This window comes from Trachypithecus francoisi, unplaced genomic scaffold, assembly GCF_009764315.1.
Source record: "Trachypithecus francoisi isolate TF-2019V2 unplaced genomic scaffold, Tfra_2.0 Lachesis_group12, whole genome shotgun sequence".
Taxonomy (NCBI): domain Eukaryota; kingdom Metazoa; phylum Chordata; class Mammalia; order Primates; family Cercopithecidae; genus Trachypithecus; species Trachypithecus francoisi.
This window is the reverse complement of record NW_022681457.1, coordinates 81,869,207-82,157,564: the sequence shown is the minus strand read 5'-3', so window position 1 is coordinate 82,157,564 and position 288,358 is coordinate 81,869,207. Positions and strand designations below refer to the sequence as shown.

At 41.8% G+C, this 288,358-nt stretch overlaps 9 protein-coding genes, 2 long non-coding RNA genes and 1 other non-coding gene across 31 annotated transcripts in view; 8 read left to right on the top strand and 4 right to left on the bottom strand.

Moving 5' to 3' along the window:
• Positions 1–18,852: 18,852 nt before the first annotated feature.
• On the top strand, positions 18,853–59,292 carry RIMKLA (ribosomal modification protein rimK like family member A). Its single transcript, XM_033226863.1, has 5 exons — positions 18,853–19,172; positions 37,670–37,900; positions 42,759–42,845; positions 48,531–48,734; positions 51,264–59,292. The coding sequence occupies exons 1-5, from the start codon at positions 19,010–19,012 to the stop codon at positions 51,752–51,754; spliced, it is 1,176 nt and encodes a 391-aa protein (XP_033082754.1). The 5' UTR covers positions 18,853–19,009; the 3' UTR covers positions 51,755–59,292.
• Positions 59,293–65,755: 6,463 nt separating this feature from the next.
• On the bottom strand, positions 65,756–93,304 carry ZMYND12 (zinc finger MYND-type containing 12). Of its 4 annotated transcripts, XR_004440902.1 has the most exons (9): positions 92,729–93,137; positions 86,444–86,585; positions 84,993–85,164; positions 76,850–77,019; positions 73,095–73,217; positions 71,947–72,058; positions 69,832–69,977; positions 67,376–67,566; positions 65,756–66,429 (listed from the first exon to the last, which is right to left on the bottom strand). XR_004440902.1 is itself a non-coding variant. In XM_033226840.1 (8 exons), exons 1-8 carry the CDS (start codon positions 93,255–93,257, stop codon positions 67,444–67,446), a joined length of 1,065 nt encoding a protein of 354 aa, XP_033082731.1. In that variant the 5' UTR covers positions 93,258–93,304; the 3' UTR covers positions 67,038–67,443. The 4 variants fall into 4 exon arrangements, 3 of the variants coding, with proteins under 3 accessions (XP_033082731.1, XP_033082732.1, XP_033082730.1); XM_033226840.1 differs by lacking the exons at positions 65,756–66,429; positions 92,729–93,137 and adding an exon at positions 93,181–93,304 and having other exon boundaries at positions 67,038–67,566; XM_033226841.1 differs by lacking the exons at positions 65,756–66,429; positions 92,729–93,137 and adding an exon at positions 89,249–89,346 and having other exon boundaries at positions 67,038–67,566.
• On the top strand, positions 92,928–110,247 carry PPCS (phosphopantothenoylcysteine synthetase). 8 transcript variants are annotated; one of them, XM_033226849.1, is made up of 3 exons: positions 92,928–93,005; positions 94,087–94,190; positions 96,427–96,841. In XM_033226849.1, exons 2-3 carry the CDS (start codon positions 94,098–94,100, stop codon positions 96,748–96,750), a joined length of 417 nt encoding a protein of 138 aa, XP_033082740.1. In that variant the 5' UTR covers positions 92,928–93,005; positions 94,087–94,097; the 3' UTR covers positions 96,751–96,841. The 8 variants fall into 8 exon arrangements, with proteins under 8 accessions (XP_033082740.1, XP_033082739.1, XP_033082741.1 ...); XM_033226848.1 differs by lacking the exon at positions 92,928–93,005 and adding an exon at positions 93,218–93,340; XM_033226850.1 differs by lacking the exon at positions 92,928–93,005 and adding an exon at positions 93,218–93,340 and having other exon boundaries at positions 94,087–94,407.
• CCDC30 (coiled-coil domain containing 30) lies at positions 100,105–253,494 on the top strand. 4 transcript variants are annotated; one of them, XM_033226835.1, is made up of 17 exons: positions 100,105–100,582; positions 118,061–118,166; positions 120,838–120,991; positions 128,750–128,821; positions 134,532–134,647; positions 136,254–136,352; positions 165,634–165,810; positions 176,344–176,553; positions 180,250–180,404; positions 188,774–188,936; positions 206,794–206,906; positions 235,863–236,004; positions 241,756–241,892; positions 244,045–244,159; positions 245,478–245,660; positions 252,676–252,743; positions 253,122–253,494. In XM_033226835.1, the coding sequence occupies exons 2-17, from the start codon at positions 118,152–118,154 to the stop codon at positions 253,330–253,332; spliced, it is 2,130 nt and encodes a 709-aa protein (XP_033082726.1). In that variant the 5' UTR covers positions 100,105–100,582; positions 118,061–118,151; the 3' UTR covers positions 253,333–253,494. The 4 variants fall into 4 exon arrangements, with proteins under 4 accessions (XP_033082726.1, XP_033082728.1, XP_033082725.1 ...); XM_033226837.1 differs by lacking the exon at positions 118,061–118,166; XM_033226834.1 differs by lacking the exons at positions 100,105–100,582; positions 118,061–118,166 and adding an exon at positions 110,158–110,268.
• Positions 130,258–130,797, top strand: LOC117092767 (40S ribosomal protein S3a-like). Its single transcript, XM_033226862.1, has one exon. The coding sequence runs from the start codon at positions 130,335–130,337 to the stop codon at positions 130,623–130,625; it is 291 nt and encodes a 96-aa protein (XP_033082753.1). The 5' UTR covers positions 130,258–130,334; the 3' UTR covers positions 130,626–130,797.
• On the bottom strand, positions 151,469–277,856 carry LOC117092768. Of its 3 annotated transcripts, none has more exons than XR_004440904.1 (3): positions 277,004–277,138; positions 276,161–276,246; positions 151,469–152,735 (listed from the first exon to the last, which is right to left on the bottom strand). It is a non-coding gene; the product is annotated as an uncharacterized LOC117092768 (long non-coding RNA). The 3 variants fall into 3 exon arrangements; XR_004440903.1 differs by lacking the exon at positions 151,469–152,735 and adding an exon at positions 267,430–268,173; XR_004440905.1 differs by lacking the exon at positions 151,469–152,735 and adding an exon at positions 277,802–277,856 and having other exon boundaries at positions 275,515–276,246; positions 277,004–277,191.
• LOC117094141 lies at positions 168,355–168,461 on the top strand. The gene has a single exon (XR_004441448.1). It is a non-coding gene; the product is annotated as a U6 spliceosomal RNA (small nuclear RNA).
• Positions 180,989–194,593, bottom strand: LOC117092769. The gene is made up of 3 exons (XR_004440906.1): positions 194,429–194,593; positions 185,380–185,385; positions 180,989–181,041 (listed from the first exon to the last, which is right to left on the bottom strand). It is a non-coding gene; the product is annotated as an uncharacterized LOC117092769 (long non-coding RNA).
• LOC117092766 (succinate dehydrogenase cytochrome b560 subunit, mitochondrial-like) lies at positions 212,435–213,727 on the top strand. Its single transcript, XM_033226859.1, has one exon. The coding sequence runs from the start codon at positions 212,606–212,608 to the stop codon at positions 213,017–213,019; it is 414 nt and encodes a 137-aa protein (XP_033082750.1). The 5' UTR covers positions 212,435–212,605; the 3' UTR covers positions 213,020–213,727.
• On the bottom strand, positions 222,795–223,361 carry LOC117092765 (40S ribosomal protein S11-like). The gene has a single exon (XM_033226858.1). The coding sequence runs from the start codon at positions 223,355–223,357 to the stop codon at positions 222,848–222,850; it is 510 nt and encodes a 169-aa protein (XP_033082749.1). The 5' UTR covers positions 223,358–223,361; the 3' UTR covers positions 222,795–222,847.
• PPIH (peptidylprolyl isomerase H) lies at positions 257,399–277,219 on the top strand. 4 transcript variants are annotated; one of them, XM_033226853.1, is made up of 10 exons: positions 257,399–258,145; positions 258,481–258,545; positions 258,864–258,887; positions 259,157–259,201; positions 260,524–260,566; positions 264,855–264,947; positions 265,990–266,077; positions 266,554–266,594; positions 267,346–267,431; positions 277,045–277,219. In XM_033226853.1, exons 1-9 carry the CDS (start codon positions 258,080–258,082, stop codon positions 267,412–267,414), a joined length of 534 nt encoding a protein of 177 aa, XP_033082744.1. In that variant the 5' UTR covers positions 257,399–258,079; the 3' UTR covers positions 267,415–267,431; positions 277,045–277,219. The 4 variants fall into 4 exon arrangements, with proteins under 4 accessions (XP_033082744.1, XP_033082747.1, XP_033082745.1 ...); XM_033226856.1 differs by lacking the exon at positions 277,045–277,219 and adding an exon at positions 276,179–276,483; XM_033226854.1 differs by lacking the exon at positions 277,045–277,219 and adding an exon at positions 276,174–276,483.
• Positions 277,857–283,647: 5,791 nt separating the features above from the next.
• YBX1 (Y-box binding protein 1) overlaps positions 283,648–288,358 on the top strand; it is a 20,317-nt gene continuing 15,606 nt past the window's right edge. For both annotated transcript variants that reach the window (XM_033226843.1, XM_033226842.1), the window contains exons 1-2: positions 283,648–284,175; positions 284,852–284,915. In XM_033226843.1, coding sequence (XP_033082734.1) covers positions 284,010–284,175; positions 284,852–284,915 — 230 coding nt within the window. In that variant the 5' untranslated portion in view covers positions 283,648–284,009. The remainder of the gene's footprint in view (positions 284,176–284,851; positions 284,916–288,358) is intronic.

Here is a 288,358-nt window from a genome sequence, read left to right as displayed (position 1 = left end):
GTAAGTCTAATGCATTAGATCTACCTTATGGGACACATAGCTTGCATTCTCTAATCTATATGATTGCCCGTTGAGGCCTTAGACTATCAGGATGGAAAAGACATAGAAGACAAGGACTAGATAGGCTTTGTGTGCCATCATGAACCTAGAAGTCTGTATACATATTTTAGCCTTTAAAGTTTAAGAGACCACTTAATGAGAATAGGAAATCAACCATATGTACTATTTAACCTACATGTTCTAAATTGCTACTGAAGAAAATATCAGTAGAATAAGTGAGGAAAATTGTGATATGTTTTTGGCAAAATACCAAAAAGCAACATAAGGTTTTTAGTAGGGTTTATTAAATAATACTGTTATTATCATCTCCTTTTGGAAAAAGAAGAAATGATTGTCTGAGGCTGTTGAAAACATTCAGAGTTTGAGTGTCCTTTGTAGTGTAAAGGAAGGTAAAACTGTGATTCATCAGCAGATGCCACTTTTTGGTTTTAAGGTTTTATGGTAGGTAGAATAATGACACCCCCACCCCCACAAAGACATCCATGTTCTAATCCCCAGTACTTGTGACTGTGTAACCTTATGTAGTAAAAGGGGCTTTGCAGATGTGATTAACATAAAGGTTTTAAAATAGAAATATTGTTCTGAATAATCTGAGTGGGCCTGACATGGTTTGTATTTGTGTCCCCACCCAAATCTCATGTCAAATTATAATCCCCAATGTTGAAAGCGGGACCTGGTGGGAGGTAGTTGGATCATGATGGCGGATTTCCTCTTTGCTATTCTTATAACAGTGAGTTCTCACAACATCTGTTTGTTTAAAAGTGTGTAGCACCTCCTCCTTCACTCTCTTCCTCCTGCTCCAGTCATGTATGACATGTCTCCTTCCTCTTTGCCTTCTGCCATGATTGTAAGTTTCCTGAGGCCTCCCCAGCCATGCTTCCTGTACAACCTGTAGAACTGTGAGCCAACTAAACCTGTTTTCTTTATAAATTACACAATCTCAGGTATTTCTTTATAGGAGTGTGAGAATGAAGTAATACAGGGCCCAATGTAATAACAAGAGTCATTAAAAGATGAAAGAGGGAAGCTGAAGAGAGAGGAGATTTGACTACAAAGACAGGAGTCAGAGTGATGTCATTATTGAAGGAGGCCATGAGCCAAGGAATGCAGAGAAACAGCCCCTAGAAATTGAAAAAGGCAAGGAACAGATTCTCCCCTAGAGCCTCCAGAAGGAACACAGCCCTGCCTTGCTTGACTTTAGCCCCATAAGACCCATTTCTACACTTCTGATCCCCAAAACTATAAGATAATGCATGTCTGTTGTTTCAAGCCACAGAGGTTGTGGTAATTTGTTATAGCAACAATAGGAAATAAATATGGGTTTCAAACTTTTATTTCCTTAAGCAAGGTAAAACAATTGAATCAACAGGAAGTGAGGGGAGTGGTATATCCTGCCCATTCTCCTCTCCTCTCAACTTCCCTCACCACTTTCTTTCTGTGTTTTTTTTTTTTTTTTTTTTTTGGACATAGAGTCTCACTCCATCACCCAGGTTGGAGTGCAATGCTGTAATCTCGGCTCACTGCAACCTCTATCTCTCGGCTTCAAATGATTGTCATGCCTCAGCCTCCTGAGCAGTTGTGACTACAGGCGCCTGCCACTACGCCCAGCTAATTTTTGTATTTTCAGTTGAGATGGGATTTTGCCATGTTGGCCAAGTGGTCTCGAACTCCTGGCCTCAAGTGATTCATCCGCCTCAGCCTCCCCAAGTGCTGTGATTACAGGCATGCGCTACCGCACCCTGGCTGATATCACCACTTTCTAAGGAGTTTGTTTTAAATGGAAATATGTAAATTAAGGAACAAACCCTGGGCCTTGAAGAAATGGCTGATTCTAAAATTAGAACAGAAAATATACAAGATGAATCTGAACCATCTTCTAGTGCCAGAAATAAGGAAATGCTAAAAAGCAACATAAACAAAACTAAACAAAACCAAAAACCACAAACACAATGATGGGAATCTGTTAAAGAGAAACAGGGAGCAACTGAAAGAACTGTCAACGGCCAAAGCTGGGACAATTTGAGCAACAAAATAAACAAATTAGTATTGGATTATAACCCAATGAACAAAATAAATATCCATGAAATCCAGGGTAACTCCTTCCAAATTCTGAACAATGCACCCACATGAAGAACTGCATTTCCCATTTCTCTTGCAGATAGGAACAGCCAATTGGATGAAAGCAGAAATCACTGAATGAAATAAATAAGTGATTGAACAATAAGTAAATGAGGAGAAGAGATGAATCTTCCATGCAAACAAATTCAAAATAATTTATGTAGATACTCTGCCCTGAAGGAAGGAAGCATACCACCCCACTCCTTAGTGTGGGCTGTGCATAGCGACTTTCTTCCAAAGAGTACAGCATGGAAAGGAAGAAAAAGAGTAACTTTACAGTGAAGAAACCTGACTTTCTCTCAGTCAGGTAATCAAGGTCAATATCAGTAGTGATAAGTCACATTGATAACAGGTACCCTTGATATGAAGTGGTGAAAATGGCTCTTTACCTCTGTGGTCTTTCTTCCAAAAGCCCATAACCCCAGTATAATCATGAAGAAAACATCAGACAAATCCACCTGAGAGATAGTCTACAAAATACCTAACAATTTTCTTTAAAACTATCAAGGTTACAAAAAACAAGGTAAGTCTGAGAAAGTGTCATAGCCAAGAGGAGCTTAAGGAAATATGAGAAGTCTGTGTATCCTAGATGGGATCCAGAACAAGAAAAAGACTTTTGGCAAAAACAAAGGAAATCTCAGTAAGATGTAGTCTTTAGTTAATAGTAGTGTATCAATATTAGTTCATAAATTATAACAAATGTACCTTACTAATGTAAGATGTTAGTAGGGGAAACTGCATATGAGGCATATGGGAACTCTCTTTATTATCTTTGCAAAATCTAAATTTTCTGTAAGTCTAAAACTATTCCAAAATACAAAGCTTATTTAAAAAAAAAAAAAAAAAGAATAAGGCCAAGTTCTGTGGCTCACACTTGTAATCCCAACACTTTGGGAGGTGAGGCAGGAGGATCACTTGAGCCCAGGAATTCAAGACCAACGGGTGCAACATAGTGAGACCCTGTCTCTACCAAAAATAAAATTTTAAAAAATTAGCTGGCCATGGTGGTGTATACCTGTAGTACCAGCTACTTGGGAAGTTGAGGTGAGGGGATCACTTGAGCCCAACCTGGGAGATGAAGGCTGCAGTGAGCCCTGATTGAGCCACTGCACTCTAGCCTGGGTGACAGAGTGAGATCCTGTCTCAAAAGAAAAAAAAAAGGAATCCTGGTTTCTGATGCAGCAGCCAATGGATAATGGACCAACAGTAAACTAAACAAATCCCTCATTTTGTATCAGTTGGCCTGTTGAATTCCATATTCTTGAATGGTGTCCTAAAATCCCACTCTACTCTTGGTTTCCTTAGAACAAAACCCCTAGAATACGAATCTGGCAGCAGCTAAATAATTATCCAACAGGAGTTATCATCATTACACTTTCTGCCAACCATGGATATTCCAAAGGAAAAAGGTACCCTGGGACTCAGTTGGAAGATGGTAGGATGAACACACTATATCCCTCTCTGTCCATGGCACCTCTACTGGGCAGGCTTCTGCCTAGTATTAAGAGTTCTTAATTTGTTTTGTCCCAAGAAATGGATTAGAAAGAGGGGAAATGCACTGTTTCATTACTGAAACTTTAGGCCTCCCTGTGAGCCTAGAAAAGATCTAGGATTTTGTTAATGGAGGGAAGGGTGCCTGGATGGGGCAATGCTCCCTTCCATTTAGCAAAGTTGTATTATTAGCATAATACTGGGAACGTGGAGCAATTTATTTGACTGGTAGGTTTGGAAGGAGAAACTGGGCATGTACAGCAGAACCACTTCCCATCTCCTTCCCTTTGGGAGTACGTCTGCCCACAGTTAGCAGGCTCTCTGCTCTGATGCTCCATGTTGTGCGTTGTATAAGTGTCCTTCCCTCATGGAGGAGCCCTACAGAGGATCTGTATTGGTCTGTTTTTGCATTGCTATACAGAAATTCCTGAGACTGATTAATTTATAAAGAAAAGAAGTTTAATTGGCTCACAGTTCAGCAGGCTGTACAGGAAGCATAGCAGCACTTGCTTCTGAGGAGGCCTCAGGAAGCTTCCAATCATGGTGGAAGGTGAAGGGGGAGCAGGTACATCACATGGCAAAAGCAGGAACAAGGGGGAGTGGGGAGGTGCCACACACTTTTAAATGACCAGATCTCACTCACTGTCACAAGGACAGTACCAAGAGGAAGGTACGACACCATTCATGAGAAATCTGCCTCCATGATCCAATCAGCCCCCACCAGGCCCCACCTCCAACACTGGGGACTACATTTTAACATGAGATTTGGGCCGGACACACATCCAAACTATAGCACCATCTAACTCTGAGGTTCAGGATTAAGAAAACAGTTTGAATCTCACATGTAAGTCACATTCTCTACTATAATGGAAATAAATATGTTATTTTGGCCTCCCATGTGACAGCTCTTGTCTTATCGAGTGGTTCAGAACTTGGAAGGAAAAAGAGAAGTGTTATTGATCACCCCCACAAGACTTAAGCTTCAGGCAATTTTCCCCAGGGAAGTTAAAGCCATGTTATATGGACGTCGACTGAAAGTAAGTGCTTGCAATAGGACTTGTAGGACCTGGCTCTCAGGCATTTTTAATTTTTTCTATTTTTTTGACAAGAACTTGCTCTGTCAGCCAGGCTGCAGTGCACTGGCACAATCGCAGCTCACTGTAGCCTGAACCTCCCAGTCTCAAGTGACTCTCCCACCTCAGCCTCCCAAGTAGCTGGGACTACAGACATGAACCAAAAAGCCTGGCTGATTTTTTAAATTATATTTTTTGGTACAGACAGGGTCTCACTTTGTTACCCAGGCTGGTCTCAAGCTCCTGGGTTCAAGCGATCCTTCTGTGCTGGCCTCCCAAAGTGCTGGGATTACAGGCATCAGCCACCATGCCTGGCTCCAGGCTCTTTTACTGGGACATAGGACTTGGTACTAGACAGGTACTATCTCTTGGAAATGGTGGTATTCTGAGAGACTTCCTCTGTGTCTCATATGGCTTGTCAGCAGTCTCTGGAGATGTGATGTATATTATACAGACCTAGTCTGAGTCTTATCTCCTATAGGCCAGGGGTCAGTCTCCTATTCTTGTAGATCACTAAGGGGGTATCTGGAATCCCAGCTGTGCCATCAACAGAGTACAGATTATATCTTATGAACATAAATAACATCACAGATTAAGCAAGGCCAGAAGATAGCCAGTAATCTTTGACCACATTTGGAACTATCCAGAATGGCTACAACATTTTTTTTTTTTTTCTTTTAGGAGAGATGGAGGGCTATGTTGCCCAGCCTTGTCTTGAATGCCTGTCCTCAAGCAATCCTTTGACCTCAGCCTCCTAAGTAGCCAGAATTAACAATATAATTCTTTATCCTATTGTTACCAGTTGTCTGTGAAGTTGTGCACAGCCTCTAAAGGTACCACAAAGAGCTTTACTATGCACGTAGGTCTTTGGAATATACTTCCCTAGAGATATGATGACACCACCTGCCCGCCAAGAAAAGCAACTGATGGGGAATGTTTAGATGTATCTTAAACCTAGGTTGAAAGGAACATTTAGTGAACCCATGACTAAATTATTTTCCAACACTATCTCTCATTGCCCCTGTGCCCAGCCACCAAACACCTTCCTGGAAGACAAGTGCACACTTTGTGTCTGCACCTCTGGTTATCACCAGCTTGCGCTTGTTCCCTCTTGGTATTTGGCTCAGCGCAGCTGATTTGTCCTTGGCCCCTGGTGTCTATGAATTTCTTGAACAGCCTAGTGACACTTCCAATGAGACTATGGAATGATGGCATTTTCGAGCTGGTCTTAGAGGTTATCTAAAGTCCTTCATTTTGCAGATAGCTAGTGAGGTTTTAGTGACTTTTCTATTTTTGTTTTGTTTTGTTTTTGAGATGGAGTTTTGCTCTTGTTGCCCAGGCTGGAGTGCAATGGCACGATCTCAGCTCACTGCAGCCTCTGCCTCCCGGGCTCAAGCAATTCTCCTGCCTCAGCCTCCCGAGTAGCTGGGATTAAAGGCGCCTGCCACCATGCCTGGCTAATTTTTGTATTTTTAGTAGAGACAGGGTTTTGCTATGTTGGCCAGGCTGGTCTCGAACTCCTGGCCTCAGGTGATCTGCCCACCTCAGCCTCCCAAAGTGCTGGGATTACAGGCATGAGCCACCATGACTGGCCAGTTTTAGTGGCTTTTCTATTGTCACATGCTAGCCAGTGAGCAGTGCTAGGCAGGACAAGAACTTGGGTCTCCTAGTTCGATAGTTTCTTTCCTACTACCCATGCTGCCTCCTATATAGTCTACCTAATCTATGCTGTATACAGTACACTCTCTTCTACTGAATATAGCTAAATTATCTGATGTAGTCAAATAAAAACTACACCTAGGGGCCTTCAGTTGGCTTCAAGATTAAAAAAAATAAAATATGAAGGCTTCAGCAAGATACGACAAAATAAATCCAAGATACTGATTGTATGTTGTCACCTTCCCAGGCAAGAAAGGACAGGGCCAATTACTATTAATTTTTCCAAGTGAAGGGTGTGGCTCATCTGACTTTTGCTTCTCACCAGGAGTTTAGTTTGTAGGTCCAGGACTGACTTAGTTGGCAAATCAGTGTGAAGGTCAATTATTCAAAATGTTTTATTCACATTGCTGAAATTATCACATATGAAGATGTAGTTTGAAGATGGGGTGGTGCTTTGGTCTCAATGTTTCTGTCCCCCCAAAATTCATATGCTAACACCTAATACCAATGTGATGGAATTAGGGAGTGGGGCCTTGAGAGGTGATCAGGTCATGAAGGCAGAGTCCTCACGATTGGGATTAGTGCCCTTATAAAAGAGACCCCAGACAGCTGCCTTGCTGCTTCTGACATGTGAGGACACAGCAAGAAGGTACCATCTATGAACCAGAAAATAGGCCCTCATCAGATATCTAATATGCCAACGCCTTGATCTTGAACTTCCCAGTCTCCAGAACTATGAGCAATACATTTTTGCCACTTGTAGGCCACCGAATTTATGGTATATTATTATAGCAGCCCTAACAAAGACAGGTGAGGTGGGCTTGTGTCCCTAGCTGCTCTCACAATGTTATGTTTATGGTAGTGGCATTCTTCTGATACAATGGCAAACAGAAGAGATGTAGTTGTTCCTAACTTTCAGAGGAAACAGCCAGAGTTATGCTGCTGCTGGCCTGCAGGGAAGCTTTGTCTGATTTTTTTTTTTTTTTTTTTTGAGACAGAGTCTCGCTCTGTCGCCCAGGCTGGAGTGCAGGGGCGTGATCTCCGCTCACTGCAAGCTCCGCCTCCCAGATTCACGCCATTCTCTTGGCTCAGCCTCCCGAGTGGCTGGGACTTCAGGCAGCCGCCACCATGCCTGGCTAATTTTTTTTTTTTTTTTTAATTTTTAGTAGAGACGGGGTTTCACCGTGTTAGCCAGGATGGTCTCGATCTCTTGACCTCGTGATCCGCCCGCCTCGGCCTCCCAAAGTGCTGGGATTAGAGGCGTGAGCCACCGTGCCCAGCCTTGTCTGAATTTTTAAGTCACCTCCTGGCCAGACACAGTGGCTCATGTCTACAATCCCAGCACTTTGGGAGGCCGAGGCAGGTGGATCACTTGAGGTCAGGAGTTCAAGACAGGCCTGGCCAACATGGTGAAACACCGTCTCTACTAAAAATACAAAAAAAATTAGCCAGGCGTGGTGGCACATGCCTGTAGTCCCAGCTACTTAGGAGGCAGAGGCAGAAGAATTGCTCGAACCCGGGAGGTGGAGGTTGCAGTGAGCTGAGATCACGCCACTGCATTCCAGCCTGGGTGACAGAGTTAAGACTTTCAGAAAAATAAATAAAATAAAATAACATAAAAATCACCTCCTTACGACCTATGGAATAAACTTTTTAGCATGGCATAAGAGGCCCTATGGGACCTTCAACTTGCCACTCTAGTAGTATCCAATTACTTGAAATTCCCTGAATATGCTTTTCTGTGTCTTATCTCCATGACTATTTATGGTAAATCTTTCTCACGTTTCTTTGCTTGCTAGACTCAACTCAAGTAATATGTTCTCCCTGATGCATGGCGGCTTGGTACCCTTATGCAAATTTAAAAAGTATGTCTTCATAAAGGTGGGTGTATAGCTTAGTAAGCTGGATTTCATGCCAGACTTTGGTCTTCATGTTTGTTCTCATGGGATGCCCTTATGTACTTAACGACCTATATAACTGTTCCTAATTACACAACTGCATGCACTAGTCCCTGCCAGAGTATCTGAGATGCCCATGGGCACTTCTCCAAATTGACCACTGAGAGGAGGTCCGGGAAAAAAAGTCAGCACAAACAGTGGCCTGAGCAGCAAAGTGGCCAACAGTGGTCCAGCTAAGTGGTTTTAGTGGCAGACTAAGGGAACCACAAAGCAGGTGTCCACACTAAAAGCAAGCAGTGGTCAGTGCAACACATCAAGAGCAGAAACAAGCAGAAGTATGAAATGAAGCCTGGGCTGTTTGGTGGGAACATGTGAGATATTTACTGGAGAGTCTCAGCATTAGAAAGGAGAGTGTGACCCACATGAATTCTGAGTCTGACGAGGTTGCTAGTTATACCACCCCACTTCCCAGACACAGGGCCCAGCCAATCATACCCTGTACTCTTGGCCACAACGACTAATCCAGGGGTAGAATGTGACTTGAGTCAGGCCAATCGAAGCTCTTCCTGGGAATTTTTTCATTTGGAGATAGAAGAAAAGTTACCCAGCCTTCCAGATAAAGGACATTTAGAATGTAAATAAGGGCTATCTTCTCTGCCTTGTGGAGGAAGGTAATTCCCATAGAAGAGAATGGGATCAATGAAGAATAAGAAGGTTGGGATTGAAAAAAATGAGAAAGACCAACTTGGAAAATGCATTTTAGTCTCTAGATCTACTTGTGACTGAAGTCCATTCCTAGCCTTCCAAGGACTGTGAGTCAGTACCCTCCCCTGCTGCTTATGCTAGTTTAAATTGGATTTCTGTCATTTGTAAATGAGTAACTTCTAACTAATATAGGCAGGGAAACTTGGAAGGGTTCTGGGCACTTGAGCTGCCCAGGTGGGACCTATCTGTGACTCTTCCATGACCTTTTGGAATTGAGAATTTTCAGTTCATAACAAATTAACAACTCATCTTCAGCTCATCAAGAACAAGAGTTCCCTGCCTCTTACTTCCCTGGATATTACCGAGTTCTTTTGACAATCTGACTAAATTACTAACTTTTTAAGGTAAATCTCCTTGTTCTTATCCATAGCTTTGACATACAGAAGGGCAGATTATGTGGCTGCCCAAATCATCCATCTGACCTGGGAATTCTGCCTTGTAATTACTAAAGTTATACCAAAAAAGATAGAAAATAATCCATAAGATCTTCCTAGTAAGCCCTTTTATAAAATAAAGAACATCTACCATCTGAATAACCTTCTTAACACACTGGTTTGCATGCTCACATATTCATATTTTAAGCGTGTATGTAGATATACGTGTGTGTGTGTGTGTGTGTGTATATATATATCTCCAAAGAAAGTCTGTACAAATTGCATTTTGTGCCAGTGATATTCCACAAAGCTGTTAATCCATTCTCATCATGGACCAGTTAGTTTCAAATAGATGGTACCAATAATACTTATCAATCTTAAAATGGAAAACATTCGCAAGTCAGGCGGGATAGAGTCTTTGCAGTGACAAGTGGAAAATGGCCAGAGCCCACTAGAATCAGAACTCGGAGGAAATGATCTACCTAAAGGATCATTTGTCAGTGTCCAAAGACAATAAACCAGAACTGAATTCCCCCAGGTCTTGGCATCAGGAAAATCCATAGCATGTGAAGCCTAGCAGCAAGAGCTTCCAATATCAAAGGCAGTAAATGGCAGTCATGCCCTTTAGCAGCTAGCCCCAAGGGGTAACAAAAATAAGCTTTAGGCTCCTCAAAGGAAGAAATTCACAAGGACAAGAAAGAGGATAGGAACTAGACCAGCAGCAGTCTCAGGCTGGTGCTTCCAAACCAATGGGAACAAGAATGTCCACTAATACAGCCTGGCTATTACAGATGAAAGCTACAACCCAGTGAGCACGCAAGGGCTCAGGGAATGATGCAACATCTTTCACCCACTGGGAGGCAAAAGGAATTCAGCTCAAATTAGGAACTAAAGGTACAAATACGACTAAGACATAGCATACTTGCTCTCAAGGTGCTTACAATCTAGATGGTGACAGAGCCGAAAGGAGATGATTTCAAACTTTGGCAGGCAGTGGGGGAATTTGACAAGTGCCAGAGGAGATGAATGCACGGTGTGCTATGAGAAGACAAAGAAGGGTCACCTGCGCCAGTAGGAGCACTTGTTGGAGATGATGTTATTTAGGCTGATTCTAGCAGGCAAAGAAAGATGAGAAAAATTTACCATAAACAGTCATGGAGGGGAAACACCATAAACAGTCATGGAGGGGAAAGCAAAGCAAGTTCAGGGCATGTCAAGTAATTGGATATTACTAGAGTGGAAAGCTGAAGGTCCAAGAGGGGCTCTTATGCCATGCTAAGAAGTTCATTCCACAGGCCATGTGGAAGTATGGTGGAAACTGCTCATCATCCCTATCATCATTTCTTTTTGTAATGGAAGCTGTTCTCTCCTCCACTAAGTTTAGCTGAGCATATGTCTATCCAGTTAGGGAATATATTATCCAGCCTTCCTTGCAGTAGATGTGACCATGCGACCAAGTTCTAGCCAATGAGATGTGAATGGAAGAGTACAACTTTGATGTTACGTCATTAAAAGGAAGTTACTTGCTCTCCACTTTCTCTTTCCCGTCTTTCTCCTTCCAGAAGTCTGGACACAGATTTGGCCAAGTGAGCCAGGTTCAACCATGCAAACAATGACCGTAGGTGGCACACTGAGATGAAAGAAACCTGGGTTCCAAGACGAACAAGTGGAGCAGAGCTATCTGTATAGTCAGACATCCACCTTACTGGACTATTAAGTGAGAAATAAACTTCTTATTGAGTCACTGTCTTTTGGGGGGTCTGTGTTATAGCAGCATAGCCTGTATCCTAACGCAGAAGGGAAGAAAACAGTGTTGAGGTTTCTAATATAATTCCTGACTTGGTCAGAAATGGCTAAGAGGCTAGGAAAGGCTGAGACAACAAATGTCTATCCTTATTGATTATAGCTGAGTGAAGCAAAGGCTGGCAGCTAGCAAGATAAGCAACTATGCAGCCTTGTCTTGGAAGAGATAGGAAAAGTCCCTTGAAAACTATAAACGTCTACCAGGTTCTAGGAGCCAAGTTCATCCAGAGCAGGATTGCAGCCAGCAACCACCTGAATGCCTTCTTTGCACTCCACCATACAAAACTATGACCATTGCCACCTTCAAAAGCTGACTCCAACAAGCCTGCCATAAGACTTCCTTGACTAACCCCACTTAGTCATTTTGTGTTAATTATGTTTGCAGAAAGGAAAATGTATTTATGATCCTCCTCTGTTTTCTGAAGAGGATAGGTCCTCTAATTGGAAGAACTTCTGTTTTGTTGAACACAGTAATTTGTCCAGGGTACACTTTTTGGAAGTATGAGCTGGGATAAAATGTGTTCCTCTGAATAATGAAGAGGAATTTGGAAGGGGCTTTGGAGTGAGGGAGTTAAGAGCAGCAAAGCTGGAGGCTTGGAGGGTGGAGGAGAGTAGAAAAAACACTCTAGTAGCAGAACCAGGGAGGGCACTCTGGAAAATAGTTTATAGGGGGATTACTAAATGAATTGTTGCAAGCTACATGATGTAAATTGTGTCTTCTACTTCAGTAAATTCTGCCTGGTTCACTAAGGCCTTTGTATGAGAGGACACAGGGGGTGTGAGCTTGAATAAGAGGATGAGGCTGATATCTGGATGACATATAACATCTGAAAAAAAAACTAGAACAAGGAAAGTCAGAGATAGTGTCAGAGATTAAACTTCTAGAATTTCACACACCCAGTCTCTTACTTATTAATTGTATAATTTAAAAATGATACAGATTGCATTGCCATAATCTAAGAATTACCATTCACCCAATATCAGAGTGCCCATTACTAAAATAATTGCTTGCAGTTATTAAATGCTTACAATAATTCAGAAATGGAATCCTTTCTTCTAGCTGGGGTTGAGGTGGATTTTAGGGAAGACAACAGGGAACAAATTGTGTTTAAGCTGGGTCTTGAAGAGTGGACAGGAATTGGTTATGTGAAGACTTTCAGAGGCAGGGAACAGCGAAGATGATGTGACCAAAGTCAAGGTCACACTTTTTTTTTTCAATAAATGTATATCAATATCCACTGTGTGCCACACACTGTGCTAAGTCTCAGAGATATGAAGATTAATTTGGCTTCCCAGGCTTCTGTTAATATAGCCCCCAATTTTTCTATGCATTCCATTACTGGTTTGCCACATCTATCAGGCCCTTCTTGGCCACATTTCTATGTGGTCAGTTTTTCCCTTGAATTCTATTGTGTGTGTATTGATTGGATTGGTTGATTGAAATGAAGTTTTGCTCTTGTTGCCCAGGATGGAGTGCAGTGGCACGATCTCAGCTCACTGCAACCTCCACCTCCCAGGTTCAAATGACTCTCCTGCCTCAGCTTCCCATGTAGCTGGGATTACAGGTGCGCACCACCACGCCCAGCTAATTTTTTTTTATTTTTAGTAGAGATGGGTTTTCATCACGTTGGCCAGGCTGGTCTCGAACTCCTGACCTCAGGCGATCCACCAGCCTCGGCCTCTCAAAGTGCAGGGATTACAGGCGTAAGCCACTGCACCCGGCCATGTGATGCTTTTTTTTTCACTCCTTAATTATACCATTTGTCCATTTATCCTAGTGCATTTTATGTAAGTTTTTAAATTTTTTATTTTCGGGGGTACATAGTAGGAATATATATTTGTGGGGTACATGTTTTGATACAGGCATGCAATGTGAAATAATCACATCATGGAGAATGGGGTATCCATCCCCTCAAGCATTTATCCTTTGTGTTAGAAACAATCCAAATACTCTAGTGCATTTTAACCTGCTATTGATGGTCATTTCTCTAATTTATTGAGGTAACTTGAATTTTGATCTTCTATCTACTTGGCAGACCCATCTTCTTGGGGATTTATGTAATGTTTATAAAGACACTCCTTCTACTGTCCAGACCCATATCTCAATACCCTTCTATGCCAATATATAGTGAAGGTTGAAAGAAAGAAAAGAAATAAAGCCCCCAAAACCCCAGGTTACGAAAGCCTGCTATATCTGTATTTGGCCACAGTTTTGTAAACTGAACTTGCAATGATGTTTCTTAAATGTACAACCACAATTGCTATCAACAGAAACTGAGTGCGTACCACACGTAGAAACAGTATGCATGATGCATTGGGCCCGATCTTGAGAGGTTTAGTCTAGATGGGGAGGTAATTAGACAATGCACATATTCTGTTTGGTAGGAGAATTTTCCACCCATCTTCCCAATGGAGTAAGAGAGAACAAAATGTGGGAACACAGGAATTATCTCCTCTCCCCTGTTCTCTTATGGCTATGTTCACAAGGAAGAAGGAGATACTAACCTGATTGGTCAAAGCCCGGGCAAAAGGAAAAGATTATTATTATTATTATTTTTTTTTTTTTGAGATGGAGTCTTGCTCTGTTGCCAGGCTGGAGTCCAGTCGTGCAATTTTGGCTTACTGCAACCTCCGCCTCCTGGGTTCAAGCGATTCTCCTGTCTCAGCCTACGGAGTAGCTGGGACTACAGGCGTGCGCCACCACATGCTGTTAATTTTTTGTATTTTTAGTAGAGACAGGGTTTCACCATGTTGGCCAGGATTGTCTTGATCTCTTGACCTCGTGATCCACCTGCCTTGGCCTCTCAAAGTGTTGGGATTACAGGCGTGAGCCACTGTGCCTGGTCAATTTTTTTTTTTTTTTTTTTGAGATGGAGTCTCACTCTGTCACCCAGGCTGGAATGCAGTGGTGCAATCTTGGCTCACTGCAACCTCCGCCTCCTGGGTTCAAGCGATTCTCCCACCTTAGCCTCCCGAGTAGCTGGGACTACAGGTGCCCACCACTACGGCCAGCTAACTTTTGTATTTTTAGTAGAGACAGGGTTTCTCCATGTTGGCCAGGCTGGTCTCAAACTCCTGACTTCAGATGATCCACCCACCTCAGCCTCCCAAAGTGCAGGTATTACAGGCATGAGTCACTGTGCCTAGCAATTCTCCAATTCTCTTCATACACCAACTGGGTGTCCTGCAATTCAATTCAATTCAATTCTGACACTATCTACTGGTGCTAGCATCAGATGCTACAAGTTAAGAGCTTGGTCCCATAAGACTGCCCTCACTTCAAATGCCAGTCACAAGTCTGGGCCTCCTGTGCTTCTGACTAACTAGTTATAAATTGGGGCTTCCTACAATCCCCCTCCTTGGGTTCAATAGTTTGCTAGAATGGCCAGGTGTGGTGCTTACACCTGTAATCCTAGTGCCTTGGGAGGCTGAGGTAGAAGGACTGCTTGAAGCCAGAGTTTGAGGCCAGCCAGGGCAATATGGCAAGACCTCGTCTATACAAAAAGAGTATTTTAAAAAATGAGCTGGGCATGGTGGCACGTGCCTATATTTCCAGATACTTGGGAGGCTAAGGCTGGAGGATCACTTGAGCCCAGGAGGTTGAGTCTGCAGTGAGCTGTGATTGTGCCACTGCACTCCAGCCTTGGTGACAGAGCTAGACCCTGTCTATGAATTTTTTAAAAATTTGCTAGAATGGCTCACAGAAGTCAGGGAAATATTTCACTTATGTTTTCTGTTTTATCATAAAGGATACCATTTAGGAAGAGCCTTGGAAGAGATGCATAGGCAAAGCGTGGGGTGAGGAACATGGAACTTCCATGCCCTCTCCAGATGCACCACGTCCCAGCAACTTGATGTAGCCACCAACCCAGAAGCCCTTGGAACTTGTCCTTTAGAGTGTTTTGTTTTTTTTGGAGATGGAGTCTCACTCTGTCACCCAGGCCGGAGTGCAGTGGCATCATCTCGGCTCACTGCAACCTCTGCCTCCTGGGTTTAAGCAATTCTCCCGCCTCAGCCTCCTGAGTAGCTGGGACTACAGATGTACAGATGCACGCCGCCATGCCCGGCTGATTTTTTGTATTTTAGTAGAAACAAGGTTTCACCATGTTGCCCAGACTGGTCTCAAACTCCGGAACTCAGGCAATCCGCCCGCCTCAGTCTCCCAAAGTGCTAGGATTACAGGCGTGAGCCACCGTGCCTGGCTTTTTTTTTTTTTTTTTTATTTTTGAGACGGCGTCTTGCTCTGTTGCCTAGGCTGGAGTGCAGTGGCGCAATCTCGGCTCACTGCAACCTCTGCCTCCTGGGTTCAAGTGATTCTCGTGCCTCAGCCTCCCGAGTAGCTGGGATCACAGACACACGCCACCATGCTCGGCTAGTTTTTTTGCATTTTTAATATAGACAGGGTTTCTCCATGTTGGCCAGGCTGGTCTCTAACTCCTGACCTAAAGTGATCCGCCCACCTCGACCTCCCAAAGTGCTGGTATTAGAGGCGTGAGCCATTGTGCCCAGCCATCTATTCTCCTTTCAATCCTCCTAAAATACCCCCAGTTTTTCCCCAGTTCCATCCACCGCTACATGGCCATGTGCTTGGAGGGAGTCTAACTCCCAGCCCCAAGGAATGAACCATAATGAAATTAAGCCATTCATGAGTTTCCTTTTCTTTGCTGGTAACTGGCTTAGACATGGGCATATGAAACTGGAAAGTTGGCTTGAGGGCTTCTGAGAAAAGTTTTCCTTGCAAGATTAGAAAAAGAGACACACAGGAAGAAACAGTCTCTCTGCTTCTGCTGGACATTGTGTGTATGTATACATCAGCCAGAATTGTGGCAGCCATTTGGTAGCGATGAGGGGCACTAGCCTGAGGCTGTCAGAGTGAATATGGAAAGAGCTTGGGTCACTGATGATGAGGCGGGCAGATCACTTGAGGTCAGGAGTTAGAGACCAGCCTGGCCAACATGGCGAAACCCCGCCACTACTAAAAATAAAAAAATTAGCAGGGTGTGATGGCACATGGCACATTCCTGTAATCCCAGCTACTCAGGAGGGTGAGGCAAGAGAGTCAATTGAATTTGCGAGGTGGAGGTTGCAGTGAGCCAAGATTGCGCCACTGCACTCCAGTCTGAACAACAGAGTGAGACTCCATCTCCAAAAAAAAAAAGGAATCCTAACCTACCTACCTCCAGGTTTCTTGTTATATGAGATAATTCATTTTCCTTTTTGTTTAAGACAGTTGAGCCTGGAGTGGAGGGGAAAATAATGAGTTTAGCCTAGTGACATTGGGGTGATGGTAGGACAGCATCCTTTTAAATCCTAAAGCTCAGGGAACATCAAGGTTAAATTTGAATTTGGGAATCACCTATGGAGAAATATTCCATAAAGTAATACCTCTTAGAAAGCAGACCTGTACCTGGAAAAGCTGCCTCTGTGCTTGAGGAATTCCAGTGACATAAGAGAACATTGCACCTACATGTGTAGTCACTTCCTAACTGGATATGCTATTGTCCCAGGTCTTTGTGTCCCATCTGGAGAAGAGGAGATCACAGAGGTGGTAGTGAGCTCCTGGTGAAGGAGTTCAGAGAAAGAGATTACAACATCTGGATCCCATCCTCAGATTCTGCTCTCCTCAAGCCTGGCTTTTATGGACCTTGATAGCCATTTGCAGTTAACTTACACATTCTAGTCTAGTGTGGATAGCTTTGAAAATGGGTTATAAGTAACTTTTGAATTCACTGACTCATATCTTTTAGTAAATTACCATCCCAGAAAATCAAGATTCTGATCATCTTATAGACATCCTATCGGTGATACTATAGAAGCCTTAAAGGAAGCATCACATTCTATGGGTGATACTGTAGAAGCCAGGGTCAAAAAATAGATAACATGAAATACCAGGGAAAAGGCCAATGTAGAACACAGAGGTTCTAGTGCCCAAGCTTAGGAAGTGTTACACAAAAATTATGGGAGGGCCATTGTTTTGGACTGAGCTTTTGCACTAGGCCACAACAGACCAGAACAAACCAAATCGAGTCCCTCCTGCTAAATGCCACATAATCAAACTTGACATACATCCCACAACAGACCAGTTTTTCCTGAAAACAGATTTCAGTTTACCTGAGTCAGAATAAGAAAGTCCCCTCTGCTTTAACCCTTACCAAAAAAGTAACCCAAAGTAGCCTGATGTTAAGCAATCAGCTCTTCTTCCATTGTTCTGTTTCCTTGTTCCCCTCTTTTAAAACCCATTCTTCCCCCATTGCCCAGAGGAAGCTCTCATTCTGTTTTGTGGAATGGAGGCTACCTTAATTCATGAATCTCAAAAGCCAATTCAATCTATAACTAAATTTGTAATTTTGCCTTTTGCCATAAGATAGTTTTGAAAGTTACTAATCCATAGGGCACTACCGTTACTTTAAGAAAATACATTCATAGGAGGGGGGAGGAGATATTTTGCAACATCAAAAGGTTTACTTAAGATTGCTTGAAAATTTATTTTTGAAATTCCAGTATACAGAACTTTCCTACAGGCTTATCTGAGTAAATGCACACACCTGTACAATATTTACAGTGAAGCCTGTCTTCCCTGAGACAACTTACCCCATTTCTAAGTTGCCATTGCTGGGTCTACCTTGAAACTACTCTTGCTTCCCTAAGCCAAAAAAGATTATTTTAATGAACTGGAAGAGCAAATGCAGTCTCCAAAGATGGCTAACTTCAATCCTGCAGTTATTTAGACAGAAAAATCTGGCTTCAAACACTATGGTCTGCAGGCAGGGTTTGCAATTGGCCAGGACCAAGGACAGTGTTTAAAGATGACTCAGTTGTATGGCCTGGGGAGAGCCGGAGCGGTGAAGGGAGACCAGCCAGTGGTGGTCCTTCTAACTGAAAGGGATGCTAGGTCAGTTTTTTATGACTTCGAGGCTATGAAAGCTCAGACCTGCTGCAACCTAGGAGTGGGTGTCCAGTGTAAGAAAATCTGAGACCCCAAGAAATGCACCTTCAAATTATCTGAATGGGAGGTGGGTAAGACTCAACTTCCCCCTCTCCTACATTCTCCCCCACCCCTGTGGGGCTTACAGGCTAGGATTTCGGCAGAGAAATCCCTCTTCTTCCATGGCTTTACGGTCCAATTGGGGACCTAGTCGTGTGACCTTCCCCAGGCCCCAGAATCTCCTTTGGGACGTCCCCGAGGCCCTGTCTGGGGCTCAGCAGGCGTCCGCCTGTGTAACCAGCCCCCGAGCGCTCGGAATCGCCAAAGAGACGCATCCGCCGCCCACTGCGCATCGCTGGCCCGTCAGCTCGGAAACCCTCCGAGCCGCACTGGGCCGCCGTCCCGGCCCCTCCCGCTCCGGCTGTCTCACCCTAGCCCGCAGCGCCACGCCCACCGGGGGTCCGGGGCCTGCCGGGGCTGCCCTCTCCGCCTCGCCTGCGCCCGCCGGCCGCTCGGTCCCCGGAACCCCGGAAGCCCAGGTCCTTTCCCCCGCCGCCACAGGACCCCGACCCGCCGTCCTTTCCCGGCGCCGCCCGCCAGGGCCGCCTCTGCAGCCGCCAGCGCCCGCCGCTGCGCGCTGATTGGCTGGCGGGGCCGGCGGCGGCGCTGAGTGGCCGGGCGGATTCGCTGGGTCAGGGCTGCAGAGGCGCCTGGCGCACCCGCGGGAGTGGAGCCGCGGCGCGCTCGCCCCGGACGCCGGCCGCCCCTCCGCTCGCCCTGCTGAGCGAGCGGCCCGGGGCGCCGAGGGGTCCGCGCCGCGCGGGGCGCACCGCCCTGGCCGCCATGTGCTCCCAGCTCTGGTTCCTGACTGACCGGCGCATCCGCGAGGACTACCCGCAGGTGCAGATCCTGCGCGCCCTCCGGCAGCGCTGCTCCGAGCAGGATGTGCGCTTCCGGGCGGTGCTCATGGACCAGATCGCCGTCACCATCGTCGGCGGCCACCTCGGTGAGCGAGGCGGGCCCCGGGAGGGCAAGGGAGGCGCGCCGGGGTCCATGAGAGCCGGCCGGGTGGGCGAGCTCGCCGGGCCTCCCGCAGCGGAGTCTCCTTCAGGCGGGCACACCAGCCGCACTCCCGCTGCGAGACCTCTTGGGGTTGGAGAAAGCCGCTAACCTTCATAGCTTCTTTAACCACCACCACCTGCCCCGAGGCCAAGATTCGAGAACGCGATTTAATTTACTTAGGGGACTTCATTTTGTGAGAAACCCAAATTCACCTGAAGCCGCCCGGGTGTCCCAGGAAAATCAGGCTGTTAAACCCCAAATTTGCAAATCCTGCTCGCATCAATACCTTGACAGTTTAGACTCTGAGGTTTCTAGAAACCCACAACAGATTTACAAAATTAGGATTAAGATGACTGTTATAAAAAAGTTTTTTAGGAGTGTGTGAGCAGCAGTAATGTGCACCACATAGAATATTATTTCCAAACTAGAAAGCCACATATGGGGGAAATCTGAGAAAGATTTGGAGTCACTTCTCGAGTGTAAAGTGGGAGTGTAGACCTTTGAAGAGTTTAACTCATCCTTCTCCCTAGCAGCGTTGAATTCTGATTCCAGAAGAGTCGGGATTTCAGGTTCAGACAATTCTGGCCTCACCGATCACTCCACTGCTGTGTTCAGGAGACTTTTGTGGGTAAGACATGGTTGTCATCTGTGGGTTTGACCTCAAAAGGTTAATTATTTTTTCATATATCCTTAATACAGGCCTCTGTGATTTAGGAATCCCTGACGCAGAAAACTCCCTCTGGTTTGCTGTTTGAGTGTCTCTGGGGCTCCATTGGAGTCATCCAACCATTTCAGGGAGTCCAGGACTCAAAAGGATTTGCGCCCAGTTCAGGGTGCATCTTGGGTTACTGTTCGCATTATTTCACTTGATCTTAGCCAAAAGGCCGAGAAGCGATTGCTGTTCACATTATTTCAACAATTATTTCTGGTTAAATAAGCTCGTAATTTGCTACTTTGCTTTGGCAGGGGAAGGAATTTCGAATTCGGAAAGACTACTTCCAAGTGAGATTTTGAATATGACCTGTTTCTGAGTGGAATATAGCTGTTATAGATTTTTTCATCCGTAAGTTTATTGAAGTCCCCTCATACTTAATATCAGATTGTATATCCTGTTGGAGAAATATACCATAAACATTAGGTACTTTACATTTAATCTACAACAATGTCTTTCAGCTGCAACCGGTACCATCGCTCCTTGATTTATTAAAACTCTCACAGTTAATGTAGAAGTAGAATTCGGAACAGGGAATCTGCAGACGTGGATTCCTATTACAGCTTTGCAGTTAACAAGTATCTTGGCTTTGCTTTGGGCAAGCCGCTTTATGTCTTTGAATCTCAGGATTCTCATTTATAGAAACTAAAGGTTAAGGTTCCTCTCACTTTAAATTTATGTGTTTCATATCATATTTAAATTATATAATCTGTTGTATTTCACCCACCTAGATTAAATAACATGTTCATCTTTCTACCCAGGATGAACTTTTTGCTTATTTATTTTACAGCTTGTAAAGATGTCTCTTTTTTGAGATACAGTAGCCAAATTCCACATCACCTTCAGGTTGTAGAACCGTCACAAATTCTGTAAGAGCAAGAAAATGCTCTATCTAAAACCGCATTTTAAAGCATCAGCCCTAGAAAAAGATAAAATTAAATGCTAGTGCCACAGGAAACATTCAAACCCTTTTGTTTAGTGTCTTAAATATTAATGGAATTCGTATGTGAAAATACCTTAATCTATTCACAAACCAGGAGTTCATTCATTTTTTTTTTCTCTTGCTCAGGCTGGCGTGCAATGGCGCCATCTTGGCTCACTGCAGCCTCCGCCTCTCGGGTTCAAGTGATTCTCCTGTCTTAGCCTCCTGAGTAGCTGGGATTACAGGCATGCGCCACCTCGTCATTTTTTTTTTTTTTTTTAAATACAGACAGGGTGTCACCATGTTGGTCAGGCTGGTCTCAAACTCCTGACCTGAGGTGATCCACCTGCCTTGACCTCCCAAAGTGCTGGGATTATAGGCGTGAGCCACTGTGCCCAGCCCGTTCTTTTTAACTACAGGAAAATCTACACAGCTATTTGCCTGGTCGATGGAGAAATTGAAGACAGTTATTTTTTGATGCAGTTTTAGTTTTTGTTAATTCCGAGGTAGCCCACACACATCACAAAATGTAGAACAAAACTATTAGGTCACTTGCTGTCCAAAGCTGTCCAAAGATTTGTTATGGAAGCAGATTAATTAAACACAAGTGAGTCCCATGAGAATGACCTTGTCGGCTTTGTTCAGCGCTATAATAGTGGCTAGAATAGTGCCTTGCACATGGTAGGCTCTCAATACATATTTTTTTGATGAATCAGAATATGATCTCTGGTTCTTAGTTTCTTCTGTAGTCAAACTATAGAAAACCCTTGGCAATTTGCTGAGCCAAAGTATTTCTCGAAAAAAAATCCAGAATTCAACTTGCGTTGAAATACAGAAATATGTAGTTATGATGATATTGATACTATTTACTGTTTGAGAATTATAGAATGTGAGAACTGGAAAGGATTTTCAGATCATCCATTCTAATTCCTTCATTTTACAAAGAACCTGAGGCTCCAAGAGGTGAAGTGACTTCCTCAATGCCATCCAGCTGGTTAACAGCAAACCTAAAGTTAAAAAATTTGGTCTTCTAATTTCTAGCCCAGTGATATGGAATAAGCTTCCTTTAGGATGTCTGTAGCCTATAGTACCTTTCTCAGAAGATGTGGAATTGAAGTGAATTGAGTTATGTTGAGGCTAGACAGTGACTTTGGAACGTAATTTTATAATTTAGGAAGTTCAGGTATCACCTTTACAAAGCCTTTGTGCCTTCACTCCTTTTCATTGCTTCTTTATGTTAATTTAGGAATATGGTGATGGGGTTGATTGGGGCAGGTATGGACGGTGCCTCAGCCAATTGCTTAAATTCATTCCTGAGCTTTTCTCCCTGGAGGCTAGTGGGAGCCCAAATCCAGGGCTTAGAGTTTCAGGTTATATCTGGAAATAGGATTCAGACAAGAGATTACAAGTTTTCATGATTTTTATTTTTAATCTAGTAATCTGAGTGGGGAGGCAGTGGGGAGAGGAAAATGATCTTTAGGTGACTGAAGCAATCCTGTAGAAAACAGCCTTCCTTCACTCTTTGCTGGGTGTAGCATTATATGAAAATCATGTCCATTTTTAGAAACAGCAAGTTCTTCATTCATTTAACAGATATGTACTAAATATCCTCAACCCTAGGGATAAAGTGATGAACGTGACACCAGAATGCACAGATTGATAATAATGGTCATAGCTCTCTCTCTCTATATATATATATAGTGTTTATTCTGTGCCGGGCATAGGTGTAGCTTCTTTTTACCTATTAGCTCTTCTAAATGCCAATAAGGATATATGGGAATATAGCACCAGCTGGGAGTTAGGACCAAAACTCAGTAATTCTGGTCTAAACACTGTCTCCTCTCTTCCACTCTATCCTTTGCATTGGTCTACACTGATTTCACCATGCCTGTCTGTGACTCCAGACCTTGCACTAAAATTCCCTCTGCCTCGGATACCCACTGTTCCCTCCCACATGGTTCACCTTTATTCATCCTTCAAATCCAGCACAAGTCACTTGTCTCTAAAAAGGCTTGCTTGAGCTCCTTTCTCTGTCTCCAAGTAGTCCCTCTCTTCCATCTGCTGCCAAATAGCTTTGTCCATACCTTTTAAAATAGCACTCATCGTATTTTGCTATAATTTGTCTATTTATACAGTTTATATTCCCCCTCCCTCTGAAGAACCAGGATTCCTCAAATGTGTGCTTCGTAACTGGTACATAGTAGGCCTTCAGTTAATGTTTGTTGAATGACTGAATGAAGTGTCTTAAAAGCTAATTTGAAGTATGTGAGACTTACTGCAATGAGCTAAGGAGCTTCTGTGTGGGGGAGATCATGAGGGGATGTGTAAATGAGGACAGATTCACTAGGAAGAATTAAGTTATTTGTCCACCCACAGCTCTGTATGATTAATTGGCTCAAGAAGCAAGTATAGTAACAAACTCAGGGACAGATACCCACCAAGACATAAAACGAGTCTGACCTGGAAATGAGGTTATGTTACTGTTTGTCTCTTAGGAGCAGGATGATTCAGCATTCCTTCCCTTACATGCAGAGCTAAAGCGTTGGTAGCTAAATGGCAAATTCTAGGTCAGATTCTTTAAATCAAGGTGTTCTTGGATCCTTTTACTTGGGTCTTTGTAGTAATCAGGTGAGTCAGATTTAAAAGAGTTGGGAATGGGTGGATTCTGACTACATTTGTATAAGAAAATGGTCTTACCTCAGATCACTAAAAGGCAACCAAAGAGAAAGGATGGACTCCCATCACTGTGCAAGAAGACACTGGCAGGAAAGAGTACCATGCTAACTTTTGTGCAGAAAACTTGATCTTTAACTTCAGTTCCTGCTAAAGGCTTGTGCCCGACATCTTATAATGCACGATACCACTGTACCACACTCGTGGAAAGAAAGGTCCGGGAATGAGTACAAGCACCTACCATATATTTCCAAATAGACGTGAGTACTGCATGGATGTGCTTTACCTCTTAGGTCCACATTTATGTCTGTAGGCTCACCGCAAAGGCTGAGAGTGGGATGGATGTTTAGTTTATGTTTCTAACAGGAGTTTTTACACCCCATGAACTATGTTAGGAAGAGTTTTACAACCAGTAGATGAGATCCTTCATGGATCTCAAAGCCCTGCTCGTAGATTTCCTTTTCTTTTCTTCTTCTTCTTCTTTTTTTTTTTTTTTCTTTTTTTTGAGATGGAGTCTCACTCTGTTGCCCAGGCTGGAGTGCAGTGGCGCAATCTCAGCTCACTGCAACCTCCGCCTCCCAGGTTCATGCAGTTCTCCTGCCTCAGCCTCCCAAGTAGCTGGGACTACAGGCACGTGCCACCATACTGGGCTCATGTTTTGTATTTTTAAAAGAGATGAGATTTCACCATGTTGGCCAGGCTGGTCTTGAACTCCTGACCTCAGGTGATATGCCCACCTTGGCCTCCCAAAGTGCTGGGATTACAGGTGTGAACCACCGAGCCTGGCCCCTACTCCTAGATTTCTGAACCACCTGCTGCTGCTACCAGAACACTTCCACCAAATTTGTTGGGCCTGCTTGGTGGAAGGGAGTACAGCCATCACTCAGAGATGTTTGTGTCATCTCCACCCATCCACACCTCCTTGCCACTCCCCTCACTAGCAGGGAGGACACTGAATCTATATACGTCAGTGCTAGCCTCATCTCACTCCAGCTACTTCCTTGGCCACTTTACCCATTGTCCCGAGAAACAATTATAATTTGGATTATAATTGTTTTTGGATTATAATTGGGTTTATATGGGTTTAACACAAACCTATAACATATTCTGAAAATTTTTTTAGAGAGACCATGTCTCTATAAAAATAAAAAATTAGATGGGGTGCGGTGGCAGGTGCCTGTAATCCCAGCACTTTGGGAGGCCAAGGCAGGCAGATCACTTGAGGTCAGGAGTTCGAGATCAGCCTGGCCAACAAGGTGAAACCCTGTCTCTACTAAAAAAAAATACAAAAATTACCCAGGCTTGGTGGCATACACCTGTAATTCCAGCTACTCAGGAGACTGAGGCAGGAGAATCACGTGAACCTGGGAGGCGGAGGTTGCAGGGAGCTGAGATTACGCCACTGCCCTCTACCCTGGGTAACACAGTGAGACTCCATCTCATATAAATAAATAAATAATAGCCAGGCATGGTGGAATGCACGTGTAATCTCAGCTACTCAGGAGGCTGAGGCAGGAGAATCACTTGAACCTGGGAGGCGGAGGTTGCAGTGAACGGAGATCACGCCACTGCCCTCCAGCCTGGGTGACACAGTGAAACTCCATCTCAAAAAATAAAAAATAAAAATTAGCCAGGCATGGTGGAGTGCACCTGTAGTCCCAGCTACTTGGGAGGCTGAGGCAGGAGGATCCTGTGATAGTGCCACTGCTCTCCAGCCTGGGCAATAGAGCGAGACCCTGTTTCAAAAAAAAGAAAACATATAACTCCAGATTCCACTATGAGAAAGTGATAAATTTAGATTACTTTGTGTTGAGGATCTGACAGGAATACTGATTCTTCATTCCTGTAACTCTGTTATTAATACTTTAGTATATTTTATGTGTCTTAATCTTTTCAAGAATCCTATACATTCATTTATTTCATTTAACAAATATTTATTGAGTGCCCACTGTGCCAGGCATTGTGCTAGGCAGTAGGGATAAAATGGAGAGTGGGAACAGAGGCAGGCTTCATGCTCATTATTATGATTTTATTCATTTCCTGTCAACAGATATCTGTTGATGGCCTACTGTGTATAAGGTACTGTTTCTAGGCACCAGAATAAAGTAGGCAGAAATCTGTGCCTCTCAAGTAGATTACATTCTAGATGGGGAAAATAGAATGTAAACAAGGTAAATGCAAAGTATAGTATATTGGTGAAAAGAGCTAAGGAGAAACAAAGAAAAGAGAACATTTCTGGAGGTAAGAGAGGGGATTGCAATTTTAGACAGGGTGGCTGGGGTGGTCCTCACCCAGAAGATGATATCCATGTAAAGATCTGAAGGAGGCAAGGGTGCAAGCCGTTTAGATATCTGGAAGTACAGTAGTTTAGGCAACAGGGAATAGCAAGGGGGCCAGCGTGGCAGAGCAGAGTGAGCCAAGATGTGAGTATCAGGAGAGGAGGTCAGAGAGGTGGGTGGGGAGGAAGCAGATACATAGGGCCTGGTGGATCACTGAAGGACATTTGCTTTTACTCTGGATGAGCTGGAATCCACTGAAGGATTTTTTTTTTTTTTTTTTGAGATGGAGTCTCACTCTGTTGTCCAGGCTGGAGTACAGTGGTGCGATCTCAGCTCACTGCAACCTCTGCCTCCTGGGTTCAAGCCATTCTCCTGCCTCAGTCTCCCTAGTAGCTTGGATTACAGGCACACGCCACCACACCCAGCTAATTTTTGTATTTTTAGTAAAGACAGGGTTTTGCCATATTGTTCAGGCTGGTCTCGAACTGCTGGCCTCAAGTGATTCACCCATCTTGGCCTCCCAAAGTGCTGGGATTATGGGCATGAGCCACTGTGCCTGGCCCACTGAAAGTTTATTTTATTTTATTTTATTTTTAGACAGAGTCTCGCTCTGTCACCCAGGTTGGAGTGCAGTGGCATGATCTCGGCTTACTGCAACCTCCGCCTCCCGGATTCAAGCAGTTCTCTGCCTCAGCCTCCCAAGTAGCTGGGATTATAGGTACATGCCGCCATACCGGCTAATTTTTGTATTTTTAGTAGAGATGGGGTTTCACCATCTTGGCCAGGCTAGTCTTGAACTCCTGACCTCGTGATCCATCGGCCTCAGCCTCCCAAAGTGCTAGGATTACAGGTGTGAGCCACCGTCCCCAGCCTCCACTGAAAGCTTTTGATCGGAGAAATGACATGATCTGCCTAATGGGTCACGGAGTCATTCTGGCTATGCTGTTGAGAATAGACCAGAGGGACCAAGTGCAGAAGTAGGGAGGTTGCTTAGGAGGTTAGTGCTACATTTCGGGTGAGAAGAAATTATTGGGCTAGAAGGATTTCAGGGGAGAAGGTGAAAAGTGACTGGCTTCAGGCATATTTTGAAGACAAAGTGATCAGGATTTTACTACTGGATCAGATATTGGGTGTTCAGGAAAGACTAGTCAAGGAGGACTCCAAAGTTTTTGGCCTGAGAAGCTGGAAGAATAAAATATGATATTTGCTGATATGGAAAGGAAGACAGGTATAAGTTTGGGCAGGTGATGAATATCAGAACTCAGTGTGAGTTGCACTTTAAACATCCAAGGGGATATGTCAGGTAGCCATTTATGGAAAGATTGGGATTCAGGAGAAAGGCTTGGCTTGGAGCTATCAAACTAGGAGCACCTTTACACACCTATCAAGGGAGTGACTATAGATAGAGAAGGGTTCAGAGACTGAGCTCCAGTGCTTAGTGGTCAGAGTGAGTAGGAGAAACTAGCAAAGAATCCTGAGTAAAAAAAAAATGAAACCCAGGAGAGTAGGTGTCCTGTAAGCCAAGTGGAGAAAGTTGTTCAAGAAGGAAGATGTGATCAGATCATGTCAAATGTTGCTGATAAGCCAGGCACAGTGACTCTTGCCTGTAGTCCCAGCACTTTGGGAGGCCAAGGTAGGTGAATCCCTTGAGGTCAGGAGTTCAAGACCAGCCTGGCCAATATGGTGAAATCCTGTCTCTACTAAAAGTAAAAAAATTTAGCCAGGCGTGGTGGTGCACGCCTGTAATCCCAGCAACTCTGGAGGCTGAGGTGGGAGAATCGCTAGAACCTGGGAGGCGGAGGTTGCAGTGGGCAGAGATCATGCCACTGCACTTAAGCCTGGGTGACATAGCGAGACTCCATCTCAAAAAAAAAAAGTTGCTGGTAGATGAAGTCAGATGAGGAATGAGAATTGATTTAGCATGTGCATGTAGCATTGGCAGCCCCAGGAAGAGCAGTTTCAGGTAAGTGGTAGGAAAAAGTGAATCTAAACAGTCTAGGAGTTTTGTTGTAAAGGGAAGGTGAAAAACAGGATGGGAGCCCAAAGTGAGACAGGATTGAGAGGATTTTCTTTTCTTTTTTTTTTTTTTTTTTTTTTTTTGAGATGGAGTCTTGCTCAGTCATCCAGGCTGGAGTGCAGTGGTGCGATCTCTGCTCACTGCAACCTCTGCCTCAGCCTCCTGAGTAGCTGGGACTACAGGCACCCACCACCACACTCGGCTAATTTCTGTATTTCTAGTAGAGATGGAGTTTTACCATGCTAGCCAGGCTGGTCTCGAACTCCTGAACTCAATTGATTTGCCCGCCTCAGTCTCCCAAAGTTCTGGGATTACAGGCGTGAGCCACTGTGCCCAGCTGAGAGACTTTTCATAAAGAAGGGATACACAACGGTACATTTGTGTGTTGTCGTGAATGATCTAATACAGTGGGAGAAATTGGTGATGTAGGAGAGACAGGCAAATGGCAGGAGCAGTGCTTTAAGCGACTGAGAAGGGCTGGGATCTACCATGTATTTGGAGGGGTTGGTCTAAGCTAGGAGTAAGGACAGTTCAGCCATTATAAGAACAGAGAAGGTAATCTGTATGTCACAGGTGCAGGTGGGTGGATAGATGTGATAGTGGAAACTTACAGAGAAGGTCTTTTCTGATTGCTTCAATTTTTCACATTGAGATAGGAAGAATGAGAAGATGGGACAAAGTAATAAAGGTGTAAGATAAGAAGAGAAAGTGTGAAATAGTGTTGAGGTTGAGTGAAGGGACTAGGGAAGTATAATGATTGCCAGACATTAAGGGTGCCCTTGAGACAAGTCAGCAGGTTTGTGTATTTTCTCTAGGTATGTTTCATTACAAAGGAGGGACATGAAGTAGAGGATTGGATCGGTCTGACCAGAGTAGTGGTTTACCTAAACGCTAAGTGGGTGCAAGGATTTGAGGGTATATGCAGAAGTGATCATGGTGCTTGCCTATGGAGTTTGAATAGGATAAGAAGGAAGTTGAAGATATGAAGGGAGGGACAGTGAAAAGATGGTGGTACCCATGGATGGTAGCTTCTTGTGGGGTCAATGCATAGCTGGGTCAGTGTATAGTACTAGAGGAAGCAAGCTGGAAAGCTAGGAGGAGTAGTTGGAGATTAGAATAAAGATTCTTGCACAAAGTCTAGAATGTAACCAGGAGTGGTAGCTGAGGTGGGATGGTGGAGAAGATCTTTGGAGAAAAGGAGGTCAAGACATTGAGAGTCCTTGGCATTGAAAGGATTCTTCATAGGGACATGGAAAGCACCAATATTTCTGACAGTGTGGGAGTAAGGAGCTAAAGCTTCAAGAAGAGAGGGAGTGACCTGGGCTCTGTAGACGACTTGCACAAGAAAGGGTGATGTGTTGTGTGGCCTGATGAGATTCAGGCTGGATATTTTAGGGAGGAGAGAAGGCAGAATGATCTGGTCATTGCAGTCAGGAGCAAGGAGGATATCTAGGCCCAGTAATCTGTGGCAAGAGGGGAGAAAACAGCCACAACTTAGAGAGCTGTTGGGGAAGCAGTGCCATTGGTGAGAGACGGGGTGCAAGCTGGACTCAGAAAAAGAAGGAAGGTGAAGGGAAGGCACATGGAAAAGGTTGAGGATAAGGGAATTTTCTGCCCATTGAGTTTCAGAGGGCAGAGTGGAGATGGGAAGAGGTGGAGGGTGGAATGAGAAAAGGCGGTGTCAATAGCAAAGACTTGGAATCAACCCAAATGTCCTTCAGTGACAGACTGCATTAAGAAAATGTGGCACATATACACCATGGAATACTATACAGCCATAAAAAACAATGAGTTCGTGTCCTTTGTAGGGACATAGATGCAGCTGGAAACCATCATTCTCAGCAAACTATCGCAAGAACAGAAAACCAAACACCGCATGTTCGCACTCATAGGTGGGAATTGATCAGTGAGATCACCTGGACATGGGAAGGGGACCATCACACACCGGGGCCTATTGTGGGGAGGGAGGAGAGATGGCATTGGGAGTTATACCTGATGTAAATGACGAGTTGATGGGTGCTGACAAGTTGATGGGTGCAGCACAGCAACATGGCACATGTATACATATGTAACAAACCTGCATGTTATGCACATGTACCCTAGAACTTAAAGTATAATAAAAAAAAAAAAAAAAAAGCAGTGTCAGAGCCATATGGGATCTAGAGTCCAGGGAAATGATGTGGCATCAGAGACGGAGACTTGGATGACTGATATGAACAGAGGAGAAGGACTTGCTGAGCTTTGTCTTCATAGCTGAAGAAAGATCATGTTGTGAGGTGGCAAGGGAGATGAGGGAGGAAGCTTTGCCAGGTTCTGGGGCCCTTCCGTTTTATAGAAGAGGAGACAGAACCGAAGAGATTTTTGTGTCTTGCCAAGCTAAATGATAGCAGCTAAATAAATCAGGACTCTGATTTGAAGGCCAATACTGTATCCACTTTGCCAGATTACCTTTCATCTCATGTTGTTTCAACTTCTTGAAGGGCCTTTCCAAGGAGTTACTGTAGCCCTGAGACATTCTTGAACTCAGTGCCTATAAGATGCAATGTCTTACTGTTGATTTGTTTGAGAGGTGGAGATTATGAATTTATTAGTTTCCAACATTTCTTCAGAGCTTAGAGGCACGAGGAGTCAACATTTTCTTTCTGAAACTTTCCTTGATTTTTCTCTTTCCCCAGGCAGAGATAATCATCCTAACTGCTCCTTCCTCCTTTGCTCTCCCTGGACCCTGATGCAGGTCTGTTGGAGCACTTAGCACATGGTGTTACAGTCAGTCTCCTGTCTCTCCTGCGGCTCCACGAGACCCAGGTGCTCTGCACAGAACATTGATAGCATTAATAACAACTGTGTGTTGTCTGTCTTAAATTCCAGGGATGTTGTTTGTTTTACTCACACCTCTCAACTCCCATGCCCAGCCCTTAAGACAGTGCTTGTTCCTTCCCTGTCAGTCCCTTTGGCTTTCACCATTTGATTGCACCAGGGCCCGGCTTCTGACTACCAGCACCTGCACCTGTCAGAGGGCTTTGTCTGGTACAGGATCCCATGTTGCCCACACATGTATTGCAAGCCAGAAGGGTCAGGAAATTAACACCATGCCCTTGGAGCAGCCTTAACCAAAAACTGAGTTGATGTGTAAACCACTTGAAATTGGCTGGGCCTGGTGGCTCCTACCCTGAGAGGTAGACATTATGAGTTTATGAAATCCCAGCAATTTGGGAGGCCAAGGCAGACAGATCACCTGAGCTCAGAAGTTCAACGCCAGCCTGGGCAATATGGTGAAAACCCGTCTCTACAAAAAATCAAAAATTAGCCAGGTGTGGTGGCTTGTGCCTGTAGTCCCAGCTACTCAGGAAGCTGAGGCAGGAGAATCACTTGAGCCCGCGAGGCAGGGGTTACAGTGAGCCGAGATCATGCCATTGCACTCCAGCCTGGGCGACAGAGCAAGACCCTGTCTCAAAATAAAAACTTGAAATCATCAACTCCCTGGCCTCTCAGGTGGAATAGCTGAAGTGCATGTACTAAGCCATTTCCTAGAGTTCCTCAGCAGGATTCAGCTCTGGTTGCTGAGAGGTGGTAACTCACTTGATAAAGTATGTTTTGTTTGCCTCATTCCCTTCTCTACGCCCCTCCCAACGTTTCCTGAAATTACTATCCAAGTAGACTACTTGCACTTAAATACTTGTCTGATTGAGCTTCTCAGGGCTTGACCCAAAGTAGGTGCTAAATAAATATGCACTGAATGAATATGTGAAACAATAAATGTGTTTCATGAGTGAAAAAAATGAGTATTTAAGTTATGTCTCTATCTTTTTCTGTGAGGAGACTATAATCTCCTGGTAGGCAGAGACTGTCTAACTCAACTTTGTATTCCTGCTTAATAGTGTGTTTGAGTCATACCAACCAGTTCAGTAAATGTTGAATTGAATTAAATCACCTCAAAATCACGGTTAGTGGAAAGAGAAAATGGCCACATAAATGTCTGTGCATTTTAGTGAGGTGGAGGTGAGATTTCTTTCGGCATTGTCACAAAGAACTTTAAAAGGGAAGGAGGAGGGGTGTGGCATCTACTTGTTAAGAATAAAAATAACTGTTTTACAAAAAAATGCTGTGGGTGGGATAGGAAGAAATAAGGGGAAAGGTAGAAACTGATGGAGGTGCACCAAGTCATGTTTGGATGACACATCTTCCTCATAACACAAGATAATCTGAAGTGCTAAGTAGATTATCTTATTTATTTATTTATTGAAACAAAGTCTCACTCTTGTCCCCCAGGCTGGAGTGCAATGGTGCGATCTTGGCTCACTACAACCTCTGCCTCCCGGGTTCAAGCAATTCTTCTGCCTCCCGAGTAGCTGGGATTACAGGCACCTGCCACCACCCCCAGCTAATTTTTGTATTTTAAGTAGAGACAGGGTTTCACCACGTTGGCCAGGCTGGTCTCGATTTTCTGACCTCAGGTGATCTGTCTGCCTCTGCCTTCCAAAGTGCTGGGATTACAGGCGTGAGCCACTGTGCTTGGCCTACTCATGTCATTTATATAGTTGATTCCTTTCTGGTAACTTTCAGAGTTTCACTGCCAGCCACTGTTACATGATCCTGCTCAAATATAATGGTTCTAAAAGCTACCGTAAGTGGGGTCCTTGGTTGCTATCATGCTTCAGTTTCCTGCTGTTTTCTTAATTTTTCTGCTTGTTTTGTACATGAAGGTTTTTTCTGGCATACCAGACATCCATTTAGTATTGAAGCTTTCTTTAGTGAATCCAAGGATGCACACGTGTGCTCACATATGTGAGTGACATGCGTGCACAGGTTGGAGGGTGATGACTTATGTATCGGCTTTGTGTAAATGCAAAGACATTTATAGTCAAATCTATTCCAAGGATCTGTATTATAAGGCACCTTTAATTTAAACGAGATAATATGTGAAAGTTCTTAGCAAATAACCTAAAACAATAGATGCTCAATAAAAATCTTGTCCGAATTCTAATCTGAACTATAGCACCTTTTATTATCCATGCCTCTGTTTCCCTCTATTGGTGTGATCATTGAGAATGGTTAAGTTTTAGAACTCTGCTTTCCAATAAAGATTTGTTCATGGCTGAAGCTATTTCTCTTTATCATAAAGTGCATTTCTTCACTATTGCACATACAAATACGTAAGTCTAGTTATGAAAAATTTTTTGTGTTTTTGAGACAGAGTTTTGCTCTTGTTGCCCAGGCTGGAGTGCAATGACGCGATCTCAGCTCACTGCAACCTCTGCTTCCCGGGTTCAAGCGATTCTCCTGCCTCAGCCTCCCAAGTAGTTGGGATTACAGGCATGCACACCACCACGCCCAGCTAATTTTTGTATTTTTAGTAGAGACAGAGTTTCACCGTGTTGGCCAGGCTGGTCTTAAACACCTGACCTCAGGTGATCCACCCGCCTTGGCCTCCCAAAGTGCTGGGATTACAGGCAAGAGCCACTGTGTCCAGCCTAGTCATGTAGAATTTAATTGAACCCAATATATGAGTTAGAAAAAACAGACTCTGTTCTTTGGGAAAAGTTATCCTGGTTTTCTATCTTGTTTTTAATACATTAAAATATTTCCAAATATAAATAGAGAATTCAAAAGGAAATCAGAAGACAATTACCCACAAAAGTAGATTATTCTTTTTTAGAATATAGAGAAAATATTATTTTGGTTTCAAAAAGTTGATTTTAACTGGGTTGGCAATTGGTCACTGTCCTAACTTGTTTGAGGGCTGATCTTTTTTCCACTAATATTTTATTGACCTGTTTGGGGATAGAGTGGTCATTTTAGTTTTTTTTAAGTGGTTTGAGGCTAAACATAATAAATCTCAAGCCCAACCCATGAGTCTGGGAGACCCCAAAATATTCCGGAAACAACTAGCTGCCTCTCCCTCTCCCCAAGTTAAGGTGATACCTAAGAGCACTAGGGTATTCAATCACGTGGAGTCTCTGCTTGGCGGGCATGAGCCTCTGAGTGTTGAGGGCTTTCCTTCTGTTGACCAGCAACCAAGCAGAGCCCTGTCCTTCCTGGTATCCTGCATCAGCTCTTCATTCCCTTGACTTGAGGTCCGTAGATTGCAGCGGAAATGTTAAGGATCCTGGGAAAGGTGATAGATTAAGCTCCATCCTGTATTAGGTTCATTAGGTCCTTTTCTGAGCGGAGATGTTAATGGTGAGAGGGAGATTGCTTACGTGGTTAAAGTCTCAAAATTTACAGACAGTTTTGCCAAGGGCCAACCTTAAATCCAAATTGTCCTTGGCCATGGCTGTGTAGAACTGTTGCTCCCACTGAAGCCACTATGAGCAGCTGCTGCTTGTCTCCTACTACTAGAAATATGATGGCAGTGACAATGGCAAAGAGTAGGGGGCATGTGAAGTTGCCCATGGCAAGAATGTCAGAGCTAGGGCCAGGCGCAGTGGCTCACGCCTGTAATCCCAGCACTTTGGGAGGCCGAGGCAAGCGGATCACAAGGTCAGGAGAGCAGCCTGGCCAACGTGATGAAACCCTGTCTCTACTAAAAATACAAAAAAATTTAGCCGAGTGTGGTGGCAGGCACCTGTAATCCCAGCTACTTGGGAGTCTGAGGTGGGAGAATCGCTTGAACCTGAGAGGTGGAGGTTGCAGTGAGCTGAGAACACGCCATTGCACTCCAGCCTGGGCAACAAGAGTGAAACTCCGTCTCAAAAAAAAAAAAAAAAAGAGCTGTGTCAGTGGGCAAAGATTGTGATTAGTTTTGCAACTGTGTCCCTAAACCTGTCACGTCCCTCTCTGCACAGGGCTGGACAGCCAGCATGCACAAGACCTGTCTAACTGCTTAGTAGAGCCTTTTGGGCTACACTTTAACCCATTCCATTCTTCATTTATTAAAGGCTTCAGTTGGAATGAGCCAGGCCCAAAGATTTACCTTTGGAGAAGAGAAATGAAGTCCTGGTAAGACTTCCTAGGTCTATGTGAATCTGCTCGTTGAGGCTGAGTTGTCTCTGTCCACTTGTGGTTGGCATTTCCAGAAATGATTGAATTCTTTTCTTCCCATTTAGAAGTTTGTTTGTCTGTGGTCTCATGTTGGGATTTGAAAGCCAGACGTTTTTGCTGCTTCTTGTTTCTCTAGGTCATGTTTCTGTTGTAAAGCTGTTTTTCTTGTGAGGTGGTAAAAATCTCCATAAATTGTCCCTACTTTGCTTAGTAGAATGTCTGTGTAGTAATAATGCTAGTGCCTTACATATGTATAGCATTTTATAGTTGTCAAAGCATTTTCACATATATTATCTGACTGTGTAATGTTGTCCTGGGTGTTCTGTATTTACTATCTTAAGCCACTTGAATATTTTTCTTTTTTCTCCAACCACTTTTGAGGCTGCTACACATGGTTTACTTTTACCTTTCCTATTTCCCCCAAGGGCTGTAAGTGGCAATGGAATTTTTCAAAGAATAGTAAAAGCATCTAAAAGTGATACAGTTTTCTGACGGCAAAGTGAAGATAACTTGGATGCTCTTTATAAATCATCCCTGAGAATTAGGTTCCAGTTCCTTGGATTCACACGATCAGTGGAAGTACAAAAAACAGTTTATTGTAATGATTGTACCTACGCCTCCCCTTTTTAATCAGTGAAATATCTCCTAGCATGGGGGAAAGGGTGCAATTCAGAGCCATAGAATAGTTTTGTGGGTGTTTTGTTTTTCCATCTTTGTGCTTAGAGTTTTTGTATTGATATTATTCATCACCTGGTGGAGAAATTGTAACTTCATTAGCACCCTTTTCCCCCTAGAATTATGTGGTTATGCAGTATAATATCACTTACGAAATAGAAGGTGCTTTGGGTTAAAGCCTATAAAGTGTCTCTGTAAATTGTGTTTTAAAGGTTTTTTTTGCCTGGGCACAGTGGCTTATGCCTGTCATCGCAGTACTTTGGGAGGCCAAGGCAGGAGGATCACTTGAGACCAGGAGTTTGAGACCAGCCTAGGCAACATAACAAGACTGCATCTCCCCAAAATTTTTTAAAAAATTGGCCAGGCATGCTGGTGCACACTTGTAGTCCCAACTACTTGGAAGGCTGAGGTGGGAGGATCGCTTGACCCTAGGAATTAGGGGTTGTGGTGAGCTGTGATCATACCACTGTACTCCATCCTGGGTGACAGCAAGATCCTGTCTCTAAAAAATAAAATAAAATAATATCATATATTCTTTAGAGCATTTTAGAGATTCCTTCTAGGTTAATTAGAGCAGACCAAGTATAATTCCTTGAACTAGCTTCTCATTGCCCTCCTCATTCCATATCCTGTCTGCATCATTCCATCACCAGATTCTGGGTACACCATAGAGACCTAGGTAATGACTTAGAGTAATACAAGCCATAGGATGTCAGGACTGGGAGGGACCAAGAGAGTTGCTGTGAACCCGTCTTACCCTTACATGCTGTCTTATAGCATCCTTGAGTGATGAGCCTTGGCCCTTACATCCTAAGGGAGTGGAAAAGGATCCGTTTTGTTGAGCCCAGATCCATCTCCCTGTAACTTCTATTCAATTCAACAAACATTGAGTGCCTACCACGCAGCAGGCACTATTCTAGGTGCTGAGGATCCATCAGTGAACAGGCAAAATAATGCTCTTACGGATATCTCTATCTCCTGGAGTTATAGAAGACAAGCCAAGTAATTCTTCTGCACTGAAGCCCTTCAGAAACTTGAAGACTGTGCTCATGTTCTTCTGAGTCTTTACTTCAAGTTAATATTCCTATTTAACCCAGTGGAATATAGCGCATCACGTCTGCAAAGTGGATCGGTTGTCTTTGGATGCATTCTAGTTTTCTTTGATATTGAATTGAACTGATTTTTAGTAGATGGATTTTTCAGAAAGTTTTTTTGTTATAAAGTAATAAGTACTTGGAGAAATTTTGGAAAATACAGATAAGTATAAAATATAAAGAAGAAATTACCTGTAATTCCATTACCTACTGTTAAGATGTTGGTGTATTTCCTCTAGCTGTTCCCAACTTGTATCTGTTTATATAGTTGAGGTCATAATGCATTATTTATAATTTTGTATCCTGTTTTTTCACTTAACATTGACATTTGTGCATTATGTTGATAAAATCATTTAAATGGTTGCATAGCTGGGCGCAGTGGCTCATGCCTATAATCCCAACACTTAGGAAGGCCGAGGCGAGTGGACTGCTTGCGCTCGGGAGCATGAGATCAGCCTGGGCAACATGGCGAAACCCCATCTCTACGAAAAACACAAAAATTAGCCGGGCATGGTAGTGCATGCCTGTAGTTCCAGCTACGGGGGGGTTGGCAGTAGGAGGATTACTTGAGCTTGGGAGGCAGAGGTCGCAGTGAGCCAAGATCATGCCACTGTACTCCAGCCTGGGTGACAGAGTAAGACCCTGTCTCAAAAAAAAAAAAAAAAAAAAAGGCTATATAATCTTCCAATCAGATATATACCACAAAAGATTGGTAGGGATTCCTGAAGTAGGTTAAACTATTTCCTTTCATTAAGCCTTCAGCCTCCCAAGCCACCACACTTTGAGTCATGTTTGTCCTATGGGAAGGAAGGTGACTATATATCTCCTGTGGATTCTTTTAACCTAGATTATTCTTGATATGCTTTGTTTCTGCTCATTCCTTTGTGTTTCCTCATGATCATGCTCTGCCCATTTGTTTGGCATATAGGGTTGCCTATAGAGTTTCTTTGTACACCAGGATGTCCAGAGGGCCATTTTTTGAGGCTCTGTTCCTGCTAGATTCAGTCTTGAAGAGTCTGTTGGAACCATTTCTTCTGGTGGACTAAATGATAGCAGGCACAGCACTCACTGTTGTCCTTGAATTGCAGGCCTCCAGTTAAACCAGAAGGCCCTCACCACCTTCCCGGATGTAGTGCTTGTGCGGGTACCCACACCCTCAGTGCAGTCAGACAGTGACATCACTGTCCTGCGACACCTGGAGAAGCTGGGCTGCCGGTTGGTCAATCGCCCACAGAGCATCTTAAATTGCATCAACAAATTCTGGACGTTCCAAGAACTGGCTGGACATGGGGTTCCCATGCCAGACACCTTCTCCTATGGTGAGTCAGCTTGAAATATCTTCCCAAACAACGTGCATCTCTGTTTTCTTTCCCTAGAAAACTTCTAGTATCTTTGTTGGTTTTGAATGTGAGTCTGTTAATTCAACATCTTGGCCTATCTGAAATCTTTATCCCGGCCTTTCTATCTGAAAGTGCCTTGGAGTCTTCCCCTCTGTAAGTCATTTATTAAATATATATCTGGTACACACGGTGTGCCAGGCAGCATGCTAGGCACTGGGCTACAGCAGTAAGCAAGAGGCTCCTGCCCTCAAGGCATTCCCAGTTCATCAGAGGCAGAGGACAAGTAAACAGGCAATTTCTGAGCAATGTAAAACGTGCTGTGATAAGAATCAGTGCAGAGCGGTGCAGGAGTACATAGGAGAGCTCCCAATGGCGTTTAGACATTGAGGAAGGCTTCCTAAAAGAGCTAACATAAGCTAAGCTGAAGTTATCTAGCTAAGCGAAGGGAGATGGTGGGAGGGGGGTAATGTAACGAGAGAGCAGAATATAGAAAGACCCAGAGGGGAATGACCCCTGATGTGTTGGTGGTAATCTGAGCAGTTTATAGAATGTTAAGCGAGATACAGCTGAAATATAAGGCTGGGAAGACAAGAGGGCGCTACATACAACGTGTGAAGGAGATGAGGGTTAACCCCGAGACTAACAGGAAGTTCTGGGAGGGCTTTAATCAGGGAGGTGGCCTGATAAGAGTTATAGTTCAGAAGATCACTTTGGCTACACTGTGGAGGAGGAATTGGAGAGGGGCAAAGTAGAGACGGGACAAGTAGCGGTAGGTTTTTAAAATAATCCAAGTGAGCAACGATGGTCTAAACTCACGGTGGGAATGAAGATATGTGAACAGAGTCAGGAATTGTGAAGGTTGTAGAAATAATAGAACATGATGATTGATTTATATGGAGAGTTTGGAGAGAAATTAAGAGTGACTGGGTTTCTGATTTGAGCAACCAGAGGTGAAAGCAAACATTCGCTAAGACTAGAAATGTGGAGGAAAGAAGCTGATTTGTAGGTAGGAGGTGAAGGATTATAGGGGAGAGGCGATTTCAGTTTGGGACGTGATCTGTTTGAGGTGTCTGTAGTACACACAAGTACAAATATTTAGTAGGCAGCACACAAATGAATCTGGAGCTTCTCAAAGAAGTGCAGACTAGGGAAGTGGAGCTGGAAACCTTCATTATGTGAGGTGAAGTCCCAGGAATGGATGAGAGTACTCAGGGAGAGTATGTAGGAAGAAAAGAGGGCTGATCTGTTCACCTAAAATGGTTAAAATGGTGTATTTTATGTATATTTTAACACCAACATTTTTTTTAAAAGAAGGGAATCCGTTAGGGCAGTGGCCCCCAAGCTTTTTGGCACCAGGGACCAGTTTCATGGAAGACAGTTTTTCCACAGATGGGGGTGAGGTGGGGGAGGATGGTTTCAGGATGAAACTGTTCACCTCAGATCATCAGGCATTAGTTAGATTTTCATAAGGGGTGCACAACCTAGATTCCCCCGCATGTGCAGTTCATAATAGGGTTTGAGCTCCTATGAGAATCTAATGCCGCTGCTGATCTGACAGGAGGTGGAGCTCAGGCGGTAATGCTTGCTCACCTGCTGCTCACCTCCTGATGTGCCGCTGGGTTCCTAACAGTCCACAGTCTGGAATTAGGGCCTGGGGACTCCTGCTTCAGGGAACGGGTGCAGGAAGAGGAATCTGTAAAAGAAACTAATCACTTGAGCCCACCCAGGAATTCAAAGCTGCTTTGAACTATGATCATGCCATTGCACTCCAGCCTGGATGACCGAATGAGACTCCATGTCTTAAAAGGAAGGAGGGAGGGAGAGTGGGCAACTTGAGAGGTGAGAAGAGAAAGAAGAGAGATCACAGAAGTCAATGGAGAGTATTCCAAGATGGATGGTGTAATCAAGAGCATTGTGTGATTCCAAAAGGACAAGTAACATAATGTGACGTGTCAACACTGATGTGTGTGTTGGGTTCAGCAACGGGGAGTTTAATGAATACAGCTTCAGTTTAGTGCTGGAGAGAGGGATGAGGAAATAAATGGGAAGTGAGGAAATGGAAACAGTAGGTTTCTATAACTCTTTCCGTAGCTCAATGGTAGGGATACAAGAGTTACAGTTAAGGGATGATGCAGGGTCAAAAAGCAGGGACTCTATTTGCTTATGATGGAAGAGAATTGAGCATGTTCAAAATGCTTATGAAATTAGGAATTGGGAGGTTGAAGATATAGCAGAGAGGGTGCAAGATCCCTGGGGAGGTGAGAAAGGGGGTCTAAAGCACAGTGGGGCAGGGATGGATTACCAGGACCTCTCTTACTGCATTGTAAAGAAAGGAAGAAAGGATGGCTAGAGAGAACGTAAGCTTATCAGCAGGACGGCAGGAAGCTGGGAGTTCCCTTCTTAACAAAACATCCTCTTCATGAAGATGCCCCTAATTACCTTCATGACCTCATTTTCTTTTTTTAAAAAATCATTAGCACTCTTGTAAACTAGGCAGGTCTTGTTAGTATTCTAGAGTATTTTGCTTTGCCTGTGGTAGGCAGAATAATGCCACTCCCACACCCTGAGATACCCATGTCCTAATCCCTAGAACCTGTGATTATGTTAGGTTATGTGGCAAAAGGGAATTAAGGCAGCAGATGGAGTTGGTTGTTAAGCAGATGACCTTAAGTTACGGAGATTATTCTGAATTATCCAGGAGAGCCTAATGTTGTATGTGTCCTTAAAAGTGGAAGAGGAAAGCAGAAGAGAGAGTCAGAGGGAGATGTGACCGAGGAGGAAGAGCAGTGATGCCTTGTGAGGACTCTACCTGCTGTTGCTGGCTTTGGACATGGGAGAGGGCCATGAGCCAAGGAATGTGGGTAGCCTCTAGAACCTGAAAAACGCAAGGAAATAGATTTTCCTCTAGAAAGGAATGCAACTGGCTAATCTTCTTCTTCTTTTTTTTTTTTTTGAGACAGGGTTCTGCTCTGTTGCCCAGCGTGTACTGCAGTGGCACGATGTGGCTCACTGCAGCCTCAACCTCCTGGGCTCAACTGATCCTCTCACCTTAGCCTCCTGAGTAGCTGGGACCACAGACGTGGACCACACACCCAGCTAATTTTTGTACTTTTTGTAGAGATGGGGTTTCACTATGTTGCCCAGGCTGGTCTCGAACTCCTGAGCTCAGGCAATCCACCCACCTTGGCCCCCACAAAGTGCTGGGATTCCAGGCATGAGCCACCACACCTGGTCTTGGCTAACATTTTTTTTTTAGCCCAGTGAGACCTGTGTTGGACTTCTAACTATACGGAACTGTATGACAATAGATTTGTGTTGTTTGAACCACCAAGTTGTAATTTGTTACAGCAGCGAGAGAAAAATGGTGCACCACTGTACCTACAAAACACATCGATCCAGCACATTTTTGAGAACTAGGAAGTGAATGAAAAGGACCTCTGAGCAGCCCAAATATGTGTCACAAACTCCAACAAGCGTTGAACCTTCCTCTCTCACTTCATGAATGGGAAAGCCCTCCAGATTCGTGTGAAACCTAGTTTCCCCTCTGCTGGAAAAGTCATCTCACAAGTTGCTTTGTTCTTTCCACACCCACAGCAGAGAGAAGCAGCAAAAGAGACTTCTTTCTACTCTATACTGACAGCAGTGAGAAATCTTAGTTGACATCTGACAGCAAGGAATGTGACAAACCACTAAAAAACCAGGTTCCCAAACTAGAAAGTGCACTAGTTTGGTGCCATTGAAAAGGTGGCAGATGTAGTCCCTTGGGGCATTACAGTGCAGTCATTAATGTTCATGACATTGACTCTATCAAGAATATGTTTGATATAGTATATATAGGAACCCAGGTTCATAAAACAATTTAGAAATATTTTCATGCACATCATTATTCATATTTTTTAAAATTAAGGCTTATAGGAGTATGGTGGAGCCAGTTCAGGCTTCAGAGTCGTACCTTAATTTTGGGTGAGACAAACCCCCAGGCTTGGTTTCTTCGAGTGTTGATTTTCTATTGCTCCATAATGAACTTCTAAAAACTGAGCAGCTTCAAATGATACCCATTGATTACCTCATAGTTTCTGTAGGTCAGAAGTCTTGTCATAGCATAGCTGGGTTCTCTGCTTAGGTCTCCTTAGGCTGAAATCATGGTGTCAGCTGGGGCTGTGGTCTCACCTGAAGTTTGGGGTCTTCTTCCAAGCTGCCTGATTGTCGACATCCAGTTTCTTGTAGTTGTGGGACTGAGTCCCCCACTTCCTTGCTAGCCATCAACTGGGGACATTCTCCGCTAGAGGCTGTCCTCAGCTCCCTGCCGCATGGCCTTCTCCACAACATGGCAGTTTGCTCCTTCAAGGCCAGCAGAAGAGTCTCTCTGTTTCACCACTTTTTTTAAAGGGAATCTGATTAGGTCAGGCTCACCAAGGATCATCTCCCTTTCAGTTAACTAAGTCAAAATCACAGGAATCGTATCCCAACATATTCACTGGTCCCTTTCACACTTAGAAGAGGGGATTATACAAGGTGCATACACCAGGGGGCAGATATCTTGGGGTTCCACCTACCATAGTCATTGTAAAGGGAAAGGTACCTACCTGTATGATTGTTATAAGGATTGTGAAGCCTTTACCACACAGAAGGTACCTGCTAAATGTTGGTTTCCTTACCTCTCTGCTCCCACCTTTTACCTTGCAGGTACGTAATGTGTGTCTGTTGAATCAAATGGGTTTGAATGGCCTTAATGAGAGAGATGAGGCCTCAAGAATTCCTACAGAGAGGCAGGGCTGGGGTGACCACTGCCTGACCATCAGCCTTACCTTCACTGACTTTTACCTTTTCTTGGCAGGTGGGCATGAAGACTTTTCAAAAATGATCGATGAAGCCGAGCCCCTGGGCTACCCAGTTGTGGTGAAGAGCACACGAGGCCACCGGGGTCAGTGCCACCTCTCCAGGGCTTCCTGGGTAATCAGCCCACTCAGGCTGCTCCTCTGCCTGGACAAGACATTCCTCAAGTGCAGCTTAGAAAAATGGAGCTCCCCTTTGAGGAGCTTGCAGTGTCTCTTCCTCTTTGTCCTTTGTTCTTGCTTTTGTCAGATCAGGCTCACCTCTTCCTCGAACCATTGCAGTCAACTCCTGACTTACTGCTGATCGGTTCCCCTAACTCTGCTGCCAGTGCCTCTTCTGTTCTTTTTTTGAAGTAATTTCTCTGAAACATAGATCTATTCTTGACACTCTCTCGCTGAAAAACCCTTCCAAGACCCTGTGCTGCCTATTAGACAGAGTCCATATTCCTCATCAGGAAACTGAAGGCCCTGCACGAACAGCCTCAGCCTTCCCTTGCAGCCTTCTGTGGCCACGTGAACCTTTCATAATCCATTCCAGACTACTTCTCATTCACCACGTAGACCATGCATTTTCCCCTCTTTAAGCGTCTGCTCTTTTCCCTTCACTGAGAATGCCATCTTTCTCTGCTCACTTGGTCAACAACTTCTGCTCATCCTTTAAGGCCAGCTCCAGATGTCATTTCTTTTCCACACACATCCCTGGTCTCCCTCCCTGCCTTCCAGACAAAATTAATTGCTCTTCCTTTTTTGTTTCCATAGCATTTTGTATGTGCCTCTGGCAGAGTGCTATACTTTGTGACAGGTACAGGTTTATATGCCTGCTTCCTTTACTAGACTGCAAGCTGCTCGGTGGGGACCAGATCCTGAGCGTCTGTCTCTGTAAGGCTTACTGCAGTGTTCAGTGCATCGTAGGGACTCAGTAGGGACATCAGCAACAGAAAGCAGTCCTCCTGTAGTACATGAGCAGGTGCCTCATCCGGATACCCAGGTGGCATGCTTACACGCTCCGGGCATCTGGAGTGAGGGAAGGTCACCCTAAATAGATAGTAGTGAGCAACTACTATGGTATAGGGACTATGCAATAGAAATGAACTAGACAGCACTCCATCCTGGGTGACAGAGCGAGACCGTGTCCCCCCCCCCGCCAAAAAAAATAGAACTAGACCCAGTCATTGATCTCAAGGAGCTCAAATGTGTAGACACAGTTGCATTGCAGGGTGATCACTGATATAGCAAGTATGCCCAGGGGTCTGTTTGAGCCTACAGGAGGGAGGGGACAGTTCTGCCGTGAAGTCTTCACTGGAAGAAAAGGAGACTTCAGTGGAAGTGTAGAATTTGAATTGGAGAAAGTGAGCGAGCAACACATGGAAGCAGGGGTAGGCAATGCAACCCGTAAGCATAGACGAGTCATGTTGAGGAGCAGAGAAAGGAGCTTGGGTGGCAAAGCGGGGCTCTTAGTGCTATCCAGATATGCTACTGAGCTCAATTTCAACCAGCCTTTCAACTAGTCATTTTTATTGTGGTAAAATACACATAACATAAAATTCAAATATTTATTGAGTGCCTACAAAATGCCAGGCACTATTCCAGGGATACAGATAAGAACAAAAGTTCCTGCCCTCAAAGAGCTTCCATTGTAGAAAGGTAAGATAGCAAACAGAAATTAAATATAATACATAATGTTTTATAAATTTAAAAAATGGAAATACAATTCACATAAAAAATGTACCAGTGCAAAGTGTAAAATTCACTGGATTTTAGTGAACTCACTGTGTTTTACAACTAACTACTTAATTTCAGAACGTTTCCATCACCCCTGAAAGAAGCCTCATATCTCGTAGGAGTTAGTCCTGATTGCCAGGTCCCTGGCAACCACTGACCTATTATTGATAGTACTTTCTGGGTGGCTCAAGCCTGTAATCCCAGCACTTTGGGAGGCCGAGATGGGCGGATCACAAGGTCAGGAGATCAAGACCATCCTGGCTAACACAGTGAAACCCCGTCTCTACTGAAAAATACAAAAAACTAGCCGGGCGAGGTGGCAGGCGCCTGTAGTCCCAGCTACTCAGGAGGCTGAGGCAGGAGAATGGCGTAAACCCAGGAGACAGAGCTTGCAGTGAACTGAGATTTGGCCACTGCACCCCAGCCTGGGCGACAAAGCAAGACTGTCTCAAAAAACAAAAACAAAAACAAAAAAACCCAAAATAATAATAATAATAATACTTTCTGTTACTATAGATTTGCCTGTTTTGGCTATTTTATATGAATGGATTTATACAGTATGTGGACTTTGGTGTCTGGCTTCTTTCGCTTAGCATGATGTCTTCAAAGTTCATCCATGTTGTTGCAAGTAATGCTAGTTTATCTCTTTTTGTGACTTAATAATATGACTGTTGTATGGCTGTACCACATTTTACATTTCCACCAGCAGTGTTTGAGGGTTCCAGTTTCTCCATATCCCCACCATCACTTGTTATTTGTTATGTATCTATGTATGTTTATTATAGCTATCTAGTGAGTGTGAAATGGTATCTCATTGTGGTTTCAACTTGCATTTACCTAAAGACTAATGATGTTGAACATCTTTTCATGTGCTTTTTGGCCATTTGTGTATCTTCTTTGAAGGAATGTTTTTTCATATCCTTTGCCCACTTTTTAACTGGGTTTTTACTCTTTTTATTTTCAAGTTTAAAGGATTCTTATATAATGTAGATTCTTTTTTTTTTTTTTTTTTTTTGAGATAGGCTCTCACTGGACTGCAATGGTGTGATCTTGGCTCACTGTAGCCTCTACATCCTGAGCTCAAACAATCCTCCTGCCTCAGCCTCCCAAGTAGCTGAGACTATAGGCATGCACCACCATGCCTGGCTGATTTTTCATTTTTTATAGAAATGAGATTTTCTCATGTTGCCCAGGCTGGTCTCAAACTCCTGGACTTAAGCCATCCACCCACCTCAGCCTCCCAAAATGCTGGGATTACAGGCATGAGCCACTGTGCCCAGCCATATAATGTAGATTCTAAGTCTTTATTAGATATATAATAACATGTTTGAACATGTTTTTCCCATTCCCATAGGTTGTCTTTTCATTTCTTGATATAGTATCTTTGATGCACAAAAGTTTTTTATTTTGGTAAAGTCTGACTTGTCTATTTTTGTTTGTTTGTTTCCATGTGCTTTTGATGTCATTTCGTGCTTGCCTAATCCAAAGCCACACAGATTTACATTTATGTAGCCTTCTAAAAGCTTCATAGTTTTAGCCCTTACCTTTGAGTCTTTGATCCATTTTGAGCTAATTTTTATGTTTGGTATGAAGTAGAGGTTCAACTTTATTCTTCTGAATGTGGATATCCAGTTTTTCCCAGTACCATTTGTTGAAGAGCCTGTTCATTCCCCCACTAAATGCTGTTGGAACCCTTGTCAAAAATCAGTTTGCCATGTGCGTGAAGGTTTATTTCTGGGCTCTCAATTTTATTCCATTGATATAGTTCTATCTTCATGCCAGGCCACACTGTGTTGATTACTGTAACTTTATAGGAAGTTTTGAGATTGAACCCGTTTTCCCTCAAGTGGGATTAACCATCCTTGTTATAATGGCTTCCTAGTGCTAGCATGAAGTATAAGTGAAATAATAAAAAATCAAAGTGCTTGGCACTTAGTACATGATTAACCAATCTTACTGCCTTTTTCTCCTTTTTTCCTTCTTGCCTTAAAACTGTAGCTCCTTTATTAACTGTAGACTGACCTCCATATTAGAACTTCTGTACCCGAAACCAAGAAACCCAGTTCCTATCTCTAGTCCCCATCTCTGCTGAAAATCCTACCTAATGTCTGGAGAACCCAGTGTATATACCTGAATCTCAGCCATCTGTTGCCACAAGTCAGATCTCCAGATCTCCTGGCATCAGATGTGTATCTGCTTGCCCCACACTCATTGATTGAAGACAGGGAACACTGATGCTGCATCGTCCACACCTGCTGGAGCCTCTCCATTTTCCTCTTGTGACCCCTTGCTGGGTCCTATCCAACTTCCCTGACATTGACACCCACTTACCTGCACACTCTCCTGTCACCTGCCACGTGGCCATCTTCAGATCACGTGGCCATACTCCTTCAGCTCTGTCAGGTGTCTAGGGTCCAGTCATCTTGGGAATGATTGCATCCTGGTTATAACATGTTTTGGAATTTACTTTTCAGTTGTATGTACTACTAGGGACTGGTTTGTTTGTTTGTTTTTGAGATGAAGTTTCGCTCTTGCTGCCCAGTCTGGAGTTCAGTGGCACCATCTTGGCTCACCAAAACCTCTCTGCCTCCTGGGTTCAAGCGATTCTCCTGCCTCAGCCTCCTGAGTAGCTGGGATTATAGGCATGCACCACTATGCCCAGCTAATTTTGTATTTTTAGTAGAGATGGGGTTTCTCCATGTTGGTCAGGCTGGTCTTAACCTCCTGACCTGAGGTGATCTGCCCATCTCAGCCTCCCAAAGTGCTGGGATGACGGGCATGAGCCACTGCACCTGGCCCAGGACTGGTCTTTTTATTAAGACTTCAGAAGAGTTCCATTCCTTGTAAGATGGTGACACAAAGCTTAGGAAAACCACCTCTTTGTTCCATATTTGCTGAAAAGAATGCTCAGACTGGGCATGCTCATGTCAGATTTGCAGAGCAAATTTATCAGAACCCCTGCTCAGGTCTGTTAACTAATATATCAATGGAAAAGCCGATGTTGGCCGGGCATGGTGATTCACACCTGTAATTCCAGCACTTTGGGAGGCTGAGGCAGGCAGATTACTTGAGGCCAAGAGTTCGAGACCAGCCTGGCCAACATGGTGAAACCCCCGTCTCTACTAAAAATACAAAAATAGCAGGCGTGGTAGTGTGTGTCTGTAATCCAAGCTACTCTGGAGGCTGAGGCAGGAGAATTGCTTGAGCCCGGGAGGCGGAGGTTGCAGCAACCCAAGATCATGCCACTATACTCCAGCCTGGGTGACAGAGCGAGACTCTGTCTCAAAAAAAAAAAAAAAAAAAGCTGATGCTAAATTATTACAAAAGTGTAGGTGATTTGAACAGAAAATAATTTAGAATCAAGAAGGAATGCTTTCTGCAGAGATCAGTAGAGGCATAGGCCATTCCTTTCAGAATTAAATGGGTATAGCCAAATAATAACTTTATGTCTACAAGGAAGGATGCCTGTCAGTGGTTCCCTCCTTTGAGCTCCCACAGAATTATGCATAGACCTCTCTTGATGTTCTATCACTCTGTGCTACCTTTTTTTTGGGATCTCTCTCCATCCAGACTTGGAATTTCTCTAAAGTATGTTCAATAAATTATGTTCTACAAACATTAATTGACATCTGCCCTGTGCATCCAGCCCAGTGTTAGGTCTGAGGAGTTTTTTAAAAATGAGTTAGATGTGGATCCTGCCTAATCAGCATCCTGGGGGTGATGGCAGATGCTAATTAACTGTTTTGGGGACTGAATTGATTAGATCCTTGGGATTCTATTTTGGCTCTTTCTCTGTGTTTCTAGAATAATCATTATGTCATTTCAAAAAGAGTGATGGTGGAGGGAGAGGGTATTAGGACCTGAGGAAAGTTAAGGGAAAGTAAGGTTCCATGGTCATTTGATAAGAAGCAAAAGTCTAGCAGAGAAATAGAAGGGACCAAAGTGAGGCAAGTTCAGAGAGAACTGATGACTTGATGGACAAGGAGGCCAGATGGCAAGTACAGAGTCCAGAGCTTCTCTAAACCCTTTTCTTGCTCTTTCTCTTCTTAAAGGAAAAGCTGTTTTTCTGGCAAGAGATAAACATCACCTCTCTGACATCTGCCATCTGATCCGCCACGATGTGCCCTACCTGTTCCAGAAGTACGTGAAGGAGTCCCATGGAAAGGACATCCGGGTGGTGGTGGTAGGGGGCCAGGTCATAGGCTCTATGCTTCGCTGCTCCACTGATGGACGGATGCAGAGCAACTGCTCTCTCGGTAAGGTATAAAAGCACAGGGTTTCATTAGGGTATTTGGACCCATTCACCAAATGTGTATCGATCCCTACTGTCTTGTCAGACCCTCTGCTAGACACCAGGATCTCACAGATGAGAATGAGGAACAACCCCTTTCCTATGGCAGCAAGCAATCCTGGAGGGGAGCATATGAGTATAAGCGCTGTGGCAGAGGTCAGACAAGGAGTGTCAGGACATGGAGGACTGAACCCTCTCCTCTAGGTGTTAAGACTTAAAAAGGGAGTGACATGAGGACCAACATTGGAGAAAAACTCCCATCTGGGTAAAGGATGAAATGAAGGCATAAGATGGGAGGCAGGGAGGTAAGGCTTGAAGCTGTTGCAACAGCTCAGGCAGTCAGGCAAAAAATAATAGTAAGAGTCTAAAGTGATGACAGGAGAAATACCATATTTTCCTTTTATATTTTAATGGAAGTGTTTTCCTTTCCTTTTCTTTTCCTTTTCCTTTCCTTTTGACAGTCTTGTTCTATTGCCCAGGCCAGAATGCAGTGGCATGATCTCAGGTCACTGCAGCCTCCACCTCCCAGGTTCAAGCGATTCTCATGTCTCAGCCACCTGAGTAATTGGGATTATAGGTGTGTACCACCACACCTGGCTGATTTTTGTGTTTTTAGTAGAGACACAATTTCATCATGTGGGCCAGGCTGGCCTCAAGAGATCTACCCGCCTTGGCCTCCCAAAGTGCTGGGATTACAGGCGTGAGCCACCATGCCCAGCCCATTTTCATGATCATCATGTTTAGTGCCAAAGTATTGAACCTTGTGTATTATCATTTTGACTTTTTTAGTTACCTTACAAAATCCACTGATTAGTAACCATGTGGCTTTATAATTTATCCATGTTGCTTTACTTGGTGAGCTGTTTTAAAACTGTTTTATAGCCTTTTTTAGATACAGTGTCATAGGTGGGAAGGGACATTGTTAAGGTAAAGACACTAGTTATTGGACCTGAGAATACAATTCTTAAATCTTTCCAAAGAGACTAACTGGAGACAAATCTGAAGTCCTAGCTTTTTAGCAAAGTAAGAGCAATCAGTCTCTCTGTCCTTGGTTCAGGATTTTGTCTCAGTCCTTTCCATATCTCTGGGTTTTTTTTTTTTTTTTTGGTCTATTGAGGCATTTTATTTATAAATATTAATATGTATTACATCCCTAGAAAAATAATCCCAGGATTTTCCCATCTGTGTGTTTTCATCTTACTTTTTCACAGGCCATGATGGCCATGATGCTAGCTGAGGTTGTTAGTACAGTGAAACCAAACTGATGGAATGGGAGCAGATTATTCTGCCATTTTCTGATCTTCAAGTTGCACATCAGACTGGGGCCGTTCACTCCCCACTTGTTTAACCTGCCTGTGAGGTTCACAGCAATTTTCCCAGCTCTGTGATCATCAGTGATTTCAGATTTGCGAACGTAACTATGCTTTGTCATCACAGTTAGAAACCAGATGATGACTTTGGAGCATGGCCTAGTAAGAACCTGGCGTTTGCCTCTTTTCGGCATTGGTGATGCTCTTGAGAGCATCAGCCAGGACATTGACGTGCACCATTATGGCAGCACAGAAAGACGGCAGAAGGTGCCGTCTCTCTTCTTAAAAATCAGTAAGTTGTGGCCGGGCATGGTGGCTCACACCTATAATCCCAGCACTTTGGGAGGCTGAGGCGGGCGGATCACGAGGTCAGGAGATCGAGACCATCCTGGCTAACACGATGAAACCCTGTGTCTACTAAAAATACAAACAAAATTAGCCGGCCATGGTGGCAGGTGCCTGTAGTCCCAGCTACTCGGGAGGCTGAGGCAGGAGAATGGTGTGAACCCGGGAGGTGGAACTTGCAGTGAGCCAAGATCACGCCACTGTAGCTGGGACTGCAGCACTTGGGAGGCTGGGGGAGGAGGAACCCTACAGCGAGCCACCATACCCACCTAGTTTTATTTTTGTATTTTGTAGAGATGGGGTCTCGGTATGATGCACAGGCTAGTCCAAACTCTTGGCCTCAAGCAGCCCTCTCACCTCAGCCTCCCAAAGTGCTGGGATTACAGGTGTGAGTCACTGTACCCAGCTGGCATTATTATTAATGACTGTAAAATACACTGTTTTTCCCTACTGTGAGAGATTTAGATTATAATTTTTCTTTTCATCATTCAATATGTATTGAATATTTATTAAGTGCCCATCATTTACCTGGCTCTATGATTTGTATTTTAAATAATACTGCCATCAACATCTTTGTGCATAAAGCTTTTTTCCCCCCATACCATAAGATTATTTCCTTGGTAGTGGGATGGCTGGGTCAGAGGAAATCAGCATTTTTAAGACTAGATAAACATTGGCTGTATTGTTTTCCTGAAGGGTGTAGTGATTTCCATCCAGACCTTTTGTGATTAATGATCGAGCCTGTCTTTCTTCCCCTCCTGGGCAGACCCCTGTCTCTTCTTTGAAGAGTCATCTGACTTCTCAGTTGTCACCTTTACATCACTGTGCTTTCCCCACAGGTGGCGTGGGTGTCATGTGCCCGCTGACAGAACAAGGCAAGCAGTTGGCTATTCAGGTGTCCAACATCCTAGGCATGGACTTCTGTGGCATTGATCTCCTTATCATGGACGATGGCTCCTTTGTGGTGTGTGAGGCAAACGCTAATGTTGGCTTCCTAGCCTTCGACCAGGCATGCAACTTAGATGTGGGTGGGATCATTGCAGACTATACCATGTCCTTGCTGCCAAACAGGCAGACTGGAAAGATGGCTGTCCTCCCAGGACTGTCGAGTCCGAGGGAGAAGAACGAGCCGGATGGCTGTGCTTCAGCTCAGGGAGTTGCAGAGAGCGTCTATACCATCAACGGCGGGTCTACCTCTAGTGAAAGTGAGCCTGAACTGGGTGAGATCCGGGATTCCTCAGCAAGCACAATGGGGGCCCCACCCTCCATGCTGTCTGAACCTGGCTACAACATTAACAACAGGATTGCTTCTGAATTAAAACTTAAGTGAATTTTTGCTCTTTGGCAGCATTTAAACCAAATCCTACTGCTTCCCTAGTAGTTTTGAGTGAATAAAATCTGGACTAATGTGATTTCATTTGCACAGAAACTAGAAATCCCATCTGGGCACTCAGCATTTTTTCTAACGATGATTTAAGCAAATGGCCTAGCTTTGTGGTTTTTACAAAGACAAATATAAAAACACTCACCAAGAACAACGTCCCGACTGATCAATATGAGACTGACGTCTGCTGTGAGCACGTGGATATTACAGCCGACTCTAAGGCACTGACCCTGCTGCTGCTGCTTCTGACTTTTAGCAGTAGAACCCATTAACTCGAAATGGCTTATGGAAATATGTACTCAAAAGCAAGCACGGGATGGAAGCATGTGCAGGCGAGCTGGAATGTGACTGCAGTAATAGGTTCTTCACTAAGTGTGTGTGTGACGCTTGGAAAATACACAGTTCAAACACTATTAGAGGATCAATCTCTGCTCCCCATCAATCACCATCTTGACCATATTTCTCCGACACTCAGGATATGGTGTTTTAGGGAGCTTCCTCATTAGCATTTTCAATGAAGCACTTTGTAGAAAGTGAAATTGAACGTTCTTTGACTTCACAGGTTGGCAAATGTCCTGCTTTGTAACTGGGCCTTTCTACAAATTGCTTTGCCACTCTGAATTTACAGACCCTGCTTCAACTAATGTCAGCTCTAGCAGCTTCTTGCACCTTTGCTGCCTTTGGCCCCAGCTGGAAATGCACTTCAGTGAGCTAGTGGCCACACACTTTATTTCTTAAGCGTGCACTAGAATCTAACACCATGGACTTTCTTTTTCAATGGACTCTGTTCACTTGTCATCCAGAAGCCAGTGGGTTTTTACCATAGAAAACTACTTGGAGATCATCATTCTTCCCCTCCTCTACTGAAACTTTGTGTACTGCTTAGCTGTAGGAGGTTTCCTTGTATGAGTGGGTGTTGTAAGTCTATTGAGTAGATGGGAACCATTGGAAACACTCCAATCCCCTTGAAATTCTACTTTTACCTAGGATCCAGACACCTGTCCTTACCCACTTTTCCAAACGGGGAAGACTCAGGTATCAGGAATTATTCATTGCACATTTTGGCGGGGCTAATGTAGATATGACACCAAGTGCTTTTTATTTTAATTCTCTAAGCAGTACATGAGATCTTTCCCTTGGGAGAAATCACAGAGATGGAGTTTTCCATTTCTGCTTATATGAAATATGACTGAAAATAAGCAAAGAATACACTAGAACATATGCACTCAAGAGTTAGCATAATTGGAGTTATTTTCTTAGGGTTCCCCTTTGGGGTTACCTTTGAAGCCATGCAAGGCAAAAGGCCTCGCAACTTTATAGTCAGACCTTGTGTTTTATCCAACCCCTCCTCCTGCCCACTAAGGTAATCCTGAGCTTCATCACCCATTTTATTTAGCAGACTTATTTTCTAATGCTCTTTAGCTGTTAAAAAAAAAAATCATTTCTCAAAAAATAGATCTACCCTTAAAGGACAAAGATTTACCAACACTGAAGACCCTTACAAGTTGACAGTTTCTAAAGAGGGTTCTAGAAATGGTCTGTGTAAGGTCAGTTCACTGGAATAAACATACGTCTTCCCAAGGTGACTACTTCGAAGGCAACACTACCCATTCGGGTGCAGAAATTACTGTACTGATTCTGCCATAAATGTAAAATGTGTATAAAGTTAAGCTATTGCATTTTTTCGTAACACATTTAAATAGAAATTGGCTTTTAAAGTATCGTAGTTAAAACCAGATCTCACCAAGTAATAGTTGTACAATTGACAAATGTTTGGTGCCATGTAATGGACATGTCACACTACACCGTTGTAGTTTAAATGCAGTCCAACATGAGGTGCATGCCACTGAACTGTAACCCTAGTAATGTGTCTTGTACAGTTGAAAAATAATACTTCACCTTTATATAGGTTAAGACATGTACCTTATCTTTACCACTCAGGGTGGCTTTAAAAGACGGACAGCTTTAGGTTTGTTCTCACTGGAACTGGTTACACTTTCTGTGCAAACTTAACCAAGTGATGATCGTCTGGAAGCTGCATTCCCTCATTTCCACTGTTTGGTATGAATCTAGTCTCCCCACTTTATCTAAAAGGAGGCTAGCAGGGCCCCAGCCTGAGCAGAGCAGCTAGAGAGTGCTTCCAGGTTCCTTTGCCAAAGGAGGCCCATTTCCAGCTGTGAGTGACATCTGTAGTCATTGGCTTCATTGCCTGGCACCAGCCCTGTCTAGAAGCAGAGAAAGCTGGATCACAGCTGGACCACAACCAGCCCCAATCCAGGATTTCCCATACCATGCTGGCTGTGGGCTCTGTGAGCCTCAGGCTATACTTGTCACAGCCAGCCACAGGCCTGCTAAAGGAACATGGGGTGCAGAGCCAGAGCCTAGTTCTGGCTCTCTGCTTGAACAGCTGACCTTGTGCAATGACAGGAACTCTATGTCTCCATGTTTCATTCAGATAGAGAAAATGCCTCATTTGTCCACCTCTTTGAGGCTGAAGTAAGTGAGACTGGTGCATGTAAGTTAATGGTAGTAGAACACCTCCCACATCTGGTTTTGTAGCAGTTTCACATCACTCCTTAACAAAGAAAAAGGCCAGGTGGTGGCTCACACCTGTAATCCCAGCACTTAGGAAGGCTGAGGCGGGTGGATCATAAGGTCAGGAGATCGAGACCATCCTGGCTAACACAGTGAAACCCCGTCTCTACTAAAAATACAAAAAATTAGCCGGGCGTGGTGGCGGGCGCCTGTAGTCCCAGCTACTCGGGAGGCTGAGGCAGGAGAATGGTGTGAACCCAAGAGGCGGGGCTTGCAGTGAGCTGAGATTGGGCCACTGCACTCCAGCCTGGGCAACAGAATGAGACTCCGTCTCAAAAAAAAGAAAAAAGCCATACGTTCTTGGCATTAGCACACTAAACAGTGGTAAGGACCCTGAGAAAGGAATGCAGCTTCTCAGAGGCATCACTTCCAGCCAGGGAAACTTAAGACCTGAAAGGAATATGGCTCTTTGTGTATTCAAACAGCCTTCTGGATGTATCGTATATAACCTGAAACTCTCCACTCTTGTATACCAACTAACGAAGTCTTCCTTATGTAACATAGATTGCAGTGTCTGTATATGGTCTTTCCATTATCTGGTAGTAGCATCTTGAAACTGGTCAAAACTTGAATGCCAATAGCTCAGTCACTCAGAATATACGATTCTGCACTTGGGAAAAACGTCTTCATGCTGTTTTTCTGATCAGATATGGGATTGCCAGAATGAGGATTTGGGGCTTTAGGTCTTTAGGATCTCAGAAACAATATAAGTGGATCATAAGCCACTAGTGTCACAATTGCAGGCTCACTGGTTCCAGCTAAAAGGAGATTCCATGACCATGGGGACCAGGAGAGGAGGAAAGGAAAAAGGGAAAGGTCTGGAATAGTTTTGTGAAAGAAAGAAAAAATTGGGATCATTTGGAATTCTAGTAGGAAGGAGGGAAAAAATGGCTCTTCTGTGGGCTGTTTTAATGAAAGAATCATGAATATGTATTGATTAGAGGTAGATGTCTTTGAAGCTATTCTGCATAAAGATAATGAGATGCATGGATTTCCATCCACCCTGGAGAAGTGGGGGAGATGTGCTTCCTCCCTTCTTTAAATCCTGAGGAATGCTGGTCTTGAGAACACCGAATGCAAATCTGGGGAAGATGTAAGCAGCTGGCTGGGGAGTTTTAGGACCGCCCAAATAAAAGCTGACCCTCCCAGAGGCTAATGAACCGGCATACTATGTGCAGGCATAGCCTTAGCAGGTCAGTTTCAGGAGTCAGGTCAGAGAATAAATCCAACCTTAGTCAAGTCACTACAGTTTAGTATTTTCCTCTGCAACTGGAGGTAAGCCTGTTTGCCATTAGTCTGAGTGGATGTCTTGGGAAGGCTCCTGAAAATAGCCATATTTGTCACTGTCCCTAACGTGAATGTTCTTAGATCTGGGACTATTTTTGACTCTACCTCTGAGACTCAAGATCAGTACAGATTGTTACTTTAAAATGTTACCTGGAAGACGATTCTTCTAAGGGATATAATGTTTTAATCTTTTCCTAAAACTAAATCATGCCTCCATTCCAGGTCTATGGCTAGACTCTGCAGCCCTCCCTCCTAAAACCACAGGGCTGAATGTGAAAACTTTCTTTTAAGCCTTTCCATTTCCTTGTCTAGGTACAGTTCCTGTGCCAACATGCACCGTCCCAAGCCCTGTGCTGGCATTCCAACCTGGTTTGGTAATTTTGCTGTGTGATGTTCTCTGGAGTTTCAGGGCCACACTAAGAAAGTCGCTTATGAGCCCCATTTGAGATCATGGAAATAGCATTTTGGAGACCAGTCTAGTCCCCCATTTTATAAATAGGGAATCTTAGTTCCAGAGGCTGTGGTCACTTGCCAGTCAATAGCAAGGCTGGACTCAGGCAATCTGATTCCTCATCCACTTTGGCATGCTGCCGGGGGTAGCTCCATCCCTCCCTGGAATCTAGCACATGCTCCCATCCTGGGCCTACCCTCCGCCTCTTCCCCTTCTGATGAGCCTCTGTTCTGGATCAATATGGTGTTGACGTGCCAGCCGTCAAGGGTTCAGCACTTGGATGGCTTCTAGGTGAGAGCCCCAAAGGCATGTATATTTCCATGATGCAAGCTGGCTCATGGCCCGCATCATCTTTAGACCAGCCAAGACCATTTAACTCTACCCCACACTTTCAGTGGTGGGATGTGAGGAAGAAAGCCCATGCCAAGCTAACTGAAAGCTTATTTGGCTCCAATTCAGCTGATGTTCCCTCACTGCGGAATGTCCTGGAACCCAAGGGTTTGCAGCTCCTAAACCTACTGCATTAGGCACACCCAAAAAGAAATCCTGTTTGATTCACATGCTCCGGTTTCAATCAGCAACAAGGTCAAAAGTTTCCCCCTACTTTCTGTTCCACAGTGTGTCCCCCTTGCAGCCAGACATTAGGCACAGATTCATCCCTGTTGTAACCCAAATGTCAGCTCAGGACTCCCTGCCTCTTGAAATCCAGATAGGTCTGATAACTGGATTCTGGTTCTGAACCTCTACATATCTGTGATTTCTCAGAGACTTATATTTTTGCAGCCACTGCTGACTCCACACTTCTGCTACCTCATTTTAAACAGCATCTTATCCCTGCAATGCATCAGCTGAGACATGAAGCTCAGTTCCCTCGCCCATTTCCACATAGCAAAATTCAAGTGAGTGAGTATGTGTGCCTGTGTGTGTCTCAGTGACGTGGGAAGGAATGGCAGATGCTACAACAGTGCAGACTCGGCACCCCATTTATAGAATGTTCTTTTTATAAACTATGGAGGAATCTCCACTCACCTTCCACTCCACGTGGTCCCTGTCTCCTGTCCTTGGGACAAAGCAGATCCATTTATATTCTGACATACAGCCAGATGGATAGCCATTCCTTTTCTTAATTTGATTCCTGCCAACACCCTTACCGTCACTACTTCACCTTTTACCATGGGTGGCTTATTGAAAGCATTTTCCTGGACAAAGACAGTTCCCTCTCAAGGGGAATTCGAGTGCCATCTCTTAAGGTGATGCATTTTTTATTCTCACGATACAAGCCAGGCATCACAATGACCATATTCACCACTCGTTGCCAGGGGCACGCCTTTTGGAAGGCAGCATGGACTAATGTGAATGGTACTAGTTTGAGTCGGATCCAGTTCAAATCCAGGTAACTTAAAGTTTGTGTGACCCAGGGACACTTTACTTCAACTTGCTAAACTTTAATTTTGTCACCTATAAATGTGATAAACTTGAATGTGTCGCACTTAACCACATGCCTGGCTTTCCATAGGTTCCTTTCCTCTTGCTCCCCCCACTGTGAGGAATACAACCATCGCCTTCTTGAGATCAGGGCTCAGTGCCAAGGGATAAAAGCTGGCAGACAGCAGCTTTACAGCTGGGAAAAAGAGCTGCTGGGGGCAGGGCTGGAGGCAGCTCAAGTATGCTGTGGTTCAGGCCTAATGACTGGAAGGTCCCATCCATCCTTGAGGTTTTATGATGCTGTGTGCAAGATATAGCGAACGTATTTGGCTAAGAAAAATCCTGGAGGAAAGACTGCCTCAGACAACTGGGAGACTGGAAAGCCGACCTGGAAAGCAGCCTGACCTTGGATGATTTAGCACCTGGGTTTTTTGGCTCTTCCTGTATTAGGTTTGCTGGCTTCACATCAAATGGAAGGAGGTGGTGCCAGGGACGTGAATTAAACCTGTCAAATAGAGGGTGAGGGGAGTGCAGAAGGCTGGGGGGAGGGGGGCTGTGTGAGGAACTCTGATAGTCCGACAGCACCATCTGGACTTGGCAGGGATGACAGCCCTGAAATCAGATGGAACTAACCAATAAAGCAGCTAAAATTCTGCTGTCCTGGGCCTATCCGGAGTGGGACTCCCATAATCTCCTATGTAGAAGGAACACGGATCTCCTGTAAGGGGAGAGCTGGGGCCCTTAATCATTCTGCAGAGTTAATAAAGGTCACTGTAGAGGCAGGACTAGGCAGGTGCCTAGGTTTGCTTAGTCCCACCTTGAGGGCTCGAGTTCCAGTGGTGTGTTGAACTGGTCTGCACTGGCCCATGAGAGTGGATTGTTCAATTTTCAGGAATTTTGTAAGCTGGTTGGTAAACACAGCCACAGTGACCATTGGAGATTATATTAACCTACAATTAAAGTATATTAAAAACAGTAATAAATACTCAAAACTCATCACTTCCTAATTATTTTACTATTATCTATGTTCTTGAGGATACTGACATCTATTGTATTCGTATGGTGTGCTACAATATGATGGCGTGCTATTGCACATCTCTTCCCAACCTGACCATTCAGTGACATCCCATCGGTAGCTGGAGAATCGGCCCTACTGAGAGTATTTACACCACAGAGATTGACACACACTCTATATCAAGACCCCCCTCCCCCAGAGCTGGTTGTTAAACATTTATCAGCACACCACTGCCACTGGGCGACAGAAGAAATTGATACACATAAGCACTGAAACATCTTAGTTCCAGGGAGGTAGCATTTGTGTTGTGTTTCTCAGAAGCAAGTGTCCTAGTGTAATGTGCACAAGTGGCATGAAGTTTAACACCTAAAAGACTGCTTCTCTGCTTGTTCTGTCTAACTTCTGTGGTTTTAGCCCTTGAGAAAGATGTTTACTTTGCTACTAAACTTATTAGAGTGATTTGTAAAGTTCACTGTTACCTGTGGGCAGTAGTTCAGTTAAATTCCCTCCAGGAAAGTGGACTGTAGTTTTTCCTGCCCAACTGGCAAAATGAAAATGTGCTGGAAAGAATACATCTTAACTAGGCACTGAAATAGCTCATTTCCAAGTGGTTTATACAGCAATAACAGTGTTAACTTCTCCAACAGAGAAGAAATCATTTATAAATGATTGTTTTGCTGTTTTTGCCTTTTATTAAAGTTATTACTATGGAACAGAATGCTTTGTTTGCTTTTGTCCCCAAAATTCTGTGCCTTTTGATGGTTCTTGTAAAGTAAGAATCACATGCTGAATCTACATTTTATTATTTTCATATCATAAAATGAGGAAAAGGCTTCACAGAAGAAACTTCGCCCTATTCACTTGCACACCAGCTGCATTCTGAAAAACTATAATTTTCCTTTCAAACGCAGAGTGCCGTCTGAATTGTAATACTGCCAGCTCTCAACTGTCAAGATGATGGAGGAAAATACTAATGCAGATGGCGTGAGCTTGTCACGGGCCTGCTCAGCACGCTCTCCTGGGCTGACATTTGAATTAAGATTCAAATAGCAAGTGAGAGCTGAAAGCTGTTTCAAATGGCTGTGTGGTGCAGTGAGGGGTCTCCGGGGATTGAAAGAATCTGTGTACTCACCAGAAGAACTCTGACAGGTCAGGCAGGGCCCTCAGGACTTGTGTTTGCCTGACATTTCAAGAGGCTTCCTGGGAGAAGCAGTGATAAGACCCTGGAGGACTAACTTACGGTCTAAACAAGGCCCAAGACCCTTGAATTGAGGCTGTTCCCAGCTTCTGAGGGTCAGGAGGTCCAAACTGAGGTCAGAACATCAAAGGGATAGTGCCTGACGGCTGCAGCAAAGGATGATTTGGGGTATGACATTATGTACCATTCATATTGTCCTTGAACCAAAACTGGGGAATGTGGCCTATGTTTCTTTCTTCTCTTACATGAAAATCGTCAAACTACACAAAAGTGGAGAGAATAGTAAACTCCCCAGAAAAGGGCAATTCCATTTGCCTTTACCACATATAATAAGATTAGCAATAATCCCTTGATACCATCTAATTCCCAGTCCATATTCAAATTCCCCCATTGTCTCACAGAGAACTGCATTTAGCTCCATGGTAGACCAGCAATATTTGGTGGGAAAGGAAGTACTCTGGGAAGGTTGCTGATGGCTTCCCTACCCTCTTGACGGTGGCCTTGGCAGAAACCATGCTGCAGGGGCACAGGTGGAGCGATATTCAGGCTGGCTGCAGATGCCTTCCCAAGTTGTGGGATCTTGGGATTTCCTCTCCTCAAAGAATAAGCCTGTGACACTTCCCCTTCTACTTCCCAGAGTCACATGGTCTCCCTCTGGGACTCTCCCAGCTTCATGCTGCTGGCACCCACCTGTCTATCACGCTGGTACCCGCTGCTTTTCCTGCAGCTGTTGCTTTCACTAATAGCACTTCTTAAATCTGGGGAGAGGCTTCTCTCAAAAATGATCACTCTTCCACCAGCCTTACGCCTACTGTGCTCTCGGTGAATCACAGCTCTTTAGAGCTCCCCAAGGGCCTAAGCATCTTCTTTTGTTAGAAAATTCTGGCTGAAATTCTCATGAGATGGGTCAGGGAACCTTGGAGTGGCAGCACTTGTGCCACATCGAAAGGCAGTCCTCTGACTAAAGAGAAGTGGCAGCTGAGCACACTGCCTGTCCAGGGATTTTCTTCTGCTCTAAAGGACATGATTAAGACAATTGGTCTGTACTGTATTGCCTGATAGTATCATATCAATGCCAATTTCCTCATTTTGGTGATTGTTCCAGTAAGAATATGTAAGAACGTGTCCTTGTTTTTAGAAAATACACATTAAATATCAAGGGATAGAGGGACATCATGTCTGCAATTTGCTTGCAAATGGCTCAGAAAATAATGGGTTTCTAGAGATAGAAAATAAAGCAAATGTGGTAAGACGTTAACATTTGGGAGATCTGGGTGAAAGGTATTATAGGAAATCTTTGAATGAGTAGTCTGAATAAGTCTGAAATTACATAAGCCTCGTGCTGGGTTCACCTCTTCTCCATTAAATGTTGTTTCCTCCAGTGTTTCTTAGGCTTTCTTCTATTCCTTAGCTGCGGGTTTCATCCCTACATGATCTCCATTTCCTTGGTATTAATTACCATGCACATGATACTTTCAAATTTATCTCTGAACCCAGGCTTCTTTTGTTTGTGTGTTTGTTTTGTTTTTTTGAGACAGAGTCTCACTCTGTTGCCCAGGCTGGAGTGCAGTGGCATAATCTCGGCTCACTGCAGCCTCTACCTCTAAGGTTCAAGCAATTCTCCTGCCTCAGCCTCCCGGGTAGTTGGGACTACAGGCGCATACCACCACGCCCAGCTCATTTTTTTGTATTTATAGTAGAGTCTGGGTTTCACCATGTTGGCCATGGTGGTCTCGAACTCCTGACCTCAGGTGATCTACCTGCCTCCGACTCCCATAGTGTGGAACTACAGGTGTGAGCCACTGTGCTCGGCCCAGGCTTCTTTTCTTAATGTCAGATGGCATATCCAGTTGCCCACCCTTCATCTCTCTTCGAATGTCTGATAAGCGTCTCAAATTCACCATGTTTAAAGCTGAATTCATGTTTTTATCTTTCCCCAACAAACCTGCCCCTCTTTCAGGGCCTCCTCTATTGAGTGCACAATGCCAACCACTTGCTCAAACCACACACACACAAAATAAAACAAAACTACAGTGGTCATTTTTGGCTGCTGCTTTCCTCAACCCTTACCTTCAACTTGGTTTCCTGTGGTAAAACTTGACCTTTAAACCATGAACCACCTTTTTTCACTGAAAACTTTTCTTTTTCTTTTTTTCCATGTTCATTAAGATGTTCTGGGGGATACACAATCCTGAAAAAGCTCTGCATGGGAAAACGCTTGTAATATACAATCCTGGTTTTACATCCTGCTCCCAATAGTAACCTTCTTCATGTGCTTTTAAAAAGTGCGTATTGAAATATTAGCTATTAAAAGTGTGTTTGTGTATGTATGTACATAATATAAAATATTTATCTCTATCACATTGCACTGATATTGATGAATATTAGCAAAGACATATGTTTTCTGTTTGGCAAAATGACTGCATGGTTCTGTCATCCAAATAATGCTTCACCATCTTTTCTGAAGCATTTTCTTTGCCAAATGTTTGCTTTGTATGACCTATTGTGTTCGAGAAATGTCGTACTTCACAGAGTCATCGTGAGAACAGGGACACCTCTTTGTACAATGTGTATCTGTAATGGGACATGGCAAGGCCTCTGGTGGTAGAGCAGTTTGGTTCCAATCTTGGTCATCTGAGGCCCTGTGGCACAGCAGAAAGCCATGGAGTGCAGTGATAAAATGCTATATAGTGAGAGCGTAGAGCAGCAACTCAGTGAATTTTTGTTAAATAAAGATTCATAGATGATATGATATATTTGTAACAGTGCATATGTGCTTGCTAGTGGAAAATTTTAATCAGGCCTTTCAGAGATGATCCTTCAGCTCCACCCTTGTGAATTCTGCTGAGGACGCTTAGGAAAGATGTGATCACCAGGTGGGAAGATAAGAGACACTCTATAGGGAACCCACGGCATCACCAGAAATCCTGGCTCGTTTCAACCTACTTACACTCTTTGGGGTCAAGTAAACCACTTTTTTTTTTTTTTTTTTTGAGACGGGAGTCTCGCTCTGTTGCCCAGGCTGGAGTGCAGTGGTGCAATCTTGGCTCACTGCAAGCTCCACCTCCCGGGTTCACACCGTTCTCCTGCCTCAGCCTCCCGAGTAGCTGGGACTACAGGCGCCCACCATCATGCCTGGCTAATTTTTTTGTATTTTTAGTAGAGATGGGGTTTCGCCGTGTTAGCCAGGATGGCTTGATCTCCTGACCTCATGATCGACCCGCCTTGGCCTCCCAAAGTGCTGGGATTACAGGCGTGAGCCACTGCGTCCGGCCAAGTAAACCACATTTTGTAGAGCTGTTCAGAACTGAGATTATTTCCTGCATCAATAAATCATATATAAAAATGAAATACATTTTCATTGAAGAGTAAAAAAAAAATTAGGGCAAAATAAGAACACTTTCAAATTAATAAAAGAAAGAAAATCTGAGAATTTGCCATCTTTAGGCCCTCACTATAGGAAATACTAAAATATTTATCAGTAATGTGAGCCAAGATGGAAGATGTGAAAAGAAGGAATACGACGACTTTACAAAATAATTATGACATGAGTTTAAGATATATTTGAAGTAAATAATAAGAAGGTATAAGTTGGGGATGTAGTTAAAAGATTCTAAAGACCTTCTATTGTCAGGGATGAGGGTTTCCCAAATAACTTTAAATTTTGATAAGTAAGAAACAAATGCTTGGATTTCTGGGGCAATCACTAAAAGAACAGAAACACGGAATATAAACTACGAACTTGCAGAGTGGCAGAAATGGAAAGAGAAAAAATATGTAATCAATCCAAAAGAAAGAAAAGGAAAAAATAGAACATGCAGAACAAATAGAAGGCATCAAATAAGATCACAGATTTAAACTCCAATAACTTTTAAAAAACTCACATCATTTAGTGTGTAAACAAAATGTAAATGGACTAAATGATTCTTTAAGAATGACAGATATAAAAACATCTTAATCGTATTATTTTTACAAGAGATGCATCACAAACATTAAGAGCTGGGCACAGTGGTGCCTGCTCCAATTCCACTACCCAGGGGGCTGGGGCAGAAGGATCTCTTGACCCCAGGAGTTCAAATCCAGCCTGCATAACATAGTGAGAACACCTCTAAGGATACAGATTGTTTGGAAGTAAAAGACTGTGTGAAGAAATATCAAGAGTTTCAGTCAAGGTGTAGTCAGGAACACAGAAACTTCTCTAGGCATTTTGAATAAAGAAATTTATTTAATACAGAGAATAAGAGGCATACACAATCTTTGAAGTAGCTGGGTGATCAAGATTAGGGGCAAAGGGCACAAGCTGCTTTCACAGGAAATCTGCATCCAGGAAAACAACAGTGGATGATTCACAGGAAGGTAAATGGTTGCTCCTTATGCAGCTTCCAAATTTTGAGCAGTTGATCCTCATTGACAGAATTTTATCCAGAATCATAAAAGGAGAGGGATACTGAGAACTATAGCTCTAAGCTTCCCCTTAGAAGCAGAGGTAAATAATGAAGGGAATGCTAATGATAACAAGCTGATAACAAGCAATCCAGCCCCAAAGGAAGTGAATGCAGCTATATTAATATGAGATCAAAATTAAGGCCCAAAACATTACTAGAGATAAAGAGACTCACACTTCATAATACAAAAATTTCAATTCACTAGGAAAATATAATATTTAAATGTGTACACACCTAATAACAAAGCCTCAAAAAATATAAAGCAAAAACAGGCCAGGGGCGGTGGCTCACGCTGTAATCCCAACCCTTTGGGAGGCTGAGGCAGGTGGATCACGAGGTCAGGAGTTCAAGACCAGCCTGGCCAAGAAGGTCTCTGCTAAAAATGCAAAAATTAGCCAGGCATGATGGCACATGCCTGTAATCCCAGCTACTTGGGAGGCTGAGGCAGGAGAATAGCTTGAACCCAGGTGGCAGAGGTTGCAGTGAGCCAAGATCGCGCCACTCCAGTCCAGCCTGGGCGATAGAGTGAGCCTCCGTCTCAAAACAATATATATATATATTTATTATATATATGTATAATAGAATATATGTCTATTATATATGCATTTACAATATATGTATTTACATAAAATATATATACACACATATATATAAAGCAAAAACTAACAGGACTACAAGGAGAAATAGATAAATCCACAATGTTGGTGGATAGATTTTATACCTTTCTTAGAAATGAACAAAAAGTCAGCAAAAATATGCAAGAATTGAAAATATGAGCAAACTTGACTTAAGGGGCACTGCTCCCAATAACTTCATTATTTTCTAGCACACACAGAACACTTAAATATTGACCACATTCTATAAAGAACATTTCTAAAAATCAAAATTATATACAGTATGTTATAGAACCTCAATAAAGCTAGAAATCAACAGCAAAGAAGTTGTTTTAGAACTCCTATTTTAGAAATTAAGAATCATATTTCTAAATGACTCATGAGTCATAAAAAATAAGAAATATTTAGAAAAATAAAATACTGCATTTTAAAAATATATGGGATCAGCTAAAGCAGTATATAGAGTAAAATTTATAGCCTTAAATGCATGTGTTAGAAAAGAAGAAAAACTGAAAATTAAATTACTAAGCATGAAAAAAAAAAAGCAGAAAATTATGGCCTACAGCCAAGAAGTAAATCAGTCTATAGAAATAATAAATTGGCCAGGCGCAGTGGCTCACACCTGTAATCCCAGCACTTTGGGAGGCCGAGGCAGGCAGATCACGAGGTCAGGAAATTGAGACCATCCTGGCTAACATGGTGAAACCCCATCTCCACTAAAAAAATACAAAAAATTAGCTGGGCAAGGTGGCGGGCACTTGTAGTCCCAGCTACTCGGGAGGCTGAGGCAGAAGAATGGTGTGAACCCAGGAGGTGGAGCTTGCAGTGAGTGGAGATCGCGCCCCTGCACTCCAGCCTAGGTGACACAGCGAGACTCCATCTCAAAAAAATAATAATAAATAAAATTTTTAAAAAAGAAACAATAAATTTAAACAATAACTTTATAAATTTATTCAATGCAGAAAGGTTAATGAACAGGAATTCAGGGAGAATAGATAAGACAGGAGTGAGAAGGCAGAAAGAGGCCAAGGAATAAAGAATAGAGTGAAAGTCTAATAAAATTGACTTTTTAGAATGTTTTTAGAATAGGTAAGTTCTAATTTTTCTTTTAAATTGTCTGCTGAAGAGTTGTTGATCCTCCTCCTTACCCCTCCAGTCTTCATTAAGAGTCTATTTGAAAGAGCTGACTCATATTTGGGGTTATGCGTTAAGAGCTAAGAAGAAGGGGCTCTGTCCTTAAAGAGAAGAATAAAGTGCTACACAATGTTGACTGGAGAATGAGAATTCATCTGAGGCTGAAAATTAGATCAAGAGATGGCTGAAAGACAAGTAAGCCCCTGGGACTTCATAGCCATCTAGGAGAAGCATAAGAATGCCCAGAAGTATGGAAGGGTGGGGGGCGGGGTTCCAGCTGATTTTACCTGACGGGACAGGGTGACCCATCTGACTTATTTTTATTATATGTGTCTGAGTGAATTAATTTACAGTGAGGAACATAAAACTCTCTGACAGGTTCTTGACCTGCATATCTTCTCCCTGGGTGCAGATCTACTCATGTAACAAAATGCTGCTTGGCAAGTCTGGAAAGGAACTAAGGGAGAAAAAAAGGATATGCTAAATTACCAGAGTCATCAAGATGGGACGAGCTGATACAGCTGTGGCCACATCTGGGCCACTTTACAACAGTAATGGATGAGGCTATGGGGAGATCAAGGTCACAAGGCAATGATGTGAGAGGGCTGGAATTTGAGCTCAGGCGTGTCTGAGTCCTGCGCTCACCCTCGGTCCTCTGCATCACAGGGGATCTTTCAGAGTGCCTCTCCCCTAGACTGTACAGATGGCCCATGCCTGCTTCCAATTATTGTCTGAGATAAGAAAGATACCACCCTGGAATGACGTCTCAGTCAATTCATACTGAAGCTCCTTGACAGGCCCAGGGGCCTCCTCTGGCACAGAAAGACCTTATGTCTAACTTATGCCCGCATTTTGCTATTTGCTTTCTATGTGTCTCATGTCCTTTTTGTTCATCTATCCCACCTTCTTTTCTTTAACTGGCTATTTCCTAGCACACCATTGTAATCCCTTTGTTGATTTTTAACTATTTTTAGAGTCATTTTCTTAGTGATTGCTCTAGGAATTATAATGGGTACTTTATCACAATCTACCTCAGATTAACACTAAATTAATTCCAGCATAGAATTAAGAATAGAGAAACTTTGCTCCAATATAGCTTTATTCCCTACCCCCTCCTTTACCCCTCCTTTAGCAAAAGTGTATGAAACATGCATCATTGGGAGACTTCTGGGAAAATGACAAACTATTTGTAGTTTAATTACAAATACCGTATTAGTGATCTGACTACATATTAGTCACACAAAGTCATGATAAATCAAGTACAAAGGTCATGACAAACACAGTTTTTACTGATTTCTGTGCCTAAAGCTTTATATTCCCACAATATGCTGTGTAAGAAAAAAATAACAGCTATGTGTGCAATCCCAGGGGAAGAAGGTGGAAACTTCAGCCATCTACAGTACCTCAAAGCAGTTGTGCAGGGCTGGAATATATTAGACGTTCCATAGCCCCTGGAATAACCCTTGATGCACTAAGTAATGGGACGGTCTTCAGTTGAAATGAGACTTAATAACTCTTGAATGGCGCTTTGCTCATGGACATCAAGCTGTTGTTCTTTGGCTAGACTGAGGGCCCTCATGCCATATTCCTGTGCCTGAAATAGAATTGTAGTGACAAAAGGAAATCATCACAGGAAAGCATAACACTGGGAAGCCCCATCTGTGCTCAACTCCAGAAACATGAGAGAGAACTCATCACCTTTTCACACCACCCACTGAGCTCTTGTTGATAAACCTGTAAACACACTGGGCCCTTACAGCTAGCCACATGTGCACTGGGCAGGGCAGCAGGGCACCAGCAAAAAATCCCACCTGACTTGACAAACGAAGCACAAACTAAGTATACCTTCTCAACAAAGTGAGATCTTTGTAGGACTTTAATCAGGCCCTAGAGGCCATCACTGGAAGGCATAGAGGTGACAGGTGCCACAAGTAAATTACCACCCTGGGGTGGTCCTGGGGGCCATGTGGCCCAGAGTTTTGACTTGGTAAGAAGCTCCTCTTCCTTCCTCCTTCCCTCCCTCCCTCCCTCCCTCCTTTCCTATAAATAGTTATTGAATGGTTGCTATGTTCCAGGTCCTGTGAGTATAGGCAGAAATTCCTATTCTCATGGAACTTACAGTGTACTAGAGACAGACAATAAAGAAGACAATTAGGTAAAACACGATAGTCTCTTAAGTAGGGATAAATACTAAGGAAAAAAATAAAGCATGAAAGGGGATAGGAAGCATTAGAGGTAGCAGTGGGGGTTGCAGTTTTAGACAGGGAGAGCAGGGAACGCTTCACTGAAAACAGCTGAGTCAAGTGATGGCCTGAAGGAAGTGAGGTGCCAGTCTTGATGGATAGATAGATGTGTGCCTTTTATCTAAGGCCTCTTGTAGATCTAACACACCGTGGGGTAATGACTTCCTTGAGTATACAGTGGAAAACTGGACATTGCACTGTAGAAAAGAGGTTTTGTCCAATGTAAATTTGAAAGTTCAGTGGAAATATTTTCCTATTCCTCACCCATTCCTACTCCTATCCCAGAGAGGGTTAGTGCCTTTCCTCTGTGCTCCTACAGTGCTCTGGGCTTCACTCTCACACTCTATTATAACCTGTGAGCTCCTCCAGGCCTGCTATACTGCAGGTGCTTAGAAAAGCTGAAGAAACAAAAGAAGACAGGGAGGAGGGAGGAAAGGAGTCTTAAATTTTCCCATGTCACCCACACAAAAAGGCCTCCCTCCAACCAGCCTCCTCTCTCTCCCCTGCCTACTGCTTTTTCTTTTTTTTTTTTTTTTTTTTTTTTTTTTTTTTGAGACAGGATCCTGCTCTGTCACCCAGGCTGGACTGCAGTGGCACAAGCACGGCTCACTGCAGCCTCAATCTCCTGGGCTCAAGTAATCCTCTCATCTCAGCTTCCCAGGTAGCTGTGCATACCTCTATGCCCGGCTGATTTTTTTTTTTTTTTTTTTTTAATTTTTAGTAGAGAGTGGGTCTCACTATGTTGCCCAGGCTGGTCTTGAACTCCTGGACATAAGCAATCACCCTAGCTAGGCCTCCAGAAGTACTGGGATTACAGGCATGAGACACTGTCCCTGGCCTAGTTTTCTTTATAGCAGTTTCTACTATCTGAAATTATATTAGACATACATATGTTTATTTCCACTCCTCCAAAAAACACCAGTGCCATGGAGATAAGAAACGTATGGATCACCACTGTATCCCCAGTCCCTAGAATAGTGCTTTGCAAATGGTAGGTTTTCAATAAATGTTTGAATGAATGAGAGAATCAACCAATAAATCAATAAACCTGAGATACGCCACTTATTGTCTGTAAGACATTGGGCAAAGAATTGACCCTCTCAGTGCCTCAGTTTCCTTGTTTGTAAAGTAGAGATAATAAAATACCTACCTTATCAATGTTGGTGTAAGCATTAAGTATGATAATTAAGTAAAGGGTTTAGGCCAACAACTACTATGTAAAAGTACTCAAAAACAGTTACTTTTTGAATCATTTCATAGCAATGCATTTCTGCCTGAATCCCCGCAGCAACCGGGAACTCAGTAATGAGTGGAGTTAGAGCTGCTACTTCATCCCTCCAAGCCTCCCCAGAGCCCTCCTGCCCTGCAGGCTTCCCAGCACTGCCCCAGACTCTCTTTTTCTATGCAAGCCTGGGAACCCTCGGGGGAAGAAGACAATCCAGCTTCCATTATGCAGGCTGGACTCAACACAGGAGAAACGTGAGCATCTGAACGTCCTCAGAGTGAGGGCTTGCCCTGAGGGCAAAAGCTACTGGAATTGGGCAAAACACAAATGAGTTCAACTAGACAAATTTCTACCTTCGTTTTAGACGTGTTGCTTTTTTAGGGAAACTTGCCTTTGAAGAATTCATCATCAGGTAGTAAAGCATGACCAGGATCTTCAGAACAAAGATAGTTTTTTGAGGGGCTTTGTCAGATGTAGATTCTCGAATGTTCAAGATTGAAGTCAGGATGCGAATGGCTTCTGCTTCTTGGGCTTCATCTGCATTGGAAGGGGAAGAAAGAAAAAACAGGCTCTTGGCAACTGAGTCTGCCCTCATCAAAAGCACTCAGCTGTTAAAGGGCCTGGTCTGCTGAAGCCTTCCCAAGGGCACTGGTGGAAATAGCACCAATTACAGCAAGTTTTTTACCTGGAGGACTCCCTCCACGTGTGTGGAAGCAGGAGTTTCAGTCCACTTTCCAGCTTTGCTTAGCATGTCATCATCAGAGTAGCCTAAAAATATGCTCACTCCCACAGGTGCCAAAGTTGCTAAGGTTTCTCTCTTTCGGAGTCCTGAACTCTAGATCTCTTGGGCTTGCAAACACAGAGAATTTGTCACAGGCAGATTCCTTGGGTCCAATTCAGCTTCCACTCTATAGCTGAGAGGAAAGAACTGGGGGAAGGGACTTCTTGCAGCTGTAGCAGCTTAACTCTTCTCGTCTAGGCCAAAGATGCATAAGCAACAACCTTCATGCTTCCCTCTGAGAGTCTTTTTACTATTTTCCCCAGTAGTTTTTGGTCCTACTTTAGTCATCATTTACTGAGAAGTTACTACATGCACTTAAAAGCACTTATACATGTACTAAGCTTAGAGAAAAAGATGAAAAGGATATACACCATCATGTTAAGGTTGGCTATCTTTGGATATCTATGATTTCCAAGTTTTCAGCTGTAACATGAACTATTTACATAATTAGAGAAAATTCAATAGTTATTAATTTTTTAAACTTTAACTCAAAACCTCTCCTCCAAAGAGTCTTCCTTCTTCAACACCACCCAGCTGTCCTCACCTCTTCATTCTGGGACTCATCTTGTAATATAATTTGTACTCACAGGAATGTTCTTTTGTTACTGCCTATAGATTCTATATCACCAACTGCACTGTATGTCTTTTTTGAGCAGAAACTGGATCTTCTGTGTCTTTTCATTGTCTCTGACGGCATGATGCTGTATGGTACTATTCAACACTCAGCCCTTTGCTGCGCTGGGGAATACAGTTTAATCCAGTTGGGCCCTGCCACTGAACAGCTCACTGTTCAGTAGAGCATGAACCTAAGGCACCAGAAGAAATCAGCAATGCAACTTCTGTGTAGAGTCTACTTTGGCTTACGTGTCCTGGAGCAAGAGTCCCCAACCCCCAGGCCATGGACCAGTACTGTTTTGTGGCCTGTTAGGAATCGGACTGCGCAGCAGGAGGTGAGCAGGGGTGGTGGGGGTGAGCAAAGCTTCATCTGTATTTACAGCCACTCCCCATTGCTTGCATTACTACCTGAGCTCCACCTCTTGTCAGTTCAGCGGCAGCATCAGATTCTCTCAGGAGCGTGAACCCTATTGTGAACTGTGCATGCAAAGAATCTAGGTCGTGCACTCCTTATGATAATCTAATGCCTGATGATTTGTCACTGTCACCCATTACTCCCAGATGAGACCATCTAGTTGTAGGAAAACAAGCTCAGGGCTCCCACTGATTCTACATTATGATGCAAGGTATAATTATTTTATTATATATTACAATACATTAATAATAATAAAAACATAGTGCATAATAAATGTAATGCACTTGAATTCTCCTGAAACCATTCCTCCCCTACCCCCTAGTCCATGGAAAACTTGTCTTCCATGAAACGGGTCTCTGGTGCCAGAAAGATTGGGACTGCTGCCCTGGAGGGATAACATAAGAAATGGACGCTCTGCAAAAGTCACAGGGGGTTTTGATGGGGTCTTTTTTTCCTCTAAATCTGTCCTTTAGTAACCCCCCAATGGCTATGTGTGATGATAGGGATCTGAATTCTTCCCAACACTGGTAAAATCTCTTTGATCCCCGTGTCTCAGTTTTCTCCATCAGCAACATGGGGAAGGTGGCAATGGTGTGCTTCATGACAGGGACAGCTGCTTTCCCTCTTAGGGACAAGGTCTGTGTACTGGGTGAGATGAAGTCACTGCTCTGCCTTCAGGGAAAACTGCCACTTACCCAAGCCAGTGTCATTCTCAAATAGTTTGCCCAGTAAATCCACTTGTTGGGTGTGAGCCTGTGAGAGGACTTGATAGTGATTGTTCAAATATGCATGCCAGATCTCAGAGACCTGTTGGGAAAAGAGAAGGTAATACGAAAAGCAGGCCAGATCTCAGCCTTCGGACCAGGTAGGTGAGGAGAATAGTGCATTTGGCCCAGCTTCTGGACAACTGGAGGTTCTCTCTCTTACTGTACCTGGAGGCAGAGGGAGCCCCAGGAGCCCAAACAGGCCTGACCAAGGTAAGTGTGACAAGTGATGCAAAGGGCCTGTGGCAGCTCATCTTGGGGTAGCCCTAGTGGAGTCTTATAACAGTGGTTATCTTTTGTGCAGCACATACAACACGAAACCTTCACATCCTCATAACATCCCGATGTAATATTCTTATTATTCCCATTTTACATGTAAATAAACTGAGGCTCAGAGAAGTTCAGATCACACATGATTTCTGGTAAGAGCTGTTAAGTGGCATAGCCAGAATTTAATCCCTGGTCTATCTGATTCTAAAGCTTTTAAGCTACAGCAAAATACCTCTTTCTCAGAAGCAGGTCTAAAATATGAATCAATAATCAGCAGAAAGTTTGTATTACACATTCATTGCACAAATGATTGCCTGCTAAGTGAGGTGTTACTATATGGATACAAATGACATTTTAATATATTGGAAACAGTCTGAAATCTTTTCTATGTAAATATGGAAATTTCTCATGTTCTTGGATCCCTTGACAGGATCTTGTAGCAATAGATTTCCCTTGGAAACCTCTTCTTCTCTATTGCACACTTCAGTATACCCATATTAGCTTGCTGCTATGGGTATGACACAGCATACAACAGTCTATTTGAAGGGGTTTGGCTCTTACTGACCTATCCTTCATTATTCATTAATCACCCTATGGATGTTAAGGGTTAGTCTATTTTGGTAGTGGGGACACGGGAAGAAAGAAAACGGAGTATATCATGTATCAGGCTATATAATCTTGGGCAAGCCACTTCATCTCTCTGTGCCTCTCTTTCTCATGAATGGTATGTTTTTTGTGAATAGTCTAATATAAGTTGTAAGACACCAAGCCTAAGAGTGAAGGCTCAACTCCCACATTCCCCAGCTCACCTTGGTGTACAATGTGTCTGCCAGGTCCAACTTTTTAAGGTCATAGAATATATTAGCCAGGTGGAAGTAGCCTCCTGAAGTCCTAATGTCCTCTGTTCCAAATGCACAACTGGCAAAATAAATCTATAGCAGGAGGAAGAAGGAGAGTGCTTGAGTTCTTTTTGTAAATCATATATCTGATAAAGGACTTGTATCTAGAATATATATAAAAAACTGTTACAACATTCCAATTTAAAAGTGGGCAAAAGATCTGAATTGACATTTCTCCAAAAAGATATTCAGATGAAAAATAAGCACATGAATAGATGCTAACATAGTTAGTAATTAGGTAAATGCAAAACAAAGCCATAATGAGATATCACTGCATCTAGGATGGCTAGAATCAAATGCAGAAAATAAAAAGTGTTGGGAAGGATATGGAGAAAATGAAACCCTCACACATTGCCAGTGGGAATGTAAAAGGGTGCAGCCTCTGTGGAAACAGTTTGGTAGTTCCTAAAAAAATTAAACATAGAGTTACTACATGACCCAGCAATTCCTCTTCTAAGTACCTACCCAAGGGAAATGGAAACGAATGTCCACACAAAGACTTGTACATAAATGTTTATATCAGCATTATTTAAAATACACAAAACATAGAAACAACCAAAATATCCATCAGCTGATGAATGGACAGACAAACTGTGGTATATTTAGGAATGGAATGCTAATCAGCAATAAGAGAAATGAACTATTGATACATGCAACGACATGGATGAATCTCAAAATAATCATGCTAGGTGAGAGAGGTCAGAGGCAAAGGACCACACGATTCTGTCTGTTCGAACTGTCCTGAGAAGGCAAATCTGTAGAAACAAGAAGCGGTTGCCTGGGGCTGGAGCAGGAATGGGAAATGACTGCAAATGGATACATGGGATCTCTTTGGGGTAATGGAAATGTTCTGAAACTTGATTGTGCTGATGGTTGCACTACTCTGTAAATTTGCTAAAAATAATTTAATTGTTCATGTAAAATGGGTGAATTTTATGGTATATATCAATAAAGGTGTGTGTGTGTGTGTGTGTGTGTGTGTAAAAAGCTAGGCTACGGAATCTGAGCTTGTGCTAATTCTTCTTTTTTTTTTTTTTTTTCAAGACAGAGTCTCCCTCTGTCGCCCAGGTTGGAGTGCAGTGGTGTGATCTTGGCTCGCTGCAACCTTGCCTCCCAGGTTCAAGCGATTCTTCTGCCTCAGCCTCCCAAGCAACTGGGACTACAGGCACACACCACCTCAGCCTCCCGAGCAGCTGGGACTACAGGCACACACCACCACACCTGGCTAATTTTTGTTTTTTTGTTTTTTTTTTGGAGACTGAGTGCAATCCCGGCTCACTGCAACTTTTGCCTCCCAGGTTCAAGCAATTCTTCTGCCTCAGCCTCCCAAGTAGCTGGAATTACAGGCACATGCCTCCACACCCAGCGAATTTTATATATTTAGCAGAGATGGGGTTTCACCATGTCAGTCAGGCTGATCTCAAACTCCCGACCTCTGGTGATCTGCGCACCTCGGCCTCCCAAAGTGCTGGGATTACAGGCGTGAGCCACTGCACCCAGCCAATTTTTGTATTTTTTACAGAGATGGGGTTTCACCATATTGGCCAGGCTGGTCTCGAACTCCTGACCTCATGATCTGCCTGCCTTGGCCTCCCAAAGTGGTAGGATTACAGGCATGAGCCACCACACCCAGCCTACTAATTCTTAACTGTGTGGCCTAGCTCAGGACAGAATGTGCCTCTGCTTAATTTGTTGGAGTATGTAGAGTATAGAGAGGAAACACAAAGAATTGTATTAGTCAGGGGCCCAGGTGGAACTAGATGGCACCCTCAATAAGATTGCCTGAAGACAGTTTAGTGGAATTATTATTTGACATGTAGAAGGGTTAAGAAACCAACCAGGGCTAGGGAAAAGCCCTACAAGTAAAACCAACAAGGCCTAGTGAAACACCAGGGACTACCAACAGCAAGAAACTATTACCATCCCTACACCTGAAACAGCAAGGGGAAGAAACAAGGGCCCAGCAAGAGCTAGAACTATGGAAGATGGCTGCCTGACAGGAGCTGTGGCCACAGGGGAACACTGTTCCTGCCAGATCGGGGTGGGGCAGAGAGGCAGCAGGGAGAATCAGTACCCCAGCCTTTTTCTCCTCCTACTCTCCACTTCCCTGCTATGCCTTCCATTCTCCAAACCCAACCAAAGCCAGAGAGCAATGGAGTCCACAGGTTGCGTAGTCCATAGAGGTCAGGCTCTCAGGGCATAGAGTAGGGCAGAGAATGGATATGGGGTAGTGGAATTTAAAGAATAACCAGAGTAAAATTTGATTTATGGGCATTGTACAGGCAGGCAACCAGAGGAAGGGCTGCTTGGTGCAGAGGTCAAAAGAGAGGTTGAAGAGACAACCAACCTGCATGGAGACTGCAGTCTGACCCTACGCTAACTCAGATTTCACACCCAGGAACTCTTTTCTCTGGTAATATTTTCCAATACTGAAATCCTAATAGAAACCCCTTAAATTTTGAAAGAACAATTTAGTTATCACCCTCAACATCCCATCTAACCTCTGTACAGAGTTTTTTTTTTTTTTTGAGATGGAGTCTCGCTCTGTTGCCCAGGCTAGAGTGCAGTGGCCAGATCTCAGCTCACTGCAAGCTCCGCCTCCCAGGTTTACGCCATTCTCCTGCCTCAGCCTCCCGAGTAGCTGGGACTACAGACGCCCGCCACCTCGCCCTGCTAGTTTTTTGTATTTTTTAGTAGAGATGGGGTTTCACCATGTTAGCCAGGATGGTCTTGATCTCCTGACCTTGTGATCCGCCCGTCTCGGCCTCCCACAGTGCTGGGATTACAGGCTTGAGCCACCGCGCCCGGCTGCTCTGTACAGAGTTTTATAATTGATAAGTGCTTTCTTATACATCTAGCTCTTTTAAATTTAATAACCAACACTCTGAAGTAGAGATATTACTGTTATTCTTTAAAACAATAGCCAAAGTACTGTATATTTATTGTCCTATTATTAATCTTTGCAATGACGCAATGAGGCAGAGACTATTTTATTATTCCTGTCTTGCAGGTGATGAAAGAGGTTAAACAAATTTTCCAAGACTACATGGCTAGTGGAACAACAGATCTGTGACTGGAAGCAAAGACTTTCTTTTTTGAGACAAAGTCTTGCTCTATTGCCAGGCTGGAGTGCAGTGGTGCGATCTCTGCTCACTGCAACCTCCACCTCCTGGGTCCAAGCGATTCCCCTGCCTCAGCATCCTGAGTAGCTGGAACTACAGGCACGCACTACCATGCCTGGCTAATTTTTTGTAATTTAATAGGGACGGGGTTTCACCATGTTGGCCAGGATGGTTTCGATCTCCTGACCTCATGATCTGCCCACCTTGGCTTCCCAAAGTGCTGGGATTACAGGCATGAGCCACCGCGCCCGGCCAGCAAAGCCCTTCTCTTAACGAGTATGCTGTTTTGCCTCCCTTTACTCTTCAGGGCAACTGAAACTTCAGGAATATGTGACCTGGCCAAGGTTGAATAGCTAGGAAGTAGAAATGCTTGATCTCAGGTCATTAGAATTGTGTTATGGCGAACATCCCACTGAATAATCAGTTGTAAATAGAAAGTTTTAGAGAAATGCACAGTTTAAAAAAAAAACAGATTTTGGAAAGATACAGGTGTTATAATTTAGATTTTGGAAATATCCAGGTGTTATATCTTAGCTTGTTTACATCATTGGCCAGATGATAACGGGCTTCTTCATAGTTTTTCTTAGCTATATAGAGAAGTCCCAGGTTCCGATGCAGTAAAGAGTGGGTGGCATTACTACAGTCAGTTGATTTGAGGACTGTCCACTGGGCTTGGAATAGATATTCTTCAGCCTGAATGATTCGGCCCAGACCTGCCCAAAAGCAGAAAAGAAGGTTATAATTCATATCCGGGTCAAAGAACACGAGAGGAAATATGAGTCATTACCCATTCACTCATGTACTCATTGACTCAAGTATTTATTGACACACAAAAACTCACACAGGAATGTTCATAGCAGCTTATTTGGAAGAGTCAAAAAAAAAACCAGAAACAATGTAAATGTCCATCAGCTGATGACTGGATGAACAAAAGGAGGTATCTCCATCTCCATCTCCATATCCATGAGCGGAATATTAGTCACAAGAAGGAATGAAGTAGTGATGCCTGCTATAATGTGGATGAACTTTGAAAACACTACACTAAGTGAAAGAAACCAGACACCAAAGGCCACATATTATATGATTCCATTTATATGAAATGTCCAGAACAGGCAAATCTATAGAGACGGAAAGTAGACTAGTGGTGGCCAGGCAACCACAGGGGGTCCAATGCAAGGGAGGCACTAAGAGGGAGTAACTGCTGACAATTACAGGCTTTCTTTCAGGGGTGATGAAAATGTTGTGGAATTAGATCATGGTGACTGTTGCACAACCTACAGAATGTGCTAAAACCACTGGATTGTCTATTTACTTATTTATGTATTTATTTATTGACAGTCTCACTTTGTTGCCCAGACCGGAGTGTAGGGGCACGATCTCGGCTCACTACAACCTCTGCCTCTAGGCTTCAAGTGATTCTTAAGCCTCAGCCTCCCAAGTAGCTGGGACTGCAGGCATGCGCCACCACGCCGGGCTAATTTTTGTATTTTTAGTAGAGACAGGGTTTCACCATGTTTGCCAGGCTGGTCTCAAACCCCTGACATCAGGTGATCCACCCGCCTTGACCTCCCAAAGTGCTGGGAACATAGGCGTGAGACACTGCGTCTGGCCTGAATTATTCTTTAAAAGAGTGAATTTTATGATATGTGAATTATATCTCAATTGTGAAATATATATATGCAAAAGTAATACCCTTTATGTGCCAGGCCTTGTGTTGAGTGATGGGGATTCAACATGCAACATGAAAACAAATATATTTACAATATAGTATAACTGCAGTAGAAACACAAGCTTTGGAAGTGTCAGAGGATAGGAAATGTTTAATTCTACAGATGAGATGAGAGTGACACTGAAGCAGAGTCTGAGCTGGGTTTTGAGGATGAATAGAAGTTTTCCAGGTAGGTAAGGCAGGGAGAGCATCCCAGGCAGAAGTAACAGCATGTGCAATGTTGCAGAAATATGAAATAATATGTTATGTTCATAGAACTATACACAGTCATAGCTGCAGGGATTTGGTTCCAGAACTCCCATCAGATACCTCAATATAAGGATGCTCAAGGCTCTAATATAAAGTAGTGCAGTATTTGCATACAACCTATGCACATCATTCCTCATACTTTAAATCATCTCTAAATTACTTATAATACCTAACACAATGTAAATGCTATGTAAATAGTTGTTCTACTATATCATTTGTCTTTTTTAAGTTTAAATTTTTTCTTTTTTTGTTTATAAGCCCACAAGTAACATCATGTATTGTTTTTATTTGTATCATTTTTAATCATTGTGTTATTTTAAAAAATATTTTTGATCCATGGTTGCTTGAATGGGCAGATGCAGAAACTGCAAATATGGAGGGCCAACTGTATTGGCCTGTGATGCCGGAGCACAAATTGTGAAGGACAGAGTGGCAGAAAATGAGGCTACGGTGGTAGGCAGGGGGCAAGTCATGGAGGGCTTAGTGAGTTATGCCAAGGAACTTGATGCATGTGGATAAAAACTAGAGGATTTTCAAAAAGGGCGAGAGAATCGGATTTAAATTTAGAAAGCTCCTCTGGAACCAACGTGGAGGAGGGATCAGAAGGGAGGAATAAAGGTAGAAGATTCACTGGAAGATGTCTGAAACAGTTTGGACAAGCACACTTAAGAGCCTGAAACAAGACAGTGAACTACTTAAGTAGGAGGCAATCCAAAAGAGACAGGAAGTAGAATGGACAACACACGGTTACTAAGTAATGTGGAAGGTAAAAGAAAGGAAAGCCACCTTTATTGCTAATATTCAGAAACTCTTGACACTTAAAGCTTTTTATTACCTATCATCTTTACACATACAGAGGCCTGCCTACCTGCTTGGCTCCTAGGGAAATGTGTCGGAACTGAATAGACAGCCACTACGTCAGCGTGCTGCAGGGCAGGAGGTGTGCTCTGGGGGTGAAGCATTGGTGTAACAGCTGCTGCAGCAGAAACCACACCAATGAAGGGTCAGGAGATAAGGACACGAACCCCTCATAAGTCAATCCTCTTCTCCTCTGTGTCCTTCCTGTCAGACCTAGTTCATATGTAAGCATGCTTTTATTCTAGTTGTAACCCTACATCACTGAATAAAAGGAAAAGAGATGAAGAGCAAGCAGTCTACAAGGAGAAGCAAGTAACTTTGCCTGATGGAAGGTCAAAGGGCAAACTAAAATGGGAAACTACTAGATTAGGAGCACGAGGCCTAGTCCCTGATCCTGGCTCATGTGAACATGGCTAGTCACATCTTCCCTCCAGGCTTTGTCTATAAAATATGAGGTTTAGACTGAAGTCCTCTCAAATTTGAAGAAGCAAATGACTCTTAACTAAGATTGTTTAGATGGGGAAAAGAGTACAGGGCATTGACAGATATTGGAAATTTAAAATTTTCAACATCCAGTTCTCACTCAAGGAGGCAATGCCAAAGAAGGAAGACTCCAAGGCCCAGCTGAACCAGCACCTAAACAAGCATCAGTCCTAAAGGAAAAGGCCTACTTGGGAGAATAAACTGTGAGGCTAGAGAGAGAGAGAAAGGTGAGAAGAATGGGCTGCTACTAGCCCATGAGATGACAGTCAGAACTAAGCTTGTGACCAGTGAGTGTGTAAGTTCAGGCCTGCCTCTTATGGACAATGCCTGCCTGGAGAGGCATGGGGTGAAGTGGAGGTAGTGAAGACATAAAGGAAGCGATACTATCCCTTAGGGTGATTTTAATAGTTCACGGAATTGAGAAAGGACAGCCACTTACAGACCAGTGGTACTTGTCTGAAGGGTGAGGCAACAGGCTTACACTGGGTTAATGGCAGATCTGGGACATATTATGGGGGAAGATTTTGCAGGACTTGGTGATGAAAGTGAAGGAATGCAGCATACAGCAGTCACAGCTGAGTCAAAGGTTGTGGCTGTGAGGTGCCCAGGGGAAGAAAAGGGAATCTGCATTTATTGAAGACCTGTTATTTGCCCGACATTGTGCTAGTCCCTTTGCATCTGTGGTCTAAGTCTGCCAACAGCCCTGTGAAATAATTATCAGATGAGGAATTCGAAGAGGAGGCAACTTCATGCATTCATTCAACCAACCATATATTCACCTAATTAATTGATTATCACAATGTGAGACGCTCAATGCACACTGAGACATTATCCCTGATTCCAAGAAGCTTAAAATCAAGTGAAGTAGGCATACAATAAATAGAAAAAACACGAGTGCTGTGAAGTAAATGAACGGAACACAGTAACCAAAATCCTAGCTCACTGCAGCCTCCACCTCCTGGGCTCAAGCAATCCTCCCACCTCAGCCTCCCAAATAGCTGGGACTACTACAAGTGCATGCCATCATGCCCACCTTTTTTTTTTTTTTTTTTTTTAGAGATGAGGTCTTGCTACGTTGCCCAGGCTGATCTTGAATGCCTGGGCTCCAGAGATCCTCCCATTTTGACCTCCCGGAGTGCTGAAATTACAGGTGTGAGTCACCACACCTGGCCAGTTTAAGCAGACACCTGAAGGATGATCAAAAGCCAGCCATGTATGAGAAAGGAAAGAGCATCCCAGGCAGAAGGAGCCATGTATGTGAAAGCTCTGAGTGAGGAAGAGCTTGGTGCCTACAATCACCCAGCCAGTAAAGAAAGAGTTGACATTTGAACTCAGGCTCTCCTGCTTCCAAAGCGCTGATAACAGTGGGGGAAGATGAGTAGGTGGCTCCTCCTTGAAGTGTTACTGAAAATGTCATTTCTAGTTGATTAAAATTTCAAAGTTTTACTAAAAAGAAAAAATAAAGCTGAATATCTGTTATCTGTCCACTCCAGTCTGAAGGAATCTCTAAGATGGGAAAGAAACATGTACACAGGAAAGTGATTTCTTTAGACTTCCAAAAAGGTTAGCAAGGTTTCAAATCAACGGCTGTGGAGTTACAGTGAAATCTTCCATTCAGACAGCACTTTCCAGACTTCAAAGCACTTTCATGGTCATTACACTTGAACTCATTTCGTCCTTAAAATAATCCTGTGAAGAGAACTCAGATTCAACACGTACTTACACAGTGCTCACTAGGTTTCAGGTACTGTGAAATTATTTTTTTAGTACCTTCTCTGTGCTAAGCTCTGGGCTGAGCATGAAGACATCTGTGTTGAGTAAGAATAGACACAGATCCAGTTCTCCCTGAGCTTACAGTCTACTGGAGCAGGGAGACAATTAAATAATCTCATCAATGAATACAATTATTAATGGAGTAAGTGCTTAGAAGAAAAGAGTAGGTCTTTAAATGAATACATTAAAAAAGAGACCCAGCTGGATGCAGTGGGTCACGCCTGTAATGCCAGCACTTTGGGAGGCTGAGGTGGGTGGATCATTTGAAGTCAGGAGTTCAAGACCAGCCTGGGCAACATAGTGAAACCCTATCTCTACTAAAAATACAAAAAATAGCTGGGCGTGGTGGCGTGTGCCTGTAGTCCCAGCTACTCGGGAGGCTGAGGTGGGAGAATCACTTGCCCCTGGGAGGCAGAGGTTACAGTGAGCAAAAGTCAGGCCATTGTACTCCAGCCTGTACAACAGATTGGGACTCTGTCTAAAAGGAAAAAAAAATAAAGAGGGAGACCCAACATTGTCTGGAGCTCTGGGAAAGCTTCTAGACAAGGCAGTAGTCACCCTTGAGCTGAAACCTGAAAGATGACGAGGAGTTAATTCGGTGAAGGGAAGAGGAGGAGAAGCAGAGAGTGGCTACAGAAAAGCCTTTCCGAACAAAGAAATCATCGTGCTTCTGAGGAACTGAGAGAAGGCCAGTCAGCGTAACCGGAAGGGAGAGAGAAAAGAATCCAAGAGAGACAAGGTGATAGAACTGAGGTGGGAGAACCTGCTACGGGCTAGATCAAGCACAGCCTCATGGGTTGCTTTAGAAATGTGATCTTTATTCAGAGGAGTGATGGGTCACATTTCTGTATGCAAACCAGATTGGAGGGAGGCCAGAGAAGATGTGGGGACACCAGTTAGTAGGCAGTGGTCTAGATGAGAGATGATGAGACTTGGGCTAGGGTGAGTTTTCCAGAATCCCATAGCTAGCCAGTGTCAGAGATAAACAGATCCTGGGCTGTATTTTCTTGTCCAGTGCTTTTCGCATTAGTTTGGAGAAAAGACAGTCTGGAATGGGGTGTCAGACCTGAGCAGGGTGAACAGGGCATTCCTGCAGGCAAACAGCCTGCAGTATCGGGGGTTGGAACCCCCACAAGTGAGAAGGGATCCACACAGCAGAGGCAGCCTGGAATGGGGAGTCAGAGCCCATGGAGAGGGAGAAGGTATCTGTAAGGTGGAAAGGATGGAGTTAGAGAGCAGGGATTTGTTCATATAGGGGAACTGATTAACATATAAATAAACTAATGAAAGTGAAAGCTGTCAGCAAAGGGAGTTGCAATTATGGAATGGGAGTAAATCAGATTGAACCCTGTGGTGCTGTATTAGATCTGGATCAAACAGTATAGACTAGTGGTCATATAGATATTGATGTAGATATACAGATATAGGCTGGACACGGTGGCTCACATCTGTAATCCCGGCACTTTGGGAAGCTGAGGCAGGTGGATCACTTGAGGCCAGGAGTTCAAGATCAGCCTGGCCAACATGACGAAACCCCGTCTCTACTACAAATACAAAAATTAGCCAGGTGTGGTGGTGTGCACCTGTAGTCCCAGCTACTCGGGAGGCTGAGGCAGAAGAATTGCTTGAACCAGTGAGGGGGAGGCTGCAGTGAGCTCAGATTGTGCCACTGCACTCTAGCCTGGGTGACAGAGTGAGACTCGGTCCCCCCCCCAAAAAAAGATATATACATATAGAAATAAATACAGATGTAATGTGTATATACATACACCCATTATTATATTTAAACTTACTCCCTAACTCCACTGAGAAGGCCTGGGAGCAGTAACACCCCAAAGGCATGAGTACATCTAGTGCACAGCTTTTGGCTTCTGAATTTCACTTTCCACTGAAAGAAATCAGGGCTCTTTAGAGGTATGTTCCAGAAAGCAGCAAAGTGAGCAAAGAACAAAAGGGGTTGTATCTAGGAGATGCAGAAGCCAGCTTGAGTGGGAGCTGTCACTGGTCAAATCAGGGACGGTTTGAGCATCAAATTAATGATAGTAATGGATTTAAGCCCACTGAATAAAGAGGCAATACTGATATAACTAAATAAATACATTGAAAATTTGATGAGGAATGGAATATTTATATAGTTTCAAAGGACCTCTCCATGAGATGAAAATTAAAGTTATTAATTACAGAAGGGGGAAAGAGTAACATCACAGGGAGGAAGCCTGGCAGACACCATCCTAATAACGTAATTAAAATGAACATCATCAGTAATGAAAAAAAAATGAAAACATGCCAATTTATAGAACAGATACTGTTTTTGCCAAAAATCCATAACCTGAGTCCCATCTTTAGGAAATATCAGACAAACCCAAACTGAGAAATGTTTTATACAATTGGCCTGTAACCTTTAAAAGTGTCAAGGTCGTAAAAGTCAATAAAAGGTTAAGAAACTATTCCAGAGTTTTGCTGCCAACACATGGCAACAAAATGAAAAGTGTGATCCTGAACTGTATCCTTTTGCTATAAAGATGTTATTGGGAAAATCTGAGAAACTTGCATGGGGTCTTCTTGGATGACAGGGTCCCCTTGTGTGGTTCCCACAAAGACATTTTCCTTCCTAGCCACAATACAATCTATCTCATTTACTAAGGGGACACTGAAGTATTCTAACAATAGGGAACCAGGAAGGCAACTTACTCTCAGAGAGCTCAGGGGATAAAAGTTCTTTACATTGTACTTAATTTTAACAGTTTTACTTTTAAAAAAGTATTTTCTTAAATGGTGGCTATTAAAACGTATGAAGCATTTTTTAAATGGTAGCTATTAAAATATATGAAGTCGTAGCACAGTGCCTAAACCACTGCAGATGCTCAAGAATATCAATTCCTCTCAAAATGCCAGTTTTCCTTTTGTAGTAGCCACCACGTACGGTGCCTGCTAAGTCTGCTTCATACTCTCAGAATTGCCTCTCCCATCTTTAGGGGTAGGTTCCTGTATTTCTGAACTATGTGACTCTGATCCCAGGGAACAAAGGTGGATCCCACACTCAAGTTATGTCAACAAAATTCTGTCTTCTACGAATTTGTAATTGGAAATCAGAAGCTAATTAGTTTCTACTGCCTACCTCAAACCAAGAAAACATGTAAATTGAAAAACTCCATCTGACATTTTGGGGTAGCTGTCTTCTACAGTGAGCATAGAGTAGACAAATCTGGTCTGCAGAGAGGGAAAAGAGCGAAGCAGACACCCGGAGAGAAGTAGAGACAGGAGACAAGGCCCAAGAGAGAGAACGAAAGACACCAGCCTTGATTCCTTACAGCATTCCAATTCTATCCTTCACGAAGCCTCAGCTCCCATAGGATACTACAGTTCCCTCACAAAGTTCCTCCTTTTTGTGCAGGCCAGCTTGAGTGGATTTCTGCCAGTTGTAGACAAAAGTCTGTGACATCTCCTTCCCTATCTTGTGCTAAACTTTACAGAAACCCTGCTCCTACAATAGGTGTCTTGGTGCCACTGTCAAGGGTGACTCTTTGATCATTAGTGTGACCCAAACATAGCACCACTTAAGGGATCCAGGGATCTCAAGTCGGTTTCACTCACCAAGGCTGGCCTCGGCCAACAGCAGGTAAGCAGGCACAAGCTCTACAGAGCTCAGGCCGTACAGGTTCACGCGGAAGCGAAGGGAATGCAAAGCTGCTGGTACAGCATCTTCGTGTTTCCCTTCAAAGAGGTATTTCTGGGCTACAGTGTAGCAGAATTCAATCAAATACTTCTGTGGAAGAGAGAAACAGACTATCTGAGACAGTCTAAAGTTAAAGGCAGAGGTGGATGTAGATGGCCCTGGGGATAAGGCCAACACCTAATGACCCAGTTAAAGGCACATAGTGAGCCTCCCTGTATTAGAGTGGACGTGAAGCCCCACATAAGTGATATAAGAAGGTAAACTCTGGACTACGAGTTTGTTAAGGTCCAGGAACATGTGTCTTTTCATCTTAGTTCAGTGCTTGGCATAGATGAACGTTCAATATAGAGTTATCAAATGAATAAATGAGTATTATTCTTATAGTTCTAATAAAACTTTACTTTAGCAAAGCTAGCATGTCTCAGGATAATCGGAAACTTTCTGCCTTCATAGTTGAGTTAATTTTGAGAGAAACATCTCATTTTCCCTTCCAGAATTATCCTGTTCAGCTAACATCACAAAAAACTTTAACTCTGCATTGTTCTAAGGCCACTATCAAAGTGTCATAACACTAAAATGGATGGATCTTATGTCTAGGGATTTATGGCTTATAATAAGGCGCTAATTTTTTAGAGTGACTGAGATGCTCAATACTCAGTAATACTCAACATTATACATAAGAATAGTGGCAAGTTTTGCTAACCTCCTTTATTTATTCGGTAGTATATCCATACATCATTCTTAACCCTCCTATTATATGGCCAGGCTCTTGGCATCTGTAGATGTTATGGGCTCAACTGTGTCCCCTGCCAAAATTCATGTGTTGAAGCCCTAACCCGCAGTCTGTCACAATGTGACTATAATTGGAGCTAGGGCCTGTAGAGAGGTGATTAAGTTAGAATGAGGCCATTAGGGTGGGCCCTAATCTAATCTGACTTGTACCTTTATAAAAAGAGGAAATTGGACACACAAAGAGATACCAGGGATGCTTGCACACAAAGGACCACGTGAAAATACCACAGGAAGGCAGCCATCTGCAAGCCAGGAAGAGAGGCCTCAGAAGAAACCAAACCTGCTGACCCCTTGATCTTGGACTTCCCAGCCTCCAGAGCTGTGAGGAAATAAATGTATGTTGTTTAAGCCACCCAGTTTGTGGTATTTGGTTGTGACAGCACTAGCAGACTAATACAGTGAGTATTTAGTAAATGTGGAAAACAACGGACTGAATGGTATTGACTTAAAAAGATATAAAACAAAGTCTCTGCCCTCAGTGAAGTTACAATTTAGTGACCTCAACACAGTTCGACCCTTGTCTTGGGCAGCTTCACCGCACCTACGACTTAACCTTGGAAAGTGCCGTAGGCCCTACCTGCCGCTGCTGCAGCTGCTGCAGGCCATGCTGCCGTTCTTCCTCTGAATTGTAGAAGGGCATGGAAGTGCGCAGTGGAATCAAGAGCTGACATATTTTCTCATGGATGCTGTCCCAGTCAGCTTTCTGATGTACCACCCCACTGACAACAGAAACATAGACTTCATGATCTTTATATTTGGCATGACTTAAGATTCCATTAACCCTCCTACTGACCTATCCCTAGACACCAGAAAAGTAAGCCAAACACAAACCAGGCAGGGAGCTCAAAGCCATTTCTGAGACTCAAATCTCTTTCTTTTCATGTGGTTATTTGATGGTGTATAAACTGTGTTGGGATTGGAGAGTATATGGTTTCTGCAGGCACACATTCACATTCTGAAGTCACACAGGGATACTGGCATGCAATTGCTCATAGTGTTCTCTTATAATCTCTTCTATTTCTGCAAGGTTGGTAGTAATGTCCTCACTTTCATTTCTGATTTTAGTAATCTGAATCTTCTTTTCTAGGCCAGTCAACCTAGCTAAAGGTTTGTCAATTTTGTTGGTCTTTTCAAGGAGCCAATTTTTGGTCTCATTGGTTCTCTCTGTAGTTTCTTTATTCTCTGTTTTATCTCTGCTATAATCTTTAATTTTCCTTTCTTCTGCTAGCTTGTGTCTATACCCAACACAGGGCTGTGCATAAAGGAGTTTATAAATATGTTTTTGTTTGCTCTTTTTTTTCTAGTTTCTTTTTTTTTTTTTTTTTTGAGACGGAGTCTTGCTCTGTCGCCCGGGCTGGAGTGCAGTGGCCGGATCTCAGCTCACTGCAAGCTCCGCCTCCCGAGCTTCTCCGCCATTCTCCTGCCTCAGCCTCCCGAGTAGCTGGGACTACAGGCGCCCGCCACCTCGCCCGGCTAGTTTTTTTTTTTTGTATTTTTTAGTAGAGACGGGGTTTCACCGTGTTCGCCAGGATGGTCTCGATCTCCTGACCTCGTGATTCGCCCGTCTCGGCCTCCCACAGTGCTGGGATTACAGGCTTGAGCCACCGCGCCCGGCCTTTTTCTAGTTTCTTAAGATGAAATGCTAGGTGACTGATTTGAGATCTTTTTAATGTAATGTATATTAGTATAAATTCATATGAGTACTAAATTCATACAATACCCTCTGAGTACTGCTTTGCCAGCATCTAAGTTTTAGTATGTTGTTTTTGTTTTCATTTATCTCATTTTCTAACTTCCCTTGTAATTTCTTTTGTGACTCATTGGTTAAGAGTGTGTTATTTCTACATATTTGTAAATTTACCAAATTTCCTTCTGTTATTGACTACTAATTTCATTCCATGTAGGTGGAGAGCATACTCTGTATGAAATCAATCCTTATAAATTTATTGAGATTTATTTTATGGTCTAACATATGGTCTATCCTGAAGAATGTTCTATATGCACTACAGAAGAATAGGCATTCTGCTGTTATTGAATGGTGTTCTATAGATATGTTAGGTCTAGTTGGTTTATGGTATGGTTCAAGTCTTATACTTCCTTGCTAATCTAATTGTTCTATGCATTACTGAAAGTGGGATATTTGATCTTCTATCTAGTTGTTCTATTCATTACTAAGAGTGGGATATTGGATCTTTCATCTGGTTGTTCTGTTCATCACTGAAGGTAGGATATTGAAGTCTCCAACTATTATTATTAAATTGTCTATTTTTCTCTCTAATTTTGTCTGTTTTTGCTTCATGTATTTTGAGGCTCTGCTGTTAGATGCATACAATTATGAGTTTTTGCATTTCTATTGCTTATTACACATTTTCACTTAAATGTCAGTTAACTGTTTGATTCCATTTATACATATTTCAAAACAGGTAACAATAATCTAGAGGAGGGGTCAGAAAAGTTTTTCTGTGAAGGGTCAGATAAATATTTTAGGTTTGAGAGCTATAGGGTCTCTGTTGCAACTACTCAACTCTGCTGTTGTAGCACAAAAGCAGCCACAGACAATATACAGCCATGTTCAAGCACCTTCTTGGACAATATCGCCACCTTCTTGGACAACAGAAATGCAATTAAAGTATTTTCTTTATAAGTTGTGACTGCTACCAAAGAAATAACAGAAACCATTTAAAAATGTTTTTGGGGAGGTAGAGAATTATTATAAACAGATCAATAAAAGCACTTAGCCAGGATATAGCTGAGTTCCACAGGGAATTTATCAAGTGGGGCTTGTAAGCAATGGAAATGTTAACTTAGATGCCTAAACTTTTGTTCCACTGAGAGCAACTGACATATTTTGCCTTTCTAAACAAAGTGAGCTTTATTTATATATTTGCGGGCTCCCTGCTTATTGATCTGTCCCACTTGTCACACAGGGTCAGGGATGAAGTAGGAATGGATAAATGCTTTCAATTGGGGCTCACAATTAAGTAGTTTGTGAGCCAGACATGTTTTATTTGGCTATTATCATGTTTTTTTAAGCTGAATTTGTATGTCTTTAGGCAGGGCATTCATTCTGCAATTCACCACTGATCCTATAGCTTCCTATTATTGAATACCACTTCACTGTTTGTTTTGTTAGTAATCTGCAATATTTTTTGCAATAATTTTTCCTTTTGTTTGACATATGGAGCACAAACTTAAATGCCTTCACTGGCCAGGAGGAGAAAACAAACGGTGAAGTGGTATTCAAGAAGAGGAAGCAACAGTATTTGTAGTGAATTACAGAATGTATGCCCTGACTGAAGACATTTAAATTCATGCAAACCTATGGTACTGAAGTCTCTTTTACCTGTCACCAATGTTTCAGTATGTACTTCCATAAAATTACCTTTTCTTAAAACTGTTCTAATGTCCTGTAATCCCAGCACTTTGGGAGGCCGAGGAGGGTGGATCACAAGGTCAGGAATTCCAGACCAGCCTGACCAACATGGTGAAACGCCGTCGCTACCAAAAATTCAAAAAAATTAGCCAGGCATGGTGGTGCATCCCTGTAATCCCAGCTACTTGGGAGGCTGAGGCAAGAGAATTGCTTGAACCTGGGAGGTGGAGGTTGCAGGGAACTGAGATCGTGCCACTGCGCTGCAGCCTGGGCGACAGAGCAAGACTCTGTCACAAAAAAATAATAAAAAAATAAAAGTTCTACTATGTCTCTAAGTAAGTAAAAATGTGCTATTCTCTGAGAATGGTCTTAATCCACTATAAAGCAATATGCACAGGATTACACACAATATATAAAATACATGTATTCAGAGAAAAGAAGGATATTCATCAAAATTTCAGGGTATTAATCTCTGGGTTGTGGGATTATGGATTATTTCTCTTCTTTATTTTTTATATTTTCAGGTTTTCTGCAGTGAGCATGAACTATATTTATAATCAGGAAAAAAATTCTTTTACAGAAAAAAAGTTCACAAACTCAAACTGACTTTCTTGCTCCTTAAACTTGGGATGATGAAAAAGAACATTTACTGTGTGCCAATGTGGTTCCAGGCAGGGTACTAGGTGCTTTACATTCAACCATCAAAACCTATAGAACAATGACCTCAGTTTTGTTTTATCAAAAATCTTGAAAACTCCAAGACACAAAGACATAGAAATCTGGAGAAAAGGAAGCAAAAAAACAAAAGGAGAAGGTCTTAAAGAGAATTAAAAGCAAGTAAAATAAATAAAAGAAAAAAAAAGAAGGGCATAAAAGATGATAATTTATACATGCATTCATCAGATATTAGTGCCAACGATTTCTTTCTTTTTTTCATGTTTTTATTTTTTATTTTTTGGCCCAAGGGATAAAAGCACAAATGCCAACGATTTCAAGACACTTTGCTAGAGACTACGGGGCATACAATGACAGGTCATAGATCAAAAGTTAGTATACTTGACAGTGCCTCTGTACACATTGAACATAGTATCTAGCATTAATGGAGCATAACACAATTGAAATAACACACTCACCAACAATTAAAATGAAGGGAAATATGAGATGAGTCATCTGAGAGATACAGAGTACTGTCAAGTCAGTTCAGAGGAAGAAGGAATTAATTCCGGCTGGAGGGATAAAGAGGACAGGGGTGTTTTAAGGAAAAAGTCAGTGCTCACATCAGGCCAAAGGGTTGAATCTTTCCCAAGCCTGAGTGGCAGGTTTTACTCATGGCTGTTTACTGGTCACCTCTCCAGGGGTGACCCAAAGGCCTCTCAAACTCTACGCCCACAACCAAATCTGACGCCCACCATCTTTTCCCCCTGTGTTCCTTGCCCAAGTTAATGGGTTTATTATCCATTTAGTTTTATTCAACAAATGTTCATTGAGTGTCTGGTATGTGTGGGCACTGGGTCTAGTAAAAGACATAGACATCAGATAAGCAAACACAAAAATATAAAAGTACAGAAAAAGCAACGAAAAGTGGTACTGTGAGTGAGAAAAGTATGACGGGCAGCTGAGACTGGGTTTAGACCTCTTTGCAGAAACGACATTTAAACTGAGAACTGAAGGATGAAAGAGAGCCAGGAAGGCTTGTAGTTGAGGGAAGGTTCCTAGCAGAGAGAACAGTCTGGGAAAAGAAACTGAGGGAAGAAAGGACTTAGCAAATTAGAACTTCAGCTCTCTATAACTACAGCAAAGAAAAAATGAGGTGAGTGTGGTGGGAAGTAAAGGTAGAGAAATAGCCAGGGCCTTGTATTTTCTGTTACAAATTCTGAATTATATTCTAAATGCAATGAAGCCACCAAAGAGGAGATAGCAATGAAAACACAGATACTATCCCTGCCCTTGTGGGGCATACGCCTAATTAAGGAAATAAATAAATGATTTCAGTCCATGTTCTAAGTGTTAGGATAGGGAATATACTCAGTGCTTTGAGAGCACTGAGGAAGGACACCTAGGCCAGTATGAGAAGGTACTGCAACAGCTTCTTAATCTGTTATGCAGCCGTCAGTGTCTACCTTCCTCTGTAACTTCCACACTGCAGCCCATCCTCTTTCGTTAACACAAATGAGAGCATGTCAGCTCAAAACCATCCATGGTTTCCCAGGGGATAAATTCCAAACCCTTGATCTCATGTCACTGTCTGGCCCTAACCTTTATCTTCTTGGTTTAAACTTCTACTACCTATCACAATGATATTCCAACCTTTTTTTTTTTTTTTTGAGACAGAGTTTCACTCTTGTTGCCCAAGCTGGAGTGCAATGGTGCAATCTCGGCTCACTGCAACCTCCGCCTCCCAGGTTCAAGCGATTCTCCTGCCTCAGCCTCCCGAGTAGCTGGGATTACAGGTGCGCGCCACCACACCTGGCTAATTTTGACTCAACCTATAGTAAGAAATACGTTTTCCCTGTAAACACGCCCACATAAAACACTAAGACAAAAGTTTCAAGAAACAATTCAGGTAGGATTAATCTGATACTTTCTACTCATTCTATGTTCTTCTTTGTTGTTGTTTTCTCTAAATGGTGGTTGTGACTTATTCATAAACTGCTAAAGGGCCCTGGCCTGCAGTTTGAAAATCACTGACTGTTCCCTCCACTACTATGTTCTCCACTCAGCTGTTAGCAGACTCTCTTCTTTTGCCATTTGCCCTAGCAGTCCCGGATGCCGGGAATGCCCTACCCTTCTTCACTACTCCTGTACACAGCAGGTTCTGACTGCTCTCTCAAAACGCAGCTCAAATGTTTCTTCCATAGAGAAAGCTTTCCACACACTGCCCCATTCACTATCGTCTCACTCTCAGCGCCCAGGCTGGAGTGCAATGGCGCGATCTCCGCTCACTGCGAACTCCGCCTCCCGAGTTCAAGCGATTCTTCCGCCTTAGCCTCCGGAGTAGCTGGGATTACAGGCGCCCAGCACCACTCCCAGCTAATTTTTGTATTTTTAGTAGAGACAGGGTTTCACCACGTTGGCCAGGCTGGTCTCGAACTCCTGACCTCAGGCGATCCACCCGCCTCGGCCTCCCAAAGTGCTGGGATTACAGGCGTGAGCCACCACGCCCGGCCTATTTCTTTACTGATTTGTCTCCCACATTAGAATGTTAGATCTTTGAAGGAACTGATCTACTGAGCTGCCAAAGTAACTTCAGCACCTAAAATAGTGCGTAACACACAGTAGGCCTTCAGAAAACATGAATGACGAATGAGTAAATGGGAGATGAGGCAGACGAGGCCAGGGGAGTCGTAGGGGCCTGTCTTAACGCCCCTGTTTTTGAGGTATCCCTTGCAGAGTCAGGGGCCACGGCTAACGCAAGGTACCCAATCCAGACCCGGGAATGGGAGAGAGGAAGGGAGTTAAAGCGCCCAGGTGCCACGTTTCAGGGCCTACCAGTAATAAGTGACTGTGCAGGCCGCGCACACCCGCTCGGCTGGGGCTTCGCACACCTCACAACAGAGCCTGCGCCCCTTGGGGACCGCCAGTGGATAGATCACATTCATGTTGCAGCCAGCGATGCTGGTCTCTAAGACGGTTGCCCGGCAAGGATACGCTGAACCCCGGCGTCACGTGACAATCGCGGGCCCGCGTACTTGCCAGCATTTCAAGGGCAGAGGGCGGTGGGACGTGACTCGACTAACATCTGGGTCTATCGCTGAAGTTGAAAAAGGTAAAGAAAGAAATAAAAAGAAGCACAAAACCCACAAGTCCCACGGGTCAAATGGCCGAGAAAGGACTCCCAAGGAGTCCAAGTCCATGAAAGCCCGTACAGTGGCCGGTAAGGGTCAAACATGGCCAGTTCTTCACCCAGGCTAGGAAACGAACGTGAGGGAACGTGACCCTACCAGATGCCCACGCAGCCGGGGATCCCCCTCGTTGCAGTGTCACTTTCGCTGGGCTCTGGGGCAGAACAACTACGCATTTCCAGACTTGGCGAGATCCGGACCTAGTGTCAAAACGAGGGTAGTGAACCGCCCACTCACTGCGGCCCGGCGCTTACACCAGGTAGGGGAAAAGGGGCGTGGCGCGTCGGCCGCGGAGCGTGCGCAGGCGCCGGCCGCTGCGGGGCAGATGGCGGAAATGGACCCGGTAGCCGAGTTCCCCCAGCCTCCCGGTGCTGCGCGCTGGGCTGAGGTTATGGCTCGCTTTGCGGCCAGGCTGGGCGCGCAGGGCCGGCGGGTGGTGTTGGTCACGTCAGGCGGCACTAAGGTCCCACTGGAAGCGCGGCCGGTGCGCTTCTTGGACAACTTCAGCAGCGGGCGGCGTGGTGCAACCTCGGCCGAGGTCTTCCTAGCAGCCGGCTACGGGGTCCTGTTCTTGTATCGCGCTCGCTCCGCCTTCCCCTATGCCCACCGCTTCCCACCCCAGACTTGGCTGTCCGCTCTGCGGCCTTCGGGCCCAGCCCTTTCGGGCTTGCTGAGCCTGGAGGCCGAGGAGAATGCACTTCCGGGTTTTGCTGAGGCTCTGAGATGCTACCAGGAGGCTGCGGCTGCAGGCACCTTCCTGGCGGTGGAGTTCACCACTTTGGCGGACTATTTGCATCTGTTGCAGGCTGCGGCCCAGGCACTTAATCCGCTAGGTGCGTGCCCTAGGAGTACCCCTTTTGCCTGGAAGCACAGCCTTTCTCTGCAGCCACTTATCCCCTTACCTCCCGCTTACCCACGGATCTCAGCTGGGGAACCCGAGTTGAGAAGAAGCTGATCCTATACCGTACCTCGCCGATTTGTTACACCTTGTGTTTCTCTTTGCAGGCCCTTCTGCGATGTTTTACTTGGCTGCGGCTGTGTCAGATTTCTATGTTCCTGTCTCTGAAATGCCTGAACACAAGATCCAGTCATCTGGGGGCCCACTGCAGGTGATGGGCGCTTCTCTTCCAGAGATCTAATCTCATATAACCAATCTTGGGTTAATTTCCTCTTGATCTGGAGATGGCCTTTCTGCATCTGTATTCGCTAGGCACAGGGGATACAGAGATGAATAAGACACCGCCCTCCCTCATGGACCTCACAATCTAGTGAGGGAGCTGGACACAGACATAATTACAATACAGAGTGATAAATGCTCTAGTGGAGGTATGTACAAAGTGCAGTCAGATCATGGGGCGAGTGAATCCTGGGGGAGTCGATGAAGCTTCTTGGAGGAGATGAACTCGGTTTTAAAAGATAAGCAGAGCCGAGCGCGGTGGCTCACGCCTATAATCCCGCACTTTGGGAGGCTAAGGAGGGCGGATCGCCTGAGGTCAGGAGTTTGAGACCAGCCTGGCCAACATGATGAAACCCAGTCCCTACTAAAAAAATACAAAAATTAGCCAGGCGTGGTGGGCCTGTAATCCCAGCTACTCTGGAGGCTGAGGCAGAAGAATCGCTTGAACCCAGGAGGCGGAGGTTGCAGTGAGCCAAGATCGTGCCATTGCACTCCAGCCTGGGCGACGAGAGAGAGACTCCGTCTCAAAAAAAACAAAAAACAAAACAAAATGAGCAGAGGGTGGGAAAGGTCATTCCAAGTGGAGTATGGCACTTGGCATTTGGAAGTGGGCAGTGGGCTGTGAACCGAAGTGCTTTGGTAAGGCCGGAGAGCTGGCTGAAGAGATGGCTTGCTTTGTAGAAGACTTTGTTTTCCTTTTTTAAGGGGCTTGGACTTTTTCTTGTGGAGCTAAGGGACACATAAGTAGGAGAATGAGATAAAGTTTTTGTTGGAGAACAACATTCTGGCATCAGTATGAAAGATGAAGCTAGAGAGGGAGAAAGTGGAGTGGGTAGATTAGTTGGGGGCTATTGTAGATTAAGGAAGAAATATGGATAAGGTAGGTTGTGATTTTAGATGATCTGGCTTCTTGGAAGCTTCGGGAGTTCTTAGTCATTTATTGGGTGATACAGGTAGGATTTTATTAGGAGAAACTCTTATCGGTGGGGCACTTGCCGACTTTGTAGAATGGTTGATTGAGGTCCTACACTGCTGTAAGACCTGGAGATGAAAGCAGTGAAAAGAAACACCCTGCTCTTGTGTTGCTTCCTCTGCAGAGGAGACAGCACATTAAGTCAAATACATACCTCATTTGGTAATGATAAATGCTAAGGAGAAAAATAAGGTATAAATAAACGGGTATATGATCCCTATCACACCAACAGCTTGTTTTTTTAGGGGAAATTCTGATGATGAGCTTAGTGATTTCACACTTTTAAATCTCTGGGATCTTTAGTTTATCCCATAGTTTTTAGTTCTATCTTGAAAGTAACAAAGCAACTGAACATTTCCCTGAGAAGGGATTGGGGATGAGGTACTAGGAGTTTTGGTCAAGTGAAAATAAAATCAGTTTCCTCACTGCTAAGTTGTTACAAGTGACCATTTTAAAATGGAATCTAAGAGCCATTCTACCAATGCAAGAAATATTTAGGCTGAGAGGTTTAAAAACCCAACTTTATTTCGGCTTCTGCCAAACACTTGTATGAACAGATTCTTTGTATCTGTTTAGTTGAGGATTTGGTTCAAAAATAAAGGGACATGCTTGAGAAAATATTAATGGCGGTAAGAGTGGCAGAGCAGGGCAGAGCTTATTCAGAAGACACGGTTTGCCCCAGAATATGTATGGAGCCTTGAATTTAGGCATCACTGTGAACTCTACAGAACGAAGGCTTTTTTTTTTTTTTTTTTTTTTTTTTGAGACAAGGTCTTGCTCTGTTGCCCAGGCTGAAGTGCAGTGGCACGAATACAGCTCACTGCATCCTCAACCTCCCAGGCTCAAGTAATCCTCCCATCTCAGCCTCCTGAGTAGCTGGGACTACAGGTGGGTGCCACCATGATTGGCTAATTTTTGTATTTTTTTTGTAGAGACCTGGTTTTGCCATGTTGCCCAGGCTGGTCTTGAACTGGGGTCAAGCGATGCACCCACCTTGGCCTTCCAAAGTGCTGGGATTACAGGCCAAGCCACTGTGTTCCCCTAAGGCTTTTTAAACTAAGCATTTAATTGAAAAGTTTGATAGTTGAGAAATCCCACTTAAATTTGATTCCTTAGTTTCCGTAGTTTCCCATGAGATTGACCTGGTAGATAATGGCCATTGTTTGCTTATTAAGCTTTTCTTTTTCCAATACAGATAACAATGAAGATGGTGCCAAAACTGCTTTCTCCTTTGGTTAAAGATTGGGCTCCCAAAGCATTTATAATTTCCTTTAAGTTGGAGACTGACCCCGCCATTGTAATTAATCGAGCTCGGAAGGCTTTGGAAGTTTATCAGCATCAAGTGGTGGTGGCTAATATCCTTGAGTCACGACAGTCCTTTGTGTTTATTGTAACTAAAGACTCGGAAACCAAGTTATTGCTATCAGAGGAAGAAATAGAAAAAGGCATAGAGATAGAAGAGAAGATAGTGGATAATCTTCAGTCTCGACACACAGCTTTTATAGGTGACAAAAACTGAAGTAAAAAGCCCTTACAGGATCAAAAATTGTTCAGGGCTCCTAGAGATGGTGAAAACTATAATAAAACCATGGCTTTCATATGGACAGAGATCCTAGAGATGGTGAAAACTATAATAAAACCATGGCTTTCATATGGACAGAGAAAATGAAAGAAAGGGAAAAGGCAGTGGTATGCAGGCAAATATGGTTTGGTATTTGTCTTTTTTTTTTTTTTTTTTTTTTTTTTTGAGACGGAGTCTCGCTCTGTCGCCCAGGCTGGAGTACAGTGGCCGGATCTCAGCTCACTGCAAGCTCCGCCTCCCGGGTTTACGCCATTCTCCTGCCTCAGCCTCCCGAGTAGCTGGGACTACAGGCGCCCGCCACCTCGCCCGGCTAGTTTTTTGTATTTTTTAGTAGAGACAGGGTTTCACCATGTTCGCCAGGATGGTCTCGATCTCCTGACCTCGTGATCCGCCCGTCTCGGCCTCCCAAAGTGCTGGGATTACAGGCTTGAGCCACCGCGCCCGGCCTGGTATTTGTCTTTTAATGACACCTGATACACTCACCTGAATGTTATTTTGATTTTGAAATTGAACACTAGAACTGTTTCTCACCTTTAAAAAGAAGAGCTTATTGGGAATTACGTATTCCTTAAAATATACATGGGGGCCTGAATATCAGCCATCTTTATACTATAAAAAGATTATGGATGCATGAATGGTCATGCTTTGGTGATCAAATATTGGTTGAAGGCCTATGTATGTCAGGCCCTATGCTGAGCCATGAGGATTAAAAAGATGAATAAACATGTCTTGTTTAGGAAATGGATGTATAAAAAATTAAGTGCAATAAAGTGTGTGTCCAAAAGCTGACCCAATGGAAAGGATGTTTTGTTTTGTTTTGTTTGAAATTTATCAAACAGGAGTAGGAAAGAAGGATACCTCCCTGAAGATAGATTGTAGAATGATGAGCTTTTCACTGCATTTACTTTTTGCTTCTTATTGTAGATTCACCTCATATTTGGGTAACAGTTTACAATTCAAGTATTTTAGGACTGCTCTTCAGGTTAACTTAATATGTCCTTCCACCTGGGACCAGGCAGGGGCCACTTGGTGATCTCTGTCCTGAGGGAGGCATTACAGTGTGGTAGAGTATGGGCTAGGAGTCAACTTAGCCAGCTGTGCCACCTATTAGCTTTATAAACTTAGGCATTTGACTTAATCTCAGTGTCCGCATGCATAAAATGGGGATAATCTCTCTGCAAAGTAATGCCATTTATTGTGAGGATTAAATGAAATAGCAAACAAAAAGCATCAGTCTGGTGCCTAGCGCTTGATTGACACTCACTAAATGGTTGCAATTATTGTTTTTCTCACTTAGCAAAGCAGTGTTACACCAGTGCCCTGCTTAATCTTTGAATCCTTGAGAATCTTTGAAAAACTTTGAATACATCTCTTGCTGTCCTGGGTTTTGGGTTGGGAGTGCACAAGTAGCATAGTGCAAAAAAATTCCCCAAATGATCTGTAGGATAGTCCAGGGTACAATTTGAAAAATTAGCATTAATGACTAAGGTAGAAGCAGGTACTGTGTTTCACATAAATATTTGACTTAAAATACAATTCATGGTGTTTCATGGAGTAGGGAAGAGTAGCCCCTGTGTCTGTCTGATAACAGAAGTACGATACATTTAATTAAGAAGATTTGACAGAAATTCTAAGGCTGAAATACTTCATTAATCAGGAAGTGTGACCTTGAACAGAAGAAAAATAACTGCAGCAGTCAAGACTGTTCTGGAAGCAGCAGTCCCTTTGAACAAACATTTTTTTTTCTTAGAGACAAAGTCTTGCTTTGTCACCCAGGTTGAAGTGCAATGGTCCAATCATGGTTCAGTGTAATCTTGAATTCCTGGACTCAAGCACCCCTGCCACAGCCTTCTGAGCAGCTGAGACTACAGGCATGTGCCACCATGCCCGGCAAAATATTTTATTTTTCATAGAGACAAGGTCTTACTATGTTACCCAGGCTCCTTTGACAATGATTTTAAGTGAACTTCAGGTCCAATTTGCAAAACCCCAAAAGCAGTGGGCTCTGTCAGTGGCTGCAGTACTGAAGGGCAAGTAGTAGAATATGTTCTTCTCTGCATTCATAGCTTCATGTGGATGATGACTGTCATCATCTTTGAATGTACAATGGGCATATGTGGGGTTAAAAGTAGAAGTGATCTTAATGTTTGTCTTTACCATAATTATTACCTCCCTTGGGAATCATTTTATATCCTGCCTTGTTAACGCTTAAAAACAATCAGTGTTCTACATGAAATTATTTAGTGTTTCCCACTTCAGTTTAATTTATATTCAGAGCACTTAAAAAGATTATTTACACAAGTAAAAAATCCAGGGGGGAGGGGGAGAGAGAGAGTGTGTGTGTGTGTGTGTGTTTTAACAGCAAATGGAAGTGTATAAAGAAAAGGAACGTGAGTCAATGAGGGTAAGAAAGAACCTAATCTTGGATGGAGGATCAAGGAATGTCTCCCTGAGTAGGTGATGCTTAAACTGATAAACAGGAGTGAAGTGGGCTACAAGTGCTGGTGGTGAGCATTTTAGCTCAGAAAAAACACTTGCAAGAGGTCTAGTGCCAGAAGGAGAGGTTGAAGCACTTTATTATATAAAGAGTAAGATACGTCCAGATAATGCATGTAGAACCAGCAAAGATTTGGAAAGTATCCTCTTGGGGAACTAGAGTTAAGACCAAGAAATGTTGTGTTTGGGATACCAGCAAAGCAAGGGCCCCCAAAACATAAGTAAAATCGAGTTTTGATAGTTAACTAGAATTCTGCTATAAGGCCATCTAAAAAGATGATATCAATTGAGTATGTTAAATTTTGTGTCATTTATAAGTTTTTATTTTGCATTACATAGGTGGGGGAGATAAGGTTCACCTTACCTGAATTTTCAGTGCTTAGGACTTCTAAAGGGCTTCAGCCTTAGGGATAATTCTAGTCAAGCCCAGTGTCTTCCTTTTTACAATAAGCTCGGCCCAAAGATTGTGATTTATCTTGCGTGCCCCACGTGGCTAGTGACACGATCTAGGCCTAAAATTCAGAACTCTTGAGCTAGCACTCCCTGCCCCTTTAAGAATGAAGGAACTTATAGAAAAATAAATCCAAGTTTAGTAGGCACGGGCTGTCGTTGAGGCCTGGCGGGAAGCTCTTTGAGAACTAGAATGCCCCAAGACAAAATGTATTCGCCAAGTCGCAAGCGCGCGACATGACGTTACCATGGTTACAGTTGTCTCCAAAGCCAATGGAATGAATTGTACTATCGATTCAGCCGGGACAACTCCGCCCCCGACCCGAAGGCCAATGGTATGAGCTATAATAACAGTCTCCACAAGAAGCACAGTCTCTGGCGCCATTGGCGTGCGTCGTCTCTATGGTTCCCGCCGGAAGGACCCCTTTGCGTCTCTGCGGCGAGCGCGGTTGCTATGACGCCCGGGTCTCCTTCTGCACCTGCCGCTAGCAGCTGGGCGCCTAGGGGCCGAGCGACCCCGGGACCCTCGCGGCACCCTCCGCAGGAAAACTTCCGACTTGGTTCCTGAGGTTCCTGCCTCAGCCCTAAGGAGGAAAGCACCCATTCTCCCCTCTTTTCCGCATTCCAGGCCTTTTCTGCTTCTCCCCAGCATGGCCCGAAACTACAGGAGGGGAAACCCTCCTGGCCCGGCCTTTCTAGACCCTGGCTGCAGTGATTCCGCCTGAAAGAGAATTAGCCCGTTTTCCCCGGACCCAGCTGCCACAAGCATTTAGTATTAGGCTGCCGCCTATTATTAGAGCGGGCTTACAACATCCTCAGCGAGGTAGGTCGGCGTTCCTTTTCTCACTTAAAGGTGAGGTGTCGAGGCGCGTCCCTGGACAGACAGCGCCCGAAGGTCCAGGCCACTATGAAGTCCACGGAGGCGCAGCTTTCCCCTGCGTGTAGGCCCGCGAACAAAGAACTACCGTGTTCTGTTTTTTTTTTTTTTTTTTTTTTTTGGCCCATGTTCGTCATGCAGGACCTTGAATCCCGATGAAGATTTGGAGGCCTTTTGTATCCTCAGCATCAGAGGTCATGAAGTCAGTTACCTTCTGCCTTTTAAGCTACAACTTTTTCCACTTCACTCATCACTCCAAGCACCAGTTTTCTTCTCATCCTGCTTATTTCACAGCCATTTTAACCTTTCCCTGTTAACGCTGCACATTATTGAATGTCCGTTTGTCTCCACCACCTCTGTCATCTATAGACCACCTCCTTCTGCATTCCTGCTGCAATGCTTTGTGTACCTAAGTATTTCGCATTCTCCAGCTCTGCAGTCATTGGGAAGATTTTTGTTTTTCTTTGCATTATGGCAACCTTTCAGTCTTGGGTAAACTAGAGGCTAGGAGAAGTGCACATTGGTAAATATAAACATTAAATACTGCAGGCCTAGTGTGTTTTGAAAATGGAAAAAAAATTGCAGTATTGGACCCATTTCAGGCTTATATAATGAAAGAAGGTTGTTCCTTGTTTAATTAAATTTTATTGATGTGTTTATCAATGTGAAAAGGGCATTCAAAATGATCATGTAAGACAGGATTTCAACTTTAAGCCCGTACGAACCCAACATTGGGGATATGATGTAATTTTCCGGAGAGGAGATAATTGAAACAGTACTTGTGCCTTCTTTTCCTGACAATTTCTGAATCAGAAAACATTCTTTGTGATGTAAGCCAAGAAACAAAAACAATAAAGAGTGATTGAAAATAAATATTTTTGGCAAGGGAGCAGACACAATAGTTCTAAAAAGACTGGAACAGAGGGCCTTAAATATGGCATAAGATTAACTTAGATCCAGTGCAATTTTATTTTTGCTTGGAAAGCTTGCCTTAATTTGTCTTACGATATGCATTCCTTGTTGAATCTTACTATTTCTTCTTCAGTATTCAGATTTAAAAGTAAACCTATTTTGAGGATATACAGAACATATACATTTTAAACAGCTGTTTGGGGCTACGATTATTTGGATATTTTGATTTCTCAGACCAATCAAAGCAGTTGTTTGTGATGTCTCATGCTTAGAGCCAGGTCAAGTTTTAAATATTGAGAAATTCAGCTTTCTCCTCTAGAACAGATCGGAAAACAAAAACAAGTTCTGCAGCCTTTTCAATCTTGCACATTAAATTGGAACTGGATAAACCCTAACTCTTGAAAAAAGAGTATATTAGATGCTATATTGCAAGGGGCTTTCCTTTCCTTTACTCTTCTAATATGTATTTATTGAATAGCAAGGCATAAATTAAAAAAAAAAATTTAACCTGGGCAAACTTGGCAAAAACCTGACTCTACAAAAAATGCAAAAAATTAGCCAGGCATGGTGGAGCACTCCTGTAGTCCTGGCTACTCTGGAGGCTGAGGTGGGAGGATCACTTGAGCCTGGGAGGTTGAGGCTGCAGTGAGCTATGATCACACCACTGCACTCCAACCTGGGCTACAGAGTGAGACCCTGTCTCAAAAAAATAAATTCCTGTCATTCTAGTACAGTTTTTTGTTTGTTTTGTTTTCTTTTGTTTTGTTTTGAGATGGAGTTTCACTCTTGTTGCCCAGGCTGGAGTGCAATGGCGTGATCTCGGCTCACTGCAACCTTTGCCTCCCAGGTTCAAGTGATTCTCCTACCTCAGCCTCCTGAGTAGCTGGGATTATAGGCATGGGCCACCACACCCTGCCAATTTTGTATTTTTAATAGAGACGGGGTTTCTCCACGTTGGTCAGGCTGAGTCTCGAACTCCCGACCCCAGGTGATCTGCCCGCCTCAGCCTCCCAAAGTGCTAGGATTACAGGCGTGAGCCACAGCACCCAGCCTCTAGCACAGTTTTAAACCTGGGGAACAGGGTGGGGTTCTGCCCCCTGTGAGACATTTGGCAATCTATGTAAACATTTTTAGTTGTCACAGCTAGGGATATGCTACTGGCATCTAGTTGGTAGAGACCAGGGATGCTGCTCCATATCCTATTATACACAGAACTGCCTCCACAACAGCTCAGAATGTCAGTAGTGCCAAGGTTGAGAAACTCTGTCTTAACACATCAATAGTTCATTTTTTTGTTCTGTGTCAGTCTTGCTCAGCTGTGTACATTTTTACATAGTTATGTACATTTTGCCTTTCTTTTTCACTTAATTTTATATTTTAAACATTTTTTACACTGCTACACTGTTTTCAACTTTTGAAAAAAGTATACTAATTTTATTTGGGAATTGAAAAACTGTGCATAATATGTATTGTATTTAAGATGTGTGTGAGTTTTAAATTATATTTGTGTGAAAGGAGTGGAAGATAGAAGAAAGAAAGGTTACAGTGAAAAGTCACCTACTGGATATTTCAGTTTTTGTGGCTGTGCTATGTACTTTGTTCCCTAGTGTCACTCAAAGACTTTGGAGTCCAAAGCTCAGCCTTTGCTCAGAGGCAGGAGATGTGCTATGGCATAAGATAGGGTCCTGGCCCCTGCAATGCAGTTGGAGAGTACCTACTAGGAGAAAAAACAACAGGTAGACAGAACCCGTTATCCTTGACCTCTTCTCGTTTAAAATTCTTTGTCTCAGTTTGCTTTACCACTTTATTCTTTACATCTAGAAGTTTTTTGGAGGCCTAAAACCATTTCAGGATGTACTTCTTTCCAGAGATTGGATTTTTAAGAGATTTAATGAGCATTTACTTAGTATCTACTTTGGACAGAATAGTTTTTTGGTTTTGTTGATTGAATTTTTTTTTTTTTTTTTTTTTTTTTAGATGGAGCCTTGCTCTGTTGCCCAGGCTGGAGTGCAGTGGCGAGATCTCAGCTCACTGCAGCCTCTGCCTCCTGGGTTCCAGCGATTCTCCTGCCTCAGCCTCCTGAGTAGCTGGGATTACAGGCACATGCCACCATGCCCGGCTAAATTTTGTTTTTTTTAGTAGAGATGGGGTTTCACCATGTTGGCCAGGCCGGTCTTGAACTCCTGACCTCAGATGATCCACCTGCCTCGGTCTCCCAAAGTGCTGGGATTACAGGCGTAAGCCACCAAGCCCGGCCAAGAATAATATTCTTATGTACTTTGTTGTGTGGGTAATTTTAGGTACAGTTTAGATATCAGAGCATTTATAATTTAGTTTTATTACTTCAAGATCTAGTTTACCAGAATTTGAAAGTTAATCATCAAGTCTCAATAAATCCACTGGGAAAATGTTTGTTTGGGGATCTCATAGCACCATTCCAGGCAGAGTGACTTGAATGTCAAAATTTATGGAAATATAAGCAGCATGATGGGGACCAATAAGTATACTGACATGAATGGCTAATGTCAAGGCGTGGCAGAAGACAAGGCTAGAGAGACTGGGAGGAATCAGATTGCGAAAAATATCTAGTCCCAAGCTAAAGGGTTTGAACTCTACCCGAAAGTGACGAGAAGGTTAAGCAGCAAGTGATTTGCATTCGGGAGGATCAGTATGGAGTTTTGCTGAGAACAGATTGGATGGGGGCCACCTGGCAGCAGGAATATCAGTTAAGGACGCTATTACACTAAACTGAAGCAATAGTGAGGCAAGCCTAAACTAAGGCAATAACCCTAGACACGGAGAGGATGAATTAGAAAATGATGAAAGAAGTACTGCAAATTCAGTGACTGATTGCATACCAGAGTAGAATGAATAGGAAGGAGGGTCAAGGATGAATCCTGGGTTTCTGGCTTGGGAAACTGTTGACAGTGATTTTAACTATGAAATACAGAAGGAGGAAAAGATGAATGGGTTGTTCAAGCTGACTTGTTCACTAGACAACTGGAATGCATTGGTCTTAAACCGTAGACTCATTTTATATTGCCCTCCTAGCTTATAGCTTCTTCTCTGGAACTTGCATTTCTCTGCCTAATCTTGCTTAAAGAGTAGGCCCTCAGAGGCCATATTTGTACCCCTACTTTCAACATTATTCCATGTACAGCTGACTGAATGGGGAAAATACAGGTAACTTTGAAGAGGCAGGCACAGCCTATTAGGTGAGCAACAAACAATTGTCTCTTTCAAAAATTTGAACTAAGAGATACAAAGATAGAAATGACTTAATCTAAAAAGTCACATAGGCTAAGGACTTGAATAGCTGTTTTCAGCCTTGCTGAGGAGCAAGCAGAGGAAGTTCACCTCTGTAGAGAAGCAAGAGGAGCACACTCACAGGGAAGCTCAGAGACAAAAGACCTCATGGGTCAGGAGAGACCATTAATGGCTGTGTAGTTCCGTATCCAATTCCTGTGTAGCCACATTTAGTTTCCAGCGTATGTCCTTGTACCTCATCCACTCAATAACCCTCATATAGTAGTTGGGATTGGCTGGTTGTGTGAGGGACAGAAAGCCCAAAATAATAATGCATTGAAAAAGAAAGAAATGTATTCCTCCCACATAAAAGTCAAGAAGAAAGCAATCTATAACTGGTAGAGCAGCACCTTGAAATGGTCAGAGACCCAGGTTTCTTCTCTCCTGATATTACAGCATCCGTGGCATATGGTTTCCAGCTAATGGTGCCCAGGACGGCTGCTCAAGCTTCAGCTATCTTGTCTGAATTCCAGCTAGTAGAAAGGAGGAAGGAGCAAGAAAGGGGGTATCATGTTCCTTAAGAACAGTTTCTGGAAGCAGCACATAATTCCATTTACACCCATTGGTCAGAACTTGGTCACCTGACCATATCTATCAGTAAGGAAGTCAGCCTTGTGATCAGTCAAAACACTAAATGTCTTATTTCTGTGGAAGAAGGGAATAGTACATATTAAAGGACACCAGCAGTCTCTGCCACCCTCACCTGTATTCCAACTTCAATGTGTTTCTGTTTCTTGCCACTCCTTCTAGATTGATCTGGAGCATAGCAGAGAGAGATTCTTCTTTAATCTTCCAAACAACCCAGTGCAGTAGGCAATACTATTACATTTATTCTACACACAGAATAAAAATTTAAAGAAGTTACCTGACTTGTGTAAGTCACACAATTACAAAGTAGCAAAGCCAAGGTTTGAGCCAAGGTATGTTAGACTCTTGTGCCCAAGCTGTTAATGACATGGTAGTGAGAAGGGCGGAGAGCTAAAGGCAGGGTTCTTGGGAATGGCAGCATTTGAAGGGATGGAAGAGGAGGAAGCCAGGAAGAATACTGAGAGGGAAAGGCTAGAGACATAGGAGTCAAAACAGGACAAAGTGACATCACAGAACAGAATAAAAAAAAACAACTTTCAGCGAAGGAATGAAGAGGTACGGCAAAGAGATCATATGTTAAAACAAACAAAAACAGGGCCAGACACAGTGGCTCACCCCTGTAATCCCAGCACTTTGAGAGGCTGAAATGGGAGGATCACTTGAGCCCAGGTGTTCAATTCCAGCCTGGGCAACATGCCAAGACTCTTGTTTCTACAAAAAAAATAATTTAAAAAACAAGATGGGCGTGGTGGCACACTCCTGTAGTCCTAGCTCCTCATGAGACTGAGACGGGAGGATCACTAAAGCCCAGGAGTTTGAAACTGTAGTGAGCTATGGATGTGGCATTTTGAGTTCATTGTTGACTGATAATTTGAGTACAATGGTGAGAATAGAAGGCAAAATGCAGCAAATGTGGGAGTGTGGAAGCCAAACACAGAAGCCACAATATAGGAGTGTGGGAAACAAATTGTCCAAAAGAGGATGTAGCTAGACAGGAATATGGTGGAGCTAAAGGAAGGTTATTTTTTGTATCTTTAAGACCAGAGATGTCTTGAGCTGAGGACAAGAGAACAGTAGAGAAGGAGATAAAGAACATACAGAAGAGAAAATGCTTCCCTAAGGAAGCAGTATGGGATGGGGCCTAGAATATGGGTACCAGGATTAACCTTGATCAGGAGGATAGGAAGCTCTTCCACTGAGAAGGGAAAGAGGACAAGATTGGTAAAGATGAAGGTTGGTATGTTGGTAAGGAGAAGCAGCTGACAGTTTTATGATGACCTTAGCTTTACTAGTTCTCTGGGAGACAAGGTCATTTGCCAAGAGTGAGGGGAGAGGTGAGATATTCAGTTTGATGGAGAGGTGAAAGTTTCGAATAGTTGCTGAGTGAAATAGTAACAGAAACTAGCAACTCATAAGTGACCCAGTGGTTGAGAAGCTTGGCTCACACCAGAGGCCATGAATTTGTAATGGTTCAAGTCTGCACGCTTGTTTGATTTTGTTCTCTACCAGCACTCAGCAACCTAAAATAGGTGGAGAATAGTCAAATGCATGAACTTTTCCAGGGCTGAGATTTGCAAGGAAGGTGGGACAAAGGGGTAAGATAACTGGGGATGTTGGTGAAGGACTGAAATGATCAACAGTTGGGTTTAGGCTTGAGGGGCAAACAAGTGAAGCCAAAGAGTATCTGGTAGTTTGAGAGAGGATGTAATGGTCCAGAGACTGGAGGTCTTATTGTAATTGTAGAATTCCTTTAGTTTGAGAGAGCAACTGCTGCACACCCATTAGGATGACTTTTTTTTTTTTTTTTAAAGTAACCCAAAGTAAGTGTTGACAAGGATGTGACAATATTAAGACCTTCTGCATTGCTGGTAGGAACATAAAATGGTACAGCTGCAGTAGAAGACAGTAGGACAGTTCCTCAAAAAAAAAAAAGTTAAATACAGAATTATATATCTAGCGATTCCACTCTTATGTATATACCCCAAAGAATTGAAAACAGGGACTCAGATACTTTTAAACACCGGTGTTCATAGCAGCATCATTCACAATAGTTGAAAGGTGGAAACAACCGCAATGTCCATCAACAGGTGAATGTATAAATAAAATGTGCTATGTACATACAATGGAATATTATTCAGTCTTAAAAATAAATGAAATTATGATTAGCGATACAACATGGATTAACCTTGAAGACATTATGCTGCGTGAAATAAGCCAATACAAAAGGACAAATATTGTATGATTCCACTTCTATGAGTGATATAAAATAGGCAGGTTTATAGAGACAGAAAGTAGAATAGAGATTCCCAGGCTGGGAAAGAGGGGAATGAGAAGTTACTGTTTAATGGGTGTAGAGTTTCTGTTTGGGATAATGAAAACTTTCTGGAAATGATAGTGGTGATGGTTAGACAACCTTGTGATTGTACTTCATCCCATGGAATCGTACAGTTAAAAATGGTTAAAATGGTAAATTTTAAGTTGTGTATATTTACAACAATTAAGAAAAAGAGGGGAAGAGGCATAGAAGGTGTTAGAGGGAGACACATGGAATTTAGGATGGCAGGGTTTCAACATTAGTTCAGGCTGTTCATAAGGACTTAGGTGTAGCCATGAAGCTAGGCGGCTAGAAAATGGTGAATAAAGATCACTGGCTTTGGGAGGATGGTCAAGTGATGGAGCTTGGGTGATTTGTGCACTTGAGTATTTACCTGAAGCCTATACTGTCCTCCTGATCAGCAAGGATCAGATCCAAAGTTTTTTCCAATATCCCTGACCCATTTTTCCTTTCAACATCCTCCAATCTAAGACTCCCCTACTCCACCCCTACAGCATGGGGATTATGCTGTTGGGCAAGCAACCCACAGTATAGGACTTATAATAATTTAAGCATTTATTTTCTAATCCCCTCATCAGTTTATCACAACTGCTTTTAGCACTTTGAGGTATTTGCTTCCAGTCTTTTCTTTGTGTCTCTGGTGTTCACATAGTTATAATAATACTTTTGCATTCTGCTTTTCCTCTTAGCATTATCACAGAAGCATTTTTGCATATTGCCAAATAGTCCTCATAGGATGCTATGTATTCTTAGTATCTTGGGCTCTCTGCTACCCAGGACTAAAACCACAAGTAACTATGATGCTCAGAGACCTGGTAGGGAGAAGGTGGAAGATATGAGTGGGGACCAGGTGAAGAAGGTTGGGGGAACAAAAGAAAATTTTTAGTTATATGTCATGAGGAGGACCCACAGAGGTGCGGGATTCAGACTTACATTCTTTTTCATCAGTATGAGTATCAGCTGATAATTAAAACCATGTATCGTCTATAAATACTGTTGATGTGGAAATGGTAAGACTCTAGAAAGCTTGGCAATCAAGGAGAAAAATAATAAAAATATGGTTTTGCTTTTTAAAAAGCAAAATAGTGTATTTATATGGACTGAAGCACAATAACAATTATATCTGTCACTGCAATTTGGGTCAGATTAACTTGGTTAAAAGTTGTATTTGATTAGAACAGCAAGTCCTATTAATAGTTAGTGGTTCTAATCACTTGAGAACTTGAGGTCAGGAGTTTGAGACCAGCCTGACCAACATGATGAAACCTTGTCTCTACTAAAAATACAAAAATTAGCCAGGCGTAGTGGCGCACACCTGTAATCCCAGCTACTCAGGAGGCTGAGGCAGGAGAATCGCTTGAACCTCGGAGGCAGAGGTTGCAGTGAGCTGAGATCATACCGCTGCACTCCAGCCTAGGCAACAGAGCTAGACTCCATCTCAAAAAAAAAAAAAAAAGTTAATTGTTCTAGTAACAAAGATATCACTTCATCAATCAGCAGATATTTCTGTTTCATATACTGTCATAGTGCAAACTGTTATGTCATGATTACTTGCAACCTAAAAAAACTAAAGACAATATCGATAGCAGACTTAGATAAAGAATTTGCAGAAGAGAACTGAATTAATGAGAAGTCAACATAAATTATAAGACATATTCTGTGACTAAAATCAATCCTGGATAGTATAGAATTAGGGGCCTCTCTAGTTTCCAGAGGAGTCCTTTTATTTCTAAATATGCAATAAAAGGAACAAAGACTTCTTTGGACTTTAAAAAAGAAACAAGAGCCCTTTGGGAGACTTCGGATAAAAGTTGCAAACTTCAGAACAGACAGAAAAGCTTTTTCTTTCCATTGTACATAATTTTCATTAAATATGTCATTTGTTATTTTAGAAGATATACAGTTGTTCAAAGCTTACATTTTTCGGTATTAGCAGCTATTTCATTTAAGTGCTCATAACTAGATAACAGTAGGAAAAGTAAAATATGCATTGTAGAGAGTCTGACTCTAGTCATATATACATAGACTTCTTTATTCCTGCTTCCAATTTTCCTCACATAGCAGCTTTGTATGTGTATTGCCAGCTGTATTTTGTTCTTTAGAAATATCTTAGATTTTCCAAGCTGTATATACATACACATACATAAGTGTGATGAAGGATCAGGTGGCTTACTAGCTTTCTATCACTAGAACCCTAAAGACTAGTACTCTAATAAGGAGCCTAAGGTGGCACCTACATAGATATCTTGCATCCTCAGTCGTGTGTGTGTGTGTGTGTACATACACATAAGCTTATTTCTTCTATCAAGGGAAAAGTTCAGTTAGAAGACATACTTCACCATCTTGAAAAAGAAGAAATCAATCCTGTTGCTACTACAGAAGAACAACTCTGTTTGGTGCTTATTCCAGCCAGCACAGTGAAGACAGGCTGAGGACTGCTACCAGAGATGTAGAAGAGCTTGTAGTGAAGCACATGGACGAAACAAAAGAAGTAAGAACTAATAGTACAGAATTTTAAAGACGCTTGTGATTTTGTTCATTGCCCTTCATTAAATTGACATATTTAGAACTAATGTTTGGCTATCACTGTATAGTTGGAAAAGCACCCACGTGTAGACTTTTTTTTTTTAATGAAACATGGCAACAGTCTGTATTGGTTTCCATTAAGACTGCATGTATAGGATGTTGCCCAGTGATAACTGGTTGAACATCTAAATAGGACTGCTCCAGGTAGCTTAGGTGACTCTTTTCTTTGAAGGCTTAGAAACTAATGTCGGCATAGTATCAGTGGATCTGCTTCTCAAAGGTGGGCTTGTATCAACCAAAGTCATAGAGATAAGACACCTCCTTTTTAATTGACAATAAGAAATATAATTGCCAGGGGAACTAAACATGTATTTTTGGTGGCTGATGTATTCTCTTACAGACACATTATGTGGGAAGCTAACTTTTAATTAGATGTTTACTTGGTGAACAAATGATTCTAATTTTTTTTTTTTTTTTTTTTTTTTTTTTTTTTTTTTTTTTTTTTGAGACAGAGGTTTGCTCTGTAGCCCAGGCTGGAGTGCAGTGGCACGATCTCCGCTCACTGCAAGCACGGCCTCCCAGGTTCACGTCATTCTCCTGCCTCAATCTCCCAAGTAGATGGGACTACAGGCGCCCACCACCACGCCTGGCTAATTTTTGTATTTTTAGTAGAGACAAGGTTTCACCATGTTAGCCAGGATGGTCTCCATCTCCTGACCTGGTGATCTGCCCACCTTGGCCTCCCAAAGTGCTGGGATTACAGGTGTGAGCCACCACGCCCGGCCATGATTGTAAATTTTTATAGCGTTGACTGAGATAGCCAGGTTTCCACAATAGGGCTATCTATATCTACCCTCATTTCCAGACCTCATATCCTAGGACCAGGCACCTAGTGGTTAGAGGAGTAGATAAAGCTATTTTTTGACCGTATTGTTACTCTTTTGGATGTTTCCAATACTGATCAACATACTTTCTACATACTTTCTTTAAATGAACTAATGAATTATCTCAGGTTGCCTGGGAATCACTCTGCTATGTTTTCACAGCTCACACAGGTAATATTTTTAAATTTAATTCTTTTTTTGAGACAGAGTCTAGCTCTGTCGCCCAGGCTGGAGTGCAGTGGCGCGATCTCGGCTCACTGCAAGCTCCGCCTCCCAGGTTCACGCCATTCTCCTGCCTCAGCCTGCCGAGTAGCTGGGACTACAGGCGCCCGCCACCTCGCCTGGCTAGTTTTTTGTATTTTTTAGTAGAGACGGGGTTTCACCGTGTTAGCCAGGATGGTCTTGATCTCCTGACCTCGTGATCCGCCCGTCTCAGCCTCCCAAAGTGCTGGGATTACAGGCTTGAGCCACCGCGCCCGGCCTAAATGTAATTCTTAAAGGACAATTCAATTTTCAAATTCTAAAGAAGAATGCAGCTCCTTTAGAATGAAAAGCGCTATAGCCTCATAGAGTGTGAACTTTAACATTAGGCAGATGGTGGTGAAAAATTGCCTTTAGCATTATCTTTCTGTTTAACCCTGGGCAAGTTACTCAACTGCTTTGAGCTTGAAATTTCTGTCTGTAAGATGGAGATGTTAATAGCATCTTCAAAGGGATTTGTGAGATTTATACAGGTTAGTGTGTATAAATTAACCACGTACTTGGCACCTAGCAAGTGTTCAATAAATGATAGCTATTATCATTAGAAATGGACATTGTTCCTGCCATTTTAAAGAGGAAACTAAAGTTTGCCAGGAAGTGATAAAGTTGGACTGTGATTCCTATGTTTCTTCTATATGATTCAACTTTTTGTACATATTTTGAGGAGTTTTCCTATAGGCTTCCAAAGAATTCACCAAAATGCAATTCAGTTATTTTAATAGTCTACTTCTAAGCACTTTGGCATAGTTAGAGCTCAGTCTCTGGTTTCTACCCATCAGAGTATGAATTCTAGCTCCTCTCCTTATTCCCTATGTGATAAGACAAGTCTCTTAGCCTCTCTAAGCCTGCTTCTTCACCTCCAAAGTGGGAGAATAATAGTCCCATGTGGTTGTGGTGACAATTAAATATTTGATGTCCTTAATGTAGTGCCTGGAACATGTTAACTTTCTACGTGTTACTATGCACATAAAAGTAGCTTTTTGTGAAGCTGTTATATTAACTGGAAACTATTTTCAAAGAATACCCAATAATTTGTTTTAATGTAATTTCCTGTTAACATTTAATCATCTTAGCCATCAGTTTTCAGCATAGCAGTATAAACCTAATTATTATGTAGATTTTTGTCTGTTCATGGATATCATGACCATATTTCCTAAACCACAGATAGGGAGACTTGATTTGAAACCTGGTATGTTGATAGAAAAAAATATTAGAGATTGGGACTGTCCCAGAAATTTGTGGCTACGTATCATCATACCTATGGGAAACATAGTGTATGATAATGTAAGACAGCTGGAAAGAAGTTTAGAGCCAGATGCCAACACTTGAGGAAAGCTGAGTTTTCCATTGATTTCTCAGATTATAGTCATGATAGAATGGTGATCTCTTAATTGCTCTTTTACTTCTTGGACCTTTAATGTGGATTAAAATATGAGCCATGGACTAAAAGTAAGAAAATGTGTTATTTTTAGGTGGAAAATTATGCAAACTATATTTGCAACCTAACAGAGGGAAGAGAAGCATTTTCTCATGGTTATGATGAAAAGGAAAATAAATAACTTAGACATGAGTTTAAAGAGCTCCAAGTCAAACAGAGTTGTTTTTCCTTTTGTGGGAATGTCATTTTAAACTTCCCTAATTCTAGAAATTAACATATTATATAAAATTTGAGAAATGCATACAAGTATAAAGAAGGAAAAAATTATATCTTCTACCCCAAGAAAAGTATGATACTTCTAATGTTTCAGGTGTATTTTCTGCCTGTCTTTTTAAAAAGTATGTGTTCTGAAATAGTCTGAAATGTGTGTGAGAGTGCAGGGGATTTTTTTTTTTTTTTTTTTAGTGTTTATTATAGCACTTACCACTCTATATTATAATCTGTGTCAGCTCCTCTGGAGTAGAGATCATGTCCTAGTTTTAGTGATTTGTGTCTCTCACAGTACCTGGCTTGTAAAGTACCTAGTTTAGGGGAGGCAAAACTTTACCTCTCCCTTTTTAGGTTTTTTGTTTTTGTTTTTTTCCCCAGCTGGGCCTGAGAATTAAGTTGATATAAGACAGATTAACAGGAGAAAAGCATACAAACATATTTAAATTGGAAATAAATGGAAATGAAGACCCAAAGAAGCAATTAGAATCAATCTCTCATATACTGTGTTGGACAGATAATAGTAAGTTGTGAAAAAGCAACTAAATATATGGAAAGGCTGAAAAGATAAAAGAGTTACTTTAACAAGGTCTGCACAGAATTCTCTTGGCCTCAACTTCCCATCCTTAATTATAAGAGTGTTGCTTTCCTTCTAGCAAAGGGAGGACATTTTTCAACATGGGAATTTCATCTCCTGCTTTTAAGAAATAGAAGGAAGATCAGAATGATCTTGCACCTGCTGTTTTTCAAGTGTGTTTAACTCAAAATAGTCAATACACCAGAGTGGTATATTTTTAACTCCTTCACTAGCATATTAAGGACTTAGAAAATATTAAGTACTTCAAAACTTCAAAGGAAAATACAGATAGAACCCCTTTAGAATATTCTATATTTGTGTAACTACACACTTAGGTGCTATTAGGCTGGGCGTGGTGGCTTACGCCTATAATCCCAGCACTTTGGGAGGCTGAGGCGGGCGGATCACCGGAGGTGGTGAGTATGAGACGAGCTTGACCAACATGGAAAAACCCTGTCTCTACTAAAAATACAAAATTAGCCTGGCGTGGTGGCACATGCCTGTAATCCCAGCTACTTGGGAGGCTGAGGCAGGAGAATTGCTTGAACCTGGGAGGCAGAGGTTGTGGTGAGCAGAGATCGTGCCATTGTACTCCAGCCTGGGCAACAAGAGTGAAACTCCGTCTCAAAAAAAAAAAGATTAAAATATTAGGTGCTATTATTATACATATTATTATATATGGTCAGTGATTATATTTACCACACATTTATTATTTTCTTTACCTCAGCATTTTTCCTTGCATCTCAGATATTCCATTCGGGATCATTTTCCTTTTTCCCTTTAGAAATTCCTTTTACAAGATGGAAGTTTTTTTTTTTTTTTGCCTCAGGTGCAGAGAAAATTGAGTTAATCATAGGACATGTTACATATGTATTGTACCCTCATTTTTTTCTTTCTTGGCTTTCTACTGGGTAGACTGAATTTTCTTCTGATGATTTAAAGTTTATATTATATCTTTGTTTGCATAATGGTTGCATTTTAAGAGTTTTCTTTAATTCCAACTTTTTTTTTTTCCTCTACAAAGCTTCTGGAAAATTTCTTCCAGCATTTCTGGTAATTCTCAGTAGGAAGGTTGTTCAAGGGTTCTAATCTGCCACACTGCGAAAAACAGAAGATGCTGTATGTCCTTCTGCCAACATGTGTTTTTCTTTGTTTTGTTTTTTTGTTTTTTTGAGACAGAGTCTCACTCTTTCACCCAGGCTGGAACGCGGTGGCACAATCTTGGCTCACTGCAACCTCTGCCTCCCGGCTTCAGGGGATTCTCCTGCCTCAGCCTCCCTAGTAGCTGGGACTACAGATGCACGCCACCATGCCTGGCTAATTTTTGTATTTTTAGTAAAGACAGGGTTTCACTATGTTGGCCAGGATGGTCTTGATCTCTTGACCTCATGATCCGCTTGCCTCGGCTTCCCAAAGTGCTGGGATTACAGGCCATGTGTTTTTGCAATATAAATTAGCTCGTGATGATTGATAATAGGAGAATGATGTCATTATAATGCAGAAGTTCCTATACAACTTTCCCTAGCATGTTAATGATTTGGACTACCAGTAAGCCTCAGTTTGTACATGAATCCTATTCATCCCACATTCTTCAAATTAGACTTAATCTGAACTTGCAATAAATCTGTAAACTATGAAGGAAAGAGATAAGCCAGTGGTTGTAGTTCAGTGTGGATAGTCCTGTGCTAAGGGAAAGCACAGAACACTAGGAAAATTCAGGGGAGGTGATGAGATAGACATGATGGGTAGGGTGACCAGAAAAGGCTTCCAAAGGAGATTGTATTGAGTTGTGTTTTGAAAGGTGCTAGCTAGATTAAGAAGCTGGGAAAGGCATTCCTGGCAAAGGGAACAGAGTCGATAATACATACTGGTTCACGTGAGTGAATGCTAAGAAGAAATGTGGCTGGAGATATTTTCAGGAACCACATCATGGTGAAACCATATGCTAAACTAAGGCATTTGGATTTGACACCTGGGCTATGCTTGATGTTCCTGGATTATGCTAAAGGCATAAAAATATTTTTGAATATATGAATTATTGACTTTGTTATAAAAGATCTGGAGAATCACTAAATCATTTTAAGAGGGCAGTTAACATGATCTGATTCATGTTTTAGAAAAATTACTCTAGCAACAGTAGGGGGATGGATTACATAGGGACCAGATTGGAAGTGGGAAACTTAGGGGTAGTTTTGCAGTAATAATCAAAGAAGGAGAATGAAAACAAGGCTCAGAGTGTAAACGGTGAAGGGAAGATGAACTAAGTTATTAATGAAAAGGAATCTGTAAAACAAATTGAGAATGGTGGATGAAATCTTGGATGACTCTAATGCCATCTACTCAATCACTTTTAGATCATAGTTTTCCAATAATAGCCAGAAAGAATCAACACAGATTCTCCAGCCATGCATGGTGGCTCACGCCTGTAATCCCAGCACTTTGGGAGGCCAAGGGAGGTATATTGCTTGAGCCTAGGAATTTGAGACCAACCGGGGCAACATGGCGAAACCCCATCTCTACAAAAAGTACAAAAATTAACCAGGCATGGTGGCATGCACCTGTAGTCTCAGTTACTCGGGAGGCAGAGGTGGGAGGATCACCTGAGCCTGGGAGGTCAAGGCTGTGGTAAGCCATGATTGCATCACTGCACTCCAGCCTGGGGAATGGAGTGAGACCCTGTCTCAAACAACAGAACAAAACAAAACAAAACAAAACAAAAACCAAAAAAAAAAAAAACGCAGATACTCATTTTATGATAAAATATGGCCTGTAACATTTGTGTTACATTCCCAATTTGCTTAAAGCTAATATTTTGTTTTAACTAATGTTGTAAAGAGCCTGAGCATAAAATAATTAGCAGAGCCACTTTTTTTATGTGTAGAAACTGACAAACTGATTCTAAAATTGATGTGGACATGCAAGGTCCTAGACTAGTCAAAAAACTGAAAAAGAACAAAGTTGGAGGACTAACACTTCCTGGTATCGAGACTTAACCATAAAGCTGTAGCAATCAATAAAATATACTCTTGGGCTGGATGCAATGTTTCACACCTGTAATCCCAGCACTTTGGGAGGCCAAGGTGGGCAGATCAACGGAGGGCAGCAGTTCATGACCAGCCTGGCAAACACGGTGAAACCCCATCTATACTAAAAAGACAAAAATTAGTCAGGCGTGGTTGTGAGCGCCTGTAATCCTAGCTATTCAGGAGGCTGAGGCAGGAGAATCGCTTGAACATGGGAGGTGGAGGTTGCAGTGAGCCGAGATTGTACCATTGCACTCCAGCCTGGGCTAAAGAGTGAGACTCCATCTCAAAAAAAGAAAATGCATTCTTGGCATTCAGATAGATCTATAGATCAATGGAACTCTCAATAGAGAGTTCAGAGATAAGCCCACAAGTACACCATCGACAGATTTTCAACAAAGGTGACAAGGTAATTCAATGAGAAAAGGATAACCTTTTCAACAAATGATGCTGGAACAATTAGATATAGACATATGCTAAAAAAAAAAAAAAAAAAAGCCCCCCAAATCCTGATCGAAGTTCTGTTTCCCATTGGTGAGGAATGCCTGCCCTCAATACCACAAGATAGCCAAATACATGACACCTGACACTGGACAGAGATGAGACTGATAACAGTTTATTAGTCACATATACTCACAGCCTATGGGAAGAGGATAGATATGCTATGCTATGCAGGGCCACAAGGGGTTACTCTCAGGAATAGAATGAACTCGTAGAGGGTATGGGAGGCAGGCTTTGTAGTGACAAGAAGATGAGGTGCCTCCTGGTTCCCCTGGGAATATGTGATTGGCTTGTCTGAAAAATTCCGTGGGCTGGCAGGAAAGTGAAACCCATTAGTTTGAGGACTGGGTGGAGTACAGCTGCTCCGGCTGATAGAGGAACTGATCAGATGGAGACTTTCTCTCTGGATGGGGGACATCTCTGGTGCTAGCCAAGTAACTGATGGCTAGGCTTTTTTGGGGCTTCTGTGAGGCTGAAAGATGTCAAGTCCATACATGAAATTTTAGACCTTGCAATAAATTTATCTCATGCCATATATAAACTCAAATTGTTTGCTAGATATCTGTGATTATGAAATATCTATTAATTTACTAATGTATATAGGTAAATTTTTATAATTTTCCCCTCAAAGATCTTGCACATTTTTCTTAGATTTATTCCGAGGTACTTCATATTTTTAGATGCTATTAATGAATGCTATCTTTTTTAAAAAATTAATTTTCTACTTATTTGTCACTGGTATTTTGAATTATAATTATTTTTATATATTGACCTTATATCTAGCAATCTTGCTAAAATTTATCATTCATTTTTATACTTTAGTTGAAGAGTTAAACATTTTCTCTCTCTCTGTTTTTCTTGTCCAGGTTGGAGTGCTGGAGTGCAGTAGCACGATCTCCTCTCACTGCAGCCTCAACCTCCTGGGCTCAAGTAATCCTCCTGTCTTGTCCTCCCAAAATGCTTGGATTACAGGTAAGCCACCATACCCAGCCAAAATGACATTTTTGTTCATGAAGACTGATTTATGTACATTTCATTTATATGTTGAATTTCGTTAAGAAGAAATTGGAACAAATCCACCAGTCTCTACAAAGAGAACATCAAGAACCTGTGTAACAGGCCGGGCGCGGTGGCTCAAGCCTGTAATCCCAGCACTTTGGGAGGCCGAGGTGGGCGGATCACGAGGTCAGGAGATCAAGACCATCCTGGCTAACACGGTAAAACCCTGTCTCTACTAAAAATACAAAAAAAAAAAAAAGGCCGGGCGCGGTGGCTCAAGCCTGTAATCCCAGCACTTTGGGAGGCCGAGACGGGCGGATCATGAGGTCAGGAGATCAAGACCATCCTGCCTAACACGGTGAAACCCCGTCTCTACTAAAAATACAAAAACTAGCCGGGCGAGGTGGCGGGCGCCTGTAGTCCCAGCTACTCGGGAGGCTGAGGCAGGAGAATGGCGTAAACCCGGGAGGCGGAGCTTGCAGTGAGCTGAGATCTGGCCACTGCACTCCAGCCCGGGCGACAGAGCGAGACTCCGCCTCAAAAAAAAAAAAAATTAGCCGGGAGTGGCGGCGGGGGCCTGTAGTCCCAGCTACTCAGGAGGCTGAGGCAGGAGAATGGCGTGAACCCAGGAGGCGGAGCTTGCAGTGAGCCGAGATCGCGCCACTGCACTCCAGCCTGGGCGACAGAGCGAGACTCCGTTTCAACAACAACAAAAAAAGAACCTGTGTAACAGTCTAAAAGAATCTAAGTGAGGTAAAAAAAAGAAATTATAATCCTTTACTTCATAATTGTGGCTAATTACAAATCAGCTTTTACCTTGGACGTATTTTGTTTGAATATATGAAAATGTATAGATTCATGGCCAGATGTGGTGGCTCATGCCTATAATCCCAGCACTTTGGGAAACCAAAACTGGAGGATGACCTGAGGCCAGGAGTTCAAGACCAGCCTGGGCAACATAGTGAGACTCAGTTTCTATGAAAAATAAAAAAATTTAGCTGGATGTGGTGGTATGTGCCTGTAGTCCCAGTTACATGGGAGGCTGAGGTGGGAGGATTGCTTGAGCCCAGGAGTTGGAGGCTGCAGTGAGCTATGGTCGCGCCACTGCACTTTAGCCTGGGTGACAGAGCATGACCTCATCTCTTTAAAAAAAAAAAAGAGTCATGTTGTAAAAATTATCAAATTATGCATAAAAGTATTATGAACACATCACAAAAATTTGAGGAGGAAAAAATCACTCATTTAACATCATAGCTGATTTTTATTGAATGTATTAAAATTTAAACAATCTATATATGTTATGTCCTTTTAAAAATCACCATGAGATTAGGCCAGGTGTGGTGGCTCATACCTATAATCCCAGCACTTTGGGAGCCCGAGGCAGACAGATCACCAGACGTCAGGAGTTCAAGACCTGTCTGGCCAACATGGTGAAACTCTGTCTTTACTAAAAAATACATAAATTAGCCAGGCATCATGATGCACACTTGTAATCCCAGCTACGAGGGAGACTGAGGCAGGAGAATCGCTTGAATTTGGGAGGTGTAGGTTGCAGTGAAGTGAGATTATGTCACTGCACTCCAGCCTGGGTGACAGAGCAAAACCCTATCTCAAAAAAAAAAAAATCACCTTGGGACTATACATATTTTTTATTTACAAATATGTTTGTAGTTCACCTTTTAAGGAGTTCTTTAGAGTATATAGCACATTATTTTAAATATATTCAATTCTGTTCATGGAATTTAATGTTTTTGATCTAGAGAAATGTTATTAATAGGTAGTGTACACTATGAATTTAAGCATGGGAGGTAACCCAAGATTAAACTGTACATCACAGTATTATTTTCAATAGCAAAAATCGGAAGCTATCCAAATTTTTAAGTGAGACAGAAATAATATTATAGCCATGCTGGAACACAATACAGCCTTTAAAAATTGTCATTACAAGCTGGGCACGGTGGCTCATGCCTGTAATCCCAGCACTTTGGAAGGCCAAGGTGGGCAGATCATGAGGTCAGGAGTTCGAGATCAGCTTGGCTAACATAGTGAAATCCCATCTCTACTAAAGATACAAAAAATGAGCTGGTCGTGGTGGTGCGTGCCTGTAATCCCAGCTACTTGGGAGTCTGAGGCAGGAGAATCACTTGAACCTGGGAGGCGGAGGTTACAGTAAGCTGAGATGGCATCATTGCACTCTAACCTGGGTGACCGGGTGAGGCTCCATCTCAAAAAAAAAAAAAAAAAATTATCATTACAAAACCTGTACAGAAATTTACAGAGAAGTGTTCCTGTATAATGTTAAATTTAAAAAGCCAGACAGAAACTTGTACATGTATTAGTATTATGACTATGTAAAAAGTATATGAATAAAAAATACTGCAAAGAAATATAATAATACGCTCATATCTCTTGGATGTTAGGTTGAACCATATGAAACCGCATGTTTATAAGTAAAAACAATCAAATATTACCAGTTTTATTTGGTTCAACCTAAGAAAAGAAATACACACACACACACACACACACAGGGAAATACACATAGATATTGTTTGCTAATTTTCTTTAAAACATTAATAGAAAATAGCAAAATGTCATGAGAGTACATTTGCTTTTTGTTTTATTACTAATAGAAGTTTTATTTCAGTCTCATAATGAAGACCTGGAAAAAGACAAAACATCACAAAACTACCTAGGAAAAGGAATGGAACAAGTAGCAAAGAAGTTAGGGGTGGCCCATGAAGAGATTCAAAGACTCACTGATGAACTACAAGTGAAGGAGAAAGAACAGTGTAAATTAGGTAAGCTGTTGTTTCAGATGACCATTTCTGATCATGCTTTAACTGTACTGATCTCATCTCAGGGTGGAACATGAGAAAAAAAACACTGAGAAAAAAGTCTTTAAGATAAACACATGAAAGTGATGAACAGCCTCATTTTCTACCATGCTAGGAATTTTTGTCAAAGCCCAAACATATCTACCAAAAGTTCACAACTCATAAGTGTTTACCACTCACCATAAGAAATTCCCAGCCTCTCAGAAGCCCGCTGTGTTCCTTCTCTCTGTCTCTACATCCTCCTCCTCCTGTCCTGACTTTGTTTTTTTTTTTATTTTTTTATTTTTTTATTTATTATTTTTTTATTATTATACTTTAAGTTCTAGGGTACATGTGCATGACGTTTATATCATGTATAACTCCCCAATGCAATCCCTCCCTCCTCCCCCCTCCCCATGATAGGCCCCAGTGTGTGATGTTCCCCTTCCCGAGTCCAAGTGATCTCATTGTTCAGTTCCCACCTATGAGTGAGAACATGCGGTGTTTGGTTTTCTCTTCTTGTGATAGTTTGCTAAGAATGATGGATTCCAGCTGCATCCATGTCCCTACAAAGGACGCAAACTCATCCTTTTTTATGGCTGCATAGTATTCCATGGTGTATATGTGCCACATTTTCTTAATCCAGTCTGTCACAGATGGACATTTGGGTTGATTCCAAGTCTTTGCTATGACTTTGAATGCAGTTTCTGTGTTTGACTACATGCAGTATGCCTTCTATGGTTTGCTTCTCCTGCTCAGTCTTACAAGATTCATTCATTTTGTTATATGTAGCAGTTGTTTGTTCACTCTACTGTTTATAATATTTCATTAATAAACATACTACAATCTATCCGTTCTACTGATGGACAATTGTGTTGTCAGCTTTTGTCTATTATGAATATTGCTGCTATAAACATTTTGGTATATGTCTCAGTGTGCTTATTACACATTTCTGATTGTGGTAAGAGTAGAATTACTGAATCCAAGGGTTATGGGCAGGTTCTACTTTGGTCTTCCAAGGTAGTTATACTAATTTAAGCTTTCTTCAGTTGTATGTGAGATTTTAGTTCCTCCACCTTGGTTTTCAATACTTGGTACTATCAGTCTTATTCACTTCACCTTTTATGTTGAGTGCATAGTGGTATTTAAGTGTTGCTTTAATTGGTATTCCCTGACTGCTAATTAAGTTGAAAATCTTTTCGTATGTTTGTTGTTGTTGTTACTCATTTGGATATACAACTTTGTGAAGTTCCTGCTCAAGTCTCTTGTATATTTTTCCTATTTTATTTATTTGTGGGAGTTCTTTATATATTGTGGATGTCAGCCTTTTGTTGGTTATAAATGTTATGTTGTTGTTTTTTTTTTTACCATAAATGCTAATATTGATCAAGTTGGGTTTAAGTGAATTATTCTTTATGCCTTCTGAGTTTTCATGTTTAAAGCCTTTTCTTCACTACAAGATTATTGAAGATATTTACCCTGGTTTTTGGGGGGGTACTTTTATTGTTTATATTTACATCTTTGCTTTATCTAGAATTTAGTATAAAATTTTAAAATTATAATTATCTCCTTTCTATATTTTTATTCCGTGACTGATTCTTTTACAAATGCAATATATAGGTTACTTTAGAATCATAAACATTAAAAATGTTAAATGTATAAAACAATAATGATTATGCCAAACTGTGTGATTAATAACAAATAATAAAAAAACAGAATATCAGGATGTAAATTTTTTATAAATACATTTTAAACAGTGGACACAGATAACTTTTCAGAATGATGGAAATGTTCCATATCCTGTTTGGGTTGGTGGATATACAATTGTACATATTTGTCAGAATTCATCAAACTATACACTTAAAAGGGTGAATTTTACTGTATGCAATTTATTTCTCAGTAAACACAATTTAAAAAGAAAATAAATTTGGCCACATGAGTGTGATGAGAAGCAATATTTGCTGCTTGCAATACAAGAGGAAAAAGGAAAAGCAGGATATTCAGTACCCTTAGTGGTTATATTTGGACACAACAGAACACAATCACATAGCAATCTCTTCTATCAGCAGTTACGCTATAGGGTAAATCCCAAACATATCAATTGAAAGCCACCTCTACAGTGAGTCTGTTAGGACTTTTGGGAAGCTGAATTAGCAAGTCCTTTTGGAATGTTGTGTGCAGTATCAATGTGTGTACCATCTGTAACTTCCTGAGTCATCCACTTACAGCAGAATTTGTAGCTAGGCATGTGTAATATGACAGTGTTTCCCAAGTATTAGCTTATTTCTTTCAACAAACTCTTTTTAAAATAAATCCCTTTAGCTCTCTTTAGTTTATTCTTTAGCTCACTATCACATCATAAAATTTGGATGAAAATGAAAAATGTTTTCAATGATAATTTTTTCAAGAATGAAAAATAATTCATATAAAATATTTATTCCTTGACAAATGAATATCAAGAAAAAAGATGAATTTTTAAAGATTTAAGAGACTTATTAACTAATTATGATGTGTGGCCTTTATTGAATCCTGATTCAAATTTTTAACATTTATAAAACAATTTGAAATTTGAACACTTGCTAGACATATGAATTAAAGAATTATTGTTACATTTTTGTTAAATTAATTTTTTGTTTAAAAATAGTTCTTATTTTTTAGAGATATATAGTGAAACATTCATAAGTGAATGAAATGGTGTCTAGGATTTGCTTCAAAATAATACAGGTCTCTACCTTACAGCTACACAAAAATTAATTCAAAATGGATTGCAGAGCTAAATGTAAGTTAAAACTATAAAACTATTAGAAGAAAACAAGGAATACATCTTCATGATCTTGGGTTAAGCAGTGATACATTAAATATGACACCAAAAGCAAAAGTGAAGAGAAAAACTAATACATTGGACTAAATCAAAATTTAAAACCTTTACACTTCAAAACATACCATCAGAAAGTGAAAAGACAACTCACAGACTAGAAGAAAATATCTGTGAATCATGTGTTTGATATGGATCTTACATCCAGAATATGTAACAAATTCTTACAACTTAATAATTAAAAGACAGCCCAATTTAAAAATGAGCAAAGGAACTGGACATGGTGACATGTGCCTGTAGTCCTAGCTACTTGGGAGGCTGAGGTGGAAGGATGGCTTGAGCCCAGGAGTTTGAAGCTGCAGTGGGCGATGATTGTTACTGCTTTCCAGCCTGGGTGACAGAGTGAGACCCTGTCTTAAAGAAAAAAAAAAAACGGGCAAAGGATTTGAAAAGAGATTTCCAGGGAGAAGATATGTGAATGACCAACAGGCACATGAAAAGATGCTCAGCACCTCCCATCACAAAAATTGATAAGTATGTGACATCGTAGATGTGTTAATGAACTTGATTTAATCACCCCACAATATAAACATATATCAAAACATTACATTGTACCCCATAAATGTATACAATTATTATTTGTTGATTAAAAAAATGATGTTCGATACCATTAATTATTAGGGAAGTGCAAAGCAAAACCACAATGACAGTCTACTTCATACCCACTAGAATGGCTGTGCTAAAAAAGACAGACAGTGACAATTGTTGTCAAGGATGTGGAAACATTAAAACGCTTATACATTGCTGGTAAGAAGGTAAGATAGTGAAGATACTTTGGAAAACATTTAACAGTTTCTCAAAATATTAAACACAACCCAGAAATTCCATTCCTAGCTATCTACCCAGGAGAAATACAGACTTGTATGTAAATGTTCATAGCACTATTAGTTACAATAGCCAAGAGTTAGAAACAACCCAAATGTCTGTCAATTGGTGAACTGATAAACAAAATGCAGTATATCCATACTGGGCAGAAAGTAGCTAACAGCACATCCAACACTGCTATCCTTAGAGAAAGGACTGCTATAACAGTCACAAACATCTGGTTGACATCTGAGAACTTGGATTTTGGGAGGGTTTCCACCATTCCTTAACCAATAGTGGCTCACTGTGCCTAAGCTGTTTATACAATGTGGTCCATGCAGAATACCTGCTTTCCTTTAAGAGTCTTGGTATATGCTAGGCAGAAAGTGTGTGTGTGACCAGCCCTCAACAAAATCTTAGGTGCTGAGTCTTTCATGAGCTTCCTAGGTAGACAACATTTTACATGTATTGTCACAGTTTACTGCTGGAGACATATCCTGTGTGACTCCACTGGGAGCAGACTCTTGGAAGCTTGTTCCTGGTTTCTTCTGGCCTTTGCCCTGTGCATTCTTTCCCTTTGCTTCATCTTTTTGCTGTAGGAAATCTTAGCTTTGAGTATGAACATATGTTCAGTCTTGTGAGTCCTCTTAGCACATCACCAAATCTGGGGGTGATCTTGAGGACTCCTGGCACTCATATGATAGAATACTATCTGCCAGTAAAAAGGAAGGAAGTACTTATATCTGCTACATGGATGAATCTCAAAAACAAGCTAAGTGAAAAAAGTCAGACGCAAAAGATCATGTATTGTGTGATTCCATTGAGATGAAATGTACATAAAAGGCAATCCTATAGAGATAGGAAGTAGATTGGCATAGCTGGGCACAGTAGCACATGCCTATGTCCCCAACTACTTGCCACTTGGGAGGCTGAGGCAGAAGAATCACCTAGCCTATGAGTTTGAGTCCAACCTGAGCAACATAGTGATACCCTGTCTAAAAAAAAAAAAAAAAAAAAAAAAAAGGAAAATAGATTAGTGGTTGTCTAGGGCTAGGGATGAGAACTGGGATTGACTAAGTGGGTATGATTTTCTTAATAGGGTGATGGAAATGTTCTAAAATTAGATTGTGATAGTGGCATACCTGTAGATATACTAAAAACCACTGAATTGTCCACTTGAAATAGGTAATTTTTAAGGTATGTAAACTGTACCTCAATAAAGCTGTTAAAAATATAAGAACCGGGGGAAATAAGCATATTAGGTGAAAATCTAAGGTGGCTTCCAAGAGCCCCACCCCTGGTATACACACATCTTTTCCCAGTGATTCAACAAAATACAATCTAGATGCTGCTGTGAAGAGATTTTGTAAGTGTAGTTATGGTCCCAAACCAACTGACTTTAAAGAAGAGAGATATCTTGCATGAGCCTGGTCTAATCAGGTGAGCTCTTGAAAGAGTCAGGACATTTCCTGGCAAAAAAGATTTGAAGTGCCTGAGGGATTTAACATGAGGGAGACTCTTCATTAATGACTTAAAAAAAGAAATAATGACTTTGAAGATGGAGGAGATCACGTGACAAAGAATGCAGGCAGCCTCCAAGAGCCAAGAGAGACCTCCAACTGACAGTCAGCAAGGAGGTGGGGACCTCAGTCTTACACCCTCAAGGACTGAATTCAGCTAACAAGCTGAATCTTCTCCAGAGCCTTCAGAGAGAAACATAGCTTGGCCAACACCCTGATTTCAGCCTTGTAAGACTTTGATCACAGAACCCAGGCACACCATGCCCAGACTCCTGACCTAGAGAACTGTGAACTAGTAGATGGATGCTGTTGTAAGCCACTAGGTTTGTGGTAATTTGTTATACAACATTAGAAAATTAATATAATAGGTAAGGGTATAAGTGAAACAAGATTGACCGTGAGTTGGTGATTGTTAAAAGCTGGGTAACGGATGTAGGTATTACCATAACTCTGTTCTAGCTACTTTTGTATATATATGAAATCTTCCATCAGTAAAAAAGTTTTTTTTTTTTTAAATCTATGCTAACCAGACTTAGAAAGAGACTTAGAAATAGACTAAGAAAGTAAAACTGTTAATCTGGTAGAGAGATCTCAAGAAAAGTTACAACCAATACAATTTTAGAAATATTACTGGTTTAAGAGGACTATTGGAAAGCTACAACTAGCTACAATTTTCTTTTTTTTTTTTTTTCTTTCTTTTTTTTAGAGATAGGGTTTCACTCTGTTGCCCAGATTGGAGTACAGTGGCATGATCATCACTCACTCACTGAGTTCCTGGGTTCAAGTGATCCTCCTGCCTCAGTCTCATGAGTAGCTAGGACTGTAGGAATGTAGTGCCACAGTTGGCTAATTTTAAAATCTTTTGTAGAGAAGGGGGTTTTACTTGCCCAGGCTGGTCTCAAACTCCTGGCCTCAAGCAATCCTTATGCCTCAGCCTCCCAAGTGTTGTATAGGTGTGAGCCACTGTGCCCAACCCCAGAAAGCTATAGTTTTCAAGTATCTTCACAAACATGGCAGAAACTCACCTGACTATACAAGTTAATAAATTTGGTAGTCCGATATTATTTAAATTTGGAGCAATATATTTCACTATGTGTGCTATTCCAAAAATAGTTATTTTTTTTTTTTCAAATAGCAATTAAGTCAAATGTTTTCAGAACACCTGAAGTACCTCTTCAGAACTTTGAGGTTCACAAAATACAGTTTGGAAGCCCCTGTTCACATAATAAATTCTGAGCTCTCTTGTGTAGCAAATAAGGTCTTTCTGGTTTGGCCTCTGCCTATGTATCCAGCTCATATCCCACACTTCCCTAATTCTCTGCACTACAGACCAGGCAGTATTAGACTATATGTAGTTTCTGAACTACTCAGTGTTCCCTCCTATGTCATCTCCTTTGTTCTGTGCTACCTCCTGTATTACTCGTGTTATTCCCTCTTTGTAGAATATCCTTTCCACCTGCCCGCACTTTACTTTCCTTCTTCCATAGAGGAATACATTTGGAAAACTGTTCTTTTAGTAAAACAGAAGCTATTTCTACATCTCTGACTCAGTGTAAACAGACCTAGGTTCACATCCCAGTCATACCGTTTACTAGTTGTGTAATGTTAAGCAAGTTGCTTAACTTTTCTGAGTCTTGTTTATCTTATCTATAAAATGGAAACATGAATATCTACTTTGCAGCTTTGTTATGATGATACATTTATCTGGCACTGCTAGTTGCTGCTATGGTAACAGTAGTAGTAATAGTATTGCTATAGTTAGGAATACAGTTTTAGGTGAATCTGGTAGATTATCCTGGGATTTACTCTAAAGAACTGAGTGTTAACGGATGTAATAATAAAACCTTCACAATTGTGCTGATGAACTCTCTCTGTGGTTAGAAGTGACCTGTTATAAGATTCATGTTAGTCTCTTACTTCTGGGAGGTTCTTCATTCTGATAATATAGGAGATCCACCAGCAATATTGCTGGTGATGAGGAGTCCACAGGAGACAAAGGGATAAAACCTGAAGTAGAGAACCCAAATCCAATAGACTCCAATGCGTCATGTCTTCCTAAATATCATTGTGCCATCTTTATCCAATTCTCGCATAGTATCAAAAGCTATTTCCTGAAATTTTGTTATTTTGGTATTTCTAGCAGCTATTGGCAAAATTCTAAATATGACTGATTGTAGGAATTATTTTTACTTTTTTCTGGGTGTAGTTTCTTTTCACTAAACTGGTAGTACCATGCCTAAAAACTTTCAGCTTTTCCTATTGTTTACAGTGGTTTAAATTCCTCTTAATCATGAAATCTGATGGAGGAAACTATTAGGGAAAGACAACTACGAGATCAGATAATCAGGGATAGGGCTAAATAGAGGATGCAGTAGGAACGAGAGAAGTCTGGGAAAAGTCCCTGAGGAGCTGACATTTAAGCAGAAACTCCAGGGACAGTAGCCAGGTGAAAGAAAGTGTTCCAGAGAGAGAGAGAGTCATTTGAAATTTGATTATTATACTAATCATTTGTTCCTTATACAAATATTTTGTTTCTTTTTTTAGATTCTGCACTTAAGAAGGCTGAACTAGAAATTGACAAATTGAAGGAAAATTTGGTAAAGCAGAAAGAAAATGGTAAGTCATTCTAGAAGATATGATAATTATTATTTAGTAGCCAAGAACGGTGGTACATGCCTGCAGCCCCAAAGACTTGGGAGGCTTGGGCCCAGGAGTTGGAGGTTGCAGTGAGCCATGTCTGTGCCACTGCACTCCAGCCTGGGCAATAATGCAAGACCTCATCTCAAAAGAATAAATTTTTTAAAAAATTATTATTTAATAATAATACATTAATAAATAATATAATATACATTAATAATAGGTTTTAAAATAATAATATTTAGGAATTAAAATAATAAGTACTACTACTATTATTACTGTTGCTACTACTGTTATTATTACTACCACTACTACTACCATTTAGTAGTGACAGGTACTAAGTGCTTACTAAGTGACAGGTACTCTGCCAGGCACTTCACATGCTTTATCTCTAATCCTCACAACAGTCTGTGGCCATACCACCCTGAACACACATATCTCATCTAATCCTCATAGCAGTTCCAAGTAGTGAGTAGTAGTATCCCCATTTCTTAGATAAGCAAACTGAGTCATGGCAAAGTTAAGTGAGTTATCCAATAGCTACAATAAGTATCAGAGCTGGTATTTGAATCTTTATATGTCTGACTCCCAAACCTGTGATCAACACTAATCATGCATCTTTTACTGGGACCACTGACACCAATATACTTTAAAATGCATTTAACAATACTTTATACATATTTGTTCACTGGGAAGCCAGTAGGCTTGAATCAGTGGTGAATTAATCTGACCCTAGCTTGCCTATATAAAAATGCTACCAGTTATCAATAATATAATGAAATTTGAATATTTTAATGGTAACAGCTAAAAAATTTTTAAATATGTTTACCAGTTTTTAAATAATTCTACAACTAGGCATACCCTCCTTTTAAAAATGTATGAATACAATTATAAAATGAATACTGCTTTCTTAGTAATTAATAGAACAAGTAAACAGAAAAAAATCAGTAGGGATATAAAAGCCCTAAAAATACTAGCAATCAAAATGACCTAATTGATATTTATAGAAAATTTCACCAGAACACACATTCTTTTTGTATACCCATGAAACATTCACCAAGAGAGACCATCCTGGTGGAACTGGAGGTCATTATGCTAACAGAAATAAGCCAGGCACAGAAAGACAAACATTGCATGTTCTCACTCATATGTGGAATCTAAAAATCAAAACAGTTGAACTCACCGACATAGAGAGCAGAAAGATTGTTACCAGAGGCTGGGAAGGAGAGTAGAGGGGCAGTTTCAGCGGGAGGCAGGGAATGGCTAATGGCTAAAAAAAGAAAGAGTGAATAAAATCTAGTATTTGATAGCACAACAGGGTGACTACAGTCAATAATAATTTAATTGTACATTTTAAAATAAAGAGTATAATTGGATTGTTTGTAACACAAAGGATAAATACTTGAGGGGATGGATAACCCATTTTCCATGACACGCATTGCATGCCTGTATCAAAACATCTCATGTAGCCTTTGGCTCTGTGAGCAGCACCATGGCTGTTGGCAAGAACAAGCACCTTATGAAAGGTAGCAAAAAGGGAGCCGAAAATAAAGTGGTTGATCCATTTTCTAAGAAAGATTGGTGTGATGTAAAAGCACTTGCTATGTTCAATATAAGAAATATTGGAGAGATGCTAGTCACCAGGACTCAAGGAACCAAAATTGCATCTGATAGCCTCAAGGGTCGTGTGTTTGAAGTGAGTCTTGCTGATCAGCAGAATGATGAAGTTGCATTTAGAAAATTCAAGTTGATGCTGAAGATGTTCAGGACAAAAACCAACTAACTTCCAGGGCATGGATTTACCCGTGACAAAATGTGTTCCATTGTCAAAAAATGGCAGACCATGATTGAACCTCACGCTGATGTCAAGACTACCGATGATTATTTGTTTCATCTATTCTGTGTTGATTTTACTAAAAAGCACAACAATCTGACACAGAAGGCCTATTATGCTCAGCACCAACAGGTCTGCGAAATCCAGAAGAAGATGATGGAAATCATGACCTGAAAGGTGCGAATGACTTGAAAGAAGTGGTCAATAGATTGATTCCAGACAGTACTGGAAAAGAGAAAAGCTTTGCCAGTCCAGTTGTCTTCTCCATGATGTCTTTATTAGAAAAGTAAAAATGCTGAAGATGCCCACGTTTGATTGGGGAAAATTCATGAAGGTAATTGTTCTGGAAAAGCTACTGGGGATGAGACAGGTGCTAAAGTTGAATTAGCTGATGGATATGAAGCATTGGTCAAGAATCTATTTAAAGTTCAAAATTTAGGCCGGGCGCGGTGGCTCAAGCCTGTAATCCCAGCACTTTGGGAGGCCGAGACGGGCGGATCACGAGGTCAGGAGATCAAGACCATCCTGCCTAACACGGTGAAACCCCGTCTCTACTAAAAATACAAAAACTAGCCGGGCGAGGTGGCGGGCGCCTGTAGTCCCAGCTACTCGGGAGGCTGAGGCAGGAGAATGGCGTAAACCCGGGAGGCGGAGCTTGCAGTGAGCTGAGATCAGGCCACTGCACTCCAGCCCGGGCGACAGAGCGAGACTCCGCCTCAAAAAAAAAAAAAAAAAAAAAGTTCAAAATTTAAAAAAGAGAGGCCATCCTGGGCCATAAAGTAAATCTCTGTGAAAAAAATGAATACAAATTATGTTCTCTGATCATAATGGAATTAAACTAAAAATTGGTAACAGAAGTAAGTTAGTTGGAAATATTTGGAAATTAAAAAGATTTTTTTTTTTTTTTGAGATGGATTCTCACGTTGTTGCACAGGCTGGAGTATAGTGGCATGATCTCGGCTCACTGCAACCTCCGCCTCACAGGTTCAAGCAATTCTCTGCCTCAGCCTCCCGAGTAGCTGGGATTACAGGAACCTGCCACCACGCCCGGCTAATTTTTGTATTTTTAGTAGAGACGGGGGTTCACCATGTTGGCCAGGCTGATCTTGAACTCCTGACCTCGTGATCCACCCGCCTCAGCCTCCCTAAGTCCTGGGATTACAGGCATGAGCCACTGCACTTGGCCTAAAAAGATATTTATAAAAAGGCCATGCTTTCGGAGAAAAAAATTAAGAGAGATATTAGAAAATATTTTGAATTGAAGAAAATGAAAATGCAACAATATCATCATTTCTGTGACATAGCTAAATCAGTACTTAGAGGGAATTTTATAGTATTTAATGCTTATATTAGAAATCAAGAAGGACTCAAAATAATCTGAGTCTATACCTCAGAAACCCAGAATAAGGTAAGCAGAATAAGAATATTAAAATATAATTAAATATAATAAGAATAAGAAGAATAAGAACAGAATAAGAAGAGAAAATTAAATCCAAGGCATGCAGAAGGAAGGAGATATTAAAATAAGAGTTAAAATCAACAAAAGTGGCTGGGCACGGTGGCTCACGCCTGTAATCCCAGCACTTTGGGAGGCTGAAGCAGGTGGATCATGAGGTCAAGAGATCAAGACCATCCTGGCCAAGATGGTGAAACCCTGTCTCTACTAAAAATAAAAAAATTAGCTGGGCGTGGTGGCACACGCTTGTAAGTCCAGCTAACTCAGGAGGCTGAGGCAGGAGAATTGCTTGAACCTGGGAGGCAGAGGTTGCAGCGACCCGAGATAGTGCCACTGCACTCCAGCCTGGTGACAGATCGAGACTCCATCTCAAAAAAGAAAAAAAAAAAGTCAACAAAACTAAAAACAGAACCACAATAGAGTAAATCAGTGGAACCAAGAGCTGCATCTTCAGAAAGAACAACATTGACAAACTTTTAACTAGATTGGTCTTGAAAAAAGAGAGAACTCACAAATTACCAATATAAAAAATAACAGAATATTTCTATAGAATAAAAAGATAATGTGGGAATATTATGAATAACTTTATGCCAATAAATTGACGACCTGGATGACGTGGACACATTCCTTAAAAGACACAAACCACCAAACCTCACCTGAGAAGAAATAGCTCTAAATCTATGTAAAGAGACAGAATTTTTAGTTAAAAACCTTCCCATGGGCCAGACATGGTGGCTCATACCTGTAATCCCAGCACTTTGGGAGTCTGAGGGGGTGAATCACTTGAGGTCAAGAGTTTAAGACCAGCCTGGCGAGCATGGTGAAACCCTGTATCTACTAAAAATACAAAAAAAAAAAAAAAAATTAGCCAGGTGTGGTGGCCTATGCCTGTAGTCCCAGCTACTCAAGAGGCTGAGGCAAGAGAATCACTTCAACCCAGGAGGCAGAGGCTGCAGTGAGATTGCACCACTGCACTCCAGCCTGGGCAACAGAGCAAGACTCTGACCCAAATGAAAAATAAAATTAAAAATTAAAATTAAAAATCTTCCCATGAGGAAGACTCCAGGCTCAGATGGCTTCATTAATGAATTCTAATAAGAATTATTATTTAAGGAATAAATAATACTAAATTTATATAATTTCTTCCAGAAAATTGAAGAAGAGAGAATACTTCCCACCTTTTTAAGTGGCCAGTTAACAAAGAAGTACAGAGAATAAGAAATAACTTGTTGGGTAGTAAAATTAAATGCAGTATGTTTACCAATAATAGATTGTTAAATAAGTGACTATACAAGGCATACTTTGCAGATATTAAAGATGACATGGAGCCAAGTGTGCACTGACATGAATAGATTTCTGTGATATATTATCAAGTAAATAAGGCAAGTTGTAGAGTAAGATGTGTGGTATAATGTCATTTGGGTTTTTTATTTGTGGAGTCTGTGTGTGTGTGTACCCACAGGACTACTGTGAGCTGGTATATACTAGTATGCCAGTAAAGTTGTGAAGGTACTGGAATAATTCTGTGTTGACTTATAAGTAGCTGTTGTCCTGAGTCTTCCAAACATTCTTACCTGCCCTAATTGTCTTAGCTCCTTCCAGCCCCATGTCTTCCCAGCCACTAAAGAGATAATATTTAGCACAGCAAAATGTTCTCTAGAACTCTATTTCAGAGCTACATTCTTATAGATGAGGGTGCATGCTTAACCAGTTGTTAAATATTTTTAACATAACTTTGTCTGTTTGTATATTACTATAAATATATATATATTTCTGAAAATATTTACTGTGTGTTAAAAATATTATTTTGGGACATGGTACTAGCTGAAGGTGGGTTAAAAATATTCACTTTGAACAAAACCATGTAGTTTGATTAACAAAAAGCCTATGTTCCATTTGTGATCAATAAAAGTTGAGGTGTTAACACTTTACAATTTCAAGATTTACAATAAAGCTACAGCATGGAATTGTTCTAAGAACAGATTTGTAAATGAATGGACTAGGAGGTATGTAAAAGAGACAGGACTGAAAGGCATGTAGGAAGACCATTTTTTTTGGTCATTTAACTTTTAAAAGGTAGGCTAGGCTAAATTGTTTTAAAATTCTAGGTCCTAGAAGAACCTCTATTGCTGGAAACCCTACACTCAAAAAGTCCAATTCATTGGTCTGGTGTGAGTAATATAAAACTTTCTCTGTTGTTTCTTTGGGTTGGTAGAATATTCTAGGGCTAGACTTGAGAGCCTTGTGGCTCTCCTGCACAGAGAGTCAGCCACATATGCAGAGACATGATAGGACTAACAAGAAGGGCAGGCAATAGCACTTCCTTCGTTTTTAGAGTTAGTGTCCCTAAAACTAAAACTTTGATCCAGTTGAGTAAACTGTGTTCTTCTCTGTTTTAGATGCAGCTGACCTACAGAAAGCAAAGGAACACAATCAGAGACTGGATGAGGAAATTCTGGCTTTAAGAAATAGGGTTCGATCACTTGACTCAGAAAAAAAGGTGCTTGGTGAAATGGTAAGTTTAATTTACTTCTTAGAACTTATTTAAATGTGTCTACCATAACAATCAACAGCATAAGCAACACAGATATACAACATGTAAGTTGGTCTTTAGCAGGGACCAATACTGGTGGCTGTAACATCTCAGGGGGATGCCATGCTTTGACCTAGATGTATTCTATCAGTACTTACATTTTATACATTTTAACTACCTATGCTACACAGCAACATTGTTGCTATATGTAAATCTAGGATCTTTTAAATAAGGGATTAGATAATAGTTTATAGTTAACACATTCACCACATAGAAAATATTACTCTATTATATTGGATAAGTTTAAGATTATTAATACTAAATCTTTAATTGTTTATATTTTTAACCATTTCTTCTTAGCAATTTACTGATTTTTAAAAATATATACTTCCAAATTTTAAATACATCTCTTCAATTTTACTTTATATTCATTACATAATCATATATCTAATATCTAACAAAATACCTGGCATAATACTAGGTGCTTTAGAAATTTTTTTGCAAGAATGACTCAAGATCCATCAGGATGACTGCTAGCAAAACAATAGAGAATAACAAATGTTGGTGTGGAAAAATTGGAACCCTTGTGCATTGCTGGGGAGAATCTAAAGTAGTACAGCCACCATGGAAAACAGTTACTCTAAAAGTTAAATATAGAATCACCATGTGGTCTGACAATTCCACTTCTGGATATATGCCCCAGAGAATTGAAAACAGAGACTTAAACATATATTTGTACACCCATATTCATAGCAGCATTATTCACAATAGCCAAAAGGTGGAAGCAGCTCAGATGCTCATTGATAGAGGAACAGATAAGCAAAATGTGGTATAGCCATACAATGGAATATTATTCAGCCTTAAAAAGGAAAGAAATTCATACACATGCGGAAACATGAATGAACATTGAAGACATTATTCTAAATGAAATAATCCAGTCACAGAAGGACAAATAATATATGATAACACTTATATGACATGCTTAGAGTAGTGAAAGTCACAGAGACAGAAAGTATTAATAGAATGGTGGTTGCCAGTGGCTGGGGAGAGCGAGTAATGGAGTTATTGTTTAATGGGTATAGAGTTTCAGTGCAAGATGAAGAGTTCTGGAGATGGATGGTGGTAATGGTTGTACAACAGTGTGCCTGACAATGTGCTTAATAATATGCTTAATGATGCTTAATGCCACTGAACTGGTACACTTAAAAATGGCTAACATGGTACATTTTGTGTTATGTGTATTTTACCACAATAAAAATGCAATCATAAATAGAATGAATAAATAAGTGAAGATTGGTAAGTTGTCTAAGTCTTTGTAAATTTATGTATCTAACCCATTTATATATTTAATACATGTATGTATGCATGAAAAAGTTCAGGTAGGGTACATTCCAAGCAGTGTTATTTCTGGAAAGGGAGGAACAGTTGTAATATGAAGGAAAATACAGTTTTTTATTCTGTATACCTATGTGTTGAAGTTTTATAAGGACAGCATATTTGTATGTTACTTGTATAATTAAAAAACAAAGCAATGATTTATCCAAACAAAAATTGAGAAGTCTACAAGACTTATACTTTTATATTTAAGGTTGAAAGACTTAAAGGAGAGGTGTGTGAATCTCAAGAGAACAAGCAACTTGGAAACCACTCCCCTGGAAAAACTGTGGGTGGTGAACAGAGAGAACAGGTATTGTATTTTAAAGTCCTGTTCTTTCTGATTTCTAATTTTTGAGTTGCACTTTTACAGAGTATACTAGAGTAATTGGTGCTAATCATTTGCTACTCTTCTTATTGGGCTGTCTTTTTCTTTTTTTTTTTTGGAGACGGAGTCTCGCTCTGCCGCCCAGGCTGGAGCGCAGTGGCCGGATCTCAGCTCACTGCAAGCTCCGCCTCCCGGGTTCACGCCATTCTCCTGCCTCAGCCTCTCGAGTAGCTGGGACTACAGGCGCCCGCCACCTCGCCCGGCTAGTATTTTGTATTTTTTAGTAGAGACGGGGTTTCACCGTGTTAGCCAGGATGGTCTCGATCTTCTGACCTTGTGATCCACCCGTCTTGGCCTCCCAAAGTGCTGGGATTAGAGGCTTGAGCCACCGCGCCCGGTCAGGGCTGTCTTTTTCTATTGCTCAGCTAATTAGAGTGGAAGAGGAAAGAGGGCTACAGAGGATGTGTTTCTGTTCACTTCTTCCTCACAAAGAGCAATTAATTTGGAGAATATAGTAGATTGTTTCTCTGAAAAGAATCTTACGAAGATACAACCAATTTGAGCATATCATGGAGAACTAATAAGGTGTAGGCTCCAGTGTGTACAGTATCTACTATATTCAGCATGATCAGCCTCTGAAGTGGTGAGCAAAGCAATCAAACCCAAGACAGACTGATGCAAGTGCCAGGGTATATCTAGTAAAATAGTAGTTTTAATTTGCCTTTTGAGGGTGTCTTAATGACCATGAATATGTTTTGGCCATTTATATGTTCTTTTGTGAAGCATCTGTTCAAATCTTTTCTATGTTTTTAGTGGAGTGGTCTGTATTCTTAAAAATATTTTATGTTATTTTTATTATTATTATTATTTTTAGAGATAGATTCTCACTCTGTTGCCCAGGCTGGAGTACAGGGGTACAGTCCTGGCTCGCTGAAGCCTCAACCTTCCAGGCCCAAGCCATCTTCCTGCCCCAGCCTCTCAAGTAGCTGGGACTATAGGCATGCAGCACCACACCCAACTAATTTAAAAAAATCTTTTTGGCCGGGCACGGTGGCTCAAGCCTGTAATCCCAGCACTTTGGGAGGCCGAGACGGGCGGATCACAAGGTCAGGAGATTGAGACCATCCTGGCTAACACGGTGAAACCCCGTCTCTACTAAAAAATACAAAAAACTAGCCGGGCGAGGTGGCGGGCACCTGTAGTCCCAGCTACTTGGGAGGCTGAGGCAGGAGAATGGCGTGAACCCGGGAGGCGGAGCTTGCAGTGAGCTGAGATCAGGCCACTGCACTCCAGCCTGGGCGACAGAGCGAGACTCCGTCTCAAAAAAAAAAAAAAAATCTTTTTTGTAGAGATGAGGTCTCACTATGTTGTCCAGGCTAGTCTCAAACTCCTGGCCTCAGGTAATCTTCTTGCCTCCCAAAGTGCTGGGATTACAGGCATGCACCACTGTTTCTGGCTTGTATTCTTTATATTGAGTTGTAGAAGTAGTTTTGTTTTGTTTTTTACATATTAGAGATGATGTCTCACCATGTTGCCCAAGCTGGTCTCAAATACCTGGCCTGAAGTGATTCTCCATCCTTGACTTCTTAAAGTGCTGGGATTACATGCATAAGCCACCACACCTGGCCAAGAGTTCTTTATATATATTCAAACTAGTCCTTTGTTTTAGATATATGTATTATAAATCTTTTCTTGTTCTATGACATGTCTTTCATTTTCTTAATAGTGTTTTATAAAGAGTAGAAGTTTTAAAATTTTGATGGAGGTGAGTTCATCAATGTTTTCTTTTATAATTTTGTGATGGGACACAAAAAGCCTATTTAAGAAATCTTTGTCTACTCTAAAGTCACAAAATATGTTTCTTATACTTTCTTCTAAATATTTTATAGTTTTTAGTTTCTACATTTAGGTTTATGGTCTACTGCAGGTTATTTTTGTATATACTGTGTGGTAAAATTGAGAGGTTCATTCATTTTCAGTGTATATCCAGTTATTCCAGAAATATTTGGTAAAAAGAGTTATTTCCTTACTGATAAAGGTCGGCACCTTTATTAAAAAAATTTATAAAGGTCTGCTTCTGGACTCTGTATTCTATTCTGTTAACCCACCCATGTGTTTATTCTTAGAACAATTCCATGCTGTAACTTTATTGTAAGTCTTGAAATTATAAGGTGTAACACCTTCTTCTCTCAACTCATCAAAGTCATTTTCCGTCCAGCTTTGTTCCATTGCTGGCGAGGAGCTGTGTTTCTTTGGAGGAGAACAGGCACTCTGATTTTTAGAATTTTCAGCTTTTCTGCTCTAGTTTCTCCCTATCTTTGTGGTTTTATCCACTTTTGGTCTTTGATGATGGTGATGTACAGATGGAGTTTTGGTGTGGATGTCCTTTCTGTTTGTTAGGTCTCCTTCTAAGTCAGGACCCTCAGCTGCAGGTCTGTTGGAGTTTGCTGGAGGTCCACTCCAGACCCTGTTTGCCTAGATATCACCAGCAAAGGCTGCAGAACAGCAAATATTGCAGAATGGCAAATGTTACTGCCTGATTCTTCCTCTGGAAGCTTCATCTTAGAGGGGCACCCGGCTGTATGAGGTGTCAGTCTGCCCCTACTGGGAGGTGACTCCCAGTTAGGCTACTCGGGTGTCAGGGACCCACTTGAGAAGGCAGTCTGTCCATTCTCAGATCTCAAACTCCATGCTGGGAGAACCACTACTCTCTTCAAAGCTATGAGACAGGGACGTTTAAGTCTACAGAAGTTTCTGCTGCCTTTTGTTCAGCTATACCCTGCCCCCAGAGGTGGAGTCTACAGAGGCAGGAAGGCCTCCTTGAACTGCAGTGGGCTCCACCCAGTTGGAGCTTCCTGGCTGCTTTGTTTACCTACTCAAGCCTCAGCAATGGTGGATGCCCCTCCCCCAGCCTCACTGCCACCTTGCAGTTCCATCTCAGAGTGCTGTGCTAGCAGTGAGCAAGGCTCCATGGGCATGGGACCCTCCAAGCCAGGCATGGGATATAATCTTCTGGTGTGCCATTTGCTAAGACTGTTGGAAAACTGCAGTATTAGGGTGAGAGTGTCCCAATTTTCCAGATACTGTCTGTCATGGCTTCCCTTGGCTAGGAAAGGGAATTCCCTGACCACTTGCGCTTCCCAGGTGAGGCAATGCCCTGCTTTGTTTTGGCTCACGCTCCATGGGCTGCACCCACTGTCCGACAAGCCCCTTTGAGATGAACCTGGTACCTCAGTTGGAAATGCAGAAATCGCCTGTCTTCTGTGTCGCTCACGCTGGGAGCTGTAGACTGGAGCTTTTCCTATTCAGCCATCTTGTCACCTCCCTTGTGAATTCTTGTCAGGAAATTTTTATCCCCCAAGAAATAAACTCTATATCCATTAGTATTCATTTCTTATTTTTCTACCTGCCTCCTCCCCCGGCCTCTGGCAACCACTAAAGTACTTTTTGCCTTTGAATTTGGCCATCTTGTACATTTTACATAAGTGGAACCATACAATATGTGGACATTTGTGTCTGCCTTCTTTCATTTAGCATAATGTTTTTCAAAGTTCATATTGTAGTATGAATTAGTACTTTATCCCTTTCTATGGCTGAATATTTTATTGTATGGATTTTCTTTTTGAGACATGGTCCCACTCTGTCACCCAGGCTGGAGTGCATGATCACTGCAGACTTGACCTCCCAGGCTCAAGCAATTTTCCCACCTCATCCTCCTGAGTAGCTGGGACTATAAATGCGCACCATCACACCCAACTAATGTATGTGATTTCTAGTAAAGATAAGGTCTGGCTATGTTCCCAAGCTAGTTTAAAACTCCTGAGCTCAAGCAATCCTTCCACTTTGCCTCCCAAAATGCTGAGATTATAGACATGAGCCACTACACCCCACCCTTAGTGAAGTGGCATTGTTGTCAGGGGTAAATGCCTAGGGTTCATCATCTCACGCTAAGAAGATTAAAGACATAGACACACGTGGTTGGGTTAAGGAGTGGAAAGTTTAATAGGCAGAAGAAAGGAGAGAGGAGAGCAGCTTTCTCTCTTGTGAGAGAGAGGGGCATCCAAAAGGTAAAAGCCAGCCTGCGACAGACTGCAGCAGATTTTATAGGCTAGCTTGAGGAGGCAGTGTCTGATTTATGTAGGGCCCACAGACTGGTTCAACTAGGTGTGACGTTTACATAGCGTGTGGGGAAGGCTTGTCACCCCCACCCTAATCTTAATATGCCAATAGGCTTTCTACTTGGCCAGCACCATCTTGTCTGCTCCATACTGTACACGTGGCTGGCAAAGAGAAGGGAAGATAGAGCCACCATTTTGATCATGCCTGGTCCCAGGTAGCCTTTTCCTATTGGCACAACTGCCAGCATTCACCTTTGCAAGCTTCTAGCTTACTTGTCTATGTCTGCAGCTCAATTTTACAGGTTGCTCTTTGTTAGAGAAGAAAATAATTTGGGGTCTATTTTTCATTAAAAGTAAAACCTTAATGAGGACTTCCTTACCCTCACTATCTGCCTAAATAATTTCTTTTTAATTCCTATCTTATTCCCTCCTCAGGAGTGGTAACCCTAACTGTTATTAAGGGGTATTAGATGATGACTCTTTCTGACTACTTCCTGCCAAAAAGGGGTGCCCTGCCAGTTAGGGCTTCTCCTGGGGTCAGTCTAAGGGTCCTCAGAAGAAAGGCATGTCCATGCATGGTTCTGTCCACAGTACCATTTGGAGTTTGATTGCTGTCCACCTTTTTGATGGGTTGTAATACTGGTTTGCCTCCACCAGGTGCTGCTGAAATGTTAATAGTGTTAATATAAAAGTAACATTAACAAATGTTAATAATGTTAATATAGAAGGATAAGTGGCATTGGATTTGGGTGGCTAGAGTAACTTTAGTGTTAACCTTGGCTGAATCTTTCCTGCAATTATTAGTTCGTTCACAACTTCCACAGACCATTTATGACATGCTTATACTTTCTGACTTTTCCTAAACATCCCTCTTTTTAAACAAGCAGTTATTCTCTTTAGGATAAGAATTTACCATACAAGATCCTTTCTTATATAAAATCTATTTTCTTTATAACCTTCTTTGCGTAGCTAAGGTGTGACATATTACCAAACCCAATAAAAAGTCCTGGTGGACTCAGTGATAGTAAAACCTTCATGTTTACCTCTTGTCAGTAGCTGTTATTCCTGCTCTAAGGATAATAATTAAGCAAAATACTACAGCAGTGGAAACTCTCTGTCCAGTATTTCAGTTAGAAGGTGCTACCATGTATAACTCTACCTCAAATAGTAGAGTGAGTGTAGCGATTCCCACAAGGGTGGGATTATTAGATCATTTCCATCTAAAATTTTAGTTGCCAAGATATAGAATTTCCCTTTTGGAAGGTCTATGAAGTTCCTTGATTTTATTTTCCCAAAGAAATCTCTGGCTTATGAGCAACCTACTCACATTTATTACCTGGCAGGATTTGCAGGATAATTGGCCAGAACTAGCATATTGATTCAGCTTTTTACATTACCCATACATTTTTGTTTTTCCCAACCTGCAGGAAATCATTACTTGATTCACAGGAATAAGCATAGCTAGCCTAAAATGTAGGTAAAAAAACTTAAAAATAACCAATGAAACTAGAATTTAATGACAAATGTATAAGTTTTGGAGCATAATTTTTTTCTCTCCAGTCCTCATTTTCAGTAAAAACAAATTATGATGGGACCATGTTGTTTGTAGAATAAAGTTTAGTCATGTACTTGGCCTGATGATTTGCATAAAGTATAACAAGAATAATTATTTCTACATAGGCCTTTTGGATTAGATTTGATGAAACTCTGTTCCAGAAGAAATCTCAGATAAAACCTTTTAAAGCCAAGTCCAGCCATGGGTCTATATCCTTAAATACCTGTGAGTTGGGTGATCCTTTCCTCTTAAGGTCCTAAGATAAGCGTGGAGCACCTGGACCTGTTAGAAAGTGACATTTTTTACTGACCATGGTCAGGAATCTACCTGGGGGACTGTGTAGGCAAGAGTATGAGGCCAGTCTTCCCCAAAGGGTTTTTATTGGCTCTTCAAGTCAAGCTTGATTCCTTAAAAAGAAATACAGCCTTCCAGTCAAAGACTTGGTAAAGACAACCAGTTTCTCCAATTGTGTTCTGTTGAAAAAGAAAATAGATTCTTATTGTACTGATGCAAATAACTATATTGCCATAAGTTAAGAATACTCACAAATAGTTTCCAAATTTTAGAGGAACCGGGCAATGAGAAAGAAGTATGCCTTAAATTTTGTTCACAAGAGTATATCTTACTTAATTGTTAAAAGCTGTAGAGAGCTTAGAATAAAAGTTTCCTTGACATTGAAGGACAAAATAAGGATGAGCAATGTTTCAAGCAAATAGTTAAAAAAGATTATGTCAAACTTCTATTAGTGTAGTTCATGCAGTTAACTCCTGTTTGATATTCATGAATATTTCAGCTCCTCATGAATCCTGTATGTTTTTTCTCTATTCTAATGTTAGAAACATGCATTTGAGAACACCTGTAAAAGTCCTATATCTTGATTATATACTATCTTTTGAAAAGGAACAAAGCAACACAACAATTGTCTGCAGATGACAAAATTTCCAGGATAGTTACACTTAAAAACACGACTGACAGAGATTTGGTTATCTTTGTGGTTTACAATAACTTCAATCTTAATTATGATTAATAGCATATACATAGACATTAGAATTTTAGAAATCTCATACAATTTTGGAACATGTATTAGTATTATTCAACAAAATAAAAACCTAAAGAAGACTGGACATCATTTTAGCAATTCCATGTAATTAAATATGTCAAATAATTCTGTTTACCTCTTCTCTGGATGATTCAGAGGCCCACTGAACCATCCAGAAAGCCAGGCATCAGGAAAGACAATTTTGAAACTTGAAGTTTGATTTTTTGGAAGCCTGATAAATATGTTAGAGGTTTAAAACACTTGATGTTATGAAATAGAAGTCTAGATTGCTATAAATCATTTATTTTGCCAAAATGATAACTCAAAAAGCAAAAATCTTTCATTAACCTTTACTATTACGTGAAAATCCTGTTCAAAGCCAAAATTTATCCTTGCATTAGTTTAATGTCAACCCCGTTTTTTTTTTGTTTGTTTTTTTTTTGAGATGGAATTTTGCTCTTGTTGCCCAGGCTGGAGTGCAGTGGTGTAATCTCAGCTCACTACAACCTCTGCCTCTCAATTTCAAGTGATTCTCGTGCCTTAGCCTCCCAAGTAGTTGGGATTACTGGCATGTGCCACCATGCCTGGGTAGTTTTTGTATTTTTAGTAGAGACGGGGTTTCACCATGTTGGTCAGGCTGGTCTCTTAACTCCTGATCTCAGGTGATCCATCCGCCTTGGCCCCCCAAAGTACTGGGATTACAGACATGAGCCACTGCACCCAGCCTCAATTTTTTAATGAAACATTATAGACAATACCATCTAATCGTAACCAATTTGACCATGAGGTGAAATCTTTACAAACTTTTTGTAACCCTTTTGCTGAAAGGTGAGTTAGCGTCTTAAGACAACTTTGCTGTGCTTTTATTTCAATGCTCAATTTATGAAAAAACCATGTAATACCCTTTTGAATTTAGTTAAGGTTTACACATGGGATTTTTGCCAGATTAATTTTTATAATCTTTCCATAACTTGCTTAAACCTTCAGCTTTGTCTGATCTAATTTAAGACAATTCTTTATCACTAGGTAAAATTTACATTTCCATGCTTTCTTATAATCTTACTAAAAAACACATTTTACTGTTTTTACACACCTTACATGTAAATATATTTTTAGTAGTCAAAATTACATATTATGATAGTAACTCTTAGCAATTTTTAACTTTAATCTGAAACCTGGTAAGTTGTTTTGATTATGTACTAGGCACAGAGAAAGTCACTTACTTTTTCCAGCAGTTACAGGGGTGGTTAATTTTGTATGTCCCCAGGGCTTACCAAATTGTGAAGCAGGTGGTTTACAACCTTGAAACCTTTAGCAAACCTAGTATTTGACTTACATGATTTAGATCACCTGTTTATATTGATAACACTTGTATTTTACCAATAATCTTTAAGACTTTTATATTTCTTAAAAATTAAAGTCATGTTAACTAAGAGGCATTACAGCTTTTATCTTTCCTTTAAAAATATTTAATTTAAGCACTTATTTTTCTCTAAGCCAATTAATTAGAGCTCTTTTATAGATATTACACACAACACATATATAGCTACCCAGACAGAAGATTCAGCACTTGTAAAATTTTTCATTTGCTAGTTTCTTAATTGGATTACTGACTTCAAAATGGAGACCTTGGAGGAACAAGACCAGGAAAGCATGCATTTTTAGGGCTTAATAAGCTGGCACAGCTGAAGGCAAAGACAGATCCTCAAAATCAAGGGTGCCATTTTATAGTGGATCCTGGATCCCCAAAAGGAGGGAAATACTATGGGGAGAAGACAGTGTAGTGCTTCTACCATGCATTTCATTGCAAGGCAACCCAAAGCCAATCAGCCCATTTTGTAACCAGCCCATTCCATGTGGGAGTCTTATCCCTTAATTTGGAGTGGGAGTGTTTCAATATGCTCCAGGTGGCCAAGAGCATACTTCTCTGGTCCGATGTGCAAAGAATTAAGTATTCCTCCATAACTACTATTAGCCATCCCTTAAGGTATATTTTTTACCTAGTTATTATTACACAAAGCCGTCTCATAATGCAAAGTAATTTGATACCCCCAAAACATAAAACCATCAGATAACACAATGCGAAACAGAACAGCACCTTTGATTTTGAGAGAGATCTAGCTGCTTTTAATTCCTGGGGTTTCATGAGGAAAACAGAGGGGGTGTGTGTGTGTGTGTGTGTGTGTGTGTGTGTGTGTGTTTTCCCAAAACAGGGTCTGTGGCACCTCCTCTGTTTTTCACAAGGAGTCCCAGACGACCAGAAGTTATATTAGGGCCTCTTATGTGTGCATTAAGAGTGGCAAGACAAAAAAAATGAAGAAAAATAGTTCAGTCGACTGAGAAGAAAAAACCCTTTTTCAAAACACCAGGATCCAAGAAGAGAAAAAAGTGTAAAGGTTTTTAAAATATACCTTTGCTTGGATATCCACTTTTAATTAAACTGAGCACTCTTTTTTTTTTTTTTTTTGAGACGGAGTCTTGCTCTGTCGCCGGGGCTGGAGTGCAGTGGCCGGATCTCAGCTCACTGCAAGCTCCGCCTCCCGGGTTCACGCCATTCTCCTGCCTCAGCCTCCCGAGTAGCTGGGACTACAGACGCCCGCCACCTCGCCCGGCTAGTTTTTTGTATTTTTTTTTTTTAGTAGAGACGGGGTTTCACAGTGTTAGCCAGGATGGTCTCGATCTCCTGACCTCGTGATCCGCCCGCCTCGGCCTCCCAAGGGATTACAGGGGATTACAGGCTTGAGCCACCACGCCTTTAAGAAAATCCTTTTAAATCCTTTGTTACTTGACTTTAGCCACACCAAGCAGTTAAGTTTTTCAGCTTTTGAACTTTAAAAAAAGTAACCTCACAGGTGAAACCAACCAGCCTAAATTAAGTTATGACTTAGCTGCGAGTATATGAGGTATTTTCAAAGAAGTGGTAAGCAGCTTTTGAAACCTTCATTGCAAAACTGTGACTGAGACAGTGAAAGAGTTTTGACCCAACCAGCTCCATCTTGCTTCCAGCCCCCAAAGCTGTCCTTCCCCATCCCTAGGCATAAGCTGAACCAACTCTGGAAGGAGCATGGTTTACAGTTCATAGTCTAAAACAAAGATGATAACCATCCCTCTTTCCTGGGAAGCAGACCAAGAAAGTAGCCACAAGATTAGAAACCATTGCTTAGGAGCCATGCAGCTGGAGGCTACAAGATTTTGACTCTCCCTAAACTGCTGTCAAGTCAGTGCTTAAGATATTTTGCAAACCCTGCCCTTGATGGATCAATTAGCACTACCCAGATCAATAAGCTGGCTTATCTGATTTTGTGACCCCTACCCAGGAACTGACTTAGCACAGAAGGCAGACACCATTTTACAATGGTGGGGACTAAAACAAAGTATTGCCATGTGGCTACAGGTCATGTTCCCAAGGACATAAAACAAGATAGAGGCCTGGAGCAAAGTTTGTTACTGAACATTTTGTTGGGCTGGCTTGATCAACAGGCTTATGAGGTCCTGGGCCTGTATCCTAACCTAAGGTACCCTTTCTTTTAACAGAATCATGCAGAAAGACATACAATGCACACTGTACTGGCTGCAACTTAAGACCAACCTCACAAATCCTCTTTCATTAATTAAAACTTTACAGAGAATATAAACAGTGATACTTATTCATTTTACCAGTTTGCACAGAGAGAGAGAGAAGCCAAAAGCCCAACTGGTAAAAAAAAAAAAAAAAAAAAAAACCAAACCAAAACAAAACAAAAACATAAAAAAACATAAACCATTTACCCTTTTGCCAGCATGTCAAGCTTCTGGGTTCCCTTCCTCCAAGCTCAACTCTAAGCCAAGCATTTTAAGGTTTGGGGAAATTAACTTTTCCCAGTTTGGAGGAACATTATAAACCATGAAAAAAGGAAGGAAAAATACCATAGAAAGTGTAGGGGGGTTGTGTTGTAGAATTGGAGGAGCTGACAATGTAGATGGTGGGCAGGAAGGACCAGGGCTTCAGGAAGTTGCATTTGAGGGTTTCAATTAGGGTTGTCAAGAAGTACTGCCTCTCTTCCAATTGGGAATGATGGTTCCCCTGTTTCTTCACTCTCTCTATTTTCTCTTTTCCTTTTGACCTACCATAGGATACATTTTGCTTATCTCTGAATCTCTCTGCTGTCTGCAGAGCTGGCTGTTTTTCAGCCATGGTTAGGGTTTGGCTTAGAAACAGCATAAAATCCCTTTGTGAGAGGTTAAACACTTGAGTTAAATTTTGGAGGCCAGGCACGGTGGCTCATGCCTGTAATCCCAGCACTTTGGGAGGCCAAGTGGCAGATCATGAGATCAGGAGATCAAGACCATCCTGGCCAACATGGTGAAACCCCGTCTCTACTAAAAATACAAAAATTAGCTGGATGTGGTGGCATGCACCTCTGGTCCCAGCTACTTGGGAGGCTGAGGCAGGAGAATCACTTGAACCTGGGAAGTGGAGGTTGCAGTGAGCTGAGATCACACCACTGCACTCCAGCCTGGGTGACAGAGCAAGACTCCATCTCAAAAAAGAAAAAAATGTGGACAGCTTCTATATACTTATCAGCATCGTCAGAAAATTGGCCTAAATCTCCCTTTATTTGCCTAAGGTCCTGCAATGAGAAGGGAACTTGAGGGGGCCCTAAATAAGGGGGATCCTCAGATAGTTTCCTGGAAGTTGCTTCTCTAATTTTGGGGAATCATTCTCTGTAGGTCTGCCTAATATGACTGCTATAAGGGTCGGGTTGATTGTGCAACTCTTGTGAAGATCTAGTAAAAAGGCCATGCTCTTGTGTAAAAGAAAATGAGCCACTTTTTCTTCAAAGTCTCAGGGTCAAAGGAGTCCTTGTGCTTCTGAATACACTACAGAGAGGTGCAAGCTGAAGATGATCTGTTACCCATTTAGAAAGGGAAGCGAGAAAAAGATGCCCCTTTAATCCCCTTCCTTTCAGTGTGACCCAGGGTGGAGGGGAAGACAGTGAGGGCATCCCCCTTACTGTTTTCCCTCCTTGGTTCTCGGGTCCCAGCACCTTGTTAGATGTGCCACCCATGGTTGCAGGCACGACTCCCAGCTGTGGAACCAGAGGAACTAAGCAATTGGGATTAGTCACAATTACCCATGTGACTCTAGTCCTCCACTTGTGATTTCCCTTTGACTTCCTAGACTTATGTGATCTACATGGCTCCCTCAAAGATGGATCTCAGGAAATACTATGTAATAATTGCATTTGGACAAGGCCAATCTAGTACCCTTTAATAGAGAAAGGGTACTAGATTGAACTCTATATCCTGCTATTATGGCCCGTGCTAAAGCGTTTCCCCTTAGAGAATGGTTCTGGTTAACTTCTGGACCTAAAATTCCCTTACTATTTAAGTACTCTTCTAATTGGAGGTAGAATAGGTGCCTTAAAAGAACATAGGGACCAAATGGCGTTTTTCCTGCCAGTGGGACAGTATCAAGACTAAATTTGGTGCCAGAGGATATTTTACTCCTAATTATTGAAAGCAGAGTTTTCCCATTTACAGAAGGGCCATATAGCCTGATTTTTAGTATATCGGTACAAAAAGGGAGGAGAATTGGGAAGCTAGAGTGCTTTGGCAAAGGGATGACATTGTGCCTCATGGAGAGGAATTTTATTCCTCTAGGTGGTACTTTTGACCTTGAAATGCCATGTGCTCTCCAGACCAAGGGCAGAGAGTGACCTGTGCTGAGACCAGCTAGGTCGTGGAGACCCTAACCCAGCAGCACTAGAGGAATTAAAGACACACACACAGAGAAATATAGAGTGTGGAGTGGGAAATCAGGGGTCTCACAGCCTTCAGAGCTGAGAACCTTGAACAGAGATTTACCCACATATTTATTGACAGTAAGCCAGTGATAAGCGTTGTTTCTATAGATTATAGATTAACTAAAAGTATTCCTTATGGGAATCAAAGGGATGGGCCAAAATAAAGGGATGGGCTCTGGCTAGTTATCTGCAGCATGAACATGTCCTTAAGGCACAGATCACTCATGTTATTGTTTGTGGTTTAAGAACACCTTAAGCGGTTTTCCACCCTGGGTGGGTCAGGTGTTCCTTGCCCTCATTCCAGTAAACTGACAACCTTCCAGCATGGGCATCAAGGCCATCACGAGCATGTTACAGTACTGCAGAGATTTTGTTTATGGCCAGTTTGGGGGCCAGTTTATGGCCAGATTTGGGGGCCTTTTCCTAACAGACCTGGAAATGCCATATGCTTTCCTGACAAAGGGCAGAGAGTAACCTGGAAATGCCATGTGCTCTCCAGACTAAGGGCAGAGAGTGACCTCATTGTGGGGAGTGGAGGGAGACCCTCTGTTCCTAGAAAATCACAACATTCCCCTGAGTTGTATCCTTTACTGTAGCATTTCCTGATCTTGCCTAACAGGATTACTTCCCTGAGCTGTAAAACTTCCTGTATCTTACACACACTGAGAGGATAGGAGACATGGCAACCATGGATAGAAAAGAAGGAAATTTTGCAACAGGGTAGCTGGACATCCTTTTTGCCAACACCCAGTCAAGCAGTCAGAGGCTGGAATTAGTCCAGAAGCCTTTGGATAATAGCAGGATGTTGCCCTTAACAGAAATCCTCAGTTGTTCCAGGACCTCACTCAGCCCCATGCAGTGGCTAGGCCCAACATGAAAAGAAACTGGTTCAACATGCCCAGCAACCTGTGGGTGCTGGGGGATTCTCCATGTTCTTCCCAGTAAGCCTCACCCCTGCATCTTGTAAGGCTGGCAGCCATACTAACCATGTTTTTAAATGGCTGACGGGAGCCCAGTATTTTTTATTTAGTTTGATTTGATTCTAAAATGGAGGCCAAGAGCCTCAAAATTAAAGGACAGATTTGAGGTTTGTTCCCATTCTTACCACTCTGATGATTATACCTTCTATTCTGGTTCTGATCCCAGATGAGCCCCCAAATGAAGCAGCATCATTGTCTGGGGAAATATCCAGGGTTCATTGTCTCATGCCAAGAAGATTAAGGACATGGACATACATGGGTGGGTTAAGGAAGGCAAGTTTAATAGGCAGAAGAAAGGAGAGAGGAGAGCAACTCTCTTGTGAGAGAGAGAGACATCTGAAAGGGAAAAGCTGGCCTGTAGCAGACCGCAGCAGATTTTATAGGCAGGATTGAGGAGGCAGTGTCTGATTTTGTAGGGCCAACAGATTGTTCTGACCAGGTATAATGTTTACATAGTGTGTAGGGAAGGCTTGTCACCCCACCCTAATCTTAATATGCAAATGGGCTTTCTACTTGGCCAGCACCATCTTGTGTGCTCCTTACTGTACATGTGGCTGGCAAAGAGAAGGGAAGATGGAGCCGCCATTTTGATCATGGCTAGTCCCAGGTAGCCTTTTCCTATTGGCACAACTGCCAGCATTCACCTGTGCAAGTTTTCAGTTTGCTTGTCTATGTCTGCAGCTCAATTTTACAGGCTGCTCTTTGTTAGAAAAGAAAATGATTTTGGGGATGCTTTTCATGAAAAGTAAAACCTTAATGAGGACTTCCTTACCTTCACAATCGCCTAAATAATTTCTTTTTAACTCCTATATCGTTACTGTATTTTGTGTCGCTATAAAGGAGTACCCGAGGCTGGTTAATTTATCAGGAAAAGAGTTTTATTTTGGCCCATGGTTCTGCAAGCTGTACAAGAAGCATAATGATGGCATATGCTTCTGGTGAGGGCCTTAGGAAGCTTACAGTCATGACTGAAGGCAAAGGAGTAGCAGGTGTGTCTCATGATGAGAGAGGGGGAAGGGCTTAGCCTCCTTTTTTTTTTTTTTTTTTTTTTTTGAGACAGGAGGAACCAAAAATTTGAGAGTCATGGTGGATTTTCCAGTTCCTAAGATGCAGATGTGCTGGCTATAGGACATGTTCTCAACTCCATATAATTTTTGGCTGATAGTCTGTTTTTGCCCACACAACTTTATTTTTTTTTTCTTCCTTTTTGTTTGATTATTTTCTCCATCACACAACTTTAATGCAATACTGTTATTATGTGAACATAATAATAAAGTAATACATACTATTAGGTATTACTTTTAAAAAATCTGTTCAGCCTTCCTTTGGTTTCAAAGTATACACATTTTCTCTTATATCTTTTGAAGGATAAATTCTGGTGTGTGTGTGTGTGTGTGTGTGTGTGTGTGTGTGTGTGACTGGATCTTGCTGTGTCATCCAGGCTGGAGTGCAGTGGTGCCATCACAGCTTACTACAACGTCAACCTCCTAGGCTCAAGTGATCCTTCTACCTCAGCCTCCTGAGTAGCTGGGACCACAGGCACATAGGCACATGCCATCACACCCAGCTAATTTTTTAAATTTTTTTGTAGAGACGGGGCTTTCCCTATGTTGCCCAGGCTGGTCTCGAACTCCTGGGCTCAAGTTATCCTCCCACTTTGGCCTCCCAAAGTGCTGGGATTACAAGCACGAGCCACTATACCTAGCCAAATTCTGTTCTTTTGGGGGGGGATTTATTTTCATGGATTCTTGTCCTGTTGAATCAATATCAGTTAAATATTAAATCCCTGTATTCCCAGGTATTGCTAGTTCTCTTTAATTTACTAATTAACTGATTCATATGAATGCAATTTATTTATCCAGCCCATTAATAAAAATGTAAAATGGCATTAGCCCAGAATTGTATCCTGGAGAGCACTGCTCATTCCTTCCAAGTCAGGGAAAACTCCTTGACTGCCATGTGCTCTGAATGTGGCTGTACAGGCACATCTCATGGACCCACCAAAGAGGAGGGACACTTAAACCTTATCTTTAAACTATGGAAACATAACAAAGGCCACTTGTGTTCTTCTATAAGGAAATTAAATTGGTCTGGTTAAGTCTGGTCTTTATAAAGTCATTCATTCTTCTTAATGTGACAAATGAAGCACCTTCATATATATTAAACTTAAAGGACCAGTTCATGGATTGTCCATTTTTCAAATGGAAAAATATACTTTAAATGAAAAGATTTTTAAAAATTATTTTGAGGTAATTGCAGAAGGAAGCATTCCTTATTACAGCTGGTAAGGGTGGGAGTTCCTGTTCTCCAGTAGCCTCCACTTACAGCACCTGGCTGAGAAGGGGAGGAATGCCTTGCGACTTCTCTTCATGGGGCTGCCACTGATACCACAAGGCAGGTGGGTGGGGGTGGCTTATTGTGCTAGGTGGTGGCCTCCTCTGACACCACCCCAGTGGAAAGGGAGAAGTGTGCCTCCTCACTTCCACGTGGGTTGGAATTCCAAACTCACCACCTGGTCTCCCTTCACACTGCAGGGTAGGGGAGCTCTTTACTATCCGGCAGGGATAAAAGTCCCTTATACCTACTTGACCTTCTCTGACACCACTCCAGTCGAGGAATTGGAATCCCTTATTACAGCCTGGTGAGGGTGGAAATCTAGGCTCCCAATTTGGGCTTTGCTGGCATGAGTGGAGGTGAAGCCACAGTTTTTTCTGTGATGTTCAGCTGGAGTAGGTAGGTGTTGTCCAAAATTGTGTTTCTTCCTTGGCCTTTTCTGGTGCTTTGGCTAAAGATGGCAGACTTTTGTTGGGACTTTGTTGTTGTTGTTGTTTTTGCTTGTGCTTGTTGACATTGTCTGGGTTGCTGTCTTCTTCAGCTCCAACTCAGGGATCTGTGAGGCAAAAAGAACACCCAGGAAACTCACAGCCATGTCATTCCTTGGGTCTTGAGTTCCCTAGCTGGTCTGCCTTCTTCTCTCCACCTTTCAACGTCTTTTAATGTTTGTTTTATATATAATGTTCAGGGTTTTTAGTTGTACTTAATGGTAAAAATAGGGGGAAAGTGTGTCTACTCCATCTTTTTCAAAGAAAAAGTACATTTTCTCCATTTAAAAAAAATATGAAACTACTAGATGCAGTGGCTTACACCTGTAATCCAAGCAACTCAGGAGGCTGAGGCAGGAGGATTGTTTGAGCCTGGGAGTTCAAGGCTGCAGTGAGCTATGATCGCCTCACTACACTCTAGCCTGGGTGACAGAGTGAGACTCCACACACACACACACACACACACACACACACACACACGGTATACATTTGCATTTTCCCAGTCTTAATGTGTGTCTAGCTTCCACTGGATATAAGAAACAGAAAGGGGTTTATAAATGATGGAAACTTTCATTGTTGTTTTATAAAAAAAATTTTGAGGCATTTTACCCTTTATCTCATACTGTTTTGCATCATTTGAATAATTGTCTTTTTAAAACTGCTAAATTCAAAATAAAATATTTAATTATTTTCTTTATAGTATTAGAGGAATTTTAAAAGGAATAAAGCGCTCCCTAGATACAATTTTTCTCCCTGTTCCTTTCCAGCTTTTTCTAGACATTTTCCCATAGTGTGTATATATGTATGTATGTACACACATGAATACATATATGTTTATTGGTTTTTGTGCCACAATTTTACTTTGATAAGTAGTTTTCATGTTTATGAATACTCTTGAGGTCACTTTTAAGTTGAAGCATCTTTAATTCTTTTAGCCATTTCCATATCTCTGTTTAGTATGAGCATTATTGTAGTCATTTTTTTCTTCTTATGAATTATTTTATTGCAGTGAATTCATTCAGATGCAATTATTCAAAGAGTATGAACATTTTTATGACTTTGTGTGTGTGTGTGTGGAGACAGAGTTTCCCTCTATCGTCCAGGCGGGAGTGCAATAGTGCAATTTCGGCTCACTGCAACTTCTGCCTCCTGGGTCCAAGAGATTCTCCTGCCTCAGCCTCCCAAGTAACTGGGACTACTGGTATGCACCACCACACCTGGCTAATTTTTTTATTTTTAGTAGAGACAGGGTTTTGCCATGTTGACCAGGCTGGTCTCAAACTCCTGACCTCAGGTGATCTGCCCACCTCGCCTCCCAAAGTGCTGGGATTACAGGCGTGAGCCACCACACCCGGCCATGGCTCTTGATGTGTACTGCCAAATTGCTTTCTTGAAGAATCTGATCACCAACTATAATCTATGAAGCATGCTGTGCTAGGTTTCAAGGTACTCAAAACAAAATTTAAGATTGAGGGAATAAAAATAAAACCAGCATATTTGTGTTCATTCTCCTTGTCATCTACACTCTCTAATCATTGAAGGCGCATTCTCTCCTCTTGGTTTCTGTGACTTTCACTTCCTCTGCTTGTTCCTTACAAGTTTTTAGGCTTCTCTCTAGGATGATCTGCCTCCTTTTACTTCTCCCCTTCTCCCTGGTTCATTTTATCCAATCCCAGTGTTTCTGCTCACATTCTTCTGTGTCTGTGTCCTCACCACAGACATCTCTGTAGTCAGTCTATGGCCACATTCCCCCGTGTTGGTCTACCATCCACTTGCCCATTTGCCCAAGTCAGAAATCCTGGTGTCATGATGATTCCTTTTTCTCCCTTACCTGCCACATCCAGTAAATGACAAACCTTATCAATACTGTCTTTTCAATATCTCCAGAATTCATCATAGTTCTATTTATTGTTATTTATTACATGGATTATTACAACAGTTTCTCAAATGGTTTCCCTATCACATGGCGTCTAAATAATCTTTCTAAAGCACCTTCTCTCTTTTACTTCGGGGTTTTACATATCTTATTTATTAAATCATTTTGGAACACCTTTGCTTGTTCATGTTCTCATTTATACCAACACCCACCCTCCCCAACATCCATACGTACATGCAAGTACATACACACTCCTTCCTCCCTTTACATTTGTTTAGCTTGTGCCTACTCATCCATCAGGACTTGTATTACTTACTACTCATTTCTCACTAAATTGTAAGCTCCTTGGGACCGAGATCATGTCCTCCTGAAGCCCTAGTGCCTGCCAAAGTGGCCAGTGCTTATTAAAATCATTATAACCTGTGTCTGCTCAATGCCATACTAAAAGTTGAAAAAGTATAAAACTCATTTAACTGGTGGTTTGGCTGTAAATGAAAACCTATGATGGGTCATCTCCCTGAGTGTAAGTAAAAAATATGACTCATTTGTGGGTTTTCTTTTATTTTTTATTTTTTGAGACAGAGTCTCACTCTGTCGCCCAGGCTGGAGTGCAGTGGCACAATCTTGACTCACTGCAACCTGCACTTCCTGGGCTTAAGCGATTCTCATGTCTCAGCCTCCTGAGTAGCTAGGACTACAGGCGTACACCACCACACATGGCTAATTTTTGTATTTTTAGTAGAGATGGGGTTTCACCATGTTGGCCAGGCTGGTCTTCAGTATCCTGACCTCAGGTGATCCGCCCATCTTGGCCTTCCAAAGTGCTGGGATTACAGGCGTGAACCACCGTGCCTGACTGACTTATGTTTTTAAAGTTTATTTTTAAGAATAAGATGACTGCTGTGCTATAGAATTCAGGTTGAAAATCTTGTTTGCAATACTGTCTTGACTTGTAGCTTTTTTTCTCCCGATTCTACTACTATAATAAGCATTTTGATAGATTGTATTTTTATATTTGCACCAAGTCCCAAATTAGGAGAAAGAAAGCAGAAGGAAATTCCAGAGGAGTCAGTAAAGGAGGGCAGTTTTCCAAGAGAGGGGCAGAAGGAGGAGGGCTCACAACAGAATCGAGATATGAAAGATGAAGAAAAAGAACAGCAGTTGACCATGAAGCCTGAGGAAGTTGTGAAGCTTAGAGAAGAGCTGAGCCATATAAATCAGAGCCTCCTTCAGTCTCAGAGCTCTGGAGATAGTTCAGATGACAGTGGTGCCCAGGTAGGTGCTATAAACACACACCCTGACTGGGTTCGTTTCCTCTGATTGGCTGTGGGTATCAGCATCATTTTAAATACCATCTTTCATATATATAGTTTTTTTATTTTTATAGGTACATAGTAGGTGTGTGTATTTATGGGGTACATGAGATATTTTGATACAGGTATGCAATACATAAAATCACATATGGAGAATGGGGTATCCATCCCCTTAAGCATTTATCCTTTGTATTGCAAACAATCCAGGTACACTCTTTGAGTTATCATATATATGTGTGAGCAATATTATAACCACGGCCTGAATAATAACAAAATAGCAAGTAAAATCTGAACTAAGTCCATCGGTTGATGCCCTTTATTATAAAATGTTCGTAAACTCCATCTAAGCTCAGCAAGAAAATTGCTGATTGACTGTTGACATCTGCCCTAGCCAGATGGGATTGGGGATGGTAGGATGCACCACATTTTCCATTTCTGGTATGTAGCTTAGTAGACAGAGTACTTCATTTTAGTGAGGAAAAGACGACAGACATTTTATTATTTTAATTATGGCTTTTGCTATTTTACTAGGGATCTGCCTGTAGGAAAAATAAAAAGAGTGACTACAGCCACATTTCGGTTCTTATACCTCAATTTTACAGGTTCTCTCTTATACAAATTAAGATTTCCCTACATACACCTTTCCAGAAATTATTTTGAGATCCACAGAAGGGAGGCCTTTGTACTCATAAGTAAACCTACTGCAGAAGGCTGATAATATACATTTGAAAAGTGATTCAAGTATACATTTAGAAAAAGAAAGAGGAGCAATAAAGGAAGTTAAAAATATATTTGAAAGGATTCAGATACAGAGTTTGAAAACTAGACAAGTCACAGTAAACAGGGAAAATATATACCTATAAGGAGATTTAGATACACCTGTAAAAGGAAAAGGAGTCACTGAGTTTGTTCAGAAGACCAAAGGGGAACACGACATCAAATATTTAAGAAGAGATTACTTTTACAGCTCCAGATAGACATTGGTCAGTGGACATTGGCCAGTGTGGGAGGCTTGAGCAGAAGCTGAACACTGTGATCACAAAGATTATCAAATATTTTCTTAGCCAGTAGTCTTCACTCTATTGCCACAGTAGAAACGAATTTGTCATTGGGACCAGTATTTTATGAAGTTCATTTGTACTTAATGTTTATTTTATTAAAATAAAATGTTAAAAATTTTAAACAATAAAATATTTAAATAATCAAATAAAATATTTTATTTATATTAAATATATTAAATAAAATATATAAATAATAAAATATATTTAAATTTCTAAAATATTAGATACTGATAAAATTAGGATAGTTAAGGCTAGTTCCAATTTGTTTTATTTTGACAGCACTTTGTTAGGCATCATCTGGTCTTATGTCTTTAATTTACAGACGAATAAATGAAGACTAAGAAAGGGTAATTGGCTTAATAGATCTGTTGATTGAGAAAAAAAACAAAAGACCCCTGTGTACTTACCTTGCTCTTTTAGGTGGTTCCTAGTAACCTGATTGAGTGTATATGCTCTGCAGTAACTTTCTACCAGGATCATATGGTGGGAAAAAAAATAGAGACTCTTGTTGGCTGCTTGTCTAGCAGCTAGCTGCTTCAACAGTTGACTTTCTTGAAAAAGAATTTGCATTTCTACTCTGGCAGAGTGACTAAACTGGAAAATGTAGACGAGAAGAACTACTGTTCTGGTTTTTCCATCCTTCAAAAGAAGCTAAAACTTTTGGGCCTTTGTCCCCTTGGTAAAACTGGGGTGCATCTCTTGTATACAGTATCTCTGTTTTGGTATGTTAACCTATAGACTGTTGATTATGGATTAATTGTTAAAAGCTGTTATATAATGGTTAAACAAGAAGGTAGAATGGTGATCAAGGCATTTCAGGTTGTTTGCAGATGGGAAATGAAGATAGTTAAGGGAAAGTTAGGAAGCATCAACAGTAATGGGTAACATTATTGGGTGCTTATTAAGTGCCCAACATTGTGCTAAGTGCTTGCATGTGTTATCTTACTAACTCATCACCCCATCCAGCAGTAATCCTTATTATCCATATCTTAAGATGAGAGAATTGAAGTATAGAAGATGAAGTAATCTTTCCAGGATCACCCACTGATAAGTAGTAGATTCAGGATTGAAACACATACTTATCTAATTCCAAAGTGAGGGTTCTGCTATGATTGACTGGAGTACAAGAAGGAGACAGGGAGACCGGAAATAAGCTGGAAAACACACTTCAGGATATTATTCAGGAGAACTTCCTCAACCTAGCAAGAAAGGCCAACATGCAAATTCAGGAAATACAGAGAACACCATTAAGATACTCCACAAGAAGATCAACTCCAAGACACATAATCATCAGATTCTCCAAGGTTGAAATGAAGGAAAAACTGGAAAAAACTGGAAAAAATGAAGGAAAAAAGCAAAGCCAGAGAGAAAAGCCAGGTCACCTACAAAGGGGAGCCTATCTGTTTAAGAGTGGACCTCTCAGCAGAAACTCTACAAGCCAGAAGAGATTAGGGGCCAATATTCAACATTCTTTAAGAAAAGAATTTTCAACCTAGAATTTCATATCCAGTAAAACTAAGCTTCATAAGCAAAGGAGAAATAAAATCCTTTCCAGACAAGCAAATGCTGCGGGATTTCATTACCACCAGGCCTGCTCTGCAAGAGCTCCTGAAAGAAGCACTAAATATGGAAAGGAAAAACCGGTACCAGCCACTGCAAAAACACACCAAAATATAAAGACCAATGACACTACAAAGAAACTGTATCAACTAGTGCGTAAAATAATCAAATAGCATCATGATAACAGGATGAGATTCACATATAACAATACTAACCTTAAATGTAAATGGGCTAAATGCCCCAGTTAAAAGACATAGACTGGCAAATTGGATAAGGAGTCAAGACCCATTGGTGTGCTATGTTCAGGAGACCCATCTTACATGCAAAGACGTACACAGGCTCAAAATAAAGGGAGGGAGGAAAATATACAAAGCAAATGGAAAGCCAAAAAAAAAGCAGGGATTGCAATCCTGGTCTCTGACAAAACAGACTTTAAACCAACAAAGATCAAAAAAAGACAAAGGAAGGCATTACATAACGGTAAAGGGAACAATTCAACAAGAAGAGCTAACTATTCTAAATATACATGCAACCAATACAGGAGCACTCAGAATCATAAGACAAGTTCTTAGAGACCTACAAAGAGACTTAGACTCCCACACAATAATAGTGGGAGACTTTAACACCCCACTATCAGTATTAGACAGATCCATGAGACAGAAAATTAACAAGGATATTTAGAACTTGAACTCCGCTCTGGATCTAATGGACCTAGTAGACGTCTACAGAACTTTCTACCCCAAATCAACAGAATATACATTCTTTTCAGTGCCACATAGCACTTATTCTAAAATTGACCACATAATTGGAAGTAAAACACTCCTCAGCAAATGCAGAAGAACTGAAATCATAACAAATGGTCTCTGAGACCACAGTGCAATCAAATTAGAACTCAGGATTAAGAAACTCACTCAAAACCACGCAATTTCATGGAAATTGAACAACCTGCTCCTGAATGACCCCTTGATAAATAATGAAATTAAAGCAGAAATCAAGAATTTGTTTGAAACCAATGAGAACAAAGAGACAATGTACCAGAATCTCTGGCACACAGCTAAAGCAGTGGTAAGAGAGAAATTTATGCCACTAAATGCCGACATAAGAAGGCTAAAAAGATCTCAAATCAACACCCTAATATCACAATTAAAAGAGCTAGAGAGGCAAGAGCAAACTAATCCAAAAGCTAGCAGAAGACAGGAAATAACTAAGATCAAAGAAGAGTTGAAGGAGATAGAAACATGAAAAACTCTCCAAAAAATCAGTGAATCCCGGAGCTGTTGTTGTTGTTGTTTTTGAGTCAGAGTCTTGCTATATCGCCCAGGCTGGAGTGCAGTGGCATGATCTCAGCTCACTGCAACCTCTGCCTTCTGGGTTCAAGTGATTCTCCTGCCTCAGTCTCCCAAGTAGCTGGGATTACAGGCACGCACCACCATGCCTGGCTAATTTTTTGTATTTTTAGTAGAGAGAGTTTCATCATGCTGGTCAGGCTGGTCTCAAACTCCTGACCTCGTGATCTGCCCACCTTGGCCTCCCAAGTGCTATTATTACAGGCGTGAGCCACTGTACCCGATCCAGGAGCTGGTTTTTTGAAAAAATTAACAAAATAGATAGACCACTAGCTAGACTAATAAAGAAGAAGGGAGGTAAGCATCAAATCACCATTGACCCCAGAGAAATACAAACTACCATTAGAGAATACTATAAACACCTCTATGCAAATAAACTAGAAAATCTAGAAGAAATGGATAAATTCCTGGTCGCATACACCCTACCAAGATTAAACCAGGAAGAAGTTGAATCCCTGAATAGACCAATAACAAGCTCTGAAATTGAGGCAGTAATTAATAGTCTACCAAAAAACAAACAAACAAACAAACAAACACCAGGACCAAACAGATTCACAGCTGAATTCTGCTAGAAATACAAAAAGGAGCTGGTACCATTCCTTCTGAAACGATTCCAAACAATTGAAAAGGAGGAACTCCGTAACTCATTTTATGAAGCCAGCATCATTCTGATACCAAAATCATGAAGAGATACAACAAAAAAAGAAAACTTCAGGCCAATATCCCTGATGACATCGATGCAAAAATCCTCAATAAAATACTGGCAAACCGAATCCAGCAGCACATCAAAAAACTTATCCACCACAATTAAGTCAGCTTCATCTCTGGGATGCAAGGCTGGTTCAACATACACAAATGAATAAACATAATCCATCACATAAACAGAACCAAAGACAAAAACACATGATTATCTCAATAGATGCAGAAAAGGCCTTTGATAAAATTCAACATCCCTTCATGTTAAAAACTCTCAATAACCTAGGTATTGATGGAACATATCTCAAAATAATAAAGAGCTATTTATGACAAACTCACAGCCAATATAATATTGAATGGGCAAAAGCTGGAAGCATTCCCTTTGAAAACCAGTACAAGACAAGGATGCCCTCTCTCACCACACCTATTCAATATAGTATTGGAAGTTCTGGCCAGGGCAGTCAGGCAAGAGAAAGAAATAAAGGGTATTCAGATAGAAAGAGAGGAAGTCAAGTTATCTCTGTAGATGACCTGATTTTATATTTAGAAAAACCCATCATCTTAGCCCAAAAACTTCTTGAACTGATAAGCAACTTCAGCAAAGTCTCAGGATACAAAATCAATGTGCAAAAATCACAAGCATTCCTTTATACCAACAATAGGCAAGCAGAGAGTCAAATCATGAATGAACTCCCACTCACAATCACTACAAAGAGAATACCTAGGAATACAGCTAACAAGGGATGTGAAGGACCTCTTCAAGGAGAACTACAAACCACCACTCAAGGAAATAAGAGAGGACACAAAGAAATGGAAAAACTTTTCATCCTAATGGATAGCAAGAATCAATATCATGAAAATGGCCATACTGACCAAAGTAATTTATAGATGCAATGCTATTCCCATCAAACTACCACTGATATTCTTCACAGAATTAGGAAAAAAACTATTTTAAATTTCATATGGAATCAAAGAAGACCCTGTATAGCCAAGACAATCCTAAGCAAAAAGAACAAAACTGGAGGCATCACGCCACCTGACTTCAAACTATACTACAAGGCTGCACTAACCAAAACAGCATGGTACTGGTACTAAAACAGACATATAGACCAATGGAGCAGAATAGAGACCTCAGAAATAACACCACACATCTACAACCATCTTATCTTTGACAAACCTGACAAAAACAAGCAATGGGGAAAGGATCGCCTATTCAGTAAATGGTGCCAGGAAAACTGGCTAGCCATATGCAGAAAAATGAAACTGGACCCCTTCCCTATACCTTAAACAAAAATTAACTCAAGATGGATTAAAGACTTAAATGTAAAACTCAAAACCACAATAACTCTAGAAGAAAACCTAGGCAATACTATTCAGGACATAGCCATGGGCAAAGACTTCATGACAAAAATGCCAAAAGCAATTGCAACAAAAGCCAAAATTGACAAATGAGATCTAATTAAACTAAAGAGCTTCTGCACAGCAAAAGAAACTATCATTAGAGTGAACAGGCAACCTACAGAAAGGGAGAAAAATTTTGCAATCTACCTATCTGACAAAGGTCTAATATCCAGAATTTACAAGGAACTTAAACATATTTATAAGAAAAAACAACCCCATCAAAAAGTGGGTGAAGGATATGAACAGACACTTCTCAAAAGAAGACATTTACGTGGCCAGCAAACATATGAAAAACAGCTCGACATCACTGATCATCAGAGAAATGCAAATCAAAACCAAAGTGAGATACCATCTCACGCCAGTCAGAGTGATGATTATTTAAAAAGTCAGGAAACAATAGATGCTGGTAAGGCTGTGGAGAAATAGGAATGCTTTTACACTGTTGGTGGGAATGTAAATTAGTTCAACCATTGTGGAAGACAGCATGGCAATTCCTCAAGGATCTAGAACCAGAAATACAATTTGACCCAACAATCTCATTACTGGTATATACCCAAAGAAATATAAATCATTCTATTGTAAAGACACATGCACACGTATGTTTATTGCAGCACTCTTTACAACAGCAAAGACGTGGAACCAACTCAAATGCTCATCAATGATAGACTGGATAAAGGAAATATAGTACATATACACCATGGAATACTTTGCAGCCATAAAAAGGAATGCAATCATGTCCTTTGCAGGGACATGGATGAAGCTGGAAGCCATCATCCTCAGCAAACTAACACAGGAACAGAAAACCAAACACCACATGTTCTCTCAATCATGAGAGGGAGTTGAACATTGAGAACACATCGACACAGAGAGGGGAACAACACACACCAGGACCTGTTAGGGGTAGGGGGTGAGGGGAGGGAACTTAGAGGATGGGTCAATAGGTGCAGCAAACCACCATGGCACACGTATACATATGTAACAAACCTGCACATTCTGCATATGTATCCTGAGGATCATGCCTGTAATCCCAGCACTTTGGGAGGCTGAGGCAGGTAGATCACATGAGGTCAGAAGTTGGAGACCAGCCTGACCAACATGGTGAAACCCTATCTCTACTGAAAATACAAACATTAGCTGGGCATGGTAGCACGCACCTGTAATCCCAGCTACTCAAGAGGCTGAGGCAGGAGAATTGCTTGAACCCAGGAGGCAGAGGTTGCGGTGAGCCGAGATCACGCCACTGCACTCCAGCCTGGGCGACAAAGCTAGACTCCGTCTCAAAAAAATAAAAAAAATCATAATTACATTATAACCCATTGAAGATTTTTTTTTCTAGGGATCTTAGAGTCTTGCAGCTCAAAGAAAAGCAGATTGTATTTAGATTGCCTTTCTAGCTAAACCAAAGTAGGAATTGAAGAGCTAACAGGACTTGAGGGCTTCTGTGTTACTTTAGGGACATAAGCAAGATAAAACTAAAATAATGATATGGGCTTTTTAGAAAGTTGTAGACAGGAGCATACTGGACCAGGACTAAGGAAACTCTAAGAATATCTTATCTATTGAATTGTATAAGATTGAATTCTTTATCTATTCAGCATACTTACTTGTGCCTACCTTTTGTAGAAAACCCAAATGACTATTCTCTTATTTCACTGGAGAAGCCTGATAGGAAAGTGTATTGCTGGTGTTTGATACATGTGCTTTTTTTTACAGCTTTGTTCAGGATTTTTTTTGGTTTTTTTTGAGACAGAGTCTCTCTCTGTCACTCAGGCTGAAGTGCAATGGCATGATCTTGGCTCACTGCAACCTCTACCTCCTGGGTTCAAGCAATTCTCATGCCTCAGCCTCCCAAGTAGCTGGGACTACTGGTGTGCACCACCACGCCCAGCTAAGGGTTTCACCATGTTGGCCAGGCTGGTCTTGAACTCCTGACCTCAGGTGATCCACCCACCTCGGCCTCCCAAAGTGCTGGGATTGCAGGCGTGAGCCACCATGCCCAGCCTATTCAGGATTATTGACAAATGTTGTGTATTTGTCGTGTACAACCAGATGTTTTGATCTATGTATACATTGTGAAATGATTAAATCAAGCTAAGTTACATGTCTATCATCTCACATACTTTTTTGTGGTGAGAACATTTAAGATCTACTCTTCTGACAATTTTCAAGTATACAGCACATTATTATTAAGTATAGTCACTATGCTATATAATACATATCCAGAATTTATCCTGTCTATCTGAAACTTTGCACCCTTTGACCAGCATCTTCCCATTCCATGCCTCCCCTCCCCAGCCTCGCAACCACCATTCTACTTGCTGCTTCTGTGAGTTCAGCTTTATGAGTTCAACTTTTTAGAGTCCACGTATATGTGAGATCATACAGTATTTGTCTTTCTGTGCCTGGCTTATTTCACTTAGCATAATGCTCTCCAAGTTCATTCATGTTATGACAAATGACAGAATTTCTGTCCTTATAAAGGCTGAACAGTTTTGCATTGTACATGTGTGTTTTGTGTGTGTGTATACTATATTTTCTTTTCCATTCATCCATTGATTGACACTTATGGAAAATGTTTCTCATTTTTCTTGGCAAAGATTTTTTGGATGTGACTCTAAAAGCAAAAATAGACAAATAGGGTTGTGTCAAGTTAAAAAGCTTCTGCACAGCAAAGGAAACAATCAACAGAGTAAAGAGACAACCTACAGAATGGGCAAAAATATTTGTAGATCATACATCTGATAAGGGGTTAATATCCAAAATATATAAGGAACTCAACTTAATAGCAAGAAAACAAATAATCCAATTTAAAAATAGGCAAAAGATGCAAATAGACTTTTCCCAAAAGAAGACATACAAAAGACCAATAGGTATGTGAAAAAATGTTCAATGTCGTGAATTATTAGAGAAATACAAATTAAAACCACAATGAAATATCACCTCACATCTATTAGAATGACTTTTATCAAAAAGACAAAAGGTAAGTGTTGGCAAGGATATGGAGAAAATAGAACACTTCGACACTGTGGGTGGGAATGTAAATTAGTACAGCCAATATAGAAAGCAGTATGGAGGTTCCTCAAAAAATTAAAAATAGAGCTACCCATATGCTCCAGCAATTCTACTTCCAGGTATATATCCAAGGGATTTGAAACCAGTGTGTCAAAGAGATATCTGCAGAAGTGGTGTGTGTGTGTGTACACGATGCAATATTATTCAGCCTTGAAATAATGTGTTTTATGGGAGAAGAATCATCGGGAAATAAAGTGATGAGGAAGACTAGAAACTTAAGGTCTCTTACTAAGTTTCCTCTTTCCTTTTGCCAGCGGACACCACACACACACAGACACACACACACACATTCACACTCTACTTCTTAACATATAGACTCTTTGAACTTCCCATTTTAAATGTGTTTTACTCTAAAATTGTCTGTGCTTCTATCATTGATATGAAAAATAAGGTGTCTGTGCCTACTGCTTTTGTTAACATAATTTTATTGTTATTTTCACTCTAATATAACAGGTATTATATGAATATGTATCAACTATCCATAAATGTAAAAGAGTAGTTTGTTGTAGATAAGCTAATTCCAAAAACATTTACATGTGAATAATCACATTCTGACGATTCTGGTTCTGACAACTTGAACCCATGTTTTCCCAATATTCTTTCCAATTGTCTGTGTTTCTCTTTTAAAATGTTTGCTTTAGCATCCATCATCTGGAGATAAACTAAAATACAACCAGCAAGGGGAAGTACAACTTCACCAGAATTTGCACCGGCTCCAGATTCTATGCAACTCAGCTGAAAATGAGCTTCGATATGAACGAGGGAAGAACTTGGACTTAAAGCAACATAATAGCTTACTTCAGGAAGAAAACATTAAGGTAACTCTTGTGGGCACATGCTTTATGGAAGGGTTTCAGTTGGCCCTGGGAATAAACGAATTTAAGTTCCTCTACTTGATAATTCATGATAGGCTCCACAAATGTGTGGGCAATGTGAGCTATCTGGTAACTTCCTCCTTTAACTTTTCCCTGCAAAGTAAGAATGTGTATATTATCAACCTGTAAATAGAAAAAGGCATTAAATTACATAATCTTCTGAAAACACTATCTAATATTTTTAGTACTTACTAAACTTCAGTGACCTGAACCCTAAACCCCAGTTGTCCTGCCCTGTGTATCACTAGCCTTATTTATCCCTATTAGATGTATCCATTATTATTGGTTCAATCAGATCTCAACTGCACCAAGGTACAATTCATGGGAGAGCAAAGTTGTTCTTCCTAATACAACAGCATGAAATAGTTAAAGCAACATCTCCCAAATGCTTGTTTAAAAATAATCTATGTAGAACTGCCATACACAGATTCAACTAAATTTTTTGAACCACATAAATGTTTAAAATTAACCTCCATGTAAAATAGTACTTCCTCTTAATTATGGTTCAATTCTGTAAATATATATATTAAGGACTTAGTTTCTATAAGCCTCTATTGAAGGTTCTAAAATTCAACATTCAATATTCGTATGTAATCTTATAGACACTGAGAGTTTAATGGTAGGCACAATAGACACAATCCTTATACCCATGGTGCAGGGGTCAGCAAACTTTGGCATGTAGGTCAAATTCTGTCTGCCTTCTGTTTTTATAAATAAAGTTTTATTGGCAGCCATATCTGTCTGTTTATATATTATGGCTGCTTTTGTGCTACAGTAACAGATTTGATAGTTGTGATGAAACCATGTGACCCACACGGTCTAAAATATTTACTACCTGACCCTTTATGAGAAAAGTTTGCCCACACCGGTCTAGTGGGATAAAATGATCTTATTTGAAAAGTGACATAAACATGGATAAGAAAGGTCCCTACTTTTCAAGAGCTTACAGTCTAGTAGGGGAGATATAGAGGAAAACAAATATCCGTTTATCCCAAACTTCAAGGAAGGCCTTCTAAGGGAGTTCTAGTATTCCAGGATTATTTGAATAAACCTCTTCCCTGTCCTCACCCTTCACGAGTTTTTGAAGACTGTTCATATTCCGTCAAGCCTTTGTAGTTTTAAATTAAATTCTAAATCTTTATCACATGTTTTCATAAGACAGTCTTTCACTTTCCCTTCAAGGGCATTTCTTAGATCATTTTAACTGTCCAACTCAGAACATATTCTAACAATACTACATATTTCTTAAGGAACAATGGCTATAACTACACAGATTATAATGCCTTACATATGATTGGTACCCTATAAATATTTATTGGATTAATGAACAGTCTTTCAGGGATGGATAAATGATAGCTTGGTAACAAGAGAAGATTTTTATTTTTCACTGTTTGTAAAGAGCATGCAGTAAATTTTAAAAAAAAAGTTTTTTATCTATTTTAATCTCCGTGGTGAGACAAATTATTGGCCATTTAGGAATAAGACATCAGCCTCTTGATTAGCTCCTTAGGCCAGGCACCTAAGAAAGTTTTATACGATGAGTATCCTTTATTGAGAGTTTGTCCACTTCATCTCTTTTTGTTTGGTTGTTTCTGAGACAGAGTCTCGCTCTGTTGCCCATGCTGAAGTGCAGTGGCGTGATCTCTGCTCACTGCAACCTCCACCTCCCAGGTTCAAGATATTCTCCTGCCTCAGCCTCCTGAGTTGCTGGGATTACAGGCGCACGTCACCACACTCAGATAATGTTTGTATTTTTAGTAGAGGCAGGGTTTCACCATATTGGCCAGGCTGGTCTTGAACTCCTGACCTCAGGTGATCCTCCTGGCTTAGCTTCCCAAAGTGCTGGGATTACAGGTGTGAGCCACTGGGTCCAGCCTGTCTACTTTATCTCTTATGAACAGCCTCACAACCCTAAAGGGTGAGCACTTTATGGATGAGGAAACTGTTCAAGATTGCAAAGCTAACAAATTGTAGTCAGAACTTAAACTCAAGTCTGTTCCTCTCTTTCCTGTGTGGACATCTTTCCATATTATACCCCTCCTCAATTTGAGTCATTTTGGAACCTCAGCTTCACAAACTTTTAAAAATCCACTCAAGGCCAGTGCAGTGGCTGACACCTATAATCCTAGCACTTTGCGGGGCTGAGGTGAGCAGATCACTTAAAGTGCTCAGGGGTTTGAGACTAGCCTGGCTAACATGGTGAAACCCCATCTCTACTAAAAATTACAAAAAAAAAAAAAAAAAAAGTTAGCCGGGTATGGTAGCACACACCTGTAGTCCCAGCTTCTTGGGAGACTGAGACATGAGAATTGCTTGAACCCAGGAGGCAGAGGTTGCAGTGAGCCGTGATTGGGCCACTGCAGTCCATCCTGGGCAACAGAGCGAGAATCTATCTCAAAAAAAAAAAAAATTCCATTCAAATTATCAAACTTGAATCTCTAGCTACTGTTAGGCCAACTTATGAGACTGATTAAGAAACAAAAATACGTGTTCGCTTCAGCAGCACACATACTAAAACTGGAATGATATAGAGAAGATTAGCATGGCCCCTGCGCAAGGATGACACGCAAATTTGTGAAGCATTCCATATTTTTTAAACTGAAGAGCTTCTGTACAGCAAAAGAAACTATCATCAGAGTGAACAGGGAACCTACAGAATGGGAGAAAATTTTTGCAATCTATCCATCTGACAAAGGGCTAATATCCAGAATCTACAAGGAACTTAAACACATTTAGAAGAAAAAAACAACCCCATCAAAAAGTGGGTGACGGATATGAACAGACGCTTCTCAAAATAAGACATTTATGCAGCCAGCAAACATATGAAAAAAAGTTCATCATCACTGGTCATTACAGAAATACAAATTAAAACCACAGTGAGATACCATCTCATGCCAGTTAGAATGGTGATCATTAAAAAGTCAGGAAACAACAGATGCTGGCGAGGATGTGGAGAAATAGGAACACTTTTACATTGTTGGTGGGAGTATAAACTAGTTCAACCATTGTGGAAGACAGTGTGGCAATTCCTCAAGGATCTAGAACCAGAAATACAATTTGACCCAGCAATCCCATTACTGGGTATATACCCAAAGGATTATAAATCATTCTACTATAAAGACAAATGCACACGTATGTTTATTGCAGCACTATTCACAGTAGCAAAGACTTGGAACTAACCCAAATGTCCATCAGTGATAGACTGGATAAATAAAATGTGGCACATATACATCATGGAATACTATGCAGCCATAAAAAAGGATGAGTTCATGTCCTTTGCAGGGACGTGGATGAAACTGGAAACCATCATTCTCAGCAAACTAACACAGGAACAGAAAACCAAACACTGCATGTTCTCACTCATAAGTGGGAGTTAAACAATGAGAACACATGGGCACAGGGAGGGGAACATCACATACCGGGGCCTGTCAGTGGGTGGGGGACAAGGGGAGGGATAGCATTAGGTGAAATACCCCATGTAGATGACGGGTTGATGGGTGCAGCAAACCAACATGGCACATGCATACATATGTAACAAACCTGCACGTTCTGCACATGTATCCCATAACTTAAAGTATAATTTAAAAATAAAATAAATTAATTAAAAATTTAAAAAATAAATAAAAATATTGACTGGGTGCAATGGCTCAAGTCTACAGTCCTAGGGCTTTGGGAGGCCAAGGCAGGAGGATTGCTTGAGCCCAGGGATTTGAAGCTGCAGTGAGCTACAATCACACCACTGCACTCCAGCCTGGGTAATAGAATGAGGTCCTGTCTCAAAAAAAAAAGAAAAAAGAAATAAAAATTAAAATATCACTTTTTCTTTTTAAAAAAAACCAAAATACTAATGTATTCCTTTTTAAATCATTGTATTATAAAATATAACACTTAGAAAATGCATAAAACATACAGTTTACCTAATTGTCATAAAGTGAATAGACATCTAAACACTACCCAGGACAAGAAATAGAACAATGCCAGCACACTAGTGGCCCCTGCATACCTTGTCCCCATCATAATCCCATCACCTTACCACCCCAGTAGTAACCACTAATTTTGGTAATAACTCTCTTGCTTTACTTTATAGTTTCATCAACTATTTATAATCCCACACAATATAGTTGTCTTCCCTATTTTTCCTATTTCAAAAATACAATCAGTATTTATACCTTGTGTTTGCCTTATAACTTTGTCTGCAAGATTCATTCATGTTACAGTGTATAGCCATTGCTCATTCATTTTCTTTGCAATATTAGTATTCTATTGTAAAAAAAAAAAAAAAGCCATACGTTATTTATTTTTTCTATGGCTTATGGACATTTTACATGTTTCCAGCTTGGGGATGTTAAAAAGAATGTTATAGGCTTGCAGAGCCTCAGGCAGATTGCTGCTCTGTTACCACCAATACCAAGACGCTGTTGTAGATCCTCTTCTTGGTGCTTGACTGTCCCAACTTGAAGCTGAGGAAGCTGCCTTGGATGCATAGGTCATTGGCCGTAACAGTGTTTACCCCAGTGTTGTCTTATTTCATCATTACCAGCATCACCAAACCCTAAGTGTTGACTCTTTGATCACAGGCCCAAGAGTAAATAGACAATATATTATGAAAGGACTTGTACCCTTTCTATATACAATGAGAAGTTTAGGTTTCTTAATCTTGAACAAATTCAATTTACCAAATATTCCAGAACACTTGATTTCTTCTTTTTCTTTGATTTGTTTCTCATCTATTCATTGTCTGTGTCTTACTTTTTTCATAATAAGATTATTCTTGAAAAATGAAACTTCCAGGCTTTCTAAAAGGTTAGAGTGCCTTTTGAGAAGAAGTCAACAGCTAATAGATTTGTTCTTATTGAAATTTCAAAAGTTGTACCAACCCTCCAAAATAAAATGAGAAAAAAAAATGAGACAGAAGGTGAGCTGTTTTAGAATGGCAAGGTGGGAAATGGGTTTTTACTGGAAAAATAGGAAGTGTATTAAAACTTGATTGAGAATTTTTTTGGCAACATCAATGAGATAAGCTTATTACATTTTTTCCTGTTGACCTACATTGATCCACCAATGATATTAAGGCATTTTGCCCTTAGGTTTAATTTCTTTTTTTTTTTTTTTTTTGAGACGGAGTCTGGCTCTGTGGCCCAGGCTGGAGTGCAGTGGTGTGATCTCTGCTCACTGCAAGCTCCACCTCCCAGGTTCATGCCATTCTCCTGCCTCAGCCTCCCATGTAGCTGGGACTACAGGCACCTGCCACTGTGCCCGGCTAATTTTTTGTATTTTTTAGTAGAGACGGGGTTTTACCATGTTAGCCAGGATGGTCTCGAACTCTTGACCTCGTGATCCGCCCACCTCGGCCTCCCAAAGTGCTGGGATTACAGACGTGAGCCACCACGCCCGGCCAGGGGTTAATTTCTTTACTTCTACATACATTCATTTCATTCTGTTTAACAAAGCTTTGATCATTTTATGTGTCCACTAACATTTTTGGAAATGGCATTTCTGGTCTTCAAAAATTAATGCAAAATGAGGAAATGAAGTTTCATAAGCTAAGCACTCTACATACTTGAGCAGCTTTTACTGAAAGAGCTTTGCCTTTGAACAGAGGGTATGACAGCACATTATTTCAGATATGTTCAGTCAATGAATATCAGATTCTTTCCTGAGTAGCAAGATATATAAATAGAACTAAGTAATGTTTCTACTTTTTAAAGAGTGCTGCAATGAACATTCATGCACATGTGTCCTGATGTCCATAAGTACACACTCCTCTAGGAAGAGATTGGGAGTGGAATTATTTCATCATAGGATATGTATTACCTCAACTCCTTCTAAAGTCTTCTACCAACAGTGTCTGAAGGTTCCCATTGCTCTACATCCTCACCAACTCTTGGAACTGTCAGACGTTAAAATTTTTGCAAACCTAGTATACATGTATAGCAGTAGTTCCATGTGGTTTTAGTGTGCATTTGCCTGTTTGCAAACAAGTTTGAGCAGCTTTTTATACATTTAATTAGCATTTGAATTTCTATTTTGTGAAGTGCTTGTTCAAGATTTTGTTCATATTTATTTGGGGTTTCTCTCATTTTAATTTTTTCATTAATTTATAGAGGCTTTTAAGCTTTTAAAATACATTAACCCTTTATCAGGTATGTATTAGAAACATTGACTCTGTGACTTGCATTCTCATTCTCCTTATATATCTTTTGATGAATCAAAGTTTTGAATTTTAATAATCATTATTTTTCATTATAACTAGTGATTTTGGGGTCTGATTTAATAAATATCTTACTACTTCAAAGTCATAAAGCTATTCTACATTAACATTTATTTATGTATGTATTTATTTATTTGTTTTTGAGATGGAGTTCCACTCCGTCACACAGGCTGGAGTACAGTGGCATGATCTTGGCCCACTGCAACATCTGCCTCCTGGGTTCAAGCAGTTCTTCTGCCTCGGCTTCCCAAATAGCTGGGATTACAGGCACACACCACTATGCCTGGCTAATTTTTTTGTACTTTTAGTAGATATGGGGTTTCACCATATTGGCCAGGCTGGCCTCGAACTCCTGACCTCAGGTGATCTGCCCACCTCAGCCTCCCTAAGTGTGGGATTACAGGCGTGAGCCACCGTGCCCAGCCTATTGTGGTATATTTTTGAGCTCCCTATTCTGCTCCATTGTTTATTTGTCTGCTCTTGTGCCAATACTTGCTATCGTGATTATTTTAGCTTTATATAAATATTAACATTTGATAGAGCAAGTCTTTTTACCTTGTTCTTCTTTTCTGGGATATCTGGGCTATTCCTGGACTTTGGGGTTCCTATATAAGTTTTATAATCAGTTTGTTAAGCTAAACACAAATACTCACATGAACTCACGTAGAACACATGTATATTGACACACAACCCTTTGGGATTTCACTTGGAATTACATTGGCTCTATAGGTCAATTTGGGCAGAATTTAAATCTTTGCAAGATTGAATCCTCTAATTTAAGAACAGAGTGTGTGTATTTAGGTTTTTAATTTCTCTCAATATTTAAATGTTCTTATATGTATGTATTTATTTATTTGTTTTTGAGATGGAGTTCCACTCTGTCACACAGGCTGTGGACAATATCTTTTGTTAGACATATTCACAGGTGCTGATATTTTCCATACGATTATAAATGGTAACTTTAAAAATGTTCATTTTCTAATTATTTCCCAATGTATAAAAATTCACTTAATCATTTTCTAATAAAAACTTTCCCATACTTTTTTATTCTTACAATGTATGTATATGTTATTTTGGATTTTCTAGCAAGTAATCATATCATTTAAAGACAATTTTCTTTCTTCCTTTCCATATGTTAAACCCTTCATTCTTTTTTCTTGTTCTGTTTACTGGCTAGCACAGTGCTGAATAGAACTGGTGACAGTAGGCATCCTTTCCTAATTCCCAGTCTCAAAGGAAAAGCTCTCAAATTTCACCGTTTAGTATGTTTTTATTGCTTTTTAAAAATAGATATTTTATCCAAATCTACTTCAGAAAGAAAGAAAAATAAATAAAAGTAGATATTACTTATTACATTAAGGAAATTGCTTTCTAGCATTGGTTGGTTCAATGTTTTATGACAAATACATGTTGAATTTCATACATTTTTTCTGAATATTTTGAGAAGGTTTTTAAAAAATTTTAATCTGTTAATATGCTGAATTACTTTGATTTTCTAATGTTAATCCAATTTTGCATTTCTGGGATAAACCTAACTTCATCATAAATTATCATTCTTTTCCTACAGTGCTAGATTTGGCTTGCTAATATGTCTTTGGGATTTTTGTAACTTTCCTCATGAGTGAGACTAGTCTGTCACTTCCTTGCAATGCCCTTGTCAGATTTTGATATCAAGGTTATCCTAGCCTCTTAAAATAAAATGGGTAATACACCCTCTTTTTCTGTCTTCTGGAAAAGTTTGTATTAAGTTACAATGATTTCTTCTCAAATTATTGCAAAAAACTCATCCCTAAAGCCTTCTGATTTTGCTTTCTTTTGGGTAGGTTTTCAATTTCTAGTTCCATTTCTTTAATAGTTATGAGAAGTCAAGTTCTTATTTTTTTGCATCAACTTTGTTATATTTTATTTTTCTAAAAATGTTTCCATTTCATTTAAATTATTTAAAGTTTTACAGAAATTTATTCATTTTGTCTTCTTTTTAATATATATATATTTTAACAAAGGTAGCTTTTAAAAAAGAAGAAAAATATATAATGAGGGTCATTTCACTTTTATAATACTAGTTACCTTTGTCTTGTTGCTTTTTCTTTGATCAGTCTCACTAGAAGTGTATTTATTTTATTAGACTTTTCAAAGAACCAAATTTTAGCTTGTTGATCCACTCTAACGTATTCTTTTTAGAGAAATAATAAATACATGTATTTCACAGTGTAGAGTAAATGTAGTGTAGAGTACTGAATTAGAATCAGAAAATCTATATTCAGACCTTGGTTCTATCATCTGGTAACTATTTCAGATTCAGTTTTTTATCTCTAAAATGGGCTAAAATACCAATCCCAGCCACTTCATAGATGTGAAAGCCTAACAAATGTCAAGTAGTAATATTAGTATATGCCTCAGCTCTGTATTTCAAATGCAGCAGATAGTCTAAAAGCAATTATTGAATAGGAACATTTAACTTTTGTTAGGTGTTTCCTATGTGTCTGGCTCTATTCTTGAGGCTTTAATTGCTTTGTCTCATTTAATGCCACCTCACAACTATCCTATGAGGTAACTAGTTATTATCCCCATATTACAGATGAAGAAACTGATGCTCAAAGAGGTTGAACACAATTAACTTTTAGATTAACTTTATATAATCTGATTGGTTAATATAGAGAAAGCACAGATGAAGGACATTATAGCTATCATCCCTATTAATTCAGTTGAAAAGCTTTGAGACCAGGGAATTCTATTTACCATTAAAACAAAGTAAATTCTCTCTCACCACTTTTGTCTATGAGCCTTCCCTGCCCAGTGTATACATTCACTACATTCTGATATTTTTTAGAATATCATTCATTTACTTGCTCAGTAAATAATTGATTAATCACCTACTCTCTGGTTCTTTGATAGGCCTTGGTATTAAGAAATGAATTAAAAACCTAATCTCTGCTTTCTTGGAATTTAAAGTGGGGAAAGGGGACATAAACAGGTATATAAATGCATACTTAATTATACATCATGATATGTTTGATGAAGGAAGCAAATGTGGTACAGTGATGAGTAAGGACATTTCAGATTAGATGATTCTGAAAATTGCCCCCTGCAAAGTGACATTTAAGCTAAGACCTGAAGAATAAGCAGGCAACTATACAATGAGAAGGGAAAAGGGAAAGCACTTCTGGCAGAGGGAGGTGTGGAAAAAGTTTGGTGTGTTGGAAACTCTTAATACAAACCAATGTGACAGGAGTTACAGTGGGAGAAGGAGAAATAACAAGATGGATTTAAAGAGACAGACAAGGGCCAGAGCGTACAAAGCCAGGCAAGCTGGTGGGATCTGGAGTGAGGGACCACTGAAAGATTCTAAGCAGGGTTGTCAGGTAGTTCAATTTGTGTTTTTAAAAGAAAATTTGGCCACAGGGTTAGAGGACAGATTAGAAGAGAGTAAAAATGGAAGTGGTAGGACCAGTGCAGAGGCAGTTGCTATAGCCCAGGCTAGAGATGATGCCCCAGACTAGGTTAGTGCCAAAAAAAATGACACAAATGGATTAATGCAAGGTGTATTGTGGGGACAGAGTGACAGCATGTGCTAAATGATTGGAATTGGTTCATAATGGAAAAGGAAGACTTGGGGATTACTGACCTGCACAAAAGTTTGGATGGTGGCATTATTTACTGAAATTGGGAAAAGAGAGAAAAAAAGACTTTGGAGATATGGGCAGAATCAAGGAGTTTCATTTTGGCAAGTATTGGCATAAAATGGCATTTCAAATTATAGAAATGGATAGCAAATCATCCACTTTCTAGGCCTAGAAGAGTCCAGTAATACTCACATGTTGGGTAGCATTGGAAGAGTCTACAAAGAAGACCAAGAAAGAACAGCAGAGAGCTAAGTGAAAACCAGCAAAGTTTGGTATCACAGAATGCTACTGAGAAGTCACTTGTCCATTGGATTTATTTTGGCAATGAAGAGTTAGTACCCTTGGCAGAAAGTTTCACTGGGGTAGTGGGGATGAAAGCCAGTTTGGACTAGATTGAAGAAAGGATGGAAAACATTTAGACCATGCATATATAGAAACTCAGGAAAATTCCTTGGTCTAGCTGCTGTCTGACTAAACTTTGGAACCTCTTACTAACACATGGCAGCTCTAAAGAGGTACTCAGCCATGTGACATTGGTATCTGTTGGCTTTAAGGGGACTATACTCTTTTGAAAGCTGCTTATTCTAGTTCACGTTCATTCCACACTTATTTGTATTACTCTTACTTATTCTCTACCTCTAGATAAAGATTGAGCTAAAGCATGCCCAACAGAAGTTATTAGAGAGTACAAAGATGTGCTCTTCACTCACAGCAGAGTGTAAGCAGTGTCAGCAGAAAATCAAGGAACTGGAGTTGGAAGTACTTAAACAGACTCAGAGCATTAAATCACAGAACAACCTACAGGAAAAGCTGGCTCAGGAGAAATCTAAAGTTGCTGATGCAGAGGAAAAGGTAATTATCCTCATGCTTAATAAATAGCATACACTGAATACCACTACTGAAATATTATTTCCCTGAGGATTTTAAGAAATAAATATGTTGCAGACTTGATAGAATTCTGAGATTTTTTTTCTCTCCTATGTTTTCTTCTGTTTTGATTTCACCTGTTCCTACAATTTTAGGGATTCTTGTGTATTTGTAAAAAACTTCATGGACTTAAAAAGGTCAGTTGTATTAAAGCTATAACATGAACTTAAAGAACTGGATGATCCCATATGGCTTTTGTTTTATATTTTCACATTTGAGAACACTTATTCTTTCATTTGAATTGGCTGTTAATGTAAATTTTGTTTTAATTTTGTTTTTTTTAATTGACAAACAATTGTACATGTTCATGGGGTACATAGTGATGTTTAAATAGATATAATGTATAGTGATCATATCAGGGTAATTATCGTATTCATCACATCAAACATATTTTGTAATTTTGTAGGGGGATTTGTGTTGTGAAATGAACCATTTTGAAATATTGTCACTTCATTTTAGATTGCCCAACACTAGATGGCAGTAGTATGTAACAGTTGTACATTTTGATGTGCAAGTTTGAGAATTAAATTGGATTAAAAAATAATTTCGTCAAACCATATAATATGAAGCAAACATCAAAAAGTGATGACAGCAATCTGAATTAAACTAAAAAAATCTAAGTTAAAGAGTTAAACTAAGACTGGCTGAATTAACTTATTTTTAAGGGAGGAAAGGAGAGGCGAGGCAAGGCGAATGACCAGGAGAGGTGAATGGCCAGACACAGTGGCTCACACCTGTAATCCCAGCACTTTGGGAGGCCAAGGTGGGTGGATCACCTGAGGTCAGGAGTTTGAGACCAGCCTGGACAACATGGTGAAACCCCGTCTCTACTAATAATACAAAAATTAGCCAGGTGTGGTGGCACACGCCTTGAATCCCAGCTACTCCGGAGGCTGAGGCAGGAGAATTGTTTGAACCTGGGAGTGAGAGGTTGCAGTGAGCTGAGATCACACCATTGTACTCCAGCCTGGGTGACAAGAGTGAAACTCTGCCTCAAAAAGAGAGAGAGGGAAGGAAGGAAGGAGGGAGGGAGGGAGGGAGGGAGGGAGGAAGGAAGGAAGGAAGGAAGGAAGGAAGGAAGGAAGGAAGGAAGGACGGACTATTAGCATGGTGGCTCATACCTGTAATCCCAGCACTTTGGGAGGATGAGATGGGAGCATCACTTGAGCCCAAAGTTCAAGACCAGCCTGAGCAACATAGTGAGACCCTATCTCTACAAAAATAAATAAGTTAGCTGGGCATAGTAGCACATGCATGTAGTACCAGCTACTCTGAAGGCTAAGGCAGGAGGATCACCTGGGCGATATAGCAACACCCCATCTCAAAAAAAAAAAAATATCATATGTATATAGAGAGAGATTATTAAAAAGAAACAGCAAGGATGAGATTAACACAAAATTCAGTATATTGGTTTTCTCTGGTGGGGAGGGAAGAGGGTCACAGAATGGGCTTCAAAAGTATTGGAAATGTTCCCTTTCTTAAATTATGTGGCAGGTTCAGAAGTTTGGATGTATCCTTGACAGAGAAGCCAATGAGGTGATGCTTTTGTCTGTGGAATTAGTACCGAATTCCTTAACTAAGAATTCTCCCTAGACAGAACTAAATAGAACAGTTCCAAGGAACTTGAACTGGCCTCAGATGGCTGACTGCCTACTGCCATTCCCCTTGAATCATTCTGCATCTTCTCCTCTCTCATGCTGCGTGGGCTATGCAGAGACCTAGGTGCAGGGAGTTGGGTTGATGCAGAAAGCCCCTCTCTTAGAAAACAAGTGCCACCCATTGGCATTCACAGAAAATTATGGGGAATGTGATGCCAAGCCATTCTAAAGGATTCCTTGTTGGGTCAGAAATACGTTAGAGCCTGTAATCCCAGCACTTTGGGAGGCCGAGACGGGCGGATCATGAGGTCAGGAGATCGAGACCATCCTGGCGAACACGGTGACACCCCGTCTCTACTAAAAAATACAAAAAGCTAGCCGGGCGAGGTGGCGGGCGCCTGTAGTCCCAGCTACTCGGGAGGCTGAGGCAGGAGAATGGCGTAAAACCCGGGAGGCGGAGCTTGCAGTGAGCTGAGATCCGGCCACTGCACTCCAGCCCGGGCGACAGAGCAAGACTCCGTCTCAAAAAAAAAAAAAAAAAAAAAAAAAAAAAAAAAAGAAATACGTTAGAGGATAATAGCTACCCTGCTGAAATCTATTCAGTCAACAAATATTTACTGAGCACCTACTATGTACCAGGCACAATTTAAGGTGACACAAGCATTTATAAAAATAAGTAAATAAGTGTAAAGGAAATTTATCTTTTAAAAAAGTGGGGTTTTTTTGCTGCTACATGAAAAAGGCAAGAAAAAAATGTTTTTAAATGATATGTTAAATCTAGCATATAAACTCTAAAATATAGGGTCTCTCTTTCAAATTCATAAATCATATTTTTAGTTCTGCCAGAGCATTAAGAAACCTATTATTGATGCTAAGCAATATGCTAATAGGTGCTTGGTTTATAAGAGACTTCTATTTTGTTTTGCAGTGTTATTCATGAATCTAGCCACACTGTGGAGAAACTAGGTGCACTCACACAATGCTGTTGGGAGTATAAATTGGTCTAATACCTCTGGAGGCAGTTTGGCATCATCTATCAAACAAGCAAATGCTCATAAGCTTTGCCCTAGTAAATCTACACCTCATAATTTAATCTGCAGACATTGTTTGTAATAGTATTGTTTATAATAGCAAAAGATTGGAATCAGCTTAAATGTTCACCAGTAGGGCACTGGTTAAATAAGTTATGGTATACCCTTACAGTGGAGTGGTATGCAACTATGAAACAGAAGACAACTCAATATGTGCATATAATATGGAAAAATGACCAAATGTGTATTGCTATAAAAAAGTAAGGTGCCTAATTATATATGGTATAGTATTCATCGTTTGTGTAAAATTTATATGTATGGGGGATAACTATATAATATGTGTTTATATATGCATAAATAAATCTCTGGAGGGGTACATAAGTAATTAAAAACCATGGTTACCTATTCGATGGAGGAAAATTTGGAGGAAGTAGGACAGGGATGGGAAAGAGATTTTTCACTATATAGCTTCTTTTTTTGAGACTGGGTCTCACTCTGTCACTCTGTCACCCAGGCTGGAGTGCAGTGGCACAATCATTGGTTCACTGTAGCCTCAGCTTCCCTGGGCTCAAGTAATTTCCGCCACCTCAGCCTCCTGAGTAGCTGAGACTGCAGGTACTCACCACCATGCCCAGCTAATTTTTGTATTTTTTTGTAGATATGGGGTTTTACCATGTTGCCCAGGCTGGTCTCGAACCCTGAGGCTTAAGCGATTCACCCAGCTTGGCCTCCCACAGTTCTTGGATTACAGGTGTGAACCAGCATGTCTGGCCTGTAGCTTCTTTTATACATACACATTGAATTATATGAATGCATTACATACTGCAAAAATTAAACAATTTATTTTAAAATTAAATCTAGCTACTCTTTTTACTTCAGGTCAGATTAATATGTTAGCACTGCTATGTTTACTATTTGTGTGTTATTCCCCTAATTTGAAAAAAGATCACACTCTTCTTAATGCTTTACTTGTAAACTTTTTTTCATTCAAGATTTTGGACCTGCAGCAGAAATTAGAACATGCTCATAAAGTCTGTCTCACAGACACTTGTATTTCAGAGAAGCAGCAGCTACAGGAAAAGATAAAAGAAGCAACAGAAAATGAAGCTAAAGTAAAGCAACAATATCAAGAACAACAACAGAATAGGTAAGAGGAGCAGAGATCTCAGTTTCCTGTGGGTTTAGCCATGACTGGGTTAACAGCAACATCAATTTACTCTAACAGAATATCAGAGAGTATTTCTGCTCTGTCCCCACTGAAGTAAACCCAGCCACACACAATTCCTGATGTATTGCACTTATCACACTGTATTCTAATTGTTTATTTTCTAGTTTACCTCTGGCCCTAGAGTGTGAGATTTTTAAAGGCAGAGATTATTTCTTCTGGTTCTGGGACACACCTAGTGGTAACAGTAAATATTCTTGACTGACTTGCCTATGAAATACTCTGGAATTTGCTCTGACACGTAGTCTGACAAAATTCAAACTACAATGAAGTTGATATTTTGTACAAGGGAACTTCAGAGAGTTTGTGGAACAACTGAATTGAAAGATAAAATAAAAAATATATTGGCCAGGTGCAGTGGCTCACACCTGTAATCCCAGCACTTTGGGATGCTGATCCCAGGAGTTTGAGACCAGCCTGAGCAACATAGTGAGTCCTCATCTCTACCAAAATAATAATAATAATAATAATAATCATCCAGGCATGACAGTGCACTTCTGTAATCCCAGCTACTCAGGAGGCTGAGGCAGGAGGATCACTTGAGCCCAGGAGTTTGAGTCTGCAAGTGAGCCATAATTGAAACACCACACTCCAGACTGGGTTGCAGAATGAGACCCTGTCTCAAAAAACAACTTTATTTCTCAACATAAGCTCCATCAAGGTGAAGGCACTTTTGTAAGTGATAATGCACACCATTTAGTCCATCCCTAAAGAACTGAGTGAGAATCCTGGGAGTTTAACCATGTCATTGCAGTCTTTCACATATTATTAACCAAAGAGAAATGGGTGCCCTTTAAATATTTTTTAAGATTGGGAAACAAAAAGAAGTCAGAAGGAGCCAAATCAGGACTGTAAGGTGGATGCCTAATAATTTCCCATCAAAACTCTTGGAAAATTGCTCTTATTTGATGAGGGGAATGAGCAGGAGCATTGTCATGGTAGAGAAGGACTCTGGTGAAGCTTTCCCAGGCATTTTTTAAAATAAAGCTTTGGCTACCTTTCTCAAAACACTCTCATAATAAGCAGGTTATCATTTGGCTTTCTAGAAAGTCAATAAGCAAAATCCTTTGAGCATCACAAAAACTGTTGGCATGACCTCTGCTCTTGACTGGTCCACTTTTGCTGTGACTGGACTGCTTCCTCCTCTTGGTAGCCATTTCTTTGATTGTGCTTTGTCTTCAGTATCATGTTGGTAAAGTCAGGTTTCTTCTCCTGTTACAATTCTTCAAAGAAATGCATCAGGATCTTCATCCCACTTGTGTAAAAGTCCCATGGAAAGCTTTGCTCCTGTCTGTAGCTAATCTGAATGCAACAGTTTTGGCACCCATCAAGTGGAAAGTTTGCTAAACTTTAATTTCTCTGTCAGAATTGTGGTAAGCTGAATCAATTGAGATATCTATGATATTGGCTAGTATTTCTGCTGCTAATCATCAGTCTTCAATTAGGCTACAAAAAAATTTTTTTCCTTGTAAATTGGTGTGGATGGTCTGCCACTGTGGGCCTCATCTTCAACATCATCTCATCCTTTCTTAAAACGACTTATCCATTAGTAAACTGCTGATTTCTTTGGGCTATTGTCTCTTTAAACTTCTCATTAAAGCCTCAATGACTTCAGCATTCTTCCACCTTAGTTTCACCATAAATTTGATGTTTGTTCTTGCTTAGTGTCCTTATCTCTAAAGTGGGAATTGTAATGCCAGTTCTGTACATCTTTTGTGAAGATTTGCTAAGAAGAAATATGTGTGCACTATTTGAACTAAGTGTAGGCGAATAAAATATATAGGGAAATTCTTCTACCAAAAGGGGACTCTATAGTGTATATTGTTTCATAATCTAGAAGAAAGTAACCCTGATTTAAATAGATTGTAACCTACTTTTTCATTTAAAATATTATGATCTGTTTATCTGACATTAAATTTTTTTCTAGAATATTATTTTAATGATATGTCACAATTTATTTAATAAATCCTTTATTGTTGAACATTTAGATTTTTCCCAGTTTCTTCTATTTCAGTGACATAATATATATCCTGATACACAATAAGCACTTCTCCCAGGAAATAGAACCATTAGGAATATGTATTTAATAAAAGCCTTATTACAGGGACTTGGTCTTATGCAATTGTGGGTGCTGGTTATGCAGTCTATATGGCTGTCATCTTTGCACCTTATGCTAGAGCTCGAAGCCTGCAGGGCAAACAATCAGGAAGTGAAGCTGAATGTAAAATGGGAGAGCAACAAGTTGGAAACCATGAAGATGGACTGGAACCCATGTCAGTTCTTGCTGCCTCTAACCTTGATAAAGTGTAGGTATCCTACAGGAGAAACTGGCACCCTTCATCAAGGAGCTAAATAGACATCTGGCCCAGGAGATGGAAAAGTGAAGGAGGATTCAAGGGAAGGTGGAGCAGTTGTAGGCCTGGCTGTTGCATCATGCCAAGGTGAGCAGCAGATATCAGCAGTGTTTACAAACTATAAAAGTGCCTGCTCCAATCTTCTACCTGGAAAAACCAAAATGTTTCAATTCTGTTCTCTAAATCTTGCACAAATATTATCTCCTGTGGCCCACTATAACCAGAAACTTACACAGAAGGAATTCTGGGAAACTAGACAAGTCAAAATGTTACAAAGCTACTCTATTAAAAATATATTTGTTGGCCGGGCGCCGTGGCTCAAGCCTGTAATCCCAGCACTTTGGGAGGCCGAGACGGGCGGATCACGAGGTCAGGAGATCGAGACCATCCTGGCGAACACAGTGAAACCCCCGTCTCTACTAAAAATACAAAAAAAACTAGCAGGGCGAGGTGGCGGGCGCCTGTAGTCCCAGCTTCTCGGGAGGCTGAGGCAGGAGAATGGCGTAAACCGGGAGGCGGAGCTTGCAGTGAGCTGAGATCGGCCACTGCACTCCAGCCTGGGCGACAGAGCGAGACTCCGTCTCAACAACAAAAAAAAAATATATATATATATATATATATTTGTTAAGCAATAGTTAATTTTATTTAATTGAAATTAGGCCTGGCACCAGTGGCTCACATCTGTAATCCCAGCACGTTAGGAGGCTGAGGAGGGTGGATCACTTGAGGTCAGGAGTTTGAGACCAGCCTGGCCAACATGGTGAAACCCCATCTTTACTAAAAATACAAAAATTAGCCAAGCATGGTGGCAGACACGTATTAACCCCAGCTACTTGGGAGGCTGAGGCAAGAAAATTGCTTAAACTCCGGAGGTGGAGGTTGCAGTGAGCCAAGGTCGTGCTACTGCACTTCAACCCGGGCAACAGAGCAGGCTAAACAGGCGAGACTCCATCTCAAAAAAAAAAAAAAAAGTGTTGTTGTTATTGTAATATTGAACGTTATTGTTGTTACTAATGTCGTCATTATCATCACAATCTTCTCAGTAAGATGAAAAAAGTTCATTTGGCCAGAACAAAATGCTTAGAGACAAGGAAAGTGGCAAGAAAATGAGGCTAGAAAGGTAAGCTAGACTTAAGTCATGTAGAACTTAACAGACCACACTGAGTTTGAACCTGTTCATGAAGGTATTGGTCTGTGGTTGTCCTATCACATAGTATCTGTAGCTGGTTTTGGTGTTAGGGTAATGTTTGTCTCAAAAAATTACTTAGGAAGTGTCCCCTCTCCTTCAATTTTTTTTGGAAGAGATTGCAGAGAATTGGTATCATTTCTTTCTTAAATGTTTGGTAGAATTCACCATGAAATCATCTGGGCCTAGTGCTTTATTTTTTGGAAGGTAATTAATTTTTTTTTTTTAATTATACTTTAAGTTCTAGGGTACATGTGCATAACGTGCAGGTTTGTTACATATGTATACTTGTGCCATGTTGGTGTGCTGCACCCATCAACTCGTCAGCACCCATCAACTCATCATTTACATCAGGTATAACTCCCAGTGCAATCCCTCCCCCCTCCCCACCCCGTGATAGGCCCCGGTGTGTGATGTTCCCCTTCCCGAGTCCAAGTGATCTCATTGCTCAGTTCCCACCTATGAGTGAGAACATGCAGTGTTTGGATTGATTCAATTTCTTTAACAGATATAGGCCAACTTGGATTATCTATTTCTTCTTGTGTGAGCTTTCGTAGTTTGTGTCTTTCAAAGAATCAGTCCATATATTGTAAGTCCATATATTGTAGGCAGAGTTGTTCATAATATTCCTTTATTATCCTTTTAATGTCCATGGAGTTAGCAGTGGTGGCCCCTCTTTCATTTTGATATTTTTTTAAAAAATGTTTTATTTATAAAATAGAGATGGGGCTTTGCTGTGTTGCCCAGGCTGGTCTCAAGTTCCTGCATTCAAGTGATACTCCTGCCTCACCCTCCCAAAGTGCTAGGATTATATATGTGAGCCATTTTGCCTGGCCACATTTTTTATATTATTAATATTTGTCTTCTCTATTTATTAGTTAGCCAGGCTAGAGGTTTATCTATTTTATTCATCTTTTCAAAGAACAAACTTTTGGTTTCATTTATTTTTCTCTATTGTTTATTGTTTTCAATCCCATTGACTAATACTCTCATTTTTACTATTTATTTGCTTTAGGCTTATAATGTTCTTGTTTCTCTAGTTTCCTAAGGTGAAAGCTTAGATTACTGATTTTAGATTTTTCTTCCTTTATAATATATGCATGTAATACTACAAGTTTTCTGCTATGTTGTATCCTATAAATTTTGTAAGTTGTATTTCATTTTCATTTAGTTTAAAATATTTTTAATTTATTGAGACCTCCTCCTTGACTCATGTATTATTTAGAAGTGTGTTGTTTATCCCAAATATTTGGAATTTTCCATCTCTCTTTTTCTTATTGATTTATGGTTTCATAATATCAGTTTAAACAGTTGTGTGACATTCTGCTACATAGATATATCATACTTTATGTAATACTTATATCTTTTAGGCTTTTTTGCTATTATAAAGCTATCATAAATAACTTTATACATAAGACTTTGCAACTGCAATGAAGTATGATGAAGTGTGGTAAGTTATGCTAAAGGAGGTTTAGGTTACCATGATAGTACATAACACGGATACCTATGGAGTGAGGGAACTTAAGAAAGACTTCCTCAAAGAAAGTGATTTAAGCTGAGAATGAAGTAGTTGGTATCAAGAAGCTAAATAGAGAGTAGTGTGGAGGATGACTTTGAGGAAGTGAAAAAGTTCATTGGCTGAAAGAAAATAAGGTTAGGGACAGTGGTGAGAAAATGAGATGAGGAAGGTGAGGTAGGCCTAGCTCATGCAGAAACCTTAGGTTTTTTGTTTGTTTGTTTGTTTAGAGTCAGGGATCTTGCTCTGTTGCCCAGGCTGGAATACAGTGGCACAATCATGACTCACTGCAGCCCTGAACTCCTGAGCTCAGGTAATCCTCCTGCCTCCACCTACTCAGTAGCTAGGACTATAGGCATGCCCAACATGCCCAGCTAATTAAAAAGAAAAATTAGGGATCTCCTTATGTTGCTCAGGTTGTTTTAGAACTCCTGGCCTCAGGTGATCCTCCAGCCTTAGACTCCCACAGTGTTGGGAGGTGTGAGCCATAGTGCCACAGATCCTCATGAGCCACAGTGCCCAGCTCTTGTGAGCCACAGTGCCCATTTCTCATGCAGAACCTATCAAGCCGTGGTGAACAGTTTGGAGTTTACCTTAAGAGTAATGGGGTTCCTGAATCAAAGAACAGGAAAAATATATATAAAAATAAGAGTAATGGGGAGCCACTATAGGATTTTGAGCAGAGGAAGTTGTATGATTAGTTTGCAATTTAGAAAGAACACTCTGACTACTAAAAGAGGCTCAGGCTACAGAGAATGCAGGGAGTCTTATCCATACACCAATTTCTTAATTTTATTCATTGGCAGACCTGGTTTGTTAGTCTTTTATTTTTCAAACTCTGTATCAATTAACTTCTCGCATATTCATGAGTTTCTCTTTTAATTTTGACTTCCTACTTTGCTTTTTTTCTTTTTGTAGAGATGGGGGTCTCACTCTATCACCCAGGCTGCAGTGCAGTTGTGTGATCAAAGTTCACTGCAGCCTTGACCTCCCAGGCTCAAGCACTTCTCCCACCTCAGCCTCCAGAGCAGCTGGGACTACAGGCGCATGCCACCATGCCTGTCTAATTTTTTAAAAAAAATTTTTATAGAGACAAGTTCTCACTATGTTGCCCAGGCTGCTCTTGAACTTTGGGGCTCAAGCAATCCTCCCACCTTGGCCTCTCAAAGTGCTGGGATTATAGGTGTGAGCCACCATGTCCAGCCAACTTCCTACTTTCCAATTCGAGTTTTCAGCTTTCAAATTTTACTGCCAATAACTCAAGTGTTTTTAGTTTCAGTGGATCAAAACTTCTCTTTTAGTTCCAAGGCTTCTCTCTTAGTTTGGAAATTGAGAGTGTAACCAAAAAGAAGTAGGCCATAATAGCAGGTATACAGTTAATTAGATGAAGGAGAGATGAAAGAGAGGATATTGCTGTAGAAGTAGATGTGAATGGTAGAAAATTAGCTATAGCAGTCCTTGGAGAGTCTGCACTTATATCCAAGAAACATAAGGAGAAGAACTAGAGGTGGAGAGATGTGAGCCCATGTCTCAAATATAATCATCCCCCAATAACCTGTTGATTTATCAGAATACTGAAGTTAGAGAAAGCAAACTTATTTGTCTAATGTCAGTATTTTACTGCCCTAGCATGCAGGTGAGACTTTTGCCCACCAGTACTATTTCATTATCATCATCACAGTCTTCGAGATGAATCTCCTAAGTCCAGAGAACCTTGGTCTGAAATCCTCAGAAAACTCTTTCCACAAACTGTACTCTATTACTGAAATGCCAAGGATTTGGTCTAGGTCCCATTGCTTAGTGCAATGAGTATTGCCAGGGAAGTGCAATGAGTATTGCCAGGGAAGAAGGCTTTATTAGGGTGCCACACAGTTGAGGAGAATGGGAGATCAGTCTCAAATCTATCTACCTGACCAACTAAAATTTGGGGGGTTATAGCAGGGAAGCAATGTAAAACAGGAATTAGTGAGGGGTAAGGAACCAATCATAAGGAATGAGGCATCTCATTTTCTGGATGCTATGATCTGGTGAATTTTAGTTTCTTGCCTGAGGGTCAGTCTCCTGAGGGAGGAACTCAGATATAAATTTCAAGTTTTAAGACTGGGAGGGTACATTTCTACATTTGTTCAAAAAACTATAAATATAATTTCTATGGGACAGTTGGGCCAGTTTCATAATGAGACTGAATAAGCAAAGTGTTAATGGCCCTTGTAGGGGTGAAGGGAAAATGTCCCCTCCCCTTCTGAAGGTTTTCTGAAAAGCCAACTGACAAAAGGCAGATTAATAGGAGAAAAAGCAAACACAATTTTATTAACGTGGGGTGGGGAAAATCAAGTGTGGTGACCCAATAGCTGAGTGTTTGCAGAAGCTTATATACCCGTTTCCAGGGCAGAGGGAGATGAGGAATGTAGATAATTCCAAGGGACAGTAACTCATTAGGGAGAATGAAGGGACCCTGAAGACAAAAATTAATTCATAAATTATTCTCCTGGGAATTTGAATGAGTTTAAGAGATAGTCGTTTTCTTGTGAAAAGGTCTGTGGAGGAGTTGTTTTAGTCCTCAATCTTCTTTTCTGAAGATCCATAAATAATGCAATTTCAGGGAGGCGATGGGTATAATTCTTCTCCTTGGTAAGTCCAGTCTTCATGCAGATAAGGGAAAAGCCTCTTCTAGCATCTGCTGATCTCTAAGGGCCTTTCATTCAAAATATTTAGTATACCAGGGTACCATATTTGGGGTAAAATTCTCAGAGTTCCTTTGCCCTCTTTTGGAAAATGGTAATTTTTCTCATAAAATGCAGGTTCATTTATGATTCATTTATAGCAGTGTTAATGTGTGCTTATTAGTATCAATAGTGCTTTTAACTAACATTACCTTGAACCCAGAAGATGAAGGGCTCCACTCGTAAAGCAGTAAGGAAGAAAGAATATGGGATTCAGGATTCAAGCCCTACCTCTACCTTGTCTTAACTGTTCTCTGTACCACAACTTCCTCATCTCTGAAATAAGGACAATTACTTTTTCCTCGTAGGGTCATTTTGATGAGTGAGTGAGAGAACTAAGGAAAGCTTCTGTCACAAAAGAGGTTCCCTGTGTTGGTCCCTTTAGCTTATAGACACATACCCTACTTCATTGAACCAAAAAAAAAAAAAATCCCTTGTGATGCCATAAAATTTTAGGTCTGAATTTCATTTGCAATTCATAGTGTGATTTAATGTACATTAATTGCCCTCAGGAAACTCCTATATCAGAACGTAGATGAGTTACACAGGCAAGTGAGAACCTTACAAGATAAAGAAAATCTACTGGAAATGACCTGTTCTCAGCAACAATCCAGAATTCAGCAACAAGAGGCCCTACTTAAACAACTGGAAAATGAGAAAAGAAAATATGATGAGGTAAGAAAGTAAATAGACATGCTTCTCAGTTTTCCTATTCCCATTAGTCACAGCTAATTATTATTGAGTGCCTAGCACTTTACTAAATTGTTTAGTCAGGGTTCAGTCAGGAAAGTAGAATCTACTCTAGGTATTTCAAGCAAGAAGAGATTTAACACAGGGAATAAGAGCTTACAAAACAGATGGAAGGGACCAGGGGAGAGTAGAGTCAGAAAGGACTGCTGCTAGCTTTCAATAAATCCAGAAATTCAGAAATCACAGAGAAATCATCTCCTGCAGCGTCAAAGTGGAGAATTTGCAGGAACTCTCCTGAAGCTCCTACAAATGTCTCATCTGTTGTCTGCCCTTTTATCCATCTGCTAGTGCTAGAGAACTGTTGAGGGGAAAGGCAAATAAACCTGTTTCTTCTTTCTGTACTCGTACCACTCTCAATACTTCACTTCTGATATAGTTTGGATGATTCTCCTCCCCAAATCTCATGCTGAAATGTAATCCCCATCATTGGAGGTGGGGCTTGGGGGGAGGTGGTTTGGTCATGGGGGTGGCTCCCTCATAAATGACTTGATGCTGTCCTCACGATAATGACTTATTGTGAGATCTAGATGTTTAAAAGTGTGTGGCACCTCTCTGCTCTCTCTTGCTCCCACTGTCACCATGTGACATGTCTGCTCCCATTTCACCTACCGCCATGATTGTTAGCTTCCTGAGGCCCTCACCAGAAGCTGAGCAGATGGCAATACCATGCTTCCTGTATAGTCTGCATATCTGTAAGCCAATTAAACTTCTTTTCTTGATAAATTACTCAGTCTCAGGTATTTGTTTATAGCAGTGCAAGAACAGCTTGACGCAGAAAATTGGTACCAAGAAGCGGAGCATTGCTGAAAAAGATACCTGAAAATGTGGAAGCAACTTTGGAACTGGGTAACAGGCAGAGAATGGAAGAGTTTGGAGGGCTCAGTAGAAGACAGGAGGACCAGGAGCCCCAGCGCTTGCTTGAGGCCAGGAATTCGAGACCAGCCTGAGCAACATAGTGAGACCTTGTCTCAACAAAAAAATAACAAATTAGCCAGACATGGTGGCACGGACCTGTAGTACCAGCTACTCAGGAGGCTGAGGTGGGAAGATCACTTGAGCTGGGAGGTCGGGGTTGCAGTGAGCCATGATCATGCCCCTACACTACAGCCTGGGTGACACAGCAAGACCCTTTCTCAAAAAAAAAAAAAAAAAGAGGATGAAAATTTGTAGCTTCTTAGAGACTGGTTAAATGGTTGTGACCAAAACACTGATAGAAATACAGACAGTAAAGGCCAGCCTAGTGAGGTCTCAGATGGAAATGAGGAAGTTATTGGGAACTGGAATAAACATCACTCATGTTATACCCTAGCAAAGAAATCCTGCATTGTGTTCATATACCAAGGATCTGTGGAAGTTTGAACTTAAGAGTGGTAAGTTAGGGTCTCTGGCAGAAGAAATTTCTAAACAGCAAAGCATTCAAGATGTGGCCTGACTCCTTGTAACAACCTATCATCAGATATGGGAGGAAAGGAATGACTTAAAGTTAGAACTTATATTCAAAAGGGAAGCAGAGAGTATTAAAATTCAGCAAATTTGCAGCCTGGCCATGTGGCAGAGAAAGAATCCCAGCAGGGTACTACAGCTCAGTTGTGGCTCAAAGGACCCCAGATACAGCTAAGGCTGCCTGTCCAGAGGATGCAAGCCATAAGCCTTGGTGCCTTCCATGTGGTATTAAACCTGTGGGCACACAGATTGCAAGAGTGAAGGAGGCTTGGCAGCTCCCACATAGATTTCAGATGATGTGTGAGAAAGCCTGGGTGCCCAGGCAGAACCCTGCCACAGGGGCAGAGCCCTCACAGAGAAGTTCTAATAGGACAATGCTGAGGGGAAACGTGGGGTTGGGGTCCCCACACAGAGTCCCCACTGGGGCACTGCCTATTGGAGCTATAAGAAGTGGGCCACTGCCCTCCAGACCCCAGAATGGTAGCTCCACAGGCAGCTTGCACCCTGTACCTGGGAAAGCCTCAGACACCGAACTCCAACCAGTGAGATCAGCCGCAAGGGCTGCGGCCTGCAGAGCCACAGGAGAAGAGCTACTGAAGGCCTTGGGAGCCTACCCATTGCACCATTGTGCCCTGGATGTGGGACATGGAGTCAAGGGAGAGTATTTTGGAGCTTTAAGATTTAATGACTGCCTTGCTGAGATTTAGACTTGTATGGGGCCTATTGACTCTTTTTTTTTTTTTTTTTTTTTTTTTGAGACGGAGTCTCGCTCTGCCGCCCAGGCTGGAGTGCAGTGGCCGGATCTCAGCTCACTGCAAGCTCCGCCTCCCGGGTTCATGCCATTCTCCTGCCTCAGCCTCCCGAGTAGCTGGGACTACAGGCGCCCGCCACGTCGCCCGGCTAGTTTTTTGTATTTTTAGTAGAGACGGGGTTTCACCATGTTAGCCAGGATGGTCTTGATCTTCTGACCTCGTGATCCGCCCGTCTCGGCCTCCCAAAGTGCTGGGATTACAGGCTTGAGCCACCGCGCCCGGCCTTTTTTTTTTTTTTTTTTTGAGACAGAGTCTCACTCTGTAGCCCGGGCTGGAGTGCAGTGGCCGGATCTCAGCTCACTGCAAGCTCCGCCTCCCGGGTTTACCCCATTCTCCTGCCTCAGCCTCCTGAGTGGCTGGGACTACAGGCGCCCGCCATCTCACCCAGCTAGTTTTTTGTATTTTTTAGTAGAGACGGGGTTTCACCATATTAGCCAGGATGGTCTCAATCTCCTGACCTCGTGATCCGTCCGTCTTGGCCTCCCAAAGTGCTAGGATTACAGGCTTGAGCCACCATGCCTGGCCTGACTCTTTTGTTTGGCTAATTTTTCCCTTTTGGAATTGTGATGTTTACCTAAAGCCTGTACTACCATTGTGTCTTGGGATTGAATGACTTATTTTGATTTTTACAGGCTCATAAGTGGAAGGAGATAAGTCTCAGAAGAGACTTAGGACTTTGGACTTGATGGTCAATGAGTTAAGACTTTCGGGAACTATTGGTAGGGGATGATTGTATTTTGTAGTGTGAGAAAGGCATGCAATTTGAGGGGTCATGGGTGGAATTATACAGTTTGGATCTTTGTCGCCTCCAAATCTCATGTTGAAATGTAATCCCCATTGTTGGAGGTTGGGTCTGAGGGGAGGTGTTTGGGTCATTGGAGTGCATCCATCATGAATGGCTTAGTGCTGTCCTCCTGATAGTGAGTGTGCTCTTCATGAGATCTGGTTGTTTAAAAGTATGTAGCCAGGCATGGTAGCTCATGCCTGTAATCCCAGCAGTTTGGGAGGCCAAGGTGAGTGGATCACTTGAGCTCAGGAGTTTGAGACCAGCCTTGGCAACATGGAGAAATCCATCTGTGCAAAAAAATACAAAAATTAGCTGGGTGTGGTGGCATGCACCTGTAGTCTCAGCTATTCAGGAGGCTGAGGTGGGGAAGATGGCTTGAACCTGGGAGGCGGAATTTGCAGTGACCTGAGATCATGCCATTGCACTCCAGCTTAGACAACAGAGCCAGACCCTGTCTCAAAAAATAAATAAATAAAATTTAAAATATAAATAAATAAATAAATAAATAAATAATGTGACACCTCTCCCCATTCTCTTGCTCCTCTCACCATATGACATGTCTGCTCCCACTTCACCTACCATCATGATTGTGAGCTTCCTGAGGCCCTCACCAGAAGCTGAGCAGATGCTGGCACCATGCTTTCTGTATCCTGCAGAACCATGAGCCAATTATACTTCTTTTCTCTATAAATTACCCAGTCTCAGGTATTCCTTTATAGCAATGCAAAAATGGCCAAATACAACTTCTGACACCAGTTATGTGAGTTTTTCCCCATGCTAAGAAATTCTCCAATTCTCTGTGGACACCAACTGGATGTACAAAAATGTAAGTCAATCTGACACTATCTACCTGAAGATAGCATCAGATCCCATGAGTTAAGGTCTCAGTCCTATCATACTGCCCCCATTCGAGAGGCCAATTGCAAGTCCAGGTTTTTGCTTATGCTTCTGACCAACCAGCTATAAATCAGAGGTACCCACAACCCTCTCCTTGGGTTTGATCTTTTGCTAGGATGGCTCACAGAATTTAGGAAAACAGTTTACTTACTGGATTACTGGCTGATTATAAAAAAATACAACTCAGGAACAGCCAGATGGAAGAGATACATAGGGCAAGGCATGTGGAAAGGGATGTGGAGCTTCCGTGACCTCTGATCACACCACCCTCCCAGGACCTCCACATATGCAGCAACCTAGAAGCTCTCTAAACCCTGTCCTTTTGGGGGTTTATGAAGCCTTCATTATGTAGGCATGATTGGTTAAATCATTCACTGTTAGTGATTAACTCAACCTTTAGTCCCTCTCCCTTCCTGGGAATTCTGGGTGAGGCTGAAAGTTCCAACTCTCTAATCATATAGTGATACCCCTGGCAACCTGCCCAAATCCTGAGGCTACCCAAGAGTCTCCCCACCCCCTGCCATCAGTCTTCTCATTAGTTTACAAAAAGACACTTACCACTTCAGAGATGCAAAGAGTTTTAGGAGCAGCGTGCCAGGAAATAGGACAAAGATCAAAATATGTATGTATTATACCACAGTAACACAAGAAAAATTACTTTTCCTTCCCTTATGCTTTCCAAATTGTGTGCAAGTTCCTCTCATCTGCAGAAACTACACTTGATCCCTGCTAGCAGGGGAGTCTGGAAAATGCAGTTTTCAGGCTTCCAAGCTCATGGCCCAGGGGAAACCTTATAAGAGTGGAGTCATGTTGAGTTCTAGCACAGTCCACTTTGGATACTCAGCATCCATACAAATGCTTTTACCTTGTGGCTTAACTTCTAAACGACAAGAAGAATATCATGCTTCCACTTAATATGATGCACTATAAGTCATATAAAGACACACTGTCTGCATAAAAATAAAGAATACTCAAAGTCCAATCAGTATCTATGATTATTTTGGGGTGATGTTCATTTACTTCAGCCTCAATCCACATGTATAGATATACTATAACATTAAAACTTAATTATAGGCCAGATGTGGTGGCTCACAACTGTAATCCCAATGATTTAGGAGGCTGAGGTGGGAGGACTGCTTGAGCTCAGGAGTTTGAGACCGGCCTAGGCAGCATAGCAAGGCCCTGTCTCTACAAAAAAAAATTTTTTTTAATTAGCTGGGCCTGATGGTGTGCACCTGCAGCTCTAGCTACTTGGGAGGCTGAGGTGGGAGGATTGCTTGAGCCCAGGAGGTCAAGGCTTCAGTGAGCTATGTTTATGTCACTGCACTGTAGCCTGAGTGACAGAATGAGACCTCAAGTGAAAAAAGAAAAAGCTTAATTAGAAGCCAGGAACTTATAATTAAGCATGTGCCTGTAGTACTAGCTGCTTAGGAGGCTGAGGCAGAAGGATTGCTTGTGGCCAGAAGTTCAAGGCTCACTATGCTATGATTGTACCTGTGAATAGCCCCTGTATTCCAGACTGGGCAACATAGCAAGACCTCATTTCTTAAATTAAAACATCATGGTCTTCTGCTCTGAATAAAATAAGAAATGAAAATTTTAAAAATTAAAACAGAAAAAATTATAAAGTTAACTACCAGTAATACAATAGCACACATTTTGCTAATGGGTATTGGCATAAGAAGCCACTCCCAATTTCATCTCTTGGTCCCTTTTCATGTATTCTGGCTAGGGGAGAAATAATATCATGTATCAATCACAGTTAAAAGTTTATACATCATCTTGTAAGACAGCACCTCAAACCTATGAAGTGTTGTCACCCGGCCAGCATCATAGCTAAGTCTTCCATAGGTAATTTCACTGTTTTGTTTTTTTTTTCCAGATTGGTTTTTCTGCATGACAGGATATATGGTAGAACCAATGAATCATATGATTATATGAGCCATTGTTTCACTTTTCTTACTGTAGAATGATTTTCTTGGTCAGAAGCAATGTTTCGGGGTTTTTTTTTATTATTACTACAAGTCTAGATCTGAGTTACATATCATGACAAGAAATAAGGAATTTGGTAAGTGCACAGATGGTGGTCCTGGCAAAAGCATTATGGACAGAAAAAGCAAATCTAGGCCAGGCGTGGTGGCTCATGCCTGCCATCCTAGCACTTTGGAAGCCCAAGGCGGGCAGATCACTTGAGGTCAGGAATCCGAGACCATCCTGGCCAACATGGAGAAATCCTCTCTCTACTAAAAATACAAAAATCAGCCGGGTGTGGAGGCGCATGCCTGTAATTCCAGCTACTCGGGAGGCTGAGGCAGGAGAGTCGCTTGAGCCCGGGAGGCAAAAGTTGCAGTGAGCTGAGATTGTGCCACTGCATTCCAGCCTGGACAACAGAGCAAGACGCTGTCTCAGAAAAAGAAAAACAAAAGAAAAAGCAAATCCATATTTAAAATAAGTCTCTAGTCCACTGAGAGCAAATTGTCATTCTAGCCATGATAGAAAGGTAATGAACCTGCTACCAGGTGGCTTGCTGGTTCTCCCAGGAGATGGTGCCATATTACTTGCTCAGCATTTATATTGGGATCTTGGCATTTGGCAAATTAAGTGGATTAGCCTTAGTGACTCCCTGAAAAATATATATTCCTGCTATCATGCACCTTGTCCATGAGCCCACTAAGCAGGCAAATGGGTGCCAGAAAGAGGCTAACTGACATGTACAGAAAGCACTGTTTGTTCCATCTGATTATTGAGAGACGCCTCTGGTGCAAATGCCCTGTGGTGAGCAAAAACATGTGAAACAGACTTCTAGGTTCTGATCCAGCATGTAAGAAGCTTGGAAGTTGTCACTGTATCCTGATAACAAGTGAAATGCCAAACAAACTGAAAAATCAACACATTTCCCTAGATCCTTCAGAGGAGAGAGGTCACAGTCCAAACCACTACCCCAAAAATTAGAGATACCTATAGGCAAATACAGACAATCACAACTTACTGGAGCAAAACCTTCATGAGGGCCAGTGCCCAGGTTCGGAAACCTACAGTAAATGGTGGATTGCTGGAGGCTCAGCGTATCAAGTCTGAGAGAGAGAAACTCCAGAGGGACCCAGTCATTAGGGGACTTAGACACATTTGTGAGTGTTACCTCCTTTAGCATACCAGGTTCTTATAGTGAATATCTGAGAAAAATCCCCTTTTGCTTCCAGCAGGGGGAGAGAAGGGTAGCATTTGAAACTTCCTAACAAGGTCAGCCCGCAGGAGAAACTAACCAGAGCCTAAGCTGCTGGGGTTTTGTCAGAGGCTAACAGACCTAGGGAAATAGAAATATCCAACTCCAGCCAACTCTAGCCATCTTGTCCCGCAAAAAGGGAGGTGGGTAGAGAAAAAAACAAGCACATGTGAAGTTCACAGTCCAGAGGCACAGGCTTACTAAAAGACTGTACCTAATCACAGAGCTATAGAATGCCACCCATCCATCCGAACACTTCACCACCACATCACTAACGACCCATTTAACAGCAGTTTCCTTTACCCAATGCATTGTGTTTCGCTATCAAGAAAAAATTACAAGACACACTAAAAGACAAAAAACACAGTTTGAGCAGACAGAGTAAACATTAGAACCAGACTCAGATACAGCAGGAATATTGAAATTATCAGACCAGAAATTTTAAATAACTATGATTAGGCCGGGCGTGGTGGCTCAAGCCTGTAATCCCAGCACTTTGGGAGGCCGAGATGGGCGGATCACGAGGTCAGGAGATCGAGACCATCCTGGCTAACACGGTGAAACCCCGTCTCTACTAAAAAATACAAAAAACTAGCCGGGCGAAGCGGTGGGCGCCTGTAGTCCCAGCTACTCGGGAGGCTGAGGCAGGAGAATGGCGTAAACCCAGAAGGCGGAGCTTGCAGTGAGCTGAGATCCGGCCACTGTACTCCAGCCCGGGCGACAGAGCGAGACTCCGTCTCAAAAAAAAAAAAAAAAAAACTATGATTAATGTGCTGAGGGCTCTAATGAATAAAGTAGACCACATGCAGGAAGAGATGGACAGGCTGGGCGCGGTGGCTCAAGCCTGTAGTCCCAGCACTTTGGGAGGCCGAGACGGGCGGATCACGAGGTCAGGAGATCGAGACCATCCTGGCTAATACGGTGAAACCCCGTCTCTACTAAAAAAAAATACAAAAACTAGCCGGGCGAGGTGGCAGGTGCCTGTAGTCCCAGCTACTCGGGAGGCTGAGGCAGGAGAATGGCGGAAACCCGGGAGGCGGAGCTTGCAGTGAGCTGAGATCTGGCCACTGCACTCCAGTCTGGGCGACAGAGTGAGACTCTGCCTCAAAAAAAAAAAAAAAAAAAGAAGAGATGGACAATGCAAGCAGAGAGAGGGAAATCCTAAGAAAGAACCACATAGAAATTCCGTTACAGTGTTTTTGATGTTTAAGTCAAGATCAAAAACACTGTAACAGAAATGAATACCTTGATGGGCTTATTAATAGACTGCATACAACTGAGGAAAGAGCCTCTGTCCTTGAGGACATCTTAATAGAAATCTACAAAACGGAAAAGCAAACAAAAAAATGCGAAAACAAACAAACAAAAACAACAGAATATCTAAGATCTGTGGGATGAATGTAAGAGGTATGATAGATATATATGGGAAGTAACCAAAGGAGAAGAAATAGAGAAAGGAACAGAAGACATATTTGAAATAATAATCATGATTGAGAATTTCCTGAGATTAATGTCAGACACCAAACCAGAGATTCAGGAAGCTCAGAGAACATCAAGCGGATAAATGCCTGAAAAACTACATCTAGGCGTAAAATTTTCAAATGACAGAAAATCAAAGAGAAAAAAAAATCCTGAAAGAGGAAAAAATAAACAGCCTCACCCAGAGAGGAACAAAGATAAGACTTACTTGCAACTTTTCTTCAGAAACCATGTAAGCAAGAGAAGAGTGGAGTGAAATATTTAAAGTGTTGAGGCCAGGCACAGTGGTTCGCACCTGTAATCCCAGCACTTTGAGAAGCCGAGGCAGAAAGGTCACTTGAGACCAGCCTGGGCAACATGGTGAAACCCCATCCCTACCAAAAAAAATTTTTTAATTAGCTGGGTATGGTGGTGCACACCTGTGGTCCCAGCTGAGTGGCCCTAGAGTTTACAATATACAACTAACCCAAGTCCACTTTCAAATAACACTATACCACTTCAGGAGGCTGAGGGAGGAGGACTGCTTGAGCCCGAAGGTCTAGGCGGCAGTGAGTTGTGATCATGTCACTGCATTCCAGTCTAGGGGACAAAGCAATGATCTGCCTTTTTTAAAAAAATGGCCAGGCACAGTGGCTCACACCTGTAACCCCAGCATTTTGGGAGGCTGAAGCAGGAGGATCACTTAAGGCCAGGAGTTCAAGACCAGCCTGAGCAACATAGTGAGACTCCAATCTCTACAAAAAAGTGGAAAAAAAAAAAAACAAAAAACCTTAGCCAGGTGTGGTGGAGCACCATCTGCAATCCCAACTACTTGGGAGGCTGAGGTGGGAGGATCGCTTGAGCCCAGGAGTTCAAAGCTGCAGTAACCATGATTGCGCCACTGCATTCTGGCCTGTGAAATAAATAAATACATAAATAGTAAAGTATTGACAGAAAAAATTACCAACCTAGAATTCTGTACCTTGCAAAATTATCCTTCAAAAGTGAGGGAAGCTGGGCATGGTGGCTTATACCTGTAATCCCAGCACTTTAGGAGGCCAAGGCAGGAGGATCTCTTGAGCCAAGGAGTTCAAGATCAATCTGAGCAACATAGTGATAACCTTATCTCTACAAAATATATATATATATTAGCTGGATGTGGTGGCATGCATCTCTAATTCCAGCTACTGGGGGTGGGGGTGGAGGTCTGGGAGTGGGTTGAGGTGGAAGGATTTTTTGAGCCCAGGAGGTTGAGGCTGCAATGAGCTGATACAGTAAGAAAGGAGGGGAGGAACTCTGTGTCTTCACATAGTGGAAAGGACGAAAGGGTAAGAGGGGGCTCCCTTCAACTGGGAGCCCTTTTAGAAGGATGCTAATGCCATTCATGAGGACAGAGCCCTCATGACTTAATCACCTCCCAAAGGCCGTATCTCTTAATATTGTTGCATTGGGAATTATGTTTCAACAGGAATTTTGGAGGGAACACCATCATTCAAACCGTGGCAAATGCATAAAAAGGATTTGACAAAATCCAGCATCCATTCACTGTAAATGCTGTCAGTAAACTGGAAATATGGGAAACGCCCACATCATATGTCATCAGGGACATGCAAATTAAAACAACAATGAGATACGACTACATACCTATTAGAATGAACCAAAATCCAGAGCACTGACAACACCAAATGCTGGCAAGCATATGAAGCAATATCCTTGCACTCATTTATTGCTGGTGGGAATGTAGAATGGCACTGTCACTTTGGAAGACAGTTTGCTGGTTTTTCACAAAACTAAATGTACTCTCACTATATGATCCAGCAACCATGCTCCTTGGTATTTACCCAAAGGAGTTGAAAAAGTTATGCCTACCCAAAACCCTGCATATGGATGTTTATAGCAGCTTTATTCATAACTGCCAAAACTTGGAAGCAAGAAAAATGTCTTGCTTTGGACACCACTAAAAACTTGTAGCCCTCACTTAATAAAGGGGTCGAAGGGACCCACATGGTGGCTCACACCTGTTATTCTAGGACTTTAGGAGGCTGAGGTGGAAGGATTGCTTGAGGCCAGAAGTTTGAGACCAGCCTGAGCAACACAGTAAGACCCTGTCTCTCCATTTTTTTTTTTTTAATTAGCTGGGTGGTACATGCCTGTAGTCCTAGCTACTTGGGAGGCTGAGGCGGGAGGATCACTCGAGCCTAGGAATCTGAAGCTGCACTGAGCTGTGATTATACCACTGTACCCCCGCATGGGCAACAGAGCAAGACGCAAGCTCTAAAAAATAATAATGCCAGCAAGGAATGGTTTGTTAATTTTAGAAAGGCATTTGAGAGTGAGATTCTGTCTCTTAAAAAATTAAATTAAATTAAATGAGTTGAAGGAACAAATGTGGTGTATGTTGATTCCAGAATCTAAAGAGGCAACTCCAAGCACTTGGCCTTTTTCTTCCATCAACAGCCCTCACTCCTCAGGTTGAAAGCCAGTATGGAGAGTCTGCTATTCCAGATTATTCTGACTATACATTCAAGAATTAGGGAAATAGCCACTGAGGAGATTCAGAAACATACATGTAGCCATTGAATCACTGCAGACGTGTCCTAAGATACACTGTGATTTTTAACTCTATTTTTCACCTCATTTCCTTAAGGTCCACACTCTGAATTGTGAAATTAAATGGTGTTTTGGATTCCAAGGTATTAGTGTTGACTCGGAATCACTGTACTGCAGTTCCCCAAAAGTCTATATAATTATCTTTCTCCAATGCCCAGTCACTTTGATAAGAGACTACAGGTCCTCTTTGAGGAATGTTTGGGAGAAGATCACATATTTGTGTCGGTATCACAGGGTTTTTCCTTTAGAAAACCTAGCATTCCCATCATTCTAAGGACTCTGCATCTGTGGGCTGACCCAGGCCTAGGGATTGAACAAGAAGAGGCCATTACTTTCCATTCTTGTCATTTCAGTTGGGCCTCTGTTCACCAGACCTAAGGGGTTCTATTTCTTTATTTATTTACTTCTTTGTTTGAAAATACATTTCAAGTAAGACTTTAATTGGCTGCCTGTATATTTTAGTCCTACAGTCATTGTCATCAATTAACTATGACAAGATAGCAATAGGTCAAACCCTTTGATTGTATCTCTGGCCCAGTTTCCTACTAACATTAATAATACTTACCTTGTATCTGGAAGTTAAGCACTGGCGCTTGACCTCTGACACTGTGTAGTACCATCATCCCCATTAAAATCAGGGAGCCATTTCGATGTTAGCACCTCCACTATTATCCTCAATAGGTTAGCATTTCAAGTAATTTGGTGCTTTCTTACCAGTGTTATTTGGTAAAGCCTTGGTGAGGGGAGTATCTTTTGGATTCCCATGGTTATGAAGAGGAACTTTAAACCCACTCCAAATTTCCCATCTGCTTAAACTTTTGGATTCCTTTCTCTCCCTTATGCCAAAGAAGTTTGGCAGCTTGATATCATTTAATATAAGTCACTTTTGTGTCCAAGTTTCAGTCAATCAAAAGAGCAAACAAAGTCACTATTTTTTTTAGAAAGGGTCTCACTCTGTCGCCCAGGCTGGAGTGCAGTAGTGCCATCATGGCTCACTGCAGCCTCAACTGCCTGGACTTAAGTGATCCTCTTGCCTCAGCCTCCCAAGTAGCTGGGACTACAGGCACATGCAACCATGCCTGGCTATTTTTTTTATTGTTATTATTGCATGTAGAGACAGAGTTTCAATATGTTGCCCAGGCTGGTCTTGAACTCCTAGGCTCAAGTGATCCACCTGCCTTGGCCTCCCAAAATGCTGGAATTACAAGCATGAGCCACTGCACCTGGCCCAAGGTCACTCTTACATGTTCAAATTAACACATTCAATCCTGAATGTCCAATAAGTGCATTCATATTAATAAATTCAGCCTATTTAACATTACAGTTGACTATGAACAACATGGGTTTGAACTGTGTTGGTTCACTTGTATGCAGATTCTGTTGGAAATTTTTCTGAAGATTTGCCAGAATTTGAAAAAGCTTGCAGATGAGCCACGTAGCTTAGAAACATTGAAAAAGTTAGACACGTCGTGAAAGCATATATGTAGATACTATCTATTTTATCTTTACTACCATAAAGTATACATAACTCTATTATAAAGTTAATATTTATGAAAACACATACACAAACACTTATAGACCATACATAGCATCATTTGCAGTTGAGAGAAAGGTAAATAAATATAGACACAGTATTAAATCATAACTGCATAAAATTAACTGTAGTACACACTGTACTGCTGTAATAATTTCATAGCCCCTGCCTTTTGGTATTGCAGTAAGTTTATTTATTTATTTATTTATTTTGAGACAGATTCTCACTCTGTTGCCAAGCCAGAATGCAGTGGTGCACTCTCGGCTCACTGCAACCTCCGCCTCCCGGATTCAAATGATTCTCCCATTTCAGACTCCGCCCGTCACACCTGGCTAATTTTTGTATTTTTAGTAGAGGTGAGGTTTCACCATGTTGGTCAGGCTGGTCTCGAACTCCTGACCTCAGGTGATCCACCTGCCTTGGCCTGCAGTGAGTTCACATGTTGCAAGTATCCTCTTAAATTGCCATGTGACACCATTCTTCTTTGCATGAGCAGTCTCCTCTCATCAGTAAATTTTGTGTTGAATTAAAAAGAGATCTCTCATGGGTCTCAAGTATTTTTCACTGTGTGTAGTGCAATACCATAAGCCTTAAATTACAGCGTGGGACTCATACAAAGTAGCCACTAGTGATGTCGGAAATGCTGCCAAGAAACAAAGAAAAATTATGACATTACAATAAAAAGCTGAATTGCTTAATAAGTACTATAGATGAGGTCTGCAACTGTGGTTGCTCGACATTTCAAGATAAATGAATCCAACATGAGGACCATTATTAAAAAAGAAAAGCAAATTCATGAAGCTGTTGCTGCAGCTATGCTAGCAGGCTTAAAAACCATGCATTTTTTGTGCAATACCTTTTTAGCCATATTGAAAATGCAACTTTTATGTTGGTGCAGGATTTCTATAAGAGACATATCTATAGATTCTAATATGACTCAAGAAAAAGAGAAGTCATTATATGACAATTTAAACGAAAAGGAAAGTGAAGAATTTAAAGTTAGAGAATTTAAAGCTAGCAAAGTAGCAGCTACTAGGGAAGCTGAGGTAGAAGGATCTCTTGAGACCAGGAGTTTGAGGCTATAGTGAGATATGATGGCACCTTTGTACTCTGGCCTGGGCAACAGAGAAAGACTCAATCTCTAAAAAATAATAATGCCAGCAAAAGATGGTTTGTTAATTTTAGGAAGAGGTTTCTCTTTAAAAAGGATGGTTTGTTCATTTTAGGAAGAGGTTTAACTTTAAAAATGTCAAGAAAACAGGAGATGCAGTTTCTGCTGACTGAGAGACAGCAGGTGAGTTCCCAGATGCCATTAAGAAAATAATTGTGACCAGGCACAGTGGCTCACTTCTGTAATCCCAACATTTTGGAAGGCTGAGGCAGGAGGATTACTTGAGGCCAGGAGTTCGAGATCAGCCTGAGCAACATAGCAAGAACTTGTCTCTAAGAAAAAAGAAAGAAAGGAAGAAAATCATTGAGGAAATAGGATATCTGCTGAACAGGTTTTGAATGCAGGTGAAAGTGCCCTATTCTGGGAAGAAAAAAAAAGTCACAAGGACATTTATTAGTAAGGAAAATAAGTGAGCATGGATTTAAGGCAGGAAGGGAAAGGCTGACTCAACTGTTTTGTGCAGATGCAGTCGAGTTTATTGTCAGAACTGCCCTTATCTACGAAGCTTCTGATCCCCAAGCCTTGAAGGGAAAAGGTAAACAACAGCTGTCAGTCATTTGGTTGTATAAAAAGAAGGTCTGGACAACAAGAACTCGTTTTCTAGATTGATTCCATCTATGCTTTCTGCCTGAAGTCAAGAAGTACCTTGGTAACAAGGGACTGCCTTTTAAGGTTCTTTTGATGTTGGACAAATGCCCCTGGCCACCCAGAACCACATGAGTTCAACACCAAAGATGTTAAAGTGATCTACTTGCCCCCAAACACCATGTCTGTAATTCAGCCTCTAGACTGGGGTCATAAGGCCCTTTAAGGCTCATTACCATGTCTGTAATTCAGCCCCAAACACCATGTCTGTAATTCAGCCTCTGGACCAGGGTCATAAGGCCCTTTAAGGCTCATTACACATGGTACTCTATGGAAAGGATTGTCAACTATGGAAGAGAACCCTGATAAAGAAGTCTGGAAGGATTGCACTATTGAAGATGCCATCACTGTTTTTGTTTGTTTGTTTTTATTTTTGTCACTTTTAGTTTATTTGTGTGGCAAGTGACAGGCATGAAGATGCCATCATTGTTATAGAAAAAGCTGTGAAAGCCATCAAACCCAAAATAACAAATTCCTGCTGGAGAGTACTGTGTCCTGATGTGGGCATGACTTCACAGTATTTACAACAGAGCCTATCAGGGAAATCATGAAAAAGACTGTGGATATGGTTTAAAAAAAAAAAAAAAAGGTGGGGAGTACAAGTTTTCAATATATGAATCTTGGAGAAATTTAAGAGCAAATAGACACCACACCCAGAGGAGGAATTACAATAAGACAACTTGATGTAATCCCAGCACTTTGGGAGGCCGAGACGGGCGGATCACGAGGTCAGGAGTTCGAGATCATCCTGGCTAACACGGTGAAACCCCGTCTCTACTAAAAAATACAAAAAGCTAGCTGGGCGAGGTGGCTGGCGCCTGTAGTCCCAGCTACTCGGGAGGCTGAGGCAGGAGAATGGCGTAAACCCGGGAGGCGGAGCTTGCAGTGAGCTGAGATCCAGCCACTGCACTCCAACCTGGGTGACAGAGCGAGACTCTGCCTCAAAAAAAAAAAAAGACAACTTGATGGAGATAAGCACTTTCAAACCAGTGCCACATGATGAGGAAGAAAACAGAAAAAGCAATATTAGAAAACAAATTGACCTTAGACAATCTGGCAGAAGGATTCCAAATATCCAAGATTACTTTTGACTTATTTTACAATATGGACCTTTCTATATGATACAGGCACTGAAACTAACACAAACAGTGAAAGAAGGATTGGTACCATATAGAAATATTTTTAGGGAAATGAAAAAGTCAAAAAGTCGAATTACAGTATATTTCTGTAAAGTCATACTGAGTGTACCTGCCTCTCCTGCCTTCCCTGCCACCTTCTCCACCTCTTCCAGCTCTGCCACCCCTGAGATAACAAGATCAATTCCTCCTCTTCTCCTCCTCAGCCTACTCAACATGAAGACAATGAGGATTAAAAACTTTGTGATGATCCACTTCTACTTAATGAATAGTAAATATATTTTCTCTGCCTTATGATTTTCTTAATAAAATTTTATTTTCTCTGGCTTATTTTATTGCAAGAGTATAATACATGATACACATACAAAATATGTGTTAACTGCTTACATTGTTGATAAGACTTCTAGTTAACAGTAGGCTATTAGTAATTTGATGGGGAGTCAAAAAAATCATAATTCAGATTTTCAACTGTGTGGGGGGTCAGTGCCCCTAACTCTCATGTTGTTCAAGGGTTAGGGGCACTGACTAGTGTAACTTCCTACAAATACATTCCTGCATATACTCCTAGAGTTTCTGCCAATTTAAGTTGGCAAAATCTTGCCATTCTTTCAATATGGCAGTCCCCAAGTCAGTCCCTACACTTAACTCCAACTCACCATGGCGTGCTGGGATCCAGCTGTAGTTACAGGATTGGAGACAATGAGAAGTGGTGGTGGTATAGAGGTGGGCCTCGAGGACAATAGGCATCCCCTTACAAGGTAAGTGCCTTGGGTGAAATCATCACAGAATCTTCAAACTTAATCTCCTTAGGAGAGGAGGGACTGCTTGTGCTGGCAAGAGAGGCACTGTGGAATTTGGAGGTCCAGGGGGTTCAGTGTCATTAGAGTCCTCTCAGATGTCTTCATTCTCAATTCTCAGATTTCCACGCATTCCCACAGCCCTGTTTCTCATGTAAGAGACCTGGCAAGCCTGTGAAATCAATTAGTGCTGTAATTCTGCAATCCACTTGATATTTGGGATTTGGTTTTTGGATATATTGGTCTTCTGACTACAAGAGAGAAGTTATTTTAGGATACTCATAGAAGGTCTGTGGTTCTCAGACAATGCCTTGTTCCAGTAATTAAATCCCCAAGTTGGACATTTTCTTCTAAGCTCAGTAACATGGTCAGATGTGGCTAGCCCACCTCACAATCCTTGTAGTCCTCAATTCCATTATAACATTTTTTATACCACTCATGTGGTCTTCCAAAGTACTTCATTACCAGCAACTATGAGTGATAATCAATTCTTTTGCCATGGATTCTTTTGCTAGAACTAGTGACAAGATTGTATCACCTTCAAAGCTAGCCAGGTCAGATAACCAATCCCAAATTCCTAACTTTGAGTTTCTCATCACTGTAGTGACTTCTAGAACCAAATGCTTTATCAGAGTTAATCAATTCAAGAGAACAGCTTTCACTTTATATACTTTAAGCTGGGAGATGTTTTTGTTTTTTTGTTTTGTTTTGTTTTGTTTTGTTTTGTTTTGAGACAGGGTCTGGCTCTGTCACCCAGGCTGGAGTGTGGTGGTGTGATCTCAGCTCACTGCAACCTCTGCCTCCTAGGCTCAAGCCATCCTCCTACTTCAGCCTCCCAAGTAGCTGGGACTACAGGCACACACCACCACACCTGGCACATTTTTATATTTTTTTGTAGACATGGGGTTTTACCATACTGCCCAGCCTGGTCTCAAACTCCTGAGCTCAAGCGATATGCATGCCTCAGCCTCCCAAAATACAGGGATTATGGGTGTGAGCCACCATGCCCGGCCTTGGAAGATTTTTAATAAAGGGAATTAGATGCTTACAAAATTATTGGGAAGGCTGAGGAAGCAAAAGGCAAGGGAAATAGTTGCTGACTTTCAGAAAATCTGGAAGTACAGGAATCCCAAGAAGCTACTATGATCTCAGAAGCTGGAGTGACTATAAGCTTTTTTTTTTTTTTTTTTTAACCAGAAAGACTTTGCATTTCTTCAACATCATACCTTTGTCAGGTCAGAGTTCTCATTATTTTCCAATGTTTTTCAGCATGTCAAAAGCAACCAAGAATTGTCAGAGAAGCTGTCTAAGCTACAGCAAGAGAAGGAAGCTCTACGTGAAGAATATTTGCGATTATTGAAGCTGCTTAATGTCCATGTGAGGTAAACAAAGACAAGTTCTCTTTGGAAGAAAACTATGTGGAGTAGTTATTTCTTGCTGAACCAGCTCTAGGGCTAAATAGTGCACTGCTCACTGAAGCAGCCTTTCAAGAGGGCCATCATAAAATTCCTGTGTTTCCAAAAGTGCTATCCATAGGGCTTTTCCTAGGGATGTGGGGCTTCATTTCTTCTCAAGAGAGGGAGGGAGAAGGGAATTACCATTCATTGAGCTTTGATGATATTGAACTTGTTTTTCCCCAAATACACCCTTCTCACTTGCGTTCACACTTTTTTTCACCTCACATACTTTCCTCAGCCTGAACCACCCTCTCCTCATTTAAGGAGCTTTTTTTTATTTTAGAGAATTGACACAGAATATTAGTAATATGTATATCATATAGGTGTTATATATAATGATATATCTGTTACATATATGATACTTAAATACTCCCTTTTTCTATATATACATACATACATACATACATACATATATACATATATGTATATAAGTCTAATACCATTGTCCAAAGGTAAAATGACATTTGGCTTTTAGGCAGTTATTTTTTTTTTTTTTTCATTTTACATATAATGAAACAACATGGCAAAAAAAAAATTCTTTTTTCGGATAGGATCTCACTCTGTCACCCAGGCTGGAGTGTAGTGGCACAATCACAACTCACTGCAGCCTCAACCTCCTGGGCTCAAGTGATCCTCCCACCTCAGTCTCCTGAGTAGATGGGACTGCAGTCATGTGCAGCCACACCCAGCTCACTTTTTAATTTTTATTTATAGAGACAGGGGTCTCACTATGTTGGCCAGGCTGGTCTCAAATTTCTGGCCTCAAGTGATCCTCCTTCCTTGGCCTCCCAAAATGCTGGGATTATAGGCAGGCATAAGCCACTGTGCCCAGTGCAATATTTTTTTCATAATTATTTATGGCACACCTCTCAGCTGTGATCAGTATAAAATTTTTGAATGAAACAAAACTTATGCAGACATTCTCCCAAGTTCACTCCTAGTGTCTTGTCAACAAACATAATTTTGTGGTTTTATTATCATAGCTTTTATAAAAGTTTTTTTTTTTTTTTTTTTTTTTTTTTTTTTTTTTGAGACGGAGTCTTGCTGTGTTGCCCGGGCTGGAGTGCAGTGGCCGGATCTCAGCTCACTGCAAGCTCCGTCTCCCGGATTCACGCCATTCTCCTGCCTCAGCCTCCCGAGTAGCTGGGACTACAGGCGCCCACTACCTCGCCCGGCTAGTTTTTTGTATTTTTTAGTAGAGACGGGGTTTCACCGTGTTAGCCAGGATGGTCTCGATCTCCTGACCTTGTGATCCGCCCGTCTCGGCCTCCCAAAGTGCTGGGATTACAGGCTTGAGCCACCGCGCCCGGCCTATAAAAGTTTTATACTGTCTTTCTCTTAATATCATCTGATAAGCATTGTGCTTTGTTGCTATAGTCTTCAAATTTGCTATTTCCATATAACTTAATATTTCATGAAGTTGATACGCCCTTGCACTAACAGCAGCAGTTAAACAGGGTACAACTGCTAACAGACTAACAGAACCTAAAATTACAGTGCTAACAAATGTATACCTCATTTCAGGAATAGGGTATAATATAGAAACAGCATTAGAGGAAGAATGTGCATTAGAGCCCATGTGTGTTTCACAGCAAGGGATCCAGAGAAGTCAGGCAGCAGCTGCATTGGTGTTCCCTCTGTAAGGGCCGTGGCTGGATGTACTTCCTCTCTGAGATCAGGAACCACTCATGTGTGCATTGACCACCTCACAACTAGGGAGCCCTGGTAAAAAAAAACAAGTCTCAGCTGAGATTTTATTAAATACTTTTTATATTCTGTTGTTCACATAAGCATATTCCTGCCATGTAACCTGCTTCAAGAGCAAAGACTTCTTGGGGGGTCTCAACGAGACCAGGTGCAAATCATCATTATCACTGTTATCAAAAAACAATGCTGATAAACTGATACAAACTGCCATGAAACAACTTGGACCTGAGGTTATGAAGCCACACACTATTTTAATCTTTCTGTTTCCCTCTGTAATATGCTTGACCAACAGTCAGTGCTAAACAGGCACTTTAGCAAAACAGTTTAGGTTAATCTTAGACCTGCTGGAATTAACTCTCACGACATAATCCTAATTTGGTTAAGAATTACTCACTGGTCTGATGGTTGAATATTTTTATTCAAAACAATGCTGGAAAAAAATCATTTTGGTATTATATTTTTCATTTTTAAATTTATTTTTATAGAACTATAGATCTTAAAATGTGTTGACAAACATTCCGAAGTATCCTACTATTACCGGAAAGGGGTCCTGAACCCAGACCCCAATTGAGGGTTCTTGGAAATCATGCAAGAAAGAATTCAGGGCGAGTCTAAACAGTAAAGGAAAAGCAAACTTACTAAGAGAGTAAAGAAATAAAAGAATGTCTACTCCATAGACAGAGCTGCCCCGAGGGCTGCTGGCTGGCTATTTTTATGGTTGTTTCTTAATTATAAATATGGGGTGGATTATTCATGTGCTTTCTGGGAAGGGGACAGGAATTTACCAGAACTGAGGGTTCCTCTTTTTTTTAGTCTATATAGGGTAATTTCCAGATGTTGCCATGGCATTAGTAAACTGTCATGGCGCTGATGGTAGTGTCTTTTATCATGCTAACACATTATAATTAGCATATAATGAGGAGTGAGGACGACTAGAGGTCACTTTCATTGCCATCTTGGTTTTGGCGGGTTTTGGCTGGCTTCTTTACTGTATCCTGTTTTATCACTGGGATCTTTGTGACCTGTATCTTGTGCCAACTTCCTATTTCATCCTGTGATTTAAGAATGCCTAACCTCAGCCGGGCGCAGTGGCTCACACCTGTAATCCCAGCACTTTGAGAGGCCGGGGCGGGTGGATCATGAGGTCAGGAGATCGAGACCATCCTGGCTAACACAGTGAAACTCCGTCTCGGCCGGGCGCGGTGGCTCAAGCCTGTAATCCCAGCACTTTGGGAGGCCGAGACGGGCGGATCACGAGGTCAGGAGATCGAGACCATCCTGGCTAACACTGTGAAACCCCGTCTCTACTAAAAATACAAAAAACTAGCCGGGCGTGGTGGCGGGCGCCTGTAGTCCAGCTACTCGGGAGGCTGAGGCGAGAGAATGGCGTAAACCGGGAGGCGGAGCTTGCAGTGAGCTGAGATCCGGCCACTGCACTCCAGCCTGGGCGACAGAGCGAGACTCCGTCTCAAAAAAAAAAAAAAAAAAAAAAAAAGAAACTCCGTCTCTACTAAAAATACAAAAAATTAGCCGGGTGTGGTGGCAAGCTCCTGGCAGGAGAATGGTGTGAACCCGGGAGGCAGAGCTTGCAGTGAGTCGAGATCGCACCACTGCACTCCAGCCTGGGCAACAAAGTGAGACTAAAAAGAATGCCTAACCTCATGAGAATGCAGCCCAGCAGGTCTCATTCTCATTTCACCCAGCCCTTAGTCAACATGAAGTTACTCTGGTTCAAATGCCTCTGACACTACCAAATTCTTCTGCCTTCATTATGTAAGAGTAGCAATTTTACCACATCCTCGTTAGCATTGAGTCTAGTATTGATGGGGGACAGAGGTTCTGATGAAATTTTCCCCAATATTCTTTGTTTGAGATATAATTTGCATATAATATATGCAAAGATTTTTAAATATACAATTGGATAAGTTTTGACAAATGTTTGTGTCCATATTACCACCACCCCATTGAAGATACAGAACAGGGCCAGGCGCCGTGACTTACGCCTGTAATCCCAACACTTTGGGAGGCTGAGGTGGGCAGATTGCTTCAGCTCAGGAGTTCAAGGACAGGCCAGGCAAGATGGTGAAACCCTGTCTCTACCAAAAATACAAAAATTAGCCAGGCATGGTGGTGCACATCTGTGGTCCCAGCTACTTGGGAGGCTGAGGCAGGAGGACTACTTGAGCCCAGGAGGCAGATATTGCAGTGAGCCAAGATCATGCCACTGCACCCCAGCCTGAATGACACAGTAAGACTCTATCTCAAAAAAAAAGATACAGAATATTTCCACTGTCCCTTAAAGTCCTCTATGACCTGTTTGCAGTTGATCTGCACCTACTGCTTTTCCCACCTCCCTCCAAGTTGCCACTGTTCTGATTTCTGCCTGTCCTGGAATTTCTTCTAAATGGAATTACATTACATGTAATTGTAACCATAATAGGTTTGTTGCCCAATGCACACAGCAAGTCAATACACCAAGCCATTGGGTTGCAGCAGAGAAAGAGGTTTAATCGTAGAGTCATCAAATGAAGAGATGGGAGGAAACCTCAAATCCATCTCCTTGAGGAACTTAGGGTCAGGGTTTTTAAGGGTTTTGGATTGGGCCAAAATGTGAAGATGGTTAACAGGTCAAAGAGTCCAGGGTGAAGTCATGGGACAGGGAGATGAAGAAGCTACATTCTCATACTGATGCTGTTCCTCTCTGGGGGTCTTCAAACTGGTTGCTGGAATTTGTTTCTGAAAAACATCTTAAGCAATTCCGTTTGTTTGTTTGTTTGTTTGTTTGTTTGTTTTTTGAGACAGGATCTCACTCTCTTTCCCAGACTCTGGACTGCAGTGGCCCCATCTTGGCTCATCGCAACCTCCACCTCTCAGGCTCAAGCGATTCTCCTGCCTCAACCTCCCGAGTAGCTGGGATTACAGGCGCGCGCCACTACTGTCTGGCTAATTTTTATATTTTTAATAGAGATGGGGTTTCACCACGTTGGCTAGGCTGGTCTTGAGCTCCTGATCTCAAATGATCCACCCGCCTCAGCTTCCTATAATCCCTGCTGGGATTCTAATGTTAGAGGTCCTGTCTATAGGAACAATGGGATGCAAATGATCAGTATCTAATGCTGTGTGACTTTTAGCAACAAGGAAGTGGACCAAAGTGAAGCCTGATTAATGCTTTACCATAATTATATTGCTGTCCAGAACCCAGCATGTACTTCCTGTCAACCTTGTTGGGGCAGCTTCATACTCTTTTGTGTCTGACTTCTTTTGTTCAACATATTCTATTATTTTTAAGTGCACTTATAGACAGAAATTACTTGTCATTTTATTTTGAATTTCTTTGTTTTTTTTTTTGTTGTTGTTGTTTGTTTGTTTTTGAGATAGAGACTTGCTCTGTCATCCGGGCTGGAGTGCAGTGGCACGATCTCGGCTTACTGCAACCTCTGCCTCCTGGGTTCAAGTGATTCTCCTGCCTCAGCCTCCCAAGTAGCTGGGACTACAGGCATGTGCCACCATGCCCGGCTAATTTTTGTATTTTTAGTAAAGACAGGGTTTTGCCATGTTGGCCAGGCTGGTCTCAAACTCCTGACCTCAGATGATCCACTCACCTTGGCCTCCCAAAGTGCTGGGATTACAGGCGTGAACCACCACACCCGACCTATTTTGAATTTCTTTGATGGCTAGTGAGGCTGAATGTTTTTCCACATTATTTGTACACAGCCTTTTAGGGTGGTGGATTCTGACCCCACTGCACATGCCTGGGCTCCAACATAGATGAATAAAATAAAAACCTTTGGGCATGACTTCCGTCCAGACCGGAACCCAAGATGGCTGCGCTCTTGCTGAGACATGTTGGTCGTCAGTGCCTCTGAGTCCACTTTAGCCCTCAGCTCTGTATCAGAAATGCTGTTCCTTTGGGAACCATGGCCAAAGAAGAGATGGAGCGGTTCTGGAATAAGAATATAGGTTCAAACTGTCCTGTATCTCCCCACATCACTATCTACAGTTGGTCTCTTCCCATGGCGATGTCCATCTGCCACCGTGGCACTGGTATTGCTTTGAGTGCAGGGGTCTCTCTTTTTGGCATGTCGGTCCTGTTACTCCCTGGGAACTTTGAGTCTCATTTGGAACTCGTGAAGTCCCTGTGTCTGGGGCTAGCACTGATCCACACAGCTAAGTTTGCACTCATATCCCCTCTCATGTATCATAACTGGAATGGGATCCGACACTTGATGTGGGACCTAGGAAAAGGCCTGAAGATTCCCCAGCTATACCAGTCCAGAGTGGTTGTCCCGGTTCTTACTGTGTTGTCCTCTACGGGGCTGGTAGCCATATGAAGAATGGAGGTTCCCAGCATCATCTTCCTACACCTTATTACATTCATCCATCTTTCTGTTTTTCATTCTTATCTCCAGCCTGGGAAAAGTTCTCCTTATTTGTTCAGATCCTTTTGTACTTTCAGATCCCCTTGGAGCAGTAGAGTACCTTGTAGACCGTAATAGTGGAAAAGGGTCTAGTTTTCCCCTTGTTTCTAAAGATGCGGTGGCTGCAAAAACTCCCCTTTTTTGCCCACAGCTTGCCAACTCTCGGCCTAGAAGCAGTTATTCTGTCTCCATATTGGGCTTTGATTTGTGCTGAGGGTCAGCTTTTGGCTCCTTCTTCCTGAGACGGTGGAAACAATGCCAACTCTGTGGCTTCTGCCCTGGGGACTGGGGGTGAGGCTTTGGGTGCCACTGCCTGTGGGTTGCTGGCTTAAAGGACAATTCTGTTCATTGGTGAGAACCCAGGCCATTAACACCTACACAGTGTTATTGAAAGAAGAGAGGTGGGGGTGGAGGGGAATTAGTCTGTCCCAGTTAGAGGGAGATAAAGAGGGCTAGTTAGTTCTTGGAGCAGCTGCTTTTGACACAAGAAGATCTAGAAAATTATTGAACATATTAATGGCTATTTCTTTTTCTTGGATTTCCAGAAAAGCCTCTTAATTTTGTGCTTTCTCATCGAAGTCATGTACCCTTTTTTTCTGAAACTGAATTAAAATACTCATTAAAAAAAAAAAAAACCTTTGGGCATAAGGTCTGTGGATCAACACTTTTCTAAAAGCATCCTTGTGTGATTGTAATGTGCATCCGAGGTTGAAAACTATATTTAGGAAAGAAAATGGAAGGAATTATTGAAACTCTACATTTATTTTTGTTTTCATTTCCCTGATCCCAGTCCCGACTTTCACAGACAATGATTATTTTTTATATTTTCTCTACCACTTTTCCAGAGAAACAATTCCCTTGCTTTTTTCAAATCAAAGTATAGACAACCTGGTTTTATTTAAACACAAGCTAAAAGTTGTTCCTAAATTTTAAAACGTAAATATTGTGCCACCTCATAAAATTAATAGTTAACAAAGCCAAAAACAAGCATAGAAAATCTACATATTCTTTGGGCAAGACAGCCAACAGAACTTCAGACTGAATCAATAGTTGTGACAAATTGCCAGCAATGACAAGGGAAGCTCTAAGTTCTCACCAGCTGTACTGCATCAACATGCTTTCCAAACCATGTGTAACACTACAGAGAGTACCCTTAATATCAAATAATAGGAGAATAATTAGGTGAAATATAATATAGTCACTTAACAGGACATAATACAGCTGTAAAGGATGATGGCTGTGAATATTAGATAACAATGTGGGAAAATGCTTATAATGTAGTAAGTGAAAAGAGCATACAATAAACATTTTGATGTAGACAATGTTTAAACAAAAGATACTTATAAAAGGAATTAGAAGGAAACGCAATATCATAGTACTGGTCATCTTGGGAGTTGGGGATTTTCCCAAACTTTCTGTAATTAATTATTTTAAATAACAAATGGGTCTGGCATGGTGGCTCATGCCTGTAATCCCAGCACTTTCAGAGGCCAAGACAGAAGGATCACTTGAACCTAGGAGTTCGAGACCAGCCTAGGGAACAAGAGTGAGATCTCGTTTCTACCAAAAAAAATTTAAGGAATAAATTTATTTTTTTAATAACCCAAATGGCAGAATAAGAGAGTAGCTGTGTGGCATGAGAAGTTAGAGACTTGGGTTTTAATATTCCAGTACAGGATAGGTGAAAGAAATTCCAGAAGTGTAACACCCAGTGGGGTTCTACTTGCCCACTGCCTAGACAGAGCTGATTTATCAAGACAGAGGAATTGCAAGACAGAAAGAGATTAATTCATGCAGAGTCAGCTGTATGGGAGACCAGAGTTTTATTACTCAAATCAGTCTCCCCAAAAATTTGATGATTGGGGTTTTTAAGGATAATTTGGTCAGTCGGGGGTTAGAAAGCAGGGAGTGTTGACTGATCAGGTCTAAGATTAAATCACAGAAAGTTGAAGCTGTCCTCTAGCACTGAGTCAGTTCCTGGGTGGGAGCCACAAGACCACATGATCCAGTTTATCCATCTAGGTGGCATCAGCTGGTGCACCTCAACACAGGATCTGCAAAATATCTCAAGCACTGATCTCAGGTTTACAACAGTGACTCCTAAACCATAATTTCTAATCTTGTGGCTAATTTGTTAGTCCTGCAAAGACAGTCTAGTCCCCAGGCAAGAAGGGGGTTTGTTTTGGGAAAGGGCTGTTATCAAGTTTGTTTTGAAGTTAAACTATAAACTAAGTTTCTCCCAAAGTTAGCTGGGCCTACACTAGGAATGAACAAGAACAGCTTGGAGGTTAGAAGCAAGATGGAGTTAGTTAGGTCAGATCTCTTTCACTATCATAATTTCTTCAGTTATAATTTTTGCAAAAACAGTTTCAGAAGTACATGTTGTATTATAAATGATGTCAAAACATCAGAGCAACTGTGAACAGCTGGGAAACCCAGAGGATGGCAGGTACACTGCTGGATCTTACATCTCTGAAGCTATAGACTGGAGGATGTTGAAAACCAGTGATATCTTTTTTTTTTTTTTTTTTTTTTTTTTGAGAAGGAGTTTTGCTCTTGTTGCCCAGGCTGGAGTGCAATGGTGCCATCTCAGCTTACCACAACCTCCGCCTCCCAGGTTCAAGTGATTCTTCTGCCTCAGCCTCCCAAGTAGCTGGAATTACAGGCATGCAGCACCATGCCCAGCTAATTTTGTATTTTTAGTAGAGACAGGATTTCTCCATGTTGGTCAAGCTGGTCTAGAACTCCTGACCTCGGGTGATACACCTGCTTTGGCCTCCCAAAGTGCTGGGATTACAAGCATGAGCCATCGCGCCTGGCCAACAATCAGTGATATCTTTTACCAAATGTTCCCAGTAAAAAGGAGAATGAGAACAGTTATGAAGTATACCTTTTTGTAAAGAATACCTCCTTGTAAAGAATCTAAGTCACAGCTGTGGTAATTATGAACACAGTCTGCAAAAGTATGTGCCTCATATTATGTAGCAGGTGCTGATGGTGGCTCAATGGATCAAAAGCCTAGGCTCCCTCTATCTTGTTATTGCTTCAACATCTGTAACATGTTGCCCGTATCCACATAGTTCAAAGTAATTCACCACCATACCCACATTTCAGCCAGTAAGAAAGAAAGAGGGGAAGGCAAGGGCATTCCATTTTCCTTTAAGGCACACTACTTCCATTCACATTCTGTTGGCCAGAATTTACTTACATGGCTTCATCTAACTGCGATAACTCATCCTATGCTGAGTAATATTCTGTTGGCCAGAACTCACTTACATGGCCTCATAAAACTGAAAGGAAAGCCAGAAAATGTAGTTCCTATGCTGAGTAAACCAGTGCCCAGCAAAAAATAATTGGGGTATATAATGTAGAAGAAGGAGAAATTGGATTGGGTACAACCCCAGCAGTCAGTCACTCCCGCATACACTGACAAGCAAGCTATATCTAGCTTTGTATACATGCCTCTGGCCTACAGGAAGCCAAACTGCTCAGTTTGGTATCTGACTAAATTAATCTCTTTAGGGAAAAACATGCAAAATGATTCTTTCATGTACGCTTAGCAAATAGGAGAAGAGGAGGACTATTTTGGAAAATGGAGGAGTCTTGCAAAACGACATTTAAGGGTAAGACATAACTTTGCCGGGTCCAAGGGAAAACTTCTCCTTTACCCTCTGAAGGTTCACTGAAAAATCAATCAACAAAAGGCAGATAAATAGGAGAAATAGTATGCAAATCTATTAATGTGCATGGGGGAGAACCACATAAAGATTACCTCAGTCTCCAATGAGGTATAGAAGCTTATACACCATCTTGAGATTACAGAAAGAATAGGGGCTTAGATCATGGCAAAATAGTTATGGGAAGGGGAGAAGAGGAGGCCTCCCTAGCAAAGGTGGTCTTGTTATATAGATGAAACCTCACAGGTATTATAGCAACGCCAGAGAGAATAGATGGTCAATATTGCTTTCATACCTTTAAAGGTTTCAGGCTCTCAGTTAATCTTTCCTAGATCTGACAAGGGAAGGAAGGCCCTCAGAGAAAGCCTGTCTGAACATATTCTCTATAGATGCAAATCTCCGCCCCCCATCCGCCTGCTCCCACAAAAGACCACTTTTCAACTATTCTTGTATTTCCAGTCATTCTGAATAGGTATCTTGAAATACGTCAAGGAAATACACTTTGGAGTGAAATATTTTAGTTTCCTTCAACGTATAAGGATATAGGATTCCCTTGTTCTTCCATACCAGTTTAACTAAAATTAGCATCTAGATAAGTCTGCTTTGTTCTCCCAATCCCATCTGGTTGTACAAAACGAAGTGTATCTCATCAGGAGAAATCAGGGATGTCTATTTGTCTACCTTTGTTAGTATTATAGCAGTAGGGTATGATGGAAAGATCATAGGCTCTGGGGTCAGATTCTTTTCTTTAGAATAACTTCTTTTAAATAACTTCTCGGGAGCTAAATGATAAAAACCTATGAAGACAAAGAGGGAAACAAGAGATACTGAGGTCTGCTTGAGGAGTAGGGGAAGAGAGAGAGGAGTAGAAAAGAACTATTGGATACCGGGCTCAATACCTGAGTGATGAAATAATATGTGCAATAAACCCCTGTGACACATTTTTACCTGTGTAATCAACCTTCACATGTACCCCCAAACCTAAAATAAAATAAAATAAATAAGTTTTTATAAAACTAGAAAACACCAGTAACCTTGAACTACAATATTTGAGGAAGAGCTGCCTGCAGGGAAGTTCAAACAAGAGTGTGGGGAAATACCTACAGACCTCTGTGGCTCAAGATCTCAAATAAATCAGGCAGAGCACAGTTATTCAAAGTATGTGGGACAATATGAGGGGGAAAAAAAAAAAAGTAACTTGTCTGTTAGGAATCTCCAAGACTCCCCTCAGGTTTGATGACTCCCTAGAATGAAGTGCAAAACTCAGAAAAACAGCTATGGTTATGGTTTATTACAGTGAAAGGATACAGATTAAAATCAGCTAAGGAAAAAGGCACACAGCTCACAGATCTCAAGGAAAGACTTATGTTATCCATCTATTACAAAGGATATTACAAATGATACAGATGAACGGCCAGGTGGAAGAGATGAACAGAGCGTCCCTTCCCATGAAGGTGCTTGGAGCTTCTATGCCCTCTGTGGGTGCACCACCCTCCAGGAACCTGTGTTCAGCTATTTGGAAGTCCCCCAAACCCAGTCCTTTCAGGCTTTTTTGAAAGCCTCATGAGGTGGTCATTGTCAACCTAAAGGGAAGAAGCTGAGGCAAAATTAATATAAGTAGAGAGTTTATTTGATCCAGGCTTAGGGATTGCAACCCAGGAGCATAGATTCAAGTTGCCCTGAATATACAATCTGATTAGCAGAAGTTACAAGTGGATTTTTAAACAAAAATTGTATTTTTAATTTTTATAGGTACATAGTAGGTATGGATATTTATGCAGTACATGAGCTGTTTTGATACAGGCATACAATGAGTAATAATCACATCATGGAGAATGGGTACTCATCCCCTCAAGCATTTGCATTACAAATAATATGATGCTTTTGGTTTTTCTTTCTTTTTCTTTTCTTTTTTCTTTCTTTTTCTTTCTTTCTTTTTTTTTTTTTTTTTTTTTTCAGGATCTTGCTTTGTTGCCCAGGCTGGAGTGCAGTGGCGCAATCTCAGCTCACTGCAGCCTTGACCTCCCGGGCTCAAGTGATCCTTCCACTTCAGCCTCCACAGTAGCTGGGACTACAGGCATGTGCCACCACACCTGGCTAATTGTGTTTATTTTATTTTATTTTACTTTATTTTTTGAGACGGAGTCTTGCTGTGTGCCCAGGCTGGAGTGCAGTGGCGTGATCTGTGCTCACTGCAAGCTCCACCTCCCAGGGTAATGCCATTCTTCTGCCTCAGCCTCCGGAGTAGCTGGGACTACAGGCACCTGCCACCATGCCCGGCTCATTTTTTGTATTTTTAATAGAGACGAGATTTCACTGTGTTAGCCAGAATGGTCTCTATCTCCTGACCTTGTGATCTGCCCGCCCCGGCCTCCCAAAGTTCTGGGATTACAGGCTTGAGCCACCGCGCCCAGCCTAATTTTGTTTATTTTTGTAGAGTCAAGGTCTTATTATGTTGCCCAGGCTGGTCTCAAACCTGTGTGCTCAAGCGATTCTCCTGCCTCACCCTCCTAAAGTGCTGGGATTACAGGCGTGAGCTGCTGCAACTGGTCTGTTTCTTTAGTTATTTTTAAATGTACAATTAAAAAAAAAAGTACAATTATTGACTATAGTCTTATTCATTGTTTATTTTTTATAGTTAAAGAACTATTTTTTTATAGTTATACCCATTAACCATCCCCACCTCCCCCCCATTCCCCCACTACTCTTCCCAGCCTCTGGTAACCATCCTTGTACTCTCTATCTCCATGAGTGGAATTGTTTTGATTTTTAGATCCCACAAATAAATGAGAACGTGTGATGTTTGTCTTTCTGTGCATGGCTTATTTCACTTAGCATAATGACCTCCAGTTCCATCCATGTTGTTGCAAATTACAGGATCTCATTCTTTTTTATGGCTGAATAGTATTCCATTGTGTATAAGTACCATATTTTCTTTATTTATCTGTTGGTGGACATTTAGGTTGCTTCCAAATGTTAGCTATTGTGAACAGTGCTGCAACAAACATGGAAGTGCAGATATCTCTTCGATATACTGATTTCCTTTCTTTTGGGTATATAGTCCTCAGCGAGATTGCTCAAATGTATGATAGCTCAATTTTTAGGTTTTATTGTTTCTTGTTTTTGGAACAGTCTTGCACCATCTTGGTTCACTGCACCCTCTGCCTCCCAGGCTCAAGCAATTCTTCTGCTTCAGCCTCCTGAGTAGCTGGGATTACCAGCTTACTTATGCACCACCACACCTGGCTTTTTTTTTTTTTTCCTTTGTATTTTTAGTAGAGATGGGGTTTCGCCATGCTGGCCAGGCTGGTCTTGAACTCCTGAAATGATCCGCCCACCTTGGCCTACCAAAGTGCTAGGATTACAGGCATGAGCCACAACACCCAGCCTCAATTTTTAGTTCTTTGAGGGACCTCCAAGATGTTCTCCATAGTGGTTGTACTAATTTACATTCCCATTAATGGTGTACGAGAGTTCTGTTTTCTCCACATCCTTGTCAGCATTTGTCATTGCCTGTCTTTTAGATAAAAGCCATTTTAACTGGGGTGAGATGACCTCTCATTGTAGTTTTGATTTGCATTTCTCTGATAATCAATGATGTTGAGCACCTTTTCATATGCCTGTTCACCATTTGTATGTTTTCTTTTCAGAAATGTCTATTCAAATATTTTGACCATTTTAAAATCAGATTATTGGATTTTCTTTTCCTACAGAGTTGTCTGAGTTCCTTATATATTCTGGTTATTAATCCCTCATCAGATGGGTATTTTGCAAATATTTTCCCCATTCTATGGGTTGTCACTTCACTTTGTTGAATGTTTCCTTTGCGGTGCAGAAGCTTTTTTTAACTTGATGTGATTCCATTTGTCCATTTTTGCTTTGGCTGCCTGCACTTGTAGGGTATTACCCAAGAAATTTTCGCACAGACCAATATCCTGCAGAATTTCCCCAGTGTTTTCTTATAGTACTCTCACACTTTGAGGTCTTAGATTTAAGTCCTTATCCATTTTGATTTGATTTTTGTATGTAGTGAGAGACAGGGATCTAGTTTTATTTTTCTGCATATGGATATCCAGTTTTCCCAGCACCATTTATTGAAGAGACTATCTTTTCCCTGGTGGATGTGTTGGCACTTTTGTCAAAAATGAGTTCACTGTAGGTGTGTGGATTTGCTTCTGGGTTCTCTATTCTGTTCCATTGGTCTATGTGTCTGTTTTTATGCCAGTACCGTACCATTTTGGTTATCATAGCTCTGTGTATAATTTGAAGCCATGTAATGTAATTTCTCCATTTTGTTCTTTATGCTTAGGATATCTTTGGCTATTCCTTTGTGGTTTCATATAAATTTTAGGATAGTTTTCTCTGTTTCTGTGAAGAATGTCCTTGGTATTTTGATAGGGATTGCATTGAATCTGTAGATTGCTTTTGGTAATATGCACATTTTAACAATATCGATTCTTCCAATCCAAGAATATGGAATATCTTTCTATTCTTTGGTGTCCTTCAATTTCTTTCATTAGTGTTTTATAGTTTTCAGTATAGAGATCTTTTACTTTGTTGGTTAAGCTAATTCATAGGTATTTAATTTTATGTCTGGCTATTGTAAATGGAATCGCTTGTTAATTTCTTTTTCAGAATGTTCCCTGTTGGCATATAAAAATGCTACGGATTTTTGTATGTTGATTTTGTATTCTGCAACTTTACTGAATTTATTTATGAGTTCTAGTACTTCTTTAGTGGAGTCTTTAGGTTTTTCCAAATATAAAATTATATCATCTGCAAACAAGAATAATTTGACTTCTTCTTTTGTAATTTGGATGTCCTTTCTTTCTTTCTCTTGTCTGATTGCTTGAGCTAGGACTTTCAGTACTATGTTGAATAACAGCGGTGAAAGTGCATGTCCTTGTCGTGTTCCAGATCTTCGAGGAAAGTCTTTAATATTTCCCAAATTCAGTATGATACAAGCTGTAGATCTGTCATATTTGGCTTTTATTATTCTGAGGTATGTTTCTTCTGTCCCCAGTTTCTTGAGAGTTTTTATCATGAAGGGATGTTGAATTTTATCAAATGCTTTTCCAGCATCAACTGAAATCATCATATGGTTTTTGTCCTGTTGATATGATGTATCACATCATTTGTCCTTCTGTTGATATAATGTATCACATTGACTGATTTGTGTATGTTGAACCATCCTTGCTTCCCAGGGATAACTCCCACATGGTGATCTTTTTCATGTATTGTTGAATTCCATTTGCTAGATTTTTCATTTGTTTGTTTTGAGACAGGGTCTCACCCTGTCACCCAGACTGGAGTGCAATGGTGTGATCTTGGCTCACTGCAAACTCCACCTCCCAGGCCCAAGCGATCCTCCCACCTCAGCCTCCTGAGTAGCTGAGACCACAGGCATACACCATGATGCCCAACTTTTTGTAGAGATGGAGTCTTGCTGTGTTATCCAAACTGGTCTCAAACTCCTGAGGTCAAGCTATCCTTCTGCCTCAGCCTTCCAAAGTGTTGGGATTACAGACATGAGCCCACCACATACAGCTGGTTTGCTACTATTTTGTTAAGGATTTTTGTATCAATATTCATCAGTGATACTGGCCGGCAGTTTTCTGTTTTGTATGTGTCTTTGTATGGTTTTGGTATTAGGATAATACTGGCCTTGTAGAATGAGTTTGGAAATATTTCCTTTGCCTCTGTTTTTCAAAATAGTTTGAGTAGGATTGGTATTATTTCTTTAAATGTTTGGTAGAATCAGCAGTGAAGCTATTGGGTTCTGGCCTTTACTGGAGGACTTTTTTTTATGGCTTTGATCTCATTATTTGTTATTGGTCTGTTCAGGTTTTAGATTTCTTCATGGTTCAATCTTTGCTATGTTGTATGTGTTTAGGAGTTTGTTCATTTCTTCTAGGTTTTCCAATTTACTGAATTTAGTTGCTCATAATAGCCACTAATGATCCTTTGAATTTCTGTGGTATTAGCTGTAATATCTCATTTTTTTGGGGGGGGGGAATGAGAAAATAACTTTATTTCATTGTGGGGAGCAGGCCGATGTCCAGACTCAGAACTTCTGGAACTGCTTCTTGGTGCCGGCAGCCTTGGTGACCTTGAGCACGTTGAAGCGCGCTGTCTTGCTCAGGGGCCGACACTCGCCCACTGTGACGATGTCACCGATCTGGACGTCCCTGAAGCAGGGGGACAGGTGCACAGACATGTTCTTGTGGCGCTTCTCGAAGCGGTTGTACTTGCGGATGTAGTGGAGGTAGTCTCGGCGGATGACAAAGGTCCTCTGCATCTTCATCTTGGTCACCACACCAGAGAGGATCCGCCCTCGAATAGAAACATTACCAGTGAAGGGGCATTTCTTGTCAATGTAAGTGCCCTCAGTAGCCTCTTTGGGTGTCTTGAAGCCCAGACCGATGTTCTTGTAGTACCGTGGGAGCTTCTCCTTGCCAGTTTCTCCCAGCAGGACCCTCTTTTTGTTTTGAAAGATGGTCGGCTGCTTTTGGTAGGCACGCTCAGTCTGAATGTCCGCCATCTTCCCGGCCGCCCGAAAAAGGCAATATCTCATTTTTTGTCCCTGATTTTATTTATTTGGATCTTCTCTTTTTCTTAGCCTACTAAAGGTTTGTTGGTTTTGTTTAACTTTAAAAAAAAACAACTTTTTGTTTCATTGATCTTTTGTATTGTTTTCTTCATTTCAATTTCATTCATTTCTGCTCTGATCTTTATGATTTCTTTTCTTCTACTAATTTGGGATTTCATTTGCTCTTGTTTCTCTAGTTCTTTAAGATGCATCATTAAATTGCTTTTTGAAGTTTTTTTTTTTTTTTTTTTTTTTGGGTAGGCACTTACAGCTATAAACTTACTGCTTTTGCTGTATCCCATAGGTTTTGGTATGTTGTGTTTCCATTATCATTCGATTCAAGAAATTTTTCAATTTCCTTCTTAGTTTTTTCATTGACCCACTGGTCATTCAGGAGCATATTGTTTAATTTCCATGTATTGGTATAGTTTCCAAAAGTCCTCTTGTTATTTATTTCTAGTTTTATTCTATTGTGGTCAGAGAAGATGCTTGATATTATTTCAGCTTTTTGAATGTTTTAATACTTGTTTCATGACCTGATGGTTTATCTTTGAGAATGATACATATACTGAGGAGAAGAAGGTGTATTCTACAGCCATTGGATGACATGTTCTGTAAATATCTATTAGGTCCATTTGGTCTATAATGCAGATTATATCCAATATTTCTTTGTTGACTTTCTGTCTGGAAAATCTATCCAATGCTGAAAGTGAGGTGTTGAAGTCTCCCCCTGTTGTTGTATTGAGATCTGTCTCTCTCATTAGCTCTAATAATACTCACTTTATATATCTGGATGCTCCAGTGTTGGGTATATATATGTATTTACAATTGTTATATCCTCTTGCTAAATTGACCCCTTTATTATTATATAATGACCTTTTGGTCTCTTCTTACAGTTTTTGTTTTGAAATCTATTTTGTCTGATATAAGTATAGCTACTTCTGCTCTTTTTTGGTTTCCATTGGCATGGAATCTTTTTCCATCCCTTTGTTTCCAGTCTATTTGTATCTTTATAGATAAAATGTCCTACTTGTAGAAAACGGATCATTGGGTCTTGTTTTTTAATCTATTCAGCCAGTCTATGTCTTTTGATTGGAAGGTTTAGTCTATTTACATTCAATGTTATGATTGATAAGTAAGGACTTAATACTCCTGATGTTTTCTTATTTGTTTTCTGGTTTTCTGTAGTCTTCTCTTCCTTCTTCCTTTCCTTCCTGTCTTTCCTTTAGTGAAGGTGATTTTCTCTGTGATATGATTTATTTCTTACTTTTTATTTTTTGTATATATGTTGTATTTTTTTTTTTGGTTTGAGGTTACCATGAGGCTTGCAAATACTATCTGATATGATTTTGCTGTGTCCGCAGCCAAATGTCAACTTGAACTTTATCTCTCAGAATTCCCATATGTTGTGTGAGAGACCCAAGGGGAGGTAATTGAATCATGGGGGCCAGTCTTTACCATGCTATTCTTGTGATAGTGAATAAGACTCATGAGATCTGATGTGTTTATCAGGGATTGCCACTTTTGCTTCTTCCCCATTTTCTCTTGCCACTGCCATGTAAGAAGTCCCTTTCACTCCCGTCATTATTCTGAGGCCTCCCCAGCCATGTGGAACTGTAATTCCAATTAAACCTCTTTTTGTTCCCAGTTTTGGGTATGTCTTTATCAGCAGTGTGAAAACGAACTAATACCAGTACCAGTAGAGTGGGGCATTGCTGAAAAGATACCCAAAAATGTGGAAGCGACTTTGGAAGTGGGTAACAGGCAGAGGTTGGAACAATCTGGATGACTCAGAAGAAGACACGAAAATGTGGGAAAGTTTGGAACCTCCTAGAGACTTGTTGAATGGCTCTGACAAAAAATGCTGATAGTGATATGAACAATACGGTCCAGCGTGAGATGGTCTCATATGGAGATGAGAAACTTGTTGGGAACTGGAGCAAAGGTGATTCTTGTTATGTTTTGGCAAAGAGACTAGCACCATTTTGCCCCTGCCCTAGAGATTTGTGGAACTTTGAACTTGAGAGAGATGATTTAGGGTATCTGGTGGAAGAAACTTCTAAGCAGCAAAGCATTCAAAAGGTGACTTGGGTGCTGTTAAAAGCATTTCATTTTAAAAGGAAAATAGAGCACAAAAATTCAGAAAATTTGCAGCCTGACGATGCAATAGAAAAGAAAAACCTGGGAGGCTGAGGCAGGAGAATCGCTGGAACCCGGGAGATGGAGGTTGCAGTGAGCCAAGATTGTGCCACTGCACTCCAGTCCGGCAACAGAGCGAGACTCCATCTCAAAAAAAAAAAGAAAAAGAAAAAGAAAACCCCATTTTTGAGGAGAAATTTAAGCTGGCTGCAGAAATGTGCATAAGCAGCAAGAAGCCTAATGTTAATCCCCAAGACCATGGGGAAAATGTCTCCAGGCCACGTCAGACCGTCACAGCAGACCCTTCCATCACAGGCCCAGAGGCCCAGGAGGAAAAAGTGGTTTCATGGGCTGGTCCCAGGGTCCCCATACTATGTGCAGCCTAGGGACTTGGTGCCCTGTGTCCCAGCCACTCCAGCTGTGGCTGAAAGGGGCCAACGTAGTACTCGGGCTGTGGCTTCAGAAGGCAGAAGCTCCAAGCTTTGACAGCTTCCACGTGGTGTTGAGCCTGTGGGTGCACAGAAGTCAAGAATTCAGGTTTGAGAACCTCCACCTAGATTTCAGAAAATGTATGGAAATGCCTGGATGCCTAGGCAAAAGTTTGCTGCAGGGGTAGGAACCTCTGCTAGGGTAGTGTGGAAGGGAAATATGGGGTTGGAGCCCTCACACAGAGTCCCTACTGGGGCACTGCCTAGTGGGGCTGTGAGAAGAGGGTCACAATCCTCCAGAACCCAGAATTGTTGATCCACTGGCAGTTTGCACCATATGCCTGGAAAAGCCGCAGACACTCAATGCCAGCCCATAAAAGCAGCCAGGAGGGAGGCTATACCCTTCAAAGTCACAGGGATGGAACTGCCCAAGACCATGGAAACCCACTTTTGCATCAGTTTGACCTGGATGTGAGACCTGGAGTCACAGGAGATCATTTTGGAACTTTAAAATTGACTGCCTCACTGGATTTCAGACTTGCATGGGCCCTGTAACCCCTTTGTTTTAGCCAATTTCTCCCATTTGGAATGCTGTATTTACCCAATACCTGTACCCCTATTGTATCTAGCAAGTAATAGGCTTGCTTTTGATTTTACAGGCTCATAGGCGGAAGAGACTTGCCTTGTTTCCGATGACACTTTGGACTGTGGACTTTTGGATTAATGCTGAAATGAGTGAAGACTTTTAGGGACTGTTGGCAAGGCATGATTGGTTTTGAAATGTCATGACATGAGATTTTGAGGGGCCTGGGTGGAATGATATGGTTTGGCTGTGTCCCCACAAAATCTCATCTTGAATTTTATCCCAAAATTCCCACATGTTGTGGGAGGGACCTGGGGGAGGTAATTGAATCATGGGGGCCGGTATTTCCCATACTATTCTCGTGATAGTGACTAACTCTCATGAGATCTGATGGGTTTATCAGGGGCTGCCGTTTTTGCTTCTTCCCCATTTTCTCTTGCTACTGCCATGTAAGAAGTACTTTTCACTTCCCGCCATGATTCTGAGGCCTCCCCAGCTGTATGGAACTGTAAGTCCAATTAAACCTCTTTTTGTTCCCAGTTTTGGGTATGTATTTATCAGCAGTTTGAAAGTGAACTAATACACTATCTTATAGCTCATTATTTTAACGTGATTACAACTTAACATGGTTTGCATAAACAAAGAAGGAAAAAGAAAACTAATACTCTATACCTTAACTTCATCCCTCCACTTCTAAACTTTTAGTTGTTTCTATTTATATCTTATTGTACTGTCTATGTCTTGAAAATTGTTGTAGTCATTATTTTTTATTGCTTTATTGGTTAGTCTTTCTGCTTAAGAGTAGTTTACACACCACAGTTACAATGTTATATTTTGTGGTTTTCTATTTACTTACTATTACCAGTGAGTCTTATACCTTCAGATGATTTCTTATTAGTCATTAACGTGCTTTGCTTTCTGACTGAAGTACTCCCTTTAGCATTTCTTGTAGGACAGAGCCAGTGTTGATGAAATCCCTCAGCTTTTGTTTGTCTGGAAAAGTATTTATTTCCCCTTCATGTCCCTTTATGCTTGAAGGATATTTTCACTGGATATACTATTCTAGGGTAAAAGCTTTTTCCTTCAGCACTTAAAATATGTCATGCCACTCTCTCATGGCCTATAAGGCTTCCACTGAAAAGTCTGGTGCCAGACATATTGGAGCTCTATTGTATGTAATTTGTTTCTTTTCTCTTGCTGCTTTTAGGATCCTTTATTTTTGACCTTTGGGAGTTTGATTATTAAATGCCTTGAGGTAATCTTTGGGTTAAATCTTCTTGTTGTTCTATAACCTTCTTGTACTTGGATATTGATATCTTTCTCTAGGTTTGGGAAGTTCTCTGTTATTATCCCCTTGAATAAACTTCCTACTCCTATTTCTTTTTCTTTTCTTCTTTTTTTTTCTCTTTGAGATGCAGTCTCACTCTGTCACCCAGGCTGGAGTGCAGTGGCACGATCTCGGCTCACTGCAATCTCTGCCTCCCAGGTTCAAGCGATTCTTCTGCCTTAGTCTCCCAAGTAGCTGGGACTACAGGCGTGTGCCACCACACCCAGCTAATTTTTGTATTTTTAGTAGAGATGGGGTTTCGCCATATTGGCCAGGCTGGTCTTGAACTCTTGACCTCGTGATCCACCAGCCTCAGCCTCCCAAAGTGCTGGGATTACGGGCATGAGCCACTGCACAGGCCCCTATGTCTTTTTCTACCCCCTCTTTAAGGCCAGTAACTCTTAGATACGGCCCCCCCACACTTTTTTTTTTTTTTTGAGACGAAGTCTGGCTCTGTTGCCCAGGCTGAAGTGCAGTTCTGTAATCTCAGCTCACTGCAACCTCTAGTTCCTGGGTTCAAGCGATTCTCCTGCCTCAGCCTCCCAAGTAGCTGGGATTACAGGCATGTACCACCGCACCCAGCTAATTTTTGTATTTTTAGTAGAGATGGGGTTTAACCATCTTGGCCACGCTGGTCTTGAATGCCTGACCTCAGGTGATCTGCCCACCTTGGCTTCCAAAACTGTTGGGATTACAGGCGTGAGCCACCGTGCCTGGCTAGAATTGCCCTTTTGAGGCTATTTTCCAAATCCTGTAGGTGTGCTTCATTCTTTTTTATTCCTTTTGTCTTTTGTCTCCTCTGCCTTTGTATTTGCTTTTCTTTTCTTTTTCTTTTTTTTTTTCTTTTCTTTTTTTTTTTTTTTTTTTCCAGATGGAGTCTCTGTTGCCCAGGTTGGAGTGCAGTGGCATGAACTCAGCTCACTGCAACCTCTGCCTCCCAGGTTCAAGCAATTCTCCTGCCTCAACCTCCTGAGTAGCTGAAATTTTTGGTGCATGCCACCACACCTGGCTAATTTTTGTATTTTTAGTAGAGACAGGGTTTTGCCATGTTGGCCAGGCTGGTCTTGAACTCCTGACCTCAGGTGACCTACCTACCTCGGCCTCCCAAAGTACTGGGATTACAGGTGTGAGCCACCGCACCTGGCCCTGTGTATTTTCAAATAGTCTATCTTCAAGTTTACTAATTCTGCTTGATCAATTCTGCTATTAAATGACTCTAATGCATTCTGCAGTATGCCTATTGCATTTTTCAGCTCCAGAATTTCTTCTTCTTTTTAATTATTTCAATCTGTTAAATTTATCTGATAAAATTCTGAATTCATTCTCTGTATTATCTTTAATTTCTTTGAGTTTCTTCAAAACGGCTATTTTGAATTTTCTGTCTGAAAGGTCACATATCTCTTTCTCCAGAATAGGTCCCTGGTGGCTTGTTTAGTTCATTTGGTGAGGTCATGTTTTCCTGGAAGGTCTTGGTACTTATAGATGTTCATCTGTGTCTGGGCACTGAAGAGTTAGATACTTCTTATAGTCTTTGCAGTCTGGGCTTATTTGTACCCATCCTTCTTGGGAAGACCTTCCAGATATTCAAAAGTACTGGGTGTTGTCATCTAAGCTCTACCTGCTTTAGGAGATTCCCCAAGCCCAGTAATGCTGCAACTTGGTAGAGGTACTGCCTTAATGGTCTTGGAAAAGATCTGGATGAATTCCCTGGATTACTAGGCAGAGACTCTTGTTCTCTTCCCTTACTTTCTCCCAGACAAATGGAGTCTCTCTATGTTCTGAGCCACTTGGAAGTGGGGGTGGCATGACACAAGCACCCTTATGGCCACCATTAGGACTGTGTTGGGTCATACCTGAAGCCAGCACAGCACTGGGTCTCTCCCAAATCCTGCTGTAACCACTCCCTGGCTACCACCTATGACCGCTCAAGTCCCTGGGCTCCACAATGAGCAGATGCAAAGCCAGCAAGGCCTGTGTCCTTCCTTTCAGGGCAGCGAGTTCTCCCATGCCCCAGGCAGGTCCAGTGGTGCCATCTGGGAGCCAGAGACTAAAATAAAAAAACCTGAGAAGTCCACCTGGTGTTCTGTTGTATTGCGACTGAGCTGGTACTCAAACCCAAAAATGCAGTCCTTTCCACTCTTTCTTCTCATTTCCAAAGGTAGAGGAGCCTCACCTCATGGCCACTACAACCACAGGCCCAAGGGAAGTACTGCCAGACTACCGCCAATGTTCCCTTAAGGCCCAGTGTCTCTTAAGTCAGCTTGTGGTGAATGCTGCCTGACTTGGTATTCACCCTTCAGGATAGTGGGCTCCCTTCTGGCCCGGGGCATATCCAAAAATGCTGCTTAAGAGCCAAGTCCTGGAGTCATAGACCCAAGAGCCTTCCTGGTGCTCTACCCTACTGTGGCAAAGCTCATACCTATGCTGTAAGATTAAGTCCCCTTTAATTTTCCCTCCACTTTTCTCAAGCAGGAGTTTCACCCTGTAGCCCCCACAGCTGGGAATGTGCTGTCACCTGAATCCAGCAAGTCTCAGAGTCTCACCCAAGGCCCTTGATATAGTATCTGGGTATTGCTGCTGGTTATTCAGGAACCAAGGGCTCTTCAATTAGCAGATGATGAATCTTGCCGGGACTGGGTCCTTCCCTTCAAGGGAGCAGGCTTCCTTATGGCTTAGGGTATGTCTAGAAATGCTGTCCAGGAGCTAGGGCCTGGAAAGGGGGCCTCATTACTCTGAGCAGTGCCCTATCCTGCTGTGGTTGAGCTGGGTGTGATGGCACACGCTTGTAATCCCAGCTATTCAGGAGGCTGAGGCAGGAGAATTGCTTGAACCTGGGAGGTGGAGGTTGCAGTGAGCCAAGATCATGTCACTGTACTTTAACCTGGGCGATAGAGTAAGACTCTATCTTAAAATAAGTAAATAAGGCTGGGCGCAGTGGCTCATGCCTGTAATCCCAGCACTTTCGGAGGCCAAGGCGGGCAGATCACCTGAGGTCAGGAGTTCGCGACCAGCCTCAACATGGAGAAACCCTGTCTCTACTAACAATACAAAATTAGCCAGGCGTGGTGGTGCACACCTGTAATCCCAGCTACTTGGGAGGCTAAGGCAGGAGAATTGCTTGAACCTCAGAGGCGGAGGTTGCGGTGAGCCAAGATCACGCCATTGCACTCTAGCCTGGGCAACAAGAGCGAAACTCTATCTCAAAAAAAAAAAAAAAAAGGTAAATAAATAAATAGCATGAGCTATACATTGATTGGCAATACATTGTTCTGTTTTTTTCAGAGACAGTCTTGCTCTGTTGCTCAGGCTGGAATGCAGTACACAATCTCAGCTCACTGCAACCTTTGCCTCCCAGGTTCAAGCAATTCTGGTGCTTCACTCTCCTGAGATGCTGGGATTACAGATGTGCGTCACCACGCCCAGCTAATTTTTGTATTTTAATTTTTTTTTTTTTTTTTTTGAGTCGGAGTCTCGCTCTGTCACCCAGGCTGGAGTGCTGTGGCCGGATCTCAGCTCACTGCAAGCTCCGCCTCCCGGGTTCACGCCATTCTCCTGCCTCAGCCTCCCGGGTAGCTGGGACTACAGGCGCCGCCACCTCGCCTGGCTAGTTTTTTGTAGTTTTTAGTAGAGACGGGGTTTCACCGTGTTAGCCAGGATGGTCTCGATCTCCTGTCCTCGTGATCCGCCCGTCTCGGCCTCCCAAAGTGCTGGGATTACAGGCTTGAGCCACCGCGCCCGGCCAATTTTTGTATTTTTAGTAGAGATGTGGTTTTGCCGTGTTGGCCAGGCTGGTCTTGAACTCCTGACCTCAAGTGATCTGTCCGCTTTTGCCTCCCAAAGTGCTAGGATTACAGGTGTAAGCCAACACGCCTGGTCAGCTATACATTATTATTTGTATCACAAATTTCAAGACCAGAAAATAACAAGTGAGGCAGCTAGTCAGAAACAAAATGACTTTAAAACAGTCACCCCCAAGCAAATTCAGTTATAAAAAGGCTGAATGGGGGCAGATAATAACTGAAGTTCTATACTCGTGTCTTTGGGCCTGATGAATTTTGCATGCTTCACATAGCTCAGACTGCTCTGAGTTATTTTTCTTTTCTCAGCATGATTGATTAAATCCTTGGCCACTGGTGATTCAACTCAACCTTCATCCTCTCCCCTTCCTGAATGATAAGGGTTTGGGCCTGGAAGCCCCAACTCCCTAATCCTGCCTTAGTATCCTGAAGCTCTCTAAGGGCCTCCAGACACCAGCCATCTCATCAACATACAAAAGACACTTATTACTCCAGAGAAGATTCCAAGGACTTGAGGGTTTTTTTGTTGTTGTTTGTGTGTGTGTGTGTGTGTGTGTGTGTGTGTGTGTGTGTTTTCACCAGAAAACTGGGAGGGAGACCAAATATATCTTTGTCAATATCACAGTGTCCCAGGCTAGACTCCGTGTCTCATGTCTGTAATCTTAGCACTTTGGGAAGCCAAGGTGGGAGAATCATTTGAGGCTAGGAGTTCCAGACCAGCCTGGGCAACATAGCGAGACCTTGTGTCTACTAAAAATTGTTTTAAAAGTTAACTGAGCATAGTTGTATTAGGCAGTTCTCATGCTGCTAATGAAGACATACCCAAGACTGGGCAATTTATAACGGAAAGACGTTTAATTGACTCACAGTTCATCATTGCTGAGAAGGCCTCAGGAAATTTACAATCATGGCACAAGGGGAAGCAAACATGTCCTTCTTCACATGGTGGCAGCAAGGAGAGGTGCTGAGCAAAAGGGGGAAAACCCCTTATAAAACCATCAGATCTCATGAGAACTCACTCACTATCAATAGAACAGTATGGAGGCAACCGCCCCCATGATTCAATTACCTCCCACCAGGTATCACCTCCTGCTCATGATACATGGGGATTATGGGAACTACAAGATAAGAGTTTGGTGAGGAGATAGCCAAACCATATCAATAGTGATGCACACCTGTAGTCCCAGCTACTCAGGAGGCTGAGGTGGGAAGATCACTTGAGCTGGGGAGATCAAGGCTGCACAGCAAGACTGTCTTTAAAAAAAAAAAAAAAATTACAGCCTTCCAGGGCAAAGAGACATTTGGCAATGTCTGGAGACCGTTTTAGTTGTTACCACTGTAGGAGGTGCTACTGGCATCTGGTGGGTGGGGGCCAGTGATGCTACTAAGCATTCTGTAGTGCACATTATAGCCTTCTACAACAAATATTTATCAGGCCTAAAATGTGAACAGTACAGAGGCTGGTTTAGAGTTATTTGGTGTAATCACATCTAGTAGGTTCAAAGTGAAGCTTCTCCATAATTTTAAAGAACAACGTTCTTTTTGTTTGTATCACAGTCATACTCCAAAAGGTTTGGCTAGTGGTAGTATAGATGTTTTAATCTACTTTGTTGTTTACTCTGATCAGATGTTATAGTAGCTTGAAATGGTAACTTAGATTTTTGTTTGTTTGGTTTTTTAAACAGCTTTATTGCAATACAATTCAAATATTATACAATTCACTTGTTTAAAGTGTATAGTTCAATGGCTTTTGTCCATGTTTTGATTGTTACCACAATCAACATTAGAACATTTTATTATCCTAAAAGAAACCCCATGCTCTTTAGCTATCACCCTATCCCCAATTCCCTCCCCACCACCAGACTAGGCAACCACTCATCTACTTTCTTTCTCTCTAAATTTGCCTATTACTGACAATTCATATAAATGGAATCATACAGTATTTGGTCTGTTGTGCCTGGCTTGTTTTACTTAGAATAATGCTTTCAAGGTTCATGTTGTAGCATGTATCAGTAGTTCCTTTCTTTTTATGACATTGTATGAATATACTCTATTTGGTTTTTTGTTTGTTTGTTTGTTTGTTTTTTGAGATGGAGTTTCCCTCTGTTGCCCAGGCTGGAGTGCAGTGGTGTGATCTCGGCTGACTCCAACCTCCACCTCCTGGGTTCAAGTGATTCTCCTGCCTCAGCCTCCTGAATACAGGCGCCCACCACCATGCCTAGCTAATTTTTGTATTTTTAGTAGAGATGGGGTTTCATCACGTTGGCCAGGCTGGTCTTGAACTCCTGACCTCAAGTGATCCACTTGCCTTGGCCTCCCAAAGTGCTGGGATTACAGGTGTGAGCCACCATGCCTGCCTAGATAAATGCATCAGTTGATGGCAATCTGGGTGGTTTCCACCTTTTGGCTGTTATGGATAATGCTGCTATGAACATTTGTGTATAAGTTTTTGTGTGGACATATATTTTCATTTATCTTGAAAATAGATACCTAGGTAGAATTGTTGGGTCAGATGGCAACTCTAGGCCAGGTATGGTGGGTCATGCCTGTAATCCCAGCACTTTGGGAGGCTAAGGCAGGCAGATCACAAGGTCAGGAGATCGAGACCATCCTGGCTAACAGGGTGAAACCCCCTCTCTACTAAAAATACAAAAAATTAGCCAGGCGTGGTAGTGGGCGCCTGTAGTCCCAGCTACTAGGGAAGCTGAGGCAGGAGAATGGCATGAACCCAGGAGGCAGAGCTTGCAGTGAGCCAAGATCGCGCCACTGCACTCCAGCCTGGGCAATAGAGCGAGACTCTCTCAAAAAAAAAAAAAAAGAAAAGAAAAATGGCAACTCTATGTTTAACCATTTGAGGAATTGCCAACCTATTTTCCAAAGACACTATACTATTTTATGTTCCTGCCTGCAGTGTATAAGGGTTCCAATTTCTTTGCATCCTTGCCAGCACTTGTTATTATCTGTCATTTTTTTCTAGCCATCCTAGTGTGTGTGAAGTGGTATCTCATTGTGCTTTTGATCTTCATTTCCTTAATGGCTAGTAAGTTAAGCATCTTTTCATGTGCTTATTGGCCATAACTCAGATGTATCTAAGAATCAGAGTCTTGAACAGTGACCTACATGGAACTGGCTTTTAGAAGTCCAGATTTGCTGGGTGGCTTATGCCTGTAATCCCAACACTTTGGGAGGCTGAGGCAGGAGGATAGCTTGAGGCAGAGTTTAAGACCTGCCTGGGCAACATGTGAGACACCCATCTCTACAAAAAATAAAAAAGAATTAGCCAGGTGTGGTGGTGTGCACTACTTGGGATGCTGAGGTGGGAGGACTGCTTGAGCTCAGGAGGTCAAGGATGTAGTGAGCCATGATTATACCACTGCAGTCCAGCCTGGGTGACAGAGTGAGACCCTGTGTCAAAAAAAGAAGAAGAGGTCCAGACTCAATGCAAGAACTGAGAACAGGCCCAGTTATCTGGAAATTAGATAAGATTGAAGTGAGTAGATCACTGTCCAAGATACAGCCAAGAACGAGGAAAGTTTAAGTTAATGACTGAATTGGTGGAACAGGAGTCAGAATTTAGATGTCAGGGATCAGAAATCAAGGAGTTTCCTAAATTAAACTCAGATGCTAAAGTTATACCACAACCATCAGTACAAGACCAAGGTAGTCCGGGCGCAGTGGCTCACGCCTGTAATCCCAGCACTTTGGGAGGCCAAGGCAGGCGGATCACCTGAGGTCGGGAGTTCGAGAAGAGCCTGACCAACATGGAGAAACCCCGTCTCTACTAAAAATACAAAAAATTAGCAGGGCACATGCCTGTAATTCCAGCTACTCGGGAGGCTGAGGCAGGAGAATCGCTTGAACCCAGGAGGTGGAGGTCGCAGTGAGCTGAGATTGTGCCACTGCACTCCAGCCTGGGCAACAGAGCAAGACTCCATCTAAAAAAAAAGAAAAGAAAAAACAAAAAAGACCAAGATAAGCCAAATACTTGAGTCCACAGTCCACAGCCATAGTTAAAGCTGGTGTTATGTAGGGGGTTATCCTTGGCCCACTCCCTGAAATGAAGGGCAGGAAGATGTGAGGCAGGATAAGTATCTACATCCAATGCCAGGCCCCTGACTTAAGCAAGAAGAGGAAACCCAAGAAAGGTGCATGTTGAGGAGGCAAAAGAAATTTTAACTGTGTTCAGATGTGTCTAAACTCAAATTTATTTTTATAGAAACTATAATGAGAAACATCACCAACACAAAATCAAGCTTCAAAAAGTCAAGCATCGTTTAACGAATGAAGTAGAACTACGAGATAAGAGAATCGATGAATTTGAAGATGAAATTAGAATCCTGCAACATAAAATAGAAAAGGTGAGGAAAAAATAAAAGGTGAAGAGCTCACTGGTGATTCCCATGGTCAACCATTTGGAGAAAGCCCTTTCATTTTAAAAATTATTTGTGACCCCTTCGTAGTCCTTGTTTTCATTTCTTTCCTTTGCACCATCTTTCAATGAGTAATTCTTTAAGCCCTGACCAAAAGTACATAAGACTTCTAGTGCTGCTAAACGGAACTGAATACTGAAAATACTCTGTACTGCCAACTTATGATCAGTGTCTTGCCTTCAGATGGAAATGCCTTTTCTTGAACACCCCTGAGCATAGACTCCCAAACCACTCTCAGTAACTCATTTCTGCTTTGTGGAGCCCTCATTTTGCCTCAGACTTCAGTGTCAGTTTTAAATGGCAGTGAAAATAGGTGATCCTTACTCCTATATCAGTCCTTGCCCTCAAGCTTTTTTCTAAAGGTCCATGGTTTATTTATGTTTGTCTTATTGCCCTTGTGACTTAGTGGTGTATGAATAATAAGGAAATGGGGCAAACGAATAGAATCAAAGGCAGAATGGTTGTGGGATTATTAAACTACATAATTTCAAGATGGAGAGTAACTGACTAGGCCAGTAAGGTTTTTCCTTCTTGGGATCATTAGCCCTTTCAGAATTTTGAGAACTCTGTCATCACTCCTAAAATATTAATTTCCACATTCAACAAATTTTTATACCACTACTATGTGCCAAGGATACCATAACCATTAATGTAATTTCAGTGATTCCTTCAACTATCCTGGGACTCTAGGTCAAGAATTCCCAGACTATACACAATAAAGCATTTTTGGAGTATAACAGGTGGGTCACAAATACTGCATTCTTAGTTTTAAAAAATTGGCTGGATGCAATGGTCCATGCCTGTAATTCCAACACTTTGGGAGGCCAAGGCGGGAGGATTGCTTGAGGCCAGGAGTTCAAGATTACAGTGAGCTATAATTGTGCTTATAAATAGCCACTGCAGGCCGGGCGCGGTGGCTCAAGCCTGTAATCCCAGCACTTTGGGAGGCCGAGACGGGCGGATCACGAGGTCAGGAGATCGAGACCATCCTGGCTAATACGGTGAAACCTCGTCTCTACTGAAAAAAAAAAAAAATACAAAAAACTAGCCGGGCGATGAGGCGGGCGCCTGTAGTCCCAGCTACTCGGGAGGCTGAGACAGGAGAATGGCGTGAACCCGGGAGGCGGAGCCTGCAGTGAGCTGAGAGCCGGCCACTGCACTCCAGCCTGGGCGGCAGAGCAAGACTCCGTCTCAAAAAAAAAAAAAAAAAAAAAAAAAAAAATAAATAAATAAATAAATAAATAGCCACTGCAGTCCAGCTGGGCAACATAGAGAGGCTCTGTCTCTAACAAAAATAAAAAATCCTCTTGATACTCTAAACTATAGTGAAAGAAGAAAAATAAGTTGGATGTTTGCAGTCCTCCTTTTTTGCCATTAATTTATCAAACTTTCAGAGACTGAGATCCAGCTTAGAACTAGGAAAAGACTATGGGAAGTGTATAAGAAAAAGTAGCAATCCATTTTAGTAGTACCCATGGGCAAAAAAAAAAAAAAAAAAAAAGAAGAAGAAGAAGAAGAAGAGGCTGGGCACGGTGGCTTGCACCTGTAATCCCAGGCCAAGGTGAGCGGATCACCTGAAGTCAGGAGTTTGAGACCAGCCTGGCCAACATGGTGAAACCCTATCTCTACTGAAAATACAAAAAAAATTAGCCAGGCATGGTGTAATTCTAGCTACTTAGGAAGCTGAGGCAGGAGAATCTCTTGAACCCAAGAGGTGGAGGTTGCAGTGAGCCGAGATCATGTCATTGCAGTCTAGTCTGGGGGACAAGAGCAAAACTCCGTCTCAAGAAAATAAATAAATAAATAAATAAAGAGGAAGAGAAAGAAAGGAAAAAAAAAGTAGCAACCCTAGTTCATGCATCCATCAGACATATCATCAGCCTATTTCTGTATTATCAGTTCTTTTTTTTTTTTTTTTTTTTTTTTGAGACGGAGTCTTGCTCTGTCGCCCGGGCTGGAGTGCAGTGGCCGGATCTCAGCTCACTGCAAGCTCCGCCTCCGGGTTCACGCCATTCTCCTGCCTCAGCCTCCGAGTAGCTGGGACTACAGGCGCCCGCCACCTCGCCCGGCTAGTTTTTTGTATTTTTAGTAGAGACGGGGTTTCACCGTGTTAGCCAGGATGGTCTCGATCTCCTGACCTCGTGATCCACCCGTCTCGGCCTCCCAAAGTGCTGGGATTACAGGCTTGAGCCACCGCGCCCGGCCATCAGTTCTTTTTCATACTTTTGTATTTTGCTTCTAGGCCGGAAAAACAGTCTTCTCCTTTCAACAGGCATGCTCGCTTTCTTCCTGACTATACTGGGTTGAATAGTGTCCCCTCAAATTCATGTCCTAGAACCTCAGAATGTGACCTTATATAGAAATAGGGTCTTTGCAGATATACTTAGTTAAGATGAGATTATCCTGGATTAGGGTGAATCATAAATCTAAGATGATTGCTGTCCTTATAGGAAGAGGGGAAAACAGACAGGCACAGACAGGGGAAGAATGCCTCATGATGATGAAATCAGAGCCTGGAATGATACAGCTACAAGCCAAGAAATAGCAAGGGTTGCTGGCAACCACAAGAAGCTAGGAGAAAGGCATGCAACACGATCTCTCTTGGAGCCCCCATGAGTAATTAACCCTGACAACAATGTAATTTCAGATTTCTATCACTCAGAACTATGAGAAAATGTTATGGCAGCCCTAGGAAACTAATGCACCTACCCAAAGAACCATGGGTCTTCATAAAATATGCTGGAGCTCCCAAATAAGCAGAGGCTGAGAGAATAATTAGATCTTTTGCTCACTGCCGTTGAAGGGTACTGTGGGCTTTGGCGTTAAATAGACTTGCATTCAAATTATAGCCCTGCCTGTAAGCTTGTACAAGTCTCTGTGTGTCACTCTCCTCGTCTGTAAAATGAGGGAAATAATCCCTTCCTTACATACACCAGGCTTCTGTGAATATTAAAACATAACATTTCTAAAGTGGTACTTGGCACATATAAATTTTTCGTAGATGTTATTTTCCTTCTTTTGGTATATAATTTCTTAGAAGGGCCAGGTGCACTGGCTCACGCCTGCAATCCCAGCTACTTGGGAGGCTGAGGCAGGAGAATTGCTTGGACCAGGGAGGTGGAGGTTGCAGTGAGCCAAGATTGCACCATTGCACTCCAGCCTAGGTGACAAGAGTGAAACTTCGTCTCAAAAAAAAAAAAATCTCTTAGAAGCATGTTCATTGGTGGGCTCATTGTTCACCTGAGAAATTGTTAACGAAATTAGAACTACTTAGCCTAGAGAAGACTGATGTTAGAGCTTTTAATGCCACAGTGGTACAAACCTAGGAATTCTTATTTTATGTATTTTAGGGCCCAAGGACCAAAGCACTGAGCATAAAAATGCCAGATTTGCTTTCTACGTCTCCAAAAAGTAATGCCACTTCTTTTGGCTTCATTCCTTCAGCTTTTTCTTCACATAATGAGTCAGTTGAGATTTCTGCTGTGACCACTCAAACTACACTTTCCCGTTTTATCTTATTATCACAGCATGTGTCTGGAATTTTTGTTTGTTTTAAAAAATACAGTATTTCCCAGGGACAAGCTGTCAGTCATCTTCCTCATGCAGTACACTTTTTAATCCAGTTAAAGCTGTCTAGGATTTATCTGTGAGATGATTGCTTCTATTCTCAATCCTTACCAATACATTATTCATTCAATGTCTTTAAATTATAGCAGGGGAGACTACCATTAGATATTGCAGGGTCTCTGAGATGGACTTTAAAATCTGGAATAGTTTTTCCAGAACATCATCTAATCTACATCCTATAGGTCTTTAACAATAGATGGCTGGCCAGGCGTGGCGGCTCATGCCTGCAATTCTAGCACTTTGGGAGGCCAAGGTGGGTGGATTACCTGAGGTCAGGAGTTCGAGACCAGCCTGGCCAACATGGCAAAACCCATTTTTACTAAAAGTACAAACATTAGCTGGGCATGGTGGTGGGCACCTATAATCTCAGCTACTCAGGAGGCTGAGGCAGGAGAATTGCTTGAACCCAGGGGGCAGAGGTTGCAGTGAGCCGAGATTACACCACTGCACTCCAGCCTGGGTGAAAGAGTGAAACTCTATAAAATTAATAATAACAATAGATGACCAGTCTTTTCTGAATGACCTACATTAGTATCTTATTTAAAAGAAACATGTAGGTTGAGCACAGTGTCTCATGCCTGTAATCCCAGTCCTTTGGGAGGCTGAAGCAGGAGGATAGTTTGAGGCTAGGAGTTTGAGACCAGCCTGAGCAACAGAGCAAGACCCTGTTTCTACTATTTTATTTTTTATGTTAAAAAAATTTTTTTTGAGATAGAGTCTCATTCTGTCACCCAGGCTAGAATGCAGTGGTGCGATCGTAGCTCACTGCGGCCTTGAACTCCACATGTGGCTTTCGTGTGTTTGTGTGGAGACGGGGTCTCACCATGTTGACCAGGCTGGTCTCAAACTCCTGGGCTCAAGCAATCCTCCCACTTTAGCCTCCCAGAGTGCTGGGATTACAGGTGTGAGCCATGGCACCCGGCATCTGACTCTACAAAAAATTTAAAAATTAGCCAGCTGTGGTGGTTAATGCCTGTAGTCCTAGCTGCTCAGGAGACTGGGGCACATGATCACTTGAGCCCAGGAGTGTGAGGTTACCGTGAGCCATGATTGTACCACTGCACTCCAGTCTGGATGACAGAGCTAGACCTTGTCTATAAAAACAAACAAACAAACAAAAAACCACAGTCAGACACAGTGGCTCACACCTGTAATCCCAAACCTTTGGGAGGCCAAGGCAGGCAGATCACTTGTGGTCAGAAGTTCAAGCTCAGCCTGACCAACATGGCGAAACCCTGTCTCTACTAAAAATATGAAAATTAGCTGGGTATGGTGGTGGATGCCTGTAATCCCAGCTACTCAGGAAACTGAGGCTGAACCTGGGAGGCAGAGGTTGTAGTGAGCCGAGATTGCGCCACTGCACTCCAGCCCGGGTGACAAAGCAAGACTCCATGTCAAAACAAAACAAAAAACATGATCTCACTACTTTCAGGGTCATGAAAAAGAAGAAAAAAAATACATGACATAGGCCGGGCGTGGTAGCTCAAGCCTGTAATCCCAGCACTTTGGGAGGTCAAGGCGGGCAGATCATGAGGTCAGGAGATGGAGACCATCCTGGCTAACATGGTGAAATCCCGTCTCTACTAAAAATACAAAAAAATTAGCCGAGCGTGGTGGCGGGCGCCTGTAGTCCCAGCTACTTGGGAGGCTGAGGCAGGAGAATGGCATGAACCCGGAAGGTGGAACTTGCATTGAGCCAAGATAGCACCACTGCACTCCAGCCTGGGTGACAGAGTGAGACTCCATCTCAAAGAAAAAAAAAAATTATATATATATATATATAAATTATATATATATAAAAAATTATATATATATAATTATATATATAAAATACATGACATAAAATATATATATGACATAAAATAACCTCTCAAAAACTGAAAAACTATTTAGCTACAATGAATGACAATGTCAGCAAACAGGTAGAAACAGACTAGGGGACAGGAGAAAAAAAGTAAATAAGGGAAAATGTCTGCTAGATTTAGAACAAGCTTATGCTCTTAAATTTATCATTCTCCCGCTGTGGTAATTAGGAGACTTTCTAATCCCTAGGAGAAGGCAATGCAAGACCAGATCACTGCCCAAAATGATACCCTGCTTCTAGAAAAAAAGAAACTTCAGGAGCAAGTCATAGAGCAAGAACAGTTGATCCACAGCAACAAATGGACGATATCTTCCATCCAGAGCAGGTAGGTGCCATCCTGCCTGGAGCCAATAAACTCCACAAGAGGATGTTTCTCCCTCAACAAAGAGATGGTTCTAGAGACTGTCCTTTGAGTTTGTAGCCTACCCTATAACTCTCGCTCTGCTGTCTGCTGTTTTCAGCAGATCATACAAGTGGCAGAAATTGTTAAATCAAAGAGAAAAATATCATGGAGGAGGCTGGTTGGCTATTTAGATAGGCTGTTTCATAATGTCATTGCCTCACTGAGGACTTGGCTGTGTGCATTCTGGCCTGTCATTTTGTGTGTGTTGATCCACATTTTTGTTATTCAATACCTATGGAATTAAGGTAGAATAAGAGAGAATTAGGCTCACAGAAGTAACTTAAATTCATGAAATCCACAGGATACCAGTGTACTAATTTTTAATGAGAAATATTATAAGCAGAAAATAAGTTACATTTCGGCCAGCCTGAGCATTCTCTTTTTCATAGGAGACTTTAATTATAATCAAAGAGAGTGGGTTGATGTTAACGAATAATGTCACCAATAATAATTGGAATCATTAAGATTTGTCTGAGCAATTACTATATGCTAGCTCTCTCATTCATTTAATCCTAACACCAATCCCAGGAGAGAGGCACTATTAGCCTTATTTTACAGATAGGAAGCCAAGGTCTAGAGAGGTGAGGGAACTCACCCAGCCCAATCAGTGACAGAGCAGCATGTGGACCTCAGCAGCCTGGCCCTAGACCATAGCACCATAGTCTGGGGAGAGGACTGCCAAGCAGACTGGAATGTTCTTGTCCATTCCTTTGGGCACACATCTCTGGGCAGGCTTGGAGAATCTCTGATGATCTTTTACTCTCTGTATCTCCCTTTTAGATGTCCCATATAAATCACTGCTCTTCTCAAACTGTCATAGCTTCTGACAGTCAGAATCTAACACAATTAACTCATTACGTTTGCATTAACATGAATAATCTTTCTACCTTGCCCTACTGATGACACAATCACCTGGATTGGACTTGAATGTTTTCCCTAGAGTAAGTTTCTTCCAAGGAGTATTTTGTCATTTTACAGATAAGGAAACTGAGGCTCAGATTTGTCACAACAGTTTATATTTCATCAGGTTGCTATGCATATTAAATGAGCTAATACATGAAAAGTTTTAAGTGCTTATGGTGTGGGTAGGTTACACTGCATAAAGTACATGGCAAGTACTTGAAACATGGTTGCTGCTACTGCTACTACTACTTCTACTTCACAAGAAATCAGAAGCAGATCAGTATGAGAACAGAACCAGATACAAGCTATGTAGCTACAATATTTGAAGGGATACAGAGCCTCTCTTGTTTCATTCCCATCCCTAAATGGGATCATATCCTTCCTTAAATTTTTCAAGGGCTAGAATTAATACTCTTGTACATGTATTTAATAACCATGTACAGCCCAAAATCTTATTAACTTTTACTTGGTGTATTAGGGTTCTCTTAGAGGGACAGAACAGGAGATATATATATATATATATACACACACACACACACACACACACAAACACACACACAAACTCCCATATGTGTGTATATATATGTATGTATATATGTAAAGGAGAGTGTGTGTGTGTGTGTGTATATATATATATATATATATAAAGAGGAGTTTATTAAGTATTAACTTACATGATCACAAGGTCCACAATAGGCTATCTGCAAGCTGAGGAGCAAGGAGAGCCAGTCTGAGTCCCTAAACTGAAGAACTCAGAGTCCTGTGTTCGAGGGCAGGAGGCATCCAGCATGGGAGAAAGATGTAAACTGGGAGGCGAGGCCTGTCTCTCTTTTTCACGTTTTTCTGCCTCTTTATATTCACTGGAAGCTGATTAGATTAAGGGTCAATCTGCCTTTCCCAGCCCACTGACTCAAATGTTAATCTCTTTTGGTGACACCCTCACAGACACACCCAGGATAATACTTGGTATCCCTCAATCCAATTAAGCTGACACTCAGTATTAATATCACACTTGGTCTTGGAATATGGTGGGAATTATTCTGTCAAACTTGCTTCTAAAATCTGGACAGTGGTCTAAGATCCAGAGCCAGTGGGAAGTGGGATGTAGTTTTGGGTTTTTAGTAATGATACAGAAATTTCTAATCATGCCACTGATTTATGCCATTCTTAGGGTACTTTACATGGATAAAGAAAATAAGCAATTACAGGAAAATAGTCTTCGTCTCACACAGCAGATTGGCTTCTTAGAGCGAATTATAAGGAGCATTCATATTCACAGAGGAGAGGTAAGATGTGTGCTTCCTATTGGGCCTGCCTTTAATGTGAAGTTCGGGTTGCTACTGCTGCTGTGCTGTCTTTTCCCTTCATCTTTATATAGCTGTAGCTGGGCTCTTGGCCTCATGGTAGGCTGTGGCAAAGAGGCTCTTGGCTGCACATCAGGATAGCAGACCCTGAGACTGCTCTTGAACAGCGAGATTTTAGTAAACTATCTCCGCCTGTGTGATCTCCAAGAAATTTGTATATGCCTCATAGCTTCTTCCTTAATACACTGTATTGTCATTGCCCTTTTTCTTCTCTATCTGATTAACTCAGCAGTGAGTTCCTGGAGGGCAAGGAGTGTATCTCATATATTACTGTATCTATGGACGGGTACTCCATAAATATTTGAGAATGAATAAATATTCAGTGTTTTAACATATGTGCCTCATTCTCAACAGCCCTGTTTGCCATGTATGATTCTAGCCCCATATGAAAGATGAGCAAATCTGAGGTTCAGCGAAGTAACATGGAGTTTCCTATGGCAAAGAGTCAAGCCTAAAGAGAGCATCTGAGTGAAAGAAAAGCAATTATGTTCCAAAAGTTCAAGCAGACAAGTAGCCAAATACAGAGAGATGCATGTTCAGATCAGGTCCATAGTCTGTCTGGTAAGCAAGTCAGCAAGAGGAACTTCAATGAACAGAATCATATTCTGAAACCAAGATGGAGGCTGATTACTTTCTTCTCTGGTTTATATCACCTACTAGATGTTTCTTCCCAAGATACTGGACAGTAGATCCTGCTTGTTGATCAGTCTTGCTGTAAGACTTGTTTGGTCTCAGAGAGGTGATTATTTCCAAGCTATATGAGTGGGTTTTTGGGTTTTTTTTTTCCAATTTTGTCAAAAGTAGAACTGCCAAGTAGTGTGTGTTGATATCCAGTAATTTATGTCTTTCCTTGAGCTACAACTGTTTTCAATTGTCTAGTCATTCATTCTTTTACTTATTCATTCAGCAAATACTTATCAATTCCAAGAAATGGCCTGGGTCCTAAGAATACAAAGATAGTCCCTGTTTTCAGAGGCCTTTGGTCTAGTAGAGAAGGACAGACACATTTGTAAATAAGTCCTATAGTATTACAAGTGCTGAGTTAGAAGACTTAATGGAGTATGTCTGGGACCAATAGCTTTGAGATGTATATTGTTACCCTTGAATCAAGATAAGAAGGATCACATGGGTCAGAACTATAGCACATCAAACTCAACATTCCATATGTGTCAAAGGTACTAACTTCTAACATCTTGATACCTATTGGAATAAATAACTCCAAAATTGTTTTTAAACTTAGAATCTTAAGGAGTTTCCTGTTCCAAAATGGTGGCATAGAGGCAAGCTGGCTTCTCTCCCCGCAACAAAGAAACAGAAAGAAATATACAGCACTGAGGTCTGCACCAGCAACAATGCAGAACTCCAGCACGAGGATGAGTCAGTTCCCAAGGCCACCGAGAAGTGGAAACACTCTGAGCAGATGGTAGGAGAATCAAACTTCTGCATCCACAATGCCCTTCCCCCAAATCTGCCAGGCACCCACTGTTTGGAAAATCTCTCAACTTATGGTTTCTACGCTGGAAAAAGTAAAACTCAAGTAGTCAAACAGATTCCCCACTTTCTTGGGTTTCCTAGCCAGAAACCTGTCCTTGTCTTAACCCACGGGTAGTACCACAACTTCCTGAAGGCAGAAATACTGCTGAAGACAGGCATATCCCTGAAATATCCCTGAAACAGAGGAGGTGGGACTCTGCTCTGTAACTCAGCCAAAGAAGACATAAGAGTGGCTGTAGGAGCTATGTCCCCCAGGTCTCCTGGGCATGAACCCCTAGACAGCCTTCCCTCACTGCCAGGATAATCCCTTTGGGACCTCCTCTATTTGGGACAGGCAGTGCTCTGACCATTTACTAGAGCCAAGGTGAACCTGAGCTTAAGGTGCCACCTAGAGCCAAAAAGGAGGCAGGGCTCTAGCATTAAAGATTTGGCTGGGTGCGATGGTTCATGCCTGTAATCCACTTTGGAAGGCTGAAGTGGGTGGATCACCTGAGATCAGGAGTTTGAGACTAGCCTGGCCAACATGGTAAAACCCTGTCTCTAATAAAAATACAAAAAAATTAGCTGGGCGTGGTGGTATGTGCCTGTAATCCCAGTTACTCAGGAGGCTGAGGCAGGAGAATCACTTGAACCTGGGAGGCAGAGGTTGCAGTGAGCCAAGACTGAGCCACTGCACTCCAGTCTGGGTGACAGAGCGAGACTCCATCTCAAAAAAATAAATAAATAAAATCAATACAAAAAAATAAAATTCACCAAGTAGCTGAATGGATAAAGAAATAAAACCCAACTATATGCTGCACTCAAGAAACCCATCTCACCTATAAAGACACAGAGAATGAAAAGGAGTGGAAAAAGATATTCCATGCAACTGGAAACCAAAGAAGAGCAGGAATAGCTATAGTCATATCAGATAAAATAGACTACAAGTCAAAGACTAAAAACGAGAAGGAGAATAACCTATATAATGATAAAAGGGCCAATTCAGCAAGTGAATATAACAATTATAAATATCTATGCATGCAACACCAGAGCTCCCAAATATATAAGGCTAATATTAATAGATCTAAAGTGAGAGATAGACTGCAATACAGTATTAGTATTAGTTACTTTAACACCCAACTCTCCATAATGGACAGATCATCCTAACAGCAAATCAACAAACAGTGGAGTTAAACTACACACTAGACCTACTAGGTCTAACTGACACTTATGGAACATACCCACTGCTGCAGAATACACATTCTTTTCATCAGCACTCAGAACATTTTTCAGAATAGACCACATCTTAGACCACAAAACAAGTACGAATTTAAAAAACAGAAATTGTGTCAAGTATCTTCTTTGAACACAATGAAATGAAACTAGAAAACAATAACAGGAAAAACCTTGGAAACTACACAAGCACATGGAAATAAAACAACATACTCTCAAATGACCAATGGGTTAATTAAGAAATTAAGATGGAAAATTTTAAATATCTTGAAACAAATGGAAATGGGAATACAAAATCTATGGGATATGATAAAAGCAATATTAAGAGGGAAGGTTTTTGTTGTTTGTTTGCTTGGTTGGTTGGTTTTAGACAGAGTTTCACTCTTGTTGCCCAGGTTGGAGTGCAATGGTGCGATCTCAGCTCACCGCAACTTCCGCCTCCTGGGTTCAAGCGATTCTCCTGCCTCAGCCTCCCGAGTAGCTGAGATTACGGGCATGCACCACCATGCCCGGCTAATTTTGTATTTTTAGTAGAGACAGGGTTTCTCTATGTTGGTCAGGCTGGTCTCAAACTCCCAACCTCAGGTGATCCACCCGCCTCGGCCTCCCAAAGTGCTGGGATTACAGGCCTGAGCCATCATGCCTGACCTTAAGAGGGAAGTTTATAACAATAAACACCTATATCGAAAAAGTGGAAAGACTTCAAATAAACAACCTAAAGATGCACCTCAAGAAATGAGAAAAGCAAAACCAAACCAAACCCAAAATTGATACAAGGAAAGCAATAATAAAGATTAGAGCAGGCTGGGCGCAGTGACTCACACCTGTAGTCCCAGCACTTTGGGAGGCCAAGGTGGGCGGATCATGAGGCCAGGATATTGAGACCATTCTGGCTAACACAGTGAAATCCCGTCTCTACTAAAATTACAAAAAAATTAGCTGGATGTGGTGGCACGCACCTGTAATTCCAGCTACTCGAGAGGCTGAGGCAGCAGAATCACTTGAACTTGGGAGGTGGAGTTTGCAGTGAGCCGAGATCACACCACTACACTCCAGCCTGGGTGACACAGCAAGACTGTCTCAAAAGAAAACAAACAAAAAGATTAGAGCAGAAATAAATGAAATTGAGATTAAAAGAACAATACATAAAATCAATGAAACAAAAAGTTGGGTTTTTTTTTTTTTTAAGATAAACAAAATCAACACATCTTTAGCTGGACTAACTAAGAAAAAAAAGAGAGAAGACCCAAATAAATAAATCAGAAATGAAAAAGAATAATAACTGAGATCTCAGAAATACAAAGAATCATTAGAGACTATTAGGAATAACCATATGCCAACAAATAGGAAAACCTAGAAGAAATGGATAAATTTCTAGAAACATACAACCTACTAAGATTGAACCATGAAGAAACAGAAAACCTCAACAAACCAATAATGAATCATGAGATCAAAGCCATAATAAAAAGTCTCCCATCAAAGAAGAGATCAGAACCTACTGGATTCACTCCTGAAGTCCACCAAATATTTAAAGAATGAATACCAATCTTACTCAAACTCTTCAAAAAAAATAAAGAGGAGGGAATACTAACAAACTCATTAAATGAGGCCAGCATTACTCAGATGCCAAAACCAGGCAAGCATATAAAAAGATCATTCACCATGATCAAGTGAGATTTGGCCCAGGAATACAAGGATGGCTCAACATATGCAAATCAATAAGCATGATACCCCACATTAATATAATAAAGGACAAAAACCATATGATCATATTACATACAGAAAAAGCATTTGACAAAATTCAAATCCTTTCATGATAAAAACTCTCAAAAGATTAGGTTTAGAAGAAATATACCTCAATACAATAAAGGCCATGTATGACAAGCCCACAGCTAACATTATACTCAATGGTGAAAAGTTGGAAGCTTTTTCTCAAAGATCAGGAACAAGACAAGGATGCCTACGCTTACCACTTTTATTTCATATGTACTGGAAATCTTTGCCAGAGCAATTAGGCAAGAGAAAGAAATAAAAGGCATCCAAATAGGAAAGGAAACAGTGAAACTGTGTCTATTTGTTGACAACATGATCTTATATATAGAAACCCCTAAAAACTGTTAGAACTCAAAGCAAATACAGTAAAGTTGCAGGATACAAAATCAACACACCAAAATCAGTAGTGCTTCTATACACCAACAACACATTATCCAAAAATGAAATCAAGAAAATAATACAATTTACAGTAACTACAAAAGAAATAAACTACTTAGGAATAAATTTAACCAAAGAGGTGAAAGATCCGTATACTTAAAACTACAAAACTTTGATGAAATAAATTGAAGAAAACACAATAAATGAAAAGATATTAGTGTTCATCAATTGAAAGAATTAATATTGCTAAAATGCCCATACCACCCAAAGCAACCTATAGGTTCAGTGCAATACCTATCAAAATTCCAATGTCATTTTTCATAGAAATAGAAAAAACAGTCCTAAAATTCATGTGGAACTATAAAACTCGCAAATAGCCAAGGCAATATTCAGCAGAAAGAACAAAGCTGGAGGCCTCATACTACCTGATTTCAAACTATATTACAGGTTGGGTACAGTGGCTCATACTTGTAATCCCAGCACTTTGGGAGGCTGAGGCGGGCAGATTGCTTGAGCCCAGGAGTTTGAGATCAGCTTGTGCCCAGGAGTTCAAGACCAACATGGCAAAACCCTATCTCTACAAGAAAGTAAAAAATTAGCCAGGCATAGTAATCTCAGCTACTTGGGAGGCTGAGGCAAGAGGATTGCTTGAAGCCAGGTAGTAGAGGTTGCAGTAAGCCATGATTGTGCCACTGCACTCCGGCCTGGGTAACAGAACAAGATCCTGTCTAAATATATACATATATATATAACAGAACTACAGTAATTAAAACAACATGGAACTGGCATTAAAAGAGACACACAGACCAAATGGAACCACATAGAGAGCCTAAAAACAAACCCAAACATTTACAGCACATTGATTTTTCTTTTTCTGTTGCCCAGGCTGGAGTGCAGTGGTGCAATCATAGCTCACTGCAGCCTCAACTTCCTGGGCTCAAGCAATCCTCCCACCTCAGCCTTCCACGTAGCTGGAACCATAGGTGCACACCATCACACTCAGCTAATTTTTTAAATTTTTTGTAGCAATGGGGTCTTGTCATGTTGCCCAGGTTGGTCTCAAATTCCTGGACTTAAGCAATGCTTCTGCCTTGGCCTCCCAAAATGCTGGGATTTAGGTGTCAGACACCACCCCTGGCCTACAGTCAGTTGATGTTTTGACAAAGGATGAGAATGACATTGAGAAAATGACATTGAGAATGACATTGACAGTCCCTTCAACAAAACAGTATTGAGAAAATTGGATATCCACATGCAGAAGAATGAAAGTGAACCCTTACCTAACACCACATTAAAAAATCAACTCCAAATGGATTAGACTTAAAGACAAGACCTGAAATTGTAAAACTACTAGAAGAACACCACATAGTGAAAAACTACATGATGTTGATCTGGACAACGATTTTTTCAATTTGACACGAAAAGTTCAGGGAACAAAAACAAACATATACAAATGCGATGGGATTACATCAAACTAAAAAGCTTCTGCACAGCAAAAGAAACAATTAACAGAGTGAAGAGGCAACCTATGGATTGGGAGAAAATATCTGTAAGCTACACATCTGATAAGGGATTACTACCCAAAATATATAAGGATCTCAACTCACTAGCAAGAACATAACCCAATTAAAAAGTTGGCAAAGGGCCTGAATAGAGATTTCTCAAAAGAAGACATACAAATGGACAACAGATATATGAAAAAAAAAAAAAAAGCTCAACATCATGAATCGTTATGGAAATGCACATTAAAACCACAATGAGATATCACCTCACACCTGTCAAAATGACTATTATCTATTATCAAAAAGATGAAAGATAAGGGTAGCCCAACCCTGTAATTCCAGCAGTTTGGGAGGCTGAGGTGTGAAGATTGCTTGAAGTCAGGAGTTCTAGGCCAGCCTGGGCAACACAGCAAGACCCTGTATGTACAAAAAAAATTTTTTTGTTTTAATTAGTTGGGTGTAGTGGTGTGCATCTGTGGTTGTAGCTTCTCAGGAGGCTGAGGTGGGAGGATTCCTTAAGCCCAGGAGGTCAAGGCTGCAATGAGCTATGTTCACGCTACTGCACTCCAGCCTTGGTGACGGAGCAACACCCTATCTCAACAAACTAAAAATATGAAAGATAATGTGTTGGCAAGGTTGTGGAGAAAAGGGAAACCCTGTACACTGTTGTTTGGAATATAAATTAGTACAGCAATTATGGAAAACTGTGTGGAGTTTCCCCAACAAAGTGAAAATAGAACTACCATGTGATCCAGCAATCTTACTTCTGGATTTACATCCAAAGGATTTGAAGTCAGGATGTGATATACACTATGGTGTGTGAAAATGTGGTATATATACACAATAGGATACTATTTAGCCTTAAAAAGGATGGAAATTCTGTCATTTGCAACAACATTGGTGAACCTGGAGGACATTACGCTAAGTGAAAAAAAGCCTGGCACAGAAAAACAAATACCACATCTTCTCACTTAAATGTGGAATCTAAAATAATTGAACACATGTAAGCATAGAGCAAAATGCTGGTTACCAGAGACTGAGGGGTAGGGAGGCAATGGCCAAAGGTGCAACGTTTCAGTTAGACAGGAAGAATAAGTATTTGAGGTGATGGATACGTTAATTACCTCCATTCAATCATTTCATATCATATATCATAGCATCACTTTGTACCCATAAGTATATGCACTTATAATTTGTCAATATTCAATAGTATAAATATAACTTTTAAAAAACTTTCTGACCATCACAATATCCAAGAGAAATAAGAATCTATGTCCTACCAGAAACTTGTACATAAATATTCATAGCAGCCTTATTCATAATAACTAAAAAGTGAAAACAACCCACTCTCCATCACCTGATGAATGGACAAACAAAATGTGTTTTATCCAAACATTGGAATATTATTCAGCCATAAAAGACATGAAGTATTAATTCTTACTATAACATAATGAACCTTGAAAACATGATAATATTTTAAAGCAGGCAGACATAAAAGGCCACATATTATATGATTCCATTTATATGAAACATCCAGAATAAGGAAATCCATAAAGACAGAAAGTATATTAGTGATTGAGAGGATTTGGGGGAGGAATAAATGGGGAGTAGACTGCTCCCGGGTATGGGCTTTTTTGGGGGCTTATGAAAATGTTCTGGAATTAGATAGTGGTGATGGTTGCATAACTCTGTGAGTACATTAGAAAGCACTGAATTGAACCCACTAAAAGAGAAAACTTTATAGTATGTGAGTTACTTCTCAACAAAGCTGTTATTTTAAAAATAAATTTTCTGCAATATCTCCAAAATATATGTAACAAAAGAAAGAAGCAAGGTGAAGATAGTATGTATAGTACCACGTGTAAAACTAGATAGACAGATATAGATAGTCTATCAATAGATATAGATTATATAGAGAGTGAAGAGGGCAACCAGCTTTTCATTCTATACCCTTTTATGTTTTTCATTGTTTCTACTATGTGGAGGTATTATATCTATTATATACATATTTTTTCTAGGGTCATATAGCTAATGATTTATCACTATAACTTTTCACATTCATCCTTTCTTTACTTTTAGGAAACAACAATTAGTGACATCCTTGAATCTGAAGTAGTGAATGAAATATTGCCTTTATCAAACTCCAGGTTAGTAAAGTTAAGACAAGTCAAGTCAAGTCTATCTGAGATGGACTCTCAGCCATGCCTGAGAGTCGTGGCTGCCTAACTAGTCCTGGATTGCTGGCTTGAGAAGGCATAGCATTCTGGGGTCATTTTCTCTCCATGAATTATTTGAGTCTTCTTCCAATTCTTCCCCTTGCCATTCCTTCATCCCTAAACCCCACAGAATCCTGACTTAAGGTAGGAAATAAAATATGAACATAGGTTTAAGGTAAATTTTATTTGGCTTTCTTTGTGTAAGAGTTGCAAAAAATTGAAATTCTATCAATGCCTGTATCCCTGTAACCCCAAACTGCTACCAGGAAACTCTGTCTACATGATGTCCTCACATATGGCCTTTCTTAGTTTTTCAGGAAAAGGTTTGGTAGAGTCATTTGTAAATCTTCAAGAGACTGATGAGATTAAGTCAAAAGAAGCAATGGCAAGTTCAAAGTCCCCTGAAAAGTCCCCTGAGAATCTTGTGTGTTCACAGAATTCTGAGGCAGGATACATAAATGTGACTTCTCTGAAAGAGACACATGGTATACAAGAACAAGACCAAAAGTCAGAACTATAACATCACTAGTGCCTAAAGCTATACTGAACAAAACTGCTAGCTTAAAGCCTGGACAAAAGGTGAACCATGACATTGAGAAGAGTTACCACAGATCCCAAATGGATATCAGCCAAGAGTCTCCAAAATTGCTGATAAATTCATTAAAGCAATTCTAAAAATGGATTTCTCAAGTTTGTTTGATATCCTCAGATGCCTTGTATTGACCAAAATATTTACTTTAGTTCAATGATTTATTTAGGTTTCTCTTCAGCAGAGCACATGTATGGTTAATTAAGCACTCTTTCCTATTATCGTGGGTATCTTTTATGATTTTTTTAAAGAGTAAAAACAGGCTGGGCGCGGTGGCTCAAGCCTGTAATCCCAGCACTTTGGGAGGCTGAGACGGGCGGATCACAAGGTCTGGAGATCGAGACCACCCTGGCTAATACGGTGAAACCCCGTCTCTACTAAAGAATACAAAAAACTAGCCGGGCGAGGAGGCGGGCGCCTGTAGTCCCAGCTACTCGGGAGGCTGAGGCAGGAGAATGGCGTAAACCCGGGAGGCGGAGCTTGCAGTGAGCTGAGATCCGGCCACCGCACTCCAGCCTGGGCGACAGAGCCAGACTCCCTCTCAAAAAAAAAAAAAAAAAAAAAGAGTAAAAACAATACAGTCACATTAAAGCAAATTTTGTTTTTAAAAAAACCCTCCTAGGATGGGCGCAGTGGCTTACACCTGTAATCCCAGCACTTTGGGAGGCTGAGGTGGGCAGATCACGAGGTCAGGAGATCGAGACCATTCTGGTTAACACAGTGAAACCCCGTCTGTCCTAAAAACACAAAAAATTAGCCAGGCGTGGTGGTGGGTGCCTGTAGTCCCAGCTACTCAGGAGGCTGAGGCAGGAGACTGGGTGAACCTGGGAGGCAGAGCTTGCAGTGAGCTGAGATAGCACCACTGCACTCCAGCCTGGGAAACAGAGCAAGACTCCATCTCAAAAAAAAACACAAAAAGCAAAAACAAAAACAAAAACCCTCCTATAATACCACAAGCTTCTTTTTTTTTTTTTGAGACGGAGTCTCACTCTCACCCAGGCTGGAGTGCAGTGGCATGATCTCCGCTCACTGCAACCTCCGCCTCCCGGGTTCAACCAATTCTCCTGCCTCAGCTTCTCAAGTAGCTGGGATTATAGGCACCCGCCACCACGCCCAGCTAATTTTTGTATTTTTAGTAGAGACGAGGTTTCACCATGTTGGCCAGGCTGGTCTCGAACTCCTGACCTCAGGTGATCTACCTGCCTTGGCCTCCCGAAGTGCTGGGATTATACCAATACCACAATCTTAACTATTTTTATTTTACAATTATTCCCTTTTGGTCCCAATTCAACTGCATATATTCTAAATTGTTATTATTATAATATTGTATATTCATTTTCACAGTTTGATTTTTAATTTACTGTATATACCATGGAAACATTTTCAATAGCCATATGATATTCAATCATGTTGATGTTCTATAATTATTTTATGGGAAAAGTTTTAAAAGTTTAATGAAGAAGATTTAGAGCAATACATTATTTAAAAGTGGACAGGAGGTTGGGTGCGGTGGCTCACACCTGTAATCCCAGCACTTTGGGATGCCAAGGTGGGCGGATCACCTGAGGTCAGGAGTTCGAGACCAGCTTGGCCAACATGGGGAAACCCCATCTGTAACCAAACTACAAAAACAATTAGCCAGATGTGGTGGTACATGCGCTTCTATTCCCAGCTACTGGGGAGGCTGAGGCAGGAGAATCGCTTGAACCTGAGAGGCAGAGGTTGCAGTGAGCGGAGATTGCACCACTGCACTCCAGCCTGGGTGACAGAGCAAGAATTCATCTAAAAAAAAAATAACAATAATAAAATAAAATAAAATAAAACTAGATAGGAAAATACCAAGAGCTTCTCCTGGTGGAGGGGGTATGAGAAGAGAGTTCACATAAACCCCATTACATAGAAACTACCCCTAAATATTTCCAAATAGGAGTACAAAGTAGGTGAACAGTCTCCAACTCATCTTTAGTGTAGTGGGACTGCTTCTTCAGAAAAGATCAGCCACACTCACATCCATGTCACCAGTCAGGGTGGGACAGCACTGCTCAGTATCTCTGAGGATGTGGATGTTCTGTAAATTACATGTTCTCATGTTCTCGTTTGGCATTTATGTTGTTTTTACTTTTTTTTTTTTTTTTTTTTGAGACAGGGTCTCACTCTTTCACGCAGGCTGGAGTGCAGTGGTGTGACTGAGCAGCCTCAGCCTCCCATGCTTAAGTGATCCTCCCTCCTCAGCCTCTCCCAAGTACAGGCACATGCTACCATGCCTGACTCATTTTTGTACTTTTTGTAAAGACAAGGTCTCACTCTGTTGCTCAAGCTGGTCTCAAATTTCTAGGCTCAAGTGAGTCTCCCACGTCAGCCTCCTAAGGTGATAGGATTATAGGCATGAGCCTCTATGGTTTTACTTTTTTGCTATTTAAGATTATGCTGTGTTGAAGGTCTTTGTGCATGTAGTTCTTTTCTTCTTTTGAATTATTCCAGAAAACAAATTCGCATGATTGGACTGAGTCAAAGGATATAAATGTTAATATTGCTCTAGGACATCACTTCCTTGCTTTAAAAAAGGGTTCTGCCTGGCCAGTTGCAGTGGCTCACATCTGTAATCCCAGCATTTTAGGAGGCTGAGGTGGGCGGATCTCTTGAGGCCAGGAGTTCAAGACCAGCCAGGCCAACATGGCAAAACCCTGTCTCTACTAAAAATACAAAAATTAGCCGCGTGTGGTGGTGCACACCTATAGTCCCTGCTATGCAGGAGGCTGAGGCACGAGAATCGCCTGAATCCGAGAGGTGGAAGTTGCAGTGCGCTGAGACCACTCTACTGTACTCCAGCCTGGGCAAAAAGTGAGACTCTGTCTCAAAATAAATAAATAACAATAATAATAATAAATAAATAATAACATAAATAAAAAAGTGTGTCAACATACTGTTTTCACAGTCAAGTTACTCAACCTCCTTGAGCCTCAATTTCTTGATTCATAAAATGGGAACAATAATAGTTATCTATCCCATAGGGTTGTGAGGACCAAATGAAATGAAGCATGTAAAGTATTTAGCACTTAGTAACTGCTTAATAAATGCTAGCTATCATCATTTATTTTCACTAGCAGTTTATCAATGTATTATTTTTTTCACAACCTCATCAACATTGGGTATTATCAATTTTAAATATTTATTCTAAAACAGTTGGTATAAAATACTGAAGCATGACTGCTGCTGTTCCTTTTCTCCCTCTTCCCCTTTCTTCTTTTTCATTTGGAGGCGACCAAGAGGAGATGATCAGTAACCAGGAATAAAAAGGACCCTTTAAATTGAGATACACTGGATTTTTATATGTAATTCTTGCTTCCTCCGACGACAGAGCTAGAAAAGATGATCAAAGGACCTAGGAAATAATAACTACTATATTAAATGCATGCTGTTATATCAAATGAGTCTTGCCCAAGGTCCCCTTCTTTCACTAAATTCACTGAATCTATATTTACCTACTATGTGCTATTCAGTAGGAGACATTGCAGCTACAGCTGCGAACAGGACCGGGAGAGTCTCTACTTTCATGGAGTTTATATGCTATTAGGGAGGAAGATGTATGTGTGTGTGGCGGGAAATGAGGTGCAGACACATACCATACAAATGTGAAATGGGGGTGGCATGAAGAAAACAAACCAGTGATCTGAGTGACCAAGGGCTACTTTAGATTAGATCTAATGTTGCCTCTGAGGAGGTAACATCCGGGGTGAGCCCTGAACTACAAGGAGCATTACTTCCCACACGCATACCCCAACCAAACCCCTCCATCCCCCCGCCAACCCACATTAAGATCTGGAAGGAATATTTCAGACAGAAGAAACAGCTATTACAAGGCCTTAAAGAAAGGAGGGATCTCAGTGACCTGGAGGAACAGACAGGTCAGAGCACAGTAACTAAGGGCAAGTGGTACAAGATGAGGTCAGGTAGGTAATAGCCAGATAAATGCACTGGAGGGCTTCGTATGTACAGAATTGGATTTTATTCTAAATATAGGAAGCCAGGAGTTATTTTAAAAATAAATAGGAATCACAAGAGGTATTTTAAAAATAAAAAATAAAAAACTCTAGTTACTCTGTCGGAAATGAATTGGAAATGACCAAACTGGTAGCTTGTGGCAGAACGGAAACATAATCTATTGTCCTGACTTAGAGGAAGGGATAAATATTTACTTAGCAAGCCTTTACGTGCCAAGCTGTTCTAAACGCTGAGGATGAACAAACCAGAGTTCCTGCCTTCACGGTGTTCACAGACTAGCGGGCAGAAGACAGACACAGCACGTGTGGCGGTGTAGAGGGCTTGGTTGCAAGAGCCGATAAGGAGGACCCTGGCGACTGCCTAGTCCAAAAGCCCTAGCTAGAGCAAGATCAACTTGTACTGCCCTTAGTACAGCCACGTGAGTGGGGTGACCATCGACCTTAACCAAAAAGATGTCAAGGCTTTCCTCCTCCTCACTCCCGCGTCCCTGGTCCCAGCGAGTCTTCCAGCTAGACCCCAGCAGCCTCAGCACACACCGCACGTGGCGACAGCTTCCGGGGGCGGGGCCCGGTCTCGCTCGGCGTCCACCGCGCCTGCTCCCCTGACGAAATCCGCGGACAGGGCTTTAGGTTCGTCGGAATCCCACGCTCCTGACTTCTGCTTCCGGGTCGGAGCCATGGCGGTGGCAAATTCAAGTCCTGTTAACCCCGTGGTGTTCTTTGATGTCAGCATTGGCGGTCAGGTGAGATCCAGGAGGCTACCCACACCTGCGCCGAAGGGAAACTGCTCGGGGCTAGCTAGGCAGGCAGAACTCACCAAGAGAGAGCGGACTCGGGAAGCCAGTCAGAAAGCGAAATTGCACCCGAACCTACCGACCTGCAGGGCGGGGGGAAATGAGGAGGAGAAGTCTCCCCAATCCTAGCGCCCCGCTTCTGGAGGAACTGGGCGGTTAGACCAGGGAGGCGGAGGTGGGAGATACCGAGCGGCAGGGTGGTGGGTCGGCCCATCCTGCCCCCAACTCCGTGAAGCCCTCATGGTCTTGGACTGGGCCTTCTGACAGTCTCCCGCTGATTGCAGGAAGTTGGCCGCATGAAGATCGAGCTCTTTGCAGACGTTGTGCCTAAGACGGCCGAGAACTTTAGGTAAGGACGTGCTCCAGCTCCGCTGGATTAGCTGAGGCAGAAGCCTGGTTCCAGTCAGCCGCCTGAATAGCGTGTCTACCTCTGTCCGTCCGCTCACTGCTCTTGAGACCTGATTCCTCCGTGCATTGCTCTGTCTGGTTGCCGTTTGGATTGTTCCCGTGTTAATTTACGTTGTTAGTCTGTATGTCTCCGTGTCTGGACGTCTGGCTGGCCAATTGGTGGACTTGCTGGCTCCATTGTTTATTCTTTCCCGTCTTTAGAGGCGGTCACGACTGTGATGTCATAGTGATTGAATCGTTCACTTTTTGTCCCTTTCAGGCAGTTCTGCACCGGAGAATTCAGGTCAGTTTCAGATGTGTTTGACTTTTTTGCCTGCTCCAGAGGGGTGTTCTGGGGCTGCAGTGAGGGTATCGGTGAACCACCTGCTGGCCTTGAATGATTACTGGTGACAGTGATAGAAGGTAATGCCCCAAGGGTCTGTCCCTAGTTTATTTGCCTTCTTTATGTCTGTCAACCATCTTTAGGAGAGTCCTTTTGGCTCCAGTGCATGGTAAACTGGAAAGGCCTTGTGCTACCTGCTATCACTCCAAGTCTCTTTCTTTTTGTTATAGAAAAGATGGGGTTCCAATAGGATACAAAGGAAGCACCTTCCACAGGTAAGGCTTTTGGCAAGGCATCCTAGAGTCTTTCAGAAATATTTCCTGGGGGATTAGGCTCTTTAGAGGAAAATAAAACCAGAGGTAATTCTTACATTTCTTGAGAAGAAATGTTTTTGTGGACTCAATAACTGAAGATTTATTAAATATTGTAACTCTACTTATACTCCCCCACTTCTTATGTCTTTAAAACAGAAACTACTCATCTTGACAATATCCTGTCTTTTTCATGCACTTGTTTGTGCAAATGCAGATTTTTTAAGAAGTACACTTGTAATCCTAAAGTGCATATAATATATTCTGCTAGTTGATATTTATAACTAATTCCTAAAATGATCATATATGATTGTCCAAGGATAAGCATATTTCCTGGGGAGTGGAGTATGGCAACACTTAGTCTCATTTCAATATAGAATCTTTCTCATGGCCTCACTGTGGTTAGTAACAATGTTAGCACATAATTATATCACAGCTTTAGAGCTGTGGGTCTCTAATCCCCAGTAAGACTCCTGTGAAGTGGTATGTGTGATCTGCATTCTACAGAGGAGGAAACTGAGGATAAGAAAGGTTAAGGACCCTCCCTAGGGGTAATAGCTAACAGTTGTTAAGCCCTTACATGTGTAGCAGTACCTTTCACATAAATTCTCTGTAGTTCTTTCCCCCAAATTTACATCAAACCCTTGATCTGCCTTTTGCTTTGGCAAGTAATGTGGTCATTCTTCCTGCAGGCTTTCAGCCCCTTCTTGTTACTGTTCAGGTACCAGATCATGCACTTGATCAACTCTAACATGCCCTAATTTATAACTGAAATCCTTCTTTATGGTTAATTATCCTTTCAGCTTAATCATTCCAAGAAAAGAATAATCTTCTTTTTTTGTTTTGTTTTTTGTTTTTTGGTTTTTTTTTGAGACAGAGTCCCACTCTGTCGCCCAGGCTAGAATGCAGTGGCATGATCTTGGCTCACTGCAACCTCCGCCTTCTGGGTTCAAGCAATTCTTCTGCCTCAGCCTCCCAAGTAGCCAGGACTACAGGCATGTGCCACCACGCCCGGCTAATTTTTGTATTTTTAGTAGAGATGGGGTTTTGCCATGTTGGCCAGGCTGGTCTCAAACTCCTGGTCTCATGTGATCTGCCTGCCTTGGCCTCCCAAACTGCTGGGATTACAGGCGTGAGTCACCGCACCCAGCTAAGAATGGTGATTTTATAATAGCCAAAGTGATAGTGTATTTTGAAATCAATGTTAATCTAATACAATAATAACAAAGTCTATGTTTTTCTAAACCATAAAATCTTCTCTCAGTATTCTTTGCTCTCTGTTTCAGGGTCATAAAGGATTTCATGATTCAGGGTGGAGATTTTGTTAATGTAAGTACTATTCCTTTCCTATCAAAGACCTACAGTTTTAGTTTTTATTATTGTTGCAATTGCTGTTTTTACTACAGAGACCCAGTCTTTTTTTTTTTTTTTGAGACGGAGTCTCGCTCTGTCGCCCAGGCTGGAGTGCAGTGGCCGGATCTCAGCTCACTGCATGCTCCGCCTCCTGGGTTCACGCCATTCTCCTGCCTCAGCCTCCCAAGTAGCTGGGACTACAGGCGCCCGCCACCTCGCCCGGCTAGTTTTTTGTATTTTTTTTTAGTAGAGACGGGGTTTCACCGTGTTAACCAGGATGGTCTCGATCTCCTGACCTCGTGATCCTCCCGTCTCGGCCTCCCAAAGTGCTGGGATTACAGGCTTGAGCCACCGCGCCCGGCTGAGACCCAGTCTTAAGGCTTGAGAACAATAGCCAGGTTTGATGGGGGTGTTGGAGAGAATGGTGATGGGCAAGTTCTTGAAAGTGGCTAGGTACAACTGACTGTAGATAACAGACTTTAGCACTTTGATTGAGGCATTAACTTCCATGGTCCAAATCTCAGCCTTTTTGAGCCAGAAATTGGACTTTTTAAGAATACCCTGTAGATGATCTATGATAGGTTCACACTAATTAGTCATATGAAACTTAGTCAGAAATCAGCTGTGGTGTGTTTTTGTTTTTGTTTTTTTCTGAATGGAGGTAAATCTCCTTATAGTGGACTAAATGCTTGTCTCATTTTCCCTTTTACTTCTGGTGTCACAGTGCCTGGAAGGCTGAGTTTTTCATAAGAAGTTGATTTGTGGGCAAGGAATCAGAGCAAGATAGGTAGATAGTTCTGGAGGAATTTTGCTCTATGCGCTGGGAGAGCCCAGTTAAATAGTTTTTTTTTGCTAACCATAACTTTCTTGGAAGTAGACTGTTTTTGTCCCCCATATGAAGCCTCCCTCCCCACCCCAACCTTGGAGGGTGTGGGATAAACTACATTTTTTCTTTCTTAAACCTGCTTTTGTCCTTACCCACCCACTTCTGTGCATGGTCTTTCTTTACTCTTACTAATATCATTTGGTTAGTTGTGTTGCTATTTTCTTGGATCTGGGAGACATTTGTTCTCTTTTATGTGTTTATTTAGTCCGGCTCTCATGAGTTTTTAAGACCTCTTTCCTTTCCTATGCAATATAGGGTTGCAGAGTGGCAGGTTTTAGGCTGATATATGCTTTTACCTATGTTTTGTTTCATCTGCATGGTATTGTATAACTGTGAAATGGCACAAAAAAAATCCTAGTTTTCTCTTTGAAAAATGGGAAGTGGAAGTACGCTGGGCCTGCATTTCTCACAGTGGCAGTGACAGTGACAATTGGTTGGAATAAAGGAACTGGTCCCTTTGGACATGGCGTATCTTTGCCATTTCACCAGTCTCCACAACTGTTTCCCTTATTCATGTTGCCTGCTCCTGTAGGCATTTGTTTGCAACCCTTGGAAACAAATAATAGTAGTGGGGTTTGTTAGCTGATAAGAAGGGCGGAGAAGCTATCCTCTCTGCCTTCTTTCCTTTCTTTTCTCCTAGGCTCCCCTGTTGCCCAAGGAGAGGAATAGCTTTTTACTAGTCTTTGCCCCAGGCACATCTGATCACTTGTTGATAACTCTGGGGTTAGACAATAGTTGCTCATTCTGAAGGGTGAGTTAAAAGCAATTGGTGGCAGGGCTCACATCTGTAATCCCAGTACTTTGGGATGCTGGGAGGATTGCTTGATCCCAGGAGTTTGAGACAAGCCTGGCAACATAGTAAGACCCTGTCTCTACAAAAATAAAAAAATTATTTTTTATTTTCATATTTTTGGTGGTGTGCGCCTATAGTCCCAGGTACTTGGGAGGCTGAGGTAGGAGGATCCCTTGAGCCCAGGAGGTCAATTCAAGGCTGCAGTGAGCCATGTTCATGCCACTGCACTCCAGCCTGGAGGACAGAGTGAGACTTTGTCTAAAGGAAAAAAAAAAAGCTTGCTTAGAACCTTCCTTGGGGAAGGCAAAATGGAATGAGCACGCGCCAGAGAAATCAGAATTTGAGACCTTCCAAAGTTGGACCAAGAATATTTGTTTTGTTCATCTATTTTTGGTTTTAATAGTATTTATTATTTTGTTTGTAAAAGAAAAGTGCAAAGAGAAAATAAATCACCAGATGAATTACCCTCAATCTCACCTCACAATATACTATTGGCATTTTGGTTTACAGTTGTCAGCCTTACCTTAGTATGTATATGTGTGTTTATATAATTTTTAACAGGCTTACTTTTTTTGTACTTCATAATGTCCATACTTTCCCTTGTCATTATGTCTTCTAAAACATACTTTCTAATAGCCACCTAATATTTCATTATGAATGACAAGTTATTTGATCAATTCATTATAGTTGAAGAATAGTTGCTTTCTATTGTTTGCTCCAAATTATTAATTTTGTAATTTTGCCTATTGTTTCTGGAGAACTATAGATAATGTGATTATGGAGAATGGTAGGTAACTGATGTGCCCCTGAGGTTCACTGGGAAATTGGAGATGAACTTGTTTTCTCTCTTCCTTCTGTATTAATAAGTATGTGGAGTTAGTTAATGACATAATAGCTCATTTGATTATTTATATAGTGCTATATTGTTTGCAGAGTACTTTTTACAGACACTAATTGAATCTTCATGATAACTGTAAAGAGTAGGTAATCTCCCCCTCACTTGATAGATGAGGAAATTGAGGCTCACAGATAGGAAGTGACTTTCCCAGCTGTAAGTGGGAAACTTATCACGAACTCAAATCCAGGTCTTTTTTTTTTTTTTTTTTTTGAGATGGGAGTCTCGCTCTGTCGCCCAGGCTGGAGTGCAGTGGTGCAATCTTGGCTCACTGTAACCTCCACCTCCCGGGTGGGTTTGAGTGATTCTCATGCCTCTGCCTCCCGAGTAGCTGGGATTACAGGCGCTGCCACCGCACATGACTAATTTTCATATTTTTAATAGAGATGGGGTCTCACCATGTTGGCCAGGCTGGTCTCAAACTCCTGACCTCAGGTGATCCACCCGTTTCAGCCTCCCAAAGTGATGGGATTACAGGTGTGAGCCACCGCACCAGGCCAGGCCAGGCCTTTCTAATATACAGACTTGATTTTATTTGATAATATTTAGCCAAATAAAGGTTTGAATTTGGACAGTTTTTTTATATTCTCTGGCTTATATTAATGGTAGTCCTTGTCCCAGAAAGGGACCCTTGATTCTTCCTCACTGTTGATTCTGCACTGGGTCAGTGTTTTCCCTTTCTCCTATGCACTCTTTATCTTCACTAACTGGTGAGGAGAGCTTGAGCTTTTTGGCAGTCCTCAATATTGCCTTTAAAACTCAGGGATTCTATTTAAGGCACTGCAAATATGGCCTTGGTCAAATTGTGTTATTACCCAGACTTCAGTTTCCTCATGAAAAATGGGGAAGATGATAATGCTTATTCCTCAAGGTTGCTGGAAGAGCAAAGAGATAATGCAAATAAAGCTAGTTTAAGCAGAAATTGGAAGTTTATAATAAAGGGAGTGTTTCATGGAGCTAAAGGAAGAAATAGAACTAGGAACTAGAACCATAGAGAACCAAGGCAGTTCTTTATCTTTGTTTCTCTAGTGCTTGCTACACATCTGTCATCTGTGTTGTGTTCTCTTTCTTTTCTCTAGCTCACCTTGCAAATGGTAGTCACATCCAGCTTCCAGGTTTACATGATTCAAATTTAGCCTCAAAGAGAGCATCTATCCCACCTCCAGATTCCCAGAGAAGGAACTCTAGTTGGCCCAGTGTGAGTTAGGCATCCTCCCCTGGATCAATCAACTCTGACCAGGAGGGTGGTATCATGTTGTACATACAGACTGCCAAGAGCTCACCCACCCTCTTAGATAGTTCGGGGAAATGAGGTGGTAGTCACTTAAGTGGGTACTTTTATATGACTGCAGGCATGACAGTCTTCGGGAATGGCAAGGATTGAGTATGTGATCACCTTGTTGCTGTTCCCTACTTTGTCTGCATCTTAATTGATCTTTCTAGAGGCCCAGCTGTGACCTGTTTTATCCAATCTGTAAAATGCTCCAGCCAGGTTTTGTGGGCTGTAGGTACCTTGTATAAGGCTTGCTCTGATGGCAGGGTGGGGTCAAATAGGTGCAGCTTCCAAGATGACCAACAGGAGTAAGAGTTGATTTTAAAGACGTCAGGCTTTAGGTGCGACAGTGTTCTTCCTCTGGTTTCCAGGGACCCAACACTCCAAGTCACTAATATTTCCCTTCTCTCTGCTCAGGGAGATGGTACTGGAGTCGCCAGTATTTACCGGGGGCCATTTGCAGATGAAAATTTTAAACTTAGACACTCAGCTCCAGGCCTGCTTTCCATGGTAAGTGAGGTCCAATCAAGGTTTTGCGTTACAGCCAGCTGGTTTCTGGGCCCCTCTTGAGGCCCAATGCTGTGTCTTGGCATGATGAAAGCAAATGCTTTCTTTCTCTTGCTTGCCCCAGGACTCACCTTTACCACCTCTTTTCTCAGTCTGGTTTGATTGAGAAAACCAGTAGGTATGCGGTGGATTACAGGCGTAAGCCTGTATCACGCCTGTAATCCTAGCACTTTGGGAGGCTGAGGCGGGTGGATAACCTGAGGTCAGGAGTTCAAGACCAGCCTGGCCAACATGGTGAAACCTATCTCTACTGAAAATACAAAAAATTAGCCAGGTGTGGTGGTGGGTGCCTGTAATCCCAGCTACTCGGGAGGCTGAGGTAGGAGAATCGCTTGAACCCGGAAGGGGAGATTGCAGTGAGCCAAGATCGCGCCACTGCACTCCAGCCTGGGCAACAAGAGCGAAACTCCGTCTTAAAAAAAAGAAAAGAAGAAAACCAGTAGGTAAGGCCCTCTAGCAGGCTAGCAGGCTGGGGAACTAAAATATGAACCAGGGTTTCTGTCTAGGCATTCAGCCCTACTGCTCAGAATGTAAAAAGCTGTGCTTTCAAGACATATTCATAGCTGGGCGTGGTGGCTCACACCTGTAATCCCAGCACTTTGGGAGGCCAAGGCAAGAGGATTGCTTGAGGTTGAGGTCAGGAGTTTGAAACCAGTCTGGGCAACATAGTGAGACTTAAGTCTCTACTAAAAAAAGAAAAAAAAAAAATTAGCCAGGTATGGTGACACACACCTGGAGTCCCAGCTACTAGGGAGGCTGAGGTGGGAGGATTACTTGAGCCCAGGAGTTTGAGTCTGCAGTGAGCCATATCCTGTTCATCTCTGTATCCTTGGATCCTAGCTTAGGCCCTGGCTCATAAGAGGTGCTAAGTTAGATTTACTGAAAAAAACATGGAGGGAGTAGGGTTACAAGCTCTTTTGGGAATCTTGCCCATCAGCTAACATGGCCAAGGAAACTTACTGCAGGTATATTTGGTTTCCATCAGGCAAACAGTGGTCCGAGTACAAATGGCTGTCAGTTCTTTATCACCTGCTCTAAGTGTGATTGGCTGGATGGGAAGCATGTAGTGTTTGGTAAGTCCTACTCATGTCCCGTGGTCCAGGCCCCATTCACCGCAGATGGAACCTCCAGAGGAGTTAGTTCTCAGACTCTTACCAAGAATGCTCAACTCGGATAACTGCTTAGGTGGTAATAGAGAAAACAGAAATGGTGGGGAGGTGGGGAACATGTTTGGCTAGAGAACTGGAGGGAAGGACAAAAGGGCCATTTGATATAGTTTGGAACCACTCGGGGGGACCCAGTAGCTAGCACCAAAGAAATGCCATAGAGGCAGCATGATACAGTGAGACTTTGGAGTCACTCAGATATAAGTGTGAGCCCTAACTCTACTTATTACCTATGACCTTGAGCAAGTCATTTCACCTCTACCGCATCTTAATTTCCTAAAGTTAGTAAGAGAATCTAATGAGACAATAGCTAAGAATGGGTTTTGGAAGCTGGAAAACGCTGTGTAAACAAGAATAAAGTCCAGCTCACACTCTTCCTACAGGAAAAATCATCGATGGACTTCTAGTGATGAGAAAGATTGAGGTAAGTACTGCTTTGATTTTTCTCTTTCTCTCCCATTCTGGTCTGGTACTGTCTGACTAGCATCCAGGAGCTAGAGCAGGGGGAATGAGCTCCAGTTTGTTAGGCCCAGTCTTCATTGCCTCAGGAAAAGGGAGGAGAGACCACCTAAGTTAGCCTGTCTGGTCAACACTGAGGTTTGGCCCCTGACGACCCTGTTGCCTACTTGATAAAATTCTACTCCTCAGCATTGTGTTCAAGGTCCTTCATGATTAGTCCCTGTCTACTTCTCCATGGCCCCTTCTCCTGCCACTGCCTCTTTCATGTTCCAGTCACATCAGGCTACTAGCTTTTCCCTAAATCTGCCATGCACATCCCTGCCCCTTGCTCTTTCCTGCTCCTGAGCCTTTGTTCACACTGTTTCTTGTAGCTGGAATGCTCTTCTTTCCTTCCCTCCTGGTGGAATCCCATTCATCCTTCTAGGCACAGTTCAAATAACCCTCTTTTGTGAATCCTTCCCTGACCTCTTTAAGCAGCAATTTAGTTACCCGTCTACCCCTGATCCAACTCTCTCTTATAACTTTTTGTTATATTATCATAGGTTTGATGTTTTCTAAGTGTTTTGCATTTTCTCTTTGATACCTGTCTGCCAGGACATGGACTGTTTCTGAGTGCTGAGTCCATAGCACAGGGGCTGGCAGGCATCAGTAAAAGTTTGATAAGGAAACGAGGAAGTGCCTGAGTGGATGAATGTCCACTGTGCTTTTTTTCCTAGAATGTTCCCACAGGCCCCAACAATAAGCCCAAGCTGCCTGTGGTGATCTCACAGTGTGGGGAGATGTAGTCCAAAGACTGAATCAGGTAAGTGTGTCTTTCTCCTATTAGGTTAGGAGTCAGACCTCAAAGAAGACAGCATGGTCTAGTGGAAAGATCTTTAGTCTTGAAGACATGAGATTGAGCACAGTTCCTCTGTGTGTGACCTTGGAGTAGTCACTTTCCTTCTCTGAGCGTGTGTCCTCATCTGTCAAATGGAAATACTGTAATACCTATCTCTCAGAGTCACTGTAAAAATCAAAAAAGAAAGGGTTGTAGGAGCACTTTACTTTTCTATCACTTTGTAATGTACAAAGTAGCAATCTGAAAACTACTCAGGCAGTTTGTAACAGCACTTTCAGACTACAGTTCCATTGAGTAGTCCCCCTAGAAAGACCTGGCTCCAGGCCTGAGTAACTCTCTGCTGGGACCAGGCCAAGCAGCCAGGAGACACGCCTGTCATGCACCTCATCAGAACTGATACTGCAATTCCAGGCCTTGACTTCGTATATGCCGGCCTCACAGGTGAATGTCTTGCATCTTCCAGCCTACATGGACTCATTTCTTACCCACTGCCTGCTCTGCGCTGGGCAGCATGCTCGCTGCAGAGAGCGGGGCAAAGAATTGAAAGGTGTCTCCTTTTAGGAGCTCATGGGAAGTAAGACATTCTCAGAGGTCATCACTAGTAATATGAGTAACACTGCCAAATGTGAGAAGAATACAAGGGGGAAATCCATCACTTCCAGCCAGGTGACGGGTAGTGATGTTTTTCTTTTTTTTAATTTCAAACCTGCAAAAAAGTTAGAAGAATACCTTGAACACCTATATATCTTCACTTAGATTCACCAGTGATTACCATTCTTTTTTATTGCTTTGCCTTGACATTTGTTTTTTTCTTTCCCTTCTTGTCTCCTCATCCATTTCCATTGCCTTTCCTCCTCCCTCCTGCTCCTCTTCCCTCCATCCTTCCTTCCCATCTTCCTTCCTTTACCCTTTCTTCTTTTCTTTCCCATTTGAAAGTTGCAGACTTCTTGACACTTTACCCCTAAGTATTTCGGCGAGGAACTCCTAAAAATAAGAATATCCTATGTAACCACAATATTATCTAACATATAGTACATTTTCAAACCTCCCCAGTTGTCCCAAAAGTAACTTTTGTAGCTTAAAAAAAGGTGATCCAATCAAGCTTCCCATATTTCATTTCATTTGGTTTACACAAGTAACATAATACACTCTCATTGTGAAAACTTTCACACCAAACAGATAAAGTGAAAGCCCCTCTTGACAACACCCACCCCCAATTCCACTCCCCTTTCCAGAGGTCACTTCCTTATCAGTTTGATGTGTGTCCATCAGGTCCTTTGCCTTGCCCATCTAATTTTGGGAGGTTTTCTTTTTCCCAAATGAAATCATACTGTATTTTTCATGTTCTAGAAAATTATGTCTTGAAAACTTTTCCTTCTTAGTTCATGTAAAACCACCTTGTATTAAAAAGTGAAAACAGCCCAGCACGGTGGCTCACTCCTATAATCCCAGCACTTTGGGAGGCCAAGGAGGGCAGATAGCTTGAGCTCAAGAGTTCGAGACCAGCCTGGGCAACTTGGTGAGATCCTGTCTTTCCAAAAAAAAAAAAAATTAGCCAGGTGTGGTGGTGCAAGCCTGTAGTCCTAGCTACTCAGGAGGCTGAGGTGGGAGGATTACTTGAGCCCAGGAGTTTGAGGCTGCAGTGAGCTATGATGGCACCACTATACTCCAGCCTGGGTGACAGAGTGAGAACCCATCTCAAAAAAAAAAGAAAGAAAAAGAAAAGCCAAAACTGCAGTGCAGCCTGAGCATCCCTAATCCGAAATCCCAAATGCTTCAAAATATGAAACTTTTTGAGCACTCACATGACATTAGAAGTGGAAAATTCCACACCTGACCTCATGTGATGGATCATAGTCAAAAATTTGTTTCATGCACAAAAGTATTTAAAATATTATATAAGATTACCTTATACAATAGCTATAAGTAGCTAGGACTACAGGTGTGTGCCACCACGCCCGGCTAATTTTTATATTTCTTGGTAGAGATGGAGTTTCACCATGTTGGCCAGGCTGGTCCAGAACTCCTGAGCTCAAGTCGTCTACCCACCTTGGCCTTGTAAGGTGCTAGGATTACAGGCATGAGCCACTGCCCCCAGCTGAGCATTAGTTCTTAATTTTATATGTTGTAATTGTTTTCTTCAGAATGTATTTTAAGAAAAAAATTAGTATTATGTTACTTTGGTGATATTCTTTGTTAAAGAGAAGTTCTAAATTTTGATGAAGTCCAAATTATCAGTCTTTCACTGCTTTTTGGTTTTGTCTGATTTAAGAAGGTCTTTACTACCTCAGATCACAATGTTTTCTGTGTTTTTTCTAGTATTTATTTTTATATGGTGGAACTGAGATCATTTTTCTAATATTTTTATAGTCTTATATATTTATAAAATCATCTTATAATTAATTTTTCTGTATAGTGTTAAGATAGGACTTTTTCTTCTTTTTTTTTTCCAAATGGAGATCCAGTCAAATACTTGACCATTTTAATGACTCTACAACACCAACTCTGTGACCAACTCTGTTCAGAATATCTGGCACTTACAGGCATTCAGTAAAAATTTATTACATGAGTTAAGTAGAGAGGGAGAATGTCAGGCATTTTAGGCAGGGAACTGGTGTGAGCAAATGCTGAGGCTGGAATGCACAAGTGTGTGCTGAGAGCTGCATGTGGACCTCTCTTGTTCAGTCAGATGATCCCTTCTCAGGCTTACTTGACACCCTGAGCTTTCCTTTCTGCCAATACTGGGTGCCCCTTGGGCCCAGCCTGCTCTCCCTCTTCAATGGCTGCTGGCCATTCCCTCCCTCTCCTGCTCATTTCTTTGCTATAACTAAAGTTGAGTTCATAGGTCCTTTCTTTCCAAAGACTGACCACTGATCACTACCAGAGGACAGACAATAACAAAAAGAATAAAGTTTAGAAATTCTTTATGTTGGGGCCTCTTTTCTGTATCTTTCTGAGTCTTTTACATAAAGTTACTGGAAGTCCTTGTTGCGGTTTTATTTCTGAGGGTGGGGATCATCAACCCTCCCCCCTCCCCCACTGTTAGCAAAAGTTATATGAACTTTTGCCTTTAAGAAAGCCCTTCTTCTCAGCCTGCAACCCAAGCAGAATGCATTCCTCAGGTGGCCGTTGTACATTCCACAGGCCCTCTAGACCAGGACTGTCCATAGGCTGTGATGATGGAAAGGTTTTAGATCTGGGAGGTCCAGTATGGTTGCTACCAGCCCCATGTGACAACGGAACACTTGAAATGTGGCTGGTGCAACTGAGGGACTACACCGTTAACTTTTTATTTTTAATTTTTTTATTTTTTATTTTTATTTATTTTTGTTTTTTTGAGATGGAGTCTTGCTCTGTCGCCCAGGCTGGAGTGCAGTGGCACCATCCTGGCTCACTGCAACCTCTACCTCCCGGGTTCAAGCAATTCTCCTGCTTCAGCCTCCTGAGTAGCTGGGATTACAGGCGCACACTGCCATGCCCGGCTATTTTTTGTGTTTTTAGTAAAGATGGAGTTTCACCCTGTTAGCCATGCTGGTCTTGAACTCCTGAGCTCAGGTAATCTGCCCGTCTTGGCCTCCCAGCCTATTTTTTTTTTTATTGACAGAACTAGGCTGTAATTTATTAAATTTAAATTAGGATGGATGTGGTGGCTCACACCTATAATCCCAGCACTTTGGAAGGCCGAGGCGGATGGATTGCTTGAGGCCAGGAGTTTGAGACCAGCCTCACTGACATGGTAAAACCCGTCTCTACTAAAAATACAAAAATTAGCCGGGCATGGTGACGCACGCCTGTAGCCCCAGCTACTCCAGAGGCGAAGGTACGAGAATCTCTTGAACCCGAGAGGCAGAGGTTGCAGTAAGCTAAGATTGTGTGACTGCACTCTAGCCTGGGCGACAGAGCGAGACCGTCTCAAAAATAAATAAGTAAAAAATAATAATAATAAATGTAAAGAGCCAATTGTGGCTAGTGGCTACTGTACTGGACAGTGAGCTCTTTTAAACATAAGCCTCTCAGTCTACTCGCCCTGGCTTGCTCAGAACTGAATCTCATAGCGAATACGTAAGGATACTATAATTAAAGCAGTTATCCTTCATTGAATTCTTCCTGTGCCCAGATAATGAGATAAGAACTTGACTTGAATTATCGCATTTCACTTTACCAAAAATCCCTATCATAGGTTTTAAAGTGTCAGGAAATCTGGGGGCAGTCTAATGTAAAGGGGTTCCACAGATGGGTGCCCCATTTTGGGTTTCTGAATAATGTGATTTGGGAAAAATTAATGAAAGAGGAGATGAATTTCCCAGGGAGCAGGGGTCTGGAGGGAAGGGAAGTGGTATTTTTAAGCCCTGTTGGGCAGTACTTCTTATACTTTAATGTGCATATGGATCTCCAGGAGATTTGTTATAAAATAGTGGTTCTGACTCAGTGGGTTTGGATAGGAACTGAGATTTTGCATTTCTAATCAGCTCTCAGGTGATGCTGATGCAGACTTTGAGAGGCAAGACAATGGGGAATAAGAGTCTATCTTTTAATTGAGAACTTGTCATATTCCAAAGAAAAAGACCAAGAGGAAGTAATCTCTTGGTGGCACTAGTCCAGCAGGAATCCATGGCATTCACGTCAAAGTATCACCTAATCCTGCATTTGAGGCCTTGTGCCCAGGCACTGGGCATATGCAGTGAAACAGCCAGGAAGGAGATAGAAGACAGGCCACTTGATCAATTCTACCCCCCTATGGAGCACTTCTTTCCAGAACCTTTGTGTTTTGCCTTCCTAGGTTCTGACTTTGGTTTTAGTGAAAATGAAGTTTTGTGTACAACTTTTTTTTGTTTTTTCAAGACAGAACCTCACTCTGTTGACCATGCTAGAGTGCAGTGACACAGTCTCGGCTCACTGCAACCTCCACCTTCCAGGTTCAAACGATTCTCATGCCTCAGCCTCCCGAATGGCTGGGATCACAGGCATGCACCACCATGCCTGGCTAATTTTTTTGTATTTTAGTAGAGACAGGGTTTCACCATGTTAGCCAGGTTCGTCTCAAACTCCTGACCTCATGTGATCTGCCTGCCTTTGACTTCCCAAAGTGCCAGGATTATAGGCGTGAGCCACCATGCCTGGTCTGTACAACTGTAGGTATAGAAACCTTGGTTTTATCTCAGTGAGTTCTGGGAGTTTTTTTTTTTTTTTTTTAGACAGGGTCTTACTCTGTCACCCAGGCTAGAGTGCAGTGGCACAGTCACAGCTCACTGCAGCCTCGACCTCCCTGGCTCAAGTGATCCTCCCACCTCAGCCTCCTTAGTAGATTGGATTATAGGCGTGCACCACTACACCCAGCTAACTTTTTAGACATGGGGTCTCACCATGTTGTCCAGGCTGGTCTCAAACTCCTGGCCTCAAGCGATCTTCCCACCTCAGCCTCCGAAAATGTTGGAATTACAGGCATGAACCACTGTGCCCAGTCCTTGGAAAACTTTTTATAATGAATTTGGATATGTATAACATAAATGAACCTCTACCCTCAGGATTCTCCTACTGTAGTCTGAATGGGTTCTTTGCTACTTACATATACATGGGAGAGGGTGGCACCTCTCTTTTGAAAGCCTGAGTTCTGGCAACTCTGCTAGTCTGATATGCTATCCCTCTTCCCTGTGATCCTCAAACCTGGTACCAGTACCAAGTGGTGGAGAGCTTTCGTTAATTCATTGTTGCCTTGATTCTCCAACAGATAATAATCATTTTGGGGCACTTGTTAAACCTACGAATTCCCAGATCCCTTCCCTGGAGTGTTTGATGTGGCTTTGGGGTGGGACTCAGGATGTTATGTTTGTACCAAGTATCTCACGTGCTTCTTAATAGAGGAGTGTGGGAAACACTACTTTAGTTAGTGCTGGGATGACTGTCTTTTAATATTTGGATCTTAGGAAAAAATATAGAATTAGCACCGTACATAATTTTACAGTTATTACAGCTTACAGTGAGGCAATATTGAAGTTCGAATAGTGATTAGCTTAAAAAGTAAATTGTACCTGTGGATGATAGATATTGTAACAGTTGTGAAGGTGCTATCTGAATGACTAAGGTTTAGGAAACACTGTCTTTCATTCTGGAATTACCTGTAGATGCGAGATTCCCAGGGGGAAGATGAGGAAAGATGTGTTGGTAGCAGTTGGGCTCTATTCATTGCACAACTAAGTGCTGATGAATTAAGATAGGTCCCATGCTGCATACGAGGCGACAGATTTGAAAAGTCCAGTTCCTTCCTTCAAGGAACTCAGTCTCTTGGGAGAACTGACAATTGCAGTACAATAAAGCCTGTATTGGAGGTTTTAGATACATGCCCAGATCTTCCTGGAGTGGTTGGGTAGACTACAGAAGAGATGATGCTTCAGTTTAGTAAAGAAAGAATGTAACTTGTCAGGTGGCTAAAACTGGGCAGGGCATTCCAGGCAGAGGGAACAGCCTATGCAAAGTCACAAAGGCAGCAAACAGCAGGAAGTGTAGAGGAAGCTACAAATAATTCAATATGACTGAAGCAGGAAAATACGAAAAGCAAACGGTAAGAAGGTTGGAGAGAGGCCAGGGCCAGTAGTGAAAGCTAGTGCCAAGCTTAGCAGTTTGTATGTTATTCTGAGAGCAGGGGCTGACTTTCAGGCATGAAGTAATTTTTCCCCTCTGGGGAAGGAGTCCATTGTGTTCCTGAGATTATCAAAAGGGGCACTGACCCTCCAAAAAAGAATCAGACCAACATGAACCACTGAAGGATTTTCAGCAGAATATTGTAGTTGAATTTTCATGTTCAGAAGATGATTCTGGCAGCATTGTGGAGGATGGGCTGGAGGCCAGTGAGGAGTCCACTGCAGTAGTAGTCCAGGCAAGAGAAAAGAGGTTTTACATGAAAATATGGGTCTGGGGAGCACTGCAGATTTGGCAGCAAATATTTATGTGCCTGCTGAGCATGTGACACTATTTGTTCCCTGTCCTGAAATGCAGAAGCTCTGCCAGCTGAAAAGGCCAGGGGAGGGGAGAATGTCTGGCTCCAGTCCATTCCAGTCCAGTACAAAGGCAAAGCTTCTTGCATTGCAGCCAAGTCTTACACACATAGAGTTTCCATTCTCTTCGATGGAATACTATACAGCCGTAATAAAAACAAAGAGGTAGATCTGGATGTGTTGGCAAGATTTCTAAGGTAAGTTAAGTGACAGTCAAGATGTAGTAATTGACATTCATACAGCCAACAGACACATGAAAAAATGCTCATCATCACTGGCCATCAGAGAAATGCAAATCAAAACCACAATGAGATACCATCTCACACCAGTTAGAATGGCAATCATTACAAAGTCAGGAAACAATAGGTGCTGGAGAGGATGTGGAGAAATAGGAACCCTTTACACTGTTGGTGGGATTGTAAACTAGTTCAACCATTATGGAAAACAGTATGGCGATTCCTCAAGGATCTAGAACTAGATGTACCATATGACCCAGCCATCCCATTACTGGGTATATACCCAAAGGATCATAAATCATGCTGCTATAAAGACACATGCACACGTATGTTTATTGCAGCACTATTCACAATAGCAAAGACTTGGAATCAACCCAAATGTCCATCAGTGACAGACTGGATTAAGAAAATGTGGCACATATACACCATGGAATACTATGCAGCCATAAAAAAGGATGAGTTTGTGTCCTTTGTAGGGACATGGATGCAGCTGGAAACCATCATTCTTAGCAAACTATCACAAGAACAGAAAACCAAACACCGCATGTTCTCACTCATAGGTGGGAACTGAACAATGAGATCACTTGGACTCGGGAAGGGGAACATCACACACCAGGGCCTATCATGGGGAGGGGGGAGGGGGGAGGGATTGCATTGGGAGTTATACCTGATGTAAATGATGAATTGATGGGTGCTGACGAGTTGATGGGTGCAGCACACCAACATGGCACAAGTATACATATGTAACAAACCTGCACGTTATGCACATGTACCCTAGAACTTAAAGTATAAGAATAATAATAATAAAAAAAAAAGATGTAGTAATTTATGTAAGCATGTTAGTGTTTATTTTGAATGACTTTCAGGAATCTCTTCAGTGATATAAAGCACACTGTTGATAATACTTCTGCAGAGTAGAGATAGCAAAGAGACTTTTCAGTTGCCTTATTTAAGCTTGAATTTTCTACCTTGAACATGTGTCTTGTAATAGAAATACATACTGTTTATATGTAGTTTTAACTAATCTTAAATCCTCCCAGCACCTCCCAGGAGCCTGCCCACAGCTGTGGCTAACATCAGTTGTGAATCCGTTGCTGATCCCTCCACCTCCTCTTCCAGGTGTAAGCCCAGACAGTGGTTCCCACCTGGGTGCTCCGCAGCACTTGGTTCATCTCTCCACTGTGGCATTTAACACACTGTATCACAAATGTGTCGGTCTCTTTTTCCCTGGACTGAGATCATGCTGACTAACATAGTGCCTGGTCTGACAGAGCTTAGGTCCTGGCACACCATGCAGCTTACAAAGTACATTTATGCATTTTCATACATTTTGCTTGAGGGCCCACAATTAAACTTCAGTCTGTGCCTACAGTACAATGCCAGCACTCATTGTGCACTGGAGCAAGGTGTGGCATGTCTGAGGAATGGCTGGAGGAGGGGGACAATAGTATCTGAGTGTACTTACCCTGTTCTCTTAGTATAGCTTGCTCGACTTCAAGGCCATAAACCGAGAGTGTGGACTGCCCTTTCTCTTACCTCTGGGACCGAAACCTGCAAGGAAGAAGGATTACTTTTTGTTCTGGACCTCCACAGAGAGCCATCAGAGTCTGACAAAAAGAACAAAGGCTTTGGAGCCAAGTAGACCAGGAAGTCCCACCACTGTCTAATTCTGTGACTTTAGTCAAGCCATGAAACCCCTTGGGACCCTACTCCTTTGCATAATTAGATAATATATAATGCATGGAGTTGTGAAGGGCAAATAAATGAGACAGTATGCTTGACCATAAATGTTAGTTGCTTTCTTCCTGGTTCTTTTGTAATTTACTGCCCAACTTTGCTCTGGGGACCCAAAGGTCTGACCTATGGTGACACTCTGACCTGTTCTACCCTTTTGGGAAAAGAGGATTGGGAGTGCAGAGAATAGCTGGAAGTGGCCGGGCACGGTGGCTCATGCCTGTAATCCCAGCACTTTGGGAAGCCGAGGCAGGTAGATCACAAGGTCGAGAGTTCAAGACCAGCTTGGTCAATATGGTGAGACCCCCCCGTCTCTACTAAAAATACAAAAATTGGCTGGGTGTGTGGGTGTGGTGGCGTGTGCCTGTAGTCCCAGCTACTCGGGAGGCTGAGGTAGGAGAATTGCTTGAACCTGGGAGGCAGAGGTTGCAGTGAGCTGAGATCGTGCCACTGCACTCCAGCCTGAGCAACAGAACGGGACTCTGTCTCAAAAAAAAAAAAAAAAAAAAAAAGGAACAGCTGGGAGCATTGTCTCGTATGGGATGTCCCCTTCCAGTTGCTCTGAGGTGCTTACCTCCCCATCCCACACTGACCTCCGTGTCTCTGCCATTGTAGGCCTTCCCTTCTTCTTGGTGGTGGTCTTGAGTAAGATAATCTGGAGTGGCCCCCGTGTTTGCTTCCTTGCCTGCTGCTGCTCCATTTGATCAAGAGACCATGGAAGTGTCAGAGATTCAGAATCCAAGATTGTCTTTAAGTTTTCAACTGTAAATAAAGTTTTTTTGTATGTTTATTTTTTTTTTCTTTTGGTTTTGTTTCTGTGTTGTTTTTAAATAGTTGTAATAGCCCTGTCTCCTCACACCTGAGCTTCAGCTAGGAGGACTGGCACTCCTCAGAGGCCAGCATGGACCAGTGCCAAGCTTTTGCCGTGTATAGTTGATGCCTCTGACTTGCAGGCAGTTGTAGCAAACCTAACTCTCTTAGGTTAAAGCTGATGCACAAAGAAGGCACAGCCCTAGGACTTTACAGCTCTACTTATTCCAAGGATGTTCCCAGCAGGATCAATTTGGTTAGTTCTGGATGAAGCCCGTGGGGAAAGGGTCACTAACTTGACCTATCTACTTACCTCAGAGCATCCTTGAAAGAGTCAAATAAGAGAGTGGATATGAAGGTAATTTGTAGTAAACAGCAACAATACCTTAGAAAATGTTAGTTTTGGGACCAGGTGCCATGGCTCACACCTGTAATCCCAGCACTTTGGGAGGCCAAGGTGGGCGGGTCACTTGAGGCCAGGAGTTCAAGACCAGCCTGGCCAAGATGGTAAAAACCCATCCCTACTAAAAATAAAAAAATTATCTGGGCTTGGGGCACGTACCTGTAATCCCAGCTACTCTGGTGGCTGAGGCACAAGAATCGCTTGAACCGAGGAGGCGGAGGTTGCAGTGAGCCGAGATCACATCACCGCACTTCAGCCTAGGTGACAGAGTGAGACTGTCTCAAAAAAAGAAAATGTTAGTTTTGAAAGGAAACAGCTCAACATATAAAGATCCCACTGAGCCGGGTGCTGTAGCTCCTGTCTATAATCCCAGCTACTCAGAAGCCTGAGGTGGGAGGATCACTTCAGTGCGCAGAAGTTCAAGACCTGCCTGGGCAACATACCAAGACCCCGTCTCTACCAAACAAAAATTAGCTGAGTGTGGTGGCACATACCTGTAGACCTAACTGCTCAGGAGGCTGAGGCAGGAGGATCCTTGAGGCTAGGAGTTTGACGTTGCAGTGAGCTATGATCGTGCCACTGCACTCCAGCCTGGGTGACAGAGTGAGACTCCATCTATTTTGAAGAGGCAAAGAAGAAAGTTCTTCTTTCTGCCTTTCATGAGGCACTTTCTGTTTGCTCTCATTCTTACTTGCTTTCTTCTGTCTTGTGGATGGGGATGCCTCAACTACTGGCAGCAAGATACTGCAGGAGCAAAGGTAGCAAACAGCTGACTTCTATGACAACAGAACTTGGTTAAAAGTGTTTCAGTGTGTCAGATGACAAGGGAGATGGTGATAAGGGCCCTACAGTATAGACACTTGCAACTGTAGCCAAGGAAACATACTTCAGAGGACATTGTAGAGAAAGGACTGTCATCTAGTGGAGGAGAGATTTTTTTTTTTTCTCATGTAAATTTATTTTATTTTATTTTATTTTTATTATACTTTAAGTTCTAGGGTACATGTGCATAACGTTTATATCATGTATAACTCCCCAATGCAATCCCTCCCTCCTCCCCCCTCCCCCTGATAGGCCCCAGTGTGTGATGTTCCCCTTCCCGAGTCCAAGTGATCTCATTGTTCAGTTCCCACCTATAAGTGAGAACATGCGGTGTTTGGTTTTCTGTTCTTGTGATAGTTTGCTAAGAATGATGGTTTCCAGCTGCATCCATGTCCCTACAAAGGAGTTTGCAGATGACATGATTGTATATTTAGAAAACCCCATCGTCTCAGCCCAAAATCTCCTTAAGCTGATAAGCAACTTCAGCAAAGTCTCAGGATACAAAATTAATGTGCAAAAATCCCAAGCATTCTTATACACCAGTAACAGACAAGCAGAGAGCCAAATCAGGAATCAACTTCCATTCACAGTTGCTTCAAAGAGAATAAAATACCTAGGAATCCAGCTTACAAGGGATGTAAAGGACCTCTTCAAGGAGAACTACAAACCACTGCTCAGTGAAATAAAAGAGGACACAAACAAATGGAAGAACATATCATGCTCATGGATAGGAAGAATCAATATCGTGAAAATGGCCATACTGCCCAAGGTTATTTATAGATTCAATGCCATCCCCATCAAGCTACCAATGACTTTCTTCACAGAAGAGGAGAGATTTTTAAGTAACTATATAGGGTGGGATTGTAAATAGATGGGAAGGAGGATGAACAGCTGTGATCCAGAGCTCACATTCTTGTGATGGGCTGTTCAGCTGTACTCTGTTACATCTGGCACCTACATTCTATGCCAGTCTCTGTCCCAGGCCCTGGAGCTGAGTAAGATGTGGCTCATACTTGTGATAGGAGACAGGGACAGTTTCAATGCAAGGTGGTATTAGAATGTGAGCCCGTATGAGGGCAGGGCACGACACTTGGTCTTTTTTTTTTTTTTTTTTTTTGAGACAGAATCTCACTCTGTCGCTCAGGCTGGAGTGCAGTGGCGCGATCTTGGCTCACTGCAACCTCTGCTTCCCGGGCTCAAGCGATTCTCCTGCCTCAGCCTCCCAAGCAGCTGGGACTACAGGCACCTGCCACCACGCCCAGCTAATTTTTTGTATTTTTAGTAGAGACGGGGTTTCACTGTGTTAGCCAGGATGGTCTCGATATCCTGACCTCATGATCCACCCGCCTCGGCCTCCCAAAGTGTTGGGATTACAGGTGTGAGCCACTGTGCCCAGCCGATCTTTTTTTGGTTTGCTTTGTGTTTTTGAGACGGAGTCTTGCTCTGTTGCCCAGGCTAGAGTGCAGTGGCGCGATCTCAGCTCACTGCCGGCTCCGCCTCCCGGGTTCACGCCATTCTCCTGCCTCAGCCTCCTGAGTAGCTGGGACTACAGGCGCCTGCCACCACGTCCGGCTAATTTTTTGTATTTTTAGTAGAGACAGGGTTTCACCGTGTTAGCCAGGATGGTCTCAATCTCCTGACCTCATGATCTGCCCACCTCAGCCTCCCAAAGTGCTGGGATTACAGGCATGAGCCACCACACCCGGCCTGTTTTGTTTTTAACTGCTGTGTCCCCAACACCTGGAAGTGAGCTTCTGGAATCTAATAGATGCTGAATAAATATTTGTTGCATGAATGATAGTGGTATGAGAGGAAGAGGGGAAAAAAGGGGGAAAAAGGCTTCTTGGAAGAGGTGACGTTTGAGGTAAGTAGTGACAGGCTTTAATTTGCCAGATCAACAAGGTGGCAAGGGCTTTCTAGGAAGAGGGAACTATGTTCTTAGGCCACAGTCTGTTAGAGATGGGGGACAAGGTAAAAGTTATTTTGCAGAGATTCTTGGGATGAATCCCTTGCCCATTACATCACTTAAAGGCAGGCACTGGAGTTGTCTGTACTGTGGACACCACGGATACCTGGGTGGTGTGAGCTCCCAGGATAGCAGGGAGACCAGCAAAGCTCTGGAGTGGTGCTCTCCTACTTTGGAACAGGAAATGAAATTTGTCATGAATTGTTGATGCTTGTAGAGAGGTGGCTACAAGAAAATTATTTTTTGAGACATAGTTTCACTCCGTCACCCAGGCTGGAGTGCAGTGGCACAATCCCAGCTCACTGCAACCTCCACCTCCCGGGTTCAAGTGATTCTCCCTCCTCAAACTCCTGAGTAGCTGGGATTACAGGCACATGCCACCATGCCCAGATCACTTTTGTATTTTTAGCAGAGATGGGGTTTTGCCATGTTGGCCGGGCTGGTCTCAAACTCCTGACTTCAAGTGATCCGCCTGCCTCAGCCTCTCAAAGTGCTGAGGCATGAGCCACCATGCCCGGCTGCAAACTACTTTCTTAAACAGCTCATCCTCAGGCTCACTGAGCCTGAAGAGAGCTGAATGAAGTAACTGGATGAGTAAGTAATGATACTTTTTAAAGTAACATTGAAAAGACAGATGTTACACAATTTGTATTTTTGCTTGAGAAGCCATCCCTTCCAAGCAGTTACATAGTGAGGTTGTTCATTTATTCGTAGAGGTGCTGCTGCAATATTTTCTAAGTGTCTTTGTAACTGGAGAAAAGCTCTCAAGCCTATAGGGCATGCTTTTAAATGTCCTCAGTGTTGGCAAAACTGCCTTTTGAGGAAATATTTTAACATTCAAAAGTCATCTGGAGCTGGAACACATGAACACAGGCTGTGGAATCCACCCACTCTCCATACACATTGCTGCTGAAAGTCTTTTTCACCTGGATTACTGGCACAGCTGCCCAGATTACCTTTCTGCTGCCAGTACCCTTTTCAATTCATTTCCTACACCATGTCGCTCATTTAACAAATCTTTTAAGGTATTATGTGTCAGGAACTAAGATGCCCAAGGAAGTCACAGTCTGGTGGGGAACATTTAATTAGAGCAATACAGTGTGTTAGGATGGGAGGGACTCTTAACCTAGTAGCATCTGAGCGAAGACCTAGAGGATGAATTAAGCAGGCAAAGAAGGAGGAGGAAAGGAAGGGTGTTATATGCAGAATTTTATGTGATACTCCAAAGGAAACAGTGGCTAAAGGACTCCACTAGATGAGTCCTTTCTCTACAATGCCCTCTGAAGCATGTTTACTTGGCTAGAGAGTTGCAAGTGTCTATTCTGTAGGGCCCTTGTAATATTTCACCGTCTCCCTTGTCATCTGATACACTGAAGCAACACTTTTAACCAAGTTCTATTGTCATAGAATTCAGCTGTTTGCTACCTCTGCTCCTGCAGTATCCTACAGCCAGTAGTTACAAGCACCTGGAAGGTTGGACAGGGAATACAAGAAAAGACTAAGACTCTGTAGAAATCATCGAGTCCAGTAAACCACATTAAGGAATCTGGACTACCCTAAGGGTAATGGTAGTCACTGGAAGATTTTAAGTAAGACAGTGTCATGATCAGATAGATGTTCGCAAAAGAACTTTCTGGCTGTTGTGGGGAATATTAGAGTAAGACAGAGGTAGAGAGGTGTGGTTAGTAGCCAACAGCACTGCTCTATACTAGGGATCAGCCGACTACACTCCGTTTTTCTGTTAAAAAGAATGGTTTTTAAAATGTTTAAATAGTTGAAAATATGTAAAGATTCGTATCATGTAAAAATTAGGGCTGTTCTCAAGCTCCAAACCTGAGTAGTAAGTCAGAACCATATTGTCGGCCAAGCTTGTATTATTAACTATTTGGTTCTTACAGAAAAAGTTCCTACCCCTTGCTCTAAGCAACTGGCGATGATGGCCTACAGTAGTGGCAGTAGGAATGAAAAGACTCTGAATTGACATTTAGAGAGTTTAGGACTGACTCAAGAAGGCCTTTAGGAGGTGGAACTGACAGGCCTAGACGGCATTGGTAGGGGTAAGGGATACTGCACTAGCCTCCTAACTGCTTTCTCTACTTCCATTCCTTGCCCCTCTGCAACCCATTCTCCACTCAGCAGCCATTTTTAAAAAGATGCCCCTCCCTACTTACGACTCTAAAATTGCTCTTCTCACTATTCCCCTCAGGATATATTTCCAATTAAATATACCTAAGTGACTCTGCCCACCTCTGCAACCCAATGTCACATTCGAGTCTTATTGAACTACTTGACTGCATTTTCCGAGATCCCACCTCTTCTCGCCTGTACCCTGTGCGCGGAGTCAGCCCTCCACCTTCTCCCTGCTTCCACTCCCAAAATACTTCGTGCTTTTGCAGCTCTGGAGTATTTACCGTGTTGGCTGTTTAAATTTCTGCCTCCATCAGAAGGCAGAAACTGACTCGCGAACTATTCCATCCCCAGCCGATAGTAGACGCTTAAAAAAGAACGAAAGAAGGTGGGTGGAGGACTTCAGTAACATCAGGTGGCAGCCTCAATTTTATCGTTTGTGAAACGTGGATAGTAATCCCTCTATCACATGGCTGTTGTACGAATTAAATGAAAACAACATAACACGCTAGCTTGTTCAATAAATGTGAGTTGAATTAAATCTGATTTGTGGCCAGTAGAAAAACACGTTAACACTTGAAAAGGAAGACACATTTTTTAAAATATATGCCTGGTAAAACGGATCAGAAGGCAGGTCCCCACGGAGCACACCCTCGCCCTGAACATGGTGAGCCCGGGCTGCCAGAGCCTGCGTGGTCCCTCCAAGGTGACTGCTCCGACAAAAGCGTACGCTCTTCAAACGTATACGTTTAAGGCAATTCCAGAAACCCTCGGCTGTGCCGCGAGTACACGGCCATTAAAGAAAAGACGACTCTATGCCCGCCGTAATGTTCTCAGATCACAGGGACCGTATTTGGTGCAGGGAGGGAGGGAAGTATTTTCTTCACGGGGAGCTAAGGCGTCGTCGAGCCCCCTTCCAATCCCGGGTCCGGCCGGGTAATCCCTGCCCAGCGTTCGGGCGTGCCTTTTTTTCAACCGAGACACAACCCTGAACGTGGGGCCCGCCAGCCCGGCGGCTGCCTCGTGGAAGTCACGTTCCCTCTGTCCGTCCTCTCAGGCACTCTATGGTTTTCGTGGCCGACTACTCTAATTCTAGTTCCGGTCTCTATGGCGGCCGGCGGAGGCAGGAACGGTTGTAGGTCGGCTGAATTAGCCGCCAAAGGGCCAATGAGAGTGGAGGACTGATAAAATGTTAGTCAATAGAAGCCAGGGACTGAGGTCAGGTGGGCAGATTGACAGTACCACTGGCCAGTGAACAACGGCTAGGGCGGGTCGATCGTAAGGCTTATCCCGCCTGTCCCGCCATTCTCGCTAGTTCGATCGGTAGCGGGAGCGGAGAGCGGACCCCAGAGAGCCCTGAGCAGCCCCACCGCCGCCGCCGGCCTACTTACCATCACACCCCGGGAGGAGCCGCAGCTGCCGCAGCCGGCCCCAGTCACCATCACCGCAACCATGAGCAGCGAGGCCGAGACCCAGCAGCCGCCCGCCGCCCCCCCCGCCGCCCCCGCCCTCAGCGCCGCCGACACCAAGCCCGGCACTACGGGCAGCGGCGCAGGGAGCGGTGGCCCGGGCGGCCTCACATCGGCGGCGCCTGCCGGCGGGGACAAGAAGGTCATCGGTGAGGACCGGACAGGGACGGGGGTGGGGCCCTCGGGCAGCCTGGCAGCGGAACCGTTAGCCGGGGTTGGGCGAGCTGGCGGGCGCGCGGCCGGTGGGGACCGACTCCGCGGCGCGCGGCCGCCCCTCCCCCCGCCCCCCCCCACTCGCTATTGCGGGGGCCCGCCCGGCAGGCGCGCGCGCACTGCTTCCCGCGCCCCCTGTGGACCCCGCGCGGCCGCGCGCCCCTCCTCCTGCGGCCGCGCGCCGCCGACCGCGTGTGCGACGGGGTCCCCTCCCCGCCGACCGGCCTTGTGCGCTCGGGGCCGTACGCCGTTGTTCGCGTCTCCCCCACCCAGCTCCCTTCCGCGTGTGCTCGGAGGGCGCGGCGCACCGCCTACGCAGGCCGGAGCGGCTTCCCCTTCCCTCACGTGCTCTCCGTCCGCGGCCTGCGAACACACCCATCCTGGGCCCGCGCCCCGGGCCTGCCCTGTAGCGCCCCGCGCTTCAGACTCACCCACGTGTGCGGCGGCGGCGGCGGCGTGGCCCCGGCGCGGACCCGCACCCGGGCGGTGGAGAGAAAGGGCTGTCAGGTGGCCACGGCGGGCAGCGTGCGAGGGACCGGATGCCGAAGCCAGGCGGGTTTGGAAAAGGATAGCTGGTAATCGTGGCTTGTTTTGCTTTGTTTTCTTTTCCAGCAACGAAGGTTTTGGGAACAGTAAAATGGTTCAATGTAAGGAACGGATATGGTTTCATCAACAGGTGAGCTGCCGGGCTCTGAAGCCTCCATCCCACCTTCTTGCTTGCTTCTTGCTGTGCCAATCCACAGCCCTCTTCTGAAAGGCGTTTACTACCTCTGGTGTATTAATGTGATTTTTTTGTTTGTTTTCCCTGACGACTGGAGGGATTTGGGTCTAGAGAATGCCTTTGTTTTGCAGCTAAATATTAATTTGAAGCTAACTTTAAGGGCTTCGTCACAGTACAAAGCAATTTAAAAGGCAAGCGGAGTGAATGAGCCATTCCTTAACAGGGTAAACGGGAAAGTACGGTCCAGTAGATTTTTATTCTTGTCATCCTTTTCTACTTTATTGAACTCGGTATTTGAGAATGTGATCCACTGACATCGGATATTTACGCCTTGTTAACATTTTGGGGGTAAGAGAATTTGACGTGTCAAGTATATGAGGTTTTGTCATCTTTACCGAGAGGTTGTGTTGCCTTTGTTTCACGTTTCATTTTAATACCTGAGATAAATTCTGTATTAGCACAGCTTTGACCAGAGAGAACTGTTTTTATTTGTCCATAAATAATATATCTGCAAGAAAATGGTTTTTTTCCTTCAGTTCTTATTTTTCATTCTTCCTTGTCCTAAAATCATGCTGATGAAGTCAATTTCTGTTAGATCCCTGGCTGTAGCTTATTAGAGTGGCCATAGTCACTAGTAACTTGACATTGTTCTTCCTGTTTGAAGGTAAAGCTGCAGACACGTCTTGAGGACTTACCCTTCGGGTTGTTTGTGGCGGTGGTGGTGGTAACGTGCAGTAGACGCACAATATTCCCTGGGCTTCCTTGTGAGCCGGGCATCATTTTCAAGATGGCTGCCAAGACTACTAGTGCAGTTACATGGGTGTAGAGCACTGGGTATGCCAGTAGCAATCTTGGCCTCACAGGTGTGGTACTTAAGTGCCATCTCAGCATTCTCTTGCTTGCTTACTGTAGAAGACCTAAGCAGATGATTAAAAGAACAACGTAGAATGGACAACAAATGGGCAAAATCAAGCTTAAGGACAGAATCATGGCCTGATGAAAAACTGTTCATTAATCAATCATAGAGTATTGTGGAAACACTCAAAGTAAGAGATAAGCATTTGATGATCTATTCTCTACTTTTGCAATTGTGGGAAAACAATTTTGTTTCTTCCAGAATCTTAGGATTTTCCAACTTGTTCTATACTGTTTGCCTTCCTGGCTGGCTGAAACTACGCTTTTCATTAATTTTTTGATAAAAGCGTACTAGCAAAGAAGAAAGGGAATGCTTACATATGATTGGTATACTGATAGCTTTTTAACTGATCTCTCAACTTATTAGTGTTTTAGTTTGAACAGTCTTACTGACTGTTCTTACTAGTCTAATCTTAAACCAGTGGTTTTCAAATTTAAGTGTGCTTACCTTGGAAGGGTGTGATTTAAGTGGTGTATTTCTTCTGAGCTTTGGATTCATTAGGTCTGGGTACATTTTTAACAGGAATGATAATGGTCTTCGGGCCATACCTTCAAAATCACTGCTTTTAACCCTTGACCCAATGTAATGGTAACTCTGGTGTGCAAATATGCATCCTTTTCAGCGGATAGGTCGCAGCTTTTGTATGTGTTTAAGAAGTTTTAGCACGTGCCTTGTTTCGCTGCATTTTTTTTTAAGTGGGCATAGGTTACGACATTTTTTGAAATCAATAGTTTTGTCCAAAATAAAAGTATTACCTTTACACTTTATAAGTGTTTAGTCCATGAGATACTATTCATTGAATATCTCTGTTCTGAATTGGAATCAACTCAATTGGTCATCCTCCAGGGCAAGTTATGAATTGGCTTTAATGGTCCTTTGTTTGGACTATCCTAACCTCAATTATTTTGTCAAATTAACTGGTTAAAATGTTCTTTATGCTTCTGAACTGATTGTTTTAATGATTCTGGGACTTTTTAATAAGATGCTGTAAAATCTGACTCCAATTAAATACAGGGAAGATTTGCTTTAATTAAGGAAAATGTATGTGTTAAATCAGTTTGGAAGCTAGCAGTTGGTTCTATATGTAGTTCCTGTAGTAGAACGAATGGACTTGGCTGGAGGCACCTGGCTCTTATGAGGGAGGGAGACAGACTGTTTTCTGTATAAAGGAGAGAGTGCAGTGTTTGGGATGACTATTATGATGACTTTTAATTGCCGTTTTTGGATACGCTGGATTATATATTCTAGGATTGTACGGTATTTTTATAATTACAACATTGTATGTAAATTTTCTGCCTTTAAAGACACAATTTCATTGTAAATGTGTTTATTCCAGCCTGAATTACCGCTTGATGAATTGTTACAACCTTGTTAGAATTAATTCATTAAACGGCTTCTCCCTGATTGGTTATATTGTGAAGAAGGTGCTAAGTAACACGAGCATAGAGCTTTTAAGAATAGTAGAAGTTTTGGCTTTATTTTGTTGACTGTGTAATCTAGATATTCTAAGAAATTCATTGAGTTATTCTTTTGTGAACTCTGTCTACAAAACATAATTGGAGAATGTGACTAGAGGGGTTTATTATGCTCCCCCTAGATTACCGTTGAATGTTATTAGTGGTTGAGAATTGATCCATATTCACCAAAGATTACCATGAATTGGCAACAGTTTATGATGACCAGAATAGGAATATTTTTCTGTTTCCAGAGTACTTAGAATGTCTGAATTAATAATTCTTTATGTTTTGAGGTGAAGAAAGAATTTGGAGCAAAGGTCACAAATTTGTGACCTTTCTAAGACTACTCCCAGATGCTTTGATTAGACAGCATAGTATTTTTTAAAGGAATTGGGATTAATTACTAACATTTATAATTCAGGAGATAACACCAAGTAATCCAGATTATTATATTTTTAAGATCTGAACTTTAGCTAGCTTTGGGGGCTGTATTTCCACATAGTAAAAACCACCTGCTGTATTGTCACCACATTTGGGGGGAGTATACTTTTTTTTTCTTTACAACAATCTGTCATGCTTAGTTGTCTTAGGTTGCTGACTTCGCTTCACGCCTGGCCTCTGTGTGTGCATTTGAGTTTATTACCCATGGTCTGGGAAGATGTAATAAACCAAGCCAGGGAAAGGTTTAGCTCTCTTTAGTCACGCCTATCAGGTTTAAGTCTCCCTTTGGAGTGGGGGCTGCCTTGTGGGGATTCCGTATGTACATAACTGATAGGTGACTTCCTTCACATGTTGGTGAAAATAGATACAGCTAACAAGTATTTATACTAGGGTCTATAGTAAGTGCTTAAAATGAGCCAATTCGCTTAATCTTTAAAAACCTTTGAGGTGTAGGTACTGTCACTCTGAGGCACAAAGAAGTTGTTACTTGCCCCCATAAGCATAGGTGATAAGTGGCAGGCAGGATTGGAACTGTGTTTTCACTCTGGAGTTAGTGTTCACCAACTGCTGTTATGCTGTCTCTG

Excerpts from the sequence above, each read along its gene's own strand:
- LOC117092766 (XM_033226859.1), top strand. The coding sequence starts at position 212,606 with ATGGCCAAAGAAGAGATGGAGCGGTTCTGGAATAAGAATATAGGTTCA.
- RIMKLA (XM_033226863.1), top strand. The coding sequence starts at position 19,010 with ATGTGCTCCCAGCTCTGGTTCCTGACTGACCGGCGCATCCGCGAGGAC. Across the intron at positions 19,173-37,669 it reads CATCGTCGGCGGCCACCTCG|GCCTCCAGTTAAACCAGAAG; the intron begins GTGAGCGAGGCG and ends CTTGAATTGCAG. Across the intron at positions 42,846-48,530 it reads GAGCACACGAGGCCACCGGG|GAAAAGCTGTTTTTCTGGCA; the intron begins GTCAGTGCCACC and ends CTCTTCTTAAAG.
- ZMYND12 (XM_033226839.1), bottom strand. The coding sequence starts at position 92,838 with ATGAATGTGATCTATCCACTGGCGGTCCCCAAGGGGCGCAGGCTCTGT. Across the intron at positions 72,059-73,094 it reads CAGACACATTGTACACCAAG|GTCTCTGAGATCTGGCATGC; the intron begins GTGAGCTGGGGA and ends TTTTCCCAACAG. Across the intron at positions 67,567-69,831 it reads TGATGATGAATTCTTCAAAG|GCACAGGAATATGGCATGAG; the intron begins GCAAGTTTCCCT and ends ATTCTATTTCAG.
- LOC117092765 (XM_033226858.1), bottom strand. The coding sequence starts at position 223,357 with ATGAGATATTGCCTTTTTCGGGCGGCCGGGAAGATGGCGGACATTCAG.
- PPIH (XM_033226853.1), top strand. The coding sequence starts at position 258,080 with ATGGCGGTGGCAAATTCAAGTCCTGTTAACCCCGTGGTGTTCTTTGAT. Across the intron at positions 264,948-265,989 it reads CTCCAGGCCTGCTTTCCATG|GCAAACAGTGGTCCGAGTAC; the intron begins GTAAGTGAGGTC and ends GGTTTCCATCAG. Across the intron at positions 266,595-267,345 it reads TAGTGATGAGAAAGATTGAG|AATGTTCCCACAGGCCCCAA; the intron begins GTAAGTACTGCT and ends TTTTTTTCCTAG.
- CCDC30 (XM_033226834.1), top strand. Across the intron at positions 120,992-128,749 it reads GAAAGAACAGTGTAAATTAG|ATTCTGCACTTAAGAAGGCT; the intron begins GTAAGCTGTTGT and ends TTCTTTTTTTAG. Across the intron at positions 128,822-134,531 it reads GGTAAAGCAGAAAGAAAATG|ATGCAGCTGACCTACAGAAA; the intron begins GTAAGTCATTCT and ends TCTCTGTTTTAG.
- PPCS (XM_033226844.1), top strand. The coding sequence starts at position 93,407 with ATGGCGGAAATGGACCCGGTAGCCGAGTTCCCCCAGCCTCCCGGTGCT. Across the intron at positions 93,915-94,086 it reads CCAGGCACTTAATCCGCTAG|GCCCTTCTGCGATGTTTTAC; the intron begins GTGCGTGCCCTA and ends TTCTCTTTGCAG. Across the intron at positions 94,191-96,426 it reads CATCTGGGGGCCCACTGCAG|ATAACAATGAAGATGGTGCC; the intron begins GTGATGGGCGCT and ends TTTCCAATACAG.
- LOC117092767 (XM_033226862.1), top strand. The coding sequence starts at position 130,335 with ATGGCTGTTGGCAAGAACAAGCACCTTATGAAAGGTAGCAAAAAGGGA.